The sequence below is a fragment of the Diabrotica undecimpunctata genome, chromosome 8 (assembly GCF_040954645.1).
Source record: "Diabrotica undecimpunctata isolate CICGRU chromosome 8, icDiaUnde3, whole genome shotgun sequence".
NCBI lineage: Eukaryota > Metazoa > Arthropoda > Insecta > Coleoptera > Chrysomelidae > Diabrotica > Diabrotica undecimpunctata.
The window spans coordinates 47,673,275-47,961,632 of NC_092810.1; the positions used below are offsets into that span (position 1 = coordinate 47,673,275).

General features: G+C 33.0%; 11 protein-coding genes across 15 annotated transcripts in view; 4 read left to right on the top strand and 7 right to left on the bottom strand.

Moving 5' to 3' along the window:
- Positions 1-8,282, bottom strand: part of l(2)efl (lethal (2) essential for life) — a 16,054-nt gene extending 7,772 nt beyond the window's left edge. For both annotated transcript variants that reach the window (XM_072540206.1, XM_072540205.1), the window contains exon 1: positions 8,123-8,282. The gene's annotated coding sequence lies outside the window, so the exon portion shown is untranslated. The remainder of the gene's footprint in view (positions 1-8,122) is intronic.
- Positions 8,283-26,077: 17,795 nt separating this feature from the next.
- LOC140447513 (leukotriene A-4 hydrolase) lies at positions 26,078-50,627 on the top strand. The gene is made up of 9 exons (XM_072540207.1): positions 26,078-26,253; positions 26,311-26,426; positions 32,584-32,723; positions 42,037-42,142; positions 42,200-42,268; positions 44,187-44,549; positions 47,088-47,294; positions 47,350-47,494; positions 49,949-50,627. The coding sequence occupies exons 1-9, from the start codon at positions 26,202-26,204 to the stop codon at positions 50,575-50,577; spliced, it is 1,827 nt and encodes a 608-aa protein (XP_072396308.1). The 5' UTR covers positions 26,078-26,201; the 3' UTR covers positions 50,578-50,627.
- A 9,032-nt stretch (positions 50,628-59,659) lies between these two features.
- On the bottom strand, positions 59,660-73,011 carry PolD1 (DNA polymerase delta 1, catalytic subunit). The gene is made up of 4 exons (XM_072540208.1): positions 72,821-73,011; positions 72,159-72,469; positions 70,124-72,014; positions 59,660-60,636 (listed from the first exon to the last, which is right to left on the bottom strand). The coding sequence occupies exons 1-4, from the start codon at positions 72,868-72,870 to the stop codon at positions 59,733-59,735; spliced, it is 3,156 nt and encodes a 1,051-aa protein (XP_072396309.1). The 5' UTR covers positions 72,871-73,011; the 3' UTR covers positions 59,660-59,732.
- Positions 73,012-76,275: 3,264 nt separating this feature from the next.
- LOC140448398 (uncharacterized) lies at positions 76,276-77,297 on the bottom strand. Its single transcript, XM_072541482.1, has 2 exons — positions 77,156-77,297; positions 76,276-77,103 (listed from the first exon to the last, which is right to left on the bottom strand). The coding sequence occupies exons 1-2, from the start codon at positions 77,163-77,165 to the stop codon at positions 76,316-76,318; spliced, it is 798 nt and encodes a 265-aa protein (XP_072397583.1). The 5' UTR covers positions 77,166-77,297; the 3' UTR covers positions 76,276-76,315.
- Positions 77,298-77,486: 189 nt separating this feature from the next.
- Wdr37 (WD repeat domain 37) lies at positions 77,487-139,907 on the top strand. 3 transcript variants are annotated; one of them, XM_072540211.1, is made up of 9 exons: positions 77,487-77,846; positions 78,527-78,634; positions 88,846-88,899; positions 95,929-96,117; positions 99,306-99,478; positions 99,627-99,855; positions 102,946-103,084; positions 104,026-104,397; positions 136,438-139,907. In XM_072540211.1, exons 1-8 carry the CDS (start codon positions 77,627-77,629, stop codon positions 104,393-104,395), a joined length of 1,482 nt encoding a protein of 493 aa, XP_072396312.1. In that variant the 5' UTR covers positions 77,487-77,626; the 3' UTR covers positions 104,396-104,397; positions 136,438-139,907. The 3 variants fall into 3 exon arrangements, with proteins under 3 accessions (XP_072396312.1, XP_072396311.1, XP_072396313.1); XM_072540210.1 differs by lacking the exon at positions 136,438-139,907 and having other exon boundaries at positions 104,026-107,269; XM_072540212.1 differs by lacking the exons at positions 88,846-88,899; positions 136,438-139,907 and having other exon boundaries at positions 104,026-107,269.
- Positions 139,908-143,963: 4,056 nt separating this feature from the next.
- On the bottom strand, positions 143,964-145,392 carry Polr3F (RNA polymerase III subunit F). The gene is made up of 3 exons (XM_072541483.1): positions 145,124-145,392; positions 144,825-145,071; positions 143,964-144,469 (listed from the first exon to the last, which is right to left on the bottom strand). Exons 1-3 carry the CDS (start codon positions 145,300-145,302, stop codon positions 143,978-143,980), a joined length of 918 nt encoding a protein of 305 aa, XP_072397584.1. The 5' UTR covers positions 145,303-145,392; the 3' UTR covers positions 143,964-143,977.
- Positions 145,393-147,703: 2,311 nt separating this feature from the next.
- On the bottom strand, positions 147,704-148,897 carry LOC140448400 (uncharacterized). The gene is made up of 3 exons (XM_072541484.1): positions 148,713-148,897; positions 148,539-148,660; positions 147,704-147,985 (listed from the first exon to the last, which is right to left on the bottom strand). The coding sequence occupies exons 1-3, from the start codon at positions 148,779-148,781 to the stop codon at positions 147,775-147,777; spliced, it is 402 nt and encodes a 133-aa protein (XP_072397585.1). The 5' UTR covers positions 148,782-148,897; the 3' UTR covers positions 147,704-147,774.
- Positions 148,898-154,558: 5,661 nt separating this feature from the next.
- Acf (ATP-dependent chromatin assembly factor large subunit) lies at positions 154,559-202,341 on the bottom strand. Of its 2 annotated transcripts, XM_072540213.1 has the most exons (16): positions 201,971-202,341; positions 200,952-201,296; positions 192,495-193,095; positions 186,919-187,201; positions 186,673-186,865; positions 185,271-185,705; positions 179,416-179,620; positions 179,032-179,354; positions 177,385-177,607; positions 171,161-171,404; positions 170,802-171,061; positions 166,539-166,747; positions 166,247-166,431; positions 164,169-164,326; positions 160,224-160,387; positions 154,559-154,843 (listed from the first exon to the last, which is right to left on the bottom strand). In XM_072540213.1, the coding sequence occupies exons 1-16, from the start codon at positions 202,081-202,083 to the stop codon at positions 154,726-154,728; spliced, it is 4,059 nt and encodes a 1,352-aa protein (XP_072396314.1). In that variant the 5' UTR covers positions 202,084-202,341; the 3' UTR covers positions 154,559-154,725. The 2 variants fall into 2 exon arrangements, with proteins under 2 accessions (XP_072396314.1, XP_072396315.1); XM_072540214.1 differs by lacking the exons at positions 200,952-201,296; positions 201,971-202,341 and adding an exon at positions 193,171-193,315.
- A 5,686-nt stretch (positions 202,342-208,027) lies between these two features.
- On the top strand, positions 208,028-219,837 carry mRpL13 (mitochondrial ribosomal protein L13). Its single transcript, XM_072540217.1, has 4 exons — positions 208,028-208,220; positions 215,471-215,594; positions 215,653-215,807; positions 219,548-219,837. Exons 1-4 carry the CDS (start codon positions 208,197-208,199, stop codon positions 219,779-219,781), a joined length of 537 nt encoding a protein of 178 aa, XP_072396318.1. The 5' UTR covers positions 208,028-208,196; the 3' UTR covers positions 219,782-219,837.
- Positions 219,838-221,725: 1,888 nt separating this feature from the next.
- mRpL40 (mitochondrial ribosomal protein L40) lies at positions 221,726-240,552 on the bottom strand. Its single transcript, XM_072540216.1, has 5 exons — positions 240,265-240,552; positions 240,132-240,212; positions 239,682-239,852; positions 239,384-239,582; positions 221,726-222,320 (listed from the first exon to the last, which is right to left on the bottom strand). The coding sequence occupies exons 1-5, from the start codon at positions 240,297-240,299 to the stop codon at positions 222,210-222,212; spliced, it is 597 nt and encodes a 198-aa protein (XP_072396317.1). The 5' UTR covers positions 240,300-240,552; the 3' UTR covers positions 221,726-222,209.
- A 3,930-nt stretch (positions 240,553-244,482) lies between these two features.
- Positions 244,483-264,252, top strand: LOC140447517 (CDAN1-interacting nuclease 1). The gene is made up of 5 exons (XM_072540215.1): positions 244,483-244,721; positions 244,886-245,207; positions 245,482-245,531; positions 257,305-257,544; positions 264,032-264,252. Exons 1-5 carry the CDS (start codon positions 244,624-244,626, stop codon positions 264,171-264,173), a joined length of 852 nt encoding a protein of 283 aa, XP_072396316.1. The 5' UTR covers positions 244,483-244,623; the 3' UTR covers positions 264,174-264,252.
- Positions 264,253-288,358: the final 24,106 nt, after the last annotated feature.

Consider the following 288,358-nt stretch of genomic DNA (forward strand, 5'->3'; position numbering starts at 1 on the left):
GTTTAACGAAAGGAGTGGGCAGTCCAGCAAGGTGGAGTTTTTCAATCAGGTCTGTGTGCCAGACCTGATCGAATGCCTTCTGAACGACTAGGAATATGACTATGACGTGGTTCCTTTCGTTAAGAGATTGTGAAATGAAGGTTGTTGCTTCAACCAATGCATTTTGCGTGAAATGTTCAGCCCTGAATCCGAATTGGTAATCTGGAATGGCAAGGTGAGCGTCTAGGAATTCTATGAGTTTACCTAGGGTGCTTAGTATAGAAATAGGTCCGTACGATTCAGGGTTGGTAAGGGTTTTCCCTTGTTTGGGAATCATAAGTGTGCTGGCCACTTTCCACGGAATTTGAAAGTAGCTCAGCGTTAGAGATGCATTGATTATATTAGAGCCAGGAGATGTGATTTTTCCAATATTACACATCTGCCTGACGGTGTCCTCAGTCACAGGGGCCATTATCGAATGAGGATGTGGTCCATCGTGTACCTGAGGGTAATAGAATATATCTTCCATTCTCCGTTCGGCGTCTCTTTTGGTTCTTTCGCCGAAGTTATGGTTATTAGGGGAAACGAGGACGACCTGTAATGTATTTTTGAAGGCTTCGGCCTTATCTTGTGGATTGTTGAGGATGATGTTAATAACTATGAGGTGAGATCGTGGCTGACTTTTCTGTTTCGTTAGAACTTTAAGTTTATTTCAGAATACAGCGCCATGTCGGTAGTCAAAGTCGGCTGTGACAGGTATCCACCGTTTTTGCTTCAGCTTGTTTACTTCCAACCTTATAACCGCCAAGAGCTTGTTGTACTCTGTCTTGATGAGGGGGTCTCTATATATTTTATACTCTCTGATCATTTTTCGTTTAAATTTGATTTGAGCGATAATTTTGGGTGGTAAAGTTGGAGTATATGGATTATATCTTGTTATTGGGATAGCCAGGGCTGACGCTTCTTGGAGAAGCTTCTCAATTTTGGAAATCCCTGTGTCAACTTGGTTGTGTGTTGACATATTGCTTAACTCTGGGAGGTGACTAAATCTAGTCAGATCATATCCAGGGGTGATATGCGGATCAGACCATATTCTTCTTAAAGCTTAAGTAAAGCTTAAACTTAAAGCGCCTAGACAACGAGAATAGAACTAAGAAAGAAGGATGACCTTTTCCAAGAACCGCTAAAAAGTATTCCCTCTATTCGTAAGGGTACATAATATGGCAGAATTTTAAACATTGTGGAAGAACACCAATTAATCGCCCAAAGCTAAATAGTACTGTGAAACAGAAACACTGGACAACAGATGAAACCCTTAAAATACTTGAAAATAGAAGAATTCTTTGTCAAAGTGGTGTACATAGTGAAAGGGAAAAAGCGGGTTTAAGAAACGTCAACGAAGAAATAAAACGAGGGCCCAAATTAATTGTGGGCCACGATCAAAACAGCTAGCTGAGAGGTCTATTTAGAAAATATGCTACATAGCAAGAGACTTTAAAGCCAGAACTTGGGGCATTGAAGACCATTCATGAACCCTGAGAACCAATAAAGAAAATATAACAGAGACATGGAGATAGTATTGGCGAGACCTATATAAAGATGATCAACACCAGGAACTGGTTCACCAAACCCCTGGATAAATAGAACTTATATACCTGAGAGTCATATCCTTAGATGGAAGAACATAAACGTGAATATATTATTCATACATTATATTCCATATAAGGTCTTATTAATTAAAGATATATAAGGAACATTTTTATTTCAAATCATAAACAATCAGTAATGTTTAAATATAAACCATTAGATAAACAAAGTAGGTTGTATTTTTTCCTAAATTTCAAAACCCGCTTTCATTGCCAACTGTAATTTGTAAAACAAAACATATAAAGCAACAGGTAAATAAAGTAGTTTATATTTTCCTCAGTTTCAAAAATCGTTTTCATTGCCAAAGGTAATGTTTAGCCAAAAAAAAAACAAAATTAACACCAAATGTATGATAAAAGCTACTAATTTAGAACTTGGCAACGCTCCAAACAATTATTTTAAACTATTACTGTTTCTTTTTTAATCTTCTACCAATATCATAAGTCATTATTATCGAGTAATAGATTTTATATAGCTTTACTATTGCCAAAAGATGACTCAGGTGTTTATGGCCTATTTTCATACAATGATAATTATTTATTCTCTCAAGCCACTTCTCAACATTTAGTTACATCGTTAATAACATAAGATTTGAAGACGATACTGGAATTATTGAAGAAAATATAGTACCTATAAGTATAGGCGCAGACTGTGGAAAAGATCAACTCCTGGTATTAAACGTTCGACTTCGTTTTAAAGTCCAAAAAGAAGTCCCCTAAGAAAAGTCATGTCTCTAAATCCATCAAAAATTAATGACTTCCAACAAAATCTAAAAGAAGCTCTTTCTTTAGACCAAGTAGATAGTGACCCTAAGAACACTTATATCTATCTCAAAGATAAGGTAATCGAGGCTGCAAAAGACTGTGAGGCAGCGGTTTCCACGGGCCGTAAGCCGTGGATATCCGATAATACGTGGACTGTGATTCAACGCAGAAAAGAATATAAAACTAGATACGGAACAAACTATTAATACAGAGCTTTATCGAAAGTGCGGCAGAGGACTGTAAACGTGGTCTGTAATAGATAAGGAAGGTAATCTAAAGACCGAGACTGACGAAATATTGGAAACATGGCGAAACTACTGTGGCGAGTTATATAAAAATAACGAGGTACCAGCAGAAAATCAATAACCCTCTGACTACCCTAGAAAACCTACTGTCTTACTCGCTGAAGTCAAAGATGCAATTAAATCACTAAGAAATAAATCCCCAGGCATTGATTTAATACCAGGTGAAATACTACAGTTACTAGGTAACAAAGGATTACATATCATCCATTCTATCTGTGTCGCTGTTTGGAATTCAGGAAAATGGCCATCTGATTGGTGTACCTCAATTTATATCCCTCAATTTATATCTACACAAAAAAGGAACTACTACCAGATGTGAAAACTACCGCATACTGTCACTAATAACAAATGCTAGTAAAATATTGTTGCATATCATCAAAAACAGATTAAAAACCTATCTACATTACCAAATACCTCAGGAACAAGCGGGGTTTGTAAAGGGTAAAGGTACAGGGGAACAAATCCTGAACCTGAGGCAACTCATTGAAAAATCTAGAGAATTTCAAGTACATATGGTTATATGCTTCGTTGACTACCAAAAGGCATTTGATTGTGTAAGCTGGAAAAATATGTGGTTCATTTTAATAGAAATGAATCCACCTATGCACATGGTGACACTTACTTAAAATCTGTATCAGTCCCACATAGCAACAATACGACTAGATCAGAAGTTCCCAAACCAATTCAATACCAGGAGAGGTGTTAGACAAGGATGCGTGTTGTCACCTGAATTATTCGACATTTATGATGAACATGGCATGAGGATGGCTTTAGATGGATGGGCCGGTGGAGTAACAGTGGCTGGTAGAAAAGTCTCCAATTTAAGATTTGCTGATGACACTACACTAATAGCAGCAAATGAGCAAGAAATGTTTAATCTCCTACGAAGAGTTGAGTACGAAAGCAATAAAGTTGGTCTGAAAATAAATAAAGCTAAAACAAAAATAATGGTGGTCGATAGATTCCACACTATTTAACTCACTAACATGTTACAGGAATACCAGATAGTCGACAGTTTTATCTATCTCGGGTTTAGTATAACTAACGATGGTGCTATGTTTTCTCTGTGTTGTTGTACGGGGCGGAGGCATGGACGCTTACAGACACCACTATTAAAAAACTTGAAGCATTTGAGATGTGGCTTTATAGAAGAATGCTGAGAATATCATGGACAGCAAGGATCACGAACAACGAAGTTCTAGAAAAAATGAAGAAGGAACCAGAGATTGTGTTTACGATCAAACGCATAAAATTGCAATATCTGGGACACGTTATGAGAAATCAGCACCGTTACTCCCTGCTGCAGTCTATATTGCAAGGTAAAGTCAAAGGTAAGCGAGGACCCGGTAGAAGGAGAATATCATGGCTGCGGAATTTAAGAACATGGTTTAAGAAAACCCCAACGGAGCTGTTTCGAGCCGCAGCGAGCAAGGTCATGATTGCCAATATGATTTCCAACATCCGAAACGGATAGGAACCAGAAGAAGAAGAAGAACGATGGTAACTGTGAAGCAGAAGTTCGGTAACTAAAGTTTGGAAAGACAGATCTATCTCTCAAAATATCAAGATGAGACTGGTGAATGCCCTTTCCACTCTAAACCAACTTGAGATTAAAAAAGGCTGTTCACAATTTGTCTGCAATGTATTCTGCAATTTTTCGGTCACGTGGTTCGTACAGGTGACGATAGTTTGAAGAGATTAATTGTTTCTGGAACCGTTTTAAGGAGAAGATCAAGAGGACGATTACCAACTGAATGGTACGACCAAATTAAGAATTCAGCTGGAAACTCATTATGCGAAGCTCACAGAGCAGTTGAAGATAGAGACACCAATGAAAAAAAATTGTTAGGAATATTGGAAAAACTCACGATCTTCAGTAATGAGGAAACGGCAAGAGAGAGAGAAAGACAAGTATAGGACCTCCAAGTTGTTTGGGAAAGAATTAACAATAAAAAGCAAAGAAATGGGACTGACAATGAATTTAAAATAAAACCAAATATGGCGTGATCAGAAAAGGATTTGTAAATAACTCAATTTTCATAAATAGGAAATTAAGTTTGGCTATTAGATTACGGTTCCTAGAATGCTTGGAGATTGAAATCCCAATCCATAAAAAAATTAGAGAATTCGAAATATGGCTTTACGTATTATTAGACTAAAATTCTTTAGATGACTAAAATTACAAATAAGGAAATATTAAAACTCAACAAGACAGTAAAACGATTTCCGAAGTGGAAATCGAAACGTCAAAAATAAACTTATCTTATTTCAAACTTAAATTGTGGCTTATTCTCAATACAAAATAATAATTGCATTAAGATGCCACAAGAAAATAGCTTATCAGAACAATATACCAGATATTGAACTAACCTCAGTGTATAACAGATATTTTACGTAGCAAAAGATAGGGATGCGTTTAAAGAAGTGATCGTCAACTTTCGTTACAAGACGATCAGTGGCGGCTTTTGGGAGTAGGCAGGATAGGCCGGGCCTACCCAATAATTTTAAGAGCTTTAAAATTGAAAAACACATATTCAAAAATTATGTTAATGCATATAAATAACTTTTAAATGTACTAAATCACTCAATATATTAGCGTCCGTTAAAACAACTATGTTATTATATTACCACAGAAAGCATCAAATCGCATTCAGGCGTTTTAAATATCATTAATATTCCCGATCGGAAGTGGCCGACCCAGCTCACATAAAATCCCCGTACAAAAAGCGTTTGAAGTTAAGCAGCTTGCCGGACAACGATTTATATTGTCGTGTTTATGCTTGCTGTTTAGGCACCACACGATCGGGCCTACGGCCACCATCGTTGTCACTTGTAACGTAATTATCGAATTGTAATATGAATTTCCTTTTAAATTATGATAAAAAAATATGTAACATAATATATAATTGTAACATATTTTTAAACAAACCTTAAAAACAAACAACACAATTGCAACTCTCACACAAAAAAAATACGTATTACACACACTGGCGGCTACAGAAATTTTTTTGGGGAGGTCTTGGATCTTGAGGGTGATTACTTTTCTCTGATGCAAGGTCACTTTTAATCTTACCACCAATAGGATAAGTGGGTTTTTAAATATGTTTAACGTGAGGGGGATGGTCATGACCCCATGACCTCTCCCTCTGAATCCGCCACTGATTACACATAGCTATATGTAATTTGCTGGCTTGGCCTACCCAAAATTTTACCACACCAGCCGCCACTGAAGACGATACGAGAAGCAGTTGTAAATTTACAACGCTGAATATAATCCGCAATGAAGAAATAAAACGAAAAATAAAACAAAACACAGAGATTCTAGACAAAGTCCAAAAGAAATAATTAACATGGAATATAGAATAGAATATCAATAAATGAATGAAGGAAAAGAGATCAGCTACGAAGATACCGACGAAACGGTAGACGGAGATTTATTTCGTATTTACAGATACCTGAAAAAATGTAGCAACTATATGGAAAATTAAATTAAAAATGTAATATTTTACTAGTTTTCTAAATGAATTTAGAGAAATAATAGAATTATAAATTTTTCTTAGATTTTAAATTTCTGATCTTTTGTTTAAATTATTATCACTCTTGCTAATTCAAACTAGGGATGGGAAAAACCTACCGGTTTTAACCGAAAACCGGTTTTTTACTTCGCAATAACCGGTTTTATCGGTTGTTTTTTTGTCCCGGTTATAACCGGTTTTTATTTTTAAAGTAAAAACCGGTTATTAGGTTTTTACGGTGATTAGGATTAGGTTAGGTATTATTTTGGAGAAGTATCGCAAACTAAAGTGCATTGTAAATATAACTTTGTAACCTACTGGATTAAAAGAACCGAAAACCGGTTTTTGGAAAAACCGTTTTTTTTGGCTGGTTATATCCGCCAGGTTAAACTGTAAGCAAAAAAAACTGGTATAACCGAAAACCGGTGTTTTGTCAAAAACCGCCATCCCTAATTCAAACCATTTCTAAAAAGGTCCTTTTGAATTTATTACCTTCATTACACAAAATTTTAATGTTATTAAAATCCATAACATGGTTGTTGTGTCGATTACATGCTCTGCCAAAACACAAGATGGTTTTATTATTCTACAATCACTCTTGTGAGAAATAATACGATTTTATAGATTTCTCCCGGTCTCACCAACATACACAGCTTCACACTGAGTTCACGCTGTGTATGTTGGTGAGACCGGGAGAAATCTACAAAATCGTGATAATTATTTCCCACAAGGGAGATTGTAGAATAAACCATCTTGTGCTTTGGCAGAACATGTAATCGACAAAGACCATATTATGGATTGTGATAACATTAAAATTTTGTGTAATGAAGGTAATAATTGCAAAAGGACTTTTTTAAAAAATAATGTATTAGCAAGAGTAATAATAATTTAAACAAAAGATCAGAGTATAGTATTTCTTTATAATTCATTTATAAAACCAGTAAATATAACATTTTTAATATAATTTTCCATATACTTGTTACATTTTTGCAGGTATCTGTGAATAATAAATAATCTTCTTTTTTATTATTAAATAAAAAAGAATATTTAACTAAATTTTAATTTTGGCAATATAATTGTCAAAAAAAAATAAAATAAAAACTGTAAGTTGGCATTCATTTCTTTGGGTTATTTGCAATTTCTATTAGTTGCTATTCTAATTTATTTATAATTTATCAAAATTCAATTGTTTTTGTTTAAATAATTTTTTCAAAATTACATTTCTAAACGAATTAGAAAAAGAAAGAGAAACATTTATTAGACGAAATATTTATTTACAATAGTGTTTTTTAAGCATGTGTAGCAGCTAAATTTTATTAACTAACCTAATTTTATTTGGAGAGTTACTATTTTTTTGAAATTATTCGTTCCACTTAAAAGCTTGAGTAGTAAAAAATAGTTATCTAATAGCCCCCTTTTTATTGTCTTCAACCCATCCAAACATATTTATATATATATATATATATATATATATATATATATATATATATATATATATATATATATATATATATATATATATATTACAAATGGATAATATTTAAGCAAAAAAAGTTATTGTATTTTAAAAATGGTATTAGTTATTATTTTAGTATAATTTTCTGTGATGCGCTGGTTTGGTTTTAATGATTCTACTCTTGTAAGTTTTTATTTGTTTGTAAGTATGTTTTATGTATTAATTGTTGTCGATAATAATTTTAGTGCACTCCTGATGAAGCTAATAAATATTAGCGAAATATTGAGTTTGACGAGATAATAGAATCGTTTTTATGCTATTTATATCGTTAATATTGTTTTTTATTGAATTAAAAAAGCTTATAATTTATTTTGGATTAACTTAAATAAATGTAAAATGTTATAATATTTTCCAATTATTTAACTTATTTAAAAAAGTGTTAAACATTATTTTTACCTTGATGGTTTTTCTTCGTCAGATGCACCTTACCACAGCGAAGCTAAGCACGATTGTGACGCCCCTCACCTTGGAAAGCAGTATTATATACACCACAATATGTAAATATTCCTGCTGCAACAGTATTCTCGCTATTTCTAGAAAATTTCGAAAAGATGAATCAAAACTTGGTGATTTGGCAGGGTTTCAAGTTTCACGTTTACGTCTAGTTTTAGTATTTTTCATGGGTCGAAAATAACTTTGTGAGTAAACTCAATATAAGATGGAAATAATAAAGTATTTTCATTTATTGCTCTCATTTTGTAAGAACGTAACGCGTGGGCTGTAGGTCTGAGGTAGTCCGCTTTAATTATGCCATAAGGAATATAGTTATATTATCGTATTGCATAGGAAGTTCGTTGACTTCTGGACTGAAATAGATATGGAAAGGTTAAAATTACAAGAGGTGTTCCCGGTAGACTCATCCGGTAAATTTAAAAACTATTTTACTACACAATTATTTCATAAATTTTTATTCAATAGGTTCTGATAAAATAACAGCATCGATAGAAAGGTCTTACGTAAAATCAAAACTCTGTCAGTGAATTTTCAACAAGATATATTGAAACATACATACATGTAAAGTGTTTTGTATTTAATTTATGAACTAGCTGACACGGCGAACTTGATGCCATCTTAGAATTAATAAAGAGACTGATTCTGGGACAAGGCGATTTCAATCTTTAGGAATCTTTTGTTTCGACTTTTATAGCAGATCTACAAGCTAACTACGGTGATAACCAGTTATAAGGTTGGAACAACCTTATAACTGGTTATCACCGTAGGAAAAAGAAAAAGACAACCAAAATTATACCAATATTCAGAAGAACTTCACCATTTCATAAACGAACCATTCATCGAGGAACATTTATCCTTGTTTACCATATCAAGGATAAATGTTCCTCGATGAATGGTTAGTTTATAAAATGGTGCAGTTCTTCTGAATATTGGTATAATTTGTGTTGTCTTCTTCTTCTTCTTCTTCCTCTTTATAAGCAATTCTGCTTATTTATTGGTGGAATAATACCTCTATGGACGGTTGTTACTCCATCTTTTGCGCAGTCGTCCGATACTTCTTCTGCTCATTGGTGACTTATCTCTTGCTATTTTGACGACACGGGTTTCCTCCATTCTGCTTATGTGGCTATTCCATTCTATACACTGTACGTTACATTTTCTTCTAATGTATTCACTTCTCTTTTGATCTCTCAGCGTACTTATTTCTTGTAATTCTTCCCAGTACTCTGATCTCTGCAGTTTCCAGTAGCCTTTGCGTTATAGCTGTGTCGGTTCTTGTTCCTGAGGCATATGCCATTATTGGTCTTATACTGGGTTTATAAATTTTTGACTTCATCTCAGTGTTAATGTGTCTGTTTCGCCATATAATATTATTAAGGCATCCGGCCAGTCTATTTGCTTTTGCTTTTTGTACTTGATCTCTCACTTCTTTGTCCAAGTCTCCATAGCTTCTTCTTCTTCGCGTGCCATTTCAGAATTATCCGACGTTGGCGATCACCATTGCGAAAGCTTCTCGATCTTCTGCAATAGGGAATAACTGTCCTGCATTTGATATCTGTGTCCATTCACGAATGTTTTTTAAAGAAACTTGTTTTCTTCCTGCACCTTTACGCCTGCCCTCTATTTTGCCTAAGACTTGCTGTCCAAGGTATCTTTAGCATTCGTCTATGAACCCACATTTCCAATGCTTCAATTTTGTTCATGATCGATACTTTTAGCGTCCACACTTCTGCACTATACAAAAGTACGGACCAAACATAGCACTTAACCATTCTTTGTCTTAGTTCTAAACTGAGATGATTATTGCAAAGAAATGTCTTTATTTTCATAAAATTAGTTTTAGTCATTTCTATTCTGCGTTTTATTTCTACGTCTGAATCTAGTTGGTCCGTTATCACAGTTCCCAAATATGTCATTTTGTGAACTTTCTCAACTTGGACTCCGTTTAATTGAAGCTTTGGATCGGGATGTGGGTCACGAATAAACACTAAAAATTTGGTTTTGTTTGAGTTTATTTTAATGCCTATTTCCTCTCCTACCTCGTGAATACGATCAAGTAGAATTTGGTGACCTTCAATATTATCTGACAGAATTATTGTATCGTCTGCATATCTAATCACATTAAGTAGTTCCCCGTTGATTTTTATTCCATATGGTTGTCTCTCAAGTGCCTTTTTAAATAATTGGTCCGAGTAAACATTGAACATTGAACAATGTTGGCGACAAAATGCAACCTTGCAACTCCTCGTTGTATGGAGATTTCATCGGTGTAGTTATCTCCAATTTTTACGATAGCAGTTTGATTCCAGTACAAATTTTTAATGACACGAATATCCTTGTCATCTATTCCGATATGTTTCAGTATTTGTATTAATTTTACATGCTGTACTTAATCGAATGTCCTTTTGAAGTCCACGAAACATGCAAACACATCTTTTCTTTGGTCACGGCATTTTTGTAATAGGATGTTAAGCGCAAAAAGTGCCTCCCTGGTTCCCATAGAATTTCTAAAATCAAATTGGGTATCTTCGAGATCTTCCTCGCATTTGCGTCTAATTTTGTTGTGAAGTAGTCTTCTGGTAACTGTTACCAGCCGTAGTCCGTTTGAAGAGGTTTACTCTCCGGACACTGGAACTCACTTAAGCATGGATGTATGTTACCTGAAGTAAAATTTAATTAAAATATTACACATCATATAATATTATTAACATCATGTACAATCTTTGGTAACACATTACATTTTAAAGGGTTTTTACCCAAATATTTTCGTGGCTCAGGCATGGTAACCTGTATTTTAACCTGATGATGGAACAGTTGTTCCGAAAACGTTCGTGCTTTTAATGTTGCCCTTTTAAGGGTTTTTATAAAATAAAATATACCCACATACAAAGACTAACCTCTTTTTGTTATACGTGGTATACAGCCAGCTGCAGGAATTATTTTCCTTGTGGATTTTATTTAAAAGAGTAAAATATTTGGCCCGAGAGCTCAAGAAACAACTTCAAGACATTCAAGACCATAATGGAGGAGTAAAAACCGGCATAGAAAGAAGTGCAAAGACTTGGAAAAATTACTGCTCAGAATTATATAAAGATATTGCAAAAGATGCATCAGTCTCAGAACATAAGAAACATGCAATAAGAGAGCCTATTATTTTACGAGTAGAAATAGAGAAGGCTCTCAACCAACTAAGAAACAAAAAAAAACAGGAATCGATGGCATACGAGGAGAGACTCTAAAAGTACTGGACGAAATTGGTGTAGATATAATACTGGATATATGTGCAACATAATATGGATCACAGGTGAATGGCCTGATGAGTGGTGCAGATACTGAACACTAGACATATAATAGAAAAAGCGTGGGAATACAATATACCAATGCTGCTCTGTTTCGTACCCCTCTGAAGTGTATTGGATAATATGGAATAAATTAATCAATCACTTAGTTAACTTAATAAGAAATCTGTATAATAAAAACTCAGCCAAAATTAAAATACACGGAATATATTCAGATGCGTTCAAAACAAAGAGAGGAACTAGGCAGGGCTGTATACTATCACCATTATTATACATTATATATTTTGAATATATAACGAGAAAAGTACTAGACAAATGAGATAAAGAGACCACTATAGGAGGCAGAATAATCAGTAACCTTCTAGACGCAGATTGCTAATATGTCGCATAGATCTTGTCCCTCATATAGTGAGGGACAAGATCTATGCGAAATTGTAAAAACCGACCTACTGGTAATCCGATATTGATACCTATTATAACACAGACTTCCAGAGAAATATTTACGGAGTTTTACTAATCTGTATCCAACATTCAAATAAAATTATCGGAGAAAGTGTTGACTTTCGAATTATTAATTTGTGTACTTAAATATTTTTACCAATTGATCGAAATACTGATTATTTTTAAAGTAAACTACCTCATAATATTATAGTATTTAGAAAAATTTACCTTTACTTTTTTTCAAAATTAAGACTGGCAAAATAAAATATTTTTTCAGTTACGAAAATAAACATTTTCTTTTGGTGGATTTACAAATTTTTTTATTTACCGTGCTAAGTTCGTTAATGAACACTTAATATTAATATATTATACAGTGAGGTCCTAAAGTAACGGATAACTGTAATTTCTACGTAATTATAAAGTATATGAAAACTACTGAACCAGGTCGATTTTTACACACAAAAATATACATATACAATATACAAAAATCATCAGTAAATATCTATCACCGTCCTAAATATAATCGAATTAACAAAAACACCAATATATTTTTTTCACGCTTTATTTGCATTAATACCTAACTTAAAAGATTTAGATGTAGCAACTAACTTCATGCTATGCTGTGAATACGCGCGTGCTTCATACTGTGAATTTTATAAAAATTCACTCTCATCAATTTTTCCCAATCGCGCCTAAAGAAGTATTACTTCAAAAATAGTTTTATTTACTTACATGTCACATGCGATGCCACAAAAAGTTACCCATTGGTTTTTTTACTATTATAAATTAAATGGTATACTAGCCACTTCGGAAATTCGCATTCATTTGGGATCTTCCAGTTAGAGTTAACAGTTATTCCAATTCATCGTCATTATCCGTCTCAGCCAAATTAATAATAATTTTCTTCAGGGCTGGGACATTTTTCATGTAATCTTTTTCAATCTTCTTTAATGTTCTATTGCATTTTGCCAGTTTTGAGCACTAATATTTTTGAAATTTGTTTTTTTAGTTCGACAACACTTTGGACATCTTTTGGAGATGTCTTGTTCCTCCGGACATGGTTTTTTAACTGAGCCCATAGCAATTATATGGAATTCAACACACAGTAATATGGAGGTAATCTTAAAACCATATGTCCACTGTCAGTGGCTAATTTATCTACAATATGTTCTTTAGTTATGACTTTTGTATGATGAACCTGGATTAGTTGATCTTTGGCGTAATGATCCTCAAAATATAGGTATTTGGCCATTAAAATTCTTTGATCCTTCCTACTCTGTTTGGTTGGAATATTTTTAATGCATCTGGAGTGATACGATGCATTATCCATAACAATCATGCTATTTTCTTTTAAATTTGGGAGCAATGTATTCTAAAACCACGATTCAAAAAGCGTCCCTTCGATGTCTTGGTGGTAGTCTGAATAACTCTCTTTAATATTTTTGGAACTCAACAATAATGCATCGTTCACCCATCCATGTTGTCCTCCACAATGTAATATGCATATTCGCTTGCCTCTAGAATGGGGTACATCTATAATTTCAGTGATTTTTTAGATAAGCCTGTCTGTATTTTCAATAAGGCATTTCCTTTCATTTAGCTTCAGAACAATAGCAATGGCCTGAAGCACAACAGGTAACCCTCACCAAGACCCCACCAAGAGTTAGATTAACCAATAACTCGAACAGTCGATATCTTCTAGCAAAATTAAGGGAACCGGATATCTTAGAATCCATTAAACTACATCTTGCTTTTTTACGCGACCAACCTGCTTCAGTATGTTACGAAGGATTTACCAACACAAGCGTTAAACTCTTTTTGGCTTCCGAATAACTTTCCATCAAGACTGAAGATCTATGAAAAATCCGTCGAGAATTTAACGATGCCTATGGAATTGGTAAAACTGATGTGAAAGCTGATCTTGCTGCTTTTAGGTCCTTTCTCACTTCGGAAAGAATTATTCACCTACAAAAATCAAGGGAAAGTCACCGAAACTATTATTCCGTTGCATCTCCAGCGATGCTATGTTTTCTGTACTACAGGAGGTCTGTCAAGCACTAAACAATAATATTTATTCTGCCACTGTTTTTTGTGACTATGCCAAAGCTTTTGATTGTGTAAATCACGACATTTTGATAAAAAAACTAAATTTCTACGGAATTCGAGGTATTTCTTTGAATTGGTACCAATCTTATTTGAGGAATAGCAAACAACTAGTTAGAGCAAGTGATACTGACTCTAGTCACAAAAGCATTGTATGTGGAGTACCATAAGGTTCAGGACTGGGTCCTCTACTTTTCCTTATCTTTATAAATGACATCACTAACTTAAAAATGGATGGAAAATTGTTTCTTTTTGCTGATTATACCAGTATTACCTGGAAGAACTCTAATATTGCAACTCTTCATGCAATTATAACTTCTGATCTACTTAAAATAAAAACCTGGTCCGACTCTAATTTACTCTCTTTTATCGTGGATAAGACAGTAGAAATATCCTATAAAGGATCTCTTCAACCCCTCCTTAAGTTCCGTAAATTGACAAAAGCCTATCTATCTGAAAGATCTTATTATTCAGTGGAAGAGTTTCTTAACGAATAATTAAGAATGTACAGTACGTTTAGGTACAAGCAACAAAGTATCCTAGCCTCCTCAAGAATTTTTCTCCAGTTGTCCCTATCCATCGCCTTTCTCTGCCAAGCACGTATTCCCATATTTCTCATGTCTTCATCGATGTTATCAAGGAACCTGGTTCTAGGTCTTCCTCTTCTTCTCTGACCAATAGGTCTAACAAGGAGCGTTTTTCTAGCTGGGTCATTTTGTTCCATCCGCATTACATGCCCTATCCACCACAGACGTCCTATCTTAATATGTTTTACGATATAAGGTTCCTGGTATATTCTATGTTGAATAGTCTTCTCCACACTCTATTCTCATTCACTGCTCCATATATGCAAATATAACTAAGTAAGTATTAAGAATATTATTTATAAATTATATTATTATGTAATTAATATTTTTTGTATTAATAATTAAACGTATCTTTTCAAAAACATAATATTGACTCATAGGTTGAAATGTCAGTAGTTCAGATGGCGTAGTTAGTTTACTAGACAAACGCTGTGACTTGTCATCATAGCCTTTTATATAGATATATAGATATATATATATATATATATATATATATATATATATATATATATATATAGATATATATATATATATATATATATATATATATATATATATATATATACATAACTTCCCGTATTTGTTTTAATTTTTTATTAGTATGTCCTACTACACCACATCATCGGCATCACATCAATCTTCTTTTTATTCAATATCCATCACAGAACTTTTCAAGGTATTCTATTATACGCTTTCTCAAACTCAAGTTGTACTGTACGCCCAGGATGTGTGCATAACATTTCCACGTCTATTCGTATTCTTATTCTATTCTACCATATCATATACCAAATACTAATTTGTTTTTAATAAAAAAGTCAAATGTAACTATAAATTAAAAGTTTAACAAAAGTAAACGTAGATTTAAAAAAAATGTTTTATTAGGTTTTTTGTATGTGTGTGTATGTGTGTGTGTGTGTGTGTGTGTGTGTGTGTGTGTGTGTGTGTGTGTGTGTGTGTGTATGTGTGTGTGTTTGTGTGTGTGTGTTTTATTGGCACTGGTTTTAACAACCAACTGGCCAGTCAATTTGTTTCAAGTTCTCTCTGTATTCAAGATAGGGTTAGTATTTACATTTAAAACTATTGTATTGTATTGACAGTTAAGACATGGAATATTAGAAACTTACTTACTAGTTTAGCTGATTTGTTTTTTATATCTTTTTTTTTATTTTTTTTATTTATTATTTTTTTATTACTACGCTAAGACATAAACCCGATTCGAGTTTAGATCTTCTTAGTAACTTTTTTAGTTATTTTGTTCTCCATTTTTTTTATTCTTTATTTTTTTTATTGTTTTTTTGTCAGAGCTTTATTTGTAAACAAATAATACGACTATATAAAATTTTATATACATCTAGATTTTTTGACTCTAAAAGATGTGTTAAATTAGAAGGTAATTGAACATTAACTTGAACTAGCTTGGTAAAAGAATTTGATATTTCTATAAAATGTAAAGGTCATTCTAACAGCATATGTTGTAGATCAGCTAGCTCCCCACATATACATTCATTATTATTTGCCAGTCCTATTTTTTTTGTAGACTGGAGTCATACAATGATTGCTTCTTATTCTACAAATAGTTTTGATGAAGCCTCTGTTGGAAACTTGTTTAAACCATGTCTTGACGGAAATTGTGGGTTAGATTCTTTTATAACATTTGCCTTTGTCTAAATTGTTGTAGTGTCCCTGTCATTTTGTCCGTTTGAGAGACCTGATTACAGATATTAAATCTCCCATAGGAAGTTGATAGGTTTGCAGAGTGGATTCTTTCATTGTTGCTTTTTTAGCCAGATCATCTACTATTTCGTTGTTTTTTATACCAATATGTGCTTTTATCCAGCACAATATGATATTTTTGCCCGATTTCAAAGCTTCACTGTTCAGTGCTATGATGTTACTGATGATATAATTTTCTACAAAATTATGTAAATTATATTTCAGTTTATGTATAATGCTTTGGCAGTCTGTAAATATAACATAGTTTAGTTCTTTTTGATTCATACATATTTTATAGGCTTCTTTGACTGCTATGAGTTCAGCTGTGAAAGTTGTCATTTTGTCGGGTAATCTGTTGTTTATCTTTATACTTTTTTAGGGGTAGAATATACCATATCCAACTTTGCCGTCCATTTTTGAACCATCTGTATATAGTTTTTGATAACTTCCCCAATGATGTTGTACTTACTGAAGGTGGTCTATTTTAGTAAGAAAATCTGTGGCAAGAATATTACTTAAATGGCAGTTAAATGGAGACAAATAATCTTCATAATTTAATTTTCGAGATGAGGTTTGTTCCATTTGGTATATGTCATCAATGTAACTAGAAACGTTGAGAAAACTTTCCACAACTAAAAGCTGCTTCTTTTTTTTCCAGTAATGATGAGTTAGGTATGTAGTGATTAGTTGTACAATTTTATTCAAGTACAGTTTATTGTTAACTGCCACTTTAACTATGAATTTCTCACTTAAGAATTCTCTGCGTAATGAAAGTGGAGGTTCATTAAGCTTACATCCCATGACCAATATAGGAATACTACGAAGATAACCAGTGCTTAACCTAAGTGCTTTTTGGAGTACAGCGTTTGATGCTGAGTCATAAAATATAGATCCATAATCTAAGATCGATCTCATTAAATTTCTGTATAGTAATATTGAGATGTCTGGATCAGCTCCCCAGCTACTGACACTTACAGTCTTGATGATATTCATTGCGTTTTCCGTTCTTCGTAATATATAATTTGTGTGTTCTTCCCAATTTAATTTTGAGTCTAAGAATACGCCAAAAAGTTTGATTGATGTTGTATAATGAATTTTATCATTATCAAATTGTAGGTGGTTTGGAGGAGAATATTGTTTTCTGGTAAAAGTAAGAATGGTTGATTTACTCTCCGAGATTGTTAAATTCTTATCCGTCACCCATTTTTTATAATATTCAATCCTGATTTAAGGTACTCATTACATTTATCTATTGACTTATTTTCTACATAGATTGCAACATCATCAGCATACTGTAAGATTTTTATATGCTGAGGAAGTTTATTTTCTAAATCAGCAGTATAGAGAATATATAATAGAGGACTCAAGATGCTACCTTGTGGTAGTCTCAACGATGTGTACCGTGTGTTAGACTTATCTCCATTTAATCTAATGTGTACTGATCGATTAACATACAAATTAATGATATTCCATGTTACAGTTTCAGGTATTCCTATTTCCAACATTTTCGCATATAGAATGTGGAGATTAACATTGTCATAAGCCCCTTTTATATCAAAAAACAAAGCAATAACTGCTTTCTTATAAGTAAAGGAACCATAAATGTCTATCAATAAGTGACTGAGGCTTTTTTGTGTGGATTCACCTTTTCTAAAACCAAACTGAGTTTTTGGTAATAGGTCATTCTTTTCTAACCAAAATTCCAGACGGTTTTTAATAAGTCTCTCATATGTTTTAAGTATACATGAAGCCAGTCCTATTGGACGGTAAGAATCCCAATTATTTAACGATTTTCCGGGTTTTAAGATCGGGAAAATAGTATAAACGTGCCAATCGTCAGGAATCTTTATGCGGCGTAACCAAATTTCATTGTATATATTCAGAAGCACAGTCTTACAAATTTTTGAAAGATTTGATAGCATCGAGTAATGGATTTCATCAGCACCTGGTGCTGAATTTGAATTTTTCTTTAACAAAAAGTAAAGTTCAGTGTCAGAAAATGGTTTGATTATGAAGCGGATTTGTTCTGGATAGTCGTATTGCGCATTAATTTGTAGATCAGGAATTACTAATTCTGCAGACAGTGGAGCGATATTTTGGTGGAACTCTTCTATCCATGAAGCTTCCGACAGCATTATAGGGACTTCGTTCTTAGTTTTTTTATTTTTTAGTCGATTAACTTTTGACCTATTTAAGAACCTGACATAATCTCTCCAGCTATTTCTTTTAGCTTGTTTAGTGATCTTCTTGACGTGAGTATCATCTTTGTTATACTTAAGTAGGTTTTCTTGGTTTGGATGATCTTTGAATATACAAAAACTTTTCCGTCTTCTTCTGAATGCTTCCTCACATTCTAAATCCCACCAGTATTGTCCTCTGGAAGTTAGTTTTTTTATTTTAAATATGGGGATGCAGTAGTATGCGGTTGTATTTATATTGTCCAAAAATTTTTCATATGAATTGATATCTTCAGATTAAGAGAAGATATCTTCCGAAAATTGTTCATATAATTTCCAGTCGGCTTTCTTTAAATTCCAATTTTATGAATACGGGTTACATATATATATATATATATATATATATATATATATATATATATATATATATATATATATATATATTTATATATATATGAGTTGGTTGATCATGTAATTTCACTCTTATAGGTGCATGGTCTGAACCGAATAGGCATTGAAGTGTTTTCCAAGTGATCAGATGACTTAAGTCAGGAGTACAAATGGTCAGGTCTATTGCCGATTTCGAAAAGTTAGTAATGAAAGTAAGAGAGCCATCATTTTTGTATATCAAATTATTATCATCTATACAGTTCATTAAGATTTTGCCTTTTATATCTGTAACATTGTCTAAGCCCCAGGCAATGTGATGAGCATTGTAGTCCCCTCCTATTATGAACGGTCTTTCCATAGATGTTATGAAATTCTTCCATTGTTGTAACGATAACTTTTCTCCTGGAGGAACATACATCGATATAAATGTGACAGTGAATGACTTAAACTTAATTTTAATGGCTACTTTATTGATGTTTAATAATTTGACTTTCATGGTGACTTCCTCACAATACAGATTTGAGTTTAGTAAAATTGACGAGCCACCAGCCACCACCGACAGTTGCTGAAAAGCGGTCGACTCTGACAATATTATATCCGTGAGAGTTAATATACTTTTCTGGTTTAAATCTAGTTTCTGATAGTAATGCGATATCAACTTTCTGGTCTTCTAGTAGATGGAGGAGATTTTCTGTATTAGAGTTAGCGATCTACAATTCCATTGACAAATTACCAAACTATTCATTATTATATGAGAGAGAACTTAAAACTGTTTGAATTAAATTTAATTTATATTTAAATGGGAATAAGCTACAATTAAAGGTTAAAATACGTTTATTGACGTTTCAATTTCCACTTCGGAAATCCTAATAAAAAATGAAACCTCAATAAACGTATTTTAACCTTTAATTGTGGCTTATTCCCATTTAAATATAAATTAATTTAAATGCCACAAGAAAATAGCTTCAGAACAATATGAATTAAATTTATTAAAACTGATTTTTCTGGAAATTATGTTTTTTTTAAACGTGTGTAAAGTGTTATTTACGTTTATATTGTATTATAAGTTTGCCAAATTTTCGCCAGTCATCCTGTTAAATCTCGCAAGGCTTTTGTCATCGATCCGTTTTTGAGACTCCGCTTTTGAAAACTTGAGGGAGACATAGGCCGCACAAAACCACGTGAAATTGAATCGAGTTCGCGTGAAATTGAATCGAGTTCGATAGTAGCTTCTGAGCACACGGCCGGCAACTTATCGATCAGAAAAATGCAACATGAAGAAATTTTAGTACAAGGTTATGCCGATCATATGGAAACAGACCTTGTTTTGGATACCACAATTAATACAATTACCCAATTCCGAGATATGTTATTGCTTTCTGGACATGATATAGTGGTTATTCGCATCGAAGACCAGTGTTTCTCGCTCCTTCCTAAAGGTATTTTTGACGGTGTCCACCTAGAAGATATTTACATACGTCGTAATGGAATTGACTCTTTAGAAAGCGGTGCATTTGACGGCAGTGTTATTAAGAATGTTTTTCTGGATGAAAATGTGATAGAAATAATACCGAAGGGAGTTTTAAATGGAGTTGTTCTTGAAAATATTACATTTGTTAAAAATAAAATCAGTGTTATTGAAGACGGTGCTCTCGAAGATTTTAAAGCAGAAACGATTGACTTTAGTGATAATCATTTGAGGGAAATAAAAGCAACTACGTTTGAGGGATGTAGTACAAATATTTTAAGGTTAGACTCAAATGAAATAAGTGAAATAGAAGAAAATGCGTTTAAAAACATTCAGACACTTTTTCACATAAGTTTGGAGAAAAATAATATTGAAGATTTTGGTAAAGTATTTAACAATTTTTCCAGTATATTAAGAATAGTTAATTTGGAAAATAATTGTCTCAAAGATCTTCCCGCTGAGTGTTTCGCTGGTTCCGAAATAATATGGATATACCTAGGCAACAACAAGTTAACTGAAATAAGAAAAGATGTGTTTAATGGACTACACTTTGAAGCTATATCTCTTGAAAATAACCAGATATCTAATATTGAAGAAGGCTCATTTGCAGATTTACCTTTACAATTTTTACTTTTCTCAGGTAACCAACTAACTTATTTACCAAAGCATATATTAGTTGGAGTCACTTCAGAGTTTTCTAAAGTTGACTTCTCGGACAATCGAATATTAGAAATTGAACCAGGAGCATTTCAAGGTTTAATAATAAACCATCTGTATTTAAATAAGAACAAATTAACATCTATCAAAAAGGGAATGTTTGCTGGTGAAACTGTTGAAGTGTTGGATCTGTCTGATAATGAAATATCTGAAATTGAAGTAGGTGCATTTGATGACGTTACAATACTAGTATCTATTAACTTAAGTAACAATAAACTTATGCAAATTACAGAAGGGATGTTTTCTATTCCGCTAGATAAAATAAATTTTCAGAATAATGCGATAACTTCAATAGATGAAAATGCTTTTGGGGATGTTGCTTTTGAATCACTGCAGTTGGATGGAAATCCGATTTTAGGAAATGAAACTGCATAGAAGATCTTTACTTTCATATTGTTATGCATATTTAAGATTATGTAGGACAGTATTTTTCTGATTTTAAAAGTTATAGTTGATTATTCTTATATTTTATTAGTTTTATTTAAAGGTCTTAATAAATTGCGTAATTGAGTTTTTTAAAATATCCTATCCATTATAATCTGCACTCCTTCTATTAAACTTTTTAGCATTTTCTTTTTAACATTAGAAAATGTTATTCCTGAGGAAAATTTTTTAACAGAGAGCTGTCTCATCAAGTTAATATACTTATAATTAGACTTAGGCAAATATGCAAATTGCATATAATGCATAAAAATGCAAAAATGTCAAATATTGCATATTTTTATAAAAGTGAGCATAAAGTGCATATAATTTGAAAATTTGGTGTTAACTATTTATTTTTATATTCAAACTTACAGCATGAAAATGCCAATATTTAATTTTGTTTTATAATCACTTGGTATTCAAATTCTTGGTACAGTAACTAATAAAAGACAGCGGCTTATAGTTTTGTTACGTTTTGTCCTGGAATTAAGGGTTTGTGTTTGCCAGTTTATGTCTCTAGATAAAAATTTTTATTATGACGGTCAGTTTCACTTGGTTTCACTTTTGTTGTAAAATTGGAGGAGTAAACAACGTGTATTTTTAATTGTGAATAATTATTGTGCTTTGAAAATGCCGAAAATAAGCAATGTTTCAACTTGGATAAAACCTTACAAAGAGCTATCTATGGATATGGATAAAGTTTATTTCTTATGTTGGGGCAAAACCGTAAGTACATACGTATTATTTTTTATTTTATTTGTGGTACAAACAAAGATTTTAAAATTGGAGATTATGTTTAAGAAAAGTACCGACACAAGGCTAGTTCGCAATAAATCGTTGTATTTTTTCTTTTTTCTAGCATTTTTTTAAACTCCTTGCGATAAAAATAGGACACCTATTTAAAATTCAAATCATTCAATAGTCTACTGAAAGGTCGCTAACATTTTTTTTCTAACAATAGCTTAGTTTGCTTTAATTTTGCTAAACACAAAAACATATCATATATTGGACTTAATTAAGTGCTTTTAATTTATGCTCACAATATGTTTTTTTTTTTTCTTTAAATGTAAACAGAAAAGGCCAAGAGCCTCTTGTAAATATTTGGGGGTTCTTCCTTCTTGCACAGTCATTTCTTGACATTTTCAAGATTACTACACCGATTTTTATTTGATTTAATATAGATATTTTAATTGTTTTGCAAAAACGGTTCATTTTTAGTTTATTTCACGTTTAAATCACGTTTTTATAAAACACCTCATATACAACTAATAAAAGTTGATATCTGATGGTATATGGTATAAAACAGTATATTATAACTGTTTGTGTGGGAAAATAAAACTGCTTTTACTATTTTCCTTACAATTTCATCATATTTTCTCGAGTTTATGCGAAACGAAAAAACTAAACGGAGGTGAAGTTAGTTTGTTAAACGTCATTTTATGAAATTTTATATGTAGTTATAAAATATTATAAAATAACTTTTAGCAAACGGATCAAATGAACTAAAACTTATAGGTGAAGTAGTATAAAACATTTTGAATTTACAATTAAAAATAATAAGGGTCATTCATCGAGATAAAATTATCCTATCTATCCTATCCTATCCTCCTAAGTTGGACCAACAAATACACTTTTACAAAATTAGTTTGGACAAACATCGTGATACGAGATTTTTATATATAATTATAGCGTGGACCGGGGAAATACCGACACCTTAAGACAATTTAAATTTTCAGATTTATTCTATATTAGTAAGGTTTTTTATGAAAATACCTATACTATAATTAGAATTTTCCGCATCCACTGGATATGTAATATTGGTAAAACAATGTCATTTACTAATTTAAAAACAATATTTTCCTAACTTTACCAAAGTGTCGGAATTTCTGACAAACGTTTGGGGTAATACGTTTTGGGTAGAAATAAATATTCAAAAGACAAAAAAGTTAACACAGGCAAGAGTTTGGGGAAAAGACGCACAGTTGAATTAGAGGACAATATTGAAACGGTAGAAAGTTTCACATATTTAGGAGTTGCATTAAATACGGATGGAACAGAAAAACCAGAAATCCAAAGAAGAATAGTAAAGGGAAACAAAGCTTATTTTTCACTCGATCATGTGTTTCGCTCCAAAAACACACACTGGAGATCGAAAATCAGGGTCTACAAAACTATTATCAGACCAATAGTATGTTATGCATGCAAGTCATGGGTGATGACAGAAGAGACAAAAAGAAAACTGGAAGCCTTCGAAAGAAAAGTCCTAAGAAAGATATTTGGACCTATTAACGAAAACGGAATATGGAGATCCAGGTATAACCATGAACTCTACCAACTGTTCAAAGAGACACCGATCTCAGAATTCATTAAACTTCAGAGACTTCGCTGGGCTGGTCATGTAGTAAGAATGGAGACAGAAAGATTGCCGAAAAGAGCCCTAGATAGTAAGATGCATGGCGCAAGACCAAAAGGAAGACCACGGAAAAATGGGAGGATGAAGTGGCAGCGGACGCGCAAAATTTGCTAGACGTGAGAACCTGGAGAAGATCGGCGCTGGACCGACAAGGTTGGAGGCATAGTTTGGAGGAAGCCAAGGCTTATGGTTGCCTACCCTACATTCCAGTTTTGACACCGAAGCTAATGAACATCTTCAAAAATGTTAGTGGTTTAAAAATTACAATCAAAAATATGAAAACGGTATCGAAGTTATACACAAAAACAAACGATCCTTTCACAATACAGGAGTCATCGAATGTTGTTTATTCTATACCGTGTAATAATTGTAACAAAATATATATAGGAGAATCATCTCGTAATTTTCACAGTAGGGTGATCTCACATCGTAGCGATATAAAAACCAAAAAAATAAATGCATGTGCATTGACAGAACATTCATTAAGGTTGAAACATGAATTTAATTTCGAGGAGTCCTGTATTTTGGCAAAGGAAAAGAACCATTCAAAACGTGTTTTCTTGGAAATGTGTTCCATAAAATCTAGTACATCTTGCATCAATAAAAACTCAGGCATAGATAAACTGAGCAACATTTATTGTTACTTACTGGAAAAACAAAATAAAATTAATATCTACCTGTACCCACACAAATTACACTTATATGCATAACATGTTGCATACCATTAAGACAGGTTTAAAAATTAAAATCACCTAAGATGGGCCTCTAGTATTTCTTAAAAAGAAATATAATATTAAGTAGACCCAATTACTTTTTAATCATAGGATTTTTTTTGTTCTCTATGTATCAGACTTCAAACACACCAGTAAAAGATGACAAACTAAATTTTCACTATCTGTACCTAAATTTTAAAGAATTTTAAAATGTATTTTGTCCACTATTTTATATGTGTGTTATTAATGTTGAGTGCCTATGCTTTTACAAATAATCTCAACGACTAGTAAGTTGCACTGAAGATTTGTGATATTTTATAAATATTTACATTTTTTTTTCTTATTACAGTGTCTTGAAAAAGGAATAAAACCATTCCGAAAGCTAGACAAAAACTCATAAGAGTGTTTCATTAACATCCCGGCCAATTTTCTGACTGCAACCCTAATAAACTGTGTTGGTTGTTTATATTGACAGTCACTAATATCCAGTAATTCTTATATATATATATATATATATATATATATATATATATATATATATATATATATATATATATATATATATATATATATATATATATATATATATATATATATATATATACATATATATATATATATATATATATATATATATATATATATATATATATATATATATATATATATATTATATCGTTATTTTAATCGCAATTTATGATAATTCACACTCGTTGAGTTGCGCCAAATATAGGCAACTTACAGTTGTTGATTCAGGAAATTGTTGAAAACGACAAACTATTCAGTGATTCTGTATTACTACTTTCTGGTGACTTCCGACAGACATTATCGGTTATTCCTCTCTTTACATATGCGGATGAGATTAATGCTTGTTTAACACAATCGTTTTTATGGCGAAATAGCGAAACAGCTCGATTGACCATTAAGATAAGAGTACAAGTGCAAAATGCTCTGTCGGCGCAAATATTTTTCAAACATTTGCTAAAAATTGGAAACGGTAAAATATAACTGCATCCAAATACACAATGCTTCAAACTTCTAGATAATTTCTGCACTTTTGTTGAGATCAAACATAAATTAATTGTAACTGTCTTCCCATGTATACTGAATAATTAAATGATTTTCTCATTAAGCAAACAATTTTGGCGGCGAAAAATGTTGACGTTAACGAAATTAACTTCCAAAATTATCCAAAAGAAATTTTAAATTTTCTGGATTTACCGGGGATGCCATCACGATTTCATGATACTTACTTAACTCTTTTAAATAACTTGAACGTAATTAGTTGTATAATAACCAAGCCAGAGCAAAGCGTGGCCCGGCCAGCTAGTATACTATATAAAATATAAACATTTTATTTTGAACATGATTACTGAAATGTATAAGGCCACTTAAAAAGAAGATTTTTCTAGGGGGTGTGTTGACATAAGATTGACATAAATTCACGTGTTTCACGTCAGTCAATGACCAGTTACTTGTGTCAGTGTGACAGTTGACTAAGTCCCCTAATTCAAAAATACTCGGATTAGGGCAGTGCTCTTTATATTATAAAATTTGTAGTTTTAACTATAAAACAACATGGAAAAAGTAGGCCTAAGTCCTTGTGATCCTAGTTCATTTTCTAGGCCAGGTAACTAATCACTTAATTAACCTTTATACGTAATTCTATTCTCTTTTATGTTTCTAGATCAAGTCATTGTTACTGAATTGTTTTTGAATTTGGATGTTAATTTTGAATCAAAAACGTTAAATGGAAGTACGATCCTTTCTATAAATAAAATTGATGAAACAGCCACAGAACTGGTGAGTGGTTTTTGAAATCCAAATAAATAATTTTCCATGTTATTTTTGCTACCATAAAAATATTCCTTAATCTTTTTAAATAAAAAGATTGCTCTAAAATTGCTTATTGTCTGTTATTTTCACTCAAACACAATAATTACCTATCCCACTAAACTAATACCTTCCTATAATTTTGCCAATTATGTGAATAATTGTACTAATTTTTCCTTTTGGAATATTTTGTTGTAATTGATGTTTTAACATGAAGTTTTATGTATCTATGTTCAAAAATTTTAAAATTATTGGGGTTTTTTATTTTATTCGACATCATTCATAATAATTTGAACTCTGGCTTTTAAGAATTATGTGCTGTAAGTATAGCTTCAGCTTAATGTTTTAAAGCAACTTGATTTCTTTTTATTTAAATGTTGTAATACTTATTTATGTTAGAGAAGTGTTTCTTATGACAGAATGGCACTTTATTTGATTTTTGTTTGTGTTTTTTGCACATGTTTGATAGTAATTCAAATTCCTAAATCAAGTTATTCCTCATGTATAATTAATATCCATGATGTTTTTCTCGATACTGTGTATACTTTGTTTTATTTTCTCTTAATAGGACGTGGGAATTTATCCTTTTTCTTTTCTATTCAATTTATGACATCTAATGTTTCATGCATAAACTGCCTAAGATGAGTTAGCTAAATTATGTGGGTGGATGAAAGTGATCCTTCTAAAATAGCCTTGCTAACTAGGCTGGTCAGAAGACAGACACTCAACAGGGAAGTATGGAAGAATGTTTTGAGCCAGGCCAGAACTCACGAAAGGTTTAGAGCCAACTGATGATAATTTTTTGTATTTTTTTCACATGCAGTATTGTCAGCCTTTCCTCTATGGTTCCTTCTATGTTATTGAAAGTATAGTTCCATTTTCTCATATTTCGTGTGTTTGAAAACTATATTTCCAATTATTATGTTCTTGATGACCTTTTGTACCATCAAATACTTCAGATATTTATTCCTAAAAATATTTTTTTCCATATTGTCAAAAGGTAACAGCTTATACAGGGTGTGTTACTGAACAGAAAAACAGATCAAATATCTTCTACACTGTTTTTAAAGCAAAAACATGTTGATATTTATTCCACAGGACACCTATTTCTATCATATCTCCAATTGTCATAACTGTCTCCCAGCCTACAGCATAACTATCACCACTACAATTTGAATATGGAGAGTACAATGACACATCGTTATAAAGGTAATTATATTCTCTTCATCTTGTGCCCTGCTTGATTATTATTTGTTGGCTATCAAATTGGCTATACTAATTTTGTTGACTACAGCTCAGAAGAGGAATGCAGAGGATCTGTTAAACTATTCTCTCAAGTTTCTAAGTTGTGACGTTCGTCTTTGACTTGGTCCCCTTCTTCCATCGATCTTGCCGTTTATTATTAAATGATAATTATCTCTCTTGTTGACGCATAAAATGACCATAATATTCCAGTTTGCGATTTTTAACTGTTATGACCCCTTCAGTAACTTTTTCCATCTGCTGCAAAACAACCTTGTTGCAAACTCTATCTACCCAGCTTATTCGCAGAATCCTCTTCAAAGGCTGTAATTATATTATGTGCTTTGTTAAAAGTATTGTTATAAATTTAGAAAGGAATTCAACCATGTGACTCTGTATTATATTTCCTTCTTCTTCTTCCTCTTTATAAGCAATTCTGCTTGTTTATTGTTGGATTAATACCTCTATTAGGTTGTCACTCCATCTTTTGTGAGGTCGTCCGATACTTCTTCTGCCCATTGGTGACTTATCTCTTGCTATTTTGACAACACGGGTCTCATCCATTCTGCTTATGTGGTTATTCCATCCTTTTTTCTATTTTGTGTTGATTCATTTATACACTCTATGTTACATTTTCTTCTAATGTCTTCACTTCTCTTTCGATCTCTCAGCATATTTCCTGTAATTCTTCTCAGTACTCTCATCTCTGCCGTTTCCAGTAGCCTTTGCGTTGTGTTGATATTTCGCATTCATATTTCCGAACATAAGAATTGGAGATATCAGTTTTGATTTCATTGTTGCACTCTGTATATTTTTTATCATAAGAATTGGTGTCGAGCAGATTATAGCTATTTAAGATAATGAAATGTTAGTTAATCACTTCATTTTCTATTTTTTTTAGGACTAAAAATTCTTGCATATTCTTTTCATATTTTTTTTTTATTTGAGAACATATTTTAAAAAGGTAGCTATGTTCATAAAACTATAATCTTTAACAATAAGATAATTTGAACTCGTGTAATTTTTTATTTACTTAGCCCAATTTAATTAAACATATCGTTCTGGTCATCAAACATTAAAAATATATCTATTGTTATAATATTTGCTTTGTTATCTACAGTTGACACGTTTCTCATTGAAAAGCAATATTATTTTTTGTCATATTGATAAGTAATTTTAATTTAGTTTAGCTTAATAACCCTGATGATTCAGTAATCTATTGTGGGTAAGACATTGGTTTTAGAATGCCAGATTGAGTTTTTTTTTCTACCATATTGTTATTAAATTGAAAACAGCAGACTTAAATTTTATTTGCAATTGGTTACTTTCTTCATTTTTGAAACTATCTTCCAAGGGCCTAGATATCAGCTGTTAGGATTTGTTTGGTTTCTTCAAATTCATTTATTGATGATATTTTGCCAATAGCCTAACACACATCAAAATAAAAGCAGAACAATAGTTCTATTAAAAAATCTTAAATTCTAGTTACATAAAAACAAATATCAGTTTGACTTAAAATATCCGTTAAAATAGAAGATCCGTTATCAAACAATTTGTTATAAAATTTAATTCCTCAATACCCTTATCCAGTTTGACACCTCTTAAGCCTCCAGTAGGCTGGAACAAGATCACACCTGCATCTAGTGTTATGATTATGAACCTCTCCATGGGTCCCAAAGCGCCCCTTGCTCGTCTTAGCAAACATAAGGTTCTCATAGATATACAAGGAGGGCACAGTAAGAATTGCGAGTGTCCCATAGGCCAATCTGCAATCGTCCCTAAACCCAAGGCCTGCAAGAACTCTTATAGCCTTACGTTGCAAACCAAACAGTCGGCATTCCCGCGCCGAAAACCCCCAGACCAATATTGCATAATATATATATATATATAATAAGCTATTCGTAAGACCGTGTGAAACGCCTGATGCTAGATTTATGAGCACATATAGGTTCTTTGATAGGTTTTTACTCAGATAATCAATATGTTGACCCATTGAAACTTGGGTTCCAGGTGTATCCCAAGCAACTTAACACTTGTCACATCTGCATTTTCATTCCAGGTGTCTCTAAGAGCACAAACAGCCCTGGGGGTTTTTGCTTCATTAAGCAGGAGCTGGACACTTAAGATCATCCTCAAATGTGTCAGCTGCGAAATAGACAGTGGTGTCATTGGCTAAGAGTGTATCTAGCATTTGATTCTTTGTAAGGTTAAAAGTTTTGGACTTTCCGTATGGAGTGAACGATAGGCCTGTAATCAAATATTAATGTTAAAGACTATCAGTGTCCAATATACTGATAACAGCCACAAATGAGACCATTGTGTGCCAAAATTTGTTCCAGCTTATTCCAAACAGGATTATCTCCAGTAATGCTGAATTTTGGAAGAGGCTTGTATCCAGAAAGCACAGAAAATGTTATTCTGTCTTATTGTGTGACAAAACTATAAAAACTTTCCGAAATATATAGCATTGAAGAATAAACTTGAGCTTTTCATCATTAAAAATTACGTTGACATCAATGGATACCATCGAAGATAGTATATTAGAAATATGGACACATAAGTCTCTCCCTAGGGATTAAAATACTGGAATACTTTTCACCATACACTACAAAAGAGATATCTTTGAACACTCTAACCACAGAGGAATTACAATTTTAAATACAGCATATAAAATATTCTCCACTATACTATGCCACCATATGGCACTATATGCACAACGAATAATAGTAAAATACCAGGCTGGTTTCTTAACTGGTGTTAACTGTTTAAACTGTAGTTTTAACTGGTGTTACTGGCGCAGTTCAAAGGATTACAACATTGAAATGTAACTGGGCGGGCATGTTGCCAGATTAAAAGATGGAAGGTGGAATGGAGACCTAGACACGATGCTTATCGTAATCGAGGGCGTCCTCCAACAAGGTGGTCAGATGACATCAAGCGCATTCAGCACAACTGGATTCAGGGTGCTCAAGATAGAATGCATTGGAATTATTTACGGGAGGCCTATGTCCAGCAGTGGACTCAAAACGGCTGATGATGATGAAATCGAAAAAAACACTGGAATATGTCATTGATACTCATCACATATATATAGGCTACAAGCTGACTACATGACTTTGTAAATAGAAGAGAAATGTTCAGAGCAATGAAATAGCTACCAAATCAGTTGGTAAATTTAACAAAACCAACTCTTGAAAAAGTTTAATGTAGAGTACGAATCCAATGGGAACTGTCTTAAACTTTTAAAGAGAATAACGGGCTGTGCCAGGGAGACCCTCTCTCGTGTATACTGTTCAGTCTGGCTCTGGAAAAAGTAATAAATATGTCAAAATATATAACAAATCAGTGCAACTGCTTGCCTATGCTGATGACATTAATATCAAAGAATATAGATGCATATGCGTCTTTATTATCTAATAGTCAATGGAGAAGTTATCAATAACATTCGATATACTGACGATACTGTGATAATGGCAAGAACAGCGGAAGATCTACAACATCTAGTTGAAAGTATGAATGAGATATGTAATAACTACGGCATAAGGATGAACGTCAAAAAAACCAAATATATGACCTTTAGTAAGAATCCAATACATGACACTAGTATCGTAATAAACGGTACCCAACTCGGAAAAGTAAGCGAATACAAATACTTGGGAACCATCATCAATGAAACAGGTGACCAAAATCACGAGATAAAAAGATGTATTGAAATTGCCAGGTCTACCTTTATAAAAATGAAAAAATTATTTTGTAATCGTGATATTAGTATTCAGCTACGAACTAGAATGTTAAAATGCTATGTATTCAGTACTTTGCTTTACGGTGTTGAGGCATAGACTCTTAAACAGAGGAATGTTAAAAATCTTGAGAGCTTTGAGATGTGGTGCTACCGCCGTATACTAAAAATAAGTTGGTAATTGGTAAAATAGGTTGTAATTAAGATAAAATTACAAATGAAGAGGTAATACGCAGAATAAATAACGATCCAGAAGTTATACTGAATATAAAAACGAGAACTTGAATACTTAGGCCACCTGATGAGAGGACAAAAGTACACATTCCTACAAAATATAATGCAAGGAAAATCCAAGGACGCAGAAATCCAGGCCGTAGAAGAATGTCTTGGATGAGAAATTTAAGACTATACCACTAACGAATTATTCAAAACAGCAGTAAATAAAATTAGAATCGCCCTAATGATATTCAATCTCCGATAGGAGAGGCACTCAAAGAAGAAGAAGATGCGTCTTTATTCTTTGATATTAATGTCATCGGCATATTGTTAATATTGTTGGAAGAACGGAGAACTATATGAGATTCCGTCGATAAGGAACAGAGTGATAGAAAGTACTGAAGAGAACGTAAACATAAGATGATCAATACGAGAAAAAAGAAATCTGCGTAAAGAATGACAAAGTGTTTTCACTATTCACATTAGCGCTGTTCGTCTATAAGTTTAGCCTTTTTTTGGTAGGTTTTCCTCTCCAACATATAGTATAACTTAATAAATTTATAGTTATCATAATTACTATAACACTGGCATATTGAATATTTTTTAAAGTTCCTAAAATCCATTATAGCATTGTAAATATACCGTTCTGTCAAAATTGTCAATTTGCCGAAACGTTTAAATACAATAAAGTGTTTTAATACAAGATCGATAAAGCAAGGAAATTTATATATATTTATATATATATATATATATATATATATATATATATATATATATATATATATATATATATATATATAGGTATATATATATGCTTTTGTTATTTATTAATCTATATATAGGACTTTTTAAAATAAACACTGATAATCATTTTGAACTTGACCTTATTATGCTGTATGAGTAAAGTATAGATTTAATTATTGTTTTTAGGTACTTGACACATTTAAATTGAATATATCGTCGATATTTGATGCTGATAGTAAAGAAATATTGGAGTATACATTATCAGATCATTTAGAAGATTTTGGATCTAAATTAACAATTCAGTTGCCCCAAAAAGAAGTTAAAAAGTAAGTCATTTAGCAAGAGATAATAACTAAATATCGTTCTCGTTCTACACGAGTCAAATTTGATGTCAGTGATTATTTTCGACAAGTATTCGTTTCGTAGTATTAAGTATTTGCAGTAAATAAGGTAAGAAAACCTTGAAATGAAACTCTATTAAACCACAAATATAATTGTGGACTAATAAATACAGTGGATTAAAAAATATTTAATCTAATGTAAGTTGGGAGCTTAAGATTGCGGTGGTTCAATTTGGTCTGTTGAAAGTTTTATTCAATCCCATCAGTGTTGTAAAAAATATTATTCTTATTTGTTTCGAATATTAGCCATTATTCTGGCTATAATTATTTTATTAATTGATGCTTTAAATAGATTAGTTGTTATTGTGGAGAACCATTGGCTCAGGTTTTTTAACCACGATATTCTTCTCCCAATTCTTCGCTTTCCAAATATTTTGCCTTGGAGAATTTTTAATTATCTATATTTACTGCTGCTTCTCACTATTTATCATATAATGTATCCTATATCTCCCTCTCGTCAAAAAATAAATTCCGTGTGTAATTTTTCAGGTAATATCAATACTCCCTTTATCCGCAATTACTTCTCCATCGTCGTTAACAAGTTTACTTACTCTTAACCGCTATTTCTAATTAAACCATCATCGATTGATGAACTCATAACTAACCGAATATATTCGCGTGCAACCTTTGGACAATTTCTAGTAATGCCATTTAACAACCTCGCTTGTTGAAGCTGTTTATAATATTTTTCTAAGTGACTGCGTATAAATAAGAAGTCTTGACAATTGTTTTTTTATTATACAATAAGTCTTTATTTATAACAGATCGACAAACCCAGAAATTAAAAAAGTTTCTATTTATATATTGATATTTCTAAATAATATCCAGGAGTTCACTATCGATGCATTGAGGCAAAATCGGAATATTTCGGAGGCACACCTCCCATGCCAGTATTGTATTCCTGAATCGAAGATGGCTGCAGAACAGCTACCCGTTGTTTATGAATATGACTGTAACGTTTACAAGTTGTTGTTTTGGAGACAAGATCATCGCTTTTATTGGTAGCCAACGTAACTTGGCTATTATCATGCCAACGTAACAAAGATATATTTTTTGACTCATCTCTAAGACCATAAGTAGATCCACGGTGCTCTTTTTTAAATCTCTCAACCTTGCATGTTTGATACGATCAGAGCGAAGTGTTCCAGTCACAATTATATTGTGCGGTTTGGTTTCTTCGAGTAATATCAAGGAATTGAAATAATTATCTAGTAAAATTTCACTTCCTTCAGGAACATATCCTAAAGCCGTCCTTTTTGTAACAGAACTGCCTAAAGGCATATTAGTGTCTCTTTGGCTTTTCCCCTCATATAGTTCAAACTTAACGCAGTATTCATTAGGAGTATTTAAACACCAAAACCTTAATCCAAATCGAATGGGCTTTCCCCTAATAAATTGTTTGAAATTATGACGACCGTATAGGGTTCCATCGCCTCATCCAGAGACCATACAGTAGATAACGGGTTTGCATACAATTGAAACTTTGATGACATATACTTCAAAAGGAGTCTTACTTTTCTTCATTTATCCTGTGGATCAGTTTCGTTGTTATCACTAAAATGAAAGTATTTAAAAATAAGCAGAAACCGATCACCAGACATAGCATTTGACACAGCGGGGTTGTAGGTGTCAGCCGATTTCTTCCACTACATTCTTCGATTTGGAAGTTTTACATATCCTAAAAGCAACAAAATAGCCAACAATTTATTGAACGCTTCAGGAGCAATTGTTCATTTCCATTTTTGTACTTCGCATATTTTTGGGACTCTTCGCAAATTTGTTGAACAAATTTCAATGGCCAGAAAAACTTAAAAAATCGATTGGGCGACCTCCCGACTCGGTCATATCATTTATGATTTGAGGTCGATTTTGAAGTTTATTTTTTGTTTTTAAATTAGAATCCTCTGGCAACTCTTCTTCAAAATGCAAGGGTTTCCACGAAAGTCTTGTTTTTTCGACTTTAAATTTTTTAGGCTTAGGTATGTTCTTTGTTGATCCTGTTCTCATTTTTAAGGTTGAGGGTTCCAAATTTAATTTCATCCTTTCACGGTCATGTTTAATTATTTCCGCCTGAGAGCATTCTGCTAGTAGACCAGGTCCCAATAAATTCACGCTATTAGTATTCATCAAATTTTCTTCCTCTGGAACTTCATCGACATCCTTATCTCCGTCGTTTTCAGGGCAAACAATGTAATGTCTATTAATTGTGCACCGGCAAGTTCATCGTCACTATCGGACTCTTCCAGACACGCTATTAGCTCTTCCGCTAGAAGAAATCTTACCTTTCTTTTTCTGTGCCTTTGGTAGCGGACTAATATCAGTCACTTTGACCTTGGATGTCGGAAATTGGATAGGAATGATTTGGCTTCTCTGTATCGGTCTGTTATCTTCGAAATCGCCATCTTTAGGTGACCTTAAAACAGACTGTTTTAAGGTTGAAGGAATCGGATTATCATACATTTCAACTTGATTTACGCCTTCGGTATGAGCCATCATTACGGGTAATTTATTGGCCTGTGATGTAGTTTAATTGTCCACTGATTGTTCCGTCGTTTTAGAGGGAGCGAATTCGCAGTCTTGAAATACGTCTTCGTTAAAAGGCCAAATTCCGGTTACTCGGAATCCATTTGTCGCTATCTGTACAGAAGATGCCTTTGAGAATGCTTCTGCAACAGCCCCTGAGATTTGATATATTCCAAATGTACGACCACAATGATTTTTTAGCCATCTAGTAAGGTACAAATCATAATAACTCATAAATGATTTAAAATACGAAACATCTAGGGGTTGCATTTTATGCGTACAGTGTGGTGGCAGGCATAATAAAATAATACCATTCTCGCGACAGAAGTTTATAACGTCTAAACTTTTTGTATGTGAATAATGGCCGTCCAAAATAATAAGAATTTTGCACTCCTTCGAAGGTCTGGTTTGTTGTGCAAAATATTTTATGAATTTTAAAAAAACATCACGATCCATCCATCCTTTGTCCTGTGGAAATGCCGGACTACCGTTAGGTGCATTGTCCATCAGCTCTGGTTTTATTTTCTTTCTGGGAAATATAAAAGCAGGCGCAAGAAAATTGCCACTTGCACTCATAGCAGCTACTATAGTGACATTAACTCCTCTTTCGGCACTTGTTAAACCTCCCACTTGCTTTTTACCCCTCTGAGCAAGAACTTTAGATAATTTTTGGACGGTGGTCACTGCGGTCTCATCAATATTCCAGATTCTATCTGGAGTGAGGTGATGTTTATTATAAATACTTTCCAGGTTGTTGAAAAAACTTTGGACTGCATTCTTGTTGAATCCTGTAGCTCTAGCGTATGAGGTTGCTTCTGCTTTTCTCAGAGAAATATTTCTATGTCGACTCAAAAACCCATAAACCCACTTTTTAGAGGCCATTCGAGTATCTTTATTAAAATTGTTAGCAATATTATTGGCTTGGGCAAAGTCAAATGCCAGACAACGAAGTTCTTTATAAGTGATTCCAAAAAATCGCTTTTCCATTTCAAGAATATGATCTAAAATTTCGTGTTCCTGTTCAACTGAGAATATTTGCCTAAACCGACCAAGATATTTGTCATTTTCGGTCACGATTTTATGTTTGTTTGTAACTCGTCTTTGAAGAGTACTTTTAGGAATATTATATCTGTCAGCAGCTTCTCGAAGCGATAGTTCGTTATTCCGAACTTTTTGTACAGCTAGAATCATATTTTGAACAGACCAGTTTCCACGATCAGTTTTTCTTTTGTAATAGGAATTTGGATTTCTATTTGGCATCTGTAAAAGAAAAATATATCAGTGCCACTTACGAGATATAGAGTTCACTGAATAAAACATTTTTTAATGACACATTATCTTTACTTAGCTATAATCAAGGTTAGAATATTATGACCTCCTTGGGTATAATCTAATTACTGAACCCCTACTTATAAATGTTTTTAGAATGAATTACCGTTATATGTAAGAATTTATGAGTAATTAATGATTTAATTAGTTAAAAGTAGGCAGGTATAAGAAGAATATCTGTAGCCATATTTTAGTTCCTAAGATGGGACGTCCCGACTTAGGAAGTTTAACTTTGTCCCATCTCAAGAGATTTGCACCCATTTTGTAAAAATCTTAACCGATTTTAAACAAAAGCTTTAGTGGCAAATACTTTACAGTGAAATGCAATGACTATAAACTCTGTTATTGACTAATAACGTTAAGTTTTACAGATACTTACCATTAACGCTATATTCACTATAAAAAATATGTAAACATTAACAACTTGTTCTGACGAACGCTACCGGTATGCTAGCCTTGTGTCGTTTACGTGACAATACGACTGAATGGCGAACTTTCATTCTTCCAGTGCAGGTGTTGCCACTTGTTACAGATTTTCTAGAATTGCTAGTGTCCCTACTTGGGAACCGTCCCGTCTTAGGTAACTCTCCCCTATACAACTATAAAATGGTCATGAAATTCTAACGTATGAATTTTCATACGCTTAATTTTTGACTACCATCGGTTACACATAGTGATTCTATATAACACTAAATATAAACAGTAGTGTAATATAACATGTAAATGAAAAAATAAACAAAGAATCTGACTAAAAACATAACTTATCAATATTTTTGTATAAAGACTTACCTCCTCTCCCACTTTTGACCGAATATACTTGTTGCGTAATTTTGTTTTGCTTTAAAAGCCATATTTTTAACTAAAGGCACAAAATAACGGTAAAATTTAAAAATTACACGTTGTTTAATTGATATTTGACGCAATAAACAGAAACCAGCGCCGTGTTTTCGCTGCACGGTTAAACTAAAATGGCATGTTTTGCGTATGAATATTTAGACGGTAGGTTTTGAGTGGTTAAGTCTCTCTGATCACAATTTTCTATAAATTAATTTATTTAAATAAATTAGTTAATTAATTACAATATAACTATAATAAGAAGACTTTTCTTTGTTAATTCTATAGTTCAGAATGTAAGTTTTTTAAAAATAAATAGAGATCGCTAATTATAAGTACGGTTAAGTCTAATAAATAACCTTCGGTAGAGCGCGCATTTCATAAAGAAAAATAAAAATACTTGATAAGCTTTTAATTGAAGCTAATGCGACATCCACTTGTAAGGTGGAAAACCGGATTTCATAATCAAACGATGTTTTTACAATTTTATCTTCATAAAATATATTTCATTGATAAGTTATTAATAGCTACTGTGCTATTTGGTAAACAGAATTAAAACGATTTACTTGTTAACAAAATCTAAAAATTAGGAAGTGCAACATTTTTAGGTTAGAAAAGTGGCCGTGATGCGGCCCATTGGATAGACTAATTTTCAGTGTTTGTATAATGCACTTACATCTTTTTTAATTCATCTTCAAATATGAAACAAAATGTGGAATGATAAAATAACATAAGAAATTAGATGAAACAGAAACAATTAACAGTTGTCTAAACTTAAAAAAATAACGGGGAATGTTTGATTACATCTAAATCTACCGTGGAGTAAAACTATTATCTACAATGCTTTAAAAAATCCTTCGGAAATCACGAAATAGAAGAACTTTTTAACAAAAGACTCACATTCTGAAATTACCTGAAAGAAATTGGACTAGAAGAGCTAATATTTCCCAGTCCCAATTAAATGCATACATATACATGTTAATTTTACATTTGTCACTCAAAAACCAAAAAAACATTTACTTATTACCCGTTAAAACCTATTGGTCGAAGACGGGAATAGTGGGCGACGATATTTAATTATATTTATGTAGGTGTATAATAATCTACAAACATTGTATAATATGTATATTACATGTATTTAATTTTTTTTATATTTATACGAACGAATATAACAAATCAGTCTATTGCAAATATTCTTTTTTTTTTTTTTAATTTGATCATTATTAATTAGTCAGATCGAAAAATGTATGCATAAACATACGATCTAGAGTTAACACATACTTTTTAAATATATATTTTACTATACTTAGCGAATTAAGAGTATTAATATATGTTTTATATATGTTGGGCAAGTGATTAAATATTTTTGGAGCAACTTACATGACAGATCTCTGTCCTATTGATTTCTTGATATTACCCAATTAAACATGTTAATTGGTTTTAGTGTGAGTCTCGTAGTGATGAGGATATGCTTATGATTGTATATGTACAGTAGCAGGGAATACATATAAAGTTGCCTCGTATCCATTACGTTAGTATCGCAGAATAATAAAATGAGAGGAGTATGTCATTTTTTATTAATTATTATTTTCAATATTTTTTTTTGTAATATGCCGACTTTGTTTAAATAAGTTTTTTGTACACCGCCCCACCCAAGAATTCCATATCTAATTCTAGACACAACTAGTGCATAATATAATATATTCAAATATTTTAAATCTATTTTAGATTTGAGAAATTTAAAATTTGGAACTAAAGCTCTCAAACACTTTGTTATTGCATCTATCTGGACATCGCATCTTAAATGAGAGTCGATTTTTATTGCAAGATATTTTATAGTGTTACTTGATTTTATAACTATATTTCCCTTTGATTGTTTAATTGTTATAGAACTATAAGAATGTAGTGTTACTTTGTAACTGCAAAACCATTAGTAATTGTTAAACCATTTTTTTAGTTGGAGCCATGTTGGAGCATATCTAATTTAATTTTATTCTTTAAATGTTCCCAATTGTCTGCAAAACTTACTATCTTCCTCTCAGTCTTGTGATTATATAGATCTTTGACATGGATATTGAATAGTAGTGGTCCTAATACTGTACCTCGGGGCACACCGCATCCTAAGTGGAGTTTCTTACTGTTAATATCATTTATCCCAACAATTTATTGTCTGTTCTCCAAGTTAGACTTCAGTAAATTATGAGTAGTTCCGCGTATTCCACTCTTTTCTAGTGCTTCTAGTAAGACCTTTTGCTAGGTCTAGAAACACACAAGCAGTAGGTTGGCTATTGTCAATTCGATTGTATATTTCATTGGTGAGTTATATTATTGCGTCATTTGTCGAAGAACCTTCACGGAACCCAAACTGCGAAGACGATAATATGTTGTATTTATCAAAGAAAAATGTTAATCTGATTTTAAGACATTTTTCAAAGATTTTTGTTAAAGTGGTAATTAGTGAGATTGGTTTGTAGTTTGACAAACTTAATTGATTTCCCTTCTTGTATATAGGAATTACTGTTTGCTTAAATTTGTCTGGACATTGACCAGATTTAAATATTAAATTTATTAGTTCTACCAACGATTTGATGATTTGTTTATCTATAATTCTTATTGTTTCTGCTCTAATGTTGCCAATACCGGGTGATTTTTTCTTCTTGTGTTTTAATAATTTCTTTCAACTTCACTTTGAAAGACCGGTCTTAAATACATATATTGCATTACGCTGTTATATTGTGGGAAATGCGATGTCAGCGGTGTTATATTCTTGGCATACGTTTCTCCAATTTCTGTAAAATAACGTGCAAAAGAATTGGATATAGTCTTACCATCTGTTACAGTAGTTCCTTCTTGTGTAACTATTCCTATAATATTTCTTTCGGTTTCTTTAATTGTCAAATTTTTAACAATATGCCACAGATTTTTGGAAACATTCTTATTTTTCTCAATTTCATTTCTAAAGTATTTTTTTTTAATATTAATATATGTATGTTTTCTATAATTGAAATATTCATTTTTTTTTTATTTATGGTGTCAGGATGTTTGACATGTTGACGATACAAAAGATATAACTTTCTAAGTATTTTTTTAGTTCTTTGTAATTGATTATGTGTTGTTCTTTGCCTAGTTTTGTATAGCCATTTTTTAGGTTAAGTGGTAAACAAATAACAGTCACTTTATGATCAGTGTCTACGACTGCTGCTTTAGATTATCTAATAATTCCTTGTGAATTTAAAAAAATGTTATCAAGTAAACTTTTAGAATTTCCCTGTATTCTTGTATATTTGTTGACAATAGATTTAAATTGGTAATTTTATACATGAAATTGAGGTATTCATAAGCACGTTCATTAGTTACATCCTTAATATTAATATTAATTTTCCTGAGTAGTATGACATGCTAACTGTTTTTGTTTTTGTTGTTCTAAATATTGTTTTAAGTCTTGAAGGAATTCCTCCACATCACCAGATGGTGAACGATAGTAACTAAGATTTTCTTATTATTTTCTAATTGAATAAGTAATTCGATTTCTTGAGAATGCCCAATCATTACTTTTGTTTCATTATCATGTTTTTTTATACATACTGCTACCCCGTCGTTTCTATTGAAATTTGAATCACTATACAAGAATATGTATTCTTGGTTATTGGAATATTGTACATCACATAAGTAGTTTAAAAGTTTCAGTTAGTACTATCAAATCAAAATCTGAATTTAGTTGACTTAATACTGCACTAAACTCATCAATGTTTTTTGTTACGCTTCTAATATTTTGGTGAATAATTTTTAAGTTAATTTGATTACTTTTCGGTTCAATCAACTGATTTAGTTGCACTATTTCATTTATCTCGTGAGTATCAAAAGGTTCAAAATCTACATCTCTTATAAATTGATCCATTCTAATGAATTACACACTATTAAATAAAACAATTATAGTATGTGTATATATCAATAAATCACAATGTATTGAACAAAAACGGAACACAAAAAACAAATAGTGGACGTTTAGTGTGTATATCAACAAATTAACTATTACTTAAATCAAAACTTAATCAAATCAATATGAACGCTTTAGTGTATATATCAACAAACCAATTAATCAAATCAAAACTTAATCAAACCAATCTGTACTCTTAGTGTATATATCAACAAATCACAAGGTATACAACAAAAGAAATAGAACACAAAAAAATCAAAGTAGGTAACATGGAATTTTGAAAATAATTTAATTTTAGTGGAATACCCAGTTGATTTATTTATTTGAATTCGAATTATGTCTTACTTTATAAAATGGTTTTTTATTTGAATCTAATATTTCTGTGTTAGGAATATTTGTTATATTTTTTGCAATAGAGTGATTTCTTTTGGATTGGACTGAAAAATAGGATTGATTCTGATATTCCTTTCCTTTAATTTCTGTTTTTCCTGTAGTCCTTGGACCTTCTCCTCATATTTTTTGCTGGAGCTTCTTAACTCTCTGGAGCTATATAACACAATATATTAAATTATTAAAATGTACTTCCTATTATAATAACAAGATATTAATTTTCAGAATTAAAATCGAGTATGAAACTGCCCCCGAAGCTAGTGGTCTTCAATGGCTCCTTCCACAAACAACCGCAGGAAAAATACACCCATTTTTATTCAGCCAATTTCAAGTAAGGCAACTGTTGATTTTATATTTTTATGTTACTGATTCTATTTTGTATTTTCAGCCAACACATGCAAGATCTGTGATACCTTGCCAAGACACCCCATCCGTTAAACATCCCTACAAAGCTACAGTAAGTCGAACACATACAGCTTTTGTTATTTTTATATTTTATTACCAATCATAGATCTTTATGTATGGTGTTTCATTCATATATCTAAAAATTATCGCATCAGACGAAATAGCTGACAAAAGTTGATAATAAAACGCTTTTCGTTTACAATACTTAACGAAGACCTCGTTGCTCAAGTCAGGGAGCTTTATTGGGGGTGGGTAAATGATAGATAATAAATAGAACAAAATATAATAGTTTGACAAAGTAAAATAAGACACGGAATACAGCTAAACTTTAAAACAAAATGGGCGCCGATAAGTTTTAACCAGGAACTCAAGATTAAATAAACTAAACAACATTTCTCTCAAAAACATCAGAAAAACACATGTCAGAGAACATATCAGCAAATTATCGACAAAAATCTTGTTAATCGACATATTTAACCAATAGCTGTAAGAAAAAATTATATATTCAATAAAATACTTTAGATTTATATTGTATCTAATAAAAAAATAAAATAATACGTCACAATAAAAAAATTATGTTTATTAATCTTTTAAATTTGAACAAACGTGAATTGTAGAAAAAATAAACAATAAACATTGTTTATTAATGCCCAAAAATTTTTATTAATAAATACATATTAATAAAAACAGATGACACATATTGTGATCAATAATCTTATACTTTAAACAGATTGCAGTCTTTTAATAATTTAAATAATAAACAATGCGGAAGTTACTTTTAACAAAACTTTAATATGTCAACAAAAAAATTATAATCAAATAAATATTTGACTGCAATCTGAACGAATTCCATTGGCCATTGTTCCGTTTTATTCTAAAATTAACGTTACAAAATTATGTTACATTTAGTGACATACTCAAAAAAAAACTAAAAATAAACACCCACCAAAAAATGATAAAAGTTACTGTCCCTAACAGCAAAAAAACATCAGAAAATATTGCACTCACATTTTTTTATCAGTTTGTGACCTTTGAAGACAGGGCCATAGGCCTGGAGAAAACCAGATATCGCATTCCAAAGTGACAGGTAGTCGAAATCCCTTAGAGTGAGCAGAAATCAGATAGTAAAAGATAATTATGTGAATACATAGCGGCAAAAGGTGAATTGCCAGTCGAACTCACAAAATTGTAGTTTCTGAATCGTAACTAAACTACAAATATGCACGTCTGAATTCATATTGATACAAATAATAACATAACTGGCAACTGAGAACTAAAATCGAATAGTGGCTTTGTATAAATTAGGCCTAAGATAATTAATTTTTGGGAAGGAGATGTGTAGTTGGGTTCGAAATATTTGTTCCCATGAGAAAATAGTTATGCTTTAACTAAAAACCAAGCTAAAATTTTAAGGGGGATTATGTATAATTAATACTTGAATAAAGTGGTTTAAAAGAAAACATATTCGTTTATGGAATACTTGGAATACTATAGCCCCAAACATAATTTATTACGAAAAAGATCTTTTAAGAACAAGGGTTTTTTAAACACTTGTTCAACCTGCTACTAAAAAACTATAAGGATAAAGGAAGTAGATAAAAATTTATTAGTTTTCTCTCATAAATAAAAGGAAGATATGATATTGTATATGTAGAATAACATCTAAAATTTCTAGTTTTTATATATTTAAATAAAATTTTGAGGGATTTTTATCTTAAATGATTCTCAGTATTTGATTGATATCTATTTAATAAGTAAATAACACACTACTTGTATAAAAACATATTTACAAAGTTGTTTAGTGCAAATACTTAAAGTAATCAGCACTTAAGATATGCACTTTTCTAATGCATAAGATAATTTAAATAGAAGGCAATTGACATCATCATGTTTCCGATAAAAACACATTATTCATGTTAATAATTAATAATAATAGTTAAAAATAATAAAAACAAAATAATGTTTTGTAGATTTCGGCCCCAAAGGATTTGAAAGTTTTAATGTCGGCTATCAGTGAAGGATCCAAGGTGATTGACGACAAGAAGCATTATTCTTTTTACCAGAAGATTCCAGTGCCTTCTTATCTTATAGCCCTTGCTGTAGGTGCTCTTGAATCTAGGCCTTTGGGACCCAGGTCACACGTTTGGGCAGAAAAAGAACTGATCGAGGAGTGTGCCTATGAATTTGCTGAAACTGAACATCAACTTAAGACTGCCGAAGATATTTGTGGACCATACGTGTGGGGTGTATACGATCTACTGGTCTTACCTCCCAGTTTTCCGTATGGAGGAATGGAAAACCCTTGTTTAACTTTCGTTACCCCCACTTTATTGGTAGGTTTGTATACTTTATACACTTGGGGGTCATTAAAAAGAGGTCACCTAGAATTTTATAAAAAATTTCAATAATTTAAGTTTATGCAATTTATTCTATTGTAACTAAACTCCCACAATGCATAAACACTTTTAGGCACCGCCACTGGGAGGCGACAATTGAATTAAGCGTAATAAGTTCCCAGAATTGATATCAGTTTTACGACTTCGGAGAATCTTCTTGTTGTTTGTACGCTGTTTTTCTTGGAATATGGCTGTTCTGTTTTTAAAAGATCTTTCATTGGTGTACAGTTGTTCAAAGAGTGAACTTGTGCAATTTTTAAATTGAAACTATGGCTGAGAGATTTGCTAGATCTGTTCAAATTGTTACTTTGTTTGATAATGGAATAAGTCAACAAAAAGTAGCCAGGCAGCTTGGAGTCGGTCGTTGTGTGGTCAAAAAACATATCAACGATTCGTAGAGACTGGATCTCACGAACGACGGCCAGAGAAGACCGTTGTTTACAACGCACGTCTTTGCAAAATCGATTCTTTACGACTAGAGCAATCCAAAGCCGTTTTCAAAATGCTCACGGGTGGATATTAAGCACTTTTACAGTGAGAAGAAAGTTAAGCAAATTTGATCTAAGGCATCGCTGTCTAGCAACAAGCCTTTGTTAACAGCAGTACATCGACAACGCCGACTTGAGTTTGTTAGAGACTACGAACATTGGACGATGGAAGATTGGAAACATGTTTTGTTTAGTGATGAGTCCAGGATGGTTCTTTATGGCTCAGACGGTCGCATCAAAACGTACCGAAGACGTGGGGAGCGATATGCTGCTTGTGTTTGACGAGCACGTGTTGCTTTTGGAAGTGGCTTAGTATGTTTTGGGCAGAAATTTCATTCAAAGGACGTACTGATCTCGTGTTCGTGGGGAGCGATATGCTGCTTGTGTTCGACGAGCACGTGTTGCTTTTGGAAGAGGCTCAGTATGTTTTGGACAGAAATTTCATTCAAAGGACGTACTGATCTCGTGTTTATTGGTAGAGGAGCGCTGAAAGCTCACCGATACATTACCGAAATTCTAGACGAGCATATAATGCCTTGGGTTTGTGGGCGAAAACTTTATTTTCATGCAAGACAACGCGCGGTCACACGTAGGCAGGATGGTAACTCATTACCTGGAAACCGTCGGTGTGTCAAAAATAAATTGGAAAACTTAAAGCCTAGATTTGAACCCGATTGAGTATGTTTGGGACCAACTGCTCTAATAAATCGTGAGCAGTTCGGTTGGCGATCATGGGAACCTTTTCCTCAAGACAACGTCCAGAATTTGATCAATTCAATGCCAAGTCGAATGGGTAGTGTAATTCAAAGTGGAGGTGATAATACAGAGTATTAAAAATCACGACTTAATTGTAATTTTTATAAAGAAAACAGAAAAAATTTCCACTGTTAATTTTTTAAATTTTCCATTAAAATCATCATTTTGGGAAGTTTTTTTTTGACATTTGTTATTTAAGGAATGGTTAAATACTGCTTTAGAACATATTCTTAAACATTACACAAACATTAGAATGAAAATCAATTTCTTGGTAGTGTTCGTAAAAATTAAAAAATGGCAAACATTTTAGGTGGCATCTTTGTACTGACACCCAGTGTGTATGTGTATTATTTCAAGAACTTTATCCAGACCCATAATAACCAATTAATATTTATTTCAAAGAGTATATAAGAGGCCGTTTTTTGGAAAAAGAACCTTGAATTCCCTAGTTTTTCGGGGCTGATCAAAGCCGATTTTCGGTGTGAATATTGAATTATTCATTTTCTTCCTCCTATTACTGTCGTTGGACATGAAAGAAATTAATATACCCATCTTTAATTAAAAAAATAATAGGCTATTTGCTAATTAACTTTTTTCAAATTCCCACACTCATGATTCTTTGCCATCTAAAGGCTACGGTTAGCTTTGTAGTGTAGCTTGAAGGTGGCTCGTGGGCTCCACCTCCCCCGTAGTACCTGTGTTGTGATTTCCTCACCTATCCGTTATCCCCTCCCGCAGGCGAACAGGTGACGCAGGAAGAGGAATTTCCACCTCGCACGTAGACAGATCGCCGCCGAGGATCTCTCCTCTACCACTCTTAAATCTCCAGGCGGCTAAGTGCCGGGACACCGACACCACGATTGGTGGTGTAAGGCCAAAAGAGGTGTGTACGGGCCCAGCTCGTTCAACCTCGCCTGGTTCTCTTGGAATGAGAGTAGAGTGGTCCCCGAGAGTCTCGTCTCGGATACTAGGAGTGTAGACCGGTGACCGTGACGCCTAAACGTCAGAGTGCGTTTCTACAAACCCGACACCTCAAGCGACGGCTCTCCACCTCTCGATTCCTACCCATTAGTCGCCTCTTACGACAGGCAGGGCCTTCTCGCCTCTGCCGTATTCTTATCGCCGCGAGCCGAACGGAGTGTGCAAGGGGCAGTCAGTCGCGCTCTTGTGTGAATATTAGGTCTGCTGGAGAATACAAAAGATGTAATTTCGATTTGTTTATTACTTTTAGGCTGGCGATAGATCTTTAGCTAATGTAATAGCTCATGAAATAGCACACAGTTGGACAGGAAATCTGGTAACGAACAAAACCTTTGAGCATTTCTGGTTAAATGAGGGTTTTACAATGTTGGTTGAGAGGAAAATTATTAGTAGATTGATATCACCACAAATGCAAGATTTTGACGCCTACACAGGCATAAGTGATTTAAGAGAAGCTGTAAGTATTAAATTGATATATTCGTCAAACATATTTGGACAAAAAATATTTTTAGATACAAGTATTGGGTGCTGATAGTCCTTTAACGCATCTTGTAGTAGATTTAAAAGGAGTCCATCCAGATGAAGCATTTTCAACAGTTCCATATGAAAAGGGCCAATCATTCCTTAGGTATTTAGAAAAAACTGTTGGTGGTCCAGGTAAGAATTTCAACATTAATAGTTAAGGTAAAATTAGTACAATATTTAACATAAGGGGAGAGAGAGGAAGAATTTAAAATATAGTAAGATAATAAGAATATTTTGTCGCAAACTGATAGATAAATAGGCAAAGTCACATAAAACTAACAGGAAAGACAATACACAACACTATTTTGAGAGGTGGAGAACTTAACAGGAAAACAGGACATTAATTAATGGGCTGGAGAGGATCATCTTCTTTTAATTTTTCTATTTTAGCACTGATGGTAATAGTTGGGTTACTACCTATTTTTTGTTTTCTAGTATGCTGATTTTCAGTGATGTTTCTTTATTAGTTATTTAGATATATTAATAGATTTTAATTTTAATCTATTTTCTACAAGATGTCACTGTTTTATTAACATTAACATTTTTTTTAAATGTTAATGGGAGAAAACTGAGTCATTTAAGATACGCTGATGACATTGTAATATTCGCTACAAGTTTCGAAGAATTACAGACCATGATGACGCAACTATTTCAAGCTTCGGAAAAAGAAGGTCTTAAGATGAACTTGGAAAAAGCAAAAATAATGACAAATACACCGAACATTCCAGAAATAACATTGAACGACATAAATTTAGAAACAGTAAGCGAATACATCTACCTGGGACAGATAATGAAAATGAATCCTTCTAAAACTAAACTAGTAGCCTTTACTAATAAGAGGAAGCTTACTGGACTGAGTGAGCTTATATTATTGGGGGAAGAACTAGAAAGAATCAATGAAGTCAAGTATATATGGGTATCCCTGATTCTAAATTCAATTGGAATACTTATAATAACAACCAACAGGGCTACGCGACGAGTGTAGGCAAAACCTGTTCGTTGAAACCAAAGGTAATCAGTAACACGCTGACAGTTACATATTCCACATTTGTGGAAAAAGACGGCCGCAATCTTTGTGACTTCTCTCACCACCCTACAAAGACGCACTTCTAAATATGACAGGAGCCTTGAATAGTACAGAAAGGCATTTTTATTTAGAGATTATCACAGGTCACCTTACCCCCCCCCCCCCCCCCGGAATTATATAGTTCGTAGGCAATCTTTATAACCATCCTGAGACTTAAAGCAAACAATACTTGGAGGCCGAATTGTGTATTGAATAGTCATACCAATATCACTGGGACTTTACTTGAGGAATCCATCTTTCGGATGAACTCAGATATGATGATACCAGATCTAATCTTCACTGATAAGATTAATACAATTATACCACCTAGAGACCAAAAAGTCCCAAATATTAATGCGGTGTTAATATAGTTCACTGAGGATCTAAAACTACCCATGGTACTGGAGCAGGAGTCTTTTAGACAAACATGTAATTATAATAAATCTTACAGGCTAGGTCAATATACTACTGTGTTGCATTGATTAAATCATGGATGGGCACCCCAAATCAAAGAGAATCATTTATTCACATAGCCAAGCGGCTATACTGGCTAAAAAACCCACTCTCCAAATCAAAACTGGTAGGAACTGCAAGGATCTCGTCAAAAAACCTGGCAAAAGACAATAAAGTGTCTTTAATATGGGTGCCCGGTCATGATGGGGTACATTGGAATGAACGATCAGATTTGTTAGCAAAACAAGGCTCGAAAAAACCTTTATAACCCCAGAACCACTGTGTGGCATCGCTAAAGATGCTTCAGGAATGGCTGATAAGGAATCGTCCAAAGAAATGGAGAGCTAATCAAGGCAAATCTAGACTAAGAAAATAATCAGGAATATATAGGTAAATAACTCTCTGACAAATTGATGAACTGGTCATTGTCGTTTAAGAAAACACCTATAAAAATAGGTAAGAATGAACCATGGTGCAGAAAATGCGAACTGGAAGAAGATACTGACATACACATCCTATGCCATTGCAATGTGCTAAGTGATATGAGGCAGGAATTCACTGGTCAACTGAGAATTGAACCAGGAGAGATTCTAAAACTACCAATGAAGAAACTGTTGGTCTTCGTTAGGGCCACAGGACTTATTGGAGTTGAAAAAAATTTAGGGGATGGTACAAATTGAGTGATACTATCGAGCGATTGTAAACTTCGACTACATATGGGATAAAAACATATTATCGGTTATACAAAATGTCATAAACCTGGCTCACTGATTTGGTGACAAAGTATGAAATACGACATTACTGAACACATTTAATTGTCTGCAGTGCTTTTTCATATAAAAATAGAGTCAAACTTTGTATTAGTAAAATAGTTGGAGTATATTGTTTTTGTTCTAACAGTAGTTTTTAATAAATTATATATTGAATTTAATATGAAATTAAAATAGTTTAATGTTTTTGGGATTAATTTTTTTTGGGCATGCGTATTTGGAAAGTTCATGAATTTTTGAAAAATCCCTACACATATTAAAATTTTCATTAAACCTTACATAATATTTTTATTTCAGATAAGTTCGAGCCGTTTTTAAGATCTTACTTTGATACCTTCAAATACAAATCTATTGACACCTCAGATTTTAAAAATTTTTTTGAAAATTACTTTGAAAATGAACCTGAAATAAAAAATATAGATTGGGACAAATGGTTGCACACCCCAGGAATGCCTTTGATCATTCCAGATTACGATACTTCCTTGGCAGAAGCCTGCGATCAACTCTTGGAGAAATTTTATGAATGGACAGGGGAAGGTTCTTTGCCAATATCTGCTAAAGACAAGGAACAACTTATACCGGAACAAGTAATATACTTTTTGCAGAAACTGTCAGAAGCTGAGCCTCAACCGATTGAAAAGCTTATCGCCTTAAATAAATTGTTTGATTTTGATAGTGTTAAAAATTCAGAAATAAAATTCCGTTGGCTTAAAACTGGCATTAAAGCCAAATGGGTAATACAAATTCAAAACGCTTTAGATTGGGTGAACGTAGTTGGTAGAATGAAGTTTGTAAAGCCTTTATATAGAGAATTATTCCAGTGGGACGTTAGTCGAAATAAAGCTGTTGACAATTTTAAAGTTAATAGGCATAATATGATGCATGTTTGTGCGACTACTCTTGCTAAAGAATTAAAAATTGAATAAGTAGTGATATGTTATTTTTATAGAAAATATATACATTTTTTAACATTTAACATTTTTGTATTATTTAATTTCCCAGGTATTTATAATCATCCTACAATCACTTAGTAGCAAATAGTTATCGTTGCAAAGGTACATGAAATCATAAATAAATGGTACCAACTTGATGTCAAAACAGGTATAATTTCTGGACATACATACTTTCATAATTTCCTGGATAGACAAAGTTACCAACGAAGAAGTGCTAGACAGAATGGGTAAAGAGCACGAACCAGTCATAACTATAAAATGTAGCAAACTGGAATACCTGGGTCATATAATATTGACCATACTTCAAAGTAACATGCATAGGACAAGAGATCCAGGAAGAAGAATATCCGGGCTTCAAAAACCTACGAAAATGGCTTAATTTGACTACTTCACGACTTTTTAATTCCGCAAGTCAAAATAGCCATGTCAGTATATTAAAGTAAAAATGTTCTTGTAGTATAGGCAGGTTGCACATCTCAGTTGCTGTTTCTGGGTTGTATGGATGTTCGAAAATATAGAATAAACTAACTTACATCGTTTATTCGCTATAATCACATGTACACTCTAACCTCAGGAGGACATACTTATTTGATAATCGTATTAAATGTGCTAAGATAAACGACGATTAACAATGATTGGCCCCGTTCGCTTTTAAGGGATAAATTCAATGACGAATCATGATATTTAAAAATGATAAGGCGCAGTTCCAAGGAATATGCCTTTTAAATTTACTCACTGGTTTTTCTGCTGATGGTCTTCCCCTTTTTAATTGTTCTGGAGCTCCAATAAGGCCTCTAATCAGAGAGAGCCAGAATTCTTTTAAAGGCATACTTACTTTTGGATTGGCTTTCAAGTTGAAATAGAATGAATTCGTTTGCGACGCAAGCATCCATAAAATAAAACAATATTCTATGCCACCACTTGTGTGATTTACGATTCACCTCATACAGACTTTTCAGCATGTCAAATTTGTCAACATATCCCATATGTGAGTTGTAGAGCACTACCATTTGTGGATATGAAACCTCATTCAGAGCGTCTTTTTGTCTTCTCTTTACAACTTCGTTTGTTGCTGGATTTTGGTGATTTGCTAAAAGAATCACACTTCTGCGATCCATCCACTTTAACGCAGATAGTTCACCTATTGAAATACGGTAATCTGAATCTCCTCGATTCATTTGTTTGTCAGTTTTGAACTCTGGTAAATCCTTTCGTTTGTTTTTTTTTAACGGTTCCAATTGCGTAAATTCCGTCCGACAATAAAGATCTCTGAAGATCAATACAGTTGAAATAGTTGTCAAAGAACACTCGGTGGTGTTTATTACCCTTGTTAGATCCTGTACGACTCGTTGTCCTATGTTTTTTTCCGTGAAATTTCCCACTTTACCGGTATATATCTGGAACTCGCACATGAATCTGCTCTAACCCATTCTTTGTAGCCACGTTTTATAGGTTTATTGGGCATGTACTGGCGGATGCTACTTCGACCTTTGAATCGTATCATAGACTGTATCAATCACTTGAAACTCGTGTGGATTCAGTGCTGCAAGAAACGTTTCCGTGAGTTTGGCCAGTAGAGGTCCCACTCGTTTGTCAAATCCGGGATCAGTTTTTTTGGCTTTACTGTATTATCAACCAGATGTAAATTGCCTAGTAACAAAGCGAATCTGTTACGTAACATAGCCGAACTTATGAAAGGGTATCGTAATTCATCACGTGACGACCAATACTCTCTGTAACTGCGCATTTCCTTTATACCCATTAATAAATTTACTCCAAGAAATGTTTTGCCTTCGTCTTCTGTGGTCGGTGTAAATTCATTTCCTCCTCCGTGTTTTTGAACGTAATATAGATTGGTTTGAAATACAATTAGATGAATTAAATCCTCAGAAAATAGTTCCAAAAACAGATCGGTGGGGTTCTCCGCAGAATTTGGAATGTTTGGGCCTGTATTTTCAAAAAATTGATTTGTTTGTGTTATATAACTTTCAATTTGGATAGAAAATATAGTTATCTCGCTTTGCTAGCGGTACATCGTCTTCACTATCCGATCCGATTCTTGATTATTTGTTGTTTCATCTTGATTGTTAATTTGGTCTTCAATATCAGAGATAATTGAGTCCTGGTCTCTTGGAATTTCATCCAATAAGGCGTCAACCTCGTCTTGGGACATATTTTCCAAATGCCTGAAGCTCCCCTTTTGTTTTTTGCATATTGGCAGAATTCATACAGAAAGTGCCCTGTGGTCGTGCCAGAAAACCACATATAAGACAGTGATCTACGAAAAAAATTGAAATGTATTCATGCAAATAACAGTACTTAGTGTAAAACAGACTTCAAAAATATCACTTACCCGTAATTTTTGTATCTTCATATCTCTTAATATCCCCCAAAAATACATCCGACTGGTAAAAACAACAATGGATTCATCAATAGCAACTGTCAGAGTCCAAAATGAGCTCACTGAAAACTTTACGATAGACCAAGGATTAAAGCAAGGAGATGGGCTGGCACCGACACTATTCAACCTGACCTTGGAATATGTGATAAGACAGCTGAATATAGGAAGAGGTAATCTCCTAACAAATAAATCAATACAGATTGCCACCTATGCCGATGATGTCAGCATCATGTCTCGCAGAACAGAAGAGGCGGCAGAAATATATTCACAATTAAAATCAAAGGCAAAAGAGACCGGACTAGAAATAAATATTCAAAAGACAAAAAAGTTAACACAGGCAAGAGCTAGGGGAAACAGACGCACAGTTGAATTAGAGGACGATATTGAAACGGTAGAAAGTTTCACATATTTAGGAGTTGCATTAAACACGGATGGAACAGAAGAACCAGAAATCCAACCAAGAATAGTAAAGCTTATTTTTCACTCGATCATGTGTTTCGCTCCAAAAACACACACTGGAGATCGAAAATCCGGGTCTACAAAACTATTATTAGACCAATAGTATGTTATGCATGCGAGACATGGGTGATGACAGAAGAGACAAAAAGAAAACTGGAAGTCTTCGAAAGAAAAGTCCTAAAAAAGATATTTGGACCTATTAACGAAAACGGAATATGGAGATCCAGGTATAACCATGAACTCTACCAACTGTTCAAAGAGACACCGATCTCAGAATTCGTTAAACTTCAGAGACTTCGCTGGGCTGGTCATGTAGTAAGAATGGAGAGAGAAAGATTGCCGAAAAGACCCCTAGATAGTAAAATGCTGGGCGCAAGACCAAAAGGAAGGCCACGGAAAAGATGGGAGGATGAAGTGGCAGCGGACGCGCAAAATTTTCTAGACGTGAGAACCTGGAGAAGATCGACGCGGGACCGACAAGGTTGGAGGCTTAGTTTGGAGGAGGCCAAGGCCCGATTTGGGCTGTAGCGCCATTGGAGAGAGAGAGAGTAATTTTTGTAATTAATAATAATTGAATAAACAAGAAAACAATTAAAATATGTCGCACTGTCAACACCGAATGTCAGCTTCAAATATGTGCTTGACCACTTGACTAGTTATGTTATCCAGTCAATACGATTCAATCAAATCGATTCTAAACTGGTTAGATACTTAAAATATAATATAGGCAACCAATTTTTTACAATGGTATGACTGTAAACTTCCGCTGGGAAGTTTAAAAGAAATATTTGTAAAGGTGGTCATCTCAGCATACCGACAGTCATCAAAGGGTTAATAAAAATCTTATAAGAGAATTACAGTACTTAAAATATGCTTTTAGCAATTTTGCGAAAAAGTTAATTACTGATGAAGTAGTAAAATTTCTGAGTAAAGGATATTTGAACCATCAATTTGTAGAATGAATTACCAATAAATCAACCCTATCGTTTTAAGACCAAAATAGGATTGACTCATACAGTAAACTCAAAACAGAACTCAGTTCAACCAGCGAACAGCCATGGAAGATATATTATGAGATTCCTGAAGAGATGAGCCCACTAGGAACATCAGAGAGACCTGGGCTGCCTGTTATGCCAGGGAAGGAAGCGGAACGCATCCTCAACAAGTTTCACCAGTTATTTGGTACGCCACCATCACCGCTAAGGAAGCGCCGCGCTGACGACACACTAGGAAACAATTCGGACCTGACAGAAATCGTCCCGAAAGAACTGGTGGAAAAGGGGACCAAGAAATTCCGGGTGACCTGCAACAACGACAGAAGAATAAAAATTAAGTTGCCAAGAAGGGTAAAAGGTATCACACCGTTGTAGGCTCCACGTTACCAAAAAAATGTATGAAACATTTTTTTTTCTCAAAGAGAAGGGGAGGGGGGTACCACAAGTCCCTCCTCCATCGATGTGCGCTAGAGGAGATGCAACACCTTCGACCGTATAAAAGAGCAGCCTATCATCGAATGCCATAGTCTGTGGACTAGTACGCATTTCGATGCGCATCGCCCCTCCTCGAATTTTCCCATTGGCTCTTTACCTGGAAATCCCTATTTATCGCTCGAACAGCGCATATAAATATTGGCGATTTTCAGGTCAGTCCTTTACGGGCTCTCCGAGAGCTTATTGCTCTCGGGGCTCTGCTTCCTGCATTTATTTTCCATACTCTGTGGCTGAGTATTGTTTTAACTTAACTTGGTGTTTTTATTTCGATGAAGAAATTGTCATGTAAGAAATATCTTGCCTTTTTCAAGGCAAGACACCGAAGATAAATATTTTCCAAGTCCATAACCCGAAAATGGACTTAAGTAGAGGAGCTCTCGACGTTTACTCCGAAGCCCTCTACAGAGCACCCGGGGATATCAGAAGGTGGTTAGACCCTTATTTGTTCCCCCGAGGTGACAAGCCGCCGCAATAGAAAGCAGAGTTCTGTCAGAGTATTGATCTGACAACAACTCCACTGGGCCAAGGGTATTAATTGACTGAAGGCCAACCGCTTCTGCTAGAGTATTGATCTCATCGCAGTTCCGTACCCGGTCTTGGAGTATTGATCTGAGACATACCTATTCTCTAATGTGTCCAAATACTGATTGGACACCGCCCGTTCCTCTCAGGGTCGAGTGTTGATTGGCCCATTCCATCTCTATTCCTTTGACCCGCTTCCTATCGTCTGTGTCCTGTCTGTATTAATCACAACGTAATTGCCGTTTAGATTGAATATCATTAATTTTATTTTATTTTAGTTTAATATCTGTTTCAGATATTAAACAATGGGTCATACCGCCGTGGATGCCGTCGTCGCCAGGATTGACGTTTTATTTTTTATTTATTGTATATATTACCTAGGATCTAATTTTACATTGTTATTTATTTATTTCGAATATATTTTTATTCAATTTAAACCTGTGTTTTACTGAGTCTATCTAAAAGAGCTACCCGTCATACATTATATATGAATTATTTTTGTTGCTAAATATGACATGTGTTGAAAACGTTTTATACACTTATGTACTTTACGACCGTTTTACATACATTAAAATTGTGCTTATTCTCATCCTCATTAATCTATACTTAAATATAAAATAAATGATGCGCCCATGTCTGGTAATATATGATTTTATATTCCTTTAACGTTTGTCGGCAACAGTTTTTTAGGGTGTTTCAACTGACTTTGTAAATACTATACTTTATTCAATTTTAAAAATATTTAAAATTTAAAAATACCGAAAACAGTATGAAGCTTCGCGCTAGTCAGCAGTACCGCCTTCTTTTTTTTTTTTCGAGATAAGTAAGACAGTAATGTAAGCTTTTATTTTAATATTTTTTATGTATAATCAGGTATGCTGATGTACAGTTCAGGCAACAACGCCTTTCGAGTCTATATAGGACTATAGAGAATGTCACACCGAGAGTGCAGTACGGCTAATATAGGAATGCACAATTGCCGGATTTCACGTCTTGTGCTTGGCGATACAAACAGGTCCAAGTGGTAGTCACAGAACCGTACCCAGATCTCTACGCCGGGCTCTGTTATTTATTATAAAATAATATATTGAGAAAATAATTGCCTTCAAGTAGCCAAATAAGAGGCATGAATTTGAATAAAAAGACCTTAAGTTTTTAGCGAGAATTTTATTATAAAACTCTATACTTTATTAAACTAACAAATGTATTTTAAATTACATTTCTTGATAGCTATAAATATACCGGGTGGAACCTCCGGTAACTCGATTTCCGTGCACCCAGCCCAATATCCAAGAAAAACTTTTTCTTTTGTAAATATGTGAAAAATTATCAGGAACGGGAATATCGAAAAAGCTTTGCACATTTTTTAATCCCGGCGATGTTATTAAAAAAACAAGTTGCGCACTTGAATCACTGCGAAATTTTAACACCTACTATGAAATTTTTTTTTGTGGAAATCTGAAGTGCAGTTTTTGTCCTTGTTAAAACATAATGCAGTCTCGCATTTTTTACACACAACATAAGTTTACCTAGTTCCTTGGCATAGCAACCTGGTGTTTTCAGCGAAACCTTGTGTTATTCCATATGGGATAATGGCTTTCCTTGCCCACACTTGACCAGATGAGCAGGTATAAGGTTTATAGTGTAAGTTATTTAACATTATATTATATTTATACTTTATTAAACTAACAAATATATTTTAAATTACATTTCTTGATGGCTATAAATATACAGGGTGGAACCTCCGGGAACTCGATTTCCGTGCACCCAGCCCAATATCCGAAAAGCCCATACTCTGATTGCACTGGTAAATGCATTTTATTGGTTATACAGTGTAAAATAATCGAGGTTACTCACAGATATTCAATTAATTATACTAAAGTCGTCCTCTACATCCGTACTCTCCTCTGTGTTCGCGTGTATTATCAATTGATCTACGTCATCTTGCAGGTTGTCCGCAGTCCACATCTCAGTTTCCGTTTTCTCAACAACATGAGTGACATAATTGCACCAATTTTGCTCTGTGACGCGTGCGAAACCGTCGTCGATCAACTGGCGTACCTCGTAGTTTTTAAAAGTGGTATTATGGGTACCTACATATCGCTTAACTTGGTTCCACACCATTTCTATAGGATTCAATTCGCAGTGATATGGAGGAAGCCTTAAAATATAAACATTATGTTGTGAAGCATACTCATCAAGATGATACTTATCGTATTGATCTTTAAAAGCACGCGCTGCTTCTAATAGCTCGGATTTCAAATAACACTCCTCGAAAAAAATGTCTTTTTCCACTAGCCATTCCTTGATTGCAGCTTTATTCCAGGAATTGTTAGGGAATCTCTCTTTACGGGAGTGGTACGATGCATTGTCCATTACAATGACATTCCTGCCACCATTATTTGGTAAATTTGATATTAATGTTTCCTTAAACCATGACTCAAAATATGCGGCATCCATTTCATCGTGATAGTCGCCATCATTTTTCTTTGCCAGAAAAACACGCTGTGTGTCAGGAAGGAAACCTCCTGAAAAACCTGAATGCAATAAAACATATCGTGGACCTCGTTTAGTAGGTGCTTTTAAGCCAGTACTTAAACCTTTGAGAAAAGCATCACGACTGTTTTGTATCGTAGTATCGCAACATTCGTAATTTATAGATTGGCCAACATTAACCCACGATTCGTCCAAATATATGATATTGCAATGGTCTTTTCGCAAACGTCGTATAGTTCTCAAATAATTATGGCGCCAATGAATAATATCCTCTCGCTCCACCATGATGCTTCTTCGGCCAAGTTTCTTATAAACAAATCCAATATCTTTCAGAAGTCTGTATAAAGTAGAAAGAGACAACGGCTGTATATTCTCATTACCTTGTATGAAGTTATGTATATGCTTTAAGAATGGCGGCAAATTTTTCATGAAAAATTCACAATGAACAATTCTCCGTAGAATACTTCTTACACCCTCGTCATATGTGAATATTCTAGAATTTGATTGACACACTCGTTTTTTACGTTTTTTTGGCGATTTCAACGTTCCACTCTGTTCTTTTTCTTTTTTGAAATTGTAAATGCTTCTTTCGCTAACACCAGTCATCAATGAAGTACGTCTTACAGCAGCACTTACATTAAGTTGTTCCGTATTTTGTAAAAGACACAACACATTTAACACTACGAGTTTAGCCCAACCGTTAAATAATTCACCGGATTTAAACTTATGGGACTCCATGCTCTCTGTTGAAACTCGGACTAAATTTTGAAGTGTAGTTTCGTTTTCCAAAAGCATAGGGAAATAGGGAAAGCTTGGAGTTTATCAAATAGGTACTAATTGTGACAAACAAGTTTATGGCCATATTTAGGTGATTATGTTAATGATGGTAATTTGTAGCAGAAGTTTTACAAAAGAAATGAAAACCTATTTATAGAAACAACATAACTGTATTTTTAATATCTTACATACAATAGAAAAAATCTAATTTCTATGAAAGAATTGGAAATTTGAATATTATATATAATATCTATAAATAATATCATTTCCAAGTTTCCAAATTCTTTCCTAGAAATTATGTAGGTTTTTTCTATTTTATGTAAAACATTAAAACTACAGTTGTTGTATGTTGTTCTTGTAAAGAGGTGTTCAAATGTTACTCTTATGAATATGATTCAATTGTATATCTTATGTTGACGTTTTATATGCAAAATTCATAGTTTTCGTTGTCAATAACTCATCAATGCCTTTTTATTCTACTGTATACGTATACATGATATAAAATATTTTACTCGTACTGTCGGCAGATGCATTTTATCCAAGCCGGTCCTGTGAGACAATGAGCAATCAACAGCTGGAGAAAACCGACAACCCTGCGCGTTTATTCTCCATAAGAAAAGCATTGCCGTATCTTACCCGTACTGCACTCTCAGTGTGACATTTTCTATAGTTATATCACTAATTATTTTATTTTTTCTTAATTTTTTTGTCCTTTTTTTATATCTTGCTGGAACTCTTAAGCACACCTAACTCATCGCAAAACGCATAGAAATAAGCGATTCTATGACTTCCTCAAGATTTTTTCGGTGGATCTATACTTACTTACACAAGATGGATTATGGAGAAGATATAAACTGAATAACATCGAAAGGTGTGTGTATGTTCATGACAAAATAAAGGGGCAGATATACACAGTAAACAAAATATAATGTCGAAACCTACAAACAATATTAATTTAAAAAAGATACACAATAAAATGTATTTTATTCATCTTCTTCAATAATAATAGGTTCTCCAAATCTTGAAATCTTTGATTTGGTTGTCTCTAATTCCATTTGAACCTTCTTTCGGATGTAAAAAATAGGACAATCCCTACTCGTACACAAAATCTCTTCATATAAAGAACCTTGACATCGTTGACATTCTGTAAAAAGAGAAGCAAATCTATTTTCCAACATTCTGTGATGACTTAACTCCTGTTGGTAAATAGTAGCTTCTTTAGGTTTGCAATAGGCACACACAGCCTCCTGTTCATAACCTTTTGTTAACACAGATTTGCAACCAATACAAACTTCTTTTTTCTGAGTAAAAGCAGACAAAGCACCAACTTTCGACGTTACCATAGTTTTGGATCTTGTATGTTCTCCCCTCAAAAGTATAGATTCAGCATTATCGCCCAATATTGGCTGAAATATCCTTACTAAAGGCTTGGACAATTGATTTTCTAAGTAGTACTTTGAATCGATTGGAATATTGTTTTCTAACACATAAATAGGATCTTCAGCCTTTTCGAATGCCTTTGCATTCTTTGTACCTGCAACTATAACATATGGAATACGATCACCTAATTTTGGAGCATTTCCTGGGTCTCTTTTGGTAATCTTCTTAGCCAATTCGACATGAGCTTGTTTAGCTGCATAATCAGATTTAGTTAATTCTTTCGTAATAACCAACTGTGAGATATCTACATTGTTTTGTAAAAGATCTGATATGACTTGTTTAGCATAATTTACAGCTCCATCTGGGTCTCTATTTATCAGCAATTTTTGAAGGCATGTACCGATAATGTCTGCTACTAATGTACAGTTATCTCGACGTACAGTTTCAATACCTTTACAATCCATTTTGTCATATTTAACTGTATTCGTCCAATAAAGTCCAGCATATCTAAAAGTTAAAGAAGAATTAAAATATATAAAGGTTATTGTTTAAACAGACATATACAAAGTGCATCAAAGTTTAATATATCTGCTAATATAGAATATATCAAAAAAAGTTACACTCATGGACAAAAATATCGACTATTTTGGAATTTTCCAATTTTTTTTTGTAGTCACTATTATTTCAAAATAATTTTAGATTACTGATAATACTCATATAGTAGGCTGATGTACTCAACTGGTTTGAAATATTTTTATGTTTATTTTGACGTTTATTCAGTGGTTAGTGTCATTCGTACATTTTGTCATAACAATCCTTCTTCATGTAAAGGAACAATCATACTAATTCGTTTATTTTTAATTTATTTTTAAGTTAAATTAAATATTGTTTTTATTTAACTAAGTTTAAAAACAAGTATCTCACCAATTCCGCACTGCGATGAAGTCTAAGTAGCACATATTGTAATTGTGTACGAGGAAGGATATGCACAAAAAGGTATTGCACGACGTCTCAGCAGAACTGAATCTATAGTTTCAAATACTCTAAAATGGTACCGCGAAACAGGAAATTTTGTACGAAGGTCTGGTCAAGGACGCCCAATGTGCACAACCGCAATTAATGACCGGTTTTTGGTTCTTAATTCTACACGAAATCGTTCATTGACAACAATGTACCTCAGAAATTTTTTTTTATTTATTTATTTATTGCTAATTTACAATCTACTTCAATACAGTAATAAGTAAATATGATGTATGTTCTTGGCTTGTGGCAGGTGTCGTCCATTGACGACTCTCTGGAATTTACCTAGCAGCTAGATCTTCTGGCCAAAGTCTTTTTAGACGTCTGTCAACCAGTGGGGGATTGAATAATTCGTCTATGAGATGGTTTGGATGGTCTGCGCTGCGATTCATGTATCTTCTGGAGTGGTCGGCAATCACATCATTGATGAAGGGGATGTTGAGGTCTGCATGAAGGGTTTGGTTTGACACATACCATGGGGCTTTAGCTAACATACGAATAGTTTTTGACTGGAATGTCTGTAGTATCTTGGTGTTGGATGGTTTGCTACAGCCCCACAGCTCAATTCCGTATGTCCACACTGGTTTGAGTATTGTTTTATAGATGGTCAGTTTGTTTTCTAATGAAAGTTGTGATCTTCTGTTGATTAGCCAGTTCATATTTTTAACTTTTAGGTCGAGGTGTCGTCGTTTGGCTGCAATATGTGATTTCCAAGTAAGTTTTTCATCTAGATGAAGACCCAGGTACTTTACTTCTGTTTTTATAGGTATAGGTGAATTATTTAGGTGTAGTTGTGGACATCTAATTCTTCGATTTGTGAAATTTACTTGACAAGACTTGTTTGTGTTGACATTTATTTTCCAGCATTTAAGCCAGTCTTCTAGTTCATTGAGATGATTTTGCAATTTGTTAAATGCTAATATTTCGTTGATGTCTGATGCTAGTATACCAGTGTCATCCGCAAATGTTGCCATTAGTGTATTTTCGCTAATACGAATATCAGCAGTGAAGATTTGATAAAGGAATGGGCCAAGTACACTGCCTTGAGGTACTCCGGATTTTATTTGGTGGTAGTTGGATAGAGCACCTTCGAATTTAACTTGGAAGTATCTGTCGGACAAGTATGATTTAAGGAGGAGGTAGATTTGGTCAGTTAGCTGAGCTTTTATTTTAAAGAGAAGACCCTCATGCCACACTCTATCAAATGCTTGCTGTATATCGAGGAATGCTGATAGACAGATTTGTTTCCCTTCTAGGCTCTCTTTTATTTTGTTGACTAATCTATGGCACTGTTGTATGGTTGAGTGATTTGACCGAAAACCAAACTGATGATCTGGGATAAGGTTTTCTATAGGTATTATTGTTTCTATTCTGTTAAGGATTAACCTTTCGAAGACTTTTGATAAAGTCGGAAGGAGACTTATTGGTCTGTACGAACTGGCTTCAGTTAGAGGTTTACCAGGTTTAGGTATCATTATAATTTGTGCATACTTCCATTGCACTGGAAAATAGCATAGTCTCAGGAGGCTATTAAAAATGATGGTTATTAAGACGACACCTTTTCTTGGGAGTTTTTTTAAGATTTCGCCAGTTATAAGGTCAAATCCTGGAGCTTTATGAGGGTTAAGCAGGTTGATTTCGTTACGGACTTCGTTTGGTGAGAAGTATTTTAGTGGTAATGATAGCTGACAGGGTGCATTAAGGAAGTCTCTAATTTTCCCGTCGTTAATATCGTTGGCCTGTGGGGTGGAGAAGACGGTTGATAGATGTTCTGCAAATCTGTTGGATTTTTCTATATCTGATCGAGCCCAGGTTCCATCATTTTTCCGAATTGGTGATTTCATTACTACCGGCCTTTTGAATTTCTTTGTGGCTTTCCAAAGAGAGTTGTCGTCAAGAGAAAGGTTTGTGACATATCTTTCAAAAGATTCGTTTTTGGCTGTTTGGATAGCGGAATGAAGTCTGTGTGTGAGCCTGTTTAGATTTGTTTTATCTATCGCGTTTCTTGTTCTTTGCCATTTGCGACGGGCTCTTCTTCTTTCTTCTACTAGTGTTCTAGTGTGGAGGGGTATACTATACCTTTCATCAATGGTTTTTTCCTTTTCAGGAGTAGCTTTCCAAGCGGCTTGTTGTATTTGTTCCGTTAGATATTTTACAGCTTCTTCAATATCGTTTTTGTGTTTGAGTCGAATGTCAAGAGATATTTTTTCATTGATTTCTTCATTGAATTGAACCCAATTCGTGTTACTGGAACATAGCCTTGGTGCAAGAGTTTTCCAAATTATATTGGTACTTAAAGTTATCAAGATGGGACTGTGGTCCGAATGTAGATCAAAACTGGGGGTGATGTCGCTGTGTATTTCAGGTATTCCCTTAGTTATAGCAAAGTCTAGCAGATCAGGAATTTTGTTGTTATCAGTGGGCCAGTATGTGGGGGTACCAGTTGTTAGGTATTTCAGGTTATTATCTTGTATGATCTTTAATAGATTTCTGCCTTTTGGAGATATCAGTCTTGCTCCCCAGGTTGTATGTTTTGCATTCCAGTCCCCTGCCACTAGGAAATGTGAACCAAGTTGATCAAAAAACTCTCTGTATTCCTCCAGATTGATGGTATGGCGTGGTGGGCTGTAGATAGAAGCTATTGTTAATGGGAAGGTGAGCGCTTGTACTTTTATGATACTACTCTGAATTTTGTTGGTGATATATGGAGCAAGTTCATAGTGCTTTATAGCTGTACGGATTATTACAACTGAACCAGCATGGGCTGTTCCATCTGGATGGTTTGCATAATAGACAGAGTAGTGTGGAATTTTTATAAAAGACCTCTCAGTTGTGTGACTCTCAGATATAAGTAGGATGTCTATTTTGTTTAATTTTAGAAATAGTATAATTTCTTGCACATGGTTTGTTAGACCATTTGCGTTCCACTCTGCTATTCTAAGTGAGTTAGCCATTACGACGTTCTATTTATCACAGTTGTAAGCATGCTTAGTATCATGCTGTTTTGGTTTATCAATTGTGCAAACATATTTTTAAATTCGTTGAGGAATTCTGTAAGTTTATTTGAAAGGTCTGAATTATTGTTGTCTTGTGAAGAAGTATTAGTTGCTGCAACTTGAGCATATGTTACATGTGATTGGCGTATGTGGTGAGCATTAGTGTTATTATTATTTAGGCTTGCAACTCTAGGAATGCTGCTTGTTATATTTTTGTTTTTCGAATTTACTAGGTCTTTATATATAGCACATCCTTTATAGTTTGCTGGATGATTGCCATTACATAAGGCACATGTTGCTGGTGTGTCGCGTGCTTTTTTGCAGGTTTTTGTATCATGTGATCCACCGCATTTAACACAGGCGAATGGCCTCAGACAGTAACTTTTTGAGTGCCCGTATTTTTGACACCTTGTGCATTGTACTATTGTATTTTTTATTCTAGGTGGTTCTACTGTTATTATGCAGTTTCGTAGGACTTGCAGGTTAAATATGTTTTTGTTGTTTTCATTTGGCTCTATATCGACAAAGAATAAGGGCAATGGTTCTTTGGTAACTCTATGTCTAACATTAATTATGTTGCGAACTTTAAAACCCTTATTATCTAATTCATGCGAGATATCTCCTGTGGGTGTTGAATGATGTAATCCTCTTATGACAACTCTATAGGCCCTCTCTTGTTTCGGTTGGTAAGTGTGATGTACAATGTTTTCTTTTCTAAGGTGCTGTATGAGTCTCCTGTAGGTGTCTGAGTTTGTAGGGTTAATTTTTACTGTATTATTTGAAATGGTTTTGGTGTAATAGGTTTCGGCCGCAGTTGCAGTTGAAAGGTTTGCTATCATAGCACTATAGTCAGTAACTCCATAAATATAGATTGGTGGCGGTGAGGGATCTTTTTTGGTTATATTTGTGTTTGGTGTATTTGATAAATTGTCTATTTGTTCATCTAGATTTTCTTTTGAGAGGGAATCAAATCTGTTTTGTGTTTGGATTTGCTTGGGAATTTCTGAAGTTTTTTGTCTTTTCACCCTTTTTCTCTTATTGCCAACTTCTTGCCAAGGATGTTTATTTTCGTTTTCTGTTTCGTTAGGTTCTACGTCGCTATCGCTATCCGTGTAGTTATTGATGTTTTGTGATGATGAGAGTGAGCATTGAGGGTTTGTGGATCCTCAGAAATGAGCTATTAAATGTTAAACAAGTTAATGTGAGTTCATAAACAGTTAGACGAAGATGAAAAGAAGCAAACTTAAAGCCCTGACGCCCCGATAAAGCTCCACGTCTTCTCCAAAATCATAAAGCTCGTCGTTTGGAATTTGCAATAACACATATTCAATGGAATATCGACAACTGGAAAAACGTTCTTTTCACTGATGAGACCAGAATCCTATTATGGAAGCCAGATGGTCAAAACTACGTCTACAGAAGAGTGGGAGAACGATTCGCCAGCTGCAGTCTCGCCTAGACCGTTAGTTTTGGAGTTGATGGCATAATTCTTTGGGAAAGTATTAGTTGGGATGTACGTACCGCACTTGTGGAAGTGATTGGACGGATGGCTGGTGATTCTTACGTTTAAAACATCCTGCAAGATCATGTTTTGTCATATGTTGGTTACATAGGATACGAAAGATTCATGTTAATGCATGATAATGTTCGACCAAATGCCGCTGTCATAGTGAGTAATTATCTTGATGAGGTCCAAATTGGAATATTGGATTGGTCACCGTCAAGCCCGGATTTAAATCCAATAGAGCACATGTGGGATCATCTAAAACGCAGCATACGACAAAGAAATCCCGTTCCAAATACGATACAGCAGCTTCGGCTTGCTGCACAGGATGAATGGAATGCAATTTCCCAAGGATATGTCCAAAATTTACTTGCAAGCATGCTGGGAAAGATACAAGCAGCAATAAGAGCTAGAATGGGAAATACTCGTTATTGATCATGCACTTCTTTCAGTTTAAATCAGTTATTTAAGCAATTTAAATTATCATTTAAGTTTAGAGTAAAATAACCTTATTTACCTAATATTACACATTTATTTTTTTCACAATTTCCTCGCCAATAAATCTTAAAATTGTTCATTAAACATTATTAAAATAAACTCTATTTTACAATAAACGACTTGCTTGACCAGAAATTATTTTGTAAAAACAAAAATTTGAAAATTTCAAAATATTCGATATTTTTGTCCATGAGTGTATTTACAAAAAACAAAAAGAGAAATCAAACGATTTCTACCTAGCGAAACCGAATTCAATTCTAATACCGTCATTATGTTATTTACAAAAATTATAGTAACCTCAAAAGAAACACACATTTTCTCATTTTTTTTTTAAGGCACACTGAATATTTTTTAAAAAGTGAAAGTACACTAATAATATAATATAATAAGTATAACTAACTGAACCGGCAAACTTCGTTCCGCTTTAGAATTAAATAATGTGTCAAAGTTTAATAAGATCCTCTTTTGAGTATGTTAAGTAACAGAAATCTTTGGACAATGAAACGAATCCAGTCGAGGTGTCAATAGCGACTTTACTATTTCCAATATCTAACAACTGCTTCGACAACACAATTGCACTTTTATCTTGTTGCAAAAACACTCGCATGTTAGTTGTCAATTGGGGCGTCTTGCTGCCAAAACTTGGATGATGTTAGGCATGCATTTAATTCGTCCGCAGCAACAGTAGTGAGCTTACTGCTGGCCCAGATGGAGTGCCTAATTTTTTATTCAAAAAATGTGTCTGTACCCTTGTAATGCCGTTTGTTATATTGTTTAATAGTTCTCTGAAAACCTTTATGTTTTCTTCTTCATAGAAAGAAAGTTATATTGTTCCTATATTTAAGAAATGGTTAGAAAGGCAACATTGAAAATTATCGTAGCATTTGTATACAATCTGCAATTCCTAAGCTCTTTGACTGTCTTATAGCAAAGCAACTTTCTTGGCTCTTTAAAGGCTTAATATCTCAATCACAACATAGCAAAAGATCCACTACAACAAACTTGGTTTGATATCAATCTGATATACTATCTTAAATGGAAGACCGTAAACAGGTAGATGCAATACACACAGATTTTCCAAAGTATTTGATCATGTAGATCACCAAATACTTTTGGGCAAATTAATTATTGTAGACTTTAATGTCAGGTTTGTTGAATGGATTAAAAACCCTACATTTGATACGGTTTTTTAGGGAATTTTAGGTCAAAAAGTCAGATAGGTTGTCATGTGTCTGACAGTATCTCAGTAACATCTAGAATTCCTCAAGGTGACCATACTTCTCCACTTCTTTTTAATATCTTCGTTACCAACATCACTTCCTAAATAGCAAATGTCTAATGTTGGCAGATGATTTGAAATTTTGAAAGTTATAGATAGCCTAAAAGACCAAGCCTTTTGCAAGATGACTTAGACTGACTACAAAATTGGTGCAATCAGAACAAACTCCACTTAAATGTTAAAAAATGTTTTATTATAAGTTTTTCTCATAAAGTCAATAGAATCGAAACAAGCTATACTATTAATAATCAGCCACTGAATTATGTTTCTTCTATTCAGATTTTTAATCTTACTTTCTGTGGCCACATAAACACTATTTCAATAAAGGCATCTAAACTTCTCAGTTTTGTTACTAGGAATTGCAAGTATTTTTCCATTGATTCAACAGGATTAGTGTATTGTTGCTTAGTTAGAATTATTTTGGAATACTGTTCGGTTATTTGGTCACCCTATTTTCAGAACAATATTGAACAACAACTATCTTTTTTAACCTCACTCAAGAACTGTCGTGATATGTCAGGTGCTATTCGTGAGGAACCGCAAAGTAGGTGACGCATGGTGGTAGATTTCAAAAGCATCCACTTCGGGAAAACCTTGAAATTGTCATTAATTTGTATACATATTAGTGACTGGTTTATATTGTAATTAACAATGACTTCGACTTCAAAAACTATTGCAGTTTTCCTCAATGTTCATCCTATTATAATTCACAAAAAACATTCCATACATAAGCTTCCGCTGGACGAGAATATGAGAAAAGTAGCAATGCATTTTGCGAATTGGCAGACCTATAACCAAGTACATGACTGTGCAGTTTACATTTTACTGAGAACGATTACTTTCCAAGTAAGTGTTGATTAAAATATTATTTATAGTTTAATATATTTATATCTAATTTACTTTATAGTAACACCTGAAACTAAATTGGGAAGAGTGAAAAATGTTGTTCCGTCAGCTAAATTGTCCCAAAGGTCTCATGAAGTAGAAAAGTAAGGCGTAATTTACAAAATATAACGTGGCCAGCTCCAAAAACTGTCTCACTTTCAACTAAAGATCTTTGCCGACCTTCCAACCACAAAAATAATTGAGATAATGTAAATTTTACTTTCCGCATTTCACACATACTGTAAAAAAACAAACATTTAATTTTATTTTTATTTATGTTTGGGAGTCAATTACCGTATGTATAAACTCGAATCACAAACAAATAAACTTTGAAGAATGTACTCCAACTTTTACTTTGGCAAAACACACGTGTAAATGATTCATATTAAACGTTTTATAGCTTCGAGATCAAATGACAAAATGATTTGTTTTCCCGAAGTGATCGTCCATCTTTGAAATGGGATTTAATGATTGCCCAAACCTGTTAAGCCAAATTAACTAATGTTCCCCATCAAGCTCTATGTTACCACAATGTTTTCAATATTCCTTTCCACAGAACAACCTATGGTATTCACCTATTGGATAGATACATTGGGCTATTAAATAATCTCAATTTTGATATTTTCAATCTTGGTTAAAAAGATCTCTTGCTTTGTGATATGTATATTGGTATTGTTGAATTTTGTTCTTGTTATATTTTGTTTGGTTTTTTTAGTACATAAGATTTTTAGTCTCATTTTTTTTAACTTTTTGATATTGATTTTATATTATAAGTAATTTCAAGCTTTAAATCCCACCTGTGATATTGCATATTGTAATTTAAACTATTAATGGGGTATCCCATGTATCCCGTGTATTAAATAAATAAAATGCGAAAGAACTTTCAACAAAGATGACACAATGTTCATGGCGATGAACAGACTAAGTGGTTATTGGTGGACAAACACAGGTTGCTGACAAGATCGCTGTTACCACCTGGAAAATCCAAACAAGGGACAGAGTAAAATGGCATAGAAAGCTTGAGAAGGTCAAGGTGCCAAGGGCTGTAGCACCATGATGATGATGTTACTTCACCTTGACTTTTCTTGAGTGTTTTTTTTTTCTACAAGGTGACCATTATTTAGGCCAAACTGTTACATGAAACATGGGTGCCCTACTCTACATGTGAAACAAAACAACAATCCACAGAATGACAACATTAAACATCACCCAAGAAACTAAAGTTTAAGCAGAAAATTTTTCAATCTGGAAAATCATGTATACCATGTTACTTGTGCGTTTTTCTCCCGTGATTACAATATATTCCAAAACATAATGTAAGATTAAAAAACTGCACAGTTTAATATTAAAACAAATTGTGTGGCATGACGAGTAAGGGATTGTTTTCCTGTATGACAATACCTGTTCATATGAAGTCAAACAAACTCAAGACCTGATTGCATGATTTGGATGGGTGCAATTTGATCATTCTCAATACAGCACTGACTACAATTCAGTCAGTACCATTTATTCCTGCAACTTGGAGTTGATAACTAAAAAGCAGCTATATTGCAGTAGCTGTTAAATCAGGCCGAATACAAAATACAAAAGCATGCTGTTCAATATAATAAATACTAATATTGGTGGAAATTAGATGAAAAATTAAACAGTGTGACCTCAAGATAAATTCCTAAGTAAATTTGTATTTGTAAAAATTTCTGTAAATGTTTAAATACTTTTATAAAGGCATTTGCTATCAAGACCTTATTAAATATATTCAGGAAATTTAAAAAATAATGGTTTTTAAATTTTAGTTATAATTTATTTACTTACCTTTTTTTGTTGATGAGTAGATATGGGAAGTAAACCTTTTCAAATTCAAGTTTAATAGGTGATATAAATTTCTTGCTCACCAACTCTGCAGCTTCCTGGCCCAATTCCATACTTTTCTCTAAAGTGTTAGCTTTAAAGTTAACCATTACTGAATCAGTATCCCCATAAATTACTTTAGCATCAGAGTCATACCCATTTTCAACCCTATAATGTTGCTCAACCTCCTGTTTTGTTTGTTCTATCATAGTTCTACCATAAGCTGTTACACTACCTGAAATTTCTAAGCAGGGTAGTTTGCCTACTTGTGCACCAGTAAATCCATATACTGAGTTTGCTGAAATTTTATAAGCCAATTGCCTTCCATTTAACACAGTTCTTACTACAGGATCCTTCTCATCTTTGAGAAGAGCTTTGGTTTTCTTTCTTGCAGCTAATAAGTGTTGTAAAATGTGAGGTAATAATCCAGGTCTCACTGAGGATTTCACAAACATACAATTTGCAGGAGTGGATGTCACTTGATCATCTGTTAAGCCAAGCTTTTCTTTCATTGGTTTCCTAAGCAAGGAAGTATAACATAGGTTATGAGCTATCATAATACTGGGATATAGGGAACTGAAATCGAGTGTTGCAATTGGTTCAGTATAATAGCCCCTGATAGGTTCTATAACAGTTGCTCCTTCATATTGATCTTGTCCTGGAGCTCCTTGATGTGTGGGCATGAAATATCCTGCTTGTCTGGAATGTCTTAACAGTTGAGCCACTACTTTTACTTGTTCTCCTTTTGTTAACAAACTTGTTATAGGAACTCCTGTTACTCTTGCCATTTCTATATCATTGGTAAAACTTAATATTGTGTTTAACAACCTCCAGGGAAGTTCTGCATCTTTCAAGCAATATACTGCTAATCTCCTTCGAGTTTGTTCATCACCATTTTGAAGATCTGTAATTATACTGTAATGCACATCTTCTTTTTGTTCTCCTAAAATTTCTTGACAAACACTATTTAATGTGTAAGATCTTAATTTAAAATCTCTTTTTACCACCACAAGCATGTCATATGGTACTCGTCCTTCAAAGTTTATTGATTTGTAAGTTCTTTTGCCTATTTTGGTTTGTGTAACTGTTTCCTTAATCACAGATTGTACATCTAGAAGACGACCCAAGTAGTTAAATCCTTTCAATTTCAGATGCTTTGCTCTATCTATAAGATATGGAAAGTCGAAGTTGTTAATATTATAACCAGTAAATACATCAGGATCTAATGCCCTTACAAAGTTTGCCCATTCTTGCAACATTTCTTCTTCAGTATCAAAACTGTAGACATCAGCATGACCAATAGCAGCACAAGATTTTAATGTAAATATGTTTCTATAAATAACTTCCTTTTCTCCATGATAACCCACTGTATTGGCTATTTGTATGATAGGATCTACATTAGGTTCAGGGAAAATACCTTTTCTACCAGCACATTCGATATCCAAACTATGTACTCTGAATTTGGCCACAGAAGACCATTCCCCTTCTGGTGCATGAACAATAAAATCGTTCCAAGACACGTCCACTTCTACTTGGCATCTTGATACTTTTTTAAAGTCCGGAATAGGCCTTTCAAACCACTTCCCTACTGGCAGTTCTATCCAACAGCAACCTAAAATATTTGTGTCTACCATAAATCTAGTTTCATAATCAACATTGGATTCAAAAGCATGAAAGGCATGTGTAGCTAAAGGTTGATAGACAGCGGTTGTGGTAATTAGTCTTTTTGCTGCTGCTACCATTCTTGGAAGAGCTACAGTAATTTTTGCAAAAGTTTTATCTTCATATCCTGTAAATTCTACTAAGGATTTTCCTTGGACCAGTTCTATCATTAAAACTGCTTCAGAGGTATGTCCTGAAAATAATAAAGCATAATAAATGAATTTATTTTCAAAACACACTAACCAAAAACAAATTAAATCTTCATAATACACCATGTAGTTAAAAAGCTATAAAATGTTTATTTGTGTACATAATTTTAAAAGTAACTTGTACAAACCTTTTGCAGTGGTTGAATCAGCTAGAACAGCATCATTCAACTTATTCTTAAATGCATGTAATTCACTGGGTGAAAAATTGTCAGGCATGTTAACATAAAAGTATGGAGAGAATCCATGGACATGACAACAAACACTATTTCCATTTTTAGTAACTCCAAATAAGCGAATAATAGGTACTGTACCAGTTTGAGGACCGGGCATACCAGGGTATACCTGACCCAGATAAAAATCCAGCTCCAATTCTTGAAATATTAATCTATCATTTTTACTGTTTAAAGCAGACAATGGAGGTCTTAAAAAACTGTCAGTTCTAAAAAATAGAAAATACTGTACAAGGAATGTTCAAAAACATGTAAAGGGGAAAAAATAAGAAAATATATAAATATGTTAGGTAAATATATAAAATAATATAAATATGGTCAGACTAATCATTGTCCCAAAATTCTATACAAGAATAGAAATAATTAAGAGTCTCATGAGATTGTAGACTCAGATTACCAGTGTTTTGCTGTACAAATTGAGAATAGTACTTTAAGAAGTTATTATAAAAATAAAATTTGCCCTATAAACATTCAAGATTAGAACAGATTGGGTAGTATAATAATTAAGAGTATAGAAAATAATAATATATATTCCAATTTATGATTTTATTATTACATACCTTAATTTTTTAGATGCCTTTTGTGGTGAACTATCTTTTCTTTTATTCATTTTGTACGCTCCTTTTTCTGTTTTCGTTCTCTTTATTTCTGTTTATGTATTTAGAATATAGGCGGCAAAATAGACAAATTAAAAAGACAACGACAATCTAACCTCTTTTACTACCGGCTAAACATGATGGTTTTAAAAGAAGAAAATATTTAATTAAATTTGTATGTAAAAAGTTAATGGCAAATCGAACTTTCCAAACTATTTATTTACATTTTAAGAATATGGAAAGAAATTTATGCTATGTTATATTAATTTTTTTTTAAATAAACTAAAAAAACATATTTATTTAAAAAATTAGTTGTTTAGTTTTATAGTTAAAGACTATTTCGGTCTTTTACCTTTTACCTACTTAGCTAACTAGTGAGGAAAAATAATTAGGTTTGTTCCAGCTAAATCTTGAACTGATTCAGGATCGTACTGAGCGTGCGCTTTACATAAAACGCGTTCCAGCAACGAGAAGTTCAGGATTATAAGTTCGAGAGGATTATTGGTTCAGTGTTCTAGCCCAAAGAACTTTTAATTCCGAACCAATCTAGAATCGTAAATTCGATCCTCAATTTTAAACTGGATTTTCAGTTCGCACATGCGTAAATCTTGATGAACGAATGTCGAACGTCATTGTTTGTTATCATTTACATTTATCATTTTGTTGTTGTTATTATATTTCTGTCAGTACTTAGTACTTACAGTATTTGGTATTTATTATTAGTCAGTATTATTCGTGTGTCGTATTATTATTAGTGTGTCAGCTTTTTCTGTATTGTGGAAATATATAGTGTTTATCTAATTTGATTTATTGAAAATGGAAGATTTCGATTCAGACATGGACAGTTTAAGTAGTGACGAAGAATTATTATTGTTATTAGAAAATCATCAAGAAGCAGTCGTTAGAAACAAAAATTATATTGAAGTAATTGTTCCACAATACAGTGATGAAATGTTTGTGGAACATTTTCGAGTGTCAAGAAATGTATATCATCAGTTAGAAGAGAAATTTACAGAAAGCCCATATTTTAATGCTGAGGCAAGTGGTGGCAATGGCAAGTTAACAGCCAGTTATTTCGTATTAGTATTTCTTTGGTTTTGTGGACATCAGACTGCTTCCTTTAGGGATGTGTCAGATAGATTTGATATTTCTTTAAGTTCTCTCCACAGAATAATTGGGAAAATGACTGATTTTTTAAGTGAGATGGCATCCAATGTCATAAAGTGGCCAAATCTAACAGAAAAGCAGGAGATTGAATTATATTTCCGTGTTAGAGGATTTCCAGGGGTAATTGGTGCCATAGATGGAACTCACATAAAAATTGATAAGCCTACTGAAGATCCAGATTCCTACTTAAACAGAAAGCATTTTTTTTCTATTCAAGTAAGTTGGTGAACTGTACAATGATCAAGTATTGATCAACTCTATACCTCATAGTTACAAATGTCATATAATGTATTTTTGTAGATGCAAGTTGTATGTGACCACCAAAAGAAAATACGAGATATTTTTATTGGATACCCAGGATCAGTGCATGATAGCAGAGTATATAGAATGTCTCCACTTTCTGACGAGTTAGCTGAGAAATGTGGAAATGATTATTTTATTTTAGGAGATAGTGGATACCCTTGTACTAGTCATCTACTAACTCCTTATAGAAATAGGGGTCAGTTGAATCAAATCCAGACAAATTACAACAGGTTATTAGCTGCAAATAGATATATAATTGAACATTGTTTTGGGTTACTAAAACAAAAATTTCGACAGTTATACCACCTAAAATTACGTGATGTTAATCAAATTTGTCATTTCATTCGTGCTTGTTGTGTTTTACACAACTTAGCCATAAATGATGTGCTTGACATTGAAGAGATTGAAGACGATGTACTGGATAATGATGACCATCCAAATAATAGAGTAGATGATGACAGGGATGGTATGGACAGAAGAAACCACATAGCACAAATGTTAATGTAAAAAGCACACTATAAAAATAATAAATAAGTAAATATAAAAAGTAGTTTTCAATAAATTTAATCAATTTATTTGTCTATGAAAGAATTTTAATAAACATTATCCAATATTTTTATCATTATGTGTTTATAATTATATGTAGATCCTAGCTTTCCATATCTATCACCTTCCTCAACCAAACACACATTCCCACGTTTCTATATGTGTCTGAGTTACCCTACTTAAAGATGTTCCTGTTCTACACAACCATTGGTTATCAATAAGTGGTTTTTCATATCTGGTCAGTTCATGAGGATCCTACAAAAGAAACTATGTTTCTTTGTAGAAAAAATGTTTGATATCCCATGTTGTGAGGTTCCAGAAATATACAATCTTCATGTTTGTTGCTTCATAAATTCCAGTCAGTATTCTTTTCAGCTACAAGAGTAGCTGTTATTAAAAGCATAAAACTGCAGTATGTAGATGGCCATGGATGTTGTGTGATATTTTTAAATGTTAATTGGTTGCAGTTTAATACACATTTCAGAGACCTAGTATTTCTTGCTTTCCAGTTTTTTATATCTCAAACTTTTGAAGACTCCTTTCTTTATATAAATGTTGTGAGCTGATATATGGACTATGTTGGTTAATTATCATGCACAAAGATGTCAATTTTCTATGATTAAAAACAAGTTGAACATCACCAAAAAGAAAGCATTTATTATTTCAATACTAAAATTTTAGGATACCTATGTATGTATTTTAATAACCTCTACACATATGACTAATATAGTATAAGTATAATCTTACCAAGGCAATATATTTTTTAATGTTTTGATAACAGAGACTGTAATTCTAGAATCTGTATTATATAAACATTTCTTTAACTAAAATAAGATATTTTGTAATCCAATATTTATACTTTTTTAAAATGTGGAGTTACCTACCTATATAGATATATTTACATAATTTTGGTTATTATATTACAAAACAAATCTCAGTTGATGATAATAAAAAATTTAAGAAGGAAATTTTACTAAGAGAAGTGATTCTATATATAACAATATTCCAAAAATTATAGATATATTTACATAATTTTGGTTATTATATTACAAAACAAATCTCAGTTGATGATAATAAAAAATTTAAGAAGGAAATCTTACTAAGAGAAGTGATTCTATATACAATATTCCAAAAATTTTACTACTTTGGCTTATAAAGAAATAGTAAAATATGCAATGATGTACATGGTTGTCTCAATAGTATTACAAAAAGCCTGTCAAAATCAGGGTGTTGAAAGTAAGAGTAATAATGTAATAAGAGCAAAAAGCTGAAGGAAAAAAGTAATGAATAATGTCATATAAAGAGGGTAAAACCAAGGAATTCATAAAAGGTTTTTGATTTTCACTACAGAACTGAAATAAAAATTGAGAAACCATGGGTTAGGAAATAACTTAAGTACAGAAACAGTTGCAATATATTTAATTGAGATACAATATAATATCACTATTTTATTGATTCAATGCTAGAACCGCTTCCAGGCAACTTATCGGCTATCTCCTTTAACACAGCAGTTTGTGCATTTATTGCAGTAATCTTGTCCTGCTCATATTTATTTCTTTGGTCATATCTCTTCTTTAAAAGAAACAATTTTCGTCTCCTATAACCTCTCAGATCCTCCCTTATTCCTTCCATAGCTGTCATCTTTCTACTCTTTTTGGATCCTAAGCTCTTCTTGGGTTTTGTGGCCCTTACATTTTCTACACTTATACTCGTAGATTCGGGTTGACTAATGGCAGGTTCAGGAGGTTTAATTGTGGTTGGTCCAGGTTCGCTATTTAGACTTACTGGCACAATCTTTTGTGTAGCAGTTAATAATATTTTTGGAAAGACACTCTTTTTGTTGCCATATAATTCATTCATCTCTTCAAAGTACTCGAAAACCCGTCTTCCCCGTCCAGTTTTGTTTTGGTTATCCACAAATTTTTTATAATTTCTTTCGAGTACTTTGAAGCGGTTTTCGCAATTCAGGCCAGAGTAATTCAGCCCCATGCTTGTGAACTCAGATGAAATAACCTGCCACATTTTTTTTAGACTTTTCATCTCTAATGTTCCCACCGACTCTCTGTATTTTTTATACAGATCGATGAGAATTTTTGTGGCGTTATTAGACCATTGTACATTAGTGTATTCACGATCATCTCTGGTCCATCCTGCAGTACTTGCAGTGGTATAATCATGATCACCAGCATTTGGTGTGGGTGGTAAAACTATAATTTCTTCTATGAAATTACCTACAAATAGAAATAATAAATGCTTTGATTTGAGACTTCGCTAATGTCTTACCACTATCCATTTTAAAAATTGTTATTTTTTTGAAAATATGATAATCTAGATAAATCAGAGATCAAAAGATCAAACACCTGAAAATAATGGAAAATAACGATTTAACAATATCATATGTCACCTATCAAATGCCAATTTTAATTTAATAAAATGCGTTCCAGCAAGTGCCAAAACATGAACCAATTCCGAATTAACTCAGAATTGACATGCGCACTCAATAGTTCCGTATCGGTTCAGAATTAGTTCTGAAAATGTATGCTGGAACAAACCTATTATTGGGTTTATGACGTATGACAGTTTGATTAGTAATAAACGTCAGTGTCAAATTTTGACAATTAAAGACCGACGGAACGTGTATTTTTAACAACAAAAATAATTTTAGTAACATGTAAACAATACTATAATATCATTGAATTTATCAAACTATTGAATAATTGATAATGTTATAAGTCGAATCGGATATAAGTTACAATGTCAGTCAATCAAAGAACACCGAACAATAAGTTATCGAAGAGCAAGAGAGCGCAAATGGCTCGGCCTTCGAGCGGCTTAATCGAGTCTGATTTTTTTACAGGATTTCGGTCAGACATCGAAAATGAATCACTTAATCCTCCATATAAAAGTCGTTTATATAATTTATTTAGACAAATAGAAAAAGAGTTTGATTTGCTATATCAAGAAAATCAAACTTGTAAGTTACTGGACTAATATTTGTACAGAGTATAGTATTTTGTTAAATTTATGAACAGATGTTTACTATATTGGCTTTTCAATTTAAGTAGTCAATTTTGAGATATATTTATTTAAACTTTGATCAGATAAAAGGCATATATCGAGCACAGTTTAATTAAATCTTGCCCAAGTACTTTCGATCCCTAGATCATCTTCAGTGGCATTTCGTCAATTGTGGCCTATCCGGCAAGAACAAGATGTCATAAACATAAAATTGTACATTACACTACACTACAAATAGACAAACAAACAATTTAAAATAATTTAAGGGAGGCTACATTGCTTGAAGAAGTCGGAGACCTCTTCAAGCAATGTAGCCTCCCTTAAATTATTTTAAATTGTTTGTTTGTCTATTTGTAGTGTAGTGTAATGTACAATTTTATGTTTATGACATCTTGTTCTTGCCGGATAGGCCACAATTGACGAAATGCCACTGAAGATGATCTAGGGATCGAAAGTACTTGGGCAAGATTTAATTAAACTGTGCTCGATATATGCCTTTTATCTGATCAAAGTTCATTTATTCGAGCATTCAACCTTATATTTATATATTTATTTGTATCTGAATAAATTATGTCCAGATGATTACTCACAATTGATATAAAATTTTTTTCTTCCTAAAATTGAAATATTTTTTAGTACATGAAAAGATAGAACTGCTTAATGAGAAATTGGAAAAAGATGCATCTGATAAGCCAGATAATGTGGAATATGAAAGCAATTTGTCCAAAGTATTGGGAAAAAAATGTAAGTATATGAATTGAATAGAAAAATCATTTTTTCATTATGCTTATCAAACAGATCATACTACTTAATTGAAAACAAACTAAATGTGGACTGTTGATAATAAGTTTTATAAGAATTGTCTAAATAATTTATATTTAACACACACAAGCTGTTTCAATTTGTACATCAGTTAAACAAAATGCAAGTATTAGAACATATTTATAAATTTGGTTTTAGTAGGATACTTTTTTATAATTTATTGTCTTTTATTCTTCAATTTCTTTCTATATTGTTTTGGTACTAATATGTGTCTCTCCCACATTACTATTTTCATACAATGTTGACCTCATTAATTTTCTTTCTAATATATTTCTATAAAACTATAGTAAGGGGTGAATTTTAGATATTAAAATTATTTTGATATGGAAAGATTATCATTATTTTTTCTTCATTTTTGACCAGTTTTAGTAATTCAATATCTGCCTTATTTAACCTTGTATGTAAATTTTATAAGATTTAGATTAAAATATGTTACGAAATCAAAACGATTATTCAAATTTACATGGATTGTTTCATGAAGACTTAAGCTACAGACTCGGTAGCAGATAACCTGACACAATCAAGCAGGTCTTGCATAACTGTGAGGCTATGCAGGCGACAACCACTTTTTGGAGACTATCAAGTAACTAAAAATGTATGGTACCCATCCACTAGGTATAGAGTATCAGAGTTCTAGAATGGATATCATGAAGAAATGGAAGATGTGCAATAAACCAACTGGCTGAAGTACAACTGGTTTACAACAGACAGTTTCCATAAAAAAAACATTAATATCTAGAATATTAATTATTTTTGGTATTTCCTAAAATCTGGTAGTACTTATATCATTCTAAAAATTTGGGTGTATGATTGTTTTTTGACAATGAGGTGAAAAAATGGTCATTCTTTTTTCTTTACAATATTTTGAGAAAAATATCTGCTATTGAAGTTTGTCTTTTTAGTTTTGCATATAGCCACTTAGAGGGCGCCACTAATAAAACCTGACACAAATGTAACCTCAGTCTTTTGTTGGCATAAATCAAGAGTTTTATTGCTATACAACAAGTTGTGTAGATCCAGTGAATTGTTTGTCTGGGATGATAACTCCTAGTGCCACCTAGGAAAGAAATCTAAACTACCAACTGACATTTCAACTTATTGAGTCTTAATCAATCTATTTATAATATTTTGTCCTTGAGACAATATTTGATTGATTTATTGCTAATTTATTTTACAAATTGTTGATTCAAATATCCTTACTCAGAAATTAGTTTTTTCGAAAAATTGCCAAAATGATTAGTTACTGTAATTTTAATAATAAGATTTGGAATGGGAGAATATTGGAAGAAGGGAGTCAGGGAAAAATTAGAGGGAAACCTGATAAAATTGGAGGGAGTCAGAAAACATTTGAGGGATATATGATAAAGTAGGAGAAAGTCAGAAAAAATTGAGTGACTGTAGATGGCAATTGATTTGGACTAGTGATAGGCAAAATCACTAGTTTTATATATAAAAAAAGCCATTCTCAAATGGCCATCCTAGATCTGAGTAATAACTAAAACATTCATTTTAGTTTATTTTCTCTAGATGGCCTTCAAGGCCTAAAAAAATTAGATTTTTTAAAATTGTATTGATCGATGACTATTATTTCATAAATAACAAATTGTTGGCTTATAGCAATTAAAATGCCTTTGTTGTTTTTAACCTCACAAAAAGTATGCCATTAGAAACATACATTTTTAAATGAAAAAACTTTTTTTACTAATAGGGCAGAGATTCCAAAATACTTGCAGGTCATATGAAGAAAATGAGATCTACACAGATGTTTTAGTCATTCATTACCCTCAGAGAATCAGTAGATAATAATGTTTTCTTTTATATATAAAATCCTTAAAAACAGTTAGATTTTAGCAAAAACTACTAGACCCATCAAGCCCATTTAAAGAAATAAAAACTCACATCCTGGGAACATTTTATGATTTAATTAATTATTACAAAGTTATTAACCTGTCTAAGTTTGCAATAAGTTGTTTGTATATGGAGCAACTTTATTTATACCCTGGCTGCTTAAAACATGGAATCCAAGGTCGCATGATCACTCAATGCAAGCATCGACAGGCGCTCGAAACTAGACCTTATGGGAAACTGTTTACACCGTCATTATTTGTGTCATGATACTATAACTTAAATGTTTTATGTATCATGATTTGTGTTTCACTTTCGCTGGCTGGTGAATTTTGTGAAAATGTTTAAAATCAATGTACATCAATAACCTCTAAAAAACGGTATAAATATATTATAGCAACATTGTTAGTTCGTTTTTGTTAAGCGGTGTAAACGTGGGAAAAGTGGTAACATAGGAAGAGGAATATTTAAGAGTGCGTGCCACTCACATGATCATTCCATCTTTTCAGCGGCTCAACTATAGCAAAAGGTTAATTTTAAAGTTTAAAGAGCCTAGATTTTTTTAACTGTAGACAACTTTTTTATATGATACATACTTTTTCACAATATTGCTATGAACAAAAGTGATGATTTTTTCACCTAATTGTTAAAAAAACAATGACTCTCTCTCCTACAGCCATTGTATTAACTTTCTTAAGACTTTCCTACATCCAATCCATGCCCAATAATAATAGCCGTGCTATGACAAGCTATGTTGTGTGTTTGTTTTTCCATATTTGCCGAAAACTGTTAATAATTAACTTTAAAAATTATGTTTAATTTCCTTCCAAACAATTTTGAGTATTTGTATCTAAGACACACTGTGTACTTATACTTTCACAAACAAAATTTACTAATATTTTTTGTCTTTTGATTTCATTTAATACACTGTCAGTAATGTTTTAATTCTATTTATTCAGTTGATATTTTGAAGTATTTACTTAAGTATTGTGTGAACATTTTCAAGGATGTACATATTAATCTGATTAATTAATTAAGATTTTAGTCATCATCTTTAATTGGTTTAATTTTCTTAACTTGGTTAATTTAACTCTTTCAATATTGCTGCAATTTAGTATATCAGAAAAAGTAATGTGAATAGCACAAACTTTTCAAAGATTAACTTTTTCTTTTTTATGGGTGGCTTTCATCTTTCAACTATTTGAAATTTATTTCAAAGTGTATTTTACAAAGCGTTAGTTTTAAAGATTAGAGTAAAACTAATCAGTTCTAGTAAGTTCTGTTGTATTTTTTCATTGCAATGTGTTTGCAGTCTAGTCTTTGAATTCACTAGAGATTAGCCTTACTCCTTAGAACCAAAACCTTATAAATGGTACTTAGTATTATTATGTGTTGTCTATTGTCAGCACAATTCATTGTTCATTTGTTATATAAAATGTATTTGTTATCTACAAATTTATCATTACTTCAATCACTTGCCAATTTAATGATATGATCTTTGCACTGATGGGTCTTAAGGCACTCTTTTTTGTCTTTCTATCTTTCTTTGTAAGTACTGAAGAATCCTGAATACTAAAAAATAAGAAATAAATGAGAATTCATCCACATTTATTTTTTTATTAAGGACCCGATAGGACCTTAATAAAAATTTTGTCGTCTAACTGTCTGTCTCTATATACTCTAAACTAGCGACCAAGAAATCGCAAACCAGCTTATTCATAGTTTAATTTCCGCAAGATAGCAAACGTAAACTGTAAAAAAATCTGGTTCTTAACAACAATATGACTAGGCATTAACATCCATGCAAAATCTAGTGTACACTAAAAAATCGCATCAGGGCTAAGCACAGTCGATGTACACATGTATTACACAAATGGGGCAATAAATAGCAGAGAAAAAATGCAGCCAAAAGAATGATATCGAATTGAATGAAACGTAACCACTGCACTGGTATGAACAAATGAGTTAAAAATTTGAAGCCTTTTATCTATGAACCTTCGAAGAAGAGATTGAAAGTTCTACTAGGTATGAGTAAGAATGATCTTCGAATTATCATTAGGTCTCATAACAGGATACCGTCGCATCAAGGTGCATATTAATAAAATCGTACTGGCAGAAAGTGTGAGTTGCAGATTTTGTCAGGCTGAAGACTAAATGACAGAACTTTTTCTGTGCAACTACTCAGGTTGGATAGGCTAAAACTATATACATTTTAGCCTTAGTGTCACCAAAAGCCATAATACTTTTTTAAAAAGGCTGGGCTGAAAGGACAACTTTAAGCAAGTCTTGAGCCACAATAGACTTCTTAGGAAGGATGGTTAAACATCCACTCATGTTGATCCTAACTTAACCTAACCTAGACAAATGGGGTAAATTTACATATCTCTCATGCGCCCGTGGTGTGGTCTAAATTATTAACCCTCCGTTAAGTACGTGGTCTACAATCGTAGACCACCTCTTTTCAAACACTTGTATATCGCTGTCATTTTCTCTTACATGCGCGTGCATCTCAGTAGCTGTTGCTAACGGGCGTCGTATTCTAATTTATGGTTTTATTTGTGTTCGGCACTTCAGTTGAGTATTTTGTCAAGCATAGAACAGTACTGGTCTACGATTGTAGATCATGTGTCCACTGACTTTACAACATCTGGCTACATTGCAGATATTTGATTCTATTGTTTTCAAAATTCAAGGTAACTTTTATTTATTACCATTTGGTACACTTGTAGTTACTGTGATATATTTAAGATAATACTATGTCTGATAATAAAAGAAGACGGGTGGAACGAAGACTCTGAATTAGAAACATCTGAACAAGAGGAATTGGCCCAAGATGAAGGAACGTCAGACGACTCTGATAAAGCACGTCCTTCAAATTTTTACATAGGAAAAGACAGGGCGACTAAATGGAAAAAGAATAGATCCAATTTACAAGTTCGTATCCGTTCTCAGAATCTCATCAAACTTATGCCACGTACAAAAGGAAACGCGCGCATTGTTGAAACTGAAATTGATTGCCTGAAGTTATTTTTGGATGAAACAGTTATTAGAGTAATAACTGTCTCGACAAATATTTTTATTGAAAAGATACGGAGCAATTACCAAAGAAATCAAGATTGTAGACAAACTAATGAAACTGAAATTCGTGCATGTATTGGGATATTGTTCTTGATTGGTGTTCTTAGAAGTTCCAGAAAAAATTTACATAAAATATGGGATAATTCTCAAGGATCTGGAGTTGAGTACTACCTGGCAATGAGCGAGAAAAGGTTTCGATTTCTCATAAGATGTCTACGGTTCGATGATGTGGAGACAAGAACAGAGCGAAGAAAAATTGATAAACTTGCACCCGTTAGAGAACTTCTGGAAATATTTTTGGTGAATTTCCAAAATAACTTCATTCCTAGTGAGCATCTTACAGTAGATGAACAACTATTAGCATTTAGGGGACGTTGTGCGTTTAAGCAGTACATCCCAACGAAGCCAGCCAAATATGGCATTAAAACATTTGCTCTGGTAGACGCAAAAACGTTTTACACATTCAATTTGGAAACTTCCGTGGGAACTCAGCCAGAAGTTCCATACAAATTTGTAAATACCAGTAACGAAATAACTCTTCGGTTGGTAGAGCCCATCGCAGGTACCAATCGTAATATTACGGCAGACAACTGGTTTAGCAGTTTATCATTTAACAGTTTAACAGTTTACTGAAGAAAAAACTTACATATTTGGGTACTGTAAGAAAAAACAGACTAGAGGTTCCTCAAGAGTTTCTGCCCCAGAAAAATCGAGAAGTTAAGTCGTCTCTTTTTGGTTTCCAAGCTGATTGTACTATGGTGTCATATGTCCCAAAGAAAAGTAAGTTGGTGGTATTGATATCATCCATGCACAATGATGATGCTATAGATGAAGATACTGGAGATGATAGAAAACCAGTAATGATCACTGATTATAACAACACCAAAGTCGGCGTGGATATGGTAGATCAATAATTGTGACGGAATTATAATTTCGCAAGAAATATACGCCGTTGGCCAATGGTTGTGTTTTACAATTTATTGAATATTTCTGGCATAAACGCCCTCTGCGTGTATAAGGCTAATCATCCCAAACAGAAAATAAAACCCAGTGACTTTCTTGAAAAGTGTGCTTGGGAATTAATCCTACCACAAAGTGAAGTTAGATCAACAATTTCTCGGTTGCCAAGAGAAATGAGGAAGCGAGCTCAATATCTGCTGGTCATAGAAAATAATCCCCCTCAACCCCCTGTGCAACCAGAGAATTATGTCGGGCGTTGCCATGTTTGTCCTTGAAATTTGAACAAATCTTCTAGAAAGTCTTATGTGAAGTGCGGAACGTTTGCATGCAAAAACTACATGAAAGAAATCTGCAATGATTGTTTTACTGACTAAAAATGTGATGTTTTCTGTAGTCTCTAAGTCATACAATTTTAACAGTACTTTTAGTTATGTGATTTTGGATGATTTTGTTCTAAGTATTGTTAGGTACAACAATTCTTCTTTTGTCAAATTTACACTAAAGTTGTTTAGTGTAAATTTTTTACTAAAGCAAAATAATTTTAATGGTTAATAAAAATTTTAAAATGTATGGAGTAGTCTTTTTATTACCTAGTAAAGAAATAAGTAAACATTTTGTTATAAAAACTGGTCAGTATCATTAACAATAATTCAACAAATATACCTAATGCAGTATTATTATTGAAACTATGAAACTTTTATGTTTAATAATATAAATAAAATGGTCTACGATCGTAGACCGCGTGACCAACCGTGTCTGAGTTTACCACGTGCCTAACGAAGGGTTAAACACATAATAGAAGAATGCCATCTATAATACGAAGAGAGTCCTTAAGATTTTTTGTTTTCAATGTCAGTATAACTCTGGATTCTTCTCTGAAAGCTTCTCATCACTGTATGCTGTATTTATTTCCCTATTTATGTTTATTGTGGTGTGATGCATTGTCTAATTCGATAACGCTGTTTAGAGGTAAATTTATTAGAAGTTTATCCGTAAACCACTTCTGGTAATTCTCCAAGTTCATGTCGTCGTTATTATCACTGGATTTAGATTGGGATTTTCACCCCAAATACGAATTCTTAACCAATCCGTTCTCATAACAGCAGCAACAATAATTAACATTTGTCCTTTGGAAACTGGCTTCCTCAGACTGCTACAACTGTTACCACGCCAATTGTATTCCTTTACACAATCCGTATTCAAGTACGCCTCCTCTGTTAAAACAATCATTAAGTTTTCCCGACGAAATTGTTTAATTCTTCGGAGATAATCTAGTCTTAACTTGCGCATTTTGCCGTTCCATTGCGATGTGTCTATTATTTTTGGTTTTTCCAACATAATTCTTCGGAGAGTTTCTTTGCTTCCAGTATAACCTATTTCTTCTTCTTCTTTAGGTGCCGTCTTCTTAGCGAAGGTTGGCGATGACCTCTGCAAAGTCTTCCCTATTTTGGGCTTTCCTTATTAAACTTTGAAAGTCTAATCCTGTCCAATCTTTGATGTTGCGCAGCCAGGTCATTTGTCGTCTACCCGGGCCGCGTCTGCCTTGTATTTTCCCTTCTATAATAAGCTGAAGGAAGTTATACCTGTCGTGTCTAAATATGTGTCCAAGATAAGACGTTTTACGCTTCTTGACAATTTCTGTGAGTTCACGTTCTCTATGCATACGCCTTAAAACTTCTTCATTTCTAACGCGGTCGGTGCATGGAATTTTCAGCATACGACGAAATACCCACATCTCAAAGCTCTCTAAACGTCGTAACGAGCTGACTGTTAACGTCCAAGCTTCCACGCCATGTAATAGTACACTATATACATAACACTTTATCATGCGGTATCGTAGGGACAAATCAAGATTACGGGTAATGAGTAACTGTCGCATCTTTAAGAAGGTGTTTGTTGCCTGTACTATTCTACATTTAACCTCTTGTTCTTGGTCTAAGGTTTCATGTATCCAACAGCCTAGGTACTTAAACTTTTTCACTTGTTCGACTAGATTGTTGTTGACTAGTATGTTTATAACTGGTGTGTGTTTTTTTTGAAATTACCATTGTTTTGGTTTTTTTTACATTCACCTTAAGGCCATATAGTTCTCCTTCTCGCACTACTTTGGTTAACAGAATTTGTAGTTCTTCACTGCCAGCAATCAGTACTGTATCATCGGCATACCTGATATTTTTCACGATTTTTCCATTGACTTTTATTCCTTCTTGTGCTTCATCTAGAGCATGTGCAAAGATGTTCTCCGAGAACAAGTTGAATAATAATGGTGATAGTATACAACCTTGTCTAACTCCTCTTTGGATGTTTATGGTGTCTATTTCTTCTACAAACTTTATATGTAATCGTTTAACTGTCGGAAGAATTTTTTCATCAGGACGGAACTTTATAATAGACTGACGTAACAAAACTTCGTCAAAATAATTGATTTTTAACTTTCTAGAATAAGAAAAGGACTTATTAGTTTAGCTACCATTTTAGTCATTTAGCTACCGGCCTTCCTTAATTATTTATTGAACTGATTCTAAGCTCATACCTGCAAATAATACCTATGTAACTTTTGATTGACTGAAGTTGGAAAATAATTTATGTAAAATAAAAGTAGCATCCAAAGTTTACATATGATTCAACTCGTATTGAAGTGAGGATTCCAATAATAATTAATATACAAAGTGTTGTATTTAAAAAACCAAAGTGACTACAGCGGCGGCCGGCCAGGTGAAGTAGGTGAAGGTGAGGTTCACCAAAAAAATATAATTAAATTGAGACAAATAAATAAAAAATGAAAACAACATTATTATATCTAAATTCTGAAATCAATTATTTATTCTCTTTTAATTAATCTAAAAATTAAATAGACAACTATCTTTAATCGCGGTACGTACTTGACGGTCAAGTCCTGACCTGTGTCACTAGCCGTGTATAATAGGATTCAGGAAGAGGTGAATATAATTTTTGAAATGCAAAATCCATCTGCTTCAGCGTTCACGGTTGCCATGGCAACGTGACGTCAGCCTATCCTTAGTGATAGCTGAGAAAACTGGTACGTGCAGTTCCGCTTAAAAATATATTATTCGTCTTCACCCACTGTTGGATGTGTATTTGGTATTCCTATTTTTCGGAAATTTCTCTAAGTCGTCAATATTTTGAAATTTAATCCATTATATAGATATTTTTATATAGTATAGTCGTATAGTGTATAGTATAGTATTTATTAGTTTAGTTTAGTCACAATATTAATTTTATTTGTTTAGTGCACTTTATTAATACATTTCTCTGTGGTTTGTTTCGGATTTCGGATATAAAGTGTTCTCGTGGATTTCGTTTGGACAAAAATAATTTTAGAGAGACGTGAATCTAATTAATGACTTCTTCTTCTTCTTCCTATGCCGTCTCCATTAACGGAGGTTGGCGACCACATTTCTAAAAATTTCTCTGTCTTTTGCAACGTGGAATAAATCGTCTACAGTCATGTTTGTCCAGTCTCAAATATTTCGCAGCCATGATTTCCTCTTTCTACCTATTCCCTTTTTGCCATCGACTCTACCCTGCATGATGACCTGCAGAAGACTATATTAAATGGTGGCTAAATTAATGACTTGGTGTGTAATATATTAGAAACTCCATTTAGGCATTGGAAAAATGAAAATAAAAGGGATGTTCTTTTACATTGTCGACCAACCAGTATTTTAAACATCTGCGTCTGATCCAGAGTGGTCGGCTGCAATCAGCATCTGACTTAGAGTGGGCGGCTGAATCGAAACTCACCAACCCCAGGCGTGGTGTTTTAATCGCCAAAAAACCCTCAATGAAATGTCGAGGTTCAGAACTAAAATACTCCAGGCAAGCAGAACTGAACAAGAAAAACTGTTTTCAAGTTATTAGGGCCATAAACTCTAAACATTTTTTTTAACGAATTTTTTATGAGATTTGGGCGCGAAGTAGGTACCAAAACTCCTTTTGGCTCCGGCAAGCTTTCCTCATCTTCACTACTTTTTTAGGCCACGAGCCGCCGCTGAGTGACTAATGTTATCAAGCAAGCGTCAAATTTGAAATCTTCATATTACAGAATAGGCGTATCCCGGTTTTTGTACAATTTAAGACATAATTAGGTGTTTCCAGACTTTTTGTCCACTCTGTATATATTTGTACTTTTTACCTACTATATGGCCTAAACTCTCATTATGTTCATCATTCATGTTATCAAAAACCTTTATAACTGGATCATTTTGTTGATTAGTGCATATTTTAAGTTCTTCACAGGTGGAAAATTCCTCCAATACATTATGATACATCTGGAGCAACTAGTAAGTAAGGTTGGATATTGAGTTCTTGAACTATGGCAGGAAAACTAAATATGACAGCCTTTATTAAACTGCCAAAAGCTTTTGGTTATTTTAAGTTTCATAAAAATTTATATGGTTCTAAAACTAATAAATTTTATATTGAAAAAAGCTTCATTGAAGATACTGCTATAGATATGATAAAAAAGGACAAGTAAAGGTTATTAAATTCACCAAGAAGAAGATCTGATGAAAAAGTGTATTCTCTGCCACCTCTCTTCCTTAAACCTAAGGTCTTACGGTCTACTGAAATCTTTTTGAGGTACTAGCTCAGGTGGGCATTGGACATTGTAAACTACATAGATCAATTCCGTTGTGCTTTAATAAGAAACCAGTGTTGATATAACGGTAAGTGGATAACTTTGGTGGTTTGTGAAAGACAGAGGTACGATCATAGAAAAAGCCAGAGAATGTCAGGTCCCGATATTTATATGTTTTGTCGATTATACTAAGGCCTTTGACAATATTAGATGGGACAAACTATGGAACATACTGACGACAAAGGGTTTACCTGAACACTTGACTCACTTTATTAGCAAACTTTATCAAGATAACCTGGCATACATTCGGCGGACGGAAATACCTATCTAATGAATGCATTTTTGGAGGAGGGAGTACGCCAAGAACGCGTTTTATCCCAGTTATAATTTAACATATATACAGAATGTATAATGCGCAAGGTTTTGAATTGTTGAGAGGGAGTAAATCTAGACGATGTCAAGATATCTAACTTACGTTTCGCAGGTGACACTATACTTGCAGCATTTTCTCCAGAAAAAATCACTAATTTACTAAAAAAGCTAGAAGTAGAAAGTAGTAAGTTTGGAGTCATGGTTAACTACAACAAAATCAAAATCATGGTTATTAAATGCCAATAATACTTTTCTGAGACCCGAACTATCGCGGGATGTGCGGTAGTGTCCACATATATTTTGAAGCTCTTGTTAATACAGGCAGTTGCGAAAATGAAACAACACAGACCCGTCACAGTGATCGTCACATTACTATGACAAACAAGAAAAGGCTCGTTTCATCTCTGGTATTTTCCATATTTTACTATGCTTGTGAGACTTGGACGATCAAAGAATCGAACAGAACAATGTATGCGCATAGACAAATGTAGACATGGAGACGGCTACTTTGAATTCCATTGACGGCTCGCCATATGAACCGCAAGAGGGTTCTAGATAAAATTAAACCCAATCAACGTTTTTCTAGTACGGTTTACTCTAGAAGTTTAAAGTTATTTGGTCATATCCATCGAAACGATCACAAAATGGAGCGATTGTTGGTCCAAGTCAGTCAGTACCAACTCGGTAAATCTCCACAGCGATGGCAGACATTACAAAAACTCAACAAACAGTGTACTGAGACGGCACATATAACAGTGGACCGAGACAAGGGAAAACACATTGGATAACAGTTAAAAAAATAAATTAAAAATAAGAGAAATGCTATTGGACTCGAATATCCAATATAAAATACTTAGTTTATATTGAAAATAAAGAAATTACAGTGTAAATAAAGATAACTTAGTTATAATGGGGATAAGTTCAATTTAATAAAATTGCTCCAGTAGTGATGTTAATGGAAACAAAAAGATGGATACTTGTCTAACAAAAATATTAAAACTACTATGGCAATTAAATTATTTGACCATAGAAGAAGGGAAGAAAAGTTGCTACAAATGAATAAGATCATAGAATACTACCATGTTTAAAGGGACTGTATGAATAAACGAATTAATAACAATGGACAGAAAACCAGCACATGAAAAACACAATAAGGGAGGTTATGGCATAAACCACGAAAATAAGGTGGAATAATTTGAACAAAATCCAAACTTATTGGAGGTTGCAAAAATATTAGACCGTAAATCACAAAACTATAAGGCGTTCAAAATCATAGACACCTAACAAGTACTGCGTGTAAGGCTAATATTGTTTTGTGTGTTGTGTTGTTTTGGTTTTAGATTTTTCTTTCTTATTTGGATTTTTCTACTACACTGTAATTAAAATAACTTGTGTGAAATGTAAGTCTTTCTGTATTGCTTTTGCATTTATATAAACATCTAAATCATAATTCTGCATAAATTAAAGCATATTGGTATATGACCGTAATTACGGTCGAAGGTAGTCTACTTAGAGAGACTGTGACCTTATGAAGGACAGAATCCACCGACCTGGTCTATTTAGCTACTGTTCGGGGCGAACAACCTGAAAGAAGGGGGTGATATTAGATGACTGTAATTACGGTCCTATAATTATCTCGAAAATTCTACCTGGCGTTCTATAAATGCTTTACTCGCAATATTTTTCTGGAATCTCATGTTTTTTTATTTAATTAATGGCTTTGGATAACTTGATCCATTCAGCCACGATAATGTATTTGACTACTTGAATTTGTTAATGATGTATTGACCTATTGCATTTGTTAACAAAATAGTACTTCGCCTAGAGGTAAATTAAAAATATATTGATGACATCAGTATCACAAGAATCAGTAGATTGACAAGAAACCATACTTTCATTCGTTACATTTAGGGCCCTAACCAACTTAAAGTGAATATTCAGAACTAACAAGGGATTACATAATATAGGGATACTTTTCACGTTAAGCTGCCTTTCATAGCAACTCTATTTCTATTTTGGAGCCGTCTCTTGTCGTCTTTACTACTCTTGTTGTTGTTATTCGGCTTATATGATCGTCCCATTCTACTCTTCTGTATCTTTACCCAGTTTTTGATGTTCTCCACCTAGCATCTACGTCGTATATCGGTACTTCCCGCTCTGTCCCATGGTGTTTTACAATTAATTTTTAAGTGTTTTCATCTCTGCTGTTTCTAACATCCTTTTCTAACATAAGGATAGACAGGGGGAACAAAGTTAGATTTATACATTCACATTATACATTCCATCCTAAATTTTTCTTTTAATCATTTTTAAACATCCCCAAAATATTTGGTTAAGCCTAATATTACGACGAGAGATATATAAAATAGAAGATTGACTCTGAGGAAAAGGTATTTGTTTTTTTTTGATCAGATTTTCCAATAGATACTTTACCATTACAATCACAGAGTTCTATTTCACTTAAATTAAATCAATGAAGATAGAACATTGAATATACTCTTCTATTGGGATGACTTCTTGCAGCAAAGAATTTCATGTTGAAGGCGCTGATTCGGCGTTCTTGCCTTCGCTGGCGATCTCTAAAACATCTGTTCGTGTATAGAAACAGCTGCGGCGTCCCTTTGAGGAGACAGTTTTTACGCGATTAGCAGTGTTTGTCTTGTAAAGTGATATACGATCATTAATTATGAGACATTTGTTATTTATATAGTGAGTTAGTTGTTTTTTTTTTGTTGAGTGTTTAAAAGTTAGTTAATCTGCGTGAACGTCACGTAATTCCTGAACCCACAGGAAACTTAACTTACCTTAGTACGAATGTGCACACAAAAAAGTTATAATCCTTTAAAGTTATAAAATAAAAATCAATTTTTTGCAGTATCTCTTGAACTGTTTGAAATTTTGTTGTGAAAGAGCATCTTTAAAATAGAACAATAACGTGAGCTGTGCATACCAGAAAAATTTTATGAGAGCTTTATCCCTTAAACTGCTCAAATTTTTTGTGTAGGGTACAATTAAATAATTATTATGACACCATTTGTTTAATACAACGTTTTTGAGACTTTTTTGCCATTTTTTATCGACACACAGCCTCTTTTCATTATGTTGTGTAGTAGTTGCAAAATAGTTTATATAGTCTGTTCACTGAGTTTGATAAATGTTTAGGTAGTAAAACACTCATTATTAGACGATTATATAATTAAATAACTAATTTGGTACATCCACGTATCACAAATAAAAACGAGGTAAGGCTGCCAAAATTGATATGGGAATGGCCACAAAAAAGAAAGAAGAAGGAGAGGAAGATCTAGAAAAAATTAAATATTATATTTATATGGTATTAAGCAACAATTATTGATTGTAATGAAAATTAAATTTTTAACAACATAACTAATGTTTGAAGTTTCGATTTCCACTCCAGAAAGCGTTTTCAAAATTGATGTTTGACATACTTGGCCTCGATCTTGTAGGCAACAGCATGCTTTTCATTGAAAAAAATCCGACGCTGGTGTTTTTACCCTAAGAATATCAAATTCAGGCTGTTTTGTGTGCGTTTTTGTGCTATATGTTTGTGTAAAGTATATCATAGTTATGGTTGTGTCTTTCCTTTTTATTTGTCTAATTAAAGTGTACGTTTCATTCCTGATTCGTCTGTAGTGGTTGTATGCCTCTTGTGTTTGTTGTGTTCTGTATTGTAAAAAGGCTTTCTTCTTTTTTCACATTTTGTCTTCACTTCCTCTCTAAACCAAGGGTTTTTTTTATATTGTTATGTGACTGTAATTACGGTCCTGTAATTATCTCAAAAATTCTACCTGGCATTCTACCAATGCTTTACTCGCGATATTTGTCTGGAATTTCGTGTTAAAAGCGCGGACTCAGCGTTCATGCCTTCGCTGGCGATCTCTAGAACATCTGTTCGTGTATAAAAACAGGTGCGGCGTACCTTTGAGGAGAGAGTAATCAGACAAGTGTGTTTGTAAGCGATACCCATATTATTGTAGGCGAAAATTATTAGTGTATTTATAATTTTTAATTAGATATTAGTTATTTAGTTACTATTAGTGAGTTTTTTTGTAGTAAGTGAGCGACTGGAGTGGAGTGGTAATTTAAATATCTGTTAGTGTAGGTTGGTTTTCTGTAGACTTTGGTTTTATTATTCCATGGTGAATTTGATTGAACCTTCTTTATTATTGATGTTCATCAGAAATTTATTCAATACTTCTGGTCCGTGAGGTCAAATGGAGAACACACCCTCTACATATCTCCACTATACTGTGGGTTGTTTGTGTACAATGTTTTCTTAAAAATCCTTCATGAATATATCTGCTAATAATGGAAATAAGGACAAGCACATGGCTAATCCGAAATTTTGCTTTTAGAAATCATTATCTAGTTGAAAAATAAGTGTTATCTGGGAAAAGCGTTAGTAGCTTTATTATAGCTGACACATTCAGTTTGGTTTTTGTTGTCAATGTTTCATACCTCTCTAGTTTGGCTCTTATTATCTTTAAAGTTTTTTCCAATGCTACATTCGATAGAAGGAAATGATAGAAGAAAATATCCAATGGTGAAAATAACCTAAACTTTGATTTTTCTTGAATAATATAAGGAATGATAGATAATTATTTGTATACCAAGGTTAGGTGGAATGGTTTGTATATAAGATATTAAAATTCCGTTCTTTGTTTATTTTAGTGTCCAAGTAGGCAGCTTTCTTAGTTTTACACGCCTTATACAGATATAGAATTGTGTGTACCAGTAGTGATAACTCTACACCTCTGCAACTCCGTAGAATGTCTTGTATAGAAAAAACTCCTTTTTTTCTTCCCTTTATTAAGATGAAAAATGATGATCTGATGATCGATTTCAGTCACACACATTACCAGCCGTGCGTCACGAACTAATAATTGTTGAAATTATGAGTGATAATGATTAATCTGGTCCTAAATCGAAATATTGCTGTTAATGGAAGGGATATTGTGCAGACTACATCGTACAAGTACCTAGGACATGAAATTCGGTTGGGCAGAGATAACCAGACATGGGAGCTCCCACGTAGCATAGGATTAGCCTGGGCAGCGTTTGGTAAATTAAACTATGTATTTAAATCGGATTTACTAATATGTCTCAAAAGGAAAATCTTTGACCAATGTGTGTTACCTGTACTCACTATGGAGCGGAAACATTAACACTCACGAAAAAGGTAGTTAATAAGATTCGCGTGACTCAGATGGTTATGGAGCGCCAGGTGTTGGGTGTCTCTCTGAGAAACCGAATCCCTAACGAAGAAATACGTCGTAGAACAAAAACAACAGACGCTATCGAAAAAATGTTGTCGTTAAAATGGAATTGGGCAGGACACGTCTCCAGATTATCAGACAACCGATGGACAAAACGTATTTTAGAGTGGAGAGCAAGGCAAGAAACAATATTTGTGTTAGCAATAACTGGATTCAAGCCGCACAAGTCAGAGACAGATGGAAAGAGCTGAGGGAGACCTATGTCCAGCAGTGGACGCATACAGGTGGATGATGATGAAGCACAATGACATATAATAAAATAGACCCAGCGGTCTTCTATACTTGATTATAATCGGGTGTTATAAAGACCCGCTTGTAGTTATATGTTTACTGCAGCAATGGCGTGCTCGTTTATTTTATAATAAGTTTAGTTTTCTTCGTCAAAAGGAAATCTGTTAAAAAAAACTAGTTAGAAAAATTATATTTAAATAATTTTAATAACAAAAAAAAATATTTAATTGAAATTTTTAAGTACTTATTGAGTATAATGTTAAATAATTTATTTATTAAATAAACTAAACGCATTCAGCGACTATCAACACATAACCCATTATTGACATAACCTAATTTGTATAAAACAATATACATTTCAAAAATGACTTACCTGAAAAATGATGTTTGGCTTTTCGAACTTCCCCGACCACAAACAGGACACTTAAATGGCATTTTACTAAAATATTAAGTAAATGACCCTCAAAAATTTTAAATAAAATTTTCTTGTCACATAAAATATGCAAACACAACGTCAACTTCGTAAGAAATCGTGAACTTCGTATCATAACAATAAACATAAACAAAGGTAATCATGTTTGTGACACTTTTTGCAGCATTCGCTGAGTCTATATATTATACTTCATTGGATAAGCATCGTATCCTGGGTCTTCGATTATCATTTTTTACCTTTATTTCTGTAATAAGTGGACCGTAATATTTACAACATAAGATTAATATTTATCGTCAAACAGACATCTTATGTTTATCTGCAAATATAGACATAGATGTGAATTTCTTTATAGATCTATTTCTTGATATATTTATGTGCATTATTATACATATTATTTTAGTGAGTTCAGCTACCCAGAAGAACAAAACCGCTCACATATTAAAAGCTCAAACCAGCAAAATAGTTTCCAGTTTCAAAGCTCCACAGTATGCTTGTGCCTTGTTGAAAGAGTACGTGGGACACAAGGATGGTATTTGGGAAGTATCTGTAGCTAGACCTGGTGTTCCTGTGGTTGGAAGTGCTTCCGCCGGTAAGTACAATGATTTTATTCAATTTTGTTTATTTTAAGGACTCTTCGTTTTTAGTCAAACTAAATATTTTCATTTAAATGAATTCATTAGCAAACGCTAAACTAATGCTAATTGAACACTTATCAAATTAACTCTGAGGCAGAAATCATATAAAAAGAAGGATTATTAATAATACAATTTATATATATGTTAGTCAGCGGGACATACCTTAGCAAAGTATTCTTTGCATTTAACTAGAAGATGCAACCAACACAACTATGTGCAAAAAAATATAATATATAGTATATGACTCGGGATCCGCAAGTTATACACATTATCTCGGTTAAGGTTGATCTGCACCCTCAATTAATTTGTATCTGATCCTAGAGATGGCTCTACGTGGCATACTGCTGTGCTAAAATTTTCAACTTAAGTGAATTACAGAGTCATATTGTAATATGACTCTGTAATATTTACAAACCCTAACATAAATTAGTTTTCTATGCGAACATATAATGCAGCTGTACCAAATAATCAAAGTTAAGCCTTTGCGAGAACATACTATTATTAGAAAAATAAGGTTCCATCCACACAAATCATTGAAAATGGATTCATGTTATCTAAACACTGTTATCGACAAAGAAATATGTAGGTACTGCGGGGGCAGTACCTACATATCTGTGCGGCTGCACTTTTTTTCTTTTTCTTCAGGTATCTTTCGTTTTAGAGCTCATCATTTATGATGATAAGACATTTTTATAGATAAGCGGAATTTCTAATAAAAAAAATGAATCTGGATTCTAAATTTTGAACTAAAATTTGAAAAAAATATAAAAATATCTTCTTTCGTTTGACAATATCCTCTTTCATACAGAAGAATATTACGTATACAATATCAATATTTGTAAATTTAAAGTAGACACCACAGCCGAATGTATCTGTCTGACAAAAACTACCGATGCAATATGCAATGCAGCAATTTGTCTGTCGGCGTATTTTGTCTATCAGCACAGGCGCTAAGCGCAAGAACATTGGTTATATGAAAGCAGTACGCCGGCGCCGTAACCAAAACAACAACGCACGATCTCGCAACGGCATTAAAACAAAGTATATTTTAAAATAAAGGTACAAATGAAAGGAAAAAAAGGGGAAGAATTACGTGTTATTTACGCACTTTAATTACGTGTTATTTCCCATTAATATAAATCTAATAAAGTAGTATAATGCCCTAAATAAACATTTGATCGTTCATAATTCAAATAAATTTATTTTAATTTGTTAAAATAAAACTACAATTATGTTTTTGTCCCCAAGGTTTCCAAAAAGATTTCGGTTTTGTCGAACAATATTTTTCAAAAATATAATACACTTCCTGTTAAGTTTTAAAGGTCATGATAGTGATACTTAACTAATATTTTAATAAACTAATATTTTAATCATTTAGTGTTCCAATTTTTAAGTGTCCTCCAGTCGACAGGGGATAAAACGAGTCAGAGGTCATTCATGAACATAATAAACATTTATTTTTATTTCTGTATACCGTATCACTAAAAAAAGCATCGTTTTAATGAAGAAAACGTTTTTCTAGAGAATTATTATTTCCTATTTCAACTGGTATTAACAGGCGAAATTGAAGGAAAACGCGGAAATGGGACAAAAAAAGTGCCTTGAATCCGAAATATACGACATTGGACCGGTTTAAATTATGAAGAACAAATAAGAACAGCAGGGAAAAATGTGCCGAAGTGATCGTCATCATTCATTAATTGAATAGGCCATCATAAGAAGAAGAAGAGGATTATTGGATAAACGGTTTAGTTGCTGTGCCTTATCATGGAATAACTTCTTCTTTGGATGAAGCAGAAGTGGCTAATCAGTGAGATATTATTAAACTAAAAGTGTATAGAGAGAATATTGATATAATATAGTGTGGAAGATATAAATATTTTTAAACAGGAGCGAAATTTGCAAATGCGAAAGCCGTAGAACTCCAAGTGATGACTATCGAATATTAAGCTTGATGTCTCACGTACTTAAAACTTTTCTAAGAATCTTCCATAAGCGAATCTACAAGAAATGCAGTATATGCATGTTTTATTGATTATCGAAAAGCATTTGACTGCGTTAACCATCAAAAGATGATCGAAATTCTCAGAACTATATTGGCACCAAACGACAACAATTGAAATAGAGCACACAACATCCGAAGATATACGAATCCGACGAGGAGTACGACGGGGTTGTGTCTTATCACCACTATTATTTAATCTGTATTCGGAATCTATATTCAGAAAAGCATTAGGTGAGGTTCAAGGTGGAATCAAAATTAACAGAACCAGCATAAACAACATCAGGTGCGCTGATCATACCATCCTAATAGCAAGCAACGCACAAGAACTACAAAATATAGTAAATTGGGTAGTTCGTCATAGCGAAATGTTCGGTCTAAATGTTTCTAAAACTAAAGTTCTAGTATTTTCAAAGATACCAATAAACTTACATTTGTATGCCGATGGACAAATAATAGAACAGGTAACTTCCATAAAGTATTTGGGAGCAAATATCAACAGCCAGTGAAACCCAAAAAAAGAAATTCTGTCAAGAAGCGAACAAGCTAGGAAAACACTTATGAACATGAAAATATTTTTTACAAGATCAAACCTTAGTCTAGAGCTCAGAATCCAAATGATCGGATGTTTCGTTTTTTCTGTTTTGCTGTACGGCTGTGAAAGTTAGACAATGGACTCTGAAACTGAAAAAAGAATAAATGCATTTGAGAAGTATACATACAGATGGATTCTGAGAATTCCATGGGTACAAAAAGTTACCAGCGATGAGGTACTTCGGCGATAAGTAAACAAAAAGAATTACTAAGCATAATCAAAGAGAGGTTGGGTCATGTGTTGAGAGGTGAAAGATATAAATTACTCCGAATCATATTGGAAGGTATAGTACAGGCAAAAGATCAGTTAGAAGACGCCAGAACTCGTGGCTGAAAGACCTGATGAGATGGTTTGACCGCTCATTCGCAGAAATCTTTCATGCAGCAATAAGAATAACCAGAAGCATTGCTAATATGTATTTATTAAATATTATCATATTTCATGGTATTTTACTCTGTATTCATATTGTGGCAGGCCACAAGTTGAAGTTGTATATTTGAAAGTGAAAAAAAACTGATTATCTATTTTTTTAATGCACATTTCAGATCACACTGCATGTTTATGGAGCATAGACCGTGCAAAATGTCTGCTACAGTATCAAGGCCACACAGGATCTGTAAATTCAATCAGGTTTCATCCAGCGAAAGATTTAGTCCTCACTGGAAGCGGAGACTGTACAGCTCATATCTGGCAAGCGGCACTGAATTGGGAATTACCGGTGAGTAAGAAATATATATTTCATTTTCGCCTGTATGAGATTTTTGTACTAACCAATATGGTATTTTTGCGAAAAAAGATAGTGGAAGCCAAATTTATGCTGAAAGAATATCAATTGTGGGAGGAGTTTATTTTATATATTTTTGTAGAGGGGACAATCATCTGAAGAAGAGTTAGAAGCTGATGAGATGGAGGATAAATCTGAAATAAACAAAATTGCAACTTTACGAACACCCTTTCAAGAATTAAAGGGACACACTTCTCCTGTAGCTTCTGCAGAGTGGTTAGCTGGAGCCGATCAAATTATTACTGGAGGTTGGGATAGACTAGCCATTCTACACGATGTTGATACTGGTCAGCTTGTTACTACGTTAGCAGGTGAGATTTAATTATTTAATTACTTGTTTGCTCTTCATCTTTTACTTAATTTTCTTTTTCCTATTGGTTTTGCTTGTTCTTTGGTTTTTTTTATTTTCCAGTGCAAATGTCACCTTTCTTTGGTTAAAATCTAAGAAGTCGTCATGAAGTAGGTATGTTACTTGAAACGGGCATGGCTTAGTGCGTGCAAGTCTTATGATTTGTGGCCATCCTTCAAGGGTGTATACAGGAGAATTTTTTGACTTAGATTTAATTTTTGAATGGACAGAATCGCATTCCATTTCTGAGTGACCCGGTACAAAAACACATGGTCAATTGTTTTTAAATTTGGGTAACAATTAACGACATATTGACACATGACAGAAAATACAAAGTTTTTCTGTTGTCAACCACAATTGTCGGACATCATTTTGACATGTTCAATATCAGGGTAAGACATGATGTATTTAAATATACATGTAGAAATTTCAGCACTACCGTGTTTTCCCTCGGTTTCATTCCATATGAAACACTGGATGCTCCCGTCTCCTATATTATAAATGGTTAAATTATAAATGGCAAGTTTTCTTACATAAAAAAACGTCCTGCAGCTCCTTTAGGCGTTGACAAAACATATTGCCGATCAAAATTAAATGCTAATATTTGCCTATTCTCCAAAGCCGACTGTTTATCTTCATCCCTTTTTTTTTTCTCGCTGTATCTTTTCTTTCGAGGTGTTTGTGATGGACTTCGCTGTTTAAAACCGTTTCCTCATCTAGACTACCATCATAAGTGACACACACTTTGCAAATGTCTTTTTTCGGCTTGTGAAATTTGAGTTTATAACTTCTAAATATTTTCCTGTAGGTTTCGTAGCATTTTTCTTTATTCCTTTAACTTAACATTCTTCCTTATACAATTCATACATAGTTTTTATGTTTAATTTTGAGTCTAAATGTTTAAAATCAGATTTTTTCCGACAATGATGTGACTCCAAAGCTGGAGGGAAAAAAAATAATGTGTTTTTTAACAAAATCATCACATCATCGACAAGTTGATCCTCATCTCTAATTTATTTTTAAATCTATGAGAAAGAACTTCTTGGAAGCAATAATTTCACACAATTGTGAACACGTGCGTCTTATTCTTGTCAGCAATGTTTAGTATTTTCGACAGTTTGCAGATTATAATTGAATAACTGTATCAATACAACACTGAATGTGACACATTCGTCATTTTGCCTTGTACAAATATGCCTTTAGTTATATTTATACAAAACAAAAGTATCAAATATTCCATTTTCGTCAGTTTGCAGTATATTCGATATTTTGACCAAAACAAATGACAAAATGTTCGTATTCGATAGTTTAAACAAAATATTTCCCGCGTTCCTTATCAAGCTACAATTACGCTATATTGCTACAAGGTGTATCACGTCTAATGCAAGGACAAAGTACCGAATCTGAAAAACTCGATTTTTTACATTCGTTAGTTGGAAATGGTAGGGACGATTGATGCCATAGGTTTTGAAGATTGGACTTTAACAATGGATATTCCATAGTGACCGGTTAATGGAAGTTAGTTGCTTTCACCTGAACAATAAACTTGCTGGAAAGGAACTCAACATACGGTTTGAAAATACCACACTTACCCACAACAAAACACCGAAGTACCTGGGCGTAACACTAGACAGAACGCTATCATTTAAAGAGTATTTAACAAAAACTGCCCAAATGTTGAGTACAAGAAATAACATTATACAGAAGCTCTGCGGTACCACCTGGGGAGCATCGGTTTCCACTCTCCGCTCTACTGCCTCAGCCCTTGTTTTCTCGACCGCTGAATATTGTGCTCCAGTCTGGCTACACAGTCCACACGTAAAAAAGGTCGACAATCAGCTGCACAGCACTATGAGGATGATAGCTGGTACAATTAAATCAACTCCCACCCAATGGCTTCCAGTATTAAGTCACATCCCACCCCCACATTTACGACGAGTCGACGCACTTACACGTGAATACAAAAAGATCATGAACAATATAAACCTGCAGATCCACTAAGATACCGAGGATGCACGAAATACCCGTCTCCGTTCTAGAAAACCACCAATGAAAATGGCAAGAATGATACATGAGGAGTTCAACATCACGAATGCATGGTTCCAAGAATGGAACGTATGGTAAAATATCATGCCCTGCATTACCCACAAGCCACCAGGTTTTGATCTCCCACGCAAAACATGGTCCACTCTAAATAGGATCCGAACCAGACATGGCAGATGTGCATACATGCTACATAAATGGGGAAAGAACCCGTCTCCTCAATGTGACTGTGGGGAGAACCAAACCATCGACCACATTATTGAAGAGTGTCCCTCAAGATCCTACAATGGTAGCCCTGAAGACTTCCTGTTTGCAACTTCAGAGTCAATTGATTATATAAATACACTTGATGTTTGTTTGTAACTATTTAAAGTTTGTCAAATACCTATATTACTAGTGTTTGTGTATTTGTTCTAAATGTGTTGTAATTGCCATACGATAAATAAATAAATAAATGGAGAACTGGGCAGGTCGCGTCGTACGAATGACATAACAGATGGACAAAGCGGATACTGGAATGGAGACCAAGAAATGATGCCTACCGAAGCAGAGATCGTCCACCAACACGTTGGACTGATGATCTAAAACGTTGCCATAGAAATTGGATGCAAGAGTCACAATATTGAAACAAATGGAAAATTATGAGAGAGATGTCCAGTAGTGGAAAAGCGAAGATTCAATTATGATGACTAAACCGTTGGAAAAATGTTGCTTCTTAATACATAAATTTCTCCGTTGATTCAGTTTCTTGTTTGAACCAGTTTGAACAGTTTCTCATCCAATAATTTTTTTTTATCTAGTTTCTATATAACAGTTAAAAAAAATCGAAAAAGAGGGCCAAGTATAAAGAATAATAAGTTTTATTAATAATTTGTTAAAAAAACATATATATAAACATATCATAACAAATCATAAGGAACAATCATAAAACATATCATAAGGAACACACAGTGCTAAGTACTGTTTCAATTAATTTCAAGGAATATTTACAGTTCATAAAATGTTGTAGGTCACGATCAAGAACTTAACCATGTAGCTACTCATCCAACTCAAAAATTAGCAGTAACATCGTCGAGGGATACAACGTTTAGGTTATGGGATTTTAGGGAAAACGTTCATTCGGTGTCTGTCTTTCAAGGACATGCAGAGTAAGTATAATTACATTACAATATCAAATTCTAAGACTCATTTTCGATCGATTGAATTAGACTTGAGAACTGTTGATTAGCTCTTTTTCATGCGGAAATTTAATACTAACCCATATTACATATATTAATGTTATCACTTCACGAAGTTTCGATGTTGGCGTTGGTTTTGTCACAAATTTCTGACCTTGACTTTGATAAACAATTTTAAATCATTCATTTCTATATTGCACTCTCAGAGTGCCACTCTGCACTCATTTCACCCGGTTTAATTACCTAATGCATGTTGGATAAATTGTACAGTAAATAAATAATAGAACAAGTACTAGTTCAAATTTCTCTCTTTTAATTTTGAAGCGATTAGTTTAGCTGAATCTTTTGGAAGATTAAGGCCTTGAACAAAATCATCTAAATCAGCTTGATTGTAAAGTATAGAAATTTTCGACTATCTTCATACTCACTTACATCCTCATCTTCCGAAGCATGTACATTTTCAATGTTGGATGGTCCAGCAAATGTTTTTTTCAAATTTGTCTATTTTGCCCTTTTTTGTTGGAGTTACACTTTGTACAGATGGATAATCAATATTTATTTTTTTCATTTTGTTTAAACCTGTGATGTCACATAAACAGGACTTTAGGTTCTCGCCAAGTCATTGGTTCGATAACTATGTCTCTCTCTAAATTATTCCATTTAGTCAAAGCAATTCGACATAAGTTAAAAATAGATGTAGGTACTAATGATTTGTCCAAAGTTTTTATATGAGATTTGTAACATTCTAAATAATATAAATACCTCTAACTTTTAAAATCACGATCGTCATCAGCATTTCTTGGAATTTAATGCCTACAATTTTGAAAGTTTATAATATAATGGTTTGGATGAGGGTATAAGCATGCCATTGGATTTATTATATTATACTTTATTAAGTATGTGTTTTTCAGGAGCGTAACATCAGCAGTTTTTAACCGTGAAGACAAAGTTATCTCAAGCTCAGATGACCGCAGCGTAAAAGTTTGGGATTTACGAAACATGCGGTCACCGACTGCCACGATACGAGTCGACTCTTCCGTTAATCGAATCAGCGTTTCTTCTCACGGTGTAATCGCCATACCCCACGACAACCGCCATATCAGATTGTACGATTTAACAGGCCAGAGATTGGCCAGGCTGCCTCGGTCCAGACGCCAAGGACACAGTAGGATGGTGTCCAGTGTCGCCTGGGCGGACGATTTTGCTTTCGGTGTTAATTTATTCTCGACAGGCTTTGATAGGAAAGTTCTAGGTTGGTCAGTGCAGTCTATGAAAGATTGAAGGTAAAGATTAGAATAAAAATTTAATTTTTATTCAACCGGTCGATATATGCACTGATTTAAGCTTTTAAATTGACATTTTAAGAAGCTATGCAGGTAACCAACACGCTTACGAGGTAATTGGTTGTGTTATCGGTAGGATCAGATTGGTCAAATTTATTATGTGATTATTACTTAAAAAGTACAACCGATATGTCTTATAAAGTAGTTTTTTAACGTATTTTAAAACTTAACGACAGCTCCCAAATTTCACAAAATTAAACAGATTTTAATCACGCGTTTTATCAAGTTAAAATATTTTAACATAAGTTCAATATACATCACATGCGCCAAGCTAATTAATGTTTATGATTTATTTTAATTATTTTGTTTTTTTATTACTTCCTTAACCAATTATGTCTAGTTATTTCTTCAAAAATTGATACGTTTTTTGTAGCAAGGAGTATAGGCTTTCGCGGTCAGTGTTTTGTAATAACACATTCTTTTCGGGGTTATAAGCCGTGGTCTGGAATTATTTCTTTCTGTCGTTTTGTCTGCAACTGCGGCAGACATTACCAGAGGTGATGCAGCGACAGTCATAATCTTCTGTCATCTTCTGATGATCGACAGTTGGTAACAAAAGCAAATTTAACTCGACTGGGCCAGATTTATCAAACTGTTCAGTTTTCCTCCTCTATTACATGAATGTTTTCATTTCACTTTTTTTTCTTTATAACTCTGACTTGGTTGCATATACTTTGGCTGCTACAGATAACAGGGATGTTCCTCTATGATTTTCACAGTCTCTTGCATCTCGCTTCTTGTGAATTGGTACAATTGTTGCGTTTTACCATTATCTCGGTATATGTTTTCTCTTCTATATTAAATTCTATTGTAGTAGTTTTTGCTTTGCTTTTTCTCTATATATATCACCATTTCCGGACATTCCTCTCCGCTCCCTCAGGTCTTTCTAATCTGTATCCTCCTTAATTTCACTTCTAGTTCTTCCTGATTTATAGCTTTTGTGTTAACAAAATTTGAATTGTAACTTCTTATTTCTGTGTTTTATTTTTCTGTTACTCTTTGTCGCTCTCCATGTAGCAATTATGTTATTTCCTTATCGTCGGTTATTATTGTTATTTCCTTGTTCATTATGTGTTTTAATTTTATCTCTTGATTACTTCTTAGGTCTTTCAGTATTCTGTAAAATGAATTTACATTTTCTTTGCTGTTTCCCCTTTTTTCTTTAAATCTGTCCCAATTTTTCATCACGCTTTTCATCATTTTTACCATTTCCTTAACTTTTACTCTCACTCTTTTGTAATTTTCATATTTTTCCTATATTTTGTCTTGTACGTACTCCTTCCATAGTTTTCTCTTGTCTTTTATTTCTCTTTTACCTCTTCATCCACCACGCCCTCGGTTTTCCTCTTCCGTTGATATTCTTGTGTCCCAACATATTCGTTTTGCTATTTTGATCATCACGTTACTAAATATTTCCCATTCCTCTTCTACTTTACCTATTGTTTCTGTTTCATTTTCCATCTCTATCTCCAACTCTTCTTTGTATCTCATTTTCGTTCTTTGTTCTCTTAGCTTATGCATTTTAATTGTTTCTTTAGGTCTCTCTTTTAAAATTACTTTGCTTTTTAATTTTTGTATTCTATTGGTGAATATTGTTTCAAGTAGATAGTCTATTCTACTTGACAGTCTATTCCATAGCTCATTTTTACCCTTACATCCTTTACCCATTTCATCTCTGTTTTTTGTACTGTGGTGTAGTCAATGATTGATTGTTCAGCTCTTGATTTAACGTCTCTAGTGATGTTGTGCATCTTTATATACTGAAAATTTGTGTTTATGACAGCCAAGTTGTTTCCTCTACATACGGTCCGATGACATTATTCCATTTCATACTTCCTTATTCCAAACTAAATCTAAGACCAATAATTTACTATGTTGGGATGGTATCATGAGTTTTTTTTCCTGGTTATTTTATTTTTATTTTATTTATTTTAATTTTACTGTCATAATTTTTGATGTGGTTGTCTTTTTAAAGACAAATTACATATGAATTTTCTCACGGGTATTTTCGAATTCTATCTATCGAATTGAATGAGTTACATTTCAATAAAGTCGTCCCAGGAACGCACCTCAAAAATATTGACAATATCATTTTAAAGTCATAAAATGTATAATATATATTTGAATTGTCAATATGAAGGAAGCAGATAAAATTAAATTAGAAGAATTTTTCGAATTACCATGTAAAAAACAAAATAATTTGTTTAATTTTTATTTTGAAAACGATTTCCGAAGTGGAAATGGAAAGTTTAAAATAAACGTATTTTAAACTGAAATTGTGGTTAATTCCAAATCAAAATATTAAATAATATAGCATATTGTGCTGATAGCAAATGAACCAATAAGTTTTAAAAGGTTTCAAGGTAAATGACAACTTTAAAACGTAAACACGTCAATTTTGTATTGGAAATGTGTCCTTAACGGAAAAATACAATCATCTGTTTCCTTTATCTATAAAGGTATATTGATAACAACGAATATAGACGCATATAGAAGCGCACTTCAATGTAATTTTTAGGTAAATATTGTGCTGAAACAAGATTTTACAACCTTTCCTGTAACACCAAGGAGCGCACATGTGATCTCCCCTTCACCACCGCGACCGTAACATCCCTCGTTCACAAACTATTACTACTTCTAAAATATGAAAGAGTTGAGCAACAAATAAAATGTAAATGCCACATGGTGCTGTGCATAGAATACTTGGCCTTAAATTTTTGCATTTTATAAAATTGGAGATCAAATCCTATTCATGCATCATATTTTTTTGTAGAAAATAAAGTGATATTTTATTGATGAATAAATAATGATATGAATCTTTTTATAAACAATATTGTGATTCAAATTTTTAATTTAAATCTGTAGAAATCTACAAATAATATAATAAAGTTTATGGTATCGCCATCTACAGGAGTATTTTGAAGTATACTAACTGTGGCCCTATTTGAAATGTTCTTTTATATACGTCTATATTCTTTGTTGATACAGTAATGAATTGGACTGTACTTTTTCTACCTGTCGTTTTGTTTGCAGCTGTTACAGACATTAACAGTGATATATATATATATATATATATATATATATATATATATATATATATATATATATATATATATATATATATATATATATATATATATATATATATATATATATATATATATATATATAATATCGAAAAGTCCAAATATCAATTCGGACCAACCGACAGATCGTTAGAAATAGCGCAGATACTGGAGGAAGATCATCAGTGAGTGATTTACGTGACAGGAGGTTACATATATATATATATATATATATATATATATATATATATATATATATATATATATATATATATATATATATATATATATATATATATATATATATATATATATATATATATGTAACCTCCTGTCACGTAAATCACTCACTGATGATCTTCCTCCAGTATCTGCGCTATTTAACGATCTGTCGGTTGGTCCGAATTGATATTTGGACTTTTCGATGCATCTGGGAAGAGGTTTTGTATTTCACAGTATTGACAAACACATTAGATCCTTTTGGTTACGATTAAAGTTATTTGAGGTTTTTTTTTACTTTTAATAGACTCTTTGGACATTCTTGGATAGTAGTCTGAGTCCTTAATCCATAAAGGTATATTGATACTGTAATGGTACAATGTATTGTATAGGTCGTGAAATGGAATTTTTCTGCCTTACGTTTTGTCGGCAACTGTTACTGATATCAATAGTGAAATAAATAAACTGCTCTTATGAATTTCACTCACTGATGATCTTTCTTCAGTATCTGTACTATTTCTAAGGATGTGTCGGTTTGAACCTGACAAGGGCTTAAGGAATGAGGAGGAGGTAAAAACAAAAGTTTTTGCCTTTGGTTGCCTTGCTCTTGACATTTTTTAGATCACGTTATCCCAATTCTGTTTCTAGATCTATCAATTCTTTCCACTAATATTCAGTTTCGCATATTCATACATTATAATGGCTCGTCCCTTTTGTTTGGGGTGGTAATTCGAGTTGTTGAAAGAACCGTTTATGTCTTCATCGGGAGAATGTCTTACTTTAAACTTTCAAAAACCACTCTCATCAAATTCCATGTAAGACGGAAAACAAGTGCAATTTACAAAATTGTATGCATTTCTGCCCCCTTATTTGTTTCGCCTAGCGGACAACACACGCACTAAACTTTAAAAAATCGGCTTCACTTATTTTCCTCGAGTTCTATATCTAGTTTATTATAACTAAATCTATAGACCAATCTAATGACATTTTATCTGCTAGTTGTAGAGATGAGGGTCCGTATCTATACAGGATGTAAATCGCAACAGCACGAAATTCAAAACTTCTTTTCAGACGCACCAAAAATTTTTAGTTTTTTCTAATGTCTGCAGGAATTACTGACGAAACATCAGGAAGACACTATTCTAGACCACTAATGAAACATTACAAAACACCGGCCTCGAAAGACTACAACTCTCGACGGTTGATATTATTCTTTTGCAACACTGCTAACAGATTTGTATACCTCATCCACACCGTATCTATCATGTTGATCTGGTTTCTGTTTTCATTTTAGCGATCCCCTCAAATACATGTAATATATTTTACCGAATGTAATTCTGTTCGTAATGCTGGTAGACAAAAAAATCCAATCGCTAACGAAGAATTTCAAGAAATAGTTTATAGCGTAGGCAATAGTATACATATGATAACAGTTATAAGATATGGCGTTGCAAAAGTAATTTTAATTTGAACATACTGTAAGAGTTAATATAATATAAATTTTCAGGGCTCGTATTGTTCAAACAAAAAAATAATACCCAATCTAGGAATGTTCCACTAATTGATTTGAATTTAATTGCAACTTACATGCATTTTTTGCCTTACCACATATAGTTTTGTCAATATGTCATATTGATCGTGACACATCACAACAAATGTCGACTTTAATGCTCTTGTATCTTCTATGACTGTATATTTCCACATATTAGACAATTTTACTAAAACGTTTCAAATCTTTTTTTCGGAGCAGGTATAAAATCGAAATAAATGGTCCCCCATTTACCAAACACACTGTCTGCGACATCACGTTATTGAAACCAGTGGTTGGAACATAATGCCTAGATTGTTTAACTTGTAGTGCTAAATGAGATTTAATCATTCGCCATCTAGATCTTCAAAAAACTGCTAGTTTCGTGACCCTATATTATTAGATACTCGAATATAGTGATAATAAATTCTACTCCAGAGATAAATCGCCTGTCGACATTCCAGTCCTTTCAAATCATTGATTTTATCGGTAAATCGGAATCTGTAAGTAGACTGTTCGACACGTGCGTATTAGAACAATTAAAAATATTTTACGATAAAGAAGTAAAGAAAATTTGTCTTTTTTTTAATTTTTTTGTATAATTCATATAACAAGAAATTCAGGAAGTTCATTAGCGGAAGCGAATTCTAAATTATTTTGTAAAATATATTTGAAATATTATTAAGATAAAAAATATTAAAGTTGCATTAAGGTGCTACAAGAAAATAGTTTCAGAACAACATTAAAGATATAATGATTGTAGTGATACCTTAATTGTTATAGTCTATTTACTGAGGTCAGTTCCAACTGTCTAGTAAATTTAATAATAATTAACTTTGTGCTATGTTGGTCAAATTTTGACTTCGACTGAAAATGGCTGGAAGTTACTGTAGAATCAAGCTCACGTGCTTATTACTTACTTACTTTCGATGGCCGAATAACATTTTGAGGGTTTTGACCTGTTTCACAAAGTCGCGGCCATTTCTTTATGTCATGTGTTGCTGTTTAGAGACGTGTATTAACTCTCTGTAACTTCTCTGTGATTTATATCTTTCAAATCTATCATCACATTGTCACTTAATCTTTCTCGGAGACGAAGGGTTTGCATAGGTTGGGTCGTAAAGATTGTTTTAATGGTTTAGATCAATGTCATCATTAGAGAACATCCATAAACTATGTTCACGCCATCATATGTTTTAAGTCGATTTCATGCATTTTTTCCGATGCGACAACGCAGCAGTCTGTGCAGATATAATGTCATATGTGAAGATACGAGAAGAGTCACTAAAGGAATCTCCAGGCGACAACACGAGAACGAGAATCGAGGTCTGCGGATAGCGAGCGGACATACTACTTATTAGCGGTCATATATTTATGTATTGTGTTAATTCAAATAAAGTCTTTTTTCACACGGAGTTTGACTATTTACCAGCGGCACATTCGAAGTGCAAATCAAGTTACATTCAAACTACGTCGTAAAAAATTTGGACTTTTTAATACTCTCTTTCCCCTTTTTTTGTAAAGCGTCGTTTATAGTCGATGCCCTCCCCCATGTTGACGTTGCAATTGCAAGTCATGACCTCGCCTTTTCAGTAATTTTTAATAAAATTCAATGTTACTGCTGGATTTTTTAAAATTAATTATAAAATTTATTTACGAATGTATCATAACAAGATCAATTAATTAAGATTGATAATTTAATTGAAATACATCAAACTACATCGGATGTGCACCTATGTCCCACTCCCACCCCATCCTCCTGTCATATACTATCGTAATATGGATCCCCTCCATCTTCTCTACGACTTAATTTATGGATGTTCCCTGACTTCTTAGTACAATAGTACATGACCTATCTAAGCTAATCTACGGGATCTTACAATACTTGTTAGTAAAGGCTGTCCAGTGAGTGTTCGTATTTTCTAGTTATTGTAAATGTACCAGTTGCCCTGCTGGTCGTGATACGGAAGATAGATCTGAGAATTTGATTTTTTAAGACATTGTTGAGTCATCAGTATCTATTCGAGTTATACACCACTAGTCTTATAATGGTGTTTTATACAGTGTATCCGTAAAGTATGAAATAAACTCGATATTTCCTAAATGAAAAGCCTTTTTAAAAAAATCTAAAACACGCCGATTTTTAAGTTTAATGTTCTACATTTTACAATAAAATTTCATTATACAAGGTGATACACATTAAGGTGATGACGTCATCGCTTTTTTTTTAATGTAGTACCTTGTATTTTAGGACATTTTTAGATCGATAAAAATGAGCTGATTCCAAAAAAGTATAATACTGGGGGTCTAACGGATATAATTTGTAAGATATGTGTTTAGAAAATTAATTTTTATTGATTTCTAATATTAATATATTATAAAAAATAACTTGAAAGTAATCCAGTAATTAATACATGACTTTATCTTAAATGTTCGAATTGTAGTACTTATCGTATTTGACAGTAACCCAAACGTTGTACAAATTCTTGTAGAACCTTGTTTATGGTTTCTTGAGAAATATTGTTTATTTCCTCACGAATTTTTGTTTTTAAGTATTCAATATTGGAAGGTTTCATTTTATACACAACATTCTTCAAATGACCCCACATAAAATAATCCAAAGGATTAAGATCTGGCGACCTCGCTGGCCATTCAATATGTCCACGTCTTCTAATCCACCTGTTCAGAAAAATTTCGTTTAGGTACCTTCGAACCTACAGCATAATGCTGAGGCTCACCATCCTGTTGAAACCATAAACTTTCATCAAAACGTCCAGGATTAATTCGGATCTGATATTATCATATTGTATTTCTTGGCTCTTGTTTGAAGATATGTGTTAATCTTTGGAGCTCGTCTTCTGTCTCGGCGATTAATGCGGCGTCATCTGCATAACACAATAGATTTTTTTAAAAGGTCTTTTCATTTAGGAAATTTCGAATTTATTCCATATTTGACGGACACACTGTATATTAACTTTAGCTTATGGACAAAGATCGGGATTTAAGCATTTTGTGTAGAGCACCTACTACTGGATTACGAGTCAGTATTCTAGTCGCTAACTTTTGGCTATTAGTATTAGTATTGTTGATCGTGCTACAAAGATATTTAAACTCCTTGACATTTTCGAAAGTCTTATTATCAATAAAATTGTTACACTGCTCATAGCCAATATTAATTGTAAGCCAATATTTAAAAATATTCACATGCAGTTTATTGACATAGTAAGGCTGCATCAATTAAAACAGAAAAACAATGGTGTAAATGTTTAATTTTGAAATGTTATAGTCGTTTATAAATTAGTATTTACAAATGGGTAGTTTTTAATAAAAATTAATGAATATACACTTCCATTATTCATGATTATTTTTCTTTTTTCAATTAAAAAGTGTGGACTCTGTCAAATATCTCCAAGCTCAGTGAATCGACTATACATGTGATTATATCGTCGATGATTGATATCGATTTCAAACAAATATTACCTTAGACCTTCAATGACGATATATATCTGGAGTCGAATGTAATATTTTAGTTTTTAACATATTGTGTTGTGCTTTTTTTGTCTAAATATTTAGTTATACCAAAGGATATCTAAATTTACTATGTTAATTAATGATTTCATGTGATGAAATATTCTGCATAAATTATTGTTGATATAAAAGCTCAAATTTTTATTTACGAAATGAAATTTTACTATACAGTTCAGCTCAGCGTAGGAACGTAATATTATTTATTTAAGTTGTATTAAAATAATACATTCTAGTTTAATCTTGCTTTCTTTGTACTTTAAATTAAAGAGACGAGATTTATTTAAAATAGAATAAACTTAGGAAGTATACATTTATCATTGTAATTAATAAATTTAATTAAAAAGACAATAAAACTTGTACTAGATGCAAATATCTGTATCATTCCTGTCATAGGTAGAGAACTGTTGCTTGCTATGGTCTGAGTCGTGTACCAGTGAGTTATTCCTGTGTATAATCCTCTGGCAGTCTTATCAGTTTTTAATGACGGGCTACGGCGAGCTCACGTCCAGTATACTTCTAGTCCAGAGAAATAAGTTATATAAGTGATAGCTGATGACAAATGCTTAAAGACGTACAGCTGATTTTCGTTAGTCTTTTTTAAACAATCATAAAAAGTGAAAAAATCTTTTTATCTATAAAACGTTTCTTACACAATTTCGAGAAAAATTGTTTAAATAAAAGTTGTAGATTTTTAAAAATTCTTTAATTTTCGAGTTTCTAAATTAAAATACATATAAACAGTTGACCGAGATAATTGCAAAAAACCCTTATTTTTGCAGTAACATGTTAATAATTTTGTTTTTTCACAAGAACAGGAAGGCAAAGAAAAAATTATTGCATATTTTAGTAAAACAATGAGAAAGACTGAAAAAAATTATTGCGTTACCAGAAAAGAGCTCCTAGCTATTATAAAAGCCCCAGAACATTTTCATACTTTCCTTTATAATTAGAACTGACCATAGCGCTTTACAGTGACTAATGAATTTTAAAAAGCCAGAAGGACAAGTTGCTCGGTGGATAAAGAGATTCCATCAGTATAACTTCGACGTAGTGCATCGAAAAGGGCGTTTCTATAACAATGCCGTTATTCTTTCTAGGCAACCCTTTTGGGAACGAAAATGCCAGTACTGTAAAAGACTTGAAGGTAAAGAGAACATAACTGAAGAAGTAAGTCTCCAGATATCCACAGTTACGCAAGAAGATAATGATGAGACTTCCCTGGAAACACTTAAAAATATTCAAAAGAAAGATAATGACTTAGAAGTCAAACGATAATGGCTTAAAATGGAGTAACACCTATTTGGCAGGAAATGACCAATTACAGTGGAACTATAAAGGCGTACTGAGCTCAATGGAAATCTCTGTATTTTTCCAATGGTCTATTATATCGGAAGTGGAAAAGTCCTGATGGAGTACGTACAGTTCAACAAGAGGTACTGCTAAAATCACACATTAAAAGTGTGTTACAAGAACGTCATAGCAGCCTTTCGGGAGGACATTTCGGAGTTAAAAGAACACTTGCCAGAATTTAAGACAGATTTTACTGGATCAATTGCCGCCGAGATGTAGAAAATTGGAATTATGTAATGGTAGAAAAGGCCCTAGAATAAGAAGTGGTGGTAAAATGGCAGAATATCTTTTCGGAGAGCCTTTTAAATGATTTGTAAACAAGTAATTAATGGTCGCAATGGATTATTTTTCAAAATATCCTAAAATTAGCCTAATCAAGAAGCGTCTAAAGTAGCAGAAGCATTCATAACACACGTCATATAAAGACATGGAGTTCCTTTAGAGTTACATTCTGATTAAGGACGAAATTTTTAATCAGAATTATAGCAATAATTAATTAAAATCTTGAGTAATAAGAATACTCTCACTACGTCTCTCTATCCACAATCAATCAATCATGGAATGGTCGAAAGACAGAATAGAATACCTTTCAATGTTTGTCGCTGATAATCAAAAAGATTGGGATACTTTAATTCCTCTATTCCTGTTAGCCTATAGAAGTTCCGGAAATGAATCAACTGGTTATCCCTGACGTACATTGACAATTTGAAAGAAAAATTGGAAAAAGTCAACGAATTTGCTCGTAAAAATTTGAAGCTCCAAAGTAATAAAGTCAAGGCCAGCGGATGCTACTGGTACAACTTCAGGAAGAGGTGACCCAGTATGGTTATACAATTTCACACGTAAGAAAGGACTTTGTCCGAAACTTCAACGCGACTGGGAAGTTCCTTACACCGTCCTACAGAAAATAAACGATCTAATCTACTGCTACATCCAGTTTTCAGCTAGAAGTAAACCCAAGATAGTTCATATCGAGAGACTAGCTCCATACCATGGAACTGATCCACCCTGTTGGCTTTAATCGATCCCTGATAGTCCAGTTATTTAAGACCAATAACTATAATAAAGGGAGCTGTGTTACGACAGTTCCGTGAGATTTATCTCATATAGAAAAAGTCCCTTGACGAAAAAGAAGAAGTAATGAAGAAGTCTAGAATTTTCGAGATGTCATCGAAAATTCCTGAAATATCTAGTGAAGTGTGGAACGTTAGAAAAAATATATAAACCAACCGACGATGTAATATACTAAGAATGGAACATGTTGATATTTTTCATCGAGTTAGAATCTATGGAGAAACTATGAGCATATTAACGTGTGTATTAAAAATGGCGTAGGTAGGCGTGGCTAACAATGATACCAATATGGCGGTGGGATCATGGCCGGACTCAATGATATTAAAACTACTATAAAAATATGACTAGTTATTCAGAAGATTTAATCATAATCTAAAAAAGTGCAATACATTTTTAATAAACTACGATTTATTTATCCCGCGGTAAACACTAAAAACACGATATATTATACATAAAGATAAATTAATACAGTCAAATCTATTAATTTATTCTCTGAAGTACGGGTCATTACTTTATTTACATATTTGTATACTAACCTGTAGAACGTTATTCCTGAAGATTTTTTATTAACATTGCTTCTGCTACTGCAACTAGGTTGAGAATAAGAAACCATTATTATGCACTATCACGATATATTATTACAGCTTCTATAAAAGTATTATAAAACTAAAAATATTCGAAAACCAACAAACGTAAACAAACATATACGATCTGTCAAAAGTGTCAAAACAATCTTAACAATATGGCCGTGGTGAGGTCGTTTTTAGTCACGTGATGCCCTCTCCATAGATTCTAACTCGATGAGAGTGCATCACGTGACTAAAAACTACCTCACTTTGGCCATATCGTTAAGATTGTTTTGACACTTTTGAAAGATCGTATATGTTTGTTTACGTTTGTTGTTTTTCGAATATTTTTAGTTTTATAATACTTATAAAAACTGTAATAATATATTGTGATAGTGCATAGTAATGGTTTCTTGTTCTCAACGTAGTTGCAGTAGCAGAAGCAACGTTAATAAAAAATCTTCAGGAATAACATTCTACAGGTTAGTATACAAATATGTAAACAAAGTAATGGCCCGTACTTCAGAGAATAAATTAATAGTATTTGACTGTATTAATTTATCTTTATGTATAATATATCGTGTTTTTAGTGTTTACCGCGGGATAAATAAATCATAGTTTATTAAAAATGTATTGCACTTTTTTAGATTATGATTAAATCTTCTGAATAACTAGTCATATTTTTATAGTAGTTTTAATATTATTGAGTCCGGCCATGATCCCACCGCCATATTGGTATCATCGTTAGCCACGCCTACCTACGCCGTTTTTAATACACACGTTAATATGCTCATAGCTTCTCCATAGATTCTAACTCGATGTGCCCTCTCCATAGATTCTAACTCGATGGCCGACACGATCGAGCTGAAGTGTCAACTGCCAGTTTTTGAAAAACATAACCCAACTTACCAACTTGTTGGTTAAATTTTTAAAATATCTTCTTTGAAAACAATTCGCGGAATGGAAATCGAAACGTCAACGTTATTAACAATGTAATTTTCATTAGAATTAATCGTGGCTTAATCCAATATAAACGTAATGTTTGAGATAAACAATATCACAATCACACACATGGCAAATAGAACGTATTAAGTTGATGCCAGAATTAAAAAATAGTGACAACAGAATGGAAAATGGTATATTGCTATGTGGATTTTTACACGCCCTTTGTTTTCAGATATAAATATATCTAACAACGCATGGGCTCTTAAAATCAGTATTACACAAGAAGACCGAAATATTTAAAATATCTGTAGCAAAAGTGTAATTTAACAGATTTAAAACAATGTTCATATTATCTACTTATTATGGTCTAAACCAATCTATTTCTGTTTTTAAATCTACATTGATCGGAATTTAAAAACAATAACCATACCGTAAAAAGTTAAAGAAACTATTATTTTGTGTATAATCTATACGTTGAAGTGCCTATTTTTATGATATTAGATCTCTTACCTTCAGTCGTCCAAATTAGCACTTATCATTACGAACTAACTATAACTTGTAGAGCTGGAATGAATTTCGGTTATATTAGTTTTATTAGTAATTAAAAATATGTTTTTTAAATTAAGGACTGTTTTATATTAGGTATTTTAAATTCATTCGGAGCTCTGAATAAATATTCATATCATTTTAGGAATATGTTGCTATGATTAAGAAGTGAAAAATATATTTCATTAAAATAAGTAGTAAAATAAATATTTGTATGTTCGAAAAGTGTCATCCGCGGTAGTTGATTATAGTCATATTTGCTAGATAAATGATTGTCGGCGATGATGTGACGTCAGATATTAATATTTAATACCAATTTTTGCCTAATTTGTTGATTTTTTTATTTATTTTACTGAGCAACTTACTCTGCAGATAGTTCTTACGTCTTGAAGATTAGAACTTCTAACGAACTAATTAGTATAAACCTTACAGATACTTCTACAGTGGATATTAGATATTAATTCTCATACAACCAACAAACTAAGCAAAAATATGACAAGCACTTCCTAAATTATCTTTGATACACATATATTTCTGCATCAACTGCTTCCATATTTACCAATTACCAAGTCGATACGAGCTTATATACTAGTTATAGCCCACACCAGAAGTGTTTTCTTACCAGAGATTTAACCTTTTGTATAATAACTTTCCTTGAACAAACACTGCCTCTCTCCGCTTAACTCATTTATTTCTGCTTTCAGTAACTATTTCCGAGTGGAGACCTGTTTTGCATGTTGACTTGACTAAGTTAATCAATGAATATCATCTTCAAAGCGTAGTCTATGATTCACGTAAGTTCCATACCATCTATCTTGACTTACAACGGTCGTTTAAGGGGGAGAAGTAATTTTTTGCTTTTTTTAATCGATAGTATAACTCTTCAAGAGTATCCAGTTAAAATTTCAGAGTGATCGGAGTAAAATTCATGAATCGATGATGATGAGATGATCACTTACTCCTGAATGCCTCATGATGATGAGACATTTAGGAGTGAGTGAAGTGAGTTGAGTGATTGAAGTGAGTGAGGTGAGTGAGTGAGTGAGCACTCACATAGAAATTTCAATGAGTACAGTGTCAAGTTCTCATAATTATACATTCGCAGCAGATAACAATCGAATTACTAGGGCGGATAAAATGGCTGCAGATGCAACAACAAAAAAAGCAGATTTCGTCGAAAGCAGGAGCAAAATAGATGCTGTATATATTTTAGCAGACAGCACGTCGTTATATCGGCTTGGAATAGACGATACTCTGTAAGTATAAAAAAAAAATAAGCTCTTTTTAAACGCGTTTTTCTCGGAATAATTTTGTTTAAGTCGGTGTTCAATGTATCTCAAAGACTACTTGATGGATCCTTCTCAAATTTTGCACACTTCTTTTATAGATAAATTACTATATTAAGTTTATTATATATATGTTACGAGCAATGTCCGAAATTGTACAATCCTAGCATTGTACGGAAAATCTTGTCCACTTCTAGCATTGTACCCCTTTACTGTACAATCTCCAAAATAGACATAATCTTTGGACTTTGTATAAAAGAATGGCTGTACAATGTTCGAATTTCAATAAGTAGACATGCGTCAAAGTTTGGGAGAATATGACAGATATCGATTCAGATCGATTTTTACTATTATTCACCATTTGTGAAGACAAACAAACATCAATGAGGTTATAAATCCATAATTAATTAGCGCTTCTAACTTCTGGATTGTAGGATTAAATTATCATACACATCTCTTGAAAATCTGAAATGTTTTACAAACATTTTACCTGTATTTTAATGATTAAAATGTTTCATTCACATTATCACTCTATTGCAGAACAATTTCTTCTTATTATTTATATTTTAGTTTGACACAACCTTTTATCGCATTGTCCTTTTGAAAAAAAAAACAACTCTATATATAAATAGAAAATAATATACAAATATCAAATAATTAACAAGAAATGTTCGATTTTTGATTTGGTGTGTCGCTTGTCAATAATAATCGATTCGAATCGATGAGCGTTTCGATAATCATTTTTAATTTTAATCACTTCGAACATTGTACAGTTTGGGGGTACAATGCTAGAAATGGACAATAATTTTCGTACAATGCTAGGATTGTCCAATTTCGGGCTTTGCTCGTAACATATATATATATATATCATATATATATATATATATATATATATATATATACAGTGGAGCCTCGATTATCCGTCTCTCTATTAACCGTCACCTCTGTTAACCGTCAGCGTTCATACATAAGTTATATTGTCTATATAACCAGCAGTCTATATACCGTCTGAAGCCGGTATGCTGTGAAGTGACGATGGAAATATCACGTGCTCTTTTCTGCCTGCGAATAGAACATCATTGATATAGCCAATGGATCAATGGGTCATTAAAACATTCAAAACAAGATACAGAAAAAAATTTATTCAAAACCTAGTTATGGAAGAGGAATATTCTTTGCCAGAATACTGGAAAGCATACAATTTAAAACATGCAGTCGACAATGCTGTGGATGCTTGTGCTAATGTTTCGAGAGTAACGCTGAAAAGAGCGTGGAATAAATTATAGCCTGAATCAACTCAAGATGAAAATGCTCCCGTGACAGCCGAGCGTGATGCGGTAACAAATGAAGTTATGGTTGGATCAACTGTTTTGTTTTCGTTGCTTAAAGATGACATAAACGAATGGTTAATTTGTGATGAGGACGCAAACGGCTATCGATTGCTGACAGAGGATGAAATCGTTGAAATGGCAATAGAGGCGGACGAAACATAGAATCTGACACAGACTTTGACGGTGGCGATGTTGATGATGCTATTGCAACTCACAAAGATTTGCGTAAAGAAGCTAGAAAAGCTGTATCGCACATACAAGAATTCATCGAGTGGTATTCTCGGCAAGAAGTATATAAGGTAGATTTGATGATTTTACGTCGATTAAGAAATCCATTCGTTGCAAAATGTGAAGTAACACTAAAACAAAGATTTCGGAATATTTTAAATCAAATTGAGTCGACTGTACTAACATAAATGTCACTTATATTGTCAAATAAAACGTACAAATAAAAGTTGAGAGTTATACTATGATTTTTTTTAATGTTCTGTTAACCGTCTTTTCGATTATCCGTCATACCCTCGGTCCGGTGCCCTGACGAATAATCGAGGTTTCACTGTATATATATATATATATATATATATATATATATATATATATATATATATATATATATATATATATATATATATATATTATTACAAAGTAACTTTTTTTTTCATCGTGGAAAATTAGCGGTCATTTTTTTAATTTTTAATATTTTTGTACCAAAATTTCAGGTAATACTCTTGAAATGTTCTACTATAATGTACGAATGTTTTGAAATTTTGAAACAGCGACAACATGAACCATATAGCAAAGGGTTTTCCTGATTTAGGAATCATAATAACTTCGGCCATTTTTCATATCATTGGTACATATTTTAATCTGAATGCAGCATTAATTAGATTTGTTAGTTTTTCGATAGCTCTTAGGGGAAGATTGTTCAGCAGCTCACCCGTAATTAAATCATAGCCAGGAGCTTTCGTCGGTTAATATTATCTTTTATTTCTATAAACACTTCTTTTGTTATAGTTAGTCGAATTTCTTTCTCTAACTGAACAGCTTCTTTCATCTTTCTTCATCCTCTTGATGATGATCCTTTGGTTTTCATGTATTTTCAAGATATGTAGCAAATAGCTATACTTTTTGTGCACTACTAATTTCCATTTTCTAGTTTAATAGGCGGAGAGTCTTTTAGTAGCTTTCCATAAGGAATAATCAGTGCTACCATCATCTGTTATTTCCTGTAAGTTAGAATTAATTGAATTATTCTTTAGTTGTAGGATAGTCCTTTTGAGTTGTTGACTTAAACAATTTAGTTTAGTCTTTTCTTGAGGAGCCCTTGTTTGTTGCCAAATTCTTCTCAGCTTTCTTTTCTCAATTATCATGTTCCTTACTTCCTTTAGATAATCATTTCCTTTTAACCTAGGTTTCTGCTTCTTTATCTAATTGCTCTGCGTTTCGAAGTGGAACTCTTATATTTATTCTCTCTTTAAGGGCCAGCTTAAAACTTACCCGATCCGTTTATTTGTTTATTAATATAGGGTTGCTTTCTTTTTTAATAATCTTGTTACTAATGGTTAGTACTATGGACGAATGATCAGAATTTAAGTCCCAACAGTCATCAATGTCCAGGAAATTAGCTAAAATATTCTTAATGATAAAGAAGTCTATTAGATCAGGGATCTTGTTTCTATCCGTAGGCCAATAGGTTGGTCTGCCAGTTGACAATGATTCACACATATTTTCTTTAATAGCTATTAAAAGTTTCTTACCCTTAGTGGTGTGTAGTTCTAGAGCCCCAGTGTATGTTCTTCGCATTGAAGTATCTTCCAATAATAAACCTTTCCCCGAAGCTTTTCAGAAATTTAATATAGTGTTCTTTTTTAATGGAGTGTTTAGGTGGAAAATAAATTGGACTGGCATTTATATGTCAAAAGTTTTAGTTTTTATGTGTACTGTAGTAACTTGAATATTTTCTCCTTTGGTCGCATTGTCAGGACGTACTGTTATGTGATATCCCTTTTATCCTTTAAATTTAATGTAGAATTGTTTTGTGAAATGCGTAATAAATCTAATACATAAATTTGGATTAAAGTTTTATAGGGTTGAATTACAGGTAACAATTTAAAAGTATACTCTTATTTTAAAAAAGTATATTTTCTTAAAGGCAAAGGAAAAGTCACTGTTAAGTAAGCCAGGATAGGATAATAAGCTAGTAAAGGATACGTGGATTGACTACCTAAAAAACCTCTATGCAGAGGAAGAACAAACGACGATAGAACCGGGAACACTAAAAATTACTACAAATGAAGAACTTAATGTAAATGTACAGGAAGTTCGTAAAATACTTGAAAAGCTGAAGAACAGAATAGCAGCAGGTAAAGACAGGATACCAAACGAATTATATTGTTGAGCAACAATTACAGAACAATTAACAACATTAATTAATAAAATTATAAAACAATAAAATACCGGAAGAATGGGGAACGAGCGAACTAATTCTACTATTCAAAAAATGAGATAAAAACAGCCAGAAAACTACAGAGGTATAAACTTGTTAAACACTACCCTAAAACTTACAACTAAAATTTTACAAGTACTAATAAATCAGAGGATAAGTTTAGCAGATGAACAACAGGGTTTTCGTAGTGGAAGATCGTGTACAGATGCAATATTTGTTATAAAGCAAATTACTGAGAAATCGCTAGAGTATAATAGACTAGCACTTCTGTGTCTGATTGACCTAAAGAAAGCGTTTGACAGAGTAAGACTCAAAGATGTAATCCGTCTTCTGTATAATAGAGAAGTTCCCCTAGATATTATAAAAACTATCGAAAACATCTACCAAAACAACAAAATGGAAGTCAGGATGAAATCATAAAAAACGTTAACAAAGGAAGAGGATACAGAATGGGAAACAAAGAAATAAAAATACTCTGTTACGCAGACGACGCAATATTGATAGCCCAAGATGAAGATAGTCTGCAAAGACTGTTCCACAGATTTAACATAAGAGCAAAAGAATTTAATATGACAATCTCATCTCAGAAAACTAAAGCAATAGTAGTCAACAAAGTACTAACTAGATGTAAAATAGAAATTGATGGCATCATTATTGAACAATAAAATACCTGGGAATTACACTGTCCAGCTATGGAGACCTGGACAAAGAAATGAAAGATCAAGTACAAAAAGCAAATAGACTGGCAGAAAGCCTTAATAACACTATATGGCGAAACAGACACATTAACACTGAGATGAAGTCAAAAATTTATAACGCCAGTGCCAGCACATATGCCTCAGAAACAAGACCCGACACAGCCACAACGAAAAGGCTACTGGAAACGGTACAGATCCTTGGTTGAGTCAATGCGCAACCGAATTCGAGTGTTGGTAAAATCCAAGGGCAATGTTAACAGCTATTTATCCCTAGCATCCATGAACAGAAAAGAGAAGATAAGAATACGAAGATTGAGGATAGGACACACACGTTTGACACACGGTCCTCTTATGCCCTCTACAGACCAACGGTTATGCTCCAACTGCAACGATATTCCTATCACCGTCAAGCATATTCTCACAGAATGTCAACACTACCAGGCCACTCGAATTGCCCACAATATAACACACAGTTTAAAAGAACTTCTGAACTGTTCAAGCCGATTCAAGAGCCTTCTTAGAATTCTTAAAGACTACACAGATGTTTAACAAAATATAATTTATTGTTATTATTTATTATTGTAAACTCTGTATCATAACTCTGTAGATACTATTGTAAACCTTTGCTCCTGTGTCAATGACCAAAGATGTCGAGATACGTCAATTCGAAATAAAAAAAATATATTTAGTTGCCAATAAAATAAACATTTTTTATTATGAATTAGTTCTATACTAATTACAATAGTCTTACATTAAAAAAAATTATTAGAAAGTAATAAACGATCAACTATCTGAATTATGCATGTATTTTAGTTTGTCTCAATAAATAGTTGTTAGGGCTCGTAATATATCGCAATCAATAGCAGTAAGCTTAGATTCTTAGCAAGCCTGTTCAGGATATCTGATTATCCCGCCACTGTCATGATTGTCCTGGGAAAATAAAAGACAGTTCTCGTTTGCCCTCTACACTGTTGTCGCTGATTTCGTGATTGCTACTTCTCTGTGATGTTTTCTGAAAACTCCCGTTCCACAACTCAACTCTTTTCTTTTATAAATTGAATATGCTCAGATATTTTACTAAATTCTCAAATTTTCTGTGTACTGCTGACTTAGTAATCCCCTTTTTCATCGATATTCCCCTTGTCATATGGTTTTGTCTATATATACTGCATGAATACTGCAGAAACATATAGTTTATTGTCTAGTGAATGAAATATATATATATATATATATATATATATATATATATATATATATATATATATATACATATATCTTAATTAAATCAGCAAATTAGGAAAGAATTAGTATTAAAGTAAGAGACATTTTTGCATTTTTTGTTTACCGATGAGATTATGTGAACTATAAAAAGAGTATGTAATCATATATACCCAAATTGTAACTTTGAACCTGTAAAATTTCCCTTGTCATCGATGGGCTGAATATGCATAGAACTTTATGAATTCAAAATAATTGTTTCTTACAAAAAATATGTTTATATTGTCATATAAATAAAAAAAATACCATGTGTGAATGGTTATAGATATGTTCATTTTACGTTTATGCATGTCTTAAAGTCCGTTTTTATTAAGGAGAGTGTAACGATGATTGCTAAGCGATAATCATTCAACGATAATCGTATGACACTATTTTGTTCAACGATAAATCATTATTCTTGTGATGAATATCAGAAGTATTTTGACCTCTTCCTGAATCCTCAATAAATATTTGAGTAATCGTTTCCTTTTATTTAATAAACTAATTTTAATTAGTTTTGCACACAAGTACGACTAGTGTACAAATATAAATAAAAACAAAATCACAGAAGGTAAACACATAATTAGAAGGTCATAATCGGACACGTACGAGTACCAATGAAATTGTAGGCGCTTCGTCGAAAATGGTACCCAACGATCATTGTTTCGCGGTTTTAAGTTAAACGATCATGGCTCACCAATCATCGTTACAGTCGTCCTGAGGAAAACAGACCAGTAATATTTCCGTATGCAACAAGCAGAGGGTTGGAATAGCTCCGATGTCATGCATGTGCCTGTAAATAAACCATGACAAGAAATGATACGGGAAGTTTAAAATTTCACAAATATAATTTATTATTAATTTAGTACATATTATAAATAATACCTGTACCCTTAGAGACTGACAGTAGTTTGACAATAAAATCAAACTTCTCACTGCCTTTGTCATCCGATTTTTAGCTCTATAATGAATCTCGTAATTATGTTCTTTTATTCCCCTTATAGAGATAGATAATAGAATGTTTACAAAAAAGAATATCGATCCCAATGATATAAACAATACGTGAACTCTATTGGAACCAAAATGCATTTATTAGAACGAAGATGGGGGACACAGACCAAAATCCAAAGAGGAGTTAGACAAGGACTCTCGCCATTATTATTCAACATTTACTTAAAGGAGATATTTGCACAAGCTCTGAATGAGGCACAAGAAGGTATTAAAGTCAACGAAAGAATTGTTAATAACATCCGATGTGCCCACGATACGGTATTAATTGCCGGAAGCGAACAAGAACTACAAAATCTGCTAAACCAGGTAGTGTGCGAGGGAAAAAAAACCCTACGTGGGTCCTAGCCTCCTCAAGAATTTCTCTCCCGTCGTCTATATCCATCGCCTTCCTCCGCTAAGCACGTATTTCCATATTGCTCATGTCTTCATCGATGTAATCAAGGAACCTTGTTTTGGGTCTTTCTCTTTTCCTCTGACCAATGGGTTTATCAAGGAGTGTTTTTCTAGCTGGGTCTTTTGTTCCATCTGCATTACATGGAGGGTTAATGCAAAGAAAACAAAAACAATGGTAATCACGAAAAAGATTACTTCAATCATAAAGGTATTACTAAAAATGACAAACTAATTGATCAAGTTGAAAAGTTTAAATATATAGTATGCTGGGTACATGAGACCTTATGCTCAGAAAGAGAAGTCAACTGTTATACAAGGTGGTCCAGAATTATGTACATTAATTTCTAGAGCTCATAGTACGTCCAAAAATAAGGGTACTTCTTTATGTGCACTTTTTTATAAAACTGAATAATAAGGGAGATACAACCCTTTAAAGGGGTGAATTGAAATTCTTATTTTTTCAAATATCTTCCAAACGGTTTTGAATAGGGAGTTCATATTTTGGGAGTGATTATAAGACATTAGAATAATTAATTTCATGTCACCACCTACTACATCCTATATTAATACAGGGTAGTTTTGGAGGGTAAGTGGGGGTTATTGCGTCACATGTTTTTTAATTTTTACATATTTTAAAAAAATATTTTAAAAATTGTTTCCTTAGACTTTTCTACGCAAAAAAGTGCTCTTGTAATATTTCGATAGATATCACCGTTTTCGATTTATTTAAACTCGAAGGTATACATGTATTTTATTGTAATCGTTACATTTCTTAATATTCATCAAGTATGCTTTGGAATTGACACTTGTGTTAGCAATAATATTACAAATTAATGGAAAACTTAATTAATACTTAATATTTAATTAATGGCGAAAATAATATTTCACAACAACTGTTCAAAATGTCCTCCATTTTGTTGAATACATAATCTAATTCTTTTATTTAGCGAACGCATTAATCCATTTAATGTTACTGGATCGTTTTGTAAATCGGTAAATACTTGTTTAATTGTGTCTCTTAACTCATTAACTGTATTAATTGGAGTGTTATACACTTTTGATTTCAAATAACTCCATACTGTAAAGTCCATTGGATTAAGATCACAATTACGAGCAGGCCAATGAATCGGTGCATCCGCACCCCGGCCTATCCACCTATCAGAGAAATGTTCATGTAACCACCTTCTACAAATTCTTGTGTAATGTGGTGTAGCACCATCATGCATGAAAAACATGTTTCTTCGTATTTGTAATGGAATATCTTCCAAAATATCATGTAAAATATTGTCTAGAAAATTGTAATACATGTTACCATTTAAATTTCCGGGAAAGATGTGGTATAATATGAAACTATTTCCTAAAGTAGCTGCCCAAACGTTTATCTTGAACGTGTGTTGGAAGTGAGTTTCCATTGTAGCCCTTGGATTTTCTTCAGCCCAGAAGTGCATATTTCTAGAATTGAACATACCTTGTTTTGTAAATGTGGCCACGTCTGTAAACAGAATGTTGCTTAAACAATTTGGTGCAGTTTGAACTTTATTTTGCAATACTTAACAAAAATCAACTCTAAGTGGAATATCGTCAGGTAACAATTCCTGCACTTGTCGATAGTGGTAAGGATGTAATTGCTCTTCATGCAGAACTCTTTGATGGGAAATATTCGTTCTTAATCCTAACCTGCGTGTACTTATTGTGGGGTCATTTATTACAGCATCCAATATTTGCTCTTCAACGCGAACATTTCTTGCGTCTCTACGACATCATCAGCATCTGTATTCCTTCTTTGAAGACAACCGGTTTCTCTCAGTCGTCGTTCAGTACTTACAAAAGTCCTGGCATTGGGAATATTTCTGTTCGGATACTTTTCTCTGTAGCGTCTTACAGTGGCAGCAGCATTTCCCGAACATTCCCCTAATACTAAAAGTATGTCTGTCATCTCAGAATTTGAATGGTGTGCCTAGTGTGCCATATTGCGGACAAACAAATTTAAAAATATACCAAAAGAGACGTGTTAAACAAATTTCACTGTCGAGTACAATAAAAGTGTAGATAAAATAATTTAATTGTTATTAAACGTCACTGACAATTCATAGACTACTTGAGATTAAAGTGTTGTTGCTAACACAAGTGTCAATTCCAAAGCATACTTGATGAATATTAAGAAATGTAACGATTACAATAAAATACATGTATATCTTCGAGTTTAAATAAATCGAAAACGGTGATATCTATCGAAATATTACAAGAGCACCTGTTTTGCTTAGAAAAGTCTAAGGAAACAATTTTTAAAATATTTTTTTAAAATATGTAAAAATTAAAAAACATGTGACGCAATAACCCCCACTTACCCTCCAAAACTACCCTGTATTAATATAGGATGTGGTAGGTGGTGACATGAAATTAATTATCCTAATGTCTTATAATCACTCCCAAAATATGAACTCCGTATTCAAAACCGTTTGGAAGATATTTGAAATAATAAGAATTTTAATTCACCCCTTTAAAGGGCTGTATCTCCCTTATTATTCAGTTTTATAAAAAAGTGTACATAAAGAAGTACCCTTATTTTTGGACGTACTATGAGCTCTAGAAATTAATGTACATAATTCTGGACCACCTTGTATATAACAGGTTAGAAACGCATTTCTAAAAATTAAACAATTTTTCACCAAACTAAATCTTGATCTAATTCTACGATATCGCTTGATAAAATTGTATATACACAGTATCCTATAGTAGAGTATCCGATATAACAAAGACCTTCACCGATCTGTTAAATGGATAAAAAATATTTGATGTGTACTTTAGTATCTAGTATGTTAAAAATTATAAAAAAACAAGAGATGCCCGATGTAATTTTGTCCAGACTGTAATTAACTAATAATTAGTGAGTTTAACAAAAAAATTTAACACTAACGGTAAGTAGGGGAGCGGTAGGAACACTGAGACGGAAACTTTCAATGACAATAACTTTTTTATTAAATGCTACTTTAAACTTATATTGTACCCCTATATTTGGTATGTATAAACAAGAACTAAAATTCATGTCGTTTTTTGATAAAAACTAAAGTTAACACCTCAAAAATAATAAATCTAAAAATTACTAAATGTCTTACTGTTCCTTTCAATGTGGGAACACTGAGACGCAACAATTAACATTATTTTACGTTAAGACTGTCAAAGTTTAATTCAAATTTTAAAACCGAACTTTGGCGCTTAGTTAACCCTTGCATTACAGGGGGCGACATGTTGGCAAAATCATTTTAATGTCTCTTTTTAATACATGTGAGACATCTGGGACAACTGGAAAAGAGAACCTGTTTTCACATATAGCACTTTTTCTTAAAAACAATATTTCAAAATGATTTTCTTTTATTTGGGACAAGACTTTGCCTACATAGTATGTCTTTTGGTTAGAGTTAAATTCAACAAGCACATAATTCTCATTATTGGGACAGCGATCAAGATGTTCGAAACTAATTGGTTCGGGATCTTCACCAATAAAATCCTCTCCTCCGCTGGAATCTTGTAATTCCATCTCTCCAGTATTCCACTCATCTGGAATGCTGGAAAGAGGCCAAATGACTGGGGTAAATTCGCGTTTATTCCCATACATAAAAAAAGTTCGCCGACATATTGCAGTAATTACCGTAATATCACACGCGAGTAAAGTACTTTTAACCATCATCAATGAAAGACTAAAAGCAATTCTCTCACCACAAATTCCCCAATAAGATGCGGATTCGTCCCAGTTAGAGGAACAAGAGAACATATTCTTAATATTCGTCAAATTATCGAAAAATCTCGAGAGTTTAACATAGAAACATATTTATGCTTTGTTGACTATTCCAAGGTCTTCGATACCGTAGAATGGGATAAAATGTGACATATACTTAGAGAAATGGATATGCCAGAACATCTAATATATTCATTACAAAAACTATAAGTAAATAATACTGCTAATGTAAGAGTTAATAATGTGGTTTCGAAAAACTTCATATTAAAATCTGGAGTTCGACAGGGATGCATAATATCCCCTATTCTATTCAATATATATAGTGAACATATTATGCGTCAAGTTTTTGAGGAATGGCAAGGTGGAGCAACGATAGGAGGAAGAAAAATCAAAAACCTACGTTATGCTGATGACACTGTTATATTGGCGTCATCACCAGAAGAACTGGAACAAATTATGGATAGGTTAGACACGGTGAGTACGGAATATGGTTTGAAAATAAATATGCAGAAAACCAAAGTGATGATCATCGATAGAATCAGAAACAACTAGGCAAAGATAAAAAAGATGGCAAGTTACGAAGTGGTTAGGCAATTTGATTACTTAGGCTCCGGTATTACTAACAGCGGAGAACGCGAAGACGAGATCCGTCGACGCATCACAATGGCCAGATCAGCAACAGCCAAACTCACAAAAATTTGGAAGAACACTGACATCACAAAAAACACAAAATTGCGCCTTGTTCGAGCATTGATATTTCCTATCGCCACCTATGCTTCAGAAACTTGGACAATAAAAAAAGCCGAGTCAAAACGTATAACGGCATTTGAAATGTGGGTCTAGGTAGAATGTTGCGCATACCATGGACCGCCCATCGCACAAATAACTCAATTCTAGCAGAACCTAACATAAAAACTAGACTCATCACAACTATCAACCAAAATATACTGAGATATTTTAACTTTAAAAGTTACATAACACATTGATCGCATTAACTCCATCGATTTGGCTCTGAAGTTAGGTTCAAAATTATGTCAAAATTTACCTGCTTTCCATGTGTATACTGGTTGCGATTACACAGCATCAAACAGTTTTTACAGCATTAACTGATGACGCCGACATATTAATTGATGAAAAAATGAATGTTGTTTAAGAGTTTACCGTAAAAATGTATGCCGTAAATAGCTGCCACAGAGTAAATGATGCAATAAATCGCATTTTTATAAAAACTTATGCTGTGAAAGAAAAAAACGAACAGTTTTTGAAAAAAATTAAAAATTTTAACTTCAACACTATACCACCATGCTGGAAATCTTTGCAACAAAATATTTTAAGAACTATTTTTGTTAATTCCATGTGGCTTAAATGCCGAAATGTATAAAACTCCAGCCTGTAAACTGCGGTGGGCATTTGGATGATTATTTAAAACCAACAGGATTTATTGTGGACCAAACGCCTTTGGAAGTGCAAAACATTCTCGTAATTACGGAAGATGATGGCGAATATAGCGAAGGCAATAATGAAAATTTTATTTCCTATGAATCAGAAGTAGAATAAAAATCGTTAATGGGAATCAGTGTTTCCCATTTTCCCAATGTGATATTTATATTTATGGTTTAGAATAATAAAATTTTTGTATTGAATAAAATATCTTAGTCATTTTTTAATTATTAATTAATATTAGTCTGGACAAAATTATATCGGGCACATCTTGTTTTTTATAGTTTTTAACATACTAAATTACCTATCAAATAAGTTTTATCCATTAAAAAGATCGGTGAAAGTCTCTCTTATCTCGGATCTTAGACTACTACCAGATGGTATGAAAGCCTGGATGCTGACACTTAGCGTGTTACGACACCTGGAAAACTTTTGAGATGTGGATATTCCGCCGAATTCTAAAAATTCCATGGACTGACCCAGTGGCGGCTTTTGGGGGTAGGCAGGATAGGCCGGGCCTACCCAATAATTTTAAGAGCTTTAACATTGAAAAACATACATTCAAAAATTATGTTAATGCATGTAAATGTACTAAATCACTTAATACATTAGCGTCCGTTAAAACAACTATGTTATTATATTACCTCAGAAAGCATCGAATCATATTCAGGCTTTTTAAATATCATTAATAGGCCCGATCGGAACTGGCCGACCCAGCTCACATAAGATCCCCGTACAAAAAGCGTTTGAAGTTAAGCAGCTTGCCGGACAACGATTTATATTGTCGTGTTTATGCTTGCTGTTTAGGCACCAGACGATCGGGCCTACACCGACCATCGTTGTCACTTGTCACGTAATTATCGAATTGTAATATAAATTTTCTTTTAAATTATGATAAAAAATATGTAACATAATCTATAATTGTAACATATTTTTAAACAAACAACACAATTGCAAACAAGTGCACGGTTGCCCAAATAAATTTAAAAAAATTCGTAAAATTCCGTTAATCTGAATCCAACACACGCCAGGTACGATTCATCTGGTACAGTCTTTAAAAGATTCCCACTCTCACACAAAAAAAAAATATGTATTACACACACTGGCGACTTCAGAATTTTTTTTGGGGAGGTCATGGATCTTGAGGGTGGTTACTTTTCTCTGATGCAAGGTCACTTTGAGTCTTATCACCAATAGGATAGGTGAGTTTTCAAATATTTTTAAGGGGGGGGGGGTCATGACCCCTCCCTCTGGATCCGCCACTGATTACACATATTTTTTTTAATGGCTTTGGATTATTGATCCATTCAGCCAAATGATTACACATAGCTATATGTAATTTCCTGGCTTGGCCTACCCAAAATTTTACCACACCAGCCGCCACTGGACTGACCATGTTAGAAATGAAAAAGTTTTAAAACGTATTAATAGACATCGTGAACTCATACAACTTATTAATCAAGGGAAGACATCTTCTCCTGGACATCTAGTAGATTTCAACTAATAATGGCAGGAAAAATAGAAGAAAAGCGTGGTCCTGGCAGACGACAAATAACCTGACTGGTTACCATCAAGGATTCGACGGGACTAAACCTTCAAACCTTAATAAGAAAAACACAGGATAGGGATGAATTTGCAGAAGTCATTGCCAACCTCCATTAGATACTGCATCTAAAGAAGAAGATTCCTTTCATTTAAATTATCTATTATTCCTCATTTTTATGCTAAGCCAAATAGCTATAGGAAAAACCCCAAAGGAATTCAATATAGACACACTGTTTATAGATTTTAAATTAGCCTAGCGTGCTACGAAGTAAATTGTGTGAAGCCATGGACGAATTCTACATTCTCGATAAATTTAAACTGGGTAGTCGGTAGAAAATCGAAACTGACCCTAGAAAATAAAATCCTTGTCTATAAAGCTATCATAAAACCTATCTGGGCGTATGGAATCTAACTCTGAGGATGTACGAGTAAGTCAAATACAACCATAATTTAAAGAAGCGAATCGAAAATACTGCGAACGATAACTGATGCACGTTGGTATGTGTCAAACCGAACGCTTCACGAAGACCTAAGAATCCCGTTCATACAGGATGTGATCACTAAATATAGCACGACGCATCATGAAGGACTGGAATCACACAGTAACCCCTTACTTCAACCTCTAATAGAACATAATACTGTAGCGAGATTAAATAAAATGAGCTGTTCGAATTTATATAAATATATTTATTTATAAGTTTACAGTTCGGTACTCTCTTATCAACTAAAACTCACTCCTAACAACCTTACATATATACCAAAGTTACTATGTTCTAGAACATTCTTTCTTTCTTTCTTTCTTTCTCCCCTTCCTTTTACCCTATCAGGGTGTCGGATTTGGGCTAGCTATTTTAATTTCCATTTACCCATCTCTTGTATTCTTTTCTGTTTCCTGCCATTATTTTCAATTCCTCGAGTGATTTTTGTTTAAGTTTTCCCGCCTCTACTACTTGCTCTATCCATTTTTTTCTTGGTCTGCCTCTTTTTCTTTTTCCGATGTTTTTTGCTTCATAAATTTTTCTTGTTATTCTATTTGATTGCATCCTCATCAGATGCCCATACCAGTTCATTTGTCTCTTTGCTATTTTGTTCATTATCGGTTCCTGGTGGGCCATTCTCCTATTAGTCTCGTTGCTTAATCTATCCCATTTTGTCTTTCCAACTATCCTTCTTAGATGTCTCATCTCCATTGCGTTTATCCTGCTCTTATGTTTTTCCAGAATTGTCCAGTTTTCACTTGCATAGAGCACAGTCGGTATCACTATTGCGTTATATATTTTTATTCTTGTTTCTCGTGCAAGTTCTCTTTTTCCCATTATTGGGGCTAACGCATAATATAACTTGTTTGATTTCTTTGCTCTATTTGTTATTTCCCAGTCTATTTTTCCGTCATTAGTTATTATACTTCCCAGGTATTCGTAAGTTGTTACTATTTCCAATCCTGAGTTGTTACATTTTATCTTTATTTGATTATCTTCCTTATCTCCTTTGCCGCTGATTATCATTATCTTACTTTTTTCCTCGTTTATCTCCATTTTAAGTTCTTCTATTTGTTCTACCCATATATCCATTAGTTTCTGCATTTTATTCTCGGAGTCTGCTATTAGTACTATGTCCTCTGCATACATTAAGGACTCTATTGTTACCGGTTGTAATCTGCGGTAACCTATTATTGTCTGTAGTTGATTAGTTCTGACTCTAGTGTTTCTTATTAATTCGTCCATTACTATTATGAATAGCAAAGGGCTGAGACTATCTCCTTGTTTAATACCTCTCTTCCAATTAAATGCTTCCGATCTTTCCCCTGTTATTTGTACCCTTCCTTTTACCTCTTTGTAAGTACTTTCTATAATTTTTATCAATGCATTAGGTACGTTTATTTTCCTCAAGCATTTCCCTATAATATGTCTTTCTATCGTGTCAAATGCTGCTCTTAGGTCTATGAATGCTAATACTAGTTTTCCCCCGTATCTATGCTTCTTTCTATTAGGTTTCTAATGATATATATATATATATATATATATATATATATATATATATATATATATATATATATATATATATATATATATATATGTTGTCATTTGTCTGTCTTCTCGGCCTAAATGCCGTTTGTTCTTCTCCCAATACCATTTCTACTTCTTGTCTCAGTCTCTTCTCTATTATTTTCGTATATATTTTAAAGCATACCGATTGCTCTATAGTTGTCGCAGTTTACATGTTCTCCTTTTTTGTGTATTGGCACGATGATATTGTTCTACCAGTCTTTAGGGATTGTTTGTTTTTCCCACGCCTCTTTATATATTTTCCATAGCCAGTTTATTCCTTCTTCTCCCATGTATTTTACCACGTCCGGTTCAATTTCATCATCTCCACCTGCCTTGCCTATTTTTATATTTGATATTCCTTCTATTACTTCTTCCCTACTTATTTGCTCTGGCTCTGTGTTTTCTTCGCCTTCATTGATTATATTGTCTTCCTTTATCACTTCAGTATCAAATTTTTTCTCATAATATTCTTTCCATACCCTAGCTATTTGTTCTGGGCTTATTTGTATTTGGTTTGAAGTATCTCTTACTGCGTTTATTTCCTTTCGTTTTCCTTGCCTTATGTGTCGTATTGTCGTCCAAAAGTTTCTATTATTTGTTATATATTCTTCCTGAAGTTCTTCTCCAAATGCTTTCCATGTTTTTGCTTTTGCTTGTGTGACTGTCTTTTTTGCCAATCGCCTCTGCCTATAGTATTTTTCTTTATCTTCTTCTAATCCTGTTTCGATGTATTTTTTCCATGCTATTTTCTTCTTTTTTATTTCTGTCTTCACTTCTTTATTCCACCATCTTGTCCTTTTCAACTGTTTATTATATTTTTTGATTCCACACACTTCAGTTGCTGTTGTCTTTAATACTTCACTGTATGTATTCCATCTTTCTTCCATTGTCCATATTTATTTTTGGCACTCTATTTGTCTCAGTCTTTTGTTAGTTTCCTCCGTGTAAAATGCTCGCACACTTTTTATCTTTAGTTTGTTTACATTTACTTTCTTGTACTCTTTTCTTTCCACTTCCTCAATTTTTTCATCCTTCAGTTTTGCAGTGACCATCCTGTGTTGTGTAGACAGTTCGGGTTCCTTTTCCGTTAAGATGTTTGTTATATTTCGTTCTAGGTTTCTCGTATAGACTATATAGTCGATTAAGCTTTTCGCATTTCTCTCTTCAGCCACAAATGTATATTTGTCGTTAATGGTTTGTTCACTGAATGTGTTTCCTATTATCAGGTCATTGGTTTGGCAAAATTCCAGTATATTAATTCCATTTCTATTTAATGTTTCTTCCCCATATTATCCAATGCATCTAAATCCCCTGTTAATATCCTTACCTACTCTTGAATTCCAATCGCCTAAGATTATTATTTTTTCTCTTGTCTCTCTTAATTTGTCTAATGCGTTTTGGAGTTCGTTGTAGAATTCTATCATTATCTCTTCTTCATTACCTTCTGTTGGTCCGTATATTTGTATTAATCCTATTTTGTCTTTTAGTTCTATTTGGGCTGTGATTATTCTAGATGATACTGCTTCGTAGTTTATTATTCTTGATTCTATTCTTTTATTCACTATTATACCGACTCCTTCTTTTGCTCTGTGACCCTGTGGTACTCCGGAATAATATAGACTATATTTCTCATTGATATTGATATGTCCTTTCCCTATCTTTTTTGTCTCGCTTATTCCCATTATTTGTACCTTCATTTTTTCCATTTCTTCCGTAGCTTTTATTTCCTTGCCGGTCAGAGATGTCACATTCCATGTCGCTATTCCTATATGATTTGTCTTGTTAAGATGTATTTCCTTATTACTGTATTCTTCTTCTCCATTATTGGTGTTAACGTTGATTTCATGCTCCCTGGTTTTTGTATTAACATTATATCCGTTATTTATTTTATTACCGTTTTTATTTTTAATGCTAATATTTAATTTTTCCCTACCTTAATTACTAATGCTATGCCCATTTTCTTTCTAGAACATTCCCACCTCTAATTCGCCTACGTGACCGGTTATTATTCTCTCTCGCACTCGAGATACCTGGAATTTTCTAGTCGCTTTGCGTTGAGATGGAACCGTTACACGGGCCACGCTGAATGCATGTTCGTAACAATACTAATAGGAGACTCAAAAGGAACTGGTCAGCTGACCTGAGAAACGGTTAAAGTGGTCTTGTCACTGGAGAAGACCTCACCAAGCCAATAGGAGCCCTTTGTTCTATAGCCCGATAAATTGTAGCTTGTAGTAGCTAACTTCTATTGAGGAGAGTGCACTTTAGAAAAAAAGTTTATGCTGCGCATTTAAAATGTTTTGTCTATATGATACACGTCTGATACATATCTCTTTACCTATAATCCAAAATCCCACTGAAAGATCACTACGATAACTTAGTTAATCAAACTCACATTTTTACATAAATTTAAGAATAGGAAAATACATTGATAACAGGTTGCTAATAAAAAAGTGACCGAAAATAGTTTTAATTCCATTTACCATTAAATAATTAATGGTAATTAATTTTTGAACAAAAATTTTATTTCGCTCAGGCTCAAAAAAAATTCGCTGCTCAGGTTGCCGTTAAAAACGCGAGGTATCAAAGATAAAGTAAAATACAGTTAGCGCGCAACGACACTGTTTTGACAAGTGACAATCATCATCATTATCCGTGGTGCTACAGCCCTAGTTGAGACTCGACCTTCCCCAGTCTATTTCGCCAGTCGTTTCTATTCATCTCCAACCGTTGCCAGTTGGCTGCGCCAGTTTTTCTCGCATCCTCGTTCACACCATCCCTCCATCTCAGTCTTGGTCTACCTCTACTCCTATTTCCTACTGGTATCGCTAATAAGGTTTATCTGGGTAAGTAATTTTCATTTGATCTTGACAAATGTTTAGCCCATCTAAGCCTACCAATTTTTATGAAATATATTAGACCTCTACCATTAACTATTTCTTTCTAATCTCGTACAATTAGAAATTATATCGCCTTCTCCAAATACCATTCTCGCATATTACGCCCATTATTCTGTGTAGTATCTTCCTTTCGAAGACGAGCAGACGATTTTTGTGTGTTTTGGAGATGGTCCATGTTTCTGACCCATATGTCAGCACTGGTAGGATGAAAGTCCTATATATTGTTAGTTTGGACAAGTGATAATATGAATAGGTGTTATTAACACTATCTATCGACGCCGAAGCATGCTTTAAAAACTCACACAACTGACACTAGCCATGTCAAGTTCTCTTTTACTTTATCTTTGATACCTCGCGTTTTTAACAGCTGAAAACCCCTCTTGGTCTTCTTTAACTTGCAATCATTTTTTCTTAGGCAACCTTATTTTTGTTTTCTTTAATCATCAGTCTGACTATATAATAAAATAAACTGCTTTCATATTTAAGTTTTATTTCCACCGATTATATTAGATTACTACAAAGTACAAATTCAAATTCCCATCTCTTAACATAAATCCTATCTATCTCTGCCTTCATCTAGTGTTGCCAATCCTTTAAAATAAAATTCATTTTCATTAAACCTTACATCCCTGGCAATAATTATTTTGTTTTTAGTTGTATTCCACAACCTATAACCTGTAGGTGCATAGCCCAACATTACACATTTTCCTGCCTTATCATCAAACTTACTCCTCAATTCGTCAGGAATGTGAGCATAACAAGTACTTCCAAAAACTTTTAAATTTCTAACATCTGGTTTTTTGTTGTTCCATATTTCAGCTGGTGTAACGTCTCCATCCAGGCTTTCCGAAGGTGACCTATTTATCACATAACATGATGCCCTTATAGCTTCTCCCCAAAAAGACTTAGGAACCATTGAAGCATTCATAATGCATCTAGCTCTTTCCACCAAAGTACGGTTCATCCTCTCTGCCTTACCATTTTGTTGAGGTGTGTATGGTACTGTATAATCTAATAGAATGCCATTTTCTTTACAAAACTCTCTATATTCATTTGAAACATATTCACCCCCATTATCACATCTTAATTTAGAAACCTTTGAATTAAATTTTGCTTCTACAAACCTCAAATATTCCTTAAATTTACTGAAAACCTCACTTTTATTTTTAATTAAAAAAAGCATAGTAAAATTTGAAAAACCATCTATAAAAGTGACAAAATACTTACAACCATCAATTGTTTGTGGACTGATTGGCCCGCAGACGTCAGAATGTATTATTTCTAAAATTCTATTACTTTTTGTCCTGGTTGAAAAAGGTAACCTTGAAAACTTCCCCTGTATACATGGTTCACAAAAATTCACTCCGCCAATATGTATGTCTTTGTTTATTCCATCAACTAAATTCTTTTTAATTAATTTTTCTAGTGATTTAAAATTGTTTAAAAGCAGTTTATTTTATTATATAGCCAGACTGATGATTAAAGAAAACAAAACTTATATCATCATTTAAAAAAAATAGTTTTAATTTGTTAAAAAAAAAAAGATGAATTACCATTAAGTGTATTGAAACTATTTGCGGCCGTCTTTTGACTGGCAATCTGTTATCAATGTCTTCTCGTATTCTTATATTTATGTAAAAATGTGAGTTTGATTAACTACGTTATGAACGTAATAATATTGTATATAGGATCTCGTACTACTATGATTTGTATTGGTCTGATCTGAAATTACGGATCCGGTGAACCGTGGCCCATTTAAAACTTGATCTAAAACCATTTTGAGATTCATCTACTACTATTAGTGCCATAAAAAAATCAACACATCCTAAAACATACTTTTCGATGAAAAGAAAAGATTAGATAATCTTTTCATTGGATGTGTAGATATTCCCGAAACATTTAGTTTTTCTCACCGTTTAAAGTTACACTGAATAACTTTGCAATCTATTGGAGCTTTACCGACAGTTATCCGAGGTTCCATTGCACAAAAATAGATTGTTCATTTAAATCGCCACATTTGTATGACGCCACGTCGACATTTTTTGAGGTTTTCTTAATTAAAGACCGATCGAATTACGTAAGCTATTTCTTATCCGTTAAAGGGAGTTTAAGATTATTTTTTATTTTACTATTACTTACTATGAATAATATACAAATATGACAATTAATCAAAAACAAAACAGAAATACATGTTTTTCTTCTTCTTAGTCGTTAACCTGATGCAGGTATCGTGATACATGTTTTTACTTATACGTAAAAAATTCTATTTCGATTATAATTAAGACCAAAACAAGAGACGACGGCGTGACGTCATGAATAATGTGGCTGACTGTCAGTCCCTATCCCTGCATCTATTTTATATATTTACTTAATATTGCCTATTCATCTTGTATTCCCATTTTCGGTTAATCTAGTTTTATTAACTAGAGTGTGATACTTTTAAAAGTTTAGGTAGGTTATATAAAAACTTAATTTTAATACTAACGCTATTTATTTTTGGTTTTGTATTCATAAATACGTTTATGAAAAATAAAAGTTTTAAAAGCAATATAATGCATTTTGTTCTTTTCTTATACTTCCTCCAAAGTGGATTTAGCGATATAAAAAATTGTTAAATATCCTTAAACAGACTGGTTTTCAAATCAAGGTTGTCAGATATTTGTTCTAAAATCCCAAATTAATAAAAATGTACGGATCTAAAATAGACTTGCATCCACCAATGAACAAGCAGAATTGCTTATAAAGAGGAAGAAGAAGATACCGCGTGGTCGTAGAATTAAATTTTTGCGTTTTATAAAATTTTTTGAAGAAAATAATTATTATTTTAACTGAACTTAATGAATCTTTTTAGAAAAAATATTATGATTCAAATTTTTAATTTAAATATGTACAAATTTACAAATAATATAATTAAAACTCTTCTTATAAACTAGAAATAAAATTAATTAAAAGTCAATCACCGGGAGAGAAAGCCCAAAAAATTTGTAAGGTTTTTCGATCAAAAAGCAATTCCTGATCATGTTAGTACGCTAGAATTGCTTTTTAGCACATACACCTAAGAATTATTTTTTACAATTTAAAAATTCGAAATTTTGAAGTCTAATTTCGGATTTTTAAATTAAAAAAATAAATAAGTAAGTCTCAAATAACGCCTCTCTAGAACTCAACAAAGGAAGATAAGAAAAAAGACAAAAATGGCTGCTGGAACATGGACCATAGCAAATCCCAAAAAAACCAAATCAGCAACACGCGAGGTTAAAAGAGATTTCGGGAGAATAGCATCACCTCCCTCGTAACAGAGCTGCTAAGAAACCAAGGGGCTCTAACGAACAGACTAGGTCATAAAGCACCGTGACAAAAGTATTCAGAATGGTGGTAGCACACAGACACCATCCTGATACTCAACTAGATCGGGCTCAAGCAAATTTGATCATTAACAAACTGAAGCAAGCACTTGATGAGGCTCCTATCGGAGGTCAAAATGAACTTCTGCAGTTCCATAAAACATCGTTTAGCGAAGGGACCCTGTGGGTGAACTGTATTAACGAGTATACAAAAAAATGGACGACTGAAGTGGTGAAGACTATTGGGGGCCTGTGGGAGGGAGCAAACTTAAATATAATTGATCCAAATGATATGCCCAAGCGCCCCATGGTCCTCACCTGCGTCCCCGAGAAAGAACTTGAAGAAACCATCAGGACCCGTCTAAAGAGGCAAAATCAAGACCTTAACACAGAAGGCTGGTTGTGATCTCTGTTCTACAGACTGAACGACAGTAAAGATGAATGTCATAGAGGGAGGAGTTACGAAGGAGATAGTTCTCAGATCGTACCTTTAAAACGTTTATAATTTCTCATATATTTTTATTTTACTTTTTTGTTTCTCAATATCTCTGTAACATTTATTTTAACAAATGACGGTAGTATCTAGGTTCAATATATATAATGAAAAGAATATTATTTAGTTGAATATACTATGTAGTAATTAAATACTAGTTAACATTTGGCTTCATTTTTGAAACCAATAATTTATTTATTCATTATATATGAATAAAAAAATCAGTTATGAAGATTATATTTTAGTAAATGTCTTAAATTTATACACAAAATTTATTTTAATTAATGTCATCAGTTTATTTTCAGTTAAGTACAAATCAATTTAAGACTGTATTGTAATAATTTCACCAATATTTACTCATTGTGAAAAGTATGTTTTACTAGTAGTTGTTACTTTAAAAAAAGATTAAATAGTACCCACACAATGTAAAAACTTTTACATTAGACCGTTTATTAAAAGTTACTGTTAAATATTTCAAAAATAATTCAAGAATGTTTTTTTGTTATTAAAAGATTATGGATAAAATGCAAGTTTGAAAATTTCGGCGAAATGGAAAATTTCTATTTCAGAGAACATGAAATTTTTGGTTGAATATATTTTGAAAATTTTTTAAAATGTTTCTTAAATTTTTGGGCAGGAAAACGGTTATAATAAAAAGTCATGTGACGGTTTTTTGTAGTGTTGGAACAAACCTATTTCTAATTCAAAGTTATAAAATTTTATTTACACATAATAAAAAAAATAAATACATACTTTGAATATTGTAAATTTCATACCTTTTTAAGTTTTAAAATTAAAAATTTAACAATTTAATATAATAAAAATACAGATTTTATTGTGAAAAAAAACAAAAAAAAACAGCAAATCAACGGCATCGAAATTTGATTAAGCTGGATGCATAAGTTAAATAAATAGCTCCGTTCGTATTCCTTTCCCACTTTCCCCTAACTACATCTTTCATGATGGTTTGAAGCCGAAGGCCACAGTTTAAGTTTATGCAGTCACCCTCTTAAGGAGTATTTTGAAGTATAATAACTGTAACAAAATCACCCATTTGAAATGTCCTTCTATATGCGTCTATATTCTTTGCTTATATCATCATAATACAAGCTAGTACATAATCTCATTGACTGCTCTGATATTCTTCGACAAATAAATTTTAACGTTCCATCTTATCCAGTGAGAAATTCGATTACGTTCAGAAATACACAAGCTAGAACTAATCTTATGTTAAATTCTCCTTTATTTCTCATGTGCAACATTATAATTCCTTAAGTGCTTACTGCGATATATTTCACTGCAGTGTAAAGCAGCTTACTAGGATGGCTGAGATCTACCTAGGGGATTTGAGTAGTTTCTTTATGTTAAGGTAAAATACTCGAAAAATGTGTTATTTAGTTAGTACTTATGAATTATTAATATATTTGGGGTCACTTTTTGACTATCAAACTATTATCAATATATTCTCCTAATTTTAAATGTATGTAAAAATGTGAATTTGATTAACTATGTTATGTACGTTAGAGACCGACCGAATGTGATTTTTTTGGCCGAAGCCGATGTTCGGCCTGTAGGATACCTTCGGCCGAAGCCGAAGGTGACTAAAAATATACCTATTATATGTTAAAAATTTAAATAATGTGCATTATATTTTTATTACCTGATAGTGGTAAACAAAAATATGAAATTATGAGATAAAAAAGTCAAACATTTATACATTATTTGGTAATAGAAGCGATAATAAAAATAAATAACATTCATAGTCAATGGTCGATGTTTTGCCATTTAGGTATCTAGTCAAAACACCAGTAATCGTGAGTTTTAACAAATACAATAAAATTATTATTATCAGAATTTTACTACGTGAGAAATATTCAAATGATGATCTTTGAAACATCTTGGCCTATTGTTAAAATCCTACCTACTACCTGACCTGAAAGTTTGTAAAACGTTTTAGTTAAGGGTATAAAATAGGGTGTAAATATTATTTAAATTATCAAAGACTCGCCGAAGCATATTGTTCAGAGATTATTTCATTTCTATAGTATAGTAGTATAGTATACTGACAGAGCATTTTATTATTCCACCTTCGGCTTTGTTTTGGCTGAAGGTGGCCGAAGCCGATTAATCGGTCAGTCTCTAATGTATGTAGTGACACTGCAGTGGGATCTTGTACTATATGTTTTTAATCAAAATTAACAAATAGAAATAGACACTCTCATTATTCAAGATTATTGTTGGTGACACACTTACACACAGAAAATAAATGAAGATTATCCAGGCGACTATGGTTTTGTGAGATTGCCATTTCATATTTGTTTTTCAGATGAATGTTCCTTTTTTTTCTAAATAGTACTGTAAATCGACGCAATTGCTGTTAGTGGGTTGATGAAAATCCTAGACTTTTCAATGAAACACATACTAAACACCCACTGAAATTAAATGTATGGATAGGAATTTATAGGGATCATATTTTTGGTCCATTCTTTTTACAAAAGAGTTTGAATGGAGCAGCATATTCAGAATTATTAGAGGACACAGTTCATCCCGTTCTGACAGATATAATCAAAAATAATGTACTTAGAGGATAATTTTTTTTAACAAGATGAGCACCTCCATATTAGAGCATAAACTTAGGATGAGTTTATCTAAGATGTTGCCTATAGTACTACACCTTAGCATTGGATGATTAGTCAGAGAATACAATGAAGATTTTGTATCCTGTCTTTAGAGAGGGCGTTGGAATAAAAGAAAATAAAACATGTGTGTATTTATTGATTCAACCATTCTGTAAAATAGTTACAGGCTTTAGGATTAATAAGTCCTGTATCTGCACATCTATTAGCCACAGGACACATCCCACATGTTATCTTCACTAGCCCTGGTGTTGGCAAAAACCTATTTACAGCTTTATATAAGTAAGAACCATTTGCTGCTAGAATCCGTTCAGCATTGTTATCCAAGACAACTGTATACAAAATGCTTTCTATATCATCTACTGTTAGAGAAACTTTACTGATACCCAGTTCAGAAATAAATTTGTGGACATCGCTAGCTGTGGCATAACTTCTGTTTCTTACTAAAAGGGGACCACCAGCTTTTTTATTAGCTTCTTCCCACTTTTCTACTAAAAACCTATGACATTGTTGGCTTAACACATCAACAAATTCTGATTCAAAATCTTGATCTTGATACCAAGCCCCTCCTGTTACTGTCCTGTCTGGTTCTAAATCATACAGCATATAAACTTTCTTTTTACTGGCCTAAAAAATAATCATGTTTTATATATCTTTATTTATATATTATAAGTTAAGAACTTATATCTAAAACAATATGTATTTAGCTATTTGCTTGGTTTAAAACTGGTTAAATATGTTTGGTTTCAGTGAACATTAAATTACACTTATAAGAATGACTTAATTGATTTATTAATTTATTTATATAAGTACTGGCATTATCTGTTATTCTACAAAATTTTTAAAATTATATTTTTACATGTAAATATATGTAGCATAATATATAAATAAATTAAATAAGTATACTTATACTCACAGTTACTTGGATATTACACAAAAAGAGTTATAAATATACTTGTTTGTAGATGGTGTAATTACTTACAGACACTGATTTTACAGCTTTTATCAGTTTCTTGGTTTCTAAACTTTTCAATACTTTGTTAAGCTGTGTCATATTTAAATTTGAACTAAATCTGATATCTCTTATCCATATGCCCTTGTTTCCTGCTTCTTCTATTATTTTATATACTACTTTCTCCTCACTATCTGCTCCTTTAATATTTGTTTTCTTAGATGGATCCTTGTATTTGTATAAGAGGTTATCTTTGGTTTTAAACAAATCAAATGTGCTAAAAACATATTTTTATATAATAAAAAATTTGTATTATTGATATCACATACCCATTTTTTAAACATTTATTAATAATAGTTGTTATTTCTGTAAGGGGTACATCAGGCATATGCTTTGTTATGTCGTCATTTGAAATACCTTCTGAATTAGATTTTGCTAATTCTATTAATCTATTTTCAGCTTCAGTACTTTCGCTAACGTTACCATTCTGTGAAGATTGAGTGCTCATCTTGATATAAATTTCTAATTTCTTTTCATAATCTAAATAAATTCTTTACATGTACATACATAACCTCAAATTACCGGTTTATCGTAGTAAACTTCGCGTCTATTTTTAATAAGTGGTCTCTGTGGAATTTTTATTTGGCACATAAAAAATATTTTTTGTGTTCAAAACTACCTTTTATAATGGGGGATTTTTTAAAACGTAATAGCGTTTACTTAATAATTCAATTTTGATCTGAGTCTGAGGGTAGAACCATAATTTATTTTATACCTATGAAAGATATATACACAGTAGCCATACTGCACCTTATCACTGGGCAGATTATACTGGAACAACTTTAAAGAAACGAATTTCTAAGGCAAAAGGCTGATTATTGTTCATGCACAGTATCTGTGCCTGTGGTTAATGCTAGAGGAGATACTGAATTTGTACGAAACGGCGTGTTAATTTTTAAATCAGGTGCATGTTTATAATTTTAAAAATTAATTATAATAACAGTAATGTAAGCCATTACTTTTTGCGCCTATCATGACAACATGGACCACTAATTTTATGAAGTGGGTGAGAAGTTGATTCTTATTCTTACCTAACTTACCCAAAAATTCGGTCCTGGTAGTTGATAATGCATCCTAGCATAATGTGCTAATAAATGGAAAAAATGTGAGATCTGCTAGCTGTAGGGATATTATGGTAAAGTGGTTACAGGAAAGAAGTATTCCTTTTCAACAAACACTAACCAAACCTGAGGTATATAAAATTATACAAGCCAATAAACCACATTTTTCACCTGTTTATGTATTAGATTATGAGCTTAAACAACATGGACATAGAGTACTTCAAGAAATACAAAATTTTCGGAAGTGTTAAAGAGTGGGCTGATATATGTAAACACATTCAAATCGAAAAAGGCTGGATCACTTACAATTTGTTGTTAATACTGGTTCATCAGATTATTTTGGACTAAGCAAGCAGCTAAAAAACAGAAATTTAAGCCAGAAAACCAAACTAATAATTTATAGAACACTCATCCTACCAGTGCCGACATATGGGTCAGAAACATGGACCATCTTCAAAACAGACGCAAATCTTCTGCTCGTCTTCGAAAGGAAGATACTAAGAAGAATAATAGGTGCATTCTGTGAGAATGGTATTTGGAGAAGGCGATATAATTTCGAATTGTACGAGAAGTATAAAAAAATAGTAAATGGTAGAGATGTAATATCCTTCATAAAAATAGGTAGGCTTAGATGGGCTGGACATGTGTCAAGAGCAAATGAAAATTACCCACCCAGACCAACTCTACTATCGGTCCCAGTGGGAAATAGGAGTAGAGGCAGACCACGACTGAGATGGAGGGACGGTGTGGACGAGGACGCAAGGAAAATCGGCGCGGCAAATTGGCAACGGTTGGCGATGAACAGAAACGACTGGCGAAATAGACTGGGGAAGGTCAAGGCTCAACTAGAGCTGTAGCACCACTGATGATGATGACTGGTTCATCAGAAGAAAGCCTTTCAAATAAATATATTATTTAATCAGTTAAAATAAACTACTTATTTTTTTTTGTATCCCTTTTGAAACCCTTCCTTAGTAGTTATGTTAATAAATTGTAAGTATTGAGGAATTTTTTATTTATTATTAAAGTACTTCTAATTTTACTAATTAATTACTTTATCGAGTACAACTGACTATAAACTTCATTAATGCTTAAAAAATATGAAAATAAAAATTAACAAATTCATTCTTCACTTTAATTGAATATACTTATGAAAAATTATTTTAAATCTATGTTTCCACCCACCACTGGTAGATAGAAACAGTCTCTACTTTCTTTCTGGACAGGGGGTGCACTTGCACCCTGCTGCTCATGTTTAGAATACAATCCAGCATTACCCTATTACCCAATTATTTACAAATGAAAATGAGACTGCCGAACTTACCAATCACCAATACAACTACACTGAATCATGAATAAAGAAATAAAAATAAGCCTAGACTTAAAATTGGAAAGGAATGTTTTGTATAAAATTTACCTTATGATGGCCGAAGTCTTATTGTAAGCCCTATTATAATTTTAAGAAATTAAAGTACCTGATGCTGAAAGACATGTTTTTCAAATATAACTAGTACTAATTTGACTATTACCAATAAAAAACAAGAAAATTAGAATATCTTGGACATATTACATGTGGAGAGAAATACACCTTGCTCCAACTGATTATGCAGGGAAAGATCCAAGGAAAGAGAAGCATAGGAAGGCGTAGAATGTCATGGCTGCGCAACCTGAGAGAGTGGTACAGATGTACATCAAATGAACTTTTCAGAGCAGCTATCTCAAAAGTCTGAATAGCTATGATGATTGCCGACCTCTGCCGCGGAGATGGCCCTTGAAGAAGAAGAAGAATAAAACACCAACAATAGATCTATATTTAATATATTACAATATAAAAATGCATTTAGTCTTTATAAATAATTTTAGTTATCACCTCTTGTTATATCTCCATAAAATGTTTTCAATATTTGAATATTATCCTTAAATGCTTTACTTTGCACTTCTATAATATTATCTATGTTGTCTTCATCTTTAGATATGTCATTATTTTTACACACCTCACATGAACCAAGACTTATATTTTCTAAAACAGGATGTACTTTTTCTTCAACATTAGTCTGCCTAGATTGTGACCTAAAAATAAGCACATGTAGGAATATTGTTTTTAAAATAATGTACTTTCTTTAAAGGGAATTAATCACAACTTTAATTAAGATTAATATAAATTAAACAAACTTGTTTTTTTAATTATACAAAAAATTCTAATATTGTTAATATTTTTGAGATACATTCCTGATAAAACTTTATTGGAGGTTAGTTAATTCATCTAAATTTAACTGAATATATACCCGCCAGGTATGTATTAAGTTAAATTTAAAATCATATTTGTCTTTAAAAAGACAACAACTCGCAACTCTCAATTATTATGATAGTAAAATTCTCTCCTTAATAATTCCATTGTAAATCATGAGGATAAAACTCATGATACTATCAAAGAATATAGACGCTTAAGAGTCTATATTCTTTGATACAGGAGTCTATATTCTTTGATACTATCCTGATAAATATTTTGTCAGTTATTTTACTCTCAATATTAACATCAAAATGTATTTTTATGTATGTGACTTTAAAACATAATTGGTGTATTTAACTGGGACATTAAGGATTTCAGTGAAATAATAATTACATTAAAATCCCTCTGTATTGTCCTAAAAGAAATCCATTTTTAAATCCTTCTTCGAAGCCTTTGTCAAAGCTTTCTTGGAAATTACTGTCTCTACCTGCAGATATACCTTCCCGTATGCCTTCCTAAAATAAACTTAAATAAAAAACTTGATTTTTTCTGTAAGTTATTTCAAACCTTTTTTGAAATATTTTCTATTTTTTTAGAAGTATGTCCGATTTCTTGCATTTCCTCGTCAACTTCCATTATTGATTAAATAGTTTGCATTTATAAAATTATTACACTTTTCATTATTTATTTAAGATTTTTAAATCTATAAATAAAAATTACTCAAAACCATAGATAAAATTACACCTCAAAACAAAGATACTGGTATATTAACCTCAAAATATTTTTCTTCTATTTTATTTTTTATTGAGCTCTATCTTTCAGCGTTATTCAGTCATTTATAAATTATCCAGCCAAGGAAATTAGTTTCTACTAGATTCTAACTCGATGGTTTCTACCATGGCCGTCATTAATTCACCGGGGGCTATGTTTCTACAGATTGAATTAAAATGGGTTATTTTTTACTTCTAACAAACGTGTTTTGCGCAAACCAGTCTGTTGTGCTATATTTTCTTTTCGTGTATTTTTTTATTGAGGGTGTAAAATCTTCTTAAGACCGTACCAGTTAAGTCTCCAAAGAGCGATAGCTGGCATGTGTTGGATGCATAGTAAAATGATATAATATAGGTGCCCGAGTGCATTTTCTGTGTGTGTGAATGTGCTTTTCATTGCCTGTTGTAAGTCATACCTTTCTATAACGAAAGGTTGAAGGGAACGAAAAAGCGGACCTACTTGTCAGGGGAGGGACAAAAGAAACATTCATAGGCCCAGAACCTTTCGTTGGCGTAGCAAGAAGCAGTCAAAAGAAAAATATCGGACTGGGTGGAACCGATGAAACGTAACCACTGGCACGAACAAACAGGTCTCAAACTGTCGAAGATTTTTAGACGTAAACACTGTCGACTCAAGCGCCACATGAACAAAATCGGATGGACAGAAAGTGCGAATTGCAGATTCTGTTAAGGCCATGATCGACAGGCGAGTAAAACTGCGGTTTTGTGGCTCGTCGGTAAAGCTCGTCAGTGTATCATTGCAATACCGCGGTTTTATATACCTACGAGCCTGGCTCGCGGCTCGTCAGTTTGTTTTATTTTTTACTTGGCTCGTCATTTAAAACCGCGCGTGTATCACTACTGGTGAGCAAAACCGGCAGTTTTCAGCGACCGTTGAAGTGAAAAGATCAGTTTTTAATCATGGATATGCGTACTCTCAGCCACGACTTTTTATTAGAATTTATATATTGTTTACGAGAATGTGTTTGTTTATGGAAATGTACATCGCCAGAATACAAAAACAAAACAACTCGACTTAACGCATATGTTAAACTTTTAAATACCCAACGTCTGGGGCGTCTCCGCTTTTTTTTTGTAATTTCGTAGTATGCTATAGCGAGGTAACATCAAACTTCACTTTCAGTTGAACACGACATGTTAGCTGTGGACGGGTAACAATGACTGTTTTGCTCGCTAGTCGATCAGCACTAACGAACCGCGAGTAAAACCGTCGTTCTTAAAACCGCGGTATTATGGCTCGCTCGTCGATCACCCACTTTAGAGTGACGACAAGACGGTGGAACATGTTCTGTGCAACCACGCAACTGCCAGGGTTGGATAGGATAAGGCTCAATATATTTGAGCATTCTCAACTCGAACTCTACTACATCGAGGAAGTGTCACCATAGGTCATAATAGATTTTGTTAAAAAGGCTGGGCTAAAAGGATAACTAAAACCTAGGGATGAGTCACAATCATACAATGACGGCATCACACTTTGCTGTGTTATTTCTTATGCGGCTTCGCTGTATTCGCTCAAATATTTGTTATTCGTCAGCAAATAACAAATACGCTACTCCACATTTCTTTTCATTTGTCCACTCCATTTCGCAGTAGGTACACCGCAAATAAAAGCGTTATATTATGTAGTTGTATATTAACACACAAATTTGTCGAATAACGAGAATTACAAGTTACAAGTGAAACCAGTTTCGATGTGACCGATATATTTTGGTGCCTATACGTTGCCCATTACTACCCCTCGCAGGGTTACCAGGGCTACTGATTTTTCAGTAGATCTACTGATTTCAACTTCAATTTACTGAAACACTATATCGATCTACTAAAAAATATGTAATGATAAAATCATGTTCAAAAAATGATCATTATGTCAGTGTTCAATAATAAATTTTGAAAATAATCTATTTATTGATATATATCCATTATTCTCAATCTACTGGAGAAATGAAATATGACCTGGCAACCTTTCTGGTGCCGGCTTCAGTCAATTCCATACGATTACGTGTCCCCTCTCGTTCCTTGTCTAAGACCCGGACCATTGGAAAGAGATGCATGCATATGCAATCAGAATGCCCACTCTGATGCCGCCTTTGAAGTGTGTCAGCACGCGATCGCCATATTTTAAACGGAAATATAGACTCGGATTGAGAAATTTGTGACAAGCTACGACAGAACTGTAATTTAAATTTTAAGAGATAAATCATTTAGTAAATTTGAAATAATTTAATCTATTCTTCAACTAAAAGTACGAATAAAATAGTGCATATTATGTCTACAGTTGCCGTAAATAAATTAAATCGGGTAAATTTTTCTATGCACGCCAGATAAAATGTCACTGAACAGCACTGGTTCCGTTTAAAACATGGCTGATTCCGTCTGCGCGAACGAGAGGCGTGTACTTATCTTGACAAGCAGAGTGGGCATTCTGATTGTTTATTATTCTGTGACAATGCTGCATGTAAAACTTGGTTTATAAATCATCTCGGTCAGCGCATTACAATAGGTTTACCACTTTATCATTTTCGTTCAAACATTGTGTCTCTGAATTTAGAAAGACGGGCATATTTCCCCTAAACGAACTTATTTTGGATGACAGGGACTTTATTCATTCGACTGTAACCGACATTCCTTTAAATAACGACTCTTTAATGCAGAAAAAGCAGCAATGTATAGCAGAGTCCCTTGAGTATGAATCTCTAAATTTAGAACTGTCTACCAGCAAATACGCCTCCTAAGCAGTTCATCAGCCCAGAAGTTTTAAATCTTTTCCAAAATCAGAAAAATTAGAAAACAGACGGAAATATACTCGTAAAAATCAGCGACTACAAAAAGAAGAATTGATCCCAATAGCATAAAACAAAGCGAAACTATTTTAGCATGTAGCAGTAGCTCAGAAGATTTAGACTTAAGCAGTTTGTAGCTTGCTTGAACTCTGATGAAATAGATTGGACTGAAAATGAACAACCAATGAAAAAAATATATTTAAAATATTGTGTGGGACAAGTAACAAAGAATGAAAAGGATAGAAACGAATTCCTTGTTAACTTTTTGAGACATCGCAAAGATAATAAATTCACTCATCCAGCTGTCAAGATGGATCTGTTGTATCTGAAAGTGACATTAAAATGCATGTTCCAACACTTCAGGAGGCACTGCAAGAACACAGTGTTTATTATTTCTCAGTTGATTTTTCCTCATTTAGTGTATATTTTTTGCATGCGAATACTCTTACAAAAGAGCATTGAGTTTAGGAAAAATATTTACGTATGTTTTATAGATTTCGAAAAAGCTTTTGATAGAGTACCACATACATTATTATTTCAATGCTTAGACTCAGTTGGTCTGGACACGTATGACATTAGATTGCTTAAAAATCTTTACTACAATCAGACCGCTTGTGTTAAGGTGGACCAAGAGGTTTCAGCTAAAGTTTCTATTAAGCGTGGTGTCAGACAGGGATGTGTTATGTCACCGATGTTGTTTAATGCCTACACTGAACCAGTTTTTGAAATAGCGTTAAATAATCGCCGCGAAGGTGTTGATCGGTGAAGATCGGTGGTGAAATTATTAACAACATCAGATACGCCGATGACACCGCAATAATGGCAGAGAGTCTAGAAGATCTTCAAACCCTGTTGAATGCTGTAAACAACGAATGCACTGAAAAGGGCTTAACAATCAACGCAAAAAAAAACAAAATGGATGGTGGTCGGAAAAATTAATATCGAAGATTCAGTACTAAGATTAGATAACAAAATCCTGGAAAGGGACGAGGAAATTTCGACCAGAATAGAACTCGCACGGAAAAACTTTATTAACTGGCGTTCTGTATTATGCAGTAGAAGTCTGTCGTTGACCACACGTCAAGAGTATTGAAGTGCTACGTCTGGTCCACTTTGTTCTATGGATGTGAAACCTGGACAACAAAAATAAAAAATCTTAACAAATTAGAAGCGTTTGAGTTATGGTGTTACCGTCGCATGCTCAGAATCCCGTGGACAGCACACATATCTAACGAACGCGTGCTAGAGACCGTGCACAAAGAGCGAGAATTGATCAACATACTCAAAATGAGAAAGGTCCAATACTTCGGTCATATAATGAGAGGACCTAAATACCTATCGCTTACTCCGGTTAATCATTCAGGGCAAAATCGAAGGAAACGGTCGAGGAACTGTTTCATCTAGCTGCCGACCGAGAATCATTTCATTAGCTTGTCAATATGACGATAGCTAACGCTTGAATACAAGCACGGCACACAAAGAAGAAGAAGTGTATATTAGTTACGTATATGTTTTATTTTATTTTTGATTAAAAAAATGTTACGTTTTTTATAAAAATTCTTTAGTTTATCTTATTTATGCTTCTGGGGTTAATATTTTTTAAAATGCCTAAATAAAAGTGTTACATTTGTTCTGTAACTTACAGTTTTGTTTTAATAAATATTTTTTATTTTTGGCAGTAAATTAAGCTTACTTAAAATGTGACCACCGTAGGACTACTGGAATAACGACTCTTGAATCCAGCAGTGACCACTTTTACATTTTTTTTTAAAATCGCCCAAAAAAATTTAGGTATATTTCTTTGATTTTTCTTTTATAAAATATTTGTTTTTATGATCATAAAATTTTTATAAAGTATATAATATTTATGGCCTGAAAGAAGATATCGACAAAAGAAAAAAAATTGGCCACTGGAGGGCGCTCTCTCCTACTATTCCCTCTACTTTTTAATATGTGCTCAGAAGATATGTTTAAAAAGGCACTAGAAGACATCAATAGACAGATATGCAGACGATACAATACTCCTTGCGGACAGTAGAACTACTGCGAGAAGTATGGAATGGTAAAAAAAAAAAACAAAATCATAATTGTCAGCAAGAACCAGATTGAAGACGAAATAATCTAAGTTAAAGGAAAAGTTTTAGAGAAAGTGCCCAGATATAATTACTTGGGATGTAAGCTAAACGATCAATGAAACCGCACCCTTGAAATAAAACGACGCATCCAGATGGCCAAAGCGCTTTCAATAAGATGAAAGCAGTATTATTCAATGGAAAACTAGACAATTACGGACGACAGTGAAAAAGACTTACCAGCTTTGAGATGTGGTGTTATTGAAAATGTGGAAAATATTATAGACAACATGCAAGAAATACGAGAACATTAAGAAAGACGAAAAAATAAACATCAGACAACAAAAACAAACACTATGAAGGATGAAAAATGAGCTACTTTGGTCACATACCAAGAAATGAAAAATATGAGTTAATGCGATTGGTGATTAAGGGAAAGTGGAAGGAAAAAGAGGACCGAGGAGGCGACTCATGTTCTAGTTAAAAAATTTAAAGCAGGGGAATGGACAAACAATAGAATCCTTCAGAACTGCGGAGACATAGTAAAATGGGCCGTGATGATCGCCAATGTCCTTAATGGATGAGGCACATAAAGAAGAAGAAATAGGTTTCAGTTCATAAAGCCATTATTTTGTGCTTGTAAATATACAAAAATGAGACTTCATGTTCTCTTCCAAGTATCCTGGCTTCGTTGGAACACGCGTGGCGGTCTTCTGTTACACAACTTTGATGCTATGGGTTATGGGTGTGAGAATAAAAGTCTACTAAAATCTTTATGTTTTATTATAAATAATGATATCCTAATTAACAATAAATCTAGAAACTATAATTTTCATAATAAAAAAATATTAAATAAGATAAAATGGGCTAGTGGGGTACTTAAATTGTTACACTGCTATATGTAAAAATAAATTAAAAAGTCCGAATACTACAGCTAATTTGTCCGCCTCTTTTTTGCTGGTATTGTATAGCCATTGGTCATATCCTTGGGTAGTTTAAGACCTAATTCTTTAGCTTTCTTTTTGAAGAATTTAAGTAATCGCACTCCACATCTAAAAATAAACATTAATTTGATAGATTGAGTTTTTAAAAGGAAAATTTAATAATTTTAATCAAATATAAATATGTATTTTGATAAAGATAAAGTATATACTTTATTACAGGAATTGTTCACGCAAGCACATTTATCATTTTAAATAAATCAAATGTTTATTAATTTTTTTATTTACGAACGTCATTTTTAAAAAAGAATACCGTCAACCTGTACAAACCGTATAGTCCAGACCAGGGCTGCTTTCTAGCCGATTAACTTCCACTGAGTTTCAGAGTGTATTCTTATGTATGTTGACACGCTGAATACAAATTTCAAACTTGCTTTTGCGTCGAAACTGACGGGAATTTGTTAAAAAGACTGTAACTATGTAAATGATTATTATTCGTAAACTAACGAATATAAATCATTTTTACAAAATGCCATTTGTTCCTTTAAAAACATACAAAAACATTGAAAAATTACGGCATTTAGGCGATTTTTTACTACTTGTAACTTGGCTGAATTTTGAGTAAAATAACTTTATAATAGCTCAAATTGAAGGAAAACTACCAGCTTTAAAACTAAACCTTAATTGTAATCGAAATATTATTTATAACAAAGTTATAGCAATTGAATGTCCGCCCCGAATAAGGTTTGCGGAATAAGGTTGTAACCATCATTTCTGTTATATTGGTATGTAATTGGTCGCAGAAAATCACCTGATTTCATTTTTATGTGAGCATTCAAGTAGACCCGCGGCGAATAAGGTTGTAACATCATTAAAAATATTAGACATAGCGGATGTAGCATGTGTTTTCGTTTTTATTTAATTTTGTGAAAACTTCTGAAAACTGTTTATAAAAGTAGATAGTCTAATCTTTATTATGAAATAACTCGTATGCAGTATCGATGAGTAGAGAGTAAATAAAATATTTAAAATTATACAAAAAATTGATTAATTTTGATTGAAGTTCTAGGTTTGTTTTAAAAAAATGGTTGAATATTGATTACTTTATTCCCTCTGGCATATTCATGACTGCCGCTATTACAGAAATCTCTTTAATTATAAAAATAAAGAAATCGCAAATTATACAAAAAAGTGTAGTAAAATCTCAAAACTAAACACAACCAAAACGTGTTACGAAGTGACAGCTGTCAAATTTGTTTGGGTAGGCTATTTGGGGAGAGGATAATGCCACATAACGTCACATATAACTACCTGGTTTAGGGATAAGAAGCGGTCTGAAATAATAGTTTTTGAAATTTTGGTTTTGGCCAGCTTTTTATGTAAAATATCACTCTGTGCGGAGGAGGTATGAAAGGGTCCGTTATCATGGTGGAAGAGCACTTGTTTCTTTGCTAAATGGGGTCATTTTTTTCTACAATTCGGCGTCGAATCGACCCAATAATTTGGCGTAGTAGAGCTCTGTGACCGAATTTGCCATTCTCCATGTAGTCAACGTAGATTACCCCTTGTTAATCCCAGAAAATGGTAGCCATCACCTTTCAAATAGCGTCAAACACTGCTCTGAAGTAGTCTCACGGTTAAGTTTGTTGTCGGGAGTGAACAAACACGGCAATCATCCCGCCGACAGTTTTCTCATACCCAAAAGTTCACGCAGGATATCAGAATTCACAGCTATCTCGCATACCTTCAGTCGGCGGTCTGACAATATGAGATCGTGGATTGCCACGTTATCCTCCGTGGTAGCCGATTTCGGGACACCTGGGTGTGGCTCATGAAAAACCGACGTGCGATCACGTTGAAACTCATTAAACCAATTTTTGAGGGAGGCCATCGAAGAGAAGTCACGGTAAACAGCATCCAAGCGCTCTTTCTGTGCGATTTCCTTTGCAAAAACAAGAATCGTATCACCGACCGATATTGCTCGTTTTCCATTTTTCTAAAATCTGCGGACACGCCCGCTTTCACACGCGGTCGAAACAAATCTACGAGTCCGATTCGGTTGAAATTTTGACATTAGCCGTCTACGAGAAAGTATTACACGATAGTAGATTCTTCTTGAGATAGTGGCGCCATCGGGCGGTGAGGCTAAGTACTTACCGGACCGCCTACGTATTTAATTCCGAATTCAACTTAAGATTTGGAACACCTAAATCGGACACTTGTGCGTGATGCGATAGGTTTTATGTTGAACTTGTATGTGTCAAATCTGAGGCCGAAATGCAGATACTTCAAATCGAAAGCAAGCTACACCATGCAAAAGCAGAACAAGCATATGCTACCTTAAATGAAGATATACAATTAGTTCAAAATAATCTCATACTATTTTTTTACGTACAGATCTACAGAGGTACTGTTTTGCACGACGCTAAAACACTTTAACATATTCTACCAATGTCAATATTCACATTATAACCAAGCAATCCATAATATGGTTATACAGTTATAGTTATACGGTTCTAGACGTACTTTAAAACTGCTTATGACATTAAAAAATATATTTGACATATTTATAATACATAAAATTCTTCGTCTTGGATCGTACAATACGACTATGTAATTTGCTTTGCTATAATCTAAAGTTTTAGCAGCTAAAAAACCTTATAAACAAATTATATGCCTTTTTTAATAAAAAATATCCGTTTATAATAATTATAAAATAAAAATTATTTGAAACTTTGTTATAAATAATATTTCGATTATAATTAAGATTTAGTGTTAAAGCTGGTAGTTTTTGCTTTAATTTGAGCCATTTTAAAGTTATTTTACTTAAAAAGCCGCCGAGTTGTAAGTGGAACATCGTCCAAATGCAGTAATTTTGTAATATCTCCGGTTCTAATTATTCGATCAAGGTTTACCAAACATCATTTTGTAGGTTTTTTTAAAGGAACAAATTGCATTTTGTAAAACTGATATATAAACTGACTATATATGTTAGTTTACGAATTATAATCATTTAAACAATTAAATTGTTTATAACAAATTCCCGTCACTTCAGACGCAAAAGCATGTTTGAAAATACACTCTAAAATTCCGTGGACTCTGACAGGCCACGAAACAGCCTGGCCCATAGACTAGTAAGTTGCGTTAAAAAATACAAACACAAATTAGAATTAAAGTAAATCGAGAACTTAGGTACTCAAAACCTAACTGATTTCTTAAATATTGTTCTAGATTTTAATCTATTGCTGTCATTTTCAGTTTTTAAAATTCTTGTAATGGGTTCACTTTGACTATAGTTTGTAATATGAAACGGAATGTTGAAAATCTCAGTATTAAGAGTTCTAACACTAACATTGAAAATGTTAGCGTAAATGAAAATGAGGCTATGGCGTCGAAGATACAACTTTGAACTATATCAGTTATACACCGATCCAGATATTGTGAAATTCGTTAAAGTGCAGAGATTTAGATGGGCTGGACACATTGCTAGGATGTCAGATCACGAATACACAAAGAGATTAACATTTTCAAAACCAGAGGGCACAAGAAGCAGAGGACGACCACGAATGAGATGGATTGATAATGTGGAAGAAGACCTACGGATTCTAGGGGTTAGAAGATGGAGGGAAGTTGCCAGGAATCGACAGGAGTGGCGACTTCTTTGTGAGCAGGCCAAGATCCACAACGGATTGTCGAGCCACTTATGATGATGATGATGAACACTAACATTAAAACTTATTAAACTTAACTCTGGAATTTGAGTATATCTATTCATAATTTTACGAACGAAACACAAATATGCTTCAAATCTTCTATGATGTAGTGACGAGATGTTAAGTATTGAAAGTATATGTATATGTGTATTGCTGTCTAATAAAACCAATTTTGTAAGAACTCTCTACTATGGATATCAATATTAACATTACCTACAATATATGAAGGAAAGCAAAAGATAGAACCATATTCCAAAAACTGATCGAACGAAACTAAAGTATAACATTTTTAAAATTGGTACTGAAAACTAGTTACTATTTCTAAGAATAAATCCAAATATTTAATGTTTTAGTAGAAGTTTCATACATAATAAAATTTCTCGTAGTTCAGTTGATAAGGCTTTTCATAACCAGACAATTCTACAACTATGGCTGAAAGGTGTATACTATTATTAAATAGTGAATTAAGTGGAATAACTACATCAACATTGTTTAAATTTGTTAATATTTCTCAGTCTAGAAAGACATTACAACTATTAGGTCAATTATTGATTTGAAACATGTTAAAATAACCAAACGAACTAGCTTAGTACACAACATGAAAGTCATAGGACATTCAAGATTTAAATCCAAGTTGTCATTACTCCAGGAAGCATTTAGTAAATTATTACCATCACACAGTAGTGAGTTTCCAAACTTCTCCCTAACATATTCCTCCCTATACTCCCTAATTTAATTGCAATGCGACATGTACACATTTAGGTCGGATGGCTGAGGGATATAAACTCCACCCAAAACTATGCAGTTATTGTTAATTTTCAATTGTACAAAAATTTGTTTTACTTCTTAATTAGGAATTATCATTCTCTGCACATTTAAATCACTTTTAACAACAGTTAACACACCCCTACTCATGGATTTTCAGGTAGAAGCAGGATTGCCGACATTTCTACACACAACATAACCAGTAAGTCCTAATTCAGCATTGCTATAATCACAAGTTAACCAAGTTTCCACCATAATGATTATTTGATGAATACACTGAGCTAAACAATCTACGGAGATTTTAGTTTAGTTCTTAACTCACCAACATATTGATAATAGATTAATAAAGGTAGTGTGCTTATATGTTTAATTGTGTCTAATTTTTTTGTGCGGAATTAACATTTTTGCAAATTTCAGGTATACCTTATAAATATATCTTTATCACTATTTTCTTGTCGTTTTTTAAGGTCGAACGAGCACTATTTTTGTTTTGTTTACCAAATCTAACAGCTTTGACAACCTCTTGAGTAATCTCCTTGAAAATTGAAGTCACAGTAGCTAAATCTTCTGAGGCTACATTTCTTACTTAATGACAATTGCAAGATGTCATTACTCCAGGAAGCACTTCCAGGGAGCTTCTCCGTGTCTTACTTTCACAGTCACTACACGGCTTATACTATGGTCAGTGATATTTCGGAGAACACCCGTCATGTATACATAAATTGTAACTCATGGATTTAAAGGGAATATATGAACAAAAATATTCATACCTCGTCGCATTTGCAATTTGCGTTTCAAAAAAAGGTAACACCGTCTCTAGGATAGGTAAAAAACTGAAAAATAATTGGGGTTTGCTTAGTAAAAATTTTTTGTAACGCCATCCGTTTTCAAGAATAAGATCGTTCGTATATCGACAACTAAGACAAAATCTCTTAACTAGTTTGCTAGCAGTACGTGCTAACCGAATCAAATAAAAATCAACATTACAAAAAATATTACTACATAATACTCACTTGTATACTTCAGATTCAGATTCGTTATACGTATTGCAGTTTTCAAATACCAAAACAGCATCTTCCATGAGCTGAGCATCATTAGAATATTTGCCCATATTTAATTTGTATTTGATTGTTCCGAAATCCATAGGTTTTGTTATTATGTCGTAATAATCTTTTACCTATAAAGAGATAAAATATGATATATTTACATGAATCCATAACATTATTATAAAGAAACTTAAAAATTAAAGAATATCAACATGGACTTTTGCGCATGCGTCAGTATCAGCCATTTTTTTTTACAAACTTACTAGGTTTTCAGAAATATTTAATTAATTTTATATTAATATTCAGATAAAATGTCTTTTGGTTTTCTTTTTTTTTTCTTTTTGGAAAATTTGTTATTGAATTTTATTTAAAAAATCAATAAAATATTGTTTTGTTACGATATTAAAAAAATACTGGAAAATATCATTTTAAAAATACACGCCACAATTTTGACATTTCGGTATCTGTGACCCCTCTTATCTCTTATTACCCCAGTCAATGAAGAAAAAATCTTATACACATATTTGAAGGTTATAAAAGGTATGAGGAGTAGCTAATGAAAAATCCGTGATAACTTACAGCTGATTTTGTTTTGTTTTAAACAATCTTAAAAAGTGGAAAACAGTTTTTTGGTTATAAAAAGTATATTATACATTCTAGGCAAAAATATTTCAAATAAAAGTTGTAGATTATAAAAAGTTCTTTATTGTGAGAGATTCCAAAATAAAATACATAAACAATTGACAGAGATAATTATAAAAAAAAAACACTTATGTTTTTTGCTATTGTTAGCTTATATGTTATTGTTATAGCTTCTAAACATATTTTTTTTATTTTAATTTTTCATGTCACACGATTGTAAGTAGGCTCAATGAAAATCTGGTAAAAAAAGCACACTTTCCAAAAAAAAAAAACAGAACCTTCTATGATCAATAACAAGAAACAAGCAAAAATAGAAGAACTGCAGGATACGATAGTAGCCTCGCAAAAAACAATAATTGGCGACATTGACTCAAAGTTCCAAGAACCTAACAATGTAAAAGGAAACACAAAACCTAAGAAGACAACAGAAACGGCCCCAAGAGAGAGCAGCAAAGAAGATACCTGGGAAACCCAGGCCAAAAAGGCATCAAAATTTGAATAGTCTACGGGAACAATCCCAAAGAGAAAAGTAACCACAGAAAAGTCCACGGGAACAATCCCAAAGACAAAAACGACCACAGAGAAGACAAAAAAGAGAACACAAGAAGAACTCAAAAACAGCAAGAAGAAGGCCGTGAAGGAAGACTTCCCTCCGCTAGCGACTCCTAGTGCAACAGCACCACCACGCCCTCCGACAAGGAGGGCGTGGACCAAATATGCAAAATATTTGGAAGCTTCAGAACATAGTGAGAAATGACAGAAAGCCAATTCCTCCATTACATGAAGAAAACGGAATAGTCTATACCACAGTGGAAAACAGTTTTTTGGTTATAAGAGGTTTATTATACATTCTAGACAAAAATATTTCAAATAAAAGTTGTAGATCATAAAAAGTTCTTTATTTTGAGAGATTCCAAAATAAAATACATAAACAATTGACCGAGATAATTATAAAAAAACACTTATGTTTTTTGTTGTTGTTAGCTTATATGTTATTGTTATAGCTTCTAAACATATTTTTTTTATTTTAATTTTTCATGTCATACGATTGTAAGTAGGCTCAATGAAAATCTGGTAAAAAAGCACACTTTCCAAAAAGAAAGACAGAACCTTCTATGATCAATCACAAGAAACAAACAAAAATAGAAGAACTGCAGGATACGATAGTAGCCTCGCAAAAAACAATAATTGGCCACATTGACTCAAAGTTCCAAAAACTTAGCAATGGAAAAGGAAACACAAAACCTAAGAAGACAACAGAAACGGCCCCAAGAAAGAGCAGCAAAGAAGATACCTGGGAAACCCAGGCAAAAAAGGCGTCAAAATCTGAAAAGTCTACGGGAACAATCCCAAAGACAAAAGCAACCACAGAAAAGTCCACGGGAACAATCCCAAAGACAAAAACAACCACAGAGAAGACAAAAAAGAGAACACAAGAAGAACCCAAAAACAGCAAGAAGGCCGTGAAGGAAGACTTCCCTCCGCTAGCGACGCCTAGTGCAACAGTACCACCACGCCACCACCACGCCCTCCGACAAGGAGGGCGTGGACCAAATATGCAAAATATTTGGAAGCTTCAGAGAATACTGAGAAATGACAGAAAGCCGCCATTACATGAAGAAAACGGAATAGTCTACACCACAGTGGAAAAGGCAGAGGTAATGAGGAATACTCTCTCTCGAGAGAGAGTGTACATTAAATTACCACCCAGACGAGGACATCGATTTCATAGAAGAAGTCGAAAGACAAAGAGAAAGACCCGAAGACCCAAACGAAATCATCCCTCCTACATCACCGGACGAGTTAAACGAGCTAATTAAAAACAGCTCGCCGAAAAAGGCACCTGGTCCCGATCAAATTAACGAAGAGGGCTCTAAATTACTTACCAGTGAGAGTCATAGTATATTTAACAAATATAATCAATGCGATGCTAAGATTCAACAAATTCCCAAACAGATGGAAAGAGGTCCATGTCATACTGTTACCAAAGCCCGGAAAAAACAGCACATTCCCGCAAAACTACAGGCCAATAAGCTTACTACCTGCAATCAGCAAGATTGTAGACAGAATACTCAGCAGACTCCAAGCTGAAACAGACAGACTAGACATAATACCCGAAGCCCAATTCGGTTTTAGATCAGAACACTCCAGTGAGCTATAAGTACTCAGATTAACAGAGTACATGTACGCAGCTGGATTCAATGATCAACAATTCACAGGAGCTGCCTTCCTAGATGTAAGCAAAGCTTTCGACAGAGTCTGGCACAAAGGACTGATCTACAAAATGAGAAGATATGGTAACAGCGGAACAATGACAAGACTAATCTCTTCGTACTTAAGCAATCGTAGTTTCAGAGTTCGGATAGGACAAGTGATTTTTAGAAAAAAACATGATTTTTAGAAAAAAAATTCTATCGCGTTTCCTATTGGTCATGGAAGGTTTTGTTTTATTTCGGAAAGTGTGATTTTTTCACCAGCTTTTCACTGAGCCTAGTAATAAGTGTGTGACATAAAAAATGTAAATATTATTATAATTGTTTATAAGCTAAAAAGTCAGTCCTTTTTTAATATGCCCTAAAAATGTATATTTATAGAATCGATTTCGATTTACAGAATACCTTTAGAGTGAGTTTCTTTGCAAGAACAGTTGTGTAAATATAATCTTAAATAATCGCTCTCCGGAATAACCAAATTGAATAACTTATAAACTATTCGGTCGATCAATTTAAAATTTAGCACACTTTAATAACTTATTAACTGACACAATTTTAAGCAGTTATATTACATGCCGTTATGCAAAAACATGTTATGTTAATAACAAAGTTATTAACATTTATAAATTACTGCAAAATTAAGCGTTTTTTTACAACTATCTTGGTATATTCTTTATGTATTTTTATTTTAACCATTTTTCTCAAAAGTGTATACGAAACGTTTTATAGACAAAAAAAATTACTTTTTCACTTTTTAAGATTGTTTGTAAAAAAAAAGCAAAATCAGATCTAAGTCTTTAAGAATTTGTAATCAGCTACCACTCATATACCTTTTAGAACCGTCAAATATATAGATTTTCACGTAAAATCAATGATTTTTTCCCAGATAGACTGGTGTATATGTATAATTAGAACATGTTTTTTGTTGCATGTTTTCTACAATGACTGTCAAAATATTGCCAAGCTCAGTGAACAGGCTATAATAAGCTTTTAACTCCAAAATATTGATGATAGTCTGTACCATATACTTTAAATGTTATTTATAAAATTACTTTACCTCTGTCTTTTGTACTGGCCTTACAAACGCCCAAGCATCGGCATGTTTTATTACTTCCACCAACAATTCTTGTAACGCCGCGTTATGCAAAGGAAGATCATTCCGTGTATCTTCCTTTCGATTTTTTCTAGTGGACAAACTAATTTCGTCACTTGATTCTAAAAAAAAAAACCTGATATAAAATTTCGATAATGAATCTCTTGAAAATAAATCAAAATCAGTTCCTTACAGAAGAAAAAAAACTTTTTTAGATATCTAAATACTCTATTAGCAATCTAAATACTCTTTCACTTTCATAATCACATGCACTGTCGTCGTCACTAAAATCATTTAAATCTACAGTTACTCTAGCTTCTAACAAATTCCTGTTCCACCAACACTTCTACATCTTCTAACTTAAAATAAACGCTTTGTTTTGCAACTTCATTTTTTATTTGCGCCCAAACTATTTCTATAGGTTCAACTCTGGATGATATGGCGGGAGTTTTAAAGAAACATGTCCACATTCTTGAAGCACTTTGTCAAATTTATATTAAATATGATCTTATTTGTGGCGTTTGATGATTTCATACAATTGCGGTTTTAACATTGACGTTACAAATGGTAAATTTTTTTCTGTCAACCAAGATATCATATCCATTTTTTAGAATTACTGGTGAGTGCTTTATTAATTTTTACATTATGATATGACGTATTATCAGTAACAACAACAGATCCAACAGGCAAACTGAGGATTAACTGTTCTTTCATCCATTTTTCATAATTTTCTGAATTCATATCATTATGATAATCTCCTGTCTTAGCTCCTGACTTAAAAATCGAAAGAGCATTCTGTATGAAACCCATCTCTCAACCACCATGTACGATAACTAAATTACTTCCTTTTGAAATGTTTTTGAACAATTCTTTGCCACTGTCATCTATCCAGCTATTTGGCGTAGTGTGTCCTGCATGTACATAGGTTTCATCGACATATGCAATTGACTTACCTTCGCTTCTGTAATATTTAATTTTGTCCAAATATTTAATGCATAGAGCACGAATATCATTCCGTTCAATTAATAAACGTCGATTATCTTTCGTTTTCTTCCATTTAAATTCCAAATCTTTCACAATTCTGTAGAGAGAACTCACACTTCCAGTTCACTCGTACACCTCTTCAAGCCTTTTCTGCAAAAGCTTCAATGATACACGACAACGTTCAGTCTCATGAAAACGATGAATGGTAGTTCTAATGAACTGTTTGTCATAATTACTCAAGTCTGTCATGGTTGCCTTCCTCTTAGCAAGTGTTGTAGCTGGAAATTTTAGTGTATTATTTGACTCTGCGTTTGTTAACATACTCGCTTGTTGAATGATCCTTTCTTCTGTATGTAAAGATACTCCAGTAGCTTCCCTCACACGTTGTTTAATATTGGTTGAATTATCTTCAGGAAATAGTGTTTGCATATATTTAAATACATTGTAAACTATTCCTTTGGATTCTGGTGTCAATATGATCTGTTTAATCGTACTACACTTAACCATCTACATTCTACAAACTAGTTCTAATACGTGGTAGAACCTTTCTTTTTGAGACTCGACAACATAATAAGAATAAATTACGAACTCGTTTCAAATCCAGTGACTAGAAATTCTCGGAAATAATTCTTATCAGTTCTTTGTATGTTCTTAACGAGTCATTAAGGAGTCATTAATAATGACTTTATAATTACGGTTTTAAGGTAACTGATACTAAATTAGAAATTAACTTTTACCAAACTTTATAGAGTGTCAATTATTAAAGATGGTATTATAACAGAACAAAAAGTTTGGTATCTATAAAACAATCTGTGTAGAATCAATCTCTATTTATTATTTAAGTAAGTAATAATTTTGTAATTAGTACGATTTCAAATAATTTAATTTGTTTTATATTGCAACGCCACTGCATAGGTCTGATAATAGATATTCTATTGTCTGCGCGATTAACTATTTCGTGGAAGGGCTAGCCACTCGATTTGAAATAAGCTGTATATAGGAAGTTAAGATTAATGTGATGTTACAAATTAAGGGGTTTAATTTGTAATTGAACATACCTGAATTACTTCTTTCCCTTGAATGGTCTTTACTACTTTTACAAAGGTGACAAGTCCACGAACCTCTAGGTGGCCTTCTTAGAGGAGGTTCACAGCATTCTATATGGAAAGTACTCGAACATTTTTCGCACGAGATCAATTCTCCTCCGGAGCCGCAAGTTTTACAAAGTTCGAATTTAATAAATCTGAAAAATGGCAATTATTATCAGTATTAACTAGTATAACAATATACAGTAAAACAGAATCATGGTCTGAACTAGACGGTTTATGGTATAATTTGTATGAGACTTACCCATTGCATTCTTCTTCACTTGATGCTTCTTCTTCTTCTTCTTTTATGTCACTTTCATAATTAGATTCTTCATCTTCTTCTTCCTCCATATTCTCATCTCTAAATATTCTACGCTTTTTCCAAGGGGCAAGTTCAGGATCTAAGAGTTTTGTTTCCTGTTCTTTTTCTTTTTTACATCCATCACAGAACCAGTCACCTTTTGGAATACTCTAAAATATGAAAAATAAATGAATGCACTATTTAATAATAAATAGGGGATCGAGGCCAGAGAAACAAAAATTTTAACATATTATAAAATCCAAAATGGATCTTTGATGGCCGTGAACGATAACAGTTTGTTAATATTGTTTTCTGTCCTTTGCGCTATACGAAATGCGTAAAAGTTTACAACTTCCACCAAAAGCTTGCTATCGCTTTGATGTATTTAAAACAGTATATTGTATATAAGCGCGATTTGACAATCTCTGCGTTTGAACTGGTAAACAACACAGCGTTATGATGTAACTTCGGCCTCCCATGGCCTCCACAGATCCTAAAGATCCTTTTTGTGTGGGGGATCATTCCATTTTGGGTTTGGTTTTACAGTTTCTTATGTGACTTCGCTATTTCCACTACTTTTCTCCATTCTTCTCCCTCTTTGATTGTCATTCCTATTCCTATATTTCTAATTTCCATATTCCCTAAGTCTTCTTCCACTTGTTGTCTCCATCTCAGTTTAGGTCTGCTTCTGGTTCTTGTAACTGGTGGTATCCATTCCGTCATAACTCTTAACGGATTGCATTCCGTCATAACTCTTAACGGATTGCTCTTCTCTCTTCTCATTATGTGTTCACACCATCCAATTCTCTGTGCTTCTATTGCTCTAACTATGTTCCAAAATAACTATATCCCAAAGGGAACCTATGTCCTAAAATAACTAACTATGCTATTTGCCTAATTAATTTAGTTCTTAGAATCTGACAGCTGCAGCGGGGCCCGACCCATAACAATAAATACTGTTGCAATGCGGCTATTAATGCAAAGTTTTGTTCTATTTTTTTACTTTTTTATATGTTCCTAGATATTCTGCACACGTCGGCAACGTCGCAAAATATTTTACCTGAATGAATGACTTCAATTTAAGCTTGAATTTATCTATCGTTTATAGTGATTAAACAGTGATTAAAGCTTAATTATACACGTTTTTGTTATATTCAATATGTTTGATGTATATCCTGCGTACACTATTTTGCCCTATAATAATCTTGCAATTTTACATTCACTAAATGAATAAAAATATCACTTACAATTGCAGTTTGTAACATTTTCTTTTTTGATTCATTTGCTTGTGTTGGATAATAAAAAAGTTAGGTACTTTAACAACTAGCCATGTTTTTCATCAATAAATGCTCATTTTCTGCTTAGTTTCACAGGCATATTTAAAGGAACAACCATAAAATCTGAGTATTTTCTCTCTAGCCTATATATTGTTAACATTGTTTAGATATCATAATACGAATGTTAGTGAAGTATTTTGAATTTATATTACAATAGTAGTACAATATGAAACCTGTTTAAGAAGAAATAAAACACAAATATGTCAGACTCAAACAAAATACGGATTTTAAACACATTAACTTTATTGTACAGTTTGAACTTAAATTGGTTTTTTTATGCATTTTTTTTTGCTTTAATAGCGTATGTTTCCCCCACGAGCCCTTACGACTGCAGTTATTCGTCTTCTCATACTTCTGATAACGCTATCGGTCAGTTGTTGAGGTCGCTCTCCCATTCCTCAATCAAAGCAATTCTGACTTCCTATCTGTTTTGAATAGCAGGAACCCGTTCCCTAAGTTTTCTGCCTAGCAAGTCCCACACATGCTCTATCGGGTTCAGGTCTGGGGAACAAGCTGGCCAATTCATCGTTGTTATACCCACTTGTAATAAGAAATCTCTTACACAGCCTGCGACGTGTGGGCGCGCATTATCCTGCATTAAAATAAAATTTTCGCCAATATATGGTGCAAAAGGTACCACATGGTCTTGGAGAATATCTCTGATATACCCATCTGCTGTTAATGCTCCATCATCAATCACCACTAATTCTGTTCTTGCTCCCAAACATATACCGCCCCACACCATAATTGAACCTACACCAAAAGGTACGGTCGTAGTAAAATTGAAAGGGGCATTTCGTTCTCCTTGGCGTCGATAGAATCTTTCTCTACCGTCGATGTAATTTACACAGAAACGGCTCTCGTCCGTAAAGAGAATTTGACTCCAGTGGTTATCATTCCAATTTTGATGTACTCGACCAAATTGTCGTCGTGCTAAACGATGGTGTCTCTGGAATCTGGGAGCTTTTATTGGCACACATGACTTGAGACCGTCTTCTTTAAGTCTCCTTCTTACTGTGCGCTTACTTATGGTAGTTCCACGAACTACCATAAGTGAGCGCACCACTCACTTCAAACCAAAAACCTGCAACAGGTTTTTGGTTTGAACTGCCGTTTGACGTCTACTACGTAATGTTTCAACGTTATAAATCGATCATTTACAACCGTGGTTCGTTTTCTACCTTGTCCCCTTCTTCTTACATATTCCCCGGTTTGTCTCCAACGACTTACACAACGATGGATGGTTGATGGTGATTTACCAAATATTCCAGCAACTTCCCTGTACGTTCGACCATTTTTGACCATTGTTACAGCCCTAGCAATATCAGTCGGTATTAAATCACTCATTTTTACTTACTCTTTGCAATAATAACACCACTGATTAGAACAAATCAAAAGAAAAATCACATCCAACAAACTCAAACAAATTAACTTATCAAATAAATACATGTTTGTACTTGTTATGACAGAACGACTGTAAAATGTAAAACACAACAAATACACAAATTAATTTGACATTTTGACATTTAAGACTTTCTTGTGACAAGGAGCATTCAAAGCTATGTAGATATAGTCTATAAAATACAAATATAAAGAAATATTGCATTAATAACTTGTTCCTTTAAATTTGCCGGTGTCTGTATTAAATTTTTGTTAATAAACAAGCCTACTTTAGGCTTGTTTATTAAACTAAGCAGGAAATGAGGATTTATTGATGAAAAACATGGCTAGTTGTTAACGCACCTAACTTTTTTATTATCAAACACAAGCAAATGAATCAAAAAAGAAAATGTTAAGAAAGCCTGAGGCATTAATTGAGTTTTAATTTCAATATTTTATATATGCTAGAATATTCCACAGGGTGTTCCGAACTTTAAGGAAAAAACACAGTATGATTGTAACACCCGGTATAAAATGACATTGACCTGTCTAGCAACAATATTATTACATCAATATTCTTAAATAATATATATAACATACTAAAAAAATCACTAAAATCGGACAACAGGTTTAGGAAATTCGAGATATCTAACATGTCCCATTTTTAAGGTGTTTCATTAATTTTGCCGATATATATATATATATATATATATATATATATATATATATATATATATATATATATATATATATATATATATATATATATATATATATATATATATATATATATAATCTGATCCGGAGCCTTCGCACCGACTTAGAATTAAATAATGTGTCAAAGTTCAATAACTAAAAATTAAAACCAAAAAATTACTCAAAATCATCCTGTACAACGAAAGTTGTACAGGATGATTTTGATACAACGATGACGATTTTTCCACATGCACAAACGCGACTTGTCATCGTCCATGGGCGAAAATGGACTCTTAAAGTTGATTCCGCAAACTTCCAACTATTGACTTTGCGATTTGTTTATAGTAATTGCAAAAGCCAAACGCACGTGAAATTATAGGTGCTTAAAATCAAATTAAAATCATACTTTTACTATTTTCCTGGCAATTTTATCATATTTTTGTGTCATTTTAATTTGACTGATTGTTTAAATCTATAAAGTTTAAAATAGACAAGATAAAAACTTAATGAATTTAAAAAAAACAGATAATTTATCCCCGGCGCCAGCGGGGACACGAACCCCGGTCCTCGCATGACAGTCGGGCATACTCAACACTGCACTACCCAGTACGACATTTGAATTGTGATAACTGTCAAAGGCAAAATTGTTAAACGCACGAAACTTAAATAATCGTTAATTTTTCTGACATTTTTCAATTTTCTTAAATTCTCTTTCTGCAAGGGCCTTCTACACGGGATTAAAACCCTTATACTTGGAAAACATCACAAACTATTACATAAACAGTAATTTTAATTAATAAAAGCTACTTACGGTTAATTTTGGTTTCAGACAATATAAGTGATGTCCTAAATTACAATTGTCGCACAGTAACATATTTTCAGAATCTGTTAGACGTCTACATATCCTACACCTGGCTTTTAAAGCGGATCTGGACCACATTATACAGGAGTCTAAGGTAGCATAGTGTAAAAATACTTGACTGTAACTAGTTGATGGCAACAGAGATTGCTCCCATTTGTCTAATCTGTCACAAAATTCCCTTTTGTCGGATTTACCAATGCCTGCACTTCCTAAAAGTAATAAACAATTATTACTGTTAAACCTCACAGGTGAAGTCTGAGACGAAATGGAAAAATTCATTAAATGTATTAGTTTTTTTGCAATCTTACCTAAAGGCTTTTTTAAATATTTTGGATCGACTCCCCGAGCAACCTGCGCTAGGGCTATAGCTAAAGTTTTTACAGATTTTTTTATATATTCAGAATCATATGGGATATTATCGCTGTCTCCGTTCATTTCAACATCTAGACCTGTGCCCACGTGTCTTCCAGGATCATGATATTTTTTTAAAGTTGGCTTAATTGGTACTTCTGGAGTTGCAGGTCTCTCCGAGCCTCTATCCGTTCTTCTTGACTACAAATTATGAAAATTTTAGTGATTAATAAGGAAATTAAATTAAAATAAAATACGGGTTAGGAACTACAAGAAATGAATAGACGAAAGATACATCTTGAACAATACAAGATTAGCGTTCTCGTAATCATTGCTTTGATACGCTGTTAGGCTTAGCTAAGAATTCTTTGGAATATAACCATTCCTTCGATTTTGAAAATATAGATTTTAGAGAGTCAAATTACCAGAAAGGATATAGATTGGAGATGTATATACACTGCGCGTCACGAAAAAGAGGCCACCTAGAATTTTGTAAGAATTTTTCAATAACTATAAGTTTATACAATTTATTCTATTGTAACTACATTCCCACAATGCAGAAACACTTTTAGCGTCTTTTGGGCACCGACAAACGGTGCCGACAGGTCAATTAAGGGTAATCAGTTTTGCAGAATTGATATCAGTTTTACGACTTCGGATATTGCACGTGTTGTTTGTACCTTATTTTTCTTGGAATATGGCTATTCTGTTTTTCAAAAACCTTTCACTAGTGTACAGTTGTTTGAAGAGTAAACTTGTGCAATTTTTAAATTAAAAACTATGGCTGAGAAATTTGCTAGATCTGTTCAAATTGTTACTTTGATTGGTAATGGAATGAGTCAAAGAGAAGTGGCCAGACAGCTTGGAGTCAGTCGTTGTATGGTCCAAAAAATTTATCAACGATTCGTAGAGACTGGATCTCACGAACGACGACCAGGATTAGGCCCGAGAAGAATCACGACGGCCAGAGAAGACCGTTCTTTACAACGCACTTCTTTGCAAAATCGTTCTTTACGGCTAGATCAATCCAAAACCGTTTTCAAAATGCTCACGTGTGGACTTTAAGCACTTCTACCGGAAGAAGAAAGTTGAGGGAATTTGGTCTAAAGGCTCGCTGTCCAGCAACAGGACCTTTGTTAACAGCAGAACATCGACAAAGCCGACTACAGTTTGCTAGAGAACACGAGCATTGGACAATAGAAGATTGGAAAAATGTTTTGTTTAGTGATGGGTCCAGGATGGATCTTTATGGCTCAGATGGTCGCATAAAAACATAGAGAAGACGTGGGGAACGATATGCTGCTTGTGTTCGACGAGTACGTGTTGCTTTTGGAGGAGGTTCGGTAATGTTTTGGACAGGCATTTCATTCGAGGGCCGTACTGATCTCGAATTGATTGATAGAGGAGCGTTGAATTCACACCGATACATTACCGAAATTCTAGACGAGCAGCCTTTTGCTGGGTTTGTCCGCGAAAACTTTATTTTTATGCAAGACAACGCGCGGCCACACCTAGCCAGGATGGTAACGCAATATCTGGAAACTGTCGGTGTGAGAAAAATGAACTGGCCGGCTCAAAGTCCAGATTTGAACCCGATTGAACATGTTTGGGACCAACTCAAACATAGGGTAAAAAACAGAATACATGCTCTAATAAATCGTGAGCAACTTCGGTTGGCGCTCATGGAAGAATGGGAAGCTTTTCCTCAAAACGACATCCAGAATTGCCAAATCGAATGAGGGGTGTAATTCACAATAGAGGTGGTAATACACAGTATTAATAATCACGACTTAATTGTAATTTTATAAAGAAAACAGAAAAAATGTACAATGTTAATTTTTTTTATCATTTTTATCATTTTGGAAAAAGTTATTTTTTGACATTTGCTATTTAAAAAATGATTGCATACTGCTTTAGAACATATTCTTTAAACATTACACAAACATCTAATGACAATCACTTTGTGGTATGATTCGTAAAAATTAAAAAATGGCAAAAATTTTAAGTGGCCTCTTTTTCGTGACGCGCAGTGTAAAATAGCAACCAACCTGTATCGGTAATGAGACCGATATCAAACAGTCTTCAAAAATATAATTTATTTAATTAATTGTAAACACATTTACTCATGACACTGGCAAAGCCTACATCTTGTAAAAAGATAATCGAACTTAGCCAAAGCAAGCAAGCTCATCAAATGAACTCAACGCCGTGAGAAAGGCGTTGTATAATATTTCTTTTCTGTTTGACACAAGGTGGTGGTCTGTTTGAATATTTAATTCGCTAAGAATTTTATTTGGTTTAGAATTTCTAATTGTTTGGCATATTTTTAATTTAAGCAGTAGCGTTGGAATTCTTTTTCACTTTGTTTAATTTTTATAGAACTAATTTATTTTCTACTTTCAAATAATCTAAACAAAAATATTGTTTCAAAGATATTATTTGAAAAATACCAAATAATACCTTATTTTTAAATAAAAGACCTAAATTTTCGCCTATTTTAATCTTAATTCAGTACATACTCCCGTTAATGGCCATTTAATACTGAATTCATATTTCCTTAAGTAACAAGAAAGGACCCGTGGCCACGGCTATAAAGATCCCACGGCGAGAAAGAGGTAACGCGCGATGATGCCATTTTCTAAGCTTTTTGTGGCATCTTAATACAATTTACTATTTTCATAGGGAATTTGACTTTATAAGTTTATTTTGACGTTTCGTTCCACTTCGGAAATCGTTCTCAAAGACACAACGTTAGTAAATTTTATTTATTAAATAAACTTATTTTAACCCGTAACTGCTACCGACAGGGTCAGCGTGACCCATCAATAGTTTTAAACCGCCCTACCCATTTAAGTTTGATAGTGGGGGAGCTGTCTGTCCACCTATTCTCTGGCCAGTTAGTATTTTATAAAAAGGCAAAGTGAGCAGTTTTGTTGATCGTATCAAATTCGAAATAATTACGTAGTTGGGTCACGGTGACCCGTCTATAGTATTAAAGTAACATAATATTTTTTGGTTATAAAGGTATGTACCTATTTTTATTATATATATATATATATATATATATATATATATATATATATATATATATATATATATATATATATATATATATTATGTTAACGGTTTGAATAATTTAAATATTTATATCATTTGCTTAATACACATTTTTTTTTTTAGATAAAATTTCTTCTTCAAGTAAGCATTTAACTTTGTCTGAGATGGAAGACACTCTAAACAGTGAAGAGTTTTGGAAAGATTTGGAAGATGCCGATGAAACGACAGATACTCTCCAAGAAGTAGAAAATAAGGAGCAAGCTGCACACAAGTTATTTAACTATTCAGGTGAAAGTGACAGCGATGAAATAGACAATGAAATTTACAGTGAACACGACTCTGATAGTGAATTTGAGGTTGAACTATTGCATGAAAACACCTTAGACAGAGATGATGCCACGAATAACGCTTCAAGTAACAAAACAGCTACTTTGAACATTTCAAAATTAGCTTGGTATGGAAAAGATTCTATAAAATGGGCAAAACAATCGCCAAAAAGGTCCAAAGTAAAATCTCATAACATTATAAGAGTTTTACCAGGACTGAAAGGTTCTACCCATCAGAATCCACCACTGTGTCCTAAAGAAGCTTGGAAATTATTAATAACTGATGACATGTTGGAAATTATTGTTGAACATACCAACACAAGAATTGACTTAGTATCCTCAAATTACGCTACATTCAAACGACGTAAAAACTCTCTCCCAAAATTTGCCCCAACTTTCATTGAAAGAACAGATAAAATTGAGATAGAAGCTTTTATTGGACTTTTATTTATGCAAGGTATATTTAAGTCTAACTATGAAGATTTAAAATCATTATGGGCAACAGATGGTACAGGGAGAGATTTGTTTAGATGTTCGATGTCACTTGCACGATTCTTATTTTTGCTAAGCTGTTTAAGATTCGACAATCATCTTACAAGGTCTGAAAGAGTGAAAACTAATAAATTGGCAGCTATATCCAACCTATTTGAAACTTTTGTAAAAAACTCCCAACAGAACTATGTTCCAGGTCCTCACGTAACAGTAGATAAAATGCTGGTACCATTCAGGGGAAGGTGTGCATTTAGAATGTACATACCTAATAAACCTGCGAAATATGGTATAAAAGTGCAGATCTTAGCCGATTCCCAAACACACTACATGTATAACGCGGAGGTCTATACAGGAAAAATTCTCCAACAGAAACAAAAATCGCTATTTTCACATCCAACTGAGGTTGTTCTTCGAATGATAAAATGTATTGAAAATTCCAACCGTAATGTCACTGGAGATAACTGGTACACATCAATGGAATTAACCAACGAGTTAAGAAAACGAGGAATTACATATGTAGGTACAGTGAAGAAAAATAAAAGAATGATTTCTCCAGAATTTATGGCCGACAGAAAGAGACCTGCTAGTTCTTTAGAGTTCGGATTTACATCAGACAATACTCTGGTATCATATGTCCCAAAAAAGGGAAAATCTGTTGTTTTAATATCATCAATGCATCACGACAGTACTGTTGATTAGAGCACTGGGAAACCCGAAATAATTATGTTTTATAACCAAACCAAAGCAGGTGTAGATGCTTTGGACGAAAAATGTGCAACATATTCCACTTCTCGAAGGACCCGTCGATGGCCTATGGCAATTTTTCACTGTATTTTAAATGTGTCTGGTGTAAACAGCCGAATAATATATCAGTTTTCCCGAGGAAAAGAAATATCCCGTTACAATTTTTTAAAAGAACTAGGCATTGCACTGTACACGCCACATATGAAGAAAATACTTTACAACGTAAATGTACCCCGGAAACTTCGATGTCTCGCAGCGAATATCCTTGGAGTAGATATAGATGACACACCTGCACCATTGCCAATACAGAATATATCTAAAAGGAAGAGATGCGCCATTTGTCCCGGAAAAAAAGACCGGAAAACAAATACATACTGTTTTGTGTGCAAATTACCTATATGTTTACAATGTGCTCTAAAAATATGCCCAAATTGTAAATAGGAATTTATTTTACATTAAATTAGTTTACCGTTATATAAAAAAGTGTTTATGACTTAAAATAAATGTATTAGCTAATGTTTTTTCTTTATTTCAGAATTTTAAAACTGGGTCACAGTGACCCGTCAATAGCAGCTGCGAGATAACTTTTTGTCAGTAGCAGTTACGGGTTAAAGTAAAATTCTGGTTAATTCCCAATAAAATAGGAAGCTGCCTTTAAATCAATTCGCCCAAATTTGATTGTCTTAGCACATTTTGCAAATGCTAAAGAAGACGACACGTCAAATAAAAATAATAAGTTTGTCAACAACGTTAACGTCTCCTTTTGATTGGATTACTTCGACTATTAAAGTTTTGACAAGATATGACATAATATCACTATGCCTTTTTAAATATGTGTCTGTATATATTATATATATATATATATATATATATATATATATATATATATATATATATATATATATATATATATATATATATATATATAATGAGGGGCGGGAAGTATGTATTACTTAGGTTAATTATGCAAGGAAATATACAAGGGAAGAGAACCCCAGGACGACGCAAAATATCCTGGCTAAGAAATTTGAGAGAGTGGTTCGGTTGCAGCTCATTAGAATTATTCATAAGCGCGGCCAATAAAAATAGCGATGATGATTTCCAACCTCCGACAGGAGAAGGAACCTGAAGAAGAATATATATATATATATATATATATATATATATATATATATATAACCTGCTGTAAATTATAGAGGCATTGCAGTAAGACCAACGTTTAGCAGGCTGTACAGAAAAGTAATAAAATAACTAAATAGAGAAGAACAATGTGGGTAAAGAGCAGGACGTTCATGTTTAGATCATTTGTTTACTTTGAAGCAAATAATAGAGAATTAAATACGGAAAGGAGTCTCCATTTACTTTTCATGGAATTAATAAAACCCCAAAGGTCAATTTAATTGGTATATATTTTTACAAAATGGAAACAGTACCATTGGGACTTCCTTATGGATACGGTTGTATGTGTCAAATTATAAAAACAGATTTATATTAGATTATACAATAGTCAACCTCTACTTTTGCAGAAGTTGACGAACATGTAAAATAATAAAAGTATATACCTTCACTTCCCGAAGATTGATTGTTGTATCTAGTTCATCATACAGTTTATCGGATAGACATTGTCGCCACTGCTCCCTGCTTTTAACTTGTAATTCACCCAAACTTCCACCAAACATTTTCTCTTCTATTTCAAGAATATTGTCCAATAGGACATTTTCGAGAATTTCAGCAGTTGACATTGTGTGCGGATATCCAAGGTTTGATGCAGGTTTTCTGGTAACCCTAGAATAAAGTATTGCTACATTAACTCAGTTTCAAATGCATGTGAAATTATTTACTCGACGATTCCATATTAGGATCAAATTGAGTGGCAGAAAATTTTAGATCATGATTTTTAGTTGAAAAAATAGTATAAATTAAATAGGTAATAACTATTATGTGCCATTCCAAAAATACTGCGATTTTTTAATTTGACTTATAAAAATAATGTAAATTTTAAATCACTATAAAAACTATCAAAGCAACTATTATCAAACATTAACAGTATAATTCCAATTATTTAAATTTATTTGCCAATCTGAAGAAAGCCTATGACAGTGTTCCTCAAAATTGGGAGAAGTCACAGAAAGTATAAAGGTTAGTGTTTTGATAAATTCTGTGGAAGAGTAATGCAGAAACACCATTATAAAAGTGAAAACGACAAATGGTTTGTCAAATCCATTCAAGGTAAACAAAGGTCTAAAACAGAGATGTTGCCTCTCACTGACCCTATTTAAAATATACTTGAACATGCCTTAAAACTCTGGAATAGGAAGCTTAAAAATATGGAAATTCCATTAACAAAAAACAACATACTATATACATTATTTTTTTCTAGATGATCAACTGGTATTAACCCAAGAACACGAGGACCTAGAATATATGACCCGCAATCTAGTTGAAGAATACAAAAAAGGCCTGGAGGTAAATATGAACAAAACTGAATATATTTGTGTAGGAAAAAGAAGAAAAGATCTGATGGAGAACTTATAGAATATAACCAAATGTACAAATATTTGGGTATGAAATTGACAGATGATGGGATCCTGGATGAAGTAATACGAGACAGAAATATGTAAAAAAGAAAAGCCATGAAAATTAAGAATGGGGTTCTGTGGGACAAAAATATCTCCTAAGAAAACAAAAGAAGGATATAACAAACTATTGTAACGAAATAGCCCATCTCCGATAGGTCATATTCTTAGAAGGAAAGATCTAGAGAACTCAAGAATTGGCATTTCAATACCGCCCGTCTTCGATTCGCTTTCGATGAGACGAATTAGAGGTGGGACTACTCCAGAATATTTTTGGTATATATATGTAACGATGTTAGTATGTAGTATAGTTTAGTTGATAAGAGAGTACCGAACTGTAAACTATATATAAATATATTTATATAAATTCGAACCGCTCATTTTATTTAATCTCGCTACACTATTATACAAAGTATTGTCATATATGGTTCCAAAGTTTGGCCACTAAAAATCAAAACAGAAAAAAAACACTTCTAATCACGCAAAATGGACATCTGAAGTAGGTCAGCTGGAAGATTACGTAGTATATATAAATATATATATATATATATATATATATATATATATATATATATATATATATATATAATATACGCATTTTTTTATATATTTAATAAAAGTATTTTTTATTACCTTGGACCCAAATCGTCCAGTTCTTCTTTCCCCGTCGTACTTGGAGCAAAGATATTGCCCGGCGTGTGAGTTACAACATATTCCAACTTCTCCTTGTAGTTTTGTATAACTTGAAGCAACTCTCCTTCTCGAATACCTCTTTTATTCAGTCTATCTTCAACTTCTTGTAGTTGAATTTCATGGTATATAAGAGACCACTTTACTCTTTCAATACTTTTGGAATGTACAGGACATGTTTCGGGATTGGCTGTGCACATTAATAACTCTTTGGCATTATTTTCGTCTACTACTAGAGGAAGAGGCGTATCCAAAGTACCATTCATCTAAAATATCAACCAATGTATTTAATAAAATATAGTCGGTTAAAAAATGACATATGTATACCTTTCTTCTGCTAGGACTTTTTGGTGAACTGGTAATATACTTTTTTCTCATATATTGAAGTAGCTGTTGTCTACTGGCGTCAACTAATTCAGGATTCTGACCACAAATTGAGTCATTACAAATGCCAGTATGCTCCTCTTCATCATTGACAAATATTGCAGGTACAGAATTTATTTTTAAGTATTTTCTGTAAGCTCTATCAGTACTGAAAAAAAGTAAATAATTAATAATTACATTAAAATTAAAAAAAAATACATCAATAATATAATAAAGTAAAATTAGAATGACTGAATATGGCTAAAACCAAATGAGATGGAGAGAAAAATTTGGAGAGGTCATTAGACAGTTATATCATTGATAAAATCCGTAAACTAATTTTCGAACGTGAAATCAAATCTTAACTGTCTTTTTCTTTTTATATCATTGATATTCAATAAAATCAGTAGTGGTGTAAACATTTGTTGTACTCCATCAATCATGATATTTTTCAGAGTGTAGAGCCATGTATTTAGTGGCTCGAAACATGTACATCCAGATACCACTGATAATGGAATATTAATTCTGAAAAAGTTGTGTGATGTAGTCCGATAGGGTGTTTTAATATAAACTTTTAAAAAGGAATTTTTATATAATTTTTTTGTGATACATGGTGTACAACCAGCTACAGGAATTTAATTCCTTGTGGATATTAAAACAATAATGTTTAAATTGTTTTTGTTTATTTGGTTTTTTTTAGTAGGCAGTTTAAATATCCCTAGTCCTTATGCTAGCTTCGATTCGCTTGGACATGCTCCTAAATAAATTGTCAACATTTTGTTGTGGTAGGTTGTTCCATTCATTAAGGGCAGCTTGTACTAGCTGTGCGATGTTTTGTGGATTATCCAAGCGAGCTTTAATTCTTTTAAGCATATCCCACAGATTCTCTCTATAGGTTTAGGTCGGGTGCGCAAGCAGGCCACTCCAAAACAGTGATATCTTCTGCTTCGAGGAAGTCTGTAGTCACTCTGCTGGTATGTAGAGGTGCATTACCATGCAGGAAAATTAAACTTTCTCCCATTGCACCACTCCAAAGCCTAACTACAGCTTCTATAACCAAATCAACATACCTGTGAGCTGTTGTAAGTTGGTTGCATGGAAATAAAGAAGTTTTTTCACTGATAATAATGCCTCCCCAGAACATGACACTCCCTCCTTTATATCTGTGAACAGATCTGGCAGGTTCCGTTCTTGCTTGGCTTTAATATTTTATATTAAATTCAATATGAAATTAAAATAGGTAATGTTTTAGGATTCTTTTTTTTTCGAGTATGCATATTCAAGATTCTTAGGATTTTGAATTATGCCTAACTATGACTACTATAACAAACTGATATATACACTGTGCTTTTCCATCGTCGACATGTCAATAGAAAAAACTGAAACCGAAGATGTTTCTATTTAATCTCCTGCAGAATGGAATATAGTGGTGTCTGAATCAAGAATATCCTTTGAGGACTTTGTTAAGTGCGATGATGAATTTAAGACTATTAGGACATTATACGATTACGAAATTATCGATTCAGTAGCTCAGAAAATAGGTACTAATTAGATGACATAAAAGATATGAATAATACGACATGCACTCCAACTTCTGGAAAAGACAAATGAATATAGTATTGTTAATTCCCCTGCAGGACATAAGCCTCTCCTGTTTATATCCAGTGTGCACGGTCTTGTGCAGTATGGATCCAATTTTTCTTGCCATTGTGTAGGTGGTCTTCCTCTGTTTCGTTTATCTGTTCTTGTTCTCCATTCGGTTAACTTGTGTGTTCATCTTCCATCCCTCATCCGTACCAGGTGACCAACCATCTCCATTTCAATCTGCAAGCCTCTCCACAACATCAACTCTGGTTGTGCTTTGCTTTCATAAAACGAAAACAAAGAAATGAAAAGTTGGATATTATGTTGGCTACCATATTTGATGTAGTCGATTTTCTTTACTACTGGCTTAGATTTTTCAGTCATGTTCTTTTTTTTACCAGGATCGTGTTTACCTTGGATCTTACCCTAAATAATGAGATGCAAAAGTTCATATTTTTCAGGGTTCTCATAAAGTGACAGAAGTAGTACAGCTTGCATCTCTTCATTATATTGGCCAGTTGTTGTTTGGTTCAGCTGTCTAAGAACCTCCAGATTTCTAACTCTGTCGATCCAGCATTTTTTAGAAGTCACCTGCATACCCACAGCGCAAAGGTTTCTAAGTGTACTGGAAAAATATAATAGTAGTATGTAATTCGAACGAAAAGACCAATACTAAGATCGTGGCTGCAAAGTATGTTTCTCATTCGTACAAATGTAACTCAGGCTTGGACTGTTTAACTTTTAATTTATACTGTTGGATTCCACCTAAGAACAATATATGGAGCCATAACTGATAGTGGATTATGGAGGAAACGTTTTAATTTTGAGCTTTATCATCTATAAAGAGAACAAGAGGTATCATAAAAATAAGTAAAATCCAACAGATTTAAAGAGTGGGGCATATTTTAAGGATGAAACATGGAGAAGCAGTCCAAAAAGGAGGTTTAAAAAACTTGTAGGACAGACACAACGCGGAATATGGAAGTAGATCTAAACGTATTGAGGAATAAGGGGAGTAGACTGGCCCTGATAAGCGAGATTTTTTTAAGGTAAGCCAAGGTTTATCAAAGAATTTATAAAATAGAATAGAAATATGCTTTATTATCACTGAAAATTGTACCATTTTGTGGACAAAGCTTATGGACAAAAAAATCAGAAAATATCAAATAAAATTTACTGAAATTACACAAATCGTCAATATCACAAAATAAAAGATAATAAAATAAACAATACATTGCAAAATTTATATAAATTGCAAATTACATAATAAAACCTTAAGAACCAATAAGTTGAAGTTGCTGCATATGATAGCCAAATATAGATAAAAATACTTTAGTTAATTGTACATAAAGCTACTACAATTTATTAGTTATTCGTTAAGAAATTCTTCTACTTAAGTTAGATAAGCTTTTGTCATTTTACGGAACTTGGTAATTGGCAACAAAGAGCACAAAATCGCAAAAAATGGAGGAGTTTAAGGGAGGCCTATGTCCAGCAGTGGACGTGATAAATGAAGGCTGGATGATGATGATGGTAAAAGATCGTAGGTTTAAGTTGTAAAGGGTTGCATAGTTTTTTTTTTTGGCGAAAATAATATAGATTTCTTTACTAACTCAGTGGACGGGATCAGTAAAGAAACATCAAAGGTTGAATTTCTGGTGAAGAAGTCATGATTAGGTTTTACTGGAAAAACATATAGGTGTTTTTGAAGTAGCTTCTGCACTGTGTTGTTCTTCTGAGGTCAAACAGATACAGTATTGCTCTTTTTTGTAATTTAAAAATAATATCAGATTGGGCAGTTGGGCAGCTGGATTAGAACCCCATAAAGGAAGACTATATCGAAGATGAGACTCGAACAAAGAAAAATATGTTATTTTGGAAGATGCTAAATTGAATTCCTTTGAAAAAAATCTTATTGCATCGCAGGCTGAGGCTGGTATCTTACTTAACAAATCCATATGAAGGGACCATTTAAGGTTGCTGTCTATAAAAATATCAAGAAATTTTACAGAATCAATGATACTGATCTGGCTATTATTAAGAAGCAAGGGTTGAAGAGCTCCTTTACAGGATAATGCTACTGTCTTATGCACATTAAAAGAGAGTAAATTAGAGTCTGACCAGGTTTATATTTTAAGTAGATCAGAAGTTATAGTTGCATGAAGAGTTGAAATATTAGAGTTTCTCCAGGTGATACTGCTATCAACAAAAAGAAAAAATTTTTCATTGATTTTTAAAATAGTGATATCATTTATAAAGATAAGGAAAAGTAGATGACCCAATACTGAATCTTGTAGTACTCCACATACAATGCTTTTGTGACTAGAGTCAGTATCATTTGCTCTAACTAGTTGTTTCCTATTCCCCAAGTAAGATTGGAATCAATTCAAAGAAATACATTGAATCCCATAGAAACTTAATTTTTTTTTTTATCAAAATGTCATGATTTACACAATTAAAAGCTTTGGCATAGTCACAAAAAACAGTAGCAGTGCAAAGATTATTGTATAGTGCTTGGTAAACCTCATGTAGTACAAAAAACATAGCATCACTGGTACATTTATGAGATAAAAAGCTAAACTCATTTTGTGATAAAATGTTGTTTTCAATGAGAAAAGACATAAGTCGAGCTTTTATAAGTCTCTCAATAATTTTGGATAGTACAGTAGTAAGGCAATAGGTCTATAGTTGCAGAATTCAATTTTTCACAACCCTTATGAAGAGAAATAATGTTATAAAAGAATAATTAATTAGTGAGACCAGAACTTCCAACACATTTTTTGGGGGATTTGGGCAGTACTACAAGGAAGATTAGCTTTTGATACTATTGATTGCTTGGATCAATTAAGATTTATCAACGGGTGTTATAAAGAATGAATTTCGAGACCTATTTTGAATTGAGGAGATAGGAAATGGGATCTTGTGGTGGCAAAATAGTTGATATTATATTGTTACTCACACTAATGAAGTATTCATTTAGATTTTCAGGGTTTGGAAGGGAAAATGTTTGACCTGTGTTGAGTTTTATTTCGAAATTTTGTTAAGTTTTAGATAAGTTTCTCTGTACTTCGTGATATATTCAGTGAAGGAGACGATGGTAGCGAATTGCTTAATGTACAGTAGTGAATGCATATTCTTGGCTGATAATCAGATACCTTTGGTAGTTTGTGATGTTTTGACTTAATTGTAATTAATGAAAATGCCTTATTGAAAATACAGACAAGCCAATCTAAAAAATCACTGAAATTATAGTTTAAGTCCACAGAAGGAAAGTGCCACTCAGAAGTCGAGAATAAATTTTGAAATTTAAAAAAGTTTTGAGTGGAAAAAATCCTACCTAAACGTCAGGTTCTCGGGGAGGGTTTGTTGAGAGTGTTAATCTCGGTATATACTGCTTCATGATCAGATAGTCCTGCATTTATAATTGTAGAGTGTACATCAAGGGGTAAGAAATCTGAGACAATATAATCAATTATCGTAGATGTTGTTTTAGTAATTCTTGTATGATCATTAATGTACATTATGAGACCATACGATTTGAGTGTATTGACCAAGAGAAGTAAGTCACCATATAGAATTTTTCTGCTTTTATTGAGCAGGTCATCTAACAAATTTAGCCGGTTCTGCAAAAATAGTTCCGTGAAAGAGTCAGGTGATCTATAAATGCAAAGAATGTATAGATTAAGATTCTTATTATAAACTAAGGAAAACTCAAAGAAGGCTTCATTCAACAGAAAGTCATATTTTGTTACCAGAGAGAAATTATTATTTGTAGAAAGAATTAGGTTGCTGAACTTGGACGATCATACCTAGCAATAAAGGTATATTTTTCTATAAAAAGGCTCGTTGAATTCAAGCCAGTGCTCTGTAACTGCAACTATCAAGGGGAAATCCTAATTCCTCTAGAAACAAAAATAATTCATCTGTTTTATATCTTACAGAACAAATATTAACCATGTGTAAGTTGCCAACACTAAAATATTTTGAGGTTTCTAGTCCCACAGAACATATCGTACTGTTTAAAAATTTCGTTTTGGAGAGACAATGAAAAAATAATTTCGGTGATATTCCCTTGATTTTTGCAGGACCCTCATTATAGCTATAATCCTAGTAACGTAGCTTTGTAATATATGAACGTGCAATGTAACTTTAATTATTGATTATAAGAGATCACAGGACACTAAATGCTTTTTAAGCCATTATGAAAAGACTGGTACAATATTTACAAAACTTACCCTAGAACTGTTTGTCCATCATAGAGATTCTCCATTACTTTTTTAGTTTTCTTATTATATTCATAACGTTGTCTTTCTGCAACCCTTTCTAAAGTATCTAATTTACTCTTTAACTTGTCAGGTTCGCCTTTTAATTCTTTCTGTAACTTTTGTTTGGCAGCACTATGCTCCTGCTCCCTTTTCTTTTCTGCCAGCTGAATCGCCTTTAAGTCCAAGCTTTGTTTTTTACTGTTCGCCAAGCGATCTTCTATTATATCTCTTACATCAGCATAAGTAAGCAATTGGTTCATCAAGCAGTCAAGAATTTTTAATTTTTGGTTCATGGGGAGTTCAACAACATTATGTGTAGCCAAAGCTTTCAGTATTTCAGGATTATGAAGTCGTAGATGTAAACCAGGATCATCTTCACTTGTATAACCACCTCTTTGTGCAAATCTAGAACAAAATTAATGTATTAATGTAGAAAATCTGATATTTAATAGTAGGATTACAATATTTTGAAAGTATGCAATTGTTTTCTTAAAACTTTATTTAAACAGCATCGTGTGATAATTAATCAGTGAGAGTTATATAGAGTTATCGAAAAAAGTCATAATTACGATAAGCTATATAATCACAATGAAAACACCAGACATTGCTAAAACACTCAATATAAAAATTATCCAAGTATATGCACATACATCTGCAGCCGGTGACGAGGAAATAGAACAATTTTACACGGGGACATTAACACGCCCCCTGCAGTTACTGAATGCAATCAAACAGTTAATCATGCAGATGAGTCTTAAGTCTCAAAACGACTGTATGAAATTGAGGCAGTAATCGGCCCATATGGAATAGGAATCAAACAATAAAGGCAGTATTTTAACTTTCTCTTAAAACATCGACTATACCTGAATAGTTTTTTCCAGAAAAAGAACACAATAAAATAAATGGACTTGGATAAGTCTGGATGGCAAAACACAAAAAACGAAATAAACTTCATTATTTCCAATACAACCAAAATAAAACTATATAATCCATGTAACAGAAAACAACAATTTACTTTCTTTTTTGGGTGTGTTAATAAAAAAATGATACATGATATTATGCAACCAAGTTTACAGAAAACCAACCCACATCAACACATGTAAAAATCCAGTGGCAGTATTCGTTTCCAGAATGCATGGCTGATTTTCGTGAGAAATATCCTGTGCTCAATAAGATAATAGTTATAATATTTTACCGAGATACCGGCAGCAAAGCTGGAATCTTTGTGATGCGGTATACATGATAAGTATTCACTTGTTATGTATATGTTAAGTATTTTTCCATATTTTTTTAGAAAACAGGAGGTAAGGTTTGCCCCCCATAAACGGTATTTATAGAAATAGATAACATATCTGCTATAAGATTTTCCTACCTCCATTTCGATCCACCGCTTTCGATCAGAGCTCCAGAAGATAACAGATGTAACCGAAGTATTTCAGAAACTGTCACAGAATACAAAGGTAAACGGTATAAGGGTAAACCTTGATGTTTACTACTCCAGTTTGAAGCCAAGGTAGCTAAACGAGTTCCATCTGTTACGCTGATATCTTCATCATCTATGACACCTATAAAAGATCACACTTTAGAAAGGATTTTTAAAAATCAATCATATAATTACCTAAAGCAGTTTTTGTTTGGCTGTAAGTTTTGTATTGATTTGATTCCTCATCTTGAGAATTAAATAGAGCTGTCAGAAACATTTGAATCATATCTATGAAAACTCCTGCTACTTCCTTTTCAGTTAAGGCTCTCTCCATTAATTCTAAATTAACACCCTTGGGGAAAAAGTCTTTGGTAGACAGAGTCTTCGAGAAGGAATGAATAAATTCCATGACCATCAACATTTCACCAAAGTATTTTTCAGGTATTTTTGACTTGACAGGCATATAGTCTGGTAATTTCTGAAAAAGAAAATGTTACCATTACAAACACATTAAAAAAAGGTGCTCCATTTTCACATTTTTAAGTATTATTGTTATATTCTAAAAAAATAGTCCATAAAGAAACAGGCTAGGCAAGAGAAAAACATTAAAATTGATGGATAATATTAGATATCACAACATTCAAAATAACCAACTCACTGAGATCTATTCTGTCTAAAATCAAACTTAGCAACACACAAAAAAGATCAAAGAACTGCATCTATAAAATAACCTGTAAATGCAACAATTTCTATGTGGGAGAAACAGCAAGATCACTAAGAATAAGGATAAACGAGCATGAAACATACATCAAGAACAGAGACATCTCAGATATGCAAACATGCCTGGGACAATGAGTACAGAGTACAATGGAAAGATGCATCAATAATCATAAAGACATGAAAAAGAGAAAAGTCAAAGAAGCAGCTCTCATCTTACTTAATGAAGAAAAATGTGTAAAAAACCCATCAGCAGAATGTAGCAGGCTTTGCTACATTCAGAAAAAACAGGCAGAATTTCATATTCCAATGGTAAAAACATCACCCTCACATTTTGTTAAAACCATAAGCCTACTAGTGCCTATAAGATCGAGGCCAAGTATGTCAACCATTAATTTTGAAAAACATAACCTTCTTACAACGACTTGTTGGTTGTAGATTTTCACAGAATTTTTTAAAATAATCTTTTTTTGAGAACGATTTCCGGAGTGGAAATTGAAACGTCAAACATTAGTTAAAAATGCAATTTTTAACTAACGCATACTAATTTATGCAATAAAAATGTAACATTTAAAATTGAATAACATCTAAGACTGATGTTTATTACATAAGATGCGAATTTTAATTCGCAGAATAGAAACACGCATGATTTCATGGCTAAATAATCGGCGTTTATGTATCGCATACAAATTTGGATTAAGCGATGTATTGCAGTTAAAGTTTAGCTTCTGTATGTATGTTAGTTATGTCTCATTCCTTAGTTTATTTCCATTTCCTCTGTCCTTTTCCTTTCACCACTATTTTTAATGACACTAATGTTTGATTATAAATATATGCCCACTTTTTGGGATTGGCAACAAGGCAAAGAGTGGGCAAATAGGTTTGTTGTTTTTCAGCTGCAAAAATCTCGATATATCGAGCGTTGCAGCAAAAAAATTAACAGTCAAAGCTAGTCACTGTGACAAATTTAGTTAAAAACTAATCGGTAGTGATAAAAAAGTAGACAATAAACAGCTGAATCAGGTAAGAATTATAGAAAACAAACCAAACAAATCAATGAGGTAAGAACCAAAACAGACAGCGAATTCTTGGCCGATTCATCTGCAACATTGCCGCTGTGAGCGTAATTTCTCAGGCACCAATACCTCGTAGGTGGTAGTTGTTATTGACACGGTAGACACTGTTTTTTCTGAACCTTTGAGGTGGAAAGCAGTGTTTGTCGTCGGACAATGACAAAAAAAACAACAACAAAATAAACAAAACAAAAAAAACCTGATAAAAACTAAAATAACAGTTTCATAAATAGTCCGGGCAACGCATAAATTAGTGCCATGAGTTCACAAGTCTGTATGATAAGAAGTAATATAAATTATGGATAATTATTCTACTCAATATACTGTAGTCCAAAATGCATCAAACCCACTCATCCTAACGTACAAACATGCGATGCCAGCCACAGGACAGTGTCAATTTCAGGGTATATCATAATTCTTACTCTATTACATTATCAGTACAATATCCACAACCTATCACTAATGTACAATCACCAACACTTACTCAACAACTGTCAGAATCATCTAATATGCAGAATGATCAAGAGGAATGGACAATACAGGACAAGAAAAGATACCGAAATGATGATAGTCCAGACAATAGAATTACAAAACAAACAACTTTAAAAGACTACTGGCTGAATCAACCACCCACTACCAGTAATCGATTCCAAGCTCTGAAAATACTACAGAAGAAACAAATGACGATTCTATTTCATCAACCAAACCTCATACATGAAATCTCTCTATGAACTCCTAAATGAAACAGCATCCAAAGACTACACTGTAAAAAGCTTAAACAACAACCAAGTTAAAATACAGATGACTACACCAGAGAGCTATTCTTCTACCATTAAAGCTCTAAAGGAGAAAAAAAAAAACACAATTTCACTCATACCAACTAAAAGAAAATGGTAGTTTTTGGGTACTTTTAAAAAATATCCACACATCGACAGAACCGGAGGATCTAAAAAAGCCCTTGAAGAACTGGGTCACAAGGTTCTGAACATAATATCTAACATTCGGCAGGGGTACTAAAAAGTGCCTTCCTTTATTTAATATAGAATTAGCCACAAACAAAAATAACAAAGACATCTACCAAGTTACCAAATTAATGGACACAATAGCTAAAATTTAACCCCCACATCCTAAAGGTGATATGCCTCAATATCAAAGATGTCAAAACTATGGTCATACCAAAAAGTATTGCAACAGAAATGCCACAGAAAGTGTCAAGTGTACAGATCGTTTTAATAGCCAGTGACCAAAAAAAGTCGAAATAATGAAGAAAAGTGTGTCAGTTGTTCTGAAAATCATCCTTCCAACTACAAAGGCTGTCAGGTATACAAAGAACTACAACTCTTCGAGAAAAATCTGTACAAAACCAAAAATAGAAAACTCAACAAATACAAAAGCAGGACCAAGTTACGCCAATATAACTGGGAAAACAAGTAATCAACCTATAAACCAACAAGCCACCATGTTGCAACCTCAGTTTAAATCGCCTCTACCTCTACCTCAATCAAGCAATGGCAACTTTGAACAAATAATTCAAAAATGATGAAGCATATGAACAAAATGTTTACTGATGACTCTGATCTCTAAACTAAATGTTTAAGAATTTAAAGATTGAAGTCTGAAACGCCAATGTCTAGACAAACCAGTCAAGAAGTAAAAGCATTTATTTCTCGACACAATATTGACATCATGCTGATTTCTGAGGCACATATGACAAATAAGTTATTTTAAGGTTCAAAATTATCAAACCTACTCCACTGTACATCCACAAGGCAAACCTCATGGCGGGACTGCAACAATAGTAAGAAATAGTATTAGGCACCATGAAATAAGCAAAACTAGAGAATTAAACATACAGGCCACCTCGATATCAATAGAAAACTGGAATGGACAACTAATATTATCTGCTGTTTATTGCCCACCAAACAAACCAATAAAGAAAAATTATTTCACTACCTACTTTAAAACACTTGGACCAAAATTCATCGCAGCTGGCGACTTCAATTCTAAGCATCATAGATGGGGATCAAGGATCATAACTACATGTGGCCGAACTCTACTCAAAACTACCGCGAACAATAAGCTTAGCACTATATCCATAGGTCAACCTACCGATAGGCGAAAAATACCGTATCTCATTGACTTCTGGCCTCTGAGTTAATCAACAAAATACTCAACCCCCAATAGACAAAACAAATCAAAACAGAACAACATGACAACTCAAAGAAGCACTAAACAAATACAAGGATGCTGGTATTAAACATTTTTTGGAAAATCTTTCTGTAAGTGAAAATAAAGACTACTCACTATGGAAACTGAAATCTCAACAACCAACTAAGACTTATATAAGAAAAGACAATGGTAGCTGGGCTTTGTAGTGATGAGGACAAAGCAAGCACTTTTGTGGAACATCGTATGTCTGTATTTCAACCTTATCAGAAAGAAGCTCATGCAAATTACCAAAAACCTATTTTATACATACTGGACACTCCATATCAGATCAGTCCACCCATCAAAAAAATAAAAATTTGTGAAATTACAGAAGTCATTGCAAAATTAAAGAAAAAAAAGCACCCAGTTATGATCTTATCACAGGTCTAATACTAAAAATTTACCTGAAAAGGCCAACAGGCTAATACTATATATTTTCAATGCTATTATAAAAATTGGTTACTTTCCTATCATGTGGAAAGTAGCTAAAATAATTTGAGATCTCATCATAGATAAAATAAGTCTTCTACCAACTCTCGCTAAGCTTTTTGAGAAAAGATCCGTATGATTAGAATCAAACCTATTATCTTGGAAAATAACTTAATACCAAACTAACAATTTGGATTCTGGCAAAAACCTGGCACTCATCGAGCAAATACATAGAGTAGTCAGAATAGCTAGAGATGCCCTTGAAAACAAGTCCTACAGTACAGTTGCCTTCTTAGATGTCTCACAGGCATTTGAAAAGGTCTGGCATTAATTTCCAAAATCAAGTCACAGCTACCTCATCCCATAGCCAAACCAAACCAAATTTTTTACAAAAAAATGTACCGGTTTATGAATCGTTCATAGGTCAGGTTTAGGTATCCAAAACAAACTTCTTTTCTGTAAGACAATACCTCGACCAGTATGGATGTACAGGATTCAAATCTGGGGAATTGCCAGTAATACAAATTTGCAAAGGCTACAAAGATTTCAATCCAAAGTCCTTCGTGATGTCTGCAATGCCACATGGTATGTGCCAAATTATTCATCATGACCTGAAAGTTGAAACTGTTAAGAGAAGCAACCGTCACGCAATGTAAATACTACTTTAAGAGACAATTATCTCATCCAAATCTACTCGCCAACAACCTCCTGACGCTATCACTGCTTAGAAAACTTAAAAGGTTGGATCCTCTAGCTTTAGATCTCTCAACCTCTAGGAACTAGATATAAGTTTATTTAAATTGTAACTATTTGTATAAAAGTCAAAACAATTTGGTAATGTGAACCAAATATAGGTAAAGGGTGCTTACCACTGGGTGTAGCTCCCACTGTGTCACTTTTTCTGTCTTATATTGTTTATTGTTATATTGATAACCGATTACAATAAATAAAGTTAAAAAAAAAATAAACTTTTTGGAATCCATTTTGTACTTCGGCTAAAACCTTTAGTCTGGTTTAGGATAATTGCATAGGTTTTATTTGCAGTATTTAATAAAATGTCTCTATTGTTGCTGCAGTCGCTTCCGTTTGAATAAGTTATAAATATATTTTCATTTGAATGGTATTTTCAGATATATAGGCTAAAGAATTATTAACATTGCTGTTTTTTAAGAAAATATCATAGGGAAGACTTTTACAACATTTATCTAACTTTCGTGAAACAATATTAGCTATCAATTTACCAATTCGTGTTCATTATGTATATTAAAGTCTACTATGGGACATACAAACTAGTATAATGAAATATATGTAGATTATTCACAACAATATAAAATGAATACTTACTTTCTGATTCTCCAGCTCAGTATCTTCCTTTGGCTGCATCCATTTTTTAATAGAACTATTTAATATAACACTTTCTTCTTTATGCCTCTTTTTCATGGCGATCCTTTGTTCTTCTTTAAGCTGCTGTTTAATTTTAAACTCTTCTTCTCGCTTCTTCATTTCTTCCAACAAGTTTACTTTGTTTTCTTCAGCATTCGTATTTTGTGCTGGCTTGTTTGTGATGTCTCCATTAGTCTTTGTTAAATATTTAGACATTTTTTCTTGATTTAACTTCTTTTTTGTACTCGGCTTTTTCTCTTTTTCTTTAGAAACTTCAAAATTGGGCATAGGACCATCGAATATTTGTTCAAATTTAATCTTGTTTATTCCTAGTTCTTCAATTACGGACGTTTTTATGGCAAATATTCCCTTTGAATCATGTTCCACATATTGTCTCAGGAATAGTTTACATTTATCTCTGTTAAATGAACCTTTTCTACGTCTTATTTGGTTACAATCAACTATCATTATCTCACTGATGTCGTTATCCTCGGCATCTAAGTGTTCAATTTCATATTTAAAGAGATTTGCTGGAGGCCAAAAGTGACTATCTGTTTTGTTCCTATAACAATAAGAAATTTTAAAGCATTAATTATTTATAAACTCAAAAGATATAAATATAAAGCAAAAACATCACCTGATAAACTCTCTGTAAAAATAAATAACAATATCAAAAGAAATCCACCAGATTTTAGGAAAGCAATAATTATTATTTTGAACAATATGGATTTAGACCATGAAGAAAAACAAAGCCAACCAAACCAAATTGCGGGTCAGTATTTACATGTTATACAGGTACTAAAAAAATAAACAACTTTTTTTAGTTTTTCAGGTACGCGATAATAATATCATCATAGGCCAATCAATAATTTCACATCCCAAAAATAAATATGTCTAAGGATTTATATGTCTACTTTATTCTTTTACAGATTTGTTAGATTTCTTATTTTTATATATTATATTACATTTCTTTAAAAATTAAACCTATTCTAATAAGCTAAAACTCATATTCTCTAATAAAATTAATTGAGTAATAATGTAAAAATAGTGAAGATAAATTATCTCCTTGTCTTGCTCTTTTTTGCACTCATATCTTTTGCACTGGCTCTCCAGGTTGAAGGAATAATTTTGGTTTTGCGAAAAACCATTATTTTGACGACGTTCCAGTAAGGTCGCACTTGCCATTATTAAGTCAGGTAGTAACGCTGCTTGCTGGTGCTTAAAGTAAACTGGCTCTCCCGGTCGAAGCGGTTACTTGGCGCACTTTCCTCAACTGGAAATTGGAAATTCTTGTGATTGGCCTTGTATGTGTATAGGTAGGTGGGGTTGTTGTTGTTGCCTGATTTATTTTTGTATTCTTCTTTAACACCATTTTCCATGTTACTGGAAGCCTTTGAGCATCATCTCTTTGGTTTAGCTTGTTTGGATTTTTTTCAATTTCTATTGCTTCTCTGATGTCACATTTTCTTTTAATTTCAATGTTAGCTAGCATCGCCGTTTGGTTCAGGTTTATTGAATGTACTGTATTTGAGATATTGTGCAAGGGACGACGTTTTTCTCTTCTTTCAATGTTTTTCTCTTCCAACATAGATTCTTTGATTGGTGTGTCCAATGTACAAATTGTCACAGTCTCCACAGGGAATCTTGTATACTCCTTGATTTTTTAACGATATTTTTGTTTTTGGTAAAATAGTTAAGATTTTTCTGTCAGAATACGATCGTTTCTATTTTGTGTTTTCTTAACACTCTTCCTATTTTCTCTGTTGTACCCCATACATATGGTAGGATAGTTTTTGCAATCGGTTTTTTGTTGCAAATCGGTGCAATCTTCTGTTGGGTCCTAAATTTTTCTTTGGGTGATCTGGGCCTTTTCGATGGTGTATTTCACAGCTGTTTTTTCTTAATGCTGTTTTGATATTATGCATTTCTTCATTTTATCTTCTTTGTCTTGTAGTCTTTTGGATCTTGTAATTAGGGTTTTCAGTATGTGTGGGTTTTCATTACACTGTGTATCCTATGTGCCCGTTCTTCTTCTTTATTATTAACACATCTAAAAATGGTAGTTGTATGTTTTATTCCAGTTCCAAAGTAAAGTGAACTTTATGGTGGATTTTAATGATGTGTTCTAAAAACACCTTTAGCTTTTCTTCTCCATGTGTCCAGACGATAAAAGTGTCATCCACATACCTAAGTGAAAGTTTCAGTTTGTGTTTTTCTCTTCCTATTGCTTGCTGTTTCTTGCATAAATAGGTATGCTATTACCAGTGACAGTGGTGAAGCCATCAGTGCTCCTTCATCTTGTTTATATATTTGTTCTGTATAGATGAAATATGTATTATTTAAGTAGTGCTTTATCAGATTTAGGGTATCCTGTGGTATTTGATACTTTTTGCTTATAATTTCTAATGATTCATTTATAGGAACATTCGTGAAAAGTGAGACCACATCGAAGCTGAGCTTATATCTTAGCATTGAACATTATCCAAAAAAATTAAGACACACTTTTCACAAAGAAATTGAGCTTTCGTAGGTGGTTAGTGTATTCAATTTCACAAGATAAAGTAGTATAATGTTTTAATTGAAAACTTTTCTCTGGTTTACAAAAAAGATGATTCTAGGCTCTAATTATTGAAAACACTACTACTACTTACACCACTACTACTACTACTTACACTAAGACTACTTTTGAAGTGACGAAAAAAAAAGAACATACAAGCAGTATGGTTTAGTGCATGGGAAGACTAGTGAACAAGAAAAAGTGAGATTGAATATGTCATACAGAATCACTTGGTCCGAATCACATTGGACAGAGGATATAGATCAAAATAAAATTCAATCACATTGAATTTTATTTTGATCTATTTAAATTATGATCTAAATATGATTTGACTCTCTGTGTCAAATTATCACTATTTAAGTACTCAAACTCAAAATTTCACTGATGTCACAAACTTTTGTCAATGAGATTAGAGGAAAAAATAAACAAGCTACTAGACCAGGATATAACGGTTTTGTGCTCAGAATTTTTTTTATATACATCAATTTGCTTGAAATTTTGACGGTAGGTAGAAAATAGGTAAAAAAGATCAAAATCTATCCTATGTCAATATGTGCTTTTTCCTCTGGGGGCTGTTACCACCCCAATTCGGGGTGGAAAAGTTTTTAAAAAAAATCCAAGGTAGTCGCTAGAATAGTGAATTTTAAGACAAAAATGTTTTTTTTTCGAAAGATCAATATTTTTTTACTTATTCATGACAAAAAGTTCTCAACATACAAGTAAAAAAAAACATGTTTTTATACAGTTGTTCGCGAATATAAATTAAAAAATCTTATCGGGAAAACTGTGTGGATATAATATAAATGAAGCTTATAAATTAATAAGTTATAGTTGTTTGAAAGTAGACTTTTATTCATCGAATACAAAAATCCAAACATGTGATGTTGAATAACCAGAAAATGGTAAGTTTCTCATGGAAAACTTGTATAAACTTTTTTAAAAATCTCAAGAAAACGTTTAAAATAACCACTGGTAAAAGTTATTTGCACGAAAATTAAGGTAAGTTTAACTAAAATAAAGTCCGCTTATATTTTTTATGACGCATAAAGTAACAACCTCATCCCCGCCAAAACTATCCTGGTTGAAACTATTCGTTGTTCATTTATTATGTTGATATTTCCAATTTTCTGGGCTTTAATGATAGTGTTGCAAAAGTCTGCAAGTTCATAAAAAAGTGCAGTCGTGTGATTTCAACGACTTTCAAAGAGAAACATATTCGCATGAATGTTTAGTTGAACTTTTCAAGCACTGTAATGAGTAAGGTACAGTACACAAAGTAGGCGAATATACTGAGCTCTATTTAAGACGCCAATTGAAAAATAAATTGCAAGACATTTATCCTAATGTTATTGTAGTGAATTGAACTATTGTATAAATTTTGGGAACAGTTACTGAAAGGAAAGAGGCTCGCTGATGCGACTTCACCTACGTCTAGATTAGATAATGCTGTCACTGCACAAAAGAAACTAGATAACCTCAAAACACAAAAAATAAAAACGAAGTATAAACATTATAGATTACAAGTTGATCTATAGTGGATCACCAAAATCAGAAACCACAGGCAAGAGTAGCGATCCAGATAAAAAAGAAATTTAAAGATCAATATCAAAATAATACCCCGAATGTTAGTATGATAAAACAGATAATAATGAAGATACATATGAAGGTCATGAAAAGAAGATTAGTATCTATAATAATATGTACATTCATAAATGATCAAACGGTGCAGATAAAGCAAGAATTCTTTAAAGAATGTAGAAGGTCAATTGAAGAAACTGGAAAAACAGAAAAAATATTAATACTGTCCACAAAGTAATAATAAGATACAAAGAAGAAATACAATATGAGATACACATTGCATTAAGATATGGCAATTTATAAACACATAAAAAAAGCAAAACTTCTAATCTCAAATAATGTATTGAAAAATAAAAAAAACAAGCAAGACAAGAAATATCAGGGCACATAATGGCCGGATCTGACAAGTTAACAAGTAGTTATTTCATAAATATGTTAATAACACAAAAATATCTTAAACAATGAAAATTAAATTTTTAATGTAACTTCATAAAATTTTAGATAGAACAATATGAGATAACTACATGAGCGTTACAGTAACATCAAATTTTAATAGATTGCACCAAAAAGATATAAAAGAAAGAGTTGAATATGAATATAAACAACAAGAAGCAGAATAAAATGTGGGTTCAGGGCAGGAATTGACAGATTCAATGGATAAGAAACTGTCTCTAATTACTATGAATAATGCCTTGTACCATCATTATCTGATAGAAAAATTGCCTCAACCTTCGTGGGACAAAATTCCAGTTAAAAGAATGATTATGAGAAAAAAATAAAAATTTTGAATAAGGTTCCTGCCAAGCAGAGCTATTAAACCTTTGTTGTCTGAAGTAGCTACAAAACATCAAGTATATTATAGACAAACGACTGCAAGAATTTGGGCATCAGGTATTACGACAATGTCTGTATTACTTCAGTCAATACAATCTAAAAGTTGGTCTGGGGAATTTGTAACCAGTACTATGATCGTTACATTGGAGAAATTAGTGGAGATACAGCAGTCAAAAAAGTATTTAACAACACTCTATGTGAAGCAGCAACTGAAGTTTGGGATCACAGCTCACAGAATTGCAAAAGCAATGAAGATAAAACACTAGTTATAGATCTAGCAGACAATTCATATGACAAAGCTTGGTCCAATGAAAAGGATAAATAATTTTCATTTCTTGTTAATCTGTTACACTGTGTATAAACCTGTATAAAAATTGTTAATTATTGAGTTTAAAATATTCATTTTAAATAAAGCAGTATTTTATCTAGATAGTATATAGTATATAGTTTATGTTATGTATAGATAGTATATATGTTTTAATGCACTTATAGGCCTTAGATGTGTAACAGCTGACTTTGAGAAAACATATTGACAGTTAATATTAATTTAAATGATGAATCAATTTGTTAATTGCATCATACATTCTGTGAGAACACTCAGAAATAGGTTAAATAAACTGCTTTAAAATTTAGAATATAAAATCAATAATTTGATATTTGTTTATAAAATTACAACAGTCAAAAATTTGTTTCATAATCTATAGTAATATAGGTTACAAAGTCTTGGGATGACTAGTTCTTACAACACGATACTTTCCATATTTCTATGATGAGTTATATTAAAAATTATAAAACCACTCCAATAAAGAACCTCTCTACTACATGTACAAGCATTTTAATTCATTTGACTTAGTCAATTAGAATTATTTTAATCATTACTTTGTTTCTAATTAAGTATCATTAACCTTAAATTATGATTAAATATTTCTTGTATTTTGTTTAATACACATTTTAAAATTTTTTTAATTTTCTCGCTTCGAAACATGTGAAATTGGTGTGATATCAAGGATGCTGAGTCCATTTTTTGACTTGAGGAGGGAAACCTTAGAGTAGTAGTTGATTAGGATAGCAACTGAAATGCCTAGACACTGCCAAATATATGAGATGTATCAATTTATTTCTGCATATTGAAGATCCCACCTCCTCTGGGTTGGCTGGCATTAATGAAAACATTAGTTAGCAAAGTTAGCAATTGACCCTTGACCTTAGACTGTTGACCTTAGACCCTTGACCGTTTTTGAATGAACTGGAATGGAACTAATATTTTGAAAACATAAATAATGCTTTTTTAAACTTTTAAACTACATCAAATCAACTAACAGCACAAATAATACCAATTTTTACTATGATATGTCAAATTATGATATGTAAATTTTGTCTTAATCTTAATTAAATTGCTTACTAACGAAAAAATAACTTGTTTCTAGGAACATACAAATTGACACAAGATCTGTGAAATGATGTATAAAATGCCAAACGTATATTGCCATCTAAGAGAATGGCAGTATACATATACAGGAGGAAAAGTCCTAGAATCTTGAAACTTGGTTACTTCCTGGAGTTAAACCACTATTCAATTTGGGGTCAATAGCTATTTTTTCTTATGAATTTTCTCTATTTTGAAGAAGTCCTAGGGTCTGGAACCTTAGTAACTAAATTCCTCTTAGCATGAGGAAGAAAACTATAATTTAGGTTTGATAGGTCGCCTTTTTACATTTTATTACATCTTTTTTGTGAAAGGATAGTTCTAGAATCTTGAAACTTGGTAAATAGGTTCCTCTTAGGAACAGAAGAACCATATTGAATTTTGGGTCAACTATTTGTGGCAAGGTCTTATTCTTATGTCTTTTCTCCTTCTTGTAGGACAAAGTGCTAGAATCTGCTAGAAACATTAGGTTTCTCAAGTGAGGTAGAAAATGCTTGAATTTAGGGTCAATATGTCTTCTTCATACATTTTTATGCATTTTTGAAAGAAAGTCCTAGAATCTTAAAATTTGCAACATAGATTCCTCCTAGTGTGACAAAGCACACTCTTCAATTTGAAGCAATAGATCTTCTTCTTTCATATTACTTTGCTTTTCTGGCTAAGTTTTCCGAAAGTACAAGCTCATTATAGCTGCAAATGTCAAACATGGAACAAAAAATTTCAGTTTAGCAGTGTTGGCATGTTTTTATAATGTAGATGCTGTATGCTTCAAATATAAAAAGATAAAGCTTTAGAAAAGTACATTTTGTTTATATTATGTTATGAATTCTGCAATTTTTGATTTATATAAAACTAGAATGAGTAAATATTTGTTTCTTTGGAGATTAGTTGCAGTTAATTATTAGAAAATTTTTTTGGCAATTATCCTTTGATAGATTAGGCAATCATCAAATCAGCAGTTGCCAGATTGCAACAAATGTTTGCAACTAATCTCAAAAGAGACAAATATTTACTCGTTATTGTTTCATATAAATTAAAAATTGCAGAATTCATAAAATGGTATACTTAATCAAAATGTACTTTTTAAAAGCTTTCTCTCTTTACATTTGAAGCAGACAACATATGCATTATAAAAACATCCCAACACTGCCAAAACGAAATATTTTATTTCACGTTTGACTTTTGCAGCTATACTCAGCTTGTACTTTTAGTAAACTCAACCGCTTTTCCTTATTCTTAAAGGAAAAAGACCTTTAAACCTTGGACATATATTCCTCTTGGCCTGAGGGAGCACACCATTGAATTTAGAACAATAGGTCTTATTCTTCTCATATTCTGAAGTATCTTCTTTTTCTTGGAGGAAAAGTCCTAGAGTCTTGAAACTTATAACATAGGTTCCTCCTGGTGTGAGGAAGAATGCTCTTGAATTTTGGGCATTAGGTATTCTTCTTCTCATATTACTAAGACTTTTACTTAAAAAAAAAAAGAAAAAGTCTATGCTATGAGGAGGAACCCTATTGAATTTGGTGCAATAGATATTTTTCTCATAACCTTTCTGTTTTATTAATGTCATAGGTCACCAAAATTATATATAAATATGTTTATAAATAAATCAAATAGTTAAATTTGCATTTTATGGTTATTTTAAATATATTAAAGCTACTAAAATAATAAAAATGAAAATAAATTATATACATATAACTATATTAAATGTATTTTGAGATTCAGTGAAATTAAATAATTTTCTCAATATAAAAGATGTTTTTTCAGGCATGTCAATAGAAATTTTCATTTCTATTGGCATTCCTAGTGTAACATTAACTTATTTTAAATTTTAGCTGATTAAATGTACCATGAATATTATTGTTATTAACTGTCTTCGCAGTGATAACAAAAAATACATAGCTTTAAAGCTGTGCTGTTAATATTACTAGGAATATATTTAATAATTTCATTAATTAAAGAATTGAGCATGGATGGGAAAACATTTTTGTAGAGTTGTGTAATAGATCAAATTACTAACCCATTTTTTGGACTTTTGATAGTATCAGCTGGAGGTGCTATAACCTGCAGGACATGAGAATCCTTCCACTTTGAACCTGTAAAAGATGTTTCTAAATTTTCTCCTGTAAAGTATCTATCCTTGACAAAGTTAAACACATCATCAGTCATATCTCCAAATGATGTTCTGTGTGTTTTACTAGCAAGAAACAATATTGGCAGTCTGAGTTCTATTGGAAACTCTTTTAAACTTTGTCTAGCATTATCTTCACTTTCTAGAGCTTCCTGATAAGTTAGATTTTGTTTGCCTGTCATGCAACATGTCCAAACCATGGAGTTGTAGAGAAACATCCTTTCAGAAAATTCTCTGAAAGAAATAATAAATATAAATTAGGATATTGTACACTGCAGTTTATTCAGATGATTAATATTGCTAATAAAATTGTCTAGAAAACATATTGTTTAATAAGGAAATGTGCCAGTATGTATAAAATGGGATACTGTCTCAGGTACCTTGTTGTAAATGTGACCCTATTAGTGTAATGAGTTTTAAGTTTCTTTTGAATATAATTTAATTGTTCAGAAATAGCTGAATTACACTTCAAATAGATACTGCGATAGATAAGAGTAACATTACACAAGCTTATATAACTTTTTCATACAAATATCCACACTCCATCCACAGTAACAAAGTTTTCAACAAATTATATACTTAGGATTTGATAATTATCTTCATAACCTACTATATAAAGGTAGCATTTGGGAATTATTTGCAAGAAAACGTGGAAAATAGAAAGGAAGGAATAATATTTTAATGTCTTACATTATGATTTTAATAAGTTAATATTTAAACATAACCTCTAAGAGAAACCTTAAATATTTTCTAGAAAAGAAACATTCAGAAAGGTATTTTCCTTTTGAGAAACTACCTAAGTGACAAAGGAAATGATGCTGAACGGGAACCGTTACGATTCATGCCATGTCTGGTCGAAAATGAGGCGTACATGAATGTTTCTTATTTTTGAGAATTATTTTACTTACTCATAATCCCTAAAAATTTCGTTTGTAATTTCACAGTAAAATACTTCTTCATCGTCTCTAAGATAATCCTTTATGGAGTGTTTTTCAAACACCATCTTCTTTAAAAGTGGCATATCGGAAGTTATACATATAATGAATTATTTGGAGGGAAACTAATAATTCTCGGAACGACACAAACAAACTTCACCTCGATATAATTTTATTCTATTAACACATTACTGACGTCGTTATAAAAAATATTGTTATAGTGATCTGAAAATGTGATATAAATAAACCATTTAACGAAAAATCATTGGCTTCGGGTACACTAAATTTTTCTGCGTCAAGCCGTGTTTCAAGTGAAGAAGTCGAGGTCGAGGAATCACGCAAGACGATGTCTGACGAAGAAGTTGGGAGAATGCGTTCGATTCATGAGCTCCTGTGTATTGGTCATATGACTATCTTACTTTAGCGCATTGTTTGTATATTACTGGTGTTGTAAGCACTACTTTGAATTTTTTACAACGAACATAAGTAAATGTCACCTGTCAGTGGCATTTAAATGCCTTATTGCCACGCAAAACTTATTTATTGAATATTCAGATAAATTCATTGTGCATATTTAGCCATACATGGCAAGATAAAATGTCTATAACTTTGAGACTGAAAACTAGATTAGTAAGATGTTGTGTATTTTATATAGTGTTGAGCGTTGGACTTTAACAGATAAACTTCGAAGTAAATTCGAAGCGTTTGAAATATGGGTGTGTAGGAGAATTCTAAGAATTTAAGTAGGGTAGATAAACGACATTATTTTGCAGCGGGTTTGAAAAGCTACGGGAGTGGTGGTAAAAGTTAAAAATCGCAAACTGAAATATATTGGCCATGTTATGCGTTACCCATAGAGATATAATATATTTCATTTAATATTACAAGGCACGATAGACGAAAGAAGTGGGCCAGAGGACAAGTCGGAGACAACAAGTCATGGTTTAGAAACCTGAGGGAATAGTTTACAGATCCTCTGTATCCCTTTTTCGAGCCAAAATTAGTATAGCCAATTTGATAACCAACGCATAAAAATCGAACAGGACACAAGAAGAAGAAGAAAAAATGTAAACATTAATACTATAATAAGCCGAAAACACTTAGCAATCACTCGCCACTGGGGTTATCATAAATATATATTTCATTTAGTAAACCTCAAGCAGTGTCTCCACGTTTGGTGTATCAAACATACTCATAGGGCGTCGATATCTGCAGTAGCCCCATTAAAAGATGAAGTTTGTACAACCAGTGAAGGGAGGCCTATCTATAATTCTATAACTGAAGAATTGACCGTTGAAGCAGGACTACTTAACAAAGATCTTGCTTTATGGCTGTTAAATGACAATACCAGATATTTTATTGCAAAAAATGGATTTGATCAAAATAATAAAGGTGATTTCGCAACCAGAAAGAGAACTTACTCAGATTATAATGGTTTTTTATCAAAACCACTCAACCGAAAACTTGCAAATGGTGATAAACTTGGCAAATAATCCAAAGACCTTGGTTAGTCTATTCCGAACGAAAGGGGACAGCTTTTGTGGACAATATTTAACATTCGAAAAAAAAAACAATGCTCCGAAATTTGACAGTAAAGATGGATTTAGTGAATGAAAAAACGCCGAAAATCATGTCAGTCTCTGCGAGAACTCGCCCGCTCACAAATCGTCAATCCTTGATTTAAGAGCAAGAAGCATTGTTTCCAATTAGAATAGATTCTTTTGAGCAAAACTTAATGACAAAAATATTTACTGGCGTAATATTTTAACCCCAGTAGTTGATGCATTTAGGGCTCTTGCTTAATGAGGTCTAGCTCTCAGAGGGGATAATAGTACACTAGGTTTTCACAGGAAGGTTTTGGATTTAATCGCTGAATTTGGTCCTTTCTCGGCAAAACATATTTCAAGACGTTGAAATCCTGGCTCCAGTCACACAAATTACCTATCATCTATTATATGTCATGCAATAATAAAAATAATGGCTGAGAGAGTGAAGAGTAAAATATGTGAGGAGTTAAAACAATTCAAGTATTTTAGCATTGTGGTTGTCTCTACTGCTATATTTTTCCAGTGCTGCTGTATGAAGTGGAAGCATGGACCCCAAGTGAGGCGATGCTTAAACGCTTGGAAGTTGTTGAGGTGTGGTTATATAGACGATTACTATGAATAAGCTAGGTCGACAGAGTTAGAAATGAGGAGGTCATTAGACGCCTGTACCAAACAACACAACTGGTCAATATAATAAAAAGACGCTAGCTGGAATACCTCGATCACATTATGAGACACCCCGAAAAATATGAACTTTTACATCTGATCATTCAGAGAATGATCCAAGGTAAACGTGGTCCTGGTAGAAGAACAACATCATGGCTGAAAAAGTTAAGATAATGTTACGGAAAATCTACTACATGGAACTAGAAGAAGAAGTTGATTCTACTCTTCGATGTATATTACATTGACCAGCTAACACGTGTCATATTATGTTCTACCTGATGGTTCTCCATGTGAACGATTTTTCACATTTATCCTCTCCGTTGGAGACAAAGCAGAACAAATGTTCAATGCTGTACTGAATAGTTCAAGAATTGAATAGTTTTAATATAAATATCAGTGATTGTCGAGGAAGGTCCTACGATAAAGCGTCAAATATGGCTGGACTCTATAATGACTTACAAGCTTGCAAAATAAAGCAGCTTGTCCCTTTCTTCTTCATGTACCATGTCCTTTCAAACCGTTGATTACCATCATAACTATCTTAATTTTATTAACTGCCACCCTAAACGGCATGCTTCAATACCATACCAATCTCGCAAGTTCTTCAACCATGAAGTCATTAGCAACCTATATTTGGGACCTCCTATTACATGTCCGAACTACTCTAGCTTTATCTTCTTGATGATTTTAGTTGGGACATCAGCAACAGATTCTTGTAGTGAAGCTTGTAATGATTTTATGGATCCTTCAAAAACTATATGTGTTTTTTACAAGATCAATAAAAAGATAGGGAACGTTTGATAGCCTAGATCGATAAAGGAAAAACACTATAAAAGCTATCAACTACTCAGTAGTCGGCGCCAGGGACGATGCTTGCAAAAGCCTTAGAGACACATGGAATGAAATTTTATCCGTTTTAACTTCCATAGACAATGACTCAACAGAAAAAGCCACCACAAGATGCGAAGCTGTAGGAAATCTTAAAAAGTTTATAAGATTTGAGACAACCTTTATGGTTTGCATTTTGAGCACAATTTTATACCGCCTTAATAAAGTAGCGACAGAAAAAAGATGTTCTAACTGATATATAGCTATATGCGTCTCTAGTAGAAAATTTCTCTTCACAAAGAAATGATTTTTTTGAATGAATCACTTGCTCTTAAAATTGTTGAAAATAAAAGTAAGGAAAAAGACTCTAACAGGATTCAAGGAAACAAAAAATATGAGAACGGAAGAGCTAAAGATCTTGAACTTGATGGCAGAGAATGTTTTAAAATCAATACCTTTTTAGTCATCATTGATCAGTTCATAGTTGAATTTAAAAGAAGGTATAAGTCATTCAATGAGTACCAAGATAAATTTAATTTATTGACACATATTGTAAAATCTTCAGGAAAAGTAAAAAAAATGTTTTGAGATCAACGGCTCAAAATCTTACAGAAACTCAAAAATGATCTTGTAAATGCTTGGCGGATTGGTGATTACCAAAATGGATTCAGACCAAATAGAGCCACTACAGATAACATATTCATACTAAGAACGATACAAGAAAAAGCTTATGAATACGACATAGACCTATATAATATGTATATAGACTTTAAACAAGATTTTGATAGTGTGAATAGAGACAGAATGCTGGAAGACCTTTGTAATCTAGGTATACCTAAGAAATACATCAGCCTCATAAAAATGACGTTGCAGGGTTCAAAAGCCGCAGTCAGAGTAGATGGAGAACTGACTCCCCTATTTAACATCAACATGGGAGTAAGACAGGGAGATGCCCTATCAACCATGCTATTCAACCTAGTTCTTGAGGCAGTCATCAGAAAAACCAATATAACCGGCCATATAAACACCAAATCAGTACAAATTACTGCATATGCAGACGATGTAGCCATCATTAGTAGGAATAAGCCACGACTAATGGAAGTGTTCAAACAAATTGATCCTGAAGCAAGAAAAAGAGGTCTTAAAATAAACGAAGCAAAAACGAAGTATATGACAGTCAAAAGAATAACTGACAATGAAAATAATATCACAATAGACAACTATAATATCGAACGAGTGGATGCCTTTACATATCTCGGCACAGAAATCAATCAGAAGAACTCCGTAAGTAGCGAAATTAATGCACGTATTTCCAGCGGGAATCGTACATACTATGCTAATAAAAGATTGATGACATCGAAATTATTAGACAAAAGAACCAAAATGACTATCTATAGAACACTGATTAGACCCGTAGTAACCTATGGATGTGAAACTTGGGTAATGACGAAAAAAGATGAAGCCCAACTCAGGACATTCGAGAGAAAAATACTGAGGAAAGTATATGGCCCGGTACAAGAGGAAGATGGCACATGGAGAATCAGGAGAAACGACGAGGTTAATGAGTTAAATGAAGGTTATGACATTGTAAGATTTGTGAAAAGTCAAAGACTGTCGTGGCTGGGACATGTGCAGAGACAAAGCGATGCAAAAACAACTAAGAAAATGTTACAATGGAAGCCCATAGGAAGGCGAAAAAAAGGAAGGCCCAGAACGAGATGGTTGGATGACGTGGAAGACGACCTGAAAACCATGAACATAAGACAATGGAGAAGAAGGGCACAAGAGAGATCTGAATGGAAGGACATAGCCAGACAGGCAAAGACCCATTTAGGGTTATGATGCCAAAAGAAGAAGAAGAAGAAGAAGAAATGCTTGGCGGAGATGAGTGCTGCCATTTTCAAGCATACTGTGCAGTATCTGATGAGAAGTTTGAAGATACCTTGTTGATAGGCATTTCAATTTACCTCAGATAACATTATATTCAAGATGTCTACCCGAATATCCACATAGTGTTACGAATGTGTTTTTCGATTCCGGCTACAAACTGCTCTGGTGAAAGAAGTTTTTCTTACTTAAAGAGGGTGAAAAACTATTTGAGATCAACTATTAGTGAAGATAGATTGAACGCTTTGTCTATTTTAGGTAGAGAATCTGAAATTTCCGCAAAGATAGGTTACAGTGCAGTGCTAGAAGATTTTGATCAGAAGAAGGATTGGAGGAAAGTATTGTAAATGAGGATTACAAAAATAAAGGTCTTATTTCCTACCCCTATTCATTATATACTAAATGGCAAGCAAAAAATACAATTACACAACAATTTTTATAGTATTTTATCCATATGTTTAATTAATCCCTTTTACCAGGAGTTGAGTATTTTAGGATAATAGATAAAAAATTATATTATTTAACTGTTTCAAATGTAATAATAAAATAAGTAAATTGATCCTATGAAAGTTCGATGAAAGGCAAAATATACATTTTATTGCTGATGGGCCTACAATAAAAATTAGGAGACAGGCATAATGAGTTGTAGGGAGGTGTGGGCGGTGGAACTCGGTCGGCCTAATAGCAAAGAATATAGTCGCATATGCCAAATGCGGCCCTGCATTTATAAAAACAAAAATATTTTACAAAGGAGGTTTTCTATTTAAATTAATGATAGAGTCTTTAGTAAACTGAAATCGACTCGTTTATAGCAGATTCCTGTGATAAAAATCACAATTAGACTAAACTATGACGAGTCCATTAGAGATTATTTAAAAAAAGAATTGTATTATTCAATATATCAAAATGTAAAATAAAATTGATTGTACTGATGTAAAAAATATAATATTTAAAATTAAAAAAAAAACTTATTACAAAATTAAATTTGTCAACAATGTAATGTATCTGTACAGAGAACCACTATATTTTGACATATAGTTACACTCAACTCCACGTGACTAAAATGTGGTGAATGTTGCGTTCTTTTTCTTTTCCTTGTGAATAACGAGGAGACGTATCATTTATTGATCGTTAAATGTGCTATAATGATAAAATTGAATATTTATAGAATAACATAACCAACAATTTTTATTAAAAACTTAAAATAATTTGTAATATTATGTATTTGTCTATTTAATACTATATTAATTTACCCTGCAACTAGATTATAAATGTCTGCCTTAAAAAGAGTTCAAGTAGGTATATAATTATTTTTTAACTTTTTTGTTAAGTTTTATTAACAATTAAAGCTACCAGTATAAGTGTGCACAATTGCCACAATTTACTGTTTTGTCTTAGTAATTAATCAGTGTGTGAATTTGGTTTGAATAAACTCAACCTTTACTGATGCTTTCTTTACTGAATTCGCAAATTATTCTTTTTTTTAAGATTTCAAATCTTTATTTGGCCAGTTGGTACCTACAAAGGCATTGTGGATTTAACCTGCTGTTACTCACAGATGATCAAGATCATCAGTAGGGTACAGAAATGATAGGAGATTGTGTGTGACTGCTTCTGATAGTGTCTGTTACACAAACTGAACATTATAAAGAAATAATTCTAGATGTATATAAAAAACACTGTATAAAACCTGAGTACAATGTATTTTGGTATCATTTTGTAAGGACTTAATATCAGAAAGTGTTCCAGATCTTTTTTGTCATTATTTCACAATTATTATACTGAGTATACTGTGGGTAGTGTTTGATTAAGAAATATCTTGGTGTGTTTGTTACAATTTTAAGTACTTCAATGGGAACTGTTGAAAGATATAACATTAATTTTGCTGGAACATCTCCATCAAACATCCATATATGTTTTATGCATGTTTTTCAGATTATCAAGTTATTTTTTTAAGGACGGAAGAGGTATTAGACAATTTGACTAAGAAACTAGTATTCTGATTTTTATATCTTTTTTTGTTTAGTTTTCATGTATATTTTTGTGTAGTTTTTCCATGGATGTATAAACACAGATGTTTATACGTCCATGAGTTTTTCTACTTGGCCATTTGCAGGTAATTTGAGTACAGACTTTCTATGCTCTTTTAACTTTACTTTTATTCTCTAGCCTTCAAACTATTAATTTCTGCATAAGAATTGTGTTATTATATTCTCATAATCGCTAATTCTTCTTCTTCTTCCTCTTTATAAGCAATTCTGCTTGTTCATTGGCGGATTAATACCTCTATGGAAGGTTGTCACTCAATCTTTTGCGTGGTTGTCCGATACTTCTGCTGATTAGTGACTTATCTGTTGCTATTTTAATGACATGGGTCTCCTTCATTCTGCTTATGTGGTTATCCATTCTTTTTTTTTCCATTTTGTGTACATTCATTTATAGACTATAGACCATTCCTGTAATTCTTCTCAGTACTCTCATCTCTGCCATTTCCAGTAGCCTTTACGTTGTGGCTGTGTCAGGTCTTGTTTCTGAGTCATATGTCATTATTGGTCTTATACTGGCTTTATAAATTCTTGACTTCATCTCAATGTTAATGTGTCTGTTTCTCCATAAAGTGTTATTAAGGCATACTGCCAGTCTATTTGCTTTTTGTACTTGATCTCTCACTTCTTTGCTTCATCAATTCACTTTCATGGAGATTTTCAATTTAGCATTTCAAAAAAGAATTCTTAAATTGAAAAGTAAGAAAACTTGGGTTACTAAAGGAATTAGAATTTCCTGCAAAAACTTAAGGTCATTAAATTACATTAAAAAACGTATAATATGCAATGATGAATTTTCGATATATTTCTATAAATATAGGTCCATATTATAGGAAGGTTACTAAATTAGCCAAATGTATATCTTTTAAATATAGAATGGAAAATGCCAATAATAAACAAAAGGAATCTTGGTGTATAGTTAATAATCTTAGAGCAAAAGTTCCCCAAACTACTGATATAGTCTTAGACCCTAGTGAGCTGAATAAATATTACTGCTCGGTAGGTCCAGACCTCACTGGAAAAATTAATTCTTCTTCTGATCAAATGCATTTTTTAAATGGAGTAAACATTACAAATTCCTTTTATTTTCTTCCCACTAACTCGGCTGAAATAAAAAATATTATATAAGGCATTAAAAATCCTATGGCTACAGGCTGGGATGATATCCCATCTAAAGTTTTATCCCTTCTTCCTGATAATATTCTGAGAATTTTAGCCTAGGCAATTAACACATCTTTTTCAACAGGTTACTTTAGCGATTGTTTAAAATCTGCTAAGGTTATTCCTCTGTATAAAGGTGGTTTTATTTACAATTTACCTGCTAATTATTGTCCTATCTCTTTGTTACCGTCGCTTTCAAAGGTTGTAGAAAAATTGGTAAAAATCCAAATGATGACTTTCTTACAAAAACACAATTTACTTTCTTCCTTCCAATTCGGTTTCCAGTCATTAAAAAGTACATATGATGCCATCTTCGAATTCATGAAAAAATTATACTTGGACTTAAATAACGATTATGTTGCTGCCACAGTTTTCTGTGATCTATCTAAAGCCTTTGACTGTGTCAATCACAAAATACTTCTTAATAAACTGGAAAGATATGGTTTTAGAGGCACTGCTCTAAAGTGGTTCAGTTCATACTGGGAAGACAGATGCCAGTCTGTATCAATCAATGAGCGCTACTCTACTAATATATTTATTAATTCTGGAGTACCTCAAGACCACATAACAAACCGACAAATCAGGCAAAGATCAGGAGTTCAAGACGTCATCGAAAGAACCACGAGGCTTAAGTGGAACTGGGCAGGACACTTAGCCAGAACACAAGATGGACGATGGACAAGACGAATTATGGAATGGAGGCCCAGAAATTATAAAAGAAGCCGAGGACGACCACCGACTAGATGGACCGACGACATAAAAAGAGTAGCGGGAAACTGGCTACAAGCGGCCCAGTGTAGAGAACACTGGAAAGAACTGAGGGAGGCCTATGTCCAGCAGTGGACGGGATTGGCTGATTGATGATGATGACCTCAAGGCCCTGTCTTGGGTCCTATCTTTTTCTTGATATATTTTAACAACATAACTAACCTCAACATTAATGGCCGGTTTACTATATTTGCAGATGGCACCACAATTTTATGGCAAAACAAGGACTCTAAGGTACTGAACAAGATTGTTAGTAGTGATATGCTAAACCTAAATTTGAGCAACACACATGTTTAAGTAAAAATATATCACTGGGTTGCTTTGTGGTCACTGTTGCTCACCATTTAGATTTTAAGATTGCAAAAAGTGTTTATGTGGTCCTGTTTGAATCTAATTTGAGAAAGGCGGTATTGCCTTTTGGGGTAGCTGTTCTCTTCATCATTTCAGTAGAAATTTTAAGCTACAAAAGAAAGCAGTTAGATATTTATGCAAGGTCAAGTTTGGTACATCATGCAGGCCTCTGTTCCAGAAACATGGTATCTTGACACATGTATATCCTTGAATTAGCGTATTTAATTTTTAAAAAACAAAGAGGATATTCAGACAGATTTCCCTTATAACACTTGTCTAAATGTTAAATGTTTACCCTTTAGAAAAAAATATTTTTGTTGGAATACCAACAAAAGGAGAAAATTTAATTATTATTTAATAAACAAATTAGTGGATTATGTTATAATTTAAGTTAGGTGAAGTCCTCCTTCTAGTTTGAAGACATCAAGAGACAAGGAAATATGTACTTTAGGAAATATGCACCAATAAACATCTGGCCATCAACAATTATACTTTATTCCTTCTTACATACAGAACAATACAAAACTTGACTGACAGTAGTTTATTACCTATTTTTTCCATTACTCATTGCACTGTCAACAATGTCACTTCATATAGAACAACATCCACTTTTTATGTTGGATATTCTAACACTCTCCCTCAACATGAAAAGTAGATAAGCTAAATACTAGACCTTAACAAAATAAACATTATTTTAAATTCAAATTCTTACAGATTAACTGCAATTTCTTTGAATTTAACGACTTGGTCAACATATCAGCCATCATTTCACTTCTTGATTTTCACTCGCAGTTTCTTCTACACTTTTTATATTCTTAGATTCCACAATTTCACCGATACCACTTTTTACTTCTTTGGAGTTTTCATTCACACTAAAACATTCTGACTGATGTTGGTTCACTGATTTGGCTTTAACTTCAACAATTCGCAAATTGCATATAACCTCAGGTTTAAATCGTACGTCGTGGCTCGATACGATTCTTCTTTCAGATGGAATCCATATCCTAAAACCATCCCTGTCATTCACATAACCAACTAAATAACCATGTATCGCCTTGTCATCAAATTTACTGTGAAGATTCTCGTTAACGTGAACATAACATTCAGTGCCAAATATTCTTAAATGTTTCAAACTTCCAATTGGCTTTCCATACCACAATTCATAGGGACTTTTACTTTCAATTGATGACTTTCCTGTGCGATTCAGAATGTACACTGCAGTATTGCATGCTTCTGCCCACAATTGTTTGGACAACTTACATGTGTTTGACATGGAACGTGCGCACTCTACAATGGTGCGGTTTTCCCTTTAAGCAACACCATTCTGCTGAGATGTATAGGGTGGAGTGATACAATGCTCTATACCTCTCTTCGCAAGAAGTTCAGATACCTTTCTATTATCAAACTCTCTCCCTCCATCGCATCTCAGTTGCTTTACTACATGACCATTTGTACTAGCTTCATTTAAAAATTGTTCTAAGAAAGTACATACCTCACTTTTGTGTTTCATAAAGAAAACTTTCCGAAACTTACTAAAGTCATCTTTAAAACATATGTAATAACGTGCTTTTCCCAGTGATTCTATAGACATGGGCCCATTCACATCTGCATGGATCTGCTCACCAATGACTTGTGGTCGATTGATCCTAGATTTGAATGGCAATCTATGCATTTTTCCAATTGCACATCCATCGCAAAAGCTTTCTTTGCACCCATCAATGTCTATATTCATTTTCTTCAATACCTTCTTTACGTGTTGCTTATGCTGATGACCAAATCTTTCATGGTACACTTGCAACATATCTGTTGACTCTGCAAAGTTTACTTGAACGGGATTTGTCGGTTTCATAACACGTATATCAAGTGCATACAGGCCATTTTTGAAGTACCCAGTCATTACAGATTCACAAGTGTTTTTATCATATATATTTACACCTTTTTCATCAAGTACTGTAATAAAACCCCTTTGTGCAGCAGCTTTCACAGAAAACAAATGAGCACTTGCTTCAGGAACATAAAAAACATTCTTCAAGTCAGCACATTTCCATTTATTATTCAGATGCGTTTGAATTTTCACTGTTCCTTGTCCATGGGCTAACATACATACATCCTTCTTACCAAGCGATATACTTTCTGGTTCAGCAAATTCTGTATAAGATGAGAAATATTGCTTATCTGTAGTGATATGATTTGTTGCTCCACTGTCACAATACCATTTTCCAGCTTCAATACAATTGTTAGATGAGGCACTTAAAACAACAGATAAAAAAGCAGTATCATTACTTTTCTTCTTACCTAAATTCTCAGCTGATTTTTTCAATGGACACTCTTTCGCCCAATGGCCTAGTTTCTTGCATTTGTGACATGGAAATTTTTCTTTTGCACGATGTACATTTTTCTTTGACTTCATATTTTGGTTCTGATTGTATTTTTCTGTCGGGCTATTGTGTGCAACAAACGCAAAAGATTCTACAGTACTTTGGTCACGTAATTCAATGGTACACAATTTCTCAATCAGTAAATTCAAAGTTTGATTCTTTGATGGTATCGTGTCCCACAAATCTTTGAAATTATCAAAGTCCTTACCTAAAGTTGATAAGATCCGACCATTTAACATTCTTTCGGATAAAACTTTTTCATCATGCTTCTGAAGTTCATCATTTAAATCTACAAACAGTTTCTGCAACTTCGCAACATGTGTACTAATATCTTCTTTTTCATCACGTTGGACTCTAAAAAGGCTTCAATTAACATGTTTAACCGTTGCGTACTGCTACGTTCAAATCTCGAACGCAATTTGTCCCATATTTCACTAGCGTGAGTACACGTCAACACGAGCTCGGCAACAGTTTTTCCTAGCGTACCTGCTAACAAACTTGCCGCTTTCGCATCGTCTTTTAACCATTGCTGATGCTTCTGTATTTCCGCTGAAGTTGAATCTTCACTAACCTCAGGACACTTACACATACCGTTTACAATGTCTTCAAGTGCATACGAACGTAATAACATCGAAACGGGCCATTTCCACTTTGCCCAGTCTTCAGGACCATCGAGTTTGTCAACTTGAATTTTATATTCGTTATTGCTGGTCGCCATATTTTATTCACCGACAATAACAACAAAGAAAACTGAATCCTGTTCACCTAACCTGTTCACAGTTCACACGTGGACTGGGCCCATAACCTGTTATAATTTAAGTTAGGTGAAGTCCTCCTTCTAGTTTGAAGACATCAAGAGACAAGGAAATATGTACTTTAGGAAATATGCACCAATAAACATCTGGCCATCAACAATTATACTTTATTCCTTCTTACATACAGAACAATACAAAACTTGACTGACAGTAGTTTATTACCTATTTTTGACATTACTCATTGCACTGTCAACAATGTCACTTCATATAGAACAACATCCACTTTTTATGTTGGATATTCTAACAGATTATTATAGAATCTGTATAATCTCGTACACATTGACAAAAACCTTCCTCTTCTGACTGTTCAAAGAATATATGTTTAGATAGAAGAGATCTCATTTTATATGAAATTCGTTTCAATAATTTTACTGGTCTATTTTTAAACTATTCAAATTGACAAATCTTTTTATCCTTCCTATCATGACATATGGATGTCAAACCTAGACCCTAACCAAGGCAAACATGAATAAACTAGCCACAACAGAAAGAGCAATGTTGGGTATAATATGACTGTCAGATAAGAAGAGGAATGACTGGGTAAGATCAAAAACAAAAGATGAGGATATCACAACAAAAATTGTCAATCTCAAATGGAGCTTCGCAAGTCACACTGCTAGACAAAAAGACCAACGTTGGAATGTCGCAATACAACATTGGAGATCTTAAAAATGTAGATGACCAAGAGGACCACAATATGAGATGGGTAGATGATATAAAAAGAATAGCTGGACAAATTGGAAGTATGTTGTTCCTCAGGATAGAGATACATGGAAGGAGTTGGGAGAGGCCTATGTCCAAAAATTGATGATAGAAGAAGAAGATGGTTAATAATTATTGCTCATCTATATTTCCAAACATTATTTTTGTTTTTGCAAGAATGGTATAATGGTATGTCATTAAAGACACTGCCATATTTTTAGTTGATGGTTGAATATACATATCTATATTATATTGTGAATATGCTTTTTGACAATATTATATTTTTACAAACTTAAAATTGCAAACTGTTCTTTTTTTCATATAGCAGTGGGCAACTTTTGCAAGAATTTGGCATATATATGATGTAGCCTGGCAAAACCCATTTCATTCAGCAGAACTTCTAAGAAAATACCTGATGGGTATACACAAACCCATATATCATCCTATGAGTAAGTAACTATTTTGTAGGCTAAAAAGTATATTAATAGAGACCTATATATTTTCTAGATGATTGTGGAGATCACGTGATAGTCATAAACAGTGCAGATATTGCTTTACCAGGAGATGAATGGAAAAAGAGAGTGTACTTCCATCATACAGGTTATCCAGGTGGAGCTAGTTGGACTTTAGCTTGGGAGTTACACAAAAAAGATCCAACATTGGTAAATAAATGTATTTAAGTAGAGTATACATTAATTTTGATTGAAAACAAAAGTTTTTTACTATTTTATTATATAAGATCTAATTGTTCTCTTAGATAACTTTTTTCTGGTCATTAATACTAAAGAACCAGTCTAATATCTTTGTGTCATGACACTGTGTTTGCTTTTTCAATGTTTTTATATCCATGTTGCCTCATATTGTTATAATCTAACCATTAATACCAAATATATTACTTAGACCCCTCCAGGCTTCCTATAATCTCTATTTTTCTGTTGTTATATTATATTCTCTTTCTTCTCTTATTTTATTTGATATATCATATTACTAGCTGGACCGCCGAACTTTGTATCGCCTTAATATTAAATAATGTATCAAAGTTCAATAAGCTCGTCTTTCGAGTCTGTTAAGTGAAAGAAATCTCTGGTTAATGAAATAATTCCGGTCGAGGTGTCAATAGCGACTTTACCATTTCCAATATCTAACAACTGCTCCGAAAACACAATTGCAATTTGATCTTTTTGCAAAAACACTTACATGTTATTTGTCAATTGGAGCGTCTTTGCAGCATTTAATTGGGGAATAATTATTAACCCTCTAACTGGTAAGTCGTCCCTGAGGATGACATTCCATTAATTCAAATAATTTAATAAGTAACATGTGTCGATCAAACCGTTTAGGCGTCTTTTAGCATGTTTCAAAGTAATACATTGTTGCCCGTTTGAAAATTGTACGATGCGTTATTCAAAATTTATTACCTACCAGTCGAGTAGGAACAATAAGTGAGTAGACACGTATTTATTATTGCTCCGTATTACGAACAAATAAAAAATTGTAACAGATATTTCTAAGCATCGGATTGCACTAGGAATTTTTATGGTGAGTATATAAATACATATATTTTTCAAATAAAAAAGCCATCAGACGGGATATTAGAAAATACAACAACGAGAAAATTATAAAAACTATAGAAGACAACAAAAGCATGAAAGCATTGAGGAGAAAAATGGAAAATGACAAAAAAGAAATCTTCCAACTTAAAGACAAAAATGGAAATATTATCTCAGATAGACCAAGCATATTACATATAGTGGAAAGTTTCTATGAAACATTATATAAAAGTCAAGTTATTCCAGAGCTCATCGAACAACCAATACAAAAGGTACATAATGTAGGATCGGAGGATATACCAGATATATCACGAGAGGAAATTCAACATGCCCTCAAAAATATGAAAAATAATAGAGCTCCGGGGGAAGATGGTGTAGTCATTGAGACAATTAAACTAGGAGGTCCACTTTTGATGTCCCGAATCCAAACACTTTTTAATCTATGTCTACATAGTGAAAACATTCCAAGTAAATGGAAGAATTCGGTTACAATCCTCCTCCACAAAAAAGGGGATAAATCAGATCTCGAAAACTATAGGCCAATTAGTTTGCTTAACCACCTATACAAGCTCTTTACTCGAATACTGACAAACAGATTAGAAGCAAAACTCGATTTCTATCAATCAGAAGAACCGGCAGGATTTCGAGCGGGACACGGAACAAACGACAATTTGCAATGCCTTAAAACTCTAGTTGAAAAGTCTATCGAATATAACAGACCCCTTGCTCTTATCTTTGTCGACTTCCACAAAGCATTTGACACAGTCGAAACAGTTGCTATCTTAAAAGCACTATCAGAATGCAGAATAGATCACAGGTGTGCAAATATTATTCGAAATATATACGAAAATGCGACAACAACCGTTAACCTCCATTGCATGACTGATAAGATAAAAATTGGCAGAGGGGTGCGGCAGGGAGATACCTTGTCGCCAAAACTATTTCTAACAGTTAAACGGCTAGAGTGGGAATCAAAGGGTATTAGCATCGATGGAAAGATATTCAATCATCTCAGATATGCCGATGATATTGTTCTCATAACAGACAACTTAGGAGAAGCCAGAGTTATGCTACAACAACTACAGCAAGTAACCCAGAAAGTCGGTCTAAAAATAAACTATGGAAAAACAAAAATGATGACCAATCTCGTCCCCAATGAGCTAATAGAAATCGAAAAGTCGCCCATAGAACTTGTGGAAAAATATGTGTATTTGGGTCACGAAATAAGGTTAACGCGAGATAACCAAACATGCGAGCTACTCAGAAGAATAAGTCTGGGTTGGGCTGCATTCGGAAAAATGAGAGACGTATTTAAAACAAATATACCGATCCATTTAAAAAGAAAAGCTTTTAACCAGTGCGTTCTACCAGTCCTCACATACAGAGCAGAAACCTTAACTCTCACAAAAACATCAGCCGAAAAATTGAGGACACAGCGAAAAATGGAGAGATCAATGCTTGGAATAAGCTTAAGAAATAGAATAAGAAACGAGGAAGTTCGTAGACGAACCGGAGTGGAAGACATTATCGAACATATTTCAAGGCAAAAATGGAGATGGGCAGGACATGTTGCAAGAATGAAAGACGACAGTTGGACAAAAAAATTGCTTGAATGGAGACCACGGGCTGACAAGCGAAGCCGAGGAAGACCCCCAACGCGATGGACCCACGACCTCAAAAGAATCGTGACCAATTGGATAGCAGAGGCGCAGAACAGAAGCAGATGGAAAAGTCTATAGGAGGCCTATGTTCAACAATGGACAACTCAGGGCTGATTGATGATTTTCCTAATTTATTGTTCATTATTGTGCAATATGTAGTTTATTCTGTGTATTGTTATATTGTATTGTCATCCTCAGGGATGACAAAACGGTTTAGGTGAATTTTTTTTTTAATTCACTATTGTTATTGATAAAACTTTTTGTGAATTTTGAGTTGTTTATCACCTAAATTTATTTTTGTTGGTTTGTAGAAAGACAAAAAGAAGAAACAAACTTTCAACAACAAATTTTCTCCGTTGCGTTTTTTTTTGCATCTGAGTGTAAAATCATTGAAAAGATCCATTAGATATAGCTAGTTTAGCTAGCGCAAATGATAAAGAACTAGAGTTTTTAGAAATACTTATGAATATTATCGGTATAACGTAAAACAATAACCATGAAGATTTACTAATTGAGAATAATAATAATACTAAAAACAATATTCATTAAATAAAACAAAATATATAATAAATTTGATCAAATATCTATAAATATAAGTGAAGTTAGACTTCATTTTTCTTTCTACACGTAATTTGACGGGTTACGTCAAAATAAGGGATCTTTAAATAAAAGTTCTCTGTATTTATTTTAAATACAGGTGGCGTTTATATTATTGACGCAGAGTAATAACTCTTTGTTAGTCATAGTATGGTGTCATCTATTAGTTATGTATATTAAGATTTAAAATGACAGAACACTGTTTTTAGGGTCTTTTCGTACAATTTTTTGAAAATTATCTTTTACATAAACCTTCTCCTGAATAACAAACACAACAAAAAATAATTATCTAATTTGGTGCAGTTGTTTTGAAGTGACGCCCTTACAAACATTTTTGGCGATTAATTTTTATGAATACTTATATATGTTTTTCTCTTATCGTCAATACCTGATAACCAAATAAATCGTAACACATTTTTGTCATGAAGCAATCTATGTTTTTTTTTTCTATGCTATTATGTTCCAGGTCTTTTGCCCTTTCATTTATATCACACATCTTTATCTGACAATTAACACAGAAAATAATAATTTTTTTTACAAATAATAATTTAGCTTTACTTAATACTAATTTATACAGTAGGATAATATTTCCAGGTTCTAAAGAAAGCTGTATATAACAGCATGGATGGTAACCTTCAACGGAGATCTACAATGGAACGATTGCACATCTTCCCTAATGCAGATGTCCCTACGAATTTATTAGCAAATGTTTCAAATCAAATAAGACAGTTAAGACCTAAACCAAAGAGGTTAGATACTTATCCAGATGAAGAAGTAAAACAATTTCCCAAGATTATTGATTTACCTAAAGATTATATTTTGCGATAAATTGGAATAGAATCTGTAGTAGTAGTTTTATAAATAAAATTTATTTAATAATATTACATTATGACTATTTAATAGTATTTACATACATACTTATAACGACTCATTATATTATAACTACACTTGAGTGCAAAACAATCGACTCAAAAGCAATATTTGAGATTATACCTTCTGTTTCAATATAAAAAGTATGAAAATAAATAGATGTGATGTGCAAGCAATAACTTTATTATTGAAGTTATAAAAACTGCTATTGCATTATTTGGAAGACGCATTATAAAAACAATATGCAATACGAATAGAGTTTCCTAAATATTCATCATTGGAACTAACGCAAGAAAGACGTTATGAACAGAGAAATCATCAATTACAAATTGAATTTCTTTATATTTCAGTATTTGATATTACCACCCCTACTCCTAATTACACTTTTCAATCGATTTCGCATGGATCGGATGACTTTTTTAATAAATTCTTGAGGCGTTGCTCCCCATTTACCATTTAGCGCAGCTCTCAATTCCGTTATGCTCCTTGATGCATGATTTCTATCTCGGACCCTTCGTTTAAGCTTATTCCAAACATGATCTATTGGATTTATGTCCGGACTCAACGCAGGCCAAGTTATTGTAGGTATACCGGTCTCAGTCAGATAGGTGGTGGTGACTCGTTAAACCTCCACGTCCTCCACCAGGCACGAAAACCAACTGGGTTTATCATCTATGGAAATGCCTGCCCAAAACATACAAGCACCGCCTCCATATGACACAATTTCCCATATACAACATTGAGCCAATCGCTCTCCTGGCCTTCTATAAACTTGACGGCTGATGTCATTGTCATGTAGGCCTACTTTCATCTAAGAATAATACCTGGGTTCATTAAAAGTCGTCCCAATCCAGATGTTAGCGAGCAAATTCTAATCACCTTTGCTTTTGTGCTACAGTTAGCTTGAGGCCCGCAGCTGTTCTTTTTGGTATCAGGTTGGCTGCCTTCAGTCTTCTTTTGACTGTCCAAACGCTGATAACCACACCTGGACCTCTCTAAGCTCTTCTTTGACATTAGTACAGTTATATTAAAAAAAAGGGTATAAGTATTAGAAAGAGAAGTTAACGTCATCCTATTTGTGTAAAACTGGCTGGGATTTTTGGAGGTTATCAAATGTCACAGGTTATTAAAAATATAAATCATTGGAGTTGAGCATTAATTAGACGAAACCATTTATTCAACAATTATATAAAGAATAATTTTAATGACCGTTACAAATAGAATTTAGTATTTGGTGATAGAACCGTCTGCTTCTATAACTTTATTTAGTCTATTTGGCATACTTTGAATTATATTAGATATCATATTTGGATCAAGATCTTCCCAGCACTCTAAGATTGTATCCCACAATTGATCTGAATTTTATGGCATAAAATTTCTTTTATATATTTTTTTAACAATTATGCCCCAAATGTTTTCAATTGGATTTATATCTGGACTGTGCGAAGGCCATGGCAATACTTCCAGGTTTTGCGTTTGAAACCAATTCCTTACGGCATGGGCAGTGTGGACTGAACAATTATCTTGTTGATATATAAAAGTATTATTAGGATACAATTGCTCAATTGAAGGGAGCATTACGTGTTCCAAAACGGTAATGTAATTGTCGGCAGCAAATCTTCCCTCTAATCGCCAACAAACACCAGGTCCATGTATACTAATCCAACCCCATACATTTACAGAAAAACGTCCAGATTTATTATGAGAGTGAATATATCGTTCTTCAAACCTAGTATTGGCTGGACGATAAACACGGATTTGACCGTTATAGGTCGACTGAAAAGTCTTTTCATCAGTAAAAATGACGTTGTTCCAAAATTGTGGGTTGCGGTAAATATAGTTTAGTGCAAATATTACTCTTGCTTGCCGATGTTCAACAGTTACTAATGGTTTTTAGCAGCCATTTTAAAAAATCTGTCTTTATGCGCGAGTAGAGGGCCTTGCAAAATCTTGCCCACATAAAATTATGTTCTTGCGCCGCCACTGAGGACATGATAAATATGCTAATTCATTCTTCTAATAGGGTCAGGTTGAAAGCTTAAAATGTAATTGTGGAAATCATCTTTACAGACCATACAATATGTAGCAGACTATGTAGTAGGATATGTCTAGTAATGCAGACTAAATGCAAGGAAATAGATAATGCCACAATAACTCATGAAGTGAATAGGATATGAAATATATGGGTAAGTAGTTTTTGGAAGTAGAAACGACTGTATTGTACAAAGTCAGTCATCAATATAATACTGTGTAAGGATTAAATGGGGTTGTTTAAAGGACGAGAAGAAACAGGAAAAGTGAGTTTAATAGATTAATAAACATAATACACACTAAAACTAGCTTAATGTTTAATCTAGAATTTATTCAACAAAACAAATCTTTTCTTCTACCACTTTTTGGATACATCTTGATAGTCCCCATCTGGGCTATTGTAATTTTCTATAGGTGGTGTTTCGACTGGTCCTTGGCTTGTAAAAGGCATCAAATGAAAATCAAACTGAAACAAATAATGATGGAATTTTGTTATTATGTATAATATCATTATAAATATACATAAATAATAATGTCCACATATATATGGGTGTTGTTATGCAAAAAAGAGTCAACCAACTTAGGACTGATTTTGAGATAAATAGCTTCAGAGTCTATAATCTGTTGCAAATCACATATTTTATTATAGTATACCTATGATTATTATATAATTATTATTTCTTAGTTAAAAAAAATGTTAGATGAATTATTTTTGCTTTTTGGGTTCAATTTTTTTTAAAAACACAGTAACCCACATACTAATCATAAAACATGTTTTATTCATACAAAATGTAGGACAAAATATTTGATGATAGGTAATTAAAAATTTTAATATTATTTAAAAGTGTTTCAAATAATTTTAATCCTCTTCACCAATGCCTAAGTCCACATTTTCTACTACAAAACCATCAGTATCATCAAACAAGTCACTCTGTTCAGCTGTTCTTAAGAAATTATAAAATGGTTTTGAGATCTTGTGGTACTAACTTTAATATTTCTTTGAGATCTTTAATTTTTTCTTTGAATAGTGGTTTACCCGTTGGCCATAACTGCCGATCCAACTCCATATCTTTGTACGATTTCTGCAGTCAACCTTTTTTTTCTTTTTTCTACATCTACTATCTATACGTTTTCTTCTGCTGTGTCTGGTTTCATGTAGAGCAAGAAAGGCTCACTTTTTAAAACTCTGATTTAATGAGTCTTGAGACAATTTACTTTTTCTTTCTCTGAATCACCTTTGCTGTTTGTGATACATTCCAATAGTTTGTCAATTGAAACCATTTCTCCTCTTTCTATTTTGTTAACAACAACTTTCTCTCCTACATTCTTTCATAACATTAATGTAGTCTACATCCGTCAATAAGTTCTGTTGGATTTTTAAAGAGCTCTCAACATCCCCAAATTCCGAATCATTGGGCAGAAAGGTAGGTCCTGGTAATAAGAATCGTAAAGTGATAGAATCAACAGGTGGATGGTTATGCAATGTGTGTATCATTAAAAGTAATAGATTATTACTGTGATTTTGACCACCTCAACAGTCCGACTCCAGAACCAAGTTTTTAACAGGTGGATCTTTTAAGTATTTTGTTAAACAGCATCCCACCTTGTGGATTCCTCTCCCAGCTTCATGTTGAAGTCAAACATTACAAACCCCCTTAACCTTAAACCCCCCAAACATTAAAAACCCCCTTTCCTGTGCTACCAACATGGATGCCAAGGTTGTACAAATTCAACTGCTGTTTGTAATATATTATCCCAGTCAGCAACTTTGGAAGAGGATAGGTTTTTTGCAGATCAATGTTAAAGTTTCTAATTCAGGATTCTCTTTTGCAGATTTGAGATCTTTTCTCATTTTTTAAATTAAACTTTCTGCCTTTGTTTAATTGAAATGTTGTAATTTTAGATTATCTGCCGCTTCACCTATAAGGGCTATATTTTTTTGTGATTGGAATCTGTCACACTTCATACAGGTGTCCTTTTAGGTTTATGGAAACGCAGATTAAATTCAGAATAGAAACATTTTTTGTAAGTGGAAAAGCTAAACTGGGTTATCACCGTCTTCTATACTATTCTCATACAAATTGTACATTTTGTGTAAGTTCAGATTAGCATCAAGATAATGCGATTATGTATCAAGACTACAGTAATGTGACAAATACGTAGGAAGAGCTTAATATGCTTGATGACTTTCGTTATTCTTTCATCAGACAGTTTATTTAATACTTCACTTTTTGATCCTTGTAAGTCTTATTAACCAAATAATAGAAGATAATGACGATTCTCCAATCTGCTGTTTAGCTGTTATTTAATTTAATTTATTTAATATACGGGACAACCCCATTAAATGTTACAATTTACAATATACAAAATAGTGGCTAAATACACAGTATTTTAAGATAACAAAACTATATACACATACACATGTACAGGTTGTTTAACAAAGAGAAGAATTTATTCAGTGTGTGGCGTACAAAACCGAATCTATATAAAAAAATTACAAATTGTACCAAATATAAATCAGACGTACACCCGGAAAGAAAAGTACTATACGGTGACAGTCTGGGAATGGCTCGCGGCTAGACAAAACAGTGGAGATGGTCGTGCGGTCCACAAAACAAAAAAATCCGAAGTTATATCAGGGGCGCCAGGTAAATTGGCCCACAGCCTTCCCTACGTTGCTATTCAATAAACCACCAACTTACCAATAGGTTTACTACTAAAATACTAAGTAACAGTATACAACCTGAATAAATAAAAAAAAAAAATGAAATTGTCAGATTAGAATTTAGTCAATTTTAATAAATAGATTCCCAAGATAGTTGAAAATAAATACATACATATTACATATTACAATATTATTTAACTTTACCATAGGCTTAATAAAAAAATAATATAAAAATGCGGCTTCTGCTTGCCTAACAAAAATTCATAAGTTATTTCTATTTAACAGAACAAAATGAAAGGTAGGACGTATCAAAAGTACCGGACGCTAAGGGGTGTGCGGTTCAATACCAACCAAAAAAAATAATTAACGCAAATAGGACACCACGTGAGCTCAAGTGCGTGCGCAGAAAATAATATAAAAAAAATAAATCTCAAATATATAACCCCCCCTTAGACGCAGTTTACAAAATTAAAATAGGTATGTGTAAATATTGAATTAATAAAATAAACCGCAAATTATCTTTAAAAAAAAATCTGTAAAGTATTTGTAAATATGAAAATAAAAACTAACAGCAAATAATCTTTAAAAAAAACTATTGTATTCCGCAAACCAAATTAGACGGTGCTTAAATCTTCCGTTGAAAATTAATTATCGATCCATACCTCGAATTTTCATATACTTCACCGCGTGGAATTCCAGTTATAGTTCAGCGTGTCTTCAATCCAAAATCCCATACGATTGCCGATGTACATAGACTTGTGTGACAATGTTGAAAAGTTGAAAATTACAGCCAGATGGAAAAATACGAAGAAGAAGAAGCAGAAAAAAACAAACAAACCAACCAACCCTGAAGCAAGAAAACATTAATTACCATCTGTGTCTAAAATAATTATTTGGAAATAAATATATTGATTTTAACACTTTGTTTATCTGCCTTTTGGCGATAATGGAGCAATACAAAAAAAAACTTGTCTCCGAACTTGAATGTATGAAAACTGATAAAAATGTGAATAGCTTTTTAGAGATGGGATAAAAAAATAACTACAACTTTTTAATTAATTAAAAACGAAATGTTCTAACACTCACCCTTCTTAGCCAGATTAGGGGTTTGAAATATCCCAAATTGGACCGAAGCGTAGCCGGCTATTTGGACTCGTGATTAAGGCTAATTTCTTGATCTAAATACGACTCCCGGTATTCACGTGTACTGTAGATCCGCTTTTTTTAGCGAAATTGTGGATATTCCAAAAAAAACCCTTCCACGAAGGCAGCAAATCCCCTTGAATATCCACACGGTTCGGACTAGTCCAGATCCCACATGGAACAGCAGCAAAAGCAAAAAAACAAAATGCCGTTTTTAATCTAGCCCAACCTTTCAGTAACACCGTCAAATCTGGAATCACTTTCTTTCCGTCGTCTTTCCGAACACTTGACAACTTGACACACGGAGGTCACCGAATAATACCGAGATTCAAAAATTTCAATTTTATGATCCCAATTCTTCCAAGATAACTCTAGAAAGAACGATCTAAATTAGTTTCTTCACAAAAAAGAGGACGTGTTCCCTTAACTTCAGCACAATTTGCCAGACATTACCCCTATTTAAAAATTACTAATTTTATTTTCGCCACCTTGCTTATAATATATTATAGGCAACCGCTCTTACACGTCCTGAATTATTTAAATTTTGATAAAATAGAGGTGGGACTTTCTACTTTAAATTTGGAACGTAACAACACCTCCCTTTCCCAGAGGAAAATTTACGAGGAAAAACTAGACGAAGAAAATTTTCCCTCGCGCTAGCGACGCACTACCTAAACTCCGAGCGAAGTCCACAACACAATCATCATCCACACCGTCTTCACCGTGCGCAAGTACTTGGACAACGAAAGACATACCAATCTCAAACCACACGCACAAAGCAACAACTTACTTACAACACTTACTCCACTTCCACACAACAGTCATCTCTCATCGTATGAGATCAAGTAGAATAGTTTCAAATTCCAACGTCAATCTGACAACACTGATTAGGTCGGTTACTGGATGTTGCCCTTATTCGCGACCTCCCAGCTCTGGGGCATCGCTAGTACTTCACTATACCTCGCATAACATGAGTCCATAAGAAACTCTCCACCATTCCACTCTTACTGATACTGCGAGGAACATCTACCGAAACAGTAGTGTAATTCCAATTGTTCATTAAAATAAAAATGAGATAGGTCTTTCAGAATTTAAATCCGTATACAACGAAATTTAGTGAATCATCCAAAACTAAGCTATTATCCAACAAGATTCACCAAAACATAATTATGTGGCTTCGAAAAAATCCCAATTAAATAGAATGGCTTACTAACATCAAAACAAATCCCAACGCCATATCATCGAAGACAACATATTTCTGACCAAACCTAAGTGACATTCAATTCCATAAATCAAAAGAAATTAAGGCTACCGCAACCCTACGACTTCGTATTGGCTACCTAACACAAAAAAAAACGAATCGGTTGACCATCCAAATACATCCTAAGAACAGATCATAGCCAACACTCAGTCATCCTTCACGGACACAACAAAAAAAATAAATACAACCAATTTCAAAAGACTAACTAAATTTACTTAGACTAGACAAAACTTTTGCTAGTCCGTTCTACTCCGACCTAAATCCTATCGGGATCACCAGTCGGGTTACTAATCCTTAAATCCTTAATATTCCAAATACCTTGATCCTTGCCATTTTCATCCTCTAAACTATATGTCCAGGGGGAAACTTTCTTCTTCACGAAGTAGGGTCCTATCCATCTAGGAGCTAACTTTTTCGTGAAATATTTAGCGGCATCTGACAACACAAAATTTCTCCGCCATACTGACTGATGGGGCTGAAATTCCTCTGGACGTCTCCGTAGATTATAGGTCTTCTCACACTTAGCCGAAGCTTTATCTAAACGTTTTCTAACATCAACAAATAATTCCTGGAGTCCACGCGATCGATTATATCCCATTTTAGCTACTTCGTCCTCCGGGTCTCCGAGTTTGTCCTTTCGGGAAAAATCTCGTCCATCCACTACCATCTTCCGACCGAAATTTATGAAGTAGGGATCTTGACCAGTCGACTCGTGGTATGCAGTGCGCGTAGCACATGCTAGTTTGGCCAAATTTTCATCCCACTTCTTATGGTTGTCAGCTATATAAGTTGCCATCATTGTTTTAAGGGTTCGGTTATAGCGTTCAGATGGATTGCACTGTGGATGATACAACGCATTATAACGAACTGAGACACCATAGGTTTCCATCATTTTCTTGAAAATACCCGAAGTATACTGGACACCATTATCACATAGTAACAGACGTGGAACTCCAAATACGAGGAAAACTTCTTCTTCTATTTTCTTAACGACATGCACGGCTTTTGAGGATCGCAACGGAAATACCAAAGAAAATTTACTAAACACATCCATTACCACTAAGATAAACTTATAGCCTTGAGTTGATCTTGGGAAAGGTCCCATAAGATCGGTTGCTACTATCTCCCATGGTTGAGTAGCTTTAGGTTGAGGAGTCATAAAGCCTTTGGGCTTACCTTGTTCCACCTTATGCATGGCACACAGTGAGCAACGTCCAACGTAACGAGACACATCACTCCGCAGTTTCGGCCAAAAATACTTCTCGTTAATACGCTTATAAGTTTTCAGGATCCCCATATGACCTGCTAAAGGACTATCATGACACAACTTCAGCACTTCCAATCGTTGACCCTTAGGAACGACTTCCTTCCAATTGTCCACTTCCTCGACCAAAAATCCATGACTGGGACGGATGTATTTATAAAGTTTGCCACCAGACATTCTCCACTGAGGATACTTCAAGGGATTAGACTCGATTTTTCTACAAAGTTTATCATACCAACTATCACCACTAGGAAGCGGTACAACCTCTTCAACCATATCAAGCACGGGAACTGACCGAGATAACAAATCGGGGACAACATGTTCTTTTCCTTTCCGATGCACAATCTTAAAGTCATATTGTTGCAATCTTACCGCCCATCGAGCTAATCTTCCAGTAGGATCCTTCAAATTTTGAAGCCATACGAGGGATGCGTGATCAGTCACGACCGTAAACGGAACACCCTCCAAATAAGGACGCAGTTTTTCGACTGCCCATAACACAGCTAAACATTCCCGTTCCGTCGTGGAAAAATTCCTTTCTTGACGCGTTAGTGATCTGCTCAGGAAACTAATTACTTCGTCACCATCCGGGCCTGGCTGCAATAACACGGCGCCCACTCCATATCCTGAGGCATCACATTGGACAACAAAAGGCAAATTGTAGTCAGGACAATTAAGTATCGGAGCAGAAACTAGACATTCTTTTATTTTCTGAAAAGATTCTTCACAACTCGGGGTCCAATTGAATTTTCTTCCTTTCTTCAATATCGCTGTAATTGGAGCTAGTAGTGTCGCAAAGGAAGGAATAAATCTTCGATACCAGGAAAATGTGCCTATGATGCTACGAACTTCCTTGACGGATGTGGGTGTTGGGATACGTAGCATAGCCTTGACCTTATCACCATCAACATGTAGTCCATTCCTATCAACCACATGACCCAAATACTTTAGTTCCGGTCTACAAAATTGACATTTATCCCAGCTAACGGTTAACTTAGCTTCTCTCAAGCGTCTAAAGACTTCCTCTAAGATCCTTACATGTTCTTCAATAGACTTTGTCACGATGACCACGTCATCCAAGTAAGTAAAAACATAGGGTTCCAACTCCGGACCGAGGACACGATCTATCAACCTCTGCCATGTAGCCGGGGCATTATGTAATCCAAAAGGCATTCTGCAAAACTGAAAAAGACCTCGACCAGGAACCGTAAAAGCAGTATAAGGCCTGGAAGCCTTAGCAACAGGTACCTGCCAATACGCCGACTTAATGTCTATGGTGGAAAGATAATGCGCGTTCTTTAATTTATTTAAAATATTAGAGATGTACGGTAATGGGTAGCCATCCCTCTCTGTTGCGGCATTAAGCTTTCGATAGTCTACGCAGAACCTCCATTTTGGTTCTTCACCTTCTGGAACCTTTTTCTTCACCAAGAGAATCGGGGACGACCAAGCACTATTCGATCGCTCCACTACTCCTTTCGCCAACATATCTTCTAGCTCTTTATCAATATGGCTTTGGATTACTGGGGATACAGGATAGTAACGTTGTTTTATGGGTGCAGATTTACAAACAATCACATGCTCAGTGACATCAGTACAACCAAGAGAAGTGCCCATTAGTTCACGACTTCTATTAATAACTTCCTCCAATTGCGACTTCTCTGCATCGGTCAAAATAGTTTGACCTCGGAGATGATCCACTGAACCTACCATTGCTGGAGCGTCCGAAAAATACCATTCGTTATGCCTCAAATCTGGAACGATACCCATAACACGCCAAAAATCAGATCCTAAAATCAGAATGTGCGGTACGTCCAAAATAACTAATACTGGCAAGACACGCAAGCGATCCCTAACCATGAAAGGTACTAAACATTCCCCCAACGATTCACACATCTGACCATTCGCCACTCTACAAACGATCTTCTTCGAAGTATCCAACTCTAAACCCAAGTTTTGTAAAAATTTCCAACCAGTTCTTCCTACAATGGTCTTTGAAGCACCAGAATCCAATAATCCCAAAATTTCCTTTCCTAAGACTTTAACTTTCAAATATGGACGTTCATCTCCTTCGGAATGATGTAAAATAAAGTCTAAAATAGGACGTAGGTTGGTCGAGTCAACGTCGGCAACACCTCTTCGACCAGTTAGGTGCGCTTCCTTCCGTTTCCCGAATTACACGAAGGACAAGTTCTGACTGTAAACCCTTCTTTCTTACACTTAAAACAGTGAACAGCCTCCTTCTTCATTAGACACCCTACTGCCTTATGGCCTGACTGATTACAACGATAACAGATTAAAGTCCTAAACTTTCCTCTAGCGGACTCCGATTCGGATGAAGCAACAGGACCCTCACTAACACTACTACAACTTTCAGCATCCACACTGATATAAGCTAGGTCCTTTTCCAAAGTATTCATTTTCCTACTATTCGGTTCAACATAGTTCCTAATACAATCACGTCTTTCCTCCATACTGCGACATAGAACACGAAGCTCCTCCAAGGTAGCTGGCAAAGGATCACGTAATCTATCTTGATAGAACGGATGCAAATTCCTAATAACTATAGACAATTTAACTTCCTCTGGAACATGACAACGCAAGCGATTAAAGTAACTATTCATTATTGCCAAGTAAACTCCAATAGTCTCAGACGAATGCTGAGTTCTCCTCCGAAGCTCTTCAAAAAGCGCTTCCCCATGGTGAGCTGACAGGTACTCCCTACGAAACTCTTCAACTAATTCAGCCCAACTCCCTACACGTAGACGAACATCTTTATAAAACTGATAGGCTTTATCCGAAAATAAATCTATACCTGATTCCAAAAGTATACTATCTGGTACATGACGAGCGAGACTCAATTCATTCACCATCTCAAAAAATGCAGAAATAGACATACCCCTAGCAGAACCTGAAAACTTTTCTATTCCCCATTTATGAGGAAGTATCATCCCAGAAGAAAAACTAGAGACAGACCCTGAAAAAACATTATTACCAGCTTGTGACATCGCTCCAGGAGAAGAAGCATGAACTTGTCCTACCCCTGCCTGAAAAGACTGATTTAAAACCGAAATCACATCGAGCGCTACTGGTACCGAACCAGATCCGATTGGATGCTGCTTATCATGTAAATCCTGTGACAACTTCAAAATCTCAGCAAGAAAGTCTGACTTAACAACCTGGGCTGCGTCTGCATCATCACCTGTTGGCATTACCATAAGATCAATTCTCCCCAAGACATGGTTAATCTGTGTCCGCAATCTCAAGGACTCAGCACAAGTAGGAGTTCCGGCAAACTTTCCAACAGCCGTATTCAGCTCCGCAAGTTTAGTCTCGATTGCAGTTTTATCCTGTGAAAAGGTGAATGGGTGCTCAGGATATCTAAAGCTTTCATTTGCTGCCTCACGACTAAGTGCATCAGACAGACTAGACCTCATAGACTCAACAGTGCCAGTAGACACTCCACGAATTTTGAGTTCATATTCCAGTTCCTCTTTCCTTAAGTAGTTGGGTACAAGTTTTCGCACCATCTTGCCAAAGTTCAAAATTTAAAAAAATGTATCAACCGAAAGGAGCAAATATTCAAACAAAATCAAGATATAAGTAAAAATATTAACACACAGGTACAGTTTACTTTATTAATGGGAGCAAACCAAAAGCAAAATAAAAGTAATAGTCGCTTTATTCAATCTATAAAATTTCACCAAAGATTTTCAAAATTTCATTGTTTCAGAACAAATTACAAGTCACAACATAATCTCAAAAAAAGATTTTACATTCCCTAACATAACTAAGTTAAACCACAATGTAGAATTTCGAAGTCCAACTTCTCAAAAAAATAAATTTGAACTCCAACTGAAATAGAAATATTTCAAAGTCCTAATATATCCATAATTCTTCTAAGTTCCACAACACCACTTCAAAGTATCTTCTTTTAAGTTCCATTTTTGGCTTCTTCCAACTTCACGTCACACAAAAAAAACTAGTAAGCACTTCTTGGCATACACTTCCACTAAACACGAAGTTCTAAGACTACTACTAAGTGCAAAACCAGTGGTAAAGTAAATAAATCAAAGTTAGTCAATTAAAGCCCAAACACGTTAGGTTAACTAATTAAAAGGAATCTACACAAGGGGTTGACAAAAAAAAGGTTAATTAATTAAGGGCCCCACGTTGGGCGCCAAAATATGTGGCGTACAAAACCGAATCTATATAAAAAAATTACAAATTGTACCAAATATAAATCAGACGTACACCCGGAAAGAAAAGTACTATACGGTGACAGTCTGGGAATGGCTCGCGGCTAGACAAAACAGTGGAGATGGTCGTGCGGTCCACAAAACAAAAAAATCCGAAGTTATATCAGGGGCGCCAGGTAAATTGGCCCACAGCCTTCCCTACGTTGCTATTCAATAAACCACCAACTTACCAATAGGTTTACTACTAAAATACTAAGTAACAGTATACAACCTGAATAAATAAAAAAAAAAAATGAAATTGTCAGATTAGAATTTAGTCAATTTTAATAAATAGATTCCCAAGATAGTTGAAAATAAATACATACATATTACATATTACAATATTATTTAACTTTACCATAGGCTTAATAAAAAAATAATATAAAAATGCGGCTTCTGCTTGCCTAACAAAAATTCATAAGTTATTTCTATTTAACAGAACAAAATGAAAGGTAGGACGTATCAAAAGTACCGGACGCTAAGGGGTGTGCGGTTCAATACCAACCAAAAAAAATAATTAACGCAAATAGGACACCACGTGAGCTCAAGTGCGTGCGCAGAAAATAATATAAAAAAAATAAATCTCAAATATATAACCCCCCCTTAGACGCAGTTTACAAAATTAAAATAGGTATGTGTAAATATTGAATTAATAAAATAAACCGCAAATTATCTTTAAAAAAAAATCTGTAAAGTATTTGTAAATATGAAAATAAAAACTAACAGCAAATAATCTTTAAAAAAAACTATTGTATTCCGCAAACCAAATTAGACGGTGCTTAAATCTTCCGTTGAAAATTAATTATCGATCCATACCTCGAATTTTCATATACTTCACCGCGTGGAATTCCAGTTATAGTTCAGCGTGTCTTCAATCCAAAATCCCATACGATTGCCGATGTACATAGACTTGTGTGACAATGTTGAAAAGTTGAAAATTACAGCCAGATGGAAAAATACGAAGAAGAAGAAGCAGAAAAAAACAAACAAACCAACCAACCCTGAAGCAAGAAAACATTAATTACCATCTGTGTCTAAAATAATTATTTGGAAATAAATATATTGATTTTAACACTTTGTTTATCTGCCTTTTGGCGATAATGGAGCAATACAAAAAAAAACTTGTCTCCGAACTTGAATGTATGAAAACTGATAAAAATGTGAATAGCTTTTTAGAGATGGGATAAAAAAATAACTACAACTTTTTAATTAATTAAAAACGAAATGTTCTAACACTCACCCTTCTTAGCCAGATTAGGGGTTTGAAATATCCCAAATTGGACCGAAGCGTAGCCGGCTATTTGGACTCGTGATTAAGGCTAATTTCTTGATCTAAATACGACTCCCGGTATTCACGTGTACTGTAGATCCGCTTTTTTTAGCGAAATTGTGGATATTCCAAAAAAAACCCTTCCACGAAGGCAGCAAATCCCCTTGAATATCCACACGGTTCGGACTAGTCCAGATCCCACATGGAACAGCAGCAAAAGCAAAAAAACAAAATGCCGTTTTTAATCTAGCCCAACCTTTCAGTAACACCGTCAAATCTGGAATCACTTTCTTTCCGTCGTCTTTCCGAACACTTGACAACTTGACACACGGAGGTCACCGAATAATACCGAGATTCAAAAATTTCAATTTTATGATCCCAATTCTTCCAAGATAACTCTAGAAAGAACGATCTAAATTAGTTTCTTCACAAAAAAGAGGACGTGTTCCCTTAACTTCAGCACAATTTGCCAGACATTACCCCTATTTAAAAATTACTAATTTTATTTTCGCCACCTTGCTTATAATATATTATAGGCAACCGCTCTTACACGTCCTGAATTATTTAAATTTTGATAAAATAGAGGTGGGACTTTCTACTTTAAATTTGGAACGTAACAAGTGGGCTATTAGCACAATAGGTTGTTCTGCAAAATGGAACATTTAAAGTACACAGATGATGCAAACTGTGGTAATATGGTACTGTAATATCAATCTGACTCACAAGAAAGGGACAATCAATTCTACCATTTAGAATTTAAAAATCAAAGTTAAACCAAACAGATCCCTTCTCACACTTAAAACAGGCAAGCTCATAGACCTCTCCATGATAGTGTAGTCATGGTCTGCTATTCTAACCCCACTTTAAAAGCCACAAACCCGTAGGAATTTATAAAGGAATCAGAATGTATCGAGAAATAAGGAGACCATATGGCTGAACAGTACTCCAGCAGAGACCTGACCAAAGAACAATAGACCATTCTTGTGGCTGAAATGAAGAACAAACTGAAATTTCTAGTAACAAAGCCCAGCATCTCTGGCCCCTAATTGATATAGAATTATGTAATATGAAAGACAAAAGTTGATTTGTCATCAAAAATTACATCCAAATTTGTTACTGTAGATGTGTATTTTAGATAGATGGTTATCAATAAAGTAATTTGACTGAAACCTAGTAGTTTTCCTAGAGAAACTTATAAAATTGCATTTGTTGATATTTAAATATAGCTTATTTTTTTGGCACCACTCTGAAAAACAATTTAAGTCCTCCTGGAGTAGTTCCTGATCTGAAATACTTTTAATAATTCTCCAAAATTTGAAATCATCAGCAAATTTCGCACAGCTGCTATACAAAAAACATGTAACTATATCATTCACGAAAATATTAAATAGGAAAGGAGAACTATGGCCTCCATTTGGAACTCCAGATGTGACCACAATTTCCATAGAAAAATAACCTATTTAATTTTTGAATATGACCAGTGAAAGAGCTTGTCCACCATGAAACAAAGTTTGAGTCAAACCCATTCAAAATCAACTTAGTATATAGTATTTCCTGATCAACACAATCAAACCTTGGTGACAACTGTGTAAATTGAATCAGTCTGCTTCCTGCTTTCAATGTTGTTTAGAATATCAAGTTGACAGGTTAATAGATTAGTCAAGTTTATTTATTTATTTATTTCAACGGTAGAACCATTTACAATAAAATGCAACAAATAGTAAAAAGTAAAGATCAGTACAATAAACATCAAAACAATAACAAAGAAACAATTAAAGCAGTAAAAATTTGTACATTAAAACAGTATATCAAATCACAAAAGTTAAAAAAAATATCACATTTCTAGATTAAAAATTAGATTCCTAAGTTGCCTTTTGAAAACATTAATGTTTGGACAGATTAGATCCAATAGAAGGTCATTACAAGAGCTGAGCATTCTTGACAAGGGAAAATGACGAGCATAATCAGTCCTATGAAAAGGAATATAAAAGAATGCAGTGTGTCGAGTTCTATGTACTGTGTTTAAGTGTACATTGGCTAATAACGGGGGACAATTAATAACATGGTTAAGAATTTTAAACAAAAATAACATATCAGCTCTCAACCTGCGGTTCTTCAATGTAGCAATGTTAAATTATTATAGAATAATCTATGAAATAATTTTCAGAATTTCTTATATGGATATGTGCTTTAAAAGCTAAAGATCTTAGAAATTTCCTCTAAACACGCTCCAATCCATCAATGTAGACTTGATGAAATGGGGACCAAATAACAGAGTAATATTTAAGACCTGAGCATACCAGAGAGCAATACAATAATTTGAATAAAATAGGTGAGAGATCATGACTGTTACAATAAATAAAACCAGGATTACGAAATCCTGTTTCCTTAATTTTAAGAAAATGGCTTCTAAATGTCAATGCACAATCCAATAAGACACCCAAATCTCTAATCTCAGTAACTGAATCCAAGAGTACATCATTAAGAACAAATCTATTAGCTAGTAGATTATTTATACGACCAAATGAAACATTTAGTTGGATTTAAGATTAAACCATTTTGTTTTGATCATAAACAATATATTATTTACATCATTTTGCAAGAGATCTCTATCCGATTTATCATATATACAACGAAATAACTTAAGATCATCAGCAAATAGCAGGAAGTGTGAGTTTTTGATAGCCTTACCAATATCTTTAATGAACAAGTTAAAAAACAAAGGACCACAATGAGACCCTTGTGGTACACCAGAATAACAATGGAATTCTTGTGAAATATAATTGTTAATATGAACTTGCTGTGTATGTCCTATCAGAAAACTTTTAATCCAATTAACAATGGGGTCACCAAAGCCAGATGCTTGTGGACCAAAAGATTATGATTAACCTGGTCAAAGGCCTTTGAGAAATCAGTGTAAATGCTGTCGACCTGAATTTTATTCTCAAATGCACCTAACAAATATTGTTGGTAATTGACAAGGTTTGTTACTGTTGACTTCCTGTTAGAAAATCCATGTTGTTCATCAATAATTAAGTTGATTTGTTTTTAGAGAAACCATGTTTCTCCTAACATATAAGACCCTAACATCCAAGAAATTTGCTTGCTAACTAGACAATTACATAATTTTGGTATTGCAGATTGAATACAGATACTGAAATAGTTTTCAATGTTATTGTTTTGTCCGGTTTTAAAAATTGGAACAACATAGCTTTTTTTCCAAATGTTAGTAAAAGTTGGAGATGACAAAGAAGTTAAATAAATAGTAGATACAATAGCAATACAATTGTGCACACACATTTTTTTCACAACATGTTAGGAATACCATCAGGACCATTTGTAAGCTTATTTGGAAGAGCCACAATTTCCTTAAAGATTTTTAGTTTTGAAATTTTTGTGCACTTAATGTTATTACATACTAATATTCATAACTTCACTTTCAAGATGGTACCAAGTGTTTTGATTGTCATTATAGACAGATTGAAAAAAGACCTTAAACAAATTTGCCATCTCATGACTGTCCATAGCAGTTTGATTGCTATAAAACATTGAGCTGGGTAGACTATGGTTAAACCGATTATCATAACAGATAACTAAAGGTCTATTACATTCTAAACACAACTGAGAAATTTTTAGACAATTGTCAATAGATTGCTCTGTCTTGTAAGCCAAATACGCCCGTTTTTTAGCTATAGTTAATTTGAAGTATGAAGAAAACCATTTGGGAAAAGTAGAAGTGTGGTAATTTTTCCACATCAGTCCAATGTGGGTTGATACAGGATGTTAACTGTTTATTGCAAAATAAACTTGAAATACAGTACATCTAATTTACAAACCGTTGCACGTCATCGGCGTCATAGCCCGTGACGTCACATGATACCAACGAAATATTTAGGCGGTAGGTGTGTTCTTTTTTAGAATCACTTTGCCGAGTACACTGGCATTACAGCCACTAGACATATTTTATTATATATGCGTAGAACTAGTGTGTTTTATTTCAAAAATGTCACGTAAGAATTTAAATAGTCGTTGTACAGAGAATAATAATAATTATGTGACCTATTTGATTTAAAATGGATTCAGGATTTTTTTGTACTTTGGCAACTATGTCAACTTAGATCTCTGACGTAGATAATGACGTGCAACGGTTTGTAAATTAGATGGACTGTAGCTTACTATGTGTTGAGTGACTTTTAGACTGAATTGATGGTTAAACATTTTTTGTGTAATTGCAGGTTGAATATTCACATATTGTGGGTTAAAATTTCACAGATTGTGTGTTCAAATTTCACAGATTGTGGGTTAAAATTTCACTTGTATCACTCTTTTAAATACTGATGTAACTCAAACCATTTTTGCATAATTTAAATAACAATATAAACTAGCATGTGACTAGAATAACTCAATTTTTAATGTTTAATGTTTTATTTAAAAAATTACATTTTTAAATAACATTTGATGTTTTGATTTCCACTCCAGAAATTGTTAAAAAAAAAGATTATTTTAAAAAAATATGGAAAAATGTATAACTAACAAGTTTCTAAAAACTTGACTAAAAATATACCTATTAAAAATTTATTATACATTTTCCTGTAATTTTTTAAAATAATCTTTTTTAAAAAACAATTTTCAGAGTATAAATCAAAATATCAAATGTTATTAAAAAAATGTAATTTTCATTAAAATCAATTGTGGTTTAACTCCATATAAACATAATATTTAACTCAAAAGCCATCTTCAGTGAGCTTAAGAATTAGAAATAAGCATTTCTACTATTCCATGAAGGTTAAGGGAGTTTGACAGCTTGCATCTGTCTATGAAAATATCAAAAGAACAATAGACGATTGGAAACAATAAATCGCATAAGGAAAAGTGTAAAATGTCAATTCATGGAAAATGTGTTTAGAATAAAGGCTGGAAAATTTTACGCTGCCTGTAGTCCGTCACACCACGTTAATTTTGATGAGTGTTTCAAATTGGTTTAAGCAGGGTTTCCTTTTGAGGCATACACAGATCTTGTCCTGTCTAATTGAACTGTCCTGTTGAATTCTCAAATCCAAACTGAGTTGTTCAATTTGTATAATTTACTGTAGTGTTACTATGTAAAAAAATGTGGCAGGTGTAGCTCACTCCATGTTCTACAGCCCAGGTTCTATTACTCCATTATTAGAAAATGAGGAGATATAATTTCAATGAAACAATAGTATAATATAATCAATGATCACAGAAAAAGAATGAGATGGCAGCAATATTCCACAGAATCAACAAAATTTAAGACTCTAGTAGAATATACAATAATAAAGCATATTTTTAAGTAAGTAATAATCACAGTTACAGGGGATTACTATCTTTTTTTCTAAGGTGATCCTTTCAGAATCTCAATCTTAAAAATTTAGTATTCATCTTCCAACATAATATAAACAAGATACTGATATTTATAATATTTACTAAACTTCTTATTTATTTCAGTAATAATTCTTCGTTTTGTTTTCTTTTTAATATTTTCTTTTATATACCACTAAATGTATACTTATAGTAAAAAAGTTTTGCAGCTCACAAAATGATCCTTGTAGAAGTCATGGGGATGAGCAGCATGGCAACAAAATGGAAAGAAAAGTAAAAAAAGGCAATATGGCTATACACATTATAAAAAGCATCTACAAGTAATTTTTAGTAAGAAATTCTTACTTGCATAGCTTCTTGGTAAAGTTCTTCGGATTCTTTTCTAAGTTCATCTAGTGCCCTTTGCTGGGAATATGCCATTCTATCTAACATTTGCATATCTCTTAAATGCTCTTCTCTTTTGTGATGACACCATTTCTTCTGCAATAGTGCTCTACCCTCCAAAATTTCAGTAGAAAGAGCTGCAAGATTTCTTTTACGGGACCTAAAATTTTTTTGCTTTAAGGTAAAAGTATACAAAACATGTAAAATACATTAACATAAAATACATGCCAACATTTATATTATGATGTTAAATACTCACTGTATGGTATCCAAAACTTCAAATGGTGGTTGACATTCTTCTATGGGCTTTAATTTACGTGCATTCTTTTCCAATTTTCTGATCTGCTTCTCTAGTTTTCTTTTTTTTCTTTCTTCCCTAGCTTTAACAACTGCGGGATCAAGTCTCTTTTTCTTTTTCAAAGGTTCAGCACTATAATCCAAAATATATATTAGATTGCTATCATTTGTAATGTTAATAAGAACAAACAGAATTACTGTTACTTTAATATGCTCACCAAATACAATATAGTAAATAATTTTTGTTGGCAAAATTAAATATTCTTGTTTTAGAGAAGCATCAAGCAAAATCTCATGTTTTAGAGAAAATAGAATAATGTCAAATTTGTTTATGTTACTTATCTTAAAAATACGAATAGTCTACAGCCTACGAAAGAACTTTATAATAACTAAACTATGTTGTAATACTTACAGCAAAACTGGAGTGAATTTAAAAGCTAATGGTTTATTTGTACAGATTGTTCTTGCCAGAGTTGGGGCTTTAAGACTTAACCTTAAATTTAGAAATTTAGTTGCAAATATTTTTACTTGTAGAAACAATTTACCTGGAGAAATTTGATAATATTGCATTCATGGTCATTCTTAAATTTTCCTATAAATATTTTATTCCTTTTAACTTAATCTTAATAACAACCTAAAAAATACACAAATTTTGTGACATTGCTTTGACAAATCTTTTTGGGCGCGTTCAGCAGGCGGAGCTGCTCCACAACTGTTGAGTAAATGTCTGCAAAATGAAACCGCTACCGCTCCGCTACTTCCGGAGCGGCCTGTCAAATTTGGTAGCGTAAAAATGTATCGCTACCTCCATCCAACATGTTGAGAGAAATGTCATTCATGACATTTCTGTACTAAAATTGAGGGTTAGGTGTTTGTTTGTTTTGTTTTTACGTTTTTACTTCCAGCCATATATTACTTTATTATATGGACATATCCATTGAATTTATTTAACTTGTTTAGAGGTATTTCTTGATTGGATTTCTAATTCCTTTCCAGCTGTTTCCTAATAACAAAAAGGTGATCCATTATTTATCTTTACAATTTAATGACTGTTTGGTTCCATTCCTTCATGTTTTGTTCATACTTTCTTTTCACTTCATATATTAGCTATTAAAAATGTTTACGTCGAAATTGGTCATTACTTATAGTTAATGTTATCTAAAAAGAAAACTCTGAAAACTTTTGTTTTCTACATCTCTATAACTTTTATTATAATTTCTTCCCACTACAGCTATTTCAGCATTTTGTCTTTCTCAATTGACAAACAAATGTCTGCTTTACACTTTATAGTCTCTGAACAAATATAGGAGGGGAAAGCTGTATGTCTCAAATTGGTCATTCAGAATTATATCTGTATATTTTAATACATCTCACTGCCATGAGAAGCATAATGTGATACACGGGTAATACGATTTTACAGCCGCGAGAATCAAATATCGAATACACACGCATTTGTAATGCTCACACATCACAAATTATGAAAGCTCTGAGAAGCAATTGTGGTCTCTCATATCAAAGTATCATTAATGCAGTTTAAACGTAGACGGCTGTAAGCAACAGAAACTATATTTGGCCTCTGAAATATGTGAACCAATGTTTGATTCTCACAGCCTGAAAAGTGGGTTACTGATAAAAACTACTTAAGTCAACTATTATATATTTATTTTTTAACGAAAACTATTATTTAAATACATTGTTATTTTAATAAGAAATTAACAAAAACTTTATATATTAAAAAAATATTGTTTTCATTACACTATTTAGTTTCTCTTGTTTTTTTTTAACTCATTTTCACAGTATAAAGAATTGCACAGAGTACACAGTGAAATCAACAAACACCTACGGGCTACAGTTGGAAATAAATAATATTCATTTAGAGCAAAATTGTATTTTTCTGTAAAATGGCCTATATTGTGGAAATGGACATATAATTGTAATAAACGATATTACATTGATAAACACGGTCGCATGAATCATATGGACTTGTTTTTGTGTGAATCGGCATGTGATGCACACTGCTGTAATATACGATATCAGTCAACAAGGCTGCGTGAATCATATAGTGATTCTCACCTCTAACTAACACAAATTAAGGTTTTTTTTTTAAAGAAATGTGTAGATATATACTTAGATTTTAATTTTGTGTGTATATAGAGTTAAAAAGATATACAGCCAGAAGGGTCCTTTTTTTTCACTATGGTGCAGTGTGAGGGTTCATAAATTTCTTAATATAAGGATTTGAAATTGTTCACTAAATGAATTATTATGATATAAAAGGTGAAGTGTGCATATAGACTCTGTTTTTTGTTGTTGAAAGCTCTTTTGTGTTCTGGTATACATTTGTTTAAGGTTCTACCAGTTTAACAGATGTAATATTGTATGTTGGGTTTTTGATTAAGTTTGTTATACCCCACTGTATAAATGTTTTTTTATGTTGGCTCTGGTGCTTATTATATTTGCTTAAGTAATTGTTTGTTCTGAAAGCTGGTGTTATTCCTCTCTGTTTCTGGTTTTTTAGTTCTGTTGTTATCATGCCTATAGATGTAATTATTGTTTCAATTCGTTGATGGTTTTATTACTTACATATCAAAGTCTTTCTTTCAGGCACTATATAGCTTTCCTTATTTAGATGATAATTGTGTGTAATGTTTAATCTAATTGTCAACTATCTAATATGTTGTTTCCAAGTAAGTGAAAATTTACTATATATTTACTGACGATTTAAAATGCTTTAAAATAAACAAATGTCAGGCCAAAGTCTGCAAAAGGATATTGATTGCCTCTAAGTGGAGCACACAAAATGGTATTTGGATGGGTCAAAATGTCATAGTTTTCATTTGCACCTTCCTCATCCCCCAATAATATTCGAATATAGTAAACACAATTTAACCATATATTCTACTTTTGAAACCAAGGATCTAGGTGTGAACCTTGACTCTAACTATAAATCACACATTTCCACAACAATACAGAAATCTATGAAGCTACTTGGATTTGTGAAGAGAACCATCAAAGATTTTTCTTACATCTCTGCTATTTGATCTCCTTCTCCATGGTTAGATCCCTTTTCATTTACTGGTCTACAGTTTTGTCCCCCTATTACATTGCATCTAAACTGAAACTTAAGACTGTCCAATTTTCTGTCATGCCATTGTATGGATGCATGTATACTGTGAATATGTTGCATTAGAATGTATACTGAACTTCTCTTGAGGTATATAGAAATCAAAGAGACTTAATAGTTCTATTTAAAATTATCAACAGCCTGTGCACCTGCTTCAAACTTCTCTCCAAAATATTTGTTTATTATTCTCCAATATTGCAACTAGGTATGTGCAGACTTTTTATATTCTTTTCACAGATTCAATTACTCTTATAACAGCTTTACTCCCAGAACTCTTCTATTAGCTAACTCTTCAAAGAAGCTCCAAATTTTTAATCTATCAGTTTTCCCCTTCAAAAGTGATAATCCTGATCCAACTTTGTAATACTTTCGACTTCAGCTTTTGTATTGTGTTTAGTGTTACATTATCTGCATGCATTAGATAACTTAATACCATTATACCTTGTGACTTTTTCTGAATTGATTTGTTATCTTATTTTGTGACTGTATATGTTATTTTTTTTTGTAATCATACTATTCATATATTCTTCTTCCAAATCAGTTTATTGTATTAACTACATTTATAGCACTGTAAATAAAACTTGTAAAATGTTGTAAATAAAATGATATATTTTTAGTAGCTTTTGTTTTATTAAAATTAATTATTTTACAGAGGAAAGTGTGTTTATAAGCCAAATAAGAAAAGTTTGTAAATATAACATAAATATTAATGAACCAAAATATATACAAGTATCATCATTCTATTTGCCTTTTCGCCACATTAATAGATGTTCCACTTTTTTTCTAAAGGAATTGTAGGGTATTGAATTGAAATGGGTATAACTCCTAAATTTCCTAGTTGCTGAGTAATTACCTAAAATATTTATATGTAGTTTTCAAAGAACTAATAATCTTTACTAAAACCTACTTCATCACATTCCCTACTCATGCGAAAATGCTTTACAAAAAGATCTCCCATATATTATTGGTGAATGGTTTCCTCATAAAAATTTTGATTAGGAGGCACTTGAGCTCTCTCAACATTATTTAGCTCTAATTCTTCATTTTGTGTCAACTGATCCACAACATTTCCAATTAGCTGGATATTATTTTCCTCGTCCGCAAGTTCTTCCACTAATACTCTAATTATGTCATTCCTTTCTATATTCCTATTATATGAATGTGACGTAAAGTTAAATAATATTTAAAAGTCAAGCTAAATTGGTAATCTACTGACAAACGTAAACAAAGAACAAAAATATTTAATTTTTAAAATGACAAATTATTTGACATTGACAGATAAGGTAGCGGTAGCGGAATCCAGCAGGTTTTGACTTATGACATTTGGTCCAGCGCTAACCGATGGATTCGGAAGTAGCGGAGCGGTAGCTGCTCCGTCTGCTGAACGCGCCCTTTGTAGTCCTCTTTTTTTCTTGTTTATGTGTTTATGCCACCAAAAACCAAAGATCCTACTTTCACGTCATGTGGCAAATGATATTATGTTCGGGAATAAATTTGCTTATTCTTTTTAATAGACATTGCGTTACATTTATGATTATGATTACGTTGACATGTTCTTTAAAACCCTTCATTATGAAATATCGAGAATATAGGGTCTTAATAAAAATTTTTTCAAAAAATTTGTGCTTAAATTAACTGCATATCCCATAAAACATAGGGCCTATATTACACACTTGACAGAAATCCAGCAGAAATCAAGAGAAGATGTAGATAACCATGCAAATGTTTAAAATTTAAAACTAAAAATAAAAAATAATAAATTAGAAAACGCAAGTTAATAATGAATGTTGAAGATTATAATAACATTGTATCTTTCATTAGGAACTATAAAGGTCTCACGATTTATTGCATGAAAGGACTCGTTGAAAAGTTTTCAAGGTATTTTAGGTATTTTAATAAATATATAATAATTACTAGAAAGTATAAAAAATTGTTTGTTATAGTCAATTTGAGGTTCATGTGACTACTCTGTCTTTGTTTATTCTTCAGTAAATAAATTAATAATGTAAGGTAAAATATTCTGTACTGTCCATATATTTTAGTTGCAGTTATGACACACTATATAGTATTCTTCAATTTGAGTATCAGAAGAGAATGAAAATAAGTCATTCAAGAACTCAACAAAACAAACAAAGATTTTGGGAATTATATCAACAATCTGTTAAAAACAAAGAAGCTCCAGGAATAGTAGTAAGGATTGCAGAAAAATTTGATATTGGACCTTGTTTGGTGGCAAAAATTATTTTAAACAAATATTTTGAAAACAACAATGATGAAAATGCAGAACCTGTTTCAAATGTCAATGTTTATTTAAGGGATACCTCATTAATATCTGATCCAATATTGGCCTATGAAATGTTTTTAGTAAGTACATCTATTGATATTATACTTTGTAAACTATAATGTAAGTAGGGTTTTACCATCAAATTGTTTACCACACCAATAACGTTATTTTTCAAAGTGTTCTATATCTTCTTCTATTTTATGTTCTATTTTTTAAAAATACCTTTTTTATTTTTCTGGAATAAATCTTTATATAATAAAGTTTTTATATAATACTTTCAGTATTGATTACTTCTTGTATATAAGATTTATTTTAAACTATCAAATAACATTTTTTATTGCTTTTTATTTTTAGTGTACCTTGTATGATAACGTTTATAGTCCTATAACAGATGCTATGAAAAGGTAAGAATTATTTCACTTCTTAGTTCTGAATTTAATTTATATTTATTTATTTATTTAATTAACATATATACCATTTTTACAGAAATATGACGTCAACCTTTACAAAGCTTATATATAGGTTGCGTTAATAAAAAAACAAACCAAAATTAAAATCAAACAAAATTCAATTAAAGTAGTAGCTTAAGTTATTAAATAATGCCCAAAATCCCTCAAATGATTTCTTAAATGTTGCTGTAGATATTCCAAATAACTCTAAACTATTGGTGTGCTTTGAAAATCTCAGTGTTACGAGTTCTTCTAGTATTAACATTAAAATTTATTAAACTTAGTAACTCTGGATCTTGAACATATCCATTTATAATTTTAAAAAGGAAACATAAATCCGCTTGACATCTTCTATCATGTAGTGATGAGATATTTAGTATTGACAGTATATCATCATATGTGTATTGATGTCTAATAAAACCAATTTGGTAAGCACATACCCTCAAGAATTTATTTTGAACTCTCTCGATACTGTAGATGTCACTGTTATATGAAGGAGACCAAATGAGAGAACCATACTCCAAAACTGATCGAACTAAACTACAGTATAACATTTTTAAAGTTTGTACTGAAAACTGATTACAGTTTCTAAGAATAAATCCCAACATTTTTAAAGCTTTAGCTGAGGTTTCGTTAACGTGATATTTAAAAGTTAGTTTAGAATCAAAATTTATACCTAATCTTTAATATTATGACGTGCCTCTAAAGGTACATTATTTATACAATAATCATAATTTACAAACTCTCTTGTTCTTCCAAAAGTAATTTTAAAACATTTTTGTATATTTAAGTATAGCATGTTTACCTCACACCAACTAGCTAAGCTTTTAATGTCATTCTGTAACAAAGAGGCATCAACTAGGTCATTAACTATTCGAAATATTTTAAGGTCATCAGCAAACATTAGAAATTTACTATTTTTAATCACTGAGGATATATCATTAACAAATATATTAAATAAGAGAGGTCCAATGTGAGACCCCTGAGGAACTCTTGAGGTTACAGATACTCGTTGAGATAAACAATTTCCATATTTAACATACTGACATCTACCAGATATATAACTACCTATCCACTCAATTATTTTACCTCCAAATCCATAGCCATTTAATTTAGCAATAAGCAGATCATGGTTAACTCTATCGAAGGCTTTTGAGAAGTTTGTGTAGATAGCGTCAACCTGACCCTTCTGTTCCACTGAATTAGCTATAAAATTCGTATACAATATTGAGTTCGTGCATGTAGACTTACCTTTAGAAAAGCCATGTTGTCCAACATCAATTAAATCTTTACAATTCCATGTCAAAAAGTTATTTACAAGACACTCAAAAAGTTTGGGTAATACAGATTGGTTACAAACAGCTCAATAATTTTCAACATCATTTTTATTACCAGATTTGAAAATAGGTGTTAAATAACTAGTCTTCCAAAGATCAGGAAAGATGCTGGTACTCAATGAGGAATTAAATAAGTAGCAGATAGAGGCTTTACAAGAGTAAAAATGCAATGCTTGAGAACATAAGCTGGCAAACAATCTGGTCCAAGCGATAAATTCCAAGGCATCTTTAAAATACTATCAATTATGTCAGACCTCAATACTATAATTATTCACATTTACATTCTGCTGATAGTTAAAAATTGGGGTCTAATTAATTTTAGAATTAGAATATGTAGTTGAGAAAAACTTACCAAATAGATTAACTACGTCTTGAGCATTATCACTTGTACTATCACCGTAGAACATATTAGATGGCAGATTATAACTTTTACGTTTATTATTGATATACTTCCAAAAATGTCGAGGATTAGATAGAATCCCATTCTCAATATTATTCAAATAGTTACTATAACATTGAGAGGAGAAAATCTTAACTCATTTCTTAACTGAGAAAATCTTAAATAATCATCCCTTCTACCAAACAATTTATACTGCTTATGTATTTTCTTTTTTAAATATATCAACTTCCTTAATTTACCATTAAACCAAATCGGAAACGAACTTTTTTAAAATTTTTTGATCGGAACAAAGAAGTCAAAACCTATAAACATAAAATCATAAAATACTGCTAAGCTGTAATTCACATCATCTGATAAAAGTCAGTCCCAATTTAAATTTGCAAAGTAATCATTTAGTCCAATGTAATTTGCATTTTTAAAATCATAATAAAATTCCTAGTAGTTCAGTTGATCATGCTTTTCAAAACCAGTTAATTCTACAATTATAGGTGAATGGTGGATACTATTATCAAATAGTGAATCAAGTGGAATAACTACATCAACATTATTTAAATTAGTAAATACTAAATCTAGAAAGACATTACGACTATTAGGTAAATTGTTTATTTGAAACATATTAAACTAACCAAAAGAAATAGCCAAATACACAGCAGGATAGTCATCGGGGCATTCAACATTTAATCCAAAGTTGTCATTACTCCAGGAAGCATTTGGCAAATTATAATCACCACACAGTAACAAGTTTTCACACTTCTCCATCACATATTCAACTGAACTGCAGTGGAACATGTATACATTTAGGTTGGATGCAGGAGGGATATAAACTCCACCCAAAACTATGCACTTATTACAAAAATTTGTTCTACTTCACAATCGGGGATTATCACTTTCTGCGTACTTATGTCATTTTTAACAGCAATCAGCACACCTCACCCCTAGTTTTTCCTGTATGAGCAGGATTACGATCATTTCTAAACACGTTGTAACCAATAAGTCCTAATTCTGCATCGCCATATTCACAAGTTAACCAAGTTTCCACCAAAATGATTATATGATAATTACATTGAGCTATGACAATTTCCAGAGACTTTAGTTTTGTTCTTAATCCACCAACATTTTGATAATAAATTGATAACGGAGGTGAGCTTATATGTTTCGTTGTGTCTAGTTTTTTTGTGTGGAATTATCATTTTTGCAAATTTCGGGTATACCTTTAATATATCGTATCAATAAATCTTTCTCACCTTGTTCTTGGCGTTTTTTGAGGTCCTCTTTGACTTCATTGAGTTTGTTGAGTTGCTGGGGGGTTAAATCAGAATTTATAAATATCTTTCTTGCTTTGGCAACGTGAATCTTATTTTTTAAAATATTCTTTACATCAAAAGTATTTGTTAATACAATTTTTAGGGAACGAGCACCATTTTTGTTTTTCTTACCAAATCTAACAGCTTTGACAACTTTAATATCCTCTTGAGTGATATCTTTGAAAATTGAGGTCACAGTAGCCAAATCATCAGAAGCAGCATTTCTTCTATCAACAGATTCACCTAGATTATGAATGATTAAGTTGTTCATTCTCTTTTGTCTTTCAAATATCTCACTTACAATATCCTCTTCTTGGTTTTTAGAATTCTGCAATTTCATATCATTAACCTCATTCTGCAGTTTTTCAATTAATTTGATCAGTTTTGGAACAAGTTTCATTCCAGATTTACACTCTTGGCACAAAAACTGTAGAACACGATTCTTCTGGTCTGTGTTCATAAGACCAGAACAATGAGTATCTTTGTGAACTGGTCGGTCACAGCTATCACAATAAAGCATTTCTTCTTCAGTACCATCTTTCTTGCATTCTATACACTTCATTTTCTAAATTAAAATTTGAAAGCCGGTCCTGTACACTAATGAGCTTTATCAATTATTGCCTACAGATAATGGACAGTTTTTTCGTGATTTGTAAATTACCACAAAAAGGGCAAAAACACTGAGTTATTTTCTGTTAATTGCAGATTAACCAACTATTACACAATTGTATTAATAACAATGTGAATGCATGAGATACCATAAAAATTAGCTTTAAATTCATACTAGATTTATAATTAGTTTCACTGTTTAACTTAAGATATTATGATTTATATACAGGAAGGTTAATTAAGGTGTGTACGCTGAGACTAGCTTTTTGACACTATTGACACTATTTCAGTCATACTTATATACAATTTAAAGGAACAACCATATAGTCTCTATATTGTTAATATTGTTTACTCTTAATATGAATTTTTTATGTTTTGTAGTATTTTGAATTTGTATTACAATGATAGTACAATGTGAAACTCAAATAAAATACGGATTTTAAACAATAACATTATTGTAAAATTTGAACTCAAATGATTTTTTATGTATAGTTTTGGCTTTAATAGTGTGTTGCCCCACGAGCCCTTTTAACTGCAGTCACTTGTCTTCTCATACTTCTGATAAGGCTATTGATCAGTTATTGAGGCAGTCTCTTCCATTCTTCAATCAAAGCAATTCTTACTTCTTCTCTGTTTTGAATAGCAGGAACCTGTTCCTTAAGTTTTCTGCCTAGCATGTCCCATACATGCTCTATCGGGTTTAGGTCCGGGGAACACACTGGCAAATTCATTGTTGTTATACCCACTTGTAATAAGAAGTCTCTTACACAGTGTTTGACATGTGGGCACTCATTATACTGCATTAAAATACAATTTTCTCCAATGTATGGTGCAAAAGGTACCACATAGTCTAGGAGAATATCTCTGATGTACCTATCTGCTGTTAATGCTCCACTATCAATCGCCACTAACTCTGTTCATGCTCCCAAACATATACTGCCCTACACCATAATTAAACCTCCACCAAAAGGTATGGTTGTAGTAAAATTGAAAGGTGTATTTGGTTCTCCTTGGTGTAGATACAATCTTTTTTTACTGTCGATGCAATTTACACACAACAGCTCTCACACGTAAAGAGAATTTGACTCTGCTGGTTATCATTCCAATTTTGATGTTCTCAGCCAGATTGTATTAGAGCTACACAATGGTATCTCTGGAATCTGGGAGCTTGTATTGGCACATATGACTTGAAACCTGCTTCTTTAATTCTCCTTCTTACTGTGCGCTCACTTATGCTGGTTCCAAGAAAATTTTGCATGAAGTTTTTGGTTTGAACTGCCATTTGGTGTCTATTTTGCAATGTTTGCAAAATTATAAATCAATCATCTAGAGCTGTGGTTAAACTTTTCTCCCTTGACCCCTTCTTCTTAAATACTCCCTGGTTTATCTTCAATGACTTACACAACCGTGGATGGTTGATAGCAATTTACAAAATATGGCAGCAACTTCCCTGTACATTCAACCATTTTCGACTATTGTGACGGCCCTAGCAATATCAAATGGTATTAAGTAAATCACTTATTTTTTCTTGCTCTTTGCAATAAGAACACCACTGATTAAAACAAAATCAAAAGAAAAATCACCTTCAACAAACTCAAACAAATTAACATATCAATTAAATACAAGTTTGTACTTATTATCAACAGATAATACAATTTTAAAATGTAAAACACAACATAAATAAACAAATTAATTTGACGTTTTGGAATTTAAAACTTTATTGTGGCGAGGAGCATTCAGACCTATCTAGCTATAGTCTATAAAATTCCTGTAAATTTGCTGGTGTGTGTTGGGATAAAGTATGGAACCAATAAATATCTTTGAAACGAAGAAGACATTATTTATAAAACTTTGCACATTGAAACAATAACACATTATGCCATATTTTTTGTTACTACTGTACTTCCTATTTCACAGAAAATACCCTTAACTCATGTAATTTAAATGGGACACACTGTATATTTTTGCATTATTTTATGTATTGAACGTTAAGATGGTTTTTGTAATGATTCACGGCTCATTTTAGGAAAATTATTTATTTCCCCTATTTTGCTTAATGCAGATTTGAGAGTTGGAGCCCTATTTTCAAAGAAAAATAAATGTACAGTTCCGCGGAGGATATTTTTTTGGGGTTCATCCAACTCAATAGGTTTGTCTGCGCTGATATGGATTGTACATGGAGGTTTTTAACCATTTATTAGTTTTTTTTCACGCCTAATATGTTCAACTATTGCCATTAACAATCCAGTTAAAAAGAAGAGTGACAAACAGTTTCTGTTGAAGGTATTGATCATTTACCTTTTACATAACTTGTTTTTCCTCTTGTGAGACGGGTCTATGGCGTGAGTGTCGTGTACTTATACCATTTGTTACATCCATTTTTATTTTATGAAAAACATAGAAAACATCTCATCTTACTTCAATATAATATTTTATCTTACTTCACAATAAAAAAAAAATTGACAAAATGAGTGACAAAACTATCAAGATGAAGCAATTGAACACAACTTTAACAGCTAATTATTGGCTGTTGATAATATTATAATGACAATGATAAGTTAAACACTGATTGCAAAACCTGTCCACATGTTTCAAATAACAATGTTGTCGATTGACCATTTACCAGCTATTTAATTCCTACTAAAATGGTAAATAATACCAGATATTTGAATTTTCAACCATCAACAAAAATGTAATATGATGACAAGTATGAATTCGATGGTAATACGATCTTAACAGACGTCACCACAGCACACATTTCTGTGTGGATAACAATTTTTAGATAATATGAATCATTTTTCAATATGTGAATTTAAGAAATACTTCAGGGAAAAACATCGTTTCTAAGAAGTCATGTACATATATTCATATAATAGTAAAGCAGGGCATTCACGTTCTGATTTGAAGTCTCACTTAGTAGGGCTACTAGTTGGATTCTACTAGTCGGCTCCACTCACGCTCCGACTTGCTTTCAAACTAGCGTTCCAACTTCAGTCCTAGTCTGTTTTCACAGTGATGTAGATCGCTCAGCCAAAAAATGTATCGAGTAAAGTTTACTCAAAATATAATTAGGAGGAGGAAAGTGGTAGCAACATTGTGCTTGTTAGCCTCACCATTTGAAAAGAACAAAAAAAATGTTGGATGAAAAAATTATGCGTTGATTGATAGTGTTTTCATACATCAACATCTACCTGAAACAGAATCAAGAATAGGTCGTCGCCTGTGCTGACGACCTAGCCATTGGTTTCCAAGATAAAAGTAAAGAAGCAGGAGAACGAGTTCTTATGTAACTACACTAAGTACCTACTTTAAGAGCTGGCGCTTACGCCCTAACACAAGCCAGACTGAAACCTATATTTTTCATCTGTCGAGTCGACTTGTGAGAGATACTCTCAATGTAACTCTAAATGATACAGCTATCAAACATTACAACAACCTCAAATATCTAGGCGTCACACTTAATAGAACACTAACATTCAAAAGTCATCTTACAAATGCAGTCAGTAAACTGAGAACAAGAAACAATATAATAACAAAACTTGCTGGAACAATTTGGGATGCTTCTGCAGATACACTTTGGGCTTCTGCGAAAGCTTTAGTTTTTTTCAGAAGATGGATTACATCTTTGAGTCTTACTCTGTCAAACGCTTTCTTTAGGTCAATCAGAAACAGAAATGCTGGTTTATTATACTCTAGTGATTTCTCAGTAATTTGCTTTATTACGAATATTGCATCTGTACACGATCTTTCACTACGAAAACCCTGTTGTTCATCTGCTAAACTTATCCTCTGATTTATTAGTACATACTTGTAAAATTTTGGTTATGTTTTAGGTTAGTATTTAACAAGTTTATACCTTTGTAGTTTTCTGGCTGTTTTTATCTCCTTTTTTAAATATGTAATAGAATTAGTTCACTCATTCTCCAATCTTCCGGTATTTTATAATTTTATTAATTAATGTTGTTAATTGTAAACAGTAATTCGTTTGATATCCCGTCTTTACTTGCTGCTTTTCTGTTCTTCAGCTTTTTAAGTATTTTCCGAACTTCCTGTATAATATATTAAGTTCTAGCGTCGTTTGTTCTTCCTCTCCATAGAGCTTTTTTAGGTAGTCAATTCATGTATCCTTTTCTATGTGTTTTGGTTCTATTAGTTCCTTTACCTCCGTTCTTTGACCTCTTATGAAGCGCCATATTTCCTTTTGCAGACCATATAACTCATGCTCCATTTCTTTCGAGAAGCGTTCCCAGTGATCATTTTTTATTTTTCTTACAAGTGACTGTGTTTCGTTTCTAATTGTCTTGTAATTATGGTATGCCTCTTGTGTTTTGGTTGATGTATTTCAGGTAAGCTTTATTCTTTTCTTTACATTTTTCCTTCACTTCTGTACAAAACCATGGAGTTCTTCGCCTAGGGAACGATTTTTTTTTATTTATATTTCTTTCACCAAGAACTTCCTTGGCCGAGGCTAAGATATTAGACTTAATTTTCGCCCAACTTTCTTCGACTCCATCACTTTCTGTGATATATTATGTGTTTCTGCTTTTATCAGTTATTCTTTTTTGTAATAGGTAACTTGTGGAGTCATCCTGTAAGCTTTCGACTTTTATCTTTGTGGTGTATTCTGGCGTTTTATCACATATATGTACAGATTGAACGAATTTAAAACGGAACATACAATTTAATATATGTCTGTTTGAACTGCATTTGAAATAGTGGACCAATATAAAACTTGGACAAAAATAAATCCATACCCAGTGATATACATTGTATAAAATATCGTTCAACTATCTGTCTCCTTTAAAGGAAAGAGGAGCTTGCCTAATAGTCGGAGAGATAGAGCCGAAATTTTGGAATGATCAGTAATATGACATTTCTCTATTGGAATATATTCATTGTAACTGGGTTAAGACTTTGCCTTACAGGCGGACGCCCCTCGTGGTACAGGGGGTGGCTATATAGGGATGAAGATCTTGGTATAACTAGACGAAATCCCAAAGGGCGGACGCGAGAGTGGATACATAAGGGGTGGCGGACAGGGGTGAAATTGCAATTTTTTGGGGAAAAATTAACGATAAGTAATATGTCCGCCATTTTCATGGCTCATTATTTAGCCCCTAAAAACTCTAAATCCAAAAGAGCGGACAGCTGGGTTGGTACAGAGAGCCATAAAACGGGGTCAAATGTACCACTTGCCTGCGCATTTTAGGTCTCGGTAACAATTTTCAAACTGATTTTATTATGATATTTTTATACCGATTGATTTGAAAATTTGTATGCTCACTTCTGTTACTATTCTGAAAAGCGTCAAGTAGAGTTTTCCTCAAAATTTTCCAAAAAAATTTCCGTAAATGAAAATTTTCGTAATTTTTTGAGGTAAAATCTTATTTGTAAAATCCTTTCGATTTTCTGTCAGTTATACCATGATTTTTTTCCAAAAATTTTCAAACGATTTTTCCGATAAGAAAAAAAAATTTAGAAAAACTTCGTCATTTTTCTCCTCATTGATGTCATCACATTCATCATCTTCGTCACTTTCACTTTCAATAATATCACATTCATTATCTGCTTCATTTTCAATCACTACTTCTCGAACTGATTCTGGCATCTGAGGTCCACTAAACCATTTGAATTTATATGTTTCATCTTCAAACTCCCAACCATGTTCTTCAACAATCAATTCTGTTGGTACTTTTTTATGAGCATTTGTCCAAATATTTGAAATATAATGGGCTCGCAGTAGATGTTGGTGTAATTCATCTTGACATGGTGGTAAGCTTGAAGCATCGAAATTTTTTATTTTTTTTTTTAAAAGGCTCGTTTACATCATGCAACTTATACTACCGGTTAAATAGTGAAAATCTGACATCGTTTACTTTTCTTTTTGGAATTGTTCTCGTCAGTCCTGTTCCATATAAGTGACATATGAAAGTTTCTAAGGTTTCAAAAACTTCATTACAATCGAAGTCAGTTTCACCAAGTTGGATAAAAGCATCTTGATATTTATTACATTTAGCGCATGCGTCTAGAATTACTGATCTAAATGGAACGCGCATCATTATTATTTTAATATTTTAAAATAATAATGATGCAAAATTAATGTCCAAACAGAATTTCTAAAATTATAATTAACTAATGAAAAAAAAAATTCAATCAATTTAAAAGTTAAAAAAAAATATTGAAAATATCTACAAAGTAAATTTCAAAACTTAAAAAATTGATAATTCCACTATTAAACTGATTTTTATTAATAATTATTTGTAAAATGTTAAAGGAATTCTACAAATTGAATTTTACCTATTGATAAATAGAAATAATATATTTTGTATTTGATTATTAATGTAATAATAAATCAAATTTTTTTTATATCTGAACAACCATTATTTATGCAATATAAATTTAAAAACCTTTTTATTGTAATAAAAAATAAGTAAAATTACTATTTGTTATACTAAAAATATTTAATAGTTAACATTATAAAATTACTTTAATTTAATATAATATCAAATATCAAACATTTATTCAATTAAAAATTAATTCGTAAAATATTTATATTTAAGAAAAAAATGTGATTTGTAAAGTAAATATGACTTTAGTTTGTAAAAAAAAAACATACAGAAAATCGAAAGGATTCTACAAATTAGATTTTACCTTTAAAAATTACGAAAATTTTCATTTACGGAAATTTTTTTGGAAAATTTTGAGGAAAACTCTACTTGACGCTTCTCAGAATAGTAACAGAAGTGAGTATACAAATTTTCAAATCAATCGGTATAAAAATATCATAATAAAATCAGTTTGAAAATTGTTACCGAGACCTAAAATGCGCAGGCAAGTGGTACATTTGACCCCGTTTTATGGCTCTCTGTACCAACCCAGCTGTCCGCCCTTTTGGATTTAGAGTTTTTAGGGGCTAAATAATGAGCCATGAAAATGGCGGACATATTACTTATCGTTAATTTTTCCCCAAAAAATTGCAACTTCACCCCTGTCCGCCACCCCTTATGTATCCACTCTCGCGTCCGCCCTTTGGGATTTCGTCTAGTTATACCAAGATCTTACTCTGGGCAAATTTTCAGCCATATTATCGATCGTTAATTTTTCCGAAAAAAATTACAACTTCATCCTTGTATAGCCACCCCCTGTACCACGAGGGGCGTCCGCCTGTAAGGCAAAGTCTTAACCCAGTTACAATGAATATATTCCAATAGAGAAATGTCATATTACTGATCAGTTCAAAATTTCGGCTCTATCTCTTGGACTATACGGAAGCGATAAGCGGTTTGACAGCATAATAACTGCTTGTGTAGTCTAGTTTTTTCAGTCATTCTAGGCAACCTATTTGGGTGGAGTTTTGACTTGTTCTTGAATGAATTCAGAATCCAGCAGCCCGCTGAAGTATTCAATTTTTATAATATAATTATTTGACAACCTTTTGTTGGCCAACCACCTAGAGCGGAGTTGAGCCGAAATACATTGATTTCGTATGTTCCGTTTTAAATTCGTTCAATCTGTATGTGTTTTCATTCGGATTTTGCACAATACCAATTTATGATCGCTTCCTATTTCTGTTGATGTTAGTGCTCTTACATCCAAGATTTGAGAGGGGTGTAACTCTCTATTCGATAGAATATCCTCTACTGTTTTCAAAAGTTTATTTGTATTGTTCTTTGTGAGGTAAAAATGTATTATTAATACGTATTTTGTTTATGCTGCAGAGATCCGTCAGAAGGTCTCCATTTTCATTTCTGATATTTTCATTATATTGCCGTTTTATTCCTGGAACTATATCATTGTCAACACGGGCGTTAAAATCACCCATAATGATTATATATTCATCATTTCGGATCTCGTTTATTACAGTCTAAAGGTGTTCGTAGAATTTTACCGTTGTGGCGGTATCTCTGTTGTTGTATCTTGTTTTTTCTTTTTAAATACAATTCAAACTTTTACTCTTACACATAAATTGTCTCTTTTATGCTAACATAAGTACATTTAATTTTTGAATAAATACTTGGCACTTTACACTTTTTTTTACAGTTTTTAATAAATAACCTTTAATTCCCGATTATTTTTAGCTCTTTAGGGCAACAATATGAAATTAAATTGTATAGAGAAGCCACACAACTTGGTTTAGGTTTCCGTGACGAAGAACAACTGAGAAGGTATGGGTATGACAAAACTCCTGATTGTAAGTTAGAAGTACCAGTTTCCATAAATGGATTCGTTATCAATTGGATTGAAAGTAAAGCTTTATTTGGGGAACCTGACGTTCATAAAGAGTATTTGAAAAATCAGTATCTAAGTTATTGGAACAGGTAAAATATTTGTTTATAGCAACTATAATCGAAAATCAAAATTGTAGGCAGTAAATTCGTAGTGTAGTAATAGTGACGTTTTAGCGCTATTGTAGGTCTTCCAATGGCGTCCGAAAAGCTACTTGTATTAACGAAATAGCTATTTATAATATGTATCACGTTAATGTAGTGTACCGTTTTTAAATAAAACGAGCGGTTCTAATTTATATAAATATATTTATTTATAAGCGTACAGCACGAAAATATCCTATCGACTAACTTAGCTAATATTGGAGCTACTTATATATAAAAGTTATTATGTATTACAATATTCTGGAATAGTCCACCTCTATTCTTCTCATCGAAAGCGCATCGAAGACGGGCGCTATTGAAATGTCAACTCTTGAGTATTCTAGATTTATCCTTCTAAGAATTGTGAAACATACCACTCATCGGAGATGGACTATTTCGTTACACTACTCCCCTCTTAGATCTGAGCGTCCCGATCAGCAACTCTAGATGTAGGCCCAGGATGGCGGAATCTACAGAACGCTCCAGCTCTACATGAACCCCTCAAGAAGAAATAACAGTCTACTGACTTTAAAGGACACGATCTTTTCGGGTTAATGCAACACACAGTAATTCGTACGCCAGTTTCTCGGCAGATCACTTCAAGCATGCTTCTGACAATATTCCAATCCAGATTATCTAGTGCATGGTCTATCTTGGGTAAGGCCAAATTCTTGATGTCATAATTGCACACGTTTTTCTTTAAATTAGTTAGAGCACGCCATATATCCTCGTAGCTTGCCTTGTCTGTATACGACTTCCTGGTCACCATATACAGCAAAGATCCAGGACCATCTTCTAATCTCAGTACTCTTCCAGCTTTAGCCTGCTGATTTTTTAACTCGTCCAAACGACCGAACATCTTATAAAATACGGATAAGATTCCATCCGAATAAAATGAAAAAGACAGCAAAGATTTGATTTCACGTACAAAGCGTCTATGTATCTGTTGATACGTATTTCGACTTAATAAGTCTCATCAGAACAGTTATTCATAGCCGTTCTCAACGTGAAAAATAATCTTTTCTTTTTTTTAAGAAGCAACAATAAAATGGCTTCGTTATGGACGCAATAGCGACATCTGATAGAAAAATCGGTAAGATAGTTTCGAAACAAATTCAGATTTCTGCTTTAATCTGAACCTTCTATAAATGCAAGGTATAACAGACGTTCATAAAGATGTTAATAGAGACATGGGGAATCTAAAATTTGCATTCCACGACATGTCTATCAACTAAGCAGAAATCCTTAACGAATTTGTTTCTTGTACTCATACAGAGTAGATCCGAATAAAGTGAAAAAGACAGAGACAAAGATTTGATTTCACGTACAAAGCGTCTATGTATCTGTTGATACGTATTTCGATTTAATAAGTCTCATCAGAACAGTTATTCATAGCCGTTCTCAACGTGAAAAATAATCTTTTCTTTTTTTTAAGAAGCAACAATAAAATGGCTTCGTTATGGACGCAATAGCGACATCTGATAGAAAAATCGGTAAGATAGTTTCGAAACAAATTCAGATTTCTGCTTTAATCTGAACAGCTATAAATGCAAGGTATAACAGACGTTGATAAAGATGTTAATAGAGACATGGGGAATCTAAAATTTGCATTCCACGACATGTCTATCAACTAAGCAGAAATCCTTAACGAATTTGTTTCTTGTACTCATACAGAGTAGACCCGAATAAAGTGAAAAAGACAGAGACAAAGATTTGATTTCACGTACAAAGCGTCTATGTATCTGTTGATACGTATTTCGATTTAATAAGTCTCATCAGAACAGTTATTCATAGCCGTTCTCAACGTGAAAAATAATCTTTTCTTTTTTTTAAGAAGCAACAATAAAATGGCTTTGTTATGGACGCAATAGCTACATCTGATAGAAAAATCGGTAAGATAGTTTCGAAACAAATTCAGATTTCTGCTTTAATCTGAACCTTCTATAAATGCAAGGTATAACAGACGTTGATAAAGATATTAATAGAGACATGGGGAATCTAAAATTTGCATTCCACGACATGTCTATCAACTAAGCAGAAATCCTTAACGAATTTGTTTCTTGTACTCATACATAGTAGATACGAATAAAGTGAAAAAGACAGCAAAGATTTGATTTCACGTACAAAGCGTCTATGTATCTGTTGATACGTATTTCGATTTAATAAGTCTCATCAGAACAGTTATTCATAGCCGTTCTCAACGTGAAAAATAATCTTTTCTTTTTTTTAAGAAGCAACAATAAAATGGCTTCGTTATGGACGCAATAGCGACATCTGATAGAAAAATCGGTAAGATAGTTTCGAAACGAATTCAGATTTCTGCTTTAATCTGAACCTTCTATAAATGCAAGGTATAACAGACGTTGATAAAGATGTTAATAGAGACATGGGGAATCTAAAATTTGCATTCCACGACATGTCTATCAACTAAGCAGAAATCCTTAACGAATTTGTTTCTTGTACTCATACAGAGTAGATCCGAATAAAGTGAAAAAGACAGAGACAAAGATTTGATTTCACGTACAAAGCGTCTATGTATCTGTTGATACGTATTTCGATTTAATAAGTCTCATCAGAACAGTTATTCATAGCCGTTCTCAACGTGAAAAATAATCTTTTCTTTTTTTTAAGAAGCAACAATAAAATGGCTTCGTTATGGACGCAATAGCGACATCTGATAGAAAAATCGGTAAGATAGTTTCGAAACAAATTCAGATTTCTGCTTTAATCTGAACAGCTATAAATGCAAGGTATAACAGACGTTGATAAAGATGTTAATAGAGACATGGGGAATCTAAAATTTGCATTCCACGACATGTCTATCAACTAAGCAGAAATCCTTAACGAATTTGTTTCTTGTACTCATACAGAGTAGACCCGAATAAAGTGAAAAAGACAGAGACAAAGATTTGATTTCACGTACAAAGCGTCTATGTATCTGTTGATACGTATTTCGATTTAATAAGTCTCATCAGAACAGTTATTCATAGCCGTTCTCAACGTGAAAAATAATCTTTTCTTTTTTTTAAGAAGCAACAATAAAATGGCTTTGTTATGGACGCAATAGCTACATCTGATAGAAAAATCGGTAAGATAGTTTCGAAACAAATTCAGATTTCTGCTTTAATCTGAACCTTCTATAAATGCAAGGTATAACAGACGTTGATAAAGATGTTAATAGAGACATGGGGAATCTAAAATTTGCATTCCACGACATGTCTATCAACTAAGCAGAAATCCTTAACGAATTTGTTTCTTGTACTCATACATAGTAGATACGAATAAAGTGAAAAAGACAGCAAAGATTTGATTTCACGTACAAAGCGTCTATGTATCTGTTGATACGTATTTCGATTTAATAAGTCTCATCAGAACAGTTATTCATAGCCGTTCTCAACGTGAAAAATAATCTTTTCTTTTTTTTTAAGAAGCAACAATAAAATGGCTTCGTTATGGACGCAATAGCGACATCTGATAGAAAAATCGGTAAGATAGTTTCGAAACGAATTCAGATTTCTGCTTTAATCTGAACCTTCTATAAATGCAAGGTATAACAGACGTTGATAAAGATGTTAATAGAGACATGGGGAATCTAAAATTTGCATTCCACGACATGTCTATCAACTAAGCAGAAATCCTTAACGAATTTGTTCCTTGTACTCATACAGAGTAGATCCGAATAAAATGAAAAAGACAGCAAAGATTTGATTTCACGTACAAAGCGTCTATGTATCTGTTGATACGTATTTCGATTTAATAAGTCTCATCAGAACAGTTATTCATAGCCGTTCTCAACGTGAAAAATAATCTTTTCTTTTTTTTAAGAAGCAACAATAAAATGGCTTCGTTATGGACGCAATAGCGACATCTGATAGAAAAATCGGTAAGATAGTTTCGAAACAAATTCAGATTTCTGCTTTAATCTGAACAGCTATAAATGCAAGGTATAACAGACGTTGATAAAGATGTTAATAGAGACATGGGGAATCTAAAATTTGCATTCCACGACATGTCTATCAACTAAGCAGAAATCCTTAACGAATTTGTTCCTTGTACTCATACAGAGTAGATCCGAATAAAATGAAAAAGACAGCAAAGATTTGATTTCACGTACAAAGCGTCTATGTATCTGTTGATACGTATTTCGACTTAATAAGTCTCATCAGAACAGTTATTCATAGCCGTTCTCAACGTGAAAAATAATCTTTTCTGTCTTTTAAGAAGCAACAATAAAATGGCTTCGTTATGGACGCAATAGCGACATCTGATAGAAAAATCGGTAAGATAGTTTCGAAACAAATTCAGATTTCTGCTTTAATCTGAACGAATGGAACGGTGTGAGGCGAGGGGAATATATTGAAGAACATTCGATTGTAGAATAATTTTTAAAATAAAACTCATAAGCAGTCTCGTTATTTAATAGCGAGACCTCGGTTTGTCGGTAGTAAACCAGTGACATATGACGTATAATATATTACTAAAGTTAGTAGTAATTTTTGTGAATAGGTAGCGCTGTGGTTTTCATTACGGAAAGACAGACAGAATAAGCAAATTATAATATTGATAAACCAGTGACGTATGTGACGTTATACGTCATTAATCAAAATTGTTAGCAATAAATCAACCGTATTGTTTCAAGAGCAAAATATGATTGAAATGTCAGATGTTGGTAGTTCAGATTTCTTTCCTAGGTGGCGTAGTTACCCTACCGGACAAACAGTGTGCCTGTCAACCTAGCCTTTTATGTAGATAGATTTTTTTGATGACGAGTTATTTTAATCGGAATTGTCCAAATGCTAGCTTGTACAGATTATTGTAATGGTCAATTTAGATACGACAAAATAGCTGACATAATGCCACTGAAAAAATATCAAGAAATACGTCATTATCTACATTTTGTCGATAATAATTCTATTAGTGACGACCGTTATCATAAAATTATACCTGTGATGGATCATGTAAGACATAGTTTTCTAAAAATTCAAGAAGAAAGACGAATGTCCATCAACGAAATGATGGTTCCCTAAAAATGAAAAAAAGCTGGTTCTAGGCGACAATATATTAAAAATAAGCCTAAGAAATGGAGTTTCAAATTGTTTCTGCGATGCGAAATGCCAGGAATGGTCTATGATTTAATACATTTTGGAACAAGAACTGACTTTTGGAACTAGGGAGCAAGTAGTTATAACTTTTAATAAAACTATTTCAAATCCGATAGGTACTATTTTGTATTTTGATAACTTTTTTGTTCTGATTTTTATCCTATTTACGCGATGTTAAAGGGATACTTTCACATGACACTTTACGCATAAATATAGTGAGGAATTGTCCCACTAAGGATGAAAAGAAACTTCGGACTGAAGGTAAAGGGTCTTATTTTCAAATGGTCGATAATGACCAGAGGGTGGCAATTGTTCAGTGGTTCGACAATAATCTAGTACGACTCTGTAGTTCATATGTAGTTGTATATCCGTTATTTTCCATTAAAAGGTTTGTTACAACAAAATCAAACACAAAAACAGACATAACGTGCCCAACAATAGTATCCCATATACCCATCGGCATGTGGGTGAAGTGGATCTCGCAGGTATGTTTGTATCCCTATATAGAACGTCACTAAAAACCCACAGATGGTCTATATCAATATTTTCACAAATCTTGGATATTTGTGTAAATAACACTTGGATTCTATATAAAAGACATGATATTGCTGAATACACATAAAAGAACAAAAACTTTAAAACAATTTCATTTTTCCGTAATTGACAGCTTTCTCCGTAACAATAAAAAACATGGAAGACCTTCAAATAAGGACATCGCTGCCCCCCCACCCCCCCAAAAAAAAGAATAAAAACCATGTTTAAACCCCGATCAGAAGGTGATTTGATAATTTCTGACATTTTCCACAAAGGGCCGATGCCGTAAGTGTTTAATTACCCAAACACATAAAATGTACGAAATGTGACGTACGTCTATGTTTTGTGTAGAAACGAAATTGTTTTTACGATTTTCATGATGAGCAGGTAATCTTTGTAAATTATTGTTGTTAATAAAATAAATCGGTACAGCCCTGGGTGTTATTTTATTTTTCCACTGAAATTTGATTTATAAAACAAGTACTCAAATTGGTAATTTATATTGTAATACATACATATTGTTTTATGGTTTCTTGGCATTGTGCAGTCAGTTACTCAGATACAAATCAAAGTCAAGTCACGGAAATAATTTTGCATATTTCTTGTTTTGCCAAGTTAAGCGTTAAAATATTCCCAAGCTCAGTAAACAACTATATCATTACAAAAAATGAACCGTGAAAGTCTACTCTTTTTTTAGATAATTGTTTTCTTCTTAATATTATAAAAAAAATATTAGCATTTTCTGTCAATGTGTGTAATTGAATACATAACTAATAAATTTAATGTTTTTTTTTTTTTAGATTTGGACCTGGTCTAGTAATATATTGGTTTGGTTTTCTGGATAGTATAGTAGAATCGAATGATAAAAAAATAATTATTAGAGACCATTTGCCGAAGAACGTATGTCAGCTTCCAATGCCTAACTTTGAATTTGTTCTATAAATTTATTCTTACAAAGACTGTATAAGTATATGAATTAATTTTTAGTTTTTTTATAAATATAATTTTAATTACAATAGAATATTAGTTTTTGTTAATCTATTAAAATTTTTTATTCAATAATTAAATGTCTTTACAATGTACTACGTAAGTAACACCAGACTACTTTACATATAAAAGATTGCCCTTCGTTGATAATCTAACAAATAAGATTACATCGCTCTTCAAACCATACAATAACATCAGAATTGGTAAATACAGCGGTATTAATAACAAAAGTCTATTTTCTCGTGTTAAAGATAAGACACGTATATTACCAATACAATCTATAAAATACTGTGTTTAGGCTGCGAAGGTTGCTATATTGGACAGACAAGCCAATGGTTAAAACAACTTATTACCCAGCACAAAAGTGACTGCCATAAAGGTAAAAACACATGCGCTGTTGTCGAACACTTCATCAACACAGGTCACAAATTTGACTATACCAATGTTGAAATCCACAAACAGTAACTAATTATAAAAACAGGCTGTTTCTGGAAATGTGTTATATTACTAACACAAAAAATGTACTAAATTACAAAATAGATACGAATCAGCTAAGCAGCATCTACAGCAATATTCTGCAATTCATTTAAGTCAAAATTAATTTACGGTATGCCTGCTACCTTATTTTATATATAGAAATTTAAAGAAACTCGTCTATTCCACTATACACTTTTTGTTGTTTTATGTGTATTTTAACTTATTTTAAAATTGTCAGCCTAATTGTGAAAGTGTAAAACAAATGTTTGTCTTGTCTTTGTGCAAAACCTCTAAAGTAAAAAAAGTGCTACCTCTGTAAGTAAATATTTATGTAATTTTATCTTAATGTTGCTTATCTCTTTGTTTTAATAAATTTGTAGAGCACTTCTGATGAAGCCAACAATCAGTTGGCGAAATATTAAGTGCCAAAAAAATAGAATTGTTTTAATTCCAGACCGAGAGAACTTGACATATACTAAAGAAAATTATATATATATATATATATATATATATATATATATATATATATATATATATACACAGTAGACTCCCTCTATAATGAGAACTAAAACGGCAGACTAATTACCTCGTTATAAGCCGATCTCGTTATATCAGACAACAATAATACTGTGCATACATATGTAGTTGTCTAAAACATTAACTTTCTATAGTGAAGCCATTCAGAGCAATATAAGATGCTAAATATTGTTTGAATGGCGTTTTTGAAAAAAAAGTTGTTTACTTTTATTGTCAATGAAATACGTTAAAACAAAAAAGAGTTGTTTACTTATATTGTCAATGCTAAATATGCTACAGCCCTATAAAAGAGCCTCGACCTTCCCAAGTCTATTACGCCAGTCAGTTCTATCCATTGCCAACTGTTGCCAGTTTGCTGCGCATATTTTGTACCATATTGTCAATGATATACGTTAAAACAAAAAATCTGTACTTACATTTTTTTCAAACAACATAATGTATAAAGCGTATTTTCAAGGATAACATAAACTATTGTTTCTGCAATTGGAAGAAGTCTGTCATTTTTGACTTTTTCAGTTTTCAGTTAAATTTTCCAGTATCACGCTATCATATTTCCTAAAGATGTGAAACAGTTGTATGCTTCTTTATTTGCGTTTTGTCTTTGGATAAAGTTTCTTACAGCGTATAAAGTACTTTCCACATCTTGTCTATTAGGACCTTCTTATTATTAGGTGCGAATGGTCAAACTATGGCTAAATTGCCCTTAGAGAACTTTGAGGCTCTAATTGATACGACCAAGAAAATTACCGACAATATGCCTGTTTTTATGGAGATCTACGATTTACTAACTAAAAATGATAGTAAGCTGAACTACCTTACAAAAAAAATTGACGACATCCATAAATCAAGTGATTTGCTTAATGCTGAAAAGGTTGTAAAATCTATAAGGTAAATTGAACAATATATCGACGGTTTTTTTCGGCTGTACCGACGAGACTATCAAGGTTCAGGTACACGACTCTAATTCAGCTGATATTAAAGTGGGCTTGGAAAGGTTCTCATCAAATATCAACCAAATTTCAAATCAAATCTGTAAACTTCACAATAAAATACCCACTCTACCAGAAAAGACAGAGGTATTTATGAAAAATTCTGTTTGCGTCACCTCGGCCACTCAAACAGATAATACTCAAGAGTCCGGAGTAGTTCCTCAACATTGCAGAAGAGAAGTGGTAGAAGAGGAAGTATATATATATATATATATATATATATATATATATATATACATATATATATATATATATATATATATATATATATATATATATATATATATATATATATAAGTAAGTCTTTAAGGCATTACATCCCACAAGTCAGATATTAGACTGCATCCTGAAAAAAGTGCATTGGGTGAACATGCATTTAAAAATGGGCATCAGATAGATTATAATAACATCAAAGTAGTAGAACAGGAAAGTAACATCACCAAAAGACTTTTTCTTGAAATGGCCTACATTTGCCAAAATAATAACGCAATGAATCATAGAACGGATATTGGTCATCTAAATGAAATGTTCTCCTATTTGTTACTACTAGATAAATGCAATAATAACACAAACAATAATTTATCAATTGACATTTAAAAAAATTTTGTCAGAATAATGTCATGTATTTATTTAGAATAATTAAGTGTTTTTGAATGTACAGTAATTTTTAAAATTTTTAAACATAAAAATAGGTTTTATATATTGAAAAAAGATGAGAGACTATGATAAATTTTATCAACATTATAATACATCTTCGTTGATACAACCTCATTAAGTTTGTAAGTAGTAAATTTTTTAATTAATTATACCAACGCCAACAATTTATTCATCACATTTGTAGCTCCCTGATGAAGGACATAACCAATGTCCGAAAGCTTGGAATAAAAATTTAAAAGAGTACACGTTTCATTTTTTATTGCTGCAAACCTACTATTTAACGTTTACTTCCTTACGTTGTCAGCAAATACTTCTGGTTCATTATATATATATATATATATATATATATATATATATATATATATATATATATATATATATATATATATATATGTATATATATATATATATATATATATATATATATAAATATATATATATATATATATATATATATATATATATATGTATATATATATATATATATATATATATATACACAGTATACTCCCTCTATAACGAACACGGTTATTACGAGTTTTCGCTTATAAAGAGGTACATTAGATGTAACGTGAAATTTCTATTGAACTATAACCCTCTATAGCGAGGTAAATTTGCTTATAACGATGGAATATGGATTCCGAAAACGTTTTGTCTTCATGACATAGCCCGATTGGGTTTTTAATTTATATACCTTTTATAAAGGATTTTAACAAATTTTTTGTGATACATGGTATACAGCCAGCTACAGGAACTTAGTTTCCTTGTGGATTTCGTTAACTATTAATTTTATTAAAGGTATTTCATACCAAAATTCAGAAGTACTGATGTTTTTGTCTATTTTTATTTCGTTGCCTGGAGTAATTGCGTTAAATCAGAATTATGTAGTAGATTTTTAAAGTGCGATTATCTCGAAAACTGTTGAGTTTTGAAGTTATTAACAAGTATATATATTTTTTGTTAAAATAATGTACCTTTAATATTTTTTGTCACAAATACCGGTAACTTAAAGAGCAAAAAATTTAAGTGCAAATTTATGCCACATATGTGGTATATGTGGCGCCCTCTATCAGCTATATCAAAGTATGCATCAAATTATAATTTCTCATATTCAATAGTACCCAGTTGTAAGTTTTTAAACATAAATGTTCACAAACATTAAAGTTATAGCGAAAAATAAAATTTTAAATTTCCACTTTTAACACCCTGTATCTTTCTTAATATTAACATTTTATTAAAGTAATTTGGCTTAAATCGTAATATTTTAAAGTATAGAATCTACGCTTTCTTTTTGTACAATTACTTAAGGACCACCCTGTATATACACAAGCTATACGCTTCCGAAGAAGTTGAAGCTGTTTTCACTTAAAGATTCTTTTTGTGTGGGGCATCATCCCATTCTGGGTTTGGTTTTATAGTTTCTGGTGCGACTTCGCTGTTTGAACTACTTTTCTCCATTCTTCTCTCTTTTTGATTGTCCTTTCTATATTTCTAATTTCCATACTCATTTAGTCTTCTTCCACTTGTCTCCATCTCAGTTTAGATCTGCCTCTGGGTCTTTTACCTGGTGGTATCTATTTCGTTATAACTCTTAATGAATTGCTCTTCTCTCTTCTCATTATGTGTCATCCATTGTCTTGCATCTTCTTCGTTTTCCCTCTTTGGTCCCAATATTTTTCTGATAATCTACCTCTCAAAAACTTTTAATTGCTCTTATAAACTATAAAATATCAAAAACTATATGCGCAAGCAAAAATGGGTTAATTTTTTAGCTTTAATTTTCTCGATAACGGTTGCAGATACGAAAAAATTGGAAAACATCAAAAAGTTTCTTAACAACACGTAAATTTAATTTATGTTTTATAATCTATAATAGGCTCACTGCAAAAAGTTTAGGGGGGAAAAGAGTGCTGGACTTTTCCAAAAATATCACCCGGTGCATTTTTACAACCATTTGGCATACTTAATGATGTAAGCACTACAGAATAATCTAGATTCCAAATTTGAAGTAGATATCTCTAAAAATGCAGGAGCTATAAAGAAAAAAGTCCATTTTTAGAAATGGTTTGTATTAGCAGGAGTGATAATAATTTAAATAAAAAATCAGAAATTCAAAATCTAAGCAAAATTTAAAATTATATTATTTCTCTATAGGTTATTTATAAAACCAGTTAAATATAACATTTTAATTTAATTTTCCATATTTTATACTTGTTACATTTTTTCAGGTATCTGTTAATAATAAATAAATCTTCTTTTTTTATTATTAAATAAAAAAGAAAATTTAACAAAATTTTAGTTTTTGGTAATATAATTGTCAAAAATGAAAATTGTAAGTTGGCATTCATGACATTGAGGCTTATTTGTAATCGGTCGCTATTCTAACTTATTTATAAATTCAATTGTTTTTTGTTTAAAAAAGTTTTTAAAAATTATTTTACAAAATTTAAGGGAAACATTTATTAGATAAGCTAATTTTTTTAATATATATATATATATATATATATATATATATATATATATATATATATATATATATATATATATATATATATATATATTGTTATGCTATGTAAAATTGAAAATAATATTGGTTTGCTCTTAATATATTTCAAAGTATAAAATATAATAATTCAAAATATTTCAACTGATAAACTATACAAGATATTTCGAAGAAATGAAAGTCCATTATCTTTGGATTACCTGTAGTAAACAAAATTTAAAGATATGCATAAATTATTTTCTTTGTAAAATATATTTGAGTGAACGTAGTGAAATGAACAATGCGACCGGGTTTTCCAAATGGACTTGTACAGTGAATAAGACAATAGGGTAGAATTTAGAAATTATATTTCTCCGTTAGTTCTTAAGAATTTGTAGAAACCGATTAGCATGTTAATAGTTTTTAGGAAATTTATAATTGTAGGTAAAATTGTTTGTTTGTTATCTAAATGGTAGATGGGGATATGTATGACGAGCTTTGATTGGAGGAGATAAAAAAAAGGTGGGATAGCTATGTAGGAATGAGATTTAAGCTAGGTTTTTGAGGGGGAAAAGATAATCAGTTGTTTTCCAAGGGTGCAAGGCGAACAGTCGTTGTTCTTTGGCGGTTCCCAAGTGATAGTAAGCATTAGAAGTGAATGTTTGTGAGTTTTCGTGGACTAAGTGTATCCTGACGGAAGCTGATCCAGTAAAATATTGTAAGTCATACTTTTCTACTTATATATTCCAAGAGTCGGAACAGAGTCAGGCCGGAACGAGAGATTCAGTTTATCGAGAGGACAAGAGGCTAGCATCTTTTGAACGATACGTGCATCTGAAGGAGATCATTGAAGACGAGAGGCTTGCAATAATTTGTTGTAAGATTGCTGATTACCTAGGGAACTGCTAAGAATAGATAGTGTAGGCTACAAGGAACAAGGATTTGGACAACTCATCATCAGAGAGATAGTTTTTTTTTTACCATTCGTCAGTTTTTCTTTATCAACAAAGTTTTTTTTTAATTGCTTCAGAAAAGATAGAAATATTTATCAGGAGATATAAAACAACAATTTTGATTTGAAATTTTAATTTATATAGTATATAACATTAATTTTTAAAGGTTCACGTACGTAGAACAAAATTTTGATAATCATTATATGATATATTTTTGTTTAAGATATTTGAGTGTGAATTTTATTTCAATATATAATTTTGTATCATATATGACTATTATTCCGGTATTCCTTAGACCTTACCTATCATATGTAAAGCATAGATATTGAAGCACGAATATAACCCTGTGATAAGAGAATTAAATAGTGTGATAAAATCATAATTGCATCATTTAAATAAGTTTAATTAATTAATTAATTAGCTAATTAATTGCTTGGCACACATCTGACTTTTAATATCACATTAATATATATATATATATATATATATATATATATATATATATATATATATATATATATATATATATATATATATATATCCGAAGTGATTCTATCGACGCAGATATGATCTTCGAGGATTTACGCAGTTCTCGTCGCCCCCAAGCTGTTTTCCAGACAGTTTGTTCTCATTATATAAGCCAGCAGGAGCGAGCTTTGAAATTAGTATTGGCGACTCTACGCATCAGTGCGAATTTTTACAAGTGATAATTATTAGAACAATACGATTCATACTGGAATAACAAAGATCTGCATCATTGTAATAAAAGTATAATCACAACAAACGTTAAATTTCACATATTACAATAGTTGATCATACGCATAACGCAAAAATGACAGTTCTCTTCAGCAATAAGTTTCTTTTATTAGATACCTGTACAAAGCAAAGAAGCGTTTATAAATTACTTTTATAACTATTCATAGCAGACAAAGTTAGTCAGATAATATATAAACTTCCTACACTAAAGATATCATCTTACAATCTTACAAACTATATTATAAACTTGCAAATTCTTTGTTTACTAACAAAATAATGTATTCGACGTATAATGTACACTGGCACTTGTGATGCCAGGGGTGTATTTGGTCTTAAACATGTTCGTGTTGTTACGGGATACAACATTAATTTTATTATTTATTTTATGTGTCTTTGCCATATTAATGAGCCATAATATATAATTATGTTTACATGTACCTATCTTAGCGTTTTTGAAAAAAATAAAGTGGAGAAATGTTACAACTTTAATAGTCTTTTTTATGGTGTTATATTTATTATTATTTAAATCAGATTGAATTATATTTTATTTATTTTCTTTTTGCCATTGATTGCGTTAGTGTTTCTTTTTATTAATATTAATTCGTATATCTCTCTCTTATTTTTATTTTGATCGGTTTTAAAATTTTTTCTGCTTTCGAAGTCAATATTATGCTTCTATTCATTCTCATGCTTTGTGAGCACAGTGGTGTTGTTCTTGTCACATTTGTGGCAACGAATTCTGGATTGAAGCAGTTGATTAGTTGGCCCAATATTGACACCTTCACAGTTAGTTCATGGTATCTCGTATATATATACAGTGTTAGTCAAAAGTCCGTTCCCCCCTCGTATCTTTTAAACTGTAATACTTATAATAGTGAAATTTAAAGGGAGGTAATAAAACATTTTGAAGAATAAATTAAATAAATACTAAAATTGTAGTTTCGCATTTAATTAATAAATATTAAAACCTCCGCCTCTGGTTACTTGTCAAAAAATTGACGTTGTTTTTACGCCAACGTCAACTTTTTGACAATTAACCAGAGGCGAACATTTATTTATTTATAAATAAATGCGAAACTACAATTATTTTAATATATCTACTAAAAATACTAAAATTCTAGTTTGGCATTTAATTAATAAAAATTCTAACGTCCTCATTTGGTTATTTGACAAAAAAGATTGTCAATTCTCTAGTTGTTTTTAGTTTTCAAAAGCGTTTATAGTTCAATATTTAGTTTCTGTTTCTGCTTAGTTTCTGGACTAGATATTATATATATATATATATATATATATATATATATATATATATATATATATATATATATACAAGGATTTCCACAGTTTTCACTGTATTCCTTCACTCAACCGTTTTCTCCAATTTTTCCTGTTTAGCCAGTCCCCTTCCTGTAGGTTTCTTCTACTCATTGCTGCGTCCACTTCATCTCTGAAAGATCTTCGGGGTCTGCCTCTCTTTCTTCTTACTATCGGGCTCCACTCTGTTATTCTATTTATCCACCGATTTTGGTCTGCTCTTCTGACATGTCCGTACCAGTACCATCTTCGTACCATCTTCTGTTCGATGTAGTCTATTATGTCGGAGTTCATTCCCATTCTCCTCTTAATCTCCATGTTACTTATTCTATCTCTTCTTGTTACTCTGCAGCTTCTCCTTAGGAATTCCATCTCTGTTGCTCTTATTTTGTTTTTAGTTTTCTTATTTATTGTCCATTTTTCACACCCATAAGTGAGGATACTTTTTGCTATGGTATTATATATTTTTTTCTTTGTTTTCATGCTGATGTTCTTATCCCATAGTACCGGGTTCAATTTTCGTATGCAGTCTCTTGTTTGTCCTAGTCTATTTTTTATATCTTCCTCCGTTGTTCCTTTGTTTGATATTATGAAACCTAAATACTTATACTTGTCTGTTCCTTTAATTTGTTTACCTTCGTCTATTTCCAGCTGTTTTATTTCTGTATTCTCCGTTGTTAGGTATTCAGTTTTCTTTAGGTTTATTTCCATCCCATTCTTTGTATATTCCTGCTCCAGTTTTCTCATCATAAAACTGAGGTCATCCTCCTAGGAGGAGGACTAGATATTAACCTCGCGAAAACAGAGTATCTATCTACAAGTGAAGAAGACATAGATCTACAGATTGATGACAACGTAACAATCAAAGGAAAGGATAAATTCAAATACCTGGGGTTTATAATCACGAAAAGGGCAACAACAGAGGAGGAAATTACACAAAGATTAGGACAAACAAGAACAGCAATCTGACAACTTAACTCGGTATGGTGGGATAGACACCTACATATGAAGACAAAAACGCAGATTTATAAAACACTAGTGCGAAGTATTATGACATATGGGGCTGAAAATTGGATCATAAACAAGAAAAACAGCAGTAAGATAGTAGCAACAGGGATGGAATGCCTGCTAAGATGCTGCAGCGTAACAAGAATGGATAGGAGAAGTAATGACGAAATAAAGCAAAGAACATCAATAGAAACAGACATACTAACATATATAGAACAAAAAAGACTAAAGTGGTATAGACATGTAAGAAGAACTAGCGACAGCAGATGGATAAAGAGAATAACGGAAGATGGAAGAGAGGCCTAAACGATGGAGAATGGAACAACAGAGAGAGATCGAAACGGTTGAGCGAGGGAAGGCAGTGAATACTGTAGAATCCCTAAATATATATATATATCTATCCCTAATCCCTAAATATATATATATATATATATATATATATATATATATATATATATATATATATATATATATATATTCTGCTAGTCTAGTTGTTTTTAGTTAGTTGTTCTTAGTTAATATTTAGTTAAATTATTGTTTAACGAGACCTTTAAATTTTTACAAAGGCCGAATGGTACGTACTGTCTCCGACAAAGTAGCAGCTGTGTTAATAATTGGTGAATGTGGAAATAATTTCCATGCAGCGGAACGTTTTCTTAATGAGAGTTACCCCGATCGCCCTACATCTAGAGCTTATTTATATTAGAGGAAGCTTCTTCGGAAGTTTAAAGAAACAGGTAGTGTTGAAGATGTCAAACGATCTGGTCTACCAACAATTAGTGATGACAAAAAAATTGACATTTTAGAAATAGTAGTGAACCCTACTTCTTCTACAGCCCAAGTTGCATCTATCTATGGAATCAGTCAAAAGACAGTACACCGAGTGTTGGGTGAAAACAAATTTCATCCATACAAATTAAAATTGTGCAGCAATTTTCAGATGATGACTGATGATGATGACGATTGAAGACTAGATTTCTATGAAAATATGTCCAATAAAATTAATCAACAGCCCAATTACATAAAAACAATTTGTTTTAGTGACGAAAGTACTTTTTCTCTCAATGGAAATGTTAATAAATGTGAGGTATTGGAGTGACACAAATCCTCACGTCTTTCGTGAACCAAATACTCAATTTTGGGGACGGAGGGCACGTATTTTGGGAAACCACATAGTTGGGTCTGTTTTTCTCAATACATACTAACTTAACCGGTGAAGTGTCTCTGGAGATGTTACAAATTGCAACTGAACCGTTAATACTAGAAACTCTGGAGGATAATTCAGATGAATTCGGCAACTTTAAAATAACGTTTCAACAAGATGGTCCTCCTGCACACCATTATGGTGCAGTAAGACGTTACCTAGATGAGGAATATCGTGGTAGATGGATTGGACAACGAGGTACGATAGAATGGCCAGCTCGGTCACCGGACCTCACACCATTAGATTTATTTCTGTGGGGATACTTGAAATCTAAAGTTTACGCTACAGCACCCGACAATATTGACATTTTGAAACAACGAATTGTTGAAGAATGTAGGGCAATTTCCCCTGACACATTTGAACGAGTACGGCAAGAGTTTAGAAATATAATGCATTACGGTCAGGAAGTAGATGGAGCACATTTTGAACACTTACTATAAGAACTGGTTTTTAAATATTTATTAATTAAATAAGAAGCTACAATTTTAGTATTTATTTAACTTATTCATCAAAAGGAGCTTAAACTGAAACAAAATTATTATGACTGAATAGCTATTTTCAATACCTTTCAAACGAGGTATCACTTGCCATATGGTCTCATTTAAAATTATCTGTCACAGTGGCGCTGTAACGTCATCTGTCACTATGACATCACCTGTTACGACTAGTTGATAAGCCTACGTCTGTATTGGGGGAATCTTCAATTAAAATCTCAATGTGATCAACTGCACGGCCTAACGTTTTCGTTGTTTATTCTCTTCTTCAATTATTGTAGAGCTAAGGTCTTCAAAAATTAAAGAGGATATGTAAAAAAGCATCTCTTTTTGTTGGAAAGAAAAAACCCAACACAACACTGTACCCAGGAATATATGGCTTGGTAAAGATAGCTTGGTTGAAGTCGATTTCAAGAAACCAATTTCACAAATGCATACGATTACATTTTTGTATTAAATGTTCAACTTTTCACTTAGTTTCGTTATTGAAAATAAAAATACGAAAGAATAGGTAGACGGTTACTGGTCATAATACCAAGAAAAAAAAATACGTACTACTACTAAATCACAATACTACAAGTGATGGGTGCCCGGGCATAAAGTATTTACTGACAATGAGTTGCTGGTAGTCTTGCTAAAAAGACGCAATCCTTTTATCAGATCAGAGCCATTCTGAGGTCTACCACAAACACTCTTAGTGTTAGATGTTGCATTACAATGGACAATGGTCTTATTGTAGACTACTGAAAAACATATTCCATACCAAAGATATACAAAAATGTTATTACAATCTTCTGCTCGCAACGCTGAAATATAGAATTCAAAGTAATCACTAGACACTGCTCACTTAGGTAACATCTCTGTATGATGGGAAAAGTACATAGAGCAGCACGCAGATTCTTCAAAAATGCAGAACATATTGTCTAAACTTGCGGGACAATTTGTAACGGGATTTAATTAAGCATCCAGAAATCAGATCTAAGTAACCTAATTCAGTTTAAAAATTTAAAATCCTTAATATTATTCATCGCTTATTGCTCAATGCGATTGTTTTTTTATAACATTAAAAATATCGGTGCAACTAGAACACGCGCTGACCTAGTGAAATTTGCAATGTAATCAAAAGCTTATTTAATAATGTGTACAACTTATATTAGAAAAACATGAATGCAGAAACAAACGCGCGTGAGTTAAATAACTGGAAAATAACGGGAGTAGATCGTTAAGAATTAAGAGTTAACAGTCGAAGCTAGTGTTGTCATCCGTCGACTGGGTACTCTCTCTATTATTGTTTCTATAGAGAATCAATAAAATAATTATGAGTATCCAGTGAGTTCGAGTTAATCAACACCATGCAGGGAGTAAACTACCCCTAGAGTTCCACTATATGGAACTCTTGATGGAAGCAATCTAATAAACATTATATGATTATCCAACATTATTATAAATTGTTTGCCAATACCTGGAACAGGTTTTCCGAGGTTCATACAGCCTCTGCCGCTTCTCGCCTTTCCACCGCCATCGTTTTCTGTCCACCCATTCGTCTTTTTTGATGACTCTATCTCTCATTATGTGATATATCTTCTTTGCTTTGTTATGGTTTGTAATTTAAAGCTTTCTTTGTCCATCTATCTTCATTCATTCGCTTCACGTGTCCATACCACTCTAGTTGTCTCTGTCTCGTTTGAATTCTGTCTATACTAGAATATACAGTATTTGTCCTCCTTCTAATATCTTCATTCCTGATATGATCTTTTTTTGGATACACCATACGCTCTCCATATAAAATCCATTTCTACTACTTCTATTCTTTTTCTATATTTTTTCGTGATCTGCCAAACTTCTGCCCCATAAGTCATAATAGGTTCTACCAAGGTTCGATAGATTGTCAATTTCGTTTCTTGTCTAATATATTTAGACCATAGTAGAGAGTTGAGAATGTTTACCGCTTTTTTCCCTGCTGCGTTCTGTTTTCGATGTCTCTTTTGGTAGTGCCTTCTTTAGAAATTATAGATCCGAGATATTTATGTTCATTGCATTTTTTTGTGTTTCTAATTTCTAACTCTGGATCTTCTTCATCATATCCTATTTTAAGATACTCTGTCTTTGACATATTCATACTGAGGCCCCACTTTTCATATTCTTTCTTTAGTTTTCTAAACATGTAGTCCATATCTTCCTCATCATTCGCTACGACTACCTGATCATCTGCGAAAAATAAAGTTGTTAGACATTTACCACCGCCTATGTCTATTCCCATTCCGGATACTTGTTTCCACCACTGCTCTAGCGATGATTGAATATATATATATATATATATATATATATATATATATATATATATATATATATATATATATATATATTAAATAAGGTCGGAGATAGACAACATCCTTGTTTAATCCGCTTTGTTATTGGAAATGATTCAGATATAAAGTTTCCTTCTTTAACTACACTTCTTGCATTTTTGTATATATTTGCGATAGCATCTACATACTCTCTACTGAGACCTATTTTCGTCAATGTTTGAAACGTATGCCTTCTCTAAATCTACAAACAATAGCTAGGTAGATAGATTCCTTGCCTTCCGTTTGTCGATTACCTACTGCAGAACGAATACACCATCAGTGCACGATCTTCCTGCACGAAATCCATTTTGTTCTTCTATGTCTTCGTATTCTGATTCTATTCTTTCTTTTATTATTCGACCGTACAACCTCCCCACTGAGCTGATAACAGTTATTCGCCTATAATTAGAGCATTTGCGTTTATGCCCTTTCTTGAATATTGAGCTGATGTATCCAACATTTCAATCATCAGGGATATTTTGTCCTTAAGCATTTGTTAAATAGTTGAACCAACATCTCATGTAATATTTTTAGTCCATACTTTACCAACTCAATTGGGATGTCTCCAGGTCCTGCTGCTTTACCGTTTTTCGATCTTTTGAGGGCATCGCTTAACTCTCCAGTTGTTATCTCAATTATTTGTGTGTGTTCGAATATTTCTTCCATTTCGATCTCTTGGGATTTACATCTATCTTCTGTCAGTAAGACCTAATAATGGAGTTTCCACTGTTTCAGATCTATTAACTGTAAGTTAGATTTTTCTTTTCCTTCCCTCCGGTGAGACTTTATTACCTTCCACGCTTGCCCAACTCTTGTTCCACCCAAATACCTATCCACCTCTGCACATCTTCGATCCCACATCTCATTTTTACTTTTTACTACTTCTCTTTTTACATCTCGATTTAATTTTTTATATATCTTGTAATCTTCCTCCTTTCTTGTGGACATCCATTTTTGATAAGCAGTTTTCTTCTTGTTTACTAACGTTTGCATATTCTCCGACCACTATTCTTGATTTCTTGTTTCATGTTTGTCTTTATACCCCAAAACTTCACTTGCAGCCTCATGAATGCATTTTTTAAGTTGCTGGTATAATTCTTCCGCTGTTATATTTTCTTGATCCACATTTTGTAATTTTGTGGCCAGTCATAATTTGTAAAGAAATTTCGTTGAATCTTCTTTTGAGCTTCCTAGGTTATATTTAGGGGATGTTACTTCTTGTCCCTTTTCTATATTCTGTATCTGAGTGTTATTGTTTTTGCGATAGTTAACTATCACGTTGGCTATAAGTAAACGAAGGTCGGATCCACATTCTGATCCACGTTATAGCCTTACGTCAGTTGTTTTCAGCTGGAAAGTTTGACATTGGATTACATAGTCGATTATTGAGCGCAGATTCCTAGGAGGTTGTATATATGTAAATTTGTGGATGTTGAAAAAATCCATTCATAATTTTGAGAGACATTGTTTCACAAAAATCTCTAAGACGCATTACGTTGTCATTGGTTATTTGTTCCCCATATCTTCCTATCTGTTATTTTCTTCTCTCCCTATTCTGCCGCTTAAATCTCCTAGCATAAAAATTTCACAGTTTTCTTTAACTTCAGAGAGTATTTCAATCATATTGTTGTAGAAATCGTCTTTACTTTCTGGATCTGCATCTTCATTTGGGGCATACACTCCGACAATTACGATGTTGTGCCCATTATTTTTCATTTCCAGTATTAGCAGTTTACTTCAGTTCACGATTTAATAAGTTTTTAAGATTTTTTCGAATGGCAATAGAGATTCCTCTCTTAGCTCTGTTATCTTTACTCACTCCACTGTAGATATGTATTCTCCTATCTCTTCATTTCCTTTTTCCTTTTTCTTGGTCTCGGTGAGAATACATATATCTATTTTTCTTTCCGCTAATTCTTTGAATACTTCTGCTTGTTTGGTTCTGTTCTAAGTCCTTGTACATTCCATGTAGCCAATATCATTTTCCTTTTCCGTTGCATTAGTCGTCTTTGTTTTGATCCATCCTTTGTATTCTGAGGCCTTTGGTCGAAATTTTTAGCATTTATTTCTCTTGACAAGCGATGAGTTGCTAGCCCATCGCCTCAACCCTCCTCCTTTATCCGGACTTGGAACCGGCACCGGCATTTACTGAGCTACTCAATCCACCCAGCACTTACTGGAGGTGGAGTTAAATTTACAATCTAATATCTAAAATCATTTAATATTTTTCAGATTCTGGGCTATGGGTTCAGGGTTCTGTTCTCTTAGGTTTTTAAATTGTATGAATTTGTATTTCAAACATGTCTTCTCATTCCGTATTTTGAAACCTCTTTGTAGTCAAACTTTCTGGCATCCCAGCCTTGAGATTTTCTTACTTCATTTCTGTTGTGTGTTATTGTTTAATAATATGTTATTTCAAGCCCGCTTATAGGACTTATCTTTTTAACGCTTCTTGTTTTTATCAGCATATCCTAGAATGATCCATTTCCATCCATGTATACCTTAAATTCTTCCCCCAGTTTTTTTACTTTAAATGCCATTGTGTTTCATTTACTAAAGTATAAATATAATTTATATGAGTATAAAAAATTATACCTATAAAAATATAAATCTATTCCATTTGAAATAACATCTCATAAACTAAGAACAGATTTAAAGCTGTTACTGATAATATTCCCTAATCCAGTACTGTACATAAAAACAAAATGTGGTAAATATATACGAAATCGAACAAATAGAAAGGAGATGAATAGACTACAAAGCCAGAAATGATATATCTAAATCTCATAAGCGCGTTTGCCAACCCTCTGAGTTTGGAAGTTAATTTGATTTGACTAATATGAATGGATTACCGTATGGCCATAAACTACGTTATAAATTTACCGTATTATGCTTATCCCATAAAGTCAAAATATAGCCTTATAATGTACCAAGTACAGGGCTGTAATGTGTTTAGCGTAAAATAATAGCCAAAAAATGTATAAATGAGTCGATAAACATTCATTTAAAAAAATTTAATACATTTGTTTTTTACATATGAAAAAGACAGCACTGAAGGAATATTGCAATATCAAAATGCTGCTTTCATAAATAAACTGATAAACTAAATACCACAAAAGTGGTTCCAGATTTAATTGAGAATTTTCACAAAATATGATTAAGAATTACTCGATCAACAGTTTGATTTGAATTCCGCAGTGGCATTGTAACTAGGAAAGTTTAAATTTATGTTGTGTTTTTAATCTGGAAGCAAATAGATCAACAAAACAGAAAATGTAATCATGTGCTCCATGAATAAAAAGATAGCATTCAATAAAGTCGACTTTGCGTATATTCTGGAGACTAGATAAAAAAATATCATCACATCTCCAGTATTTATTAATGGTATTCTCAGGTGAATCATGAATATTTGGTGGTCTGAGACCATTCTTCTTCATGTACCATGTCCTTTCAGAACGTTGGTTACCATCATAGCTATCTTAAACTTTATTCACTGCCACACTAAATAGCATGCTTGTATCAATACTATACTAATCTCGCAAGTTATTCAACCATGAAATCTTTCTTCGTCCAGGCTGCTATTTTTCGTTGCATAATATTTTGTAGTAACCTATATTCTTGATGCTTTTTATAATCTCAGTAGCTGTGCTGAGACGTTCTAGTATTGTGGAGTTTCAAATCTTCTTCACCCAAGAAATTTTTAAAATTCTATAGCACCAGATTTCGAAAGCCTCAAGGCGGTATAATAGTATATTACTGTATGATGATGACAAATCTTGTAGTCAGCGAAGATATATGCGTAGGAACAAGATCCATAGACCAGGTAATGGCCTATAAATACCTAGGTCATGAGATTCGCATAGGAAAAGATAACCAAACCGTTGAGCTTCTCCGTCGTATAAGACTGACTTGGGCAGCCTTCGGCAAGCTGAACCATATTTTCAAATCGTCTGATATACCAATATGCCTTAAAAGAAAAAGGTTTAATCAGTGTGTTTTGCCAGTGTTAACTTACGGTGCGGAAACGTTGACCATGACAAGGAGAACAGTTCAAAAGATCCGTGTGTGTCAAAGGACGATGGAGCGCGCTATGTTGGGCGTTTCACTACGAGACAAGATCCCAAATCGCCAGCTACGACAAAGAACAGGAGTGGCTGATGCAGTAGAGAGAGTAGCAACACTAAAATGGAACTGGGCAGGTCACGTGGCTCGAATGACAGATAATAGATGGACAAAGCGGATACTGGAATGGAGACCAAGAGATGATGCCTACCGAAGCAGAGGTCGTCCACCAACACGTTGGACTGACGATCTAAAACGTTGTCATATGAATTGGATGCAAGAGGCACAAGATCGAAATAGATGGAAAATTATGAGGGAGATCTATGTCCAGCAGTGGATAAGCGAATATTGAATGATGACTTTATGAGGCGGAGAAGCATGACTTTTCTTGACGCGCCCGATATTACGCGCCGAACGAAGTGAGGCGCGTAATAGAGGGCAAGTCAAGAAAAGTCGCTTCTTTGCCGAATAAAGTATACTATTTTTTCTTCAAACGTAGCAATTTTCAACCATAAATAGTACAATTCATACGCTATTTTTACTCGAAATTAACTGTGACAACTATCAAAGTCGTCTAGATGTTAGAAATTAAAATAATTAAGTCGTCGGTGGGATTTGCGTCTCCCTGGTTACAGTTGTTTGACAGTTGTTTGCAATTATTAAAGACAGCTTATTGTTGTTGCAACCGCAAGCGCAAATTTAGTGCGAAAATGGAAAACCTAAACGAAATTGAGTCCCCGGCTAATGATGCAGTAGCACGTTTGGGGCCCTCCATGTCCGATAAGAACGATAATGCTCAAAAAATTTTAAACTCTCATGATTCGCCAACATCGGGAATGATTGCTGAAAGTTGTTCTCGACCATCAGTATCATCAACAATTACCAATGCGTATCAAGAGTCGGGAACATTTTTGCACGGTTTCAATTTTGAAAATGCCTCATTAACTAATTGTACTTTTAATATTACTATAAATAAAAATGATGTTTAATTGTTGTTAATGACATTTGTATTGTTGCTTTGTGACATGTTTCATATTGTTGCCATGACAACATTTTTCCCTCCGCAGTAAAGAAATGGGAAAACAAAACTGCTGCCGGCGGAGACATCAAACTTTGACAGGATCAAGTTAGATAAGTAATGTCATCATTATTTGACGTTTGAAGAAAAATCACTTTTATTCACAGTCCAGGACTCGACATAAAGTATATTTCTGATTTCTGTTACAGAATACCTTGGACATCCTTCTAAAAGCGGCTTTGGACAGCTCAATTCTGGATCTAATTTCACCGTGACTCTCTGCGTTACAATTTCACTGAAATCCTAGGAAAACAATTTGATTAACGGTGTATAGACGGTTTTATGTTCTGTTGTTTACTTGCTTTTCTGTTCGGTATTGTTCTAGTTGTTCCTGCCTTCCATTCTCTAGCCATTTGTTTGATTTTTTTATGACATTCTTCTTCAATATTCTTAATGCTTTCGATTTTTTGTTTTCTTGGGGTCCTATGATTTGTTCTGCCGATTCTATTATGCTGGTTTTTATGCTGTTCCGTTTTATGCTATATCCTTATTTTTGTATCTTCTCACTTTCTGTATCAATTCTTCAGTATACTGTTATTTTGTTTCTTGTTTTCAATTTATCTATGTTCCATTTTTTTCTTTTCCTTTCCTTGTTAATATTAGTTTTAATTATTTTCGTCCTTAATTTTGCTATTAATAGTAGATGATCAGTGTCCGCATTTGCTTTTTTATAAGATCTCACAACTTGTACTGTTTGTGTCCGTTTTGTCGAAATTAACATGCGATCTATTTGATTGCCATCCGTTCTTCCCGGTATCATTCATTTTATCTTGTGTTCTCTTTTGTGTATGTGTTTTATACTGACTATACGAGTATGTATATGCGTTTGTTGCAGATGATAGGTGGCATATTTTTTCTGTATTATCATTTGTGACTTCATGTATTGTTTCTTTGACTGCTACATTTCGGTTATAATCTTCTCTTCCAATCTTTGCATTAAAGTCGCCCATTATTATGAACATGACATTTCTGGGGATATTTTCACAGGTTTCTTCTAAGATATTATAAAATGCTACTTTATCTTCTTGGGTTGCTTCTTCTGTAGAGGTGTAGCAGGGGAGTATCAGGGAATAGCAATGGAGTGTCGATATGTTTTTTTGTTTATTCTTTATTCTGATATAGGATATCCTATTATAGTAAATCCTACATAGCAAAGTTTTGTTCCTCAATTTTTCCTTGATTGTTTCATCGTATTTTCTACAGAGCTAAAATTTCTAGTTCATATTTTTTCATTTCTAGGGCTATTTCTTGCACCTTACTTGTTAGCATGGTTTTGATATTTCGGGATACGATTTTAATAAGTTTTATTCTTTTTCTCCTATTACGTTTCTTTTTTTTTTCTTCTGTGAGTCTTGTTTTGTTATTTTTGTTTACGTTTACTATTGCAGGATTTGTTGTCATAGTCGTCATAATTATAGGTGTCGTCTCTGCATTTCGTATTAGTTTTTAGAGAGTCCTCCCTCGGTGATTTGTGTTCTTTCAGTAAGTTTACTATTTTCTTTATCCCATTTCGGTTCTTTTTCGTTAATATTTAGCTTAAGGTACCCTATTTTAATTGTATTTTCTTGCCTTGCTATTTTCCTAATTATGGCTGTAACTCTCTTTCTGATTTTGTCATGCCAGATTCTGTATATAAGTACGTTCTAAATATAACTTATATTGATTTTTACTGTTAAAAGGGTTTAAGAGTTCTTAAAATAACAAACATATAATGCAGATTGAAAACCTAACCTAACCAATTATCTTAGCTGTACTTTCACAATTCAATGTACTCATCAAAATCGGAAAACATAATAAAAGTCTGTGAGTCAGTATCGCTACTTGATAAGTCATTATTTACTGATATTTTTACCGGTGACACTGTATTATCAACATACCAGAGTTTTTTTAAGTTACACAAGTTTTCTTCTTATTTTGAAACATATTTAATCCCCTTTTTCCAATTTTCCTTGGTCACATATAAGTAATAGAGAACTTTCTAACAATGCTTGTACATATTTTAATTTAAATTTCATATTATGTCGGGCTATATACCTTTTAACTTGTTCCCGTATCAGTTCAATAGGGTTTAGTTGTCAGTGGTAGAGAGGAAGACGCACAACATCAATGTCATGTATTTTTGCAAGTTCATCCACTGCATAATGTACCACTGTATTATACCATTTCAATTTTTCCATGTTTCTGGAAAACTAATGTTTCTATCTGTTAGTCATCTAATGATATCCTGTTTCTTCCAAGAAGTATTTGGCAGATGTTCAATTTAACCGGAATGATAACTAGAGTTATCCATTACTACAATCGAACCTTTCATCTCATCGCCTGCTGAAAAAATTCTTCAAAAACATTACTGTTCAATGAGTGTTATTATCAGGCGCCGTCCCATTCCGAAAAGAACCTTTAATCCTGTTGGTAATTCTTGCAAAAAAGTCTGTCGTGAAGATTGAATGTTTGTGTTCTGCCACATTTTACCCACTTTGTAACCCTCATTCACCCAAGTTTCGTCTAAATAAACTATTGGTTTGCTTTCTGCACGTAGGTAATTTAAAAATAGTTCTGAGGTATCTCCGTCTCCAACAAACAATTTCCTTTTTCACTGGAACTTCATTTTTCTTTGTCTGTCACATTTTAGGGAATCACTAACTGGAGAATTTTACTCTGATCATTGCATGTAGTTGTCTTTTTACAGACAAATTACATGCTATGATTTTTCTGACAGTTATTTTCAAGTTAAAATTGATTTCATCAATTCTAGCCTCCTTAAGAATTTCTCTCCAGTCGTCCCTACCATGGCCTTTCTCCGCCAAGCACTCATTCCCATATTTCTCATGTCTTCATCGATGTTATCAAGGAACCTTGTTCTGGGTCTTTCTCTTCTTCTCTCATAAATGGGTCTATCAAGGAGCGTTTTTCTAGCTGGGTCATTTTGTTCCATCCGCATTACATGTCCTATCCACCTCAGACGTCCTATCTTAATATGTTTTACGATAACCATTTACGGTAACCATTACGATAACCCATTTTAGTAGCTGATTCTTTTAATGCTATATACACCTCTCATACAGCGTTTTCCGCTGATTGCACTGATTTATTATATATTGAACCAGTGGTTGTGATTTGTGACATACGTATTACTTTTTCCAGAGCCAGATTGAACAGTATACATGAGAGATGGTCTCCCTGGCGCAGCCCGTTATTTGTTTTAAAAGGTTCAGACAGTTCCCCCTGAATTCGTACTCTACATTCAACTTTTTCAAGAGTTAGTTTTGTTAAATTTACCAACTGATTTGGTATTTCTAGCTCTTTCATTGCTTTGAACATTTCTCTTCTATTCACACAGTCGTAGGCTGCTTTGTAGTCTATAAATATGTGAAACAAAAAGAAAGAGTTGTAATAACCGATAATTACTACACGTCTGTGCCTTTAGCACAACAATTATTAGAGTCACTTAACGTATGGTCCTAAAGTTTTGCGAAAAATTTCACCTGGTCTGATTGAGAAGCAAAATGCATTTAACAAAGAAGGCCATGGAATTGAAATGTCATCAGTTATTGACATTTAATAAACAAAGCAGAATATTTTGGTTTGTGCTCTGCAAAATGTCTTATAAAATTGATATTCGTCGAGGTGTTTATAATATGGTTGGGCGAATGTCGAAACGAGATATTGTTAATATTTATCGAGATCAAAACATAAGCAAATCGACAATTTATCGCACAATCAGAGAATGTGAAGAAGGTATACCATGTGTTAACTTGCGTAAAAGTGGCCGACCGCGGATTTTGAACCATATAAGAGAGGCAAGACTGATTGAAGCAGCTAAGAACAAAATTGGAGTCTCACAGCGAAAACTGACCAGAAGATTTCATGTTGGAAAGACTACAGTATACAGTACCCTATCGAGTAACAATATTATCTACCGGAAAAGAAGGAAAGCTCCAAAATACACAGAGGATCAATTAGAGAGAATTCCGAGATGTTACCGCGCGTTAAGGCGAGATGAAGGGTAACGATGGGTTTTTCACGAACGATTACGAAAATGTACCTGATGAAATAAAATTCAAAAGTAAGAAAAAATTTGAGGACAAAATTTTGGTATGGTGTGCAATTTCTGAGGCTGGCTTTATCTCACAGCCCTACATTGGTGTTGTTCGAGGCGAAGCCTTAAACGCAAATATTTATATTCAAAGATGTCTCTCTAAAATGCTTCAGTTTGTGAACACACATCATGCAAATGTTAAAATAGTCTTTTGGCCAGATCTTGCTTCATGTCATTACGCGAGGATCACAAGGGACTGGTACGAAACTAACAACATTACCTTGGTACCGAAAGCAGACAATCCCCCCAACCTACCTCAGGCTCGCCCAATTGAAGAGTTCTGGGCAATATTAAGTCGGAAAGTCTATAATAACGGATGGGAAGCACAAAATCAGGAACAGTTAAGACGCCGCAAATATACAAAAATTAGAGAAATTGACGCCGGGGTCGTCCAAAGGATGATGCAACTTGTCAGGGGAATTATTAGGCAAATCGAAAATAATGGTCCCTTGTCTGTCATTTGAATTTTGATTTATAATAAGGATAGTTATATTAAATTGTTGAATAATTTAATAAAAATATAAGATTATTGTGGTCAGAGTTATATGCTTTTGAAATTTTTCCCAAAACTTTAGGACCATACGTTATTAGGGACACTACGGAAAAACAGAAAATATATTCCAGAAGATATACTTTCCGCAAAATTAAAAAAAGTAGAGTTAATTGGAAAGGAACATCGTAATGGCATTTTAAAAGGTACGATAAACGTGATGTCCTCTTCTTAACGACCAGACATGGAATCGACATGAAAGAGACAGGTAAACATAAGAAAGATGATATAGCTATAATTAAACCTGAAGCAATTATAGACTACAACAAAGGAAAATATGGTGTTGACGTCTCAGATCAACTCACAAGCTATTTCTCACCTCTGAGAAAAACTGTTCGCTTGTAAGATAAACCTGCAATTGAAGTTTTATTGTATATGGCTGTCATCAATAGTTTAATAATATATAATTATTAAACTATTATTATCTATAGAAAGTGCGAAACAATCATCGGAGACGATCAGTTTGGATTCAGAGCCGGCATGGGAACGAGAGAAGCCCTGTTCAGTTTACTAGTTCTCGCCCAAAAATGCTACGACCAACAGAAAGATATATTTATATGCTTTATAGACTTCGAAAAAGCATTTGATAGAGTAAGACACGACCTACTATTAGAACGTTTGCAAGAAGTCGGTTTAGATGGAAAAGACATCAAATTCTTAAAAAACTTGTACTGGAACCAAAACGCCAGAGTTAGGATCGAAGGTTCCACATCCGCAGAAGTAGAAATTAGGAGGGGAGTTAGACAAGGATGTGTTCTGTCGCCTCTGCTGTTTAATCTTTACTCCGAGTTTCTATTTAAAGAAGCATTCGAGGATTCCAAGGATGGAGTCAAGGTGAATGGCGTAAATATCAACAGTATCAGATACGCCGATGATACAGTGTTAATTGCGGATTCCGACGTAGGTCTACAACGACTCATCGACAAGACCAACTCGACCTGTGAGCAATTTGGTATGAAAATAAACATTAAAAAAACCAAAGTGATGTCAATCCGAAAAAATCAAAACGTACCTCAACCTTGCACAATAAATGGGCACATTTTAGAACAGGTCCATAGATTTAAGTACCTGGGATGTTGGATCGATAGCAGCCTAAATCCTGATCTAGAAATAAGATCGAGAATAGAACAGGCCAGAA

Excerpts from the sequence above, each read along its gene's own strand:
- mRpL40 (XM_072540216.1), bottom strand. The coding sequence starts at position 240,299 with ATGACCATGAATGCAATATTATCAAATTTCTCCAG. Across the intron at positions 239,853-240,131 it reads AAATTCACTCCAGTTTTGCT|TGCTGAACCTTTGAAAAAGA; the intron begins GTAAGTATTACA and ends TTTGGATTATAG. Across the intron at positions 222,321-239,383 it reads TTTACCAAGAAGCTATGCAA|TTTGATTTTCATTTGATGCC; the intron begins GTAAGAATTTCT and ends TATTTGTTTCAG.
- PolD1 (XM_072540208.1), bottom strand. The coding sequence starts at position 72,870 with ATGAATAAAAGAAAAGATAGTTCACCACAAAAGGCATCTAAAAAATTA. Across the intron at positions 72,470-72,820 it reads AAGGCATCTAAAAAATTAAG|AACTGACAGTTTTTTAAGAC; the intron begins GTATGTAATAAT and ends TCTATTTTTTAG. Across the intron at positions 72,015-72,158 it reads TGATTCAACCACTGCAAAAG|GACATACCTCTGAAGCAGTT; the intron begins GTTTGTACAAGT and ends TATTATTTTCAG.
- LOC140447513 (XM_072540207.1), top strand. The coding sequence starts at position 26,202 with ATGGAAAAAGTAGGCCTAAGTCCTTGTGATCCTAGTTCATTTTCTAGG. Across the intron at positions 26,427-32,583 it reads ATGAAACAGCCACAGAACTG|GTACTTGACACATTTAAATT; the intron begins GTGAGTGGTTTT and ends TATTGTTTTTAG. Across the intron at positions 42,269-44,186 it reads AACATCCCTACAAAGCTACA|ATTTCGGCCCCAAAGGATTT; the intron begins GTAAGTCGAACA and ends AATGTTTTGTAG.
- LOC140448400 (XM_072541484.1), bottom strand. The coding sequence starts at position 148,781 with ATGGAAGTTGACGAGGAAATGCAAGAAATCGGACATACTTCTAAAAAA. Across the intron at positions 148,661-148,712 it reads TAGAAAATATTTCAAAAAAG|GAAGGCATACGGGAAGGTAT; the intron begins GTTTGAAATAAC and ends AGTTTATTTTAG. Across the intron at positions 147,986-148,538 it reads CAATACAGAGGGATTTTAAT|GTCACAATCTAGGCAGACTA; the intron begins GTAATTATTATT and ends GCTTATTTTTAG.
- Wdr37 (XM_072540211.1), top strand. The coding sequence starts at position 77,627 with ATGTCAGTCAATCAAAGAACACCGAACAATAAGTTATCGAAGAGCAAG. Across the intron at positions 96,118-99,305 it reads GGTTGGAAGTGCTTCCGCCG|ATCACACTGCATGTTTATGG; the intron begins GTAAGTACAATG and ends TGCACATTTCAG. Across the intron at positions 103,085-104,025 it reads GTCTTTCAAGGACATGCAGA|GAGCGTAACATCAGCAGTTT; the intron begins GTAAGTATAATT and ends TGTGTTTTTCAG.
- LOC140447517 (XM_072540215.1), top strand. The coding sequence starts at position 244,624 with ATGAATGTTGAAGATTATAATAACATTGTATCTTTCATTAGGAACTAT. Across the intron at positions 244,722-244,885 it reads CTCGTTGAAAAGTTTTCAAG|TTGCAGTTATGACACACTAT; the intron begins GTATTTTAGGTA and ends CATATATTTTAG. Across the intron at positions 257,545-264,031 it reads TATCTAAGTTATTGGAACAG|ATTTGGACCTGGTCTAGTAA; the intron begins GTAAAATATTTG and ends TTTTTTTTTTAG.
- Acf (XM_072540213.1), bottom strand. The coding sequence starts at position 202,083 with ATGCCACTTTTAAAGAAGATGGTGTTTGAAAAACACTCCATAAAGGAT. Across the intron at positions 166,748-170,801 it reads GTCTGAAACCAAAATTAACC|AGTATTCCAAAAGGTGACTG; the intron begins GTAAGTAGCTTT and ends TTCATATTTTAG. Across the intron at positions 160,388-164,168 it reads GGCCAGTACAAAAGACAGAG|GTAAAAGATTATTACGACAT; the intron begins GTAAAGTAATTT and ends ATCTCTTTATAG.
- Polr3F (XM_072541483.1), bottom strand. The coding sequence starts at position 145,302 with ATGAGCACTCAATCTTCACAGAATGGTAACGTTAGCGAAAGTACTGAA. Across the intron at positions 145,072-145,123 it reads AATAAATGTTTAAAAAATGG|CACATTTGATTTGTTTAAAA; the intron begins GTATGTGATATC and ends ATATGTTTTTAG. Across the intron at positions 144,470-144,824 it reads AAGCTGTAAAATCAGTGTCT|GCCAGTAAAAAGAAAGTTTA; the intron begins GTAAGTAATTAC and ends ATTATTTTTTAG.
- mRpL13 (XM_072540217.1), top strand. The coding sequence starts at position 208,197 with ATGTCTGCCTTAAAAAGAGTTCAA. Across the intron at positions 208,221-215,470 it reads CTGCCTTAAAAAGAGTTCAA|CAGTGGGCAACTTTTGCAAG; the intron begins GTAGGTATATAA and ends TTTTTCATATAG. Across the intron at positions 215,808-219,547 it reads ACAAAAAAGATCCAACATTG|GTTCTAAAGAAAGCTGTATA; the intron begins GTAAATAAATGT and ends TAATATTTCCAG.